This window comes from Balearica regulorum, chromosome 10, assembly GCF_011004875.1.
Source record: "Balearica regulorum gibbericeps isolate bBalReg1 chromosome 10, bBalReg1.pri, whole genome shotgun sequence".
NCBI lineage: Eukaryota > Metazoa > Chordata > Aves > Gruiformes > Gruidae > Balearica > Balearica regulorum.
In genome coordinates, this window is record NC_046193.1 from 16,497,594 (window position 1) to 16,785,951 (window position 288,358).

Here is a 288,358-nt window from a genome sequence, read left to right on the forward strand (position 1 = left end):
GAGCAGAGCGACGACCCCCTCGCAGGGACCTGGGGTACACTGCAAGCTCTCCAGCGGGTTGTTAAAAAATTATTTTCATTAGGAAGCAGAAATCCTGCTGCTGAGAAAGATTGCTTCACGTGAGCAGATTTGGGTTGCTAACCAGCATTTTCCGCTTCCAGCCAGCTCAAGTCATATGGAGAATGCTCTGGCGGCCTTGCCAAAAGGTGGGCCCAGGCCACACCAAGGAGTAAGTGTTCTGTGGGCAACAGTCCTTTTTGTTTTCACCGTGAACAAATCCTCAGACATCCAGAGTCCACGTGCGCAGGGACAGCAGCATGGTTTTCTCTCCGGAGAGAGAACTTACCTCCTGGAGAGGACCCCGTGCCCGAGCACTTGGCACTTACAGCATCCCTGAAGCGTTTGATCTCAGAGCCTCGCTCGCTGCATCCAAGCCTTGGCGCAACCCACTACTTAATTTTCTATTATTTTTGCCATTCCTTAGCTTGTTTCATTCCTCATCCCAGTTTCCTCCTGTACATGCGACTGAATCCAATACTGGTCACTGCCCAGTTAGGGAGAACTGGAATATTGCACTGAGTTATTTGATTTTAAAACTTTGTCACCAGTGGGGAGGGAAAAAAAAAAAATTACATTGCATATGGAAGGAAAATAAAAACTAAAACTTCATTGAAAGGAAAAATGGTTTCGAACAATTTTCATTTTACTCTTCATGTCTTTAAACTGCCTCAATATTCTAGTAATAATTTTGGGTTGCTTTGACCTGAAAGAATCAAAGTATTTCTTTTCTGACAAGGCTGACAGATGCTTTGACTGATGCTAGCTAAAAATCAGGTCTTTCAGTCTAAGAAATGTTACAACATCATTTGCATACATACAGGGACCTAGACAAGCACTTGAAAATTTCTTGCACTTGCAAATCCTGACACTTGAGACGAATAAAAGGAATTTTACTCTCTGAGCCCAGCAGACTCTTAGCAATAACGACGTTCTCGTCAACATTAGTTTGAAACTCCAAATTATGAAAGTGATACTGGGAGATATTCGCCTTTCTTCCCCTCCCGACACTCTCTTGGCTGTTAACAAGCAAGGAGCATTAAAGGCAGCAATCTCTGGGGCTGTAATAAAGCCTCCATGGGGAGTGATGCTTGTTTGCTCCAGTTCTCTGTGCATCCAAAATCAACTTCCTCTGTATCTTTTGCCGTAAACGATTACATTCATAAATATGCAAAGATTTTCTTTCTCTGAGCAAAACCGTCCACTGTCACAACTGGGCCAGGTGATGAAGTCAGGCACGCTTACTTCCATCATTGCAAATTCTGAAATAAACGGCTGGAAGCCCAAGTGTCAGGAGAGGAGGCTGCGGAACAGGGCACACACCTCCTGCGGGAGATGCTCTGCTGCCCCTGCCCCGGGGGGCTGCCCACCGCTGCTGGGTACCCAGTGTGGGGGGACCTTCCCCCCCTTCCCCCTGCCCTTCCCCTTGCCCTTGCCCTTCCCCTTTCTTCTCTCTTTCCCTTTCCTTTTTTCCTTTTTTCCTTTTTTTCCTTTTTTTTCCTTTTTTCCCCTTTTTTTCCTTTTTTCCCCTTTTTTTCCTTTCCCTTCCAGGTTGGGGCCATGACAGCACCTCTGGAGAGGCTCGCCGAGGGACCCCACGCTCACAGATGCTGCCACGCTGGGGTCTGGCCTCCCCTGGCACATGAAAAATTACCATGTCACCCATGAATTACCCAAGGATGAGGTTTTAATTTAACTCCTCTGTGGTGGGGGTGTGGAGATGCAGGGCGGGGGGCACAGGGCAGCATCGCATCTTGCAAATTTGGGGCTAAACCACGAAGATTTTGCAGCAGCTCTGCCTGGGTCCCCTTTCCTCCCCTGTAGCCATGTGAACAGCGCGCAGTGTGATACGCAAATATTTCACTCGGCATTATTAAACTGTTTTTTACAAGAGTCTATGAATTTAGTAAAACTTCCTAAATACTCATAAACTGGTCACCAGCCACATGAGCTGATGAAGGATGGAGCAGGCTGGGGAGGGGGCAGGGATTTACTGTTTTGAAGAGTCATCACACAAATTATTCAGCAGCCCTAATCTGACCAGCTGTATTTACTGTCGTGGGCCAAGCACTCCAGAGGCTGCTGCCTCCCAGTGCTGACCAGAAATTTCACTGTTTTGGCTTTTGGCGGTGAGTCAGGGTGAGACCTGACCCAGGCGGGATGAGGCTGGGGGGGGGGGAGCTCATCTGGAAGCATCCAGCCCCAGCAGCGAAGATCTCCATCAGGCCAATATGTTAATGGCCTTTCCAACAGGCACTCTGTGGAGCTCTTGTGCATTGCGAATGAGCAGTAATAATTACAGAATTGCAGCATCTCCAGATGTTTTGTATATGTTTTAGTCTTCATTTATTTGTTTTCTGTGCCGAGTTACTTGGGATACTGAAAAATGTAAATAATGAATATGTGATGAGCAGCAAGAATGGATCTCTGCTCTGCCTCGCTCTTCCAAAAAAGCTAATTAAACCAAGTACCAAAATAAAAACTGCTTGAGTCTGCTCCAGCATCAGCCATAAAAGAGTACTCGTGAGCAAATAATTGACAATTAAAGCCCGACTTACAGAACAGAAGAAAAAAAATAAAAATCTTGTATACAGCTGAAGCGAGCTCTTTTGAGCAGCGAGGATCTAAGCGAGGGTTGTGCTGATGGGAAAGGAGCTATGGCTGGGGTGGGGGCCTGAGCGTGCTCGCGCCCAGGTGCCAGCAAAACTGGCTCAAACCCTGAGCCAGAGCCACTGGTTTAAATTAGAACTGTTTTGGCAGCCTCCCTTGTCCGAGGTTTTCGAGTTCCTTGTTGGTAAATACATCACTGCGGTGGAGGTTTGGAGATAGGGAAACTGAGGCACGGAGCACAAGCAGGGGCGGCAGCCGAAGGGATCACTGCGGCTGGGGTGGGAGTGGATTGCCCGGCTGAGTTTGTTAAAAATCAGGGCATGTGCTAATATATACATTGCCTAATATACACATAGCCTGGCTCAGGGCTAGCTTTCTCCTGGGGGTGATGTTGATATGGGCTCTCAGTCCAGAGAACTGCGTATTTGATTGTATGAGTTATATGTGTGTGTGTGTGTATATATATATACACACACATATATATGTGTATGTATGTATATACTGTGATCTGATATGTGCTCTTCAGAGTTTAATGCTTTATTTAGACTGAATTAACTTGTTTCACAGGGCTGTTTATCCAGTTTAATAAATCAGCTCTTTCAGCTAAATCTTGCCTTAAGAGTTGATCATATCCAGAGCCTCTAAGAGAGCAGCAGATATAAATATTTGCTTTTACAACAGGCAAACTCTCCTGAGAATGCTTTAGCAAATGACTGTGGGTTTGCCTAAAACAGGGAAGCTGGTAATTTGCTGAGTTATTAATAAGAAATGAAGCAGCAGAAAGGTGGAGCTGTAGATAAGGGGCCTTTGGTCACCGAGCTCAGGGACAGCGTGCCATCAGGTGGGTTATGCCTGGGAGCTGGCTTCCTGCTCCTCCCGGGTGAGGATGAAGCCTGGAGGCAGATGAAGCTGATGCCGTTACACAAAGGGAGGTACATAGCACAAGTGTGCTGATGGACAGAGGCAGCAGACTCAAATAATTTAAACTTTCTCAATTTTTTTTTCCTGCTCGGAGGCCCAGACAGGCATTCTTGGCACTAGAAGTGACTATAAGAGTGTCTTCCTGGCTAACAAATAGGAAAAAAACCAACAACAAAAAAGTTTTGCTTTTTCTTTCAGTATTGTAAAATATTGAAATAGCTGTGGAAAATGAGGCGGCCTTTCCTAAGTGAGATTCAGGCAGGTGCCAGTGGGATTCTCCAAAGCAAAAATACATTTATGGAGACCGCCCCTGGCTGCAGAGCTGCCAGCCTTCAGCTGGCCAGTGTTTGTCTGCAGGCAATTTAAAAAGGAATGGAAGGGTGAGCTCTCATGCTTAGAAAAGCAAAGGGAGCTGATCAAACTGTGCTGGTGTAACTCAGAAAATGGACACTGATAGTGTCGGGGTTGGTGAACTCGTGTGTGGAGATGACAGGGTGGGAAAGGGTCGGCTCTCGGCTGCGGATGCTCTGGGTCTCCCGGCGGTGGGCTTGGCAGCACCTCATGGGAGATGGAGAGCTGAGACCAGACTAACAAGACTCCCTCTTCAGAGGCTGAATTACGATCCAGTTCTTTCTTACAAGGAAAAAAAAGTAATTATTGTTGGGTACAATTTATAAATGCACTGGTATTTCAGTGTGATGGCTTATGGATGCTTTTGGAAACGGGACCCAGTTCTCTAGTGACTCTCTAGGACCCTTCGCGTCCTTGGCCACCAATTCCCCTTGTACTCAAACAGTAGCTGAATTCCTAGTTTTAAGGATCTAGGTTGAAAATGTGTTGCATTAAAAAAAAATAAATAAAAAAAGTAATTTAATCTTTAAAATAAAGAAGTTATCTGAATTTGCTCTGAGCTAATGAGCTTCCCCTGGCCGTGGAGGATGGTCATCTAATAGGTGGCAGATAATCTCTGGGAGAATGAGGACAGCCTCGATTTCAAGAATAGCATAATTGTATGTAAATGCAAGGAACAGGGATCTTCTTTTTTTTTTTTTTTTTTTAGCCTTAAGGAGCAAATTTCATCAGATGATAACATGGCAGCTCCCAGCACAGGGGCCCAGATTAGCTGGAAGCCGGGGAGGCAGCGGGGGTAGCAGGAGCAGGGCATTGCCAGGTTTGATGCTGCTGGCCCCAAGCTGCACAGGCAGGTCTTTTGGGGGCATTAAATTGTGACCCTAAATGCATGCTCATTTCACAGCCTTCATCTAACCACTCTCATTAATTAAACTGCCACCCGATACTGCTGTCTTTAAGCTGCACTTCAGGAGCAACTGAGTTTTCAAACCCAGCGAGCACTTTGGGCTCGTGCGTGCCCTGGCAGAGCAGGCTGCTCGCACCCTCGCCGGCTCCCACGAGCTCGGTGGCAGTCGTGTAGCCAGAGCACTTGGGCCATTTGCAAATAGGGCATTATCTGCGTATAACAATTTCCAGATCAGGATGCTTCTGATTATTTCTAACCTCATAGTTCCTATCTCTATGTCTTTTGCAGAGGATCTGCTCATATGATCATAATTTATCTGCACAGGTTCAAGGTTGCGTGGCTTTTGCCTTCCCAAAAACCAAGCCTCAATGTGCTGGACGATTCCCTGCACAGCTCCCGCGGCTTTTGAGCCAACACGCTGCCCACGCAGGGGTGTTTTGGGTGTTGCGTGGACCTTACTGAGCCCCCCCAGCCTGCTGGGGAGGGTTGACATGAAGGATGTTGTGCTCCTGCTGCTGCCCAGGCTGCGGCCAAGCGTGCAATGTGGCTGTTGGCTTTGCAACGGAGGCAATAGCTGCTGAAGGGTTGTGTGTCTGCGTGCTCGGGACCAGCTCATGGGAGGCAATACACGCGCCGAGCTCGATTGCTAAAGGCAGCTGAATCCCCTGTGCCTTGCAGAGCCATGGTCGGCATCGCATGGCTACGCCAGGATGGCCAGGGAACTGCTGAAGCCAGCCCATCCCCTGGGGTCACACCAGGTAGGCCTTGCCAAGGACTTTGTGGGGGAAAAAAAAAAAATTTTCTTTTTTTTTCATGGACGAAAATTGTGGCAGCAATAGAGCTGATCAGATTTTTTTTTTTTTTTTTTTTTTTAGCAACATTGACAGTGTGCCAGGCTGACTGGCAACACAGCTGTCCAGGGCGCCAGCAAAAAGCTTCCCATCCTCCCGGCCAGAGACCCCAGGACTGTGCCCGGTCCCCTCGCCCAGGAAACCGGACCTGCCGACCCTCATCCTCGGCTTCAGGTGGTGTCACCTGTACTCAGTTCTCAGAAATGTGAAAGAAAATGTCTGTACGTGTCCCCCGCTCCCACGGGGTGCTGGCACCCCCACACAGCACGCACAGAGAGGTAAACCAGCGGGGCCAGATGGCGATGGAACAAAATTTTACAGAGTTGTAGCTCCGTTCCTCAAGCTCAGTGGGTTTGTCAGAAATGGTTAATCATACTCCAAATGGGCCACGAAAAAAAGCGTGGGGGTTTTTTTTTTTTTTTTAAACCATGTGTCTCAAAGTGTATGGGACTTCTGGAGCCCATATGAAAAATAAAAAAAGGTTTGGAAGCTGCGTTTGCACTTTTATTGGTGAAATTTGTACCAACTCGGTATTTGCTAGCACTTTCTTACAAAATGTGATCTGAGACCTTTCTGTTGTGCTGGTGGAGTGCCCAGCAGACGGGAGCATCACCTGAGACACTATTATCTCCCCAATTTGTTGCCCGTCTGTTCTGATTCCGGTGTTGCATCAAAGCTGGGTTGCACATCAGCAGTCTGCAGGGTTGCAGGAATGTTCTCCAGCGAGAACCGGATTTTGAAGAGCTGCTTCTAGCAGCGAGATTGTCCCATGCACGGGGACACCTGGATTTTGGTACAAAATTGCACAGGAAAAGGTGCAGGAATTCTGCTGCAGGGAGTCTTTAAAGCTTGTTACGTTACCCCTGGGGAGAGGCAGCAGGCAGGCAAAGGGGAAAGGCTGGGGATTAGTTTTTTACCATTTGCCGAGTGATTCAGGCTCCCGCTGTACAAAGAGCAGCTCAGCTGTACCGGAGCTGACAGACAACGTTCATTGTGCTTTTAATCACTGACAATGAATTAAATTGTACATGTTAAATGCCAATTATATAATAACCTGTAGTTATAATGTCATGCTTGTTGCTGAAAGCAATACCCCTATCCGACTTACACAGGTCTGTTTTGGAAAACATGGAAAGATCTGTGGTCTTTCTAAGAAAAAGGCTGTTATTTATAAATTACAGGTTGAAGTCTCCCCCCAGCATAAGCCAAAGGGATTTCAGCTGAGCTGCGCTGACTTACACCAGGTGAAGACTTGGCTTTTTTAACACCAAAAAAATGGGTGTTAGAACCTGGGGCAGGCGAGTGGTGTGCAGGAGATGCTCGTCCGCTGGCTTTCCCTGCCCACTGAAACCACGACAGGGATGGGGCTCAGCTGGTTCCTGTGCTTTCAGTGGAAGACCAGCTAAATGAAAATCCAGTTTTGTACTCACAATTAGCCAACGCTCTTTAAGAGCAAAAAAACATACACGAGACTCTTCCCTTTGGATGAATACTTCCATTTATTCCAACTGGAAAAAACATTTTTCTTAAATATACTTAAGTGTAAGGGTTTTTTTTGTTTTTCTTTTTAAAGGAATAATTATCACATTGTCCTTTACAAACAACAAAAAAATTCCTAGCAATAGTCTGTGGTATGGAGACATCCATCTTCAAGATTTTCCTGCATCTGCTGCTTTCAGTAGGCAACGGGGTGGCCCCGCAGGTGCCCAGGGGTGCCGGCGCTGGCCCTGCAGCGGGACCCTCCTCCCCGGGGTGGGCGATCGATGCAGCAGGTTAAACCTCTCAGCCCTCCCGCGGCTCAAAGCCCAGCTTTATCTTAACACCATCAGGCGCTAACCCGCATCTTCGGGTGCTGAGAGCCCCTTTTGTAAACCCTCTCCTTCCCGGGAAGCACCGGGACAACCAGCACGGGCTTACAATCCCCCGGCGCATCCGCCGGCACGCACCGCGATGGCAGTACCCCAATGGTTTAAAGCGTACAGAGCACAAACGCACATCCACCATAACACAATACAGCTGAGCCCTATGGATAGAACACTCCATACGTAGAGTGGGGCTGGCCGAGCTCCGCAGGCAGGGGCTGAGCCCACCCTGGGGACCAGCCCCCCCAGCGACAAGCGGCATCGGAGGGGCGAGGGCGTCTGGCCAGGGCAGGATCAGGCCCGCAGGGAGCAGTTCGCGGTTGTTCTCTTACGTGTTAGGCAGTAGGCGATATTGAGACTTCCACTTGGTAATGAACAGCAGTTAACATAACCCAGGAGACTAGAGCACCATAAGACAAGTCTATATTCAAAACAACGTCATGCTGACATCACACAATTGCACCATTTACACTTTTATTTACTCCAAATAATAGTTCAACGTTTAGTAACTTCAGCGTTCTCTACAGAGGTGTAAAATTCCTTCTCCGGCTTTGGTCATTTACAACATTGCAGACATTTGGTAGTTCTGTTCTTTCCTATTGAATAATAATTAAAAAAAAAAGGTCCCCTTTCAACTGTCAGGATTCCTGTATCTGACTGATGGAGCGTACCTGAAAATCACAGGCGTGAGCAGACTTCAAAATGCCACTGAGGCCTCTTCAAGATTTAATGAATCAGAAAATGTTCTCTTTTTATTTACCAGGAACAAAACAAACAAACAGAAAAAAGGGTTAAAAAAAAACCCCAAACAGCACTCAAAACAAATGAAAACTCAAACTCTCACTGATATACTTCAGAAATTTGATGATGAAATGGAACGGGGGGGGGATCCAAAGTACTGTTTGGTTAGCTCTGGCTGAAAACAATTCTGAATGTGCATGCATTTTCCCAGTGACTCCTAAGATATAGAAATTCCTCTGATATTACAAAATACAAAAATATTTTCTCCAAACTCTCATTTACATTGCATTTACAACAATCACGGAAATAACTTAGGCTCCCACACTGTCCGAGAGAGACAAATTACCTACCAACATGGCTAATGGAAAACAAAAACGTAGTGGAAAGCAAAAGCTACCGGCAAACTGATGCTGAGAGTCAACAGTGGTAACCAAAACATACGGACAAACAACTCAAAAGGGTGGCAGTATTTGGGAGAAAGAGGAAAAACTACTGGGTAAATATTACAGGCTAAAGTGAACTTTTTTGTTTTTTTTTTCTCCAAAGAAAGATGTGCAAAATATATTCACCGTGCCCAGGATTATGACTATTTAGAGAAGCCACTCCACAACCTTCTTACAAGTCCCTACTCTTGGGGTCTTTTTTGTTACAATAAAAGCGCTTACATGACCTAAAACAGTGCAAGTTTGTGAGTTAATTTACATTCTCCCAAGGTGCCTGGCAAGGATGCCATTAGGATATGATACAGTTTTTGCTCTTCTGTCTTTTCCGGCTGTGCAACTGTCCCCTGCCACCCAGCGTGGAAGACTTGGGCATGCTGTACGAGCCGTACTTGTGCAGGAGCTCCTCGCTGGTCACGTACCGGAGGCGAGCGGGTTGGGGAATCGGCTCCCCGAGGAAATAGCCCTCGTTGTCGGACTCCGAAGAGGAGGAGCAGGTCGAGCACCAGTCGTACTCGGCGAAGTAGGGCCCCCATCTCTCACCCAAGTGGTTCTGCAAGGCGAGATCCGACACCGTCCGGGGACAGTGGCCGTAGATGTCCCTGCGGGGACCCTGCTCCACCGTCTCTCTGCAGCTCCTCTGGTGCATGAACTGGTCGTAGTCTTCCCTGGCTCGCAGCGAGGGTCTCTCCTTCAGCCGGCAGCACTGCTCGCTGGCCAGGTGCAGGGCGTTATCCGACCGGGAGCGTCGAGACCGCCGGGGCCGGTGCGGGCGGTAATGCCGGTCATCGTCCCGGAGGTTAGTTCGCCGTCGCGTGCGCTCGCTCATGGGGGTGTGCCTCGAGCCCTCCTGCGCCCCCAGCTTGCCCCCAGGCACCCCGCTACCGTAATCGAAGCTCTGGTGCATCCGCCCGTGGGACGGCCGCTCTCGGTACCCGAGGGGGCTGGCGAGGTCATGCAGGTTCGGCTCCATGTCCTGGTACTGCTGCACCGACAGCAGGCTGCGGACGGACTCGGCGCTTCGAAATTGCACGGAGGAGTTCAGAGTCCCCATGTTGCTCATCTTCTCTGAGACGTTCATGCCTGAGTCTTTGCTCAGGTCAGGCATTGAGAATCTGGAGAGATGCTCCTGGCGCTTGGCTCCACCGTCTGCAGAGAGGCCTTTGCAGGGAAAGGGGAAAGGAAGGGGGGGGGGAAAGAGAGTTAGTTAGGAAGGAGAATTTTCTATCAGCAGAGATGCAGGGAGAAGGCTGCATTTGGCCCGAGACTTTTGCTTTAAAAAATAACTCGGTGGTTTAGATGCTGTCCTGAGGAGCCCTTCAAGAGGATGCTTTTTATTTTTTTTAAAGAGCAGGCAGTTCCTCCTTTGGGGAAATCACACCAATTTAAGGTGTTTTGAGTTGGACTCCAAGTTGCTTTTCACGACTTCCTTCTCCATATGTCTACGCTGCCTGCGACTTGATAGGAATAACTACGGATGCCAGTGAGAAATTATGCATCAGAGGTAACCTGAGGCCTCCTGCACGCTGAGATAACTAGGGTGCCATGATCCGGCACCCACACCTTGTGCAATGACGACATGTTTTGAAGGACTAAATAACGTCGGGGCAGCTGAAAACAGACCCACTGACTACTTCAGGCTTGTCACCATGCGGCACCACACAGGTCCCCTGAATGACACCCCTGGGGGGGCTGAAGGCGCAGCCTTGGCCACGTGCATGTAGTCGGGCTTCCCAGGAGGCCAGGAAACACCCAAGCCCCAGAGGGTCTGCCGGAGCTCCCCGTAAGCAGCGGGATGGCAGGAGGGTCAGGCTATCCCTGCAGATATCCAGGGAGCTGCACGTGGGCTGGAGCCAGGAACATCAGCTCCAGCTTAATGGGCTGCTCTGCTTGGGAAGGTGGCCCACTGGGTCTCTCATGTGCTGGCCAGCCCTGAGCTCCTGCATGGTGCTCTCCTCCAGCCCTGAGCTCCTGCAAGGTGCTTTCCTCCAGCCCAGAAAGCCTTAGCCCGGCAGCAGGGAAGTGGGGTGTCTGCTCAGCACGGGCCCATCAATGAGAAACTCAAAGCACCCCACATCGCTCCAGTCCTTGGTCTGTTTTCTGGGTGTTTTCTGACTATTTTCACTATCTCCATGTTGGCCTGACAACTGGCAGCAGTCAGCACTTGCACTGCAAGCTCAGGACAACATGTTTCGCAAGCCATTTCAAAGGAAATCCATTTCATCCCAAATCAAATGCAAAGTGTTTGCTTTGGCGCTCTTCTCCCCATCCCTCTCCAACAACCTCCCCGTGCAGCCCAAATGTGGAGAGCTGTGCACCATCAGCAGGATTTTCAACATGACGCACAGCCCTTATGCAATCACCGAGAATTTATGACTTTGTAAATTAATTTAAAAAAACAACAACCCAGCCCACAATTCAAGAATAAACTTCTTTTTCCCCTTAACAAAAGCTGCTTACATTTCATAGAGAGCTCAGCTCCTTCGGCATCAGCCGCTGCCTGCCAAACCTGAACAAGGGCTGCTGTCACTGACCCCGCTCATGAGCTGCTTCAGGCTTTCTTTGGACTCAGCCTTAAAAAGACCAACAGATTCTGCAAAGATGGGCAAGGTTTTCCAAATCCTCCCCTCGGTGGCACCAGGGAGAGCTTTAGCACTCGAGCACAAGCCGCTGCTGGGTCTTGCATGATTTGGCTTTGCTCCCCGAGTCCCAGCCACCGCAGCCATTGCTTTCTGCTCCTTTGCTTTTCTGCTGTTAATGGGGATGTTTCTGGAGTTTATGATTACAGAGGAAGGTAAAGCAAAGTGGATTCCTGAATACCGCGAGAAAAGGGAGAGGTTAGGTGGGGGAAAAAAAAAAAGTTATAGCCATGTTTTGTTTCAAAAAGGACACACTTTTCAAGCCAGCTTCATGGTTTTTTTTCCTAAGCCAGGCTGATCTTGAGTGAGCTGACCCAACCCTGCTGACCACCCTTTGGAAACAGCCCCGCACGGGCTCCCCGTCCCCTCCAAGGACCTGCCCTCCTGTGCTCCCTGCTCCCGTCACGGGAGCGAGTGATTCCCGGCACACACCAGCTCCCCGCTGGAGCCCTGATCTTGCCCTTTGATCCCAGCGATGCCGTTTGCCACACCAGGCTCTGCTCCCCGTGTCCCTCCTGTGCCACCGCAGAGGAGCCCAGCAGCCGCCCAGGAGGGAGAAGCAACTCAGTACTATGTGCAGAGACCTCCCGAAAACCCAGAATAACAGTGGGATTGCCAGCGGAACTGATCCAAATGTGAACGCTGACAGCCGAACGTGGCCTTAATCAGATCTGTCAGACAATAGCTGACGCCGAAGAAAATGAGCCCTCGGTGACATTTATGCAACCCTTCGTTAAGGGAACAAGCGCAATAAGAACGAGCAATGGCAGCGCTGTGCAGGAATACAGCTCCAAACGCTGCGGTGTCAGCAGATTGATTTTGGCAGCATCGTTTGAAAGGGGTCGTGGGGGCCAGGCGGTGCAGAGCCGGTCGCATCGGACAGCACCCTCTGCCACGGCCACCTCTCTCCTCCAGCCCTGTACCCAGCAAGAATAAAAATGAGCATCTGGGGAGAGGCTCCTGGAAAGGCAGAGCCAGCGCTTCACAGGTTTAGTTTATGCAGGATGGGGGTCTCCAGCCCCTTGCACACAGCTCCAGCAGACACCCGATTGCTTTGTCTTTTCCTCTTCAAAGCGCTGGCCAGCACAGAGGGAAGCAATTTCAGACAAGGAACCTGCGATACACGTACGGCTCATGCTCGGAGCACAAGGTTTAATCAGTAATTATTAGGTCCAGGGGATGTTTCTGGCTGTTCATCCAGACGGTCTGATTATAATTAAGCACACACATTTTAAGATCTTGAATCACTGGGAAAACGTAGATTGCAAGAGGAATCCGGCACGGAGCACGTACACCACCATTGCCAGCACACGGAGCTCTGGGCGTGATGGAGCCCGTGCTCAGGAGACTGCAGCAAAGCCAGCCTGAGACCTAAACCAGCTTTTTTCCATACAACAGAGTGGGAAATGCTCCTTGCTGAGGGCCAAATGCATCTTCCTGGGCAGATTTGGCAGGCTGCAAAAAAAAAAGGGCCTTTTTCTGAAAGCCACACTAGCAAGTGACCCAGCAAGCAGTGCGGCCAGGGAATTCTTTTTTTTATCTGCTCACGCTGGCAGCGAAGGGTTTCTTCCACTCAGTCAGGAGCAAGGCTGTGCTTTCACAGCATCCCTGCAGACACCGAGAGCTCCACACAGCTCTTACGGTGCCCAGAGCAGGTACCAGGTCAAGGGCGCGACTTCTAACCAACACAAAACACAAAGGTACCTCCAAGCTTAACTTTACGTTTACACCAATGCAAGGTGTAAGGCATCATGAGTGGGGGTTAGGCCCAGATTAGTCTTTCAAAGCTTGCAAAATGATCCTGCCCCTCTCTACAGAGCCACAAAGGCTCAGCAAGGCATAGCAGGAGCAAGCCAGGAGCACTCCAGCCTGACTGCAGCGAGTTCAGAGGACAGCAATAACCATTTGTTTAAAAAATTTCATCTAGAAAACATGACCTAGGAATAAATTTTGAAAGAGCAGGGGTTGTTTAGTCTAGAGAAGAAAAGGCCGAAGGGGATATAATAACAGCCTTCAAACATGGAAAAAAATGCTTGTGAAGAGGAAGGGAATACATTATCCTCCAGGTCTGCCGAACTCCCGCAAGGAAAATTTCAGCTTAGAGAAGAAGAAAACTCTTCCTGTGCAATCACAGCAGAAGATGGCCGGGGGAGGCTCCGGCACCGGAGGGTTTCCCGGGCACCCAAAGGCAGCAGATGCCCCGGCACAGGCAGGGTGGCTCCGGGTCTCTGGCCCCGCACTGCCCTGGACGGGGCGAAGGTGGCACCGAGCCTCCCCTCCTGCGGTCACTGGCCATTTCAGAGCTACACCAGTGCATCGAGGCCCAGTCTTCTTGAATTACCAGTATTCATTTGCTGCAGCTCCCCCTTAATGAAGTGTTTCATCCGGGAACACAACTAATAACCCGAGCGAGCCCCAACCTGGAAGAAAGAACGTGCGAGGGGAGATCCCACCAGGCAGCAGGGATTTTTCCTAACTAGGAAACCTGCGAATCTGTTTCCCGAGGCCATCCAAGGGAGCGGGAGCCCTGCCCCGACCCACGGTGCGAGATGGTTTGTTACCACATCACCGACCCTTTCCAAGGGTACAAAACCCAGGGGTGACAAGCTGCCTCTACGAGCTTTTCCTCCTGCAAAACGATGCTCTGAGACACCGAGCGCATCCGTCAGTGGCTGCCCCAGAGGCTCTAGCACTGGAAGAGGAGAGGTGGCACCTGCTGCTCCCAGCGCGGTCCGGCGGCTGTCCCATGGCCAGATTGGAGCCAGCACCACGGTGCACGTGGACGCAGCAGGTTATTTTGCTGCCATTCTCCACTGCATGGGGCTGCCAGGCTCAATATTTCACCCCGGAGCCATGGAAACACACGCCTTTCGGATGAGCACAAGTGAAAGCTGTAGCTCGTCTGCGGGCGTTCGATATAAAACTCGAGCTGGCTACAGCGCTGGGAACACAAAGCATGTTTCTGGTTAGCATTAAGGTTTGCTAAGAACATGCTGTACGATCCCCTCTGAAGTCCTTCCCCACCCATATTAAGAACCCTGTTTATCCCATAAAACATTGCCAAGGGAAATAACAACTGAATAAGCAAAGCAACGGCACAAAGATATTCGTCGTGAGCATCACCTCTACAACCTTGCCACAACAAAGCACTCAGAGGTGCTTAAATCCCACTGTATGCTTTGCTAAACCGGGGCTGCAAGTTGCATTAATTATGAATTATTAAACCACTCAGCAAATGACAGCAGAGGGGCCACAGAGAGCACGTACGCTGGGTGTGAGCCGGGCAATGAAGCCCCCCCCGTGACGGGAAGCACCTCCCAGGCCCCATGAAATGAAAGTCCCCGTGAAGCTGGGCTAACACGGGGTGAGGCTCTGCCGCAGGCAGCATCCCACTGCAGAGATAGCATCGTCTGCTTCACCCCGGCGGGGGAATGCAAAACGCCCTCACTTAGGATACTGCAAACAAACAGGGCTATGCTGACGCTTGCTTCTTGCCTTTACATTTATCATAGTGTACACATATACCTGTGCATCGCAGTCCTCACCACCTGAAACCCATACAGGTGCCCGTCTGCACCAAATCTCTGCACCCAGCCCAGCCGGCCAGTGTTTAAGTGCAGCTACAGAGGCACAGGAGGGGATGGTGCAGCATGTCTCGTGGCCGGTCCCCCGTGTCAGAGCCTCTTCTCCCCCATGGCACCGGGCAGGCACATCCTCACCACCCCTGAAATAGGGTTTATTTCAAGTTCAACCCTGAGAACTAAAAAGGAACTTAAGGAGAAACAGCCTGCTCAGGGCTTTGTTTATAGCTCAGCCTTGTCTCCCTTCTGAGCGACCTCGGGGTGTGCAGAAATAAAGGAGAACCCTTACGTAACTGGAAATCACGGAAAGTAAACAATTCGGGGGAAAGCAGAGCGCTTGCCAAGCGGGTCGCGGTGCCGACAGCCTCCCACGGTGTCCCCCGTGTGCCATCCCAAGCGTGTCAGGGTGTATTTCCCACCCGATCAGTCCCTCTGTCCGGCTCATTGAAAGAAGTCTCCTGTGCTCTCCCCAGACAAGGCAGGATGGCCAACGGGCCAGGATGGGGAGGATGCGGTATCACTTCCCCAACATCATCTCCTTCCAGAAGTCCATTCTGGCTCTCCCTCTGCTTTGGTCGTTACCCCGCATGTTTCGGCACGTCCACGTGTGACACTGAAGGGGTGAGGGGGAGAAGAAACATTTCTGCCAGTTTTATAATGTTTTGGCATTGGCCCTTTGGGAAGGAAAACCACTATCTTCACATCTTGGGTTTTGAAATGACCTGGCTTGGACTGGAGAATGTTATACCTGAGACTCAAAATTGCAAGAAATCCCCCCAGGGAGCCCATCTTCTGACTCGGAAGCAGTTTTACACTGCCCGTGTCTGGGGGAGAGGATGGGAGGAGCATGCTGGAGAGCTGGGAGCCTCCTTTTTCTTAGAAAAAGTCAGTAACAGCCAATGTGTCATTTTCTGGCTTGTGTAACTCAGCTGAAGCACCCGGGGCAGCCCCCTGCTCCAGCCCAGGGGTAGAGGAGCACCGCAGGATGCTGTGCCACTGAGGACACGAGAATGGGGACCAGCCCCCGCACCCTGCTCACCCTGAGCCCCTCGCTGCCATCCCTGAGGGTGTTCAGGAGCTGCTCCAAGCCCTCGGTGCAGGAGAGGCTGGGCCATCGAATGCTGCTTTGGCAAATACGCCCTGGCCCTGAGAAACAGGGGTTTTCCTTTTCCCCCTCCAGCTTTCAGCCCCTCCTCAGGCAGAGGAAGAAGAGGGGCCTGGAGACAGCTGATGCCATCAGGTCACTCTGCAACTCAGACGCACAGCGATCAGCGCTGCCCCACGTGCATGTTCATACGGTTTTCTTCTCTCTGCTTTCTGGGTATATCACAGCTGGTTTTTAGTCCTGGAAAAACAAGCTACCTGGAGCCTCTGGGCATCTCGTAACACAGACGACAGGAGAAACACGTGCCATACATGTGAAATCCCATTCTGCCCTGTAACGGCACCAGTTTAGCATCTTTTTTTCCTGGATTTCTGCCTGTGACAGATGACGCTGTTACCCTCACCTAAACTCATTTTCTCAAGGAGAAATACCTAAAATCTATTTCTCCTTTTGCACAGGACAGTGTCACAGTTCAACGTGACTTCTACCTCCAAAGCACTCCTGCTCTCTGCAAGCTGCACACAAAGAGACGGTGCCCAGAGAACAACATTTAGCCCGCAGGTACTTTCTGAAGTGGGCTATTTGATCAGCTGGCATTTTGTGGAAATGACTGCTTGGAATCAGCAGAGACCAGCTCTTGATTTCTAATTTCAGCTGCTAGGCACATACAGCGCCTGCAAAACCTTTTTTAGAGGGCGACGCAAACACAAGCAGAGCAAGGCAGAGTGCAAGGCACTGGGAGCAGGGCTGTGATGGACCGAGTATCTTCTGGGAAGTGATTAACCTCTGGTAGGATCAGGCTCCTCCTCATGAGAGAAGCTTCCTGGACAAACTCCATCTTAGCATCATCCGGATTGCTTAATGAAGGGAGTTATAGGGTAAACATTGCTACAGCATCCGCTGTTTTGTATTGTTGCTAATGCCATAAAAAAAAAAAAAAGGCAAAAGCAGCCAAAGGAAGTAAAATACAAAAGGTAATATAAAATCAGCAAAATATGAGCTCTCTCTTGGAAAATGTGCTGGGAAAATATGTTTTGCTCCTTGCCTCTCCATCTAATGGCCATGTTGGGCAGGAGGAAGGCCCAGTCTCCAAGAAGCTGTAGTGGATCAGAGTCTGTCGTAGCCTTCAGCTGATGGCAGAAAAAGGATTTTCAAACAGAAACGTGGAAGGAAAGGAGAGGTGCCCTCCACCAGCAGGAAACTCTGCCCTTTGCCAGTGGACGTGTTTAAATCGCATCAGCATTTGTGGCAATTACACAAGCACAAACCAGAGGACAGCAGAGACACTCCCATTTAATTCAAACCCCGAAACAAAGCACAAGGAGGGTCACAGCTGCCTCTGCAACGCCAGTGTCTGCTGGTGCACTGCTACCCACGGTGACACAGCAGAGACAATTAAGCACTTTAAGGGCAAGTGCCCAGGATTAACACGGTGTCACACCTCTTTACTAACCCGCGAGGAACTGGCTTTAAAGCGATTAAGTAGAGCCTGGTTGGAAAGGTGAAAACCTGGGGTCTTGCAGGAGACTTGAAGTCATGAAGATCTTGACCCACTCAGTGGGTGACCCCCGATCTGGCACTGAATGCTTTTTATAGGGACAACATCTGTTCACAGGAGGTGGCCTTCTGGCCAGAGGACAGGGACTACTGCGGCACACCCTGTGTATTATCTGCTTTTACTGACATCCCCGGCTAATTAGTAGTTAAGTTGTAATAGAAACATCACAGCAAAATCTGCTGCCGGGGAGGGACCAGCTTTTAACGTGTGCGCTGCAGGTCAGGGACTGTTTGCCCTTCAGCTCCCTATAAAAAAAGAACGTTTTCAGCAATGCCATAAAATGTTAGATGGATGCAAGATGAATTATTTCACTTTATAAGGTGGAGCAACTGTGCAGCATCAGTAGGTCAAAGGGCCCTTGTACCTGGATGCCTGGGAGTTTCCTGCAAAGCAGAGCTGGGGTGTGCAGGGCGCAGAGCATGGCGTGAGCTGGACCCCTGGGATGCACTGGTGGGGAGCTTCATGGGAGTGTTTGCTGGGCAACCGGCTCTCCCTGCTCTGGCAGACCTCAGCCAGGTCACTGAATCTCCCTGTCCTCAAAACGCTGCCAATTAAATGGCATGATAAATGTGTCCTCCTTAATTGCACACACAGCCCTGGGGGAGCTGCCTGTTACTGCTGCAGTGCCCCCAGCTTGTGCTGAGCCAGGTCCCAGAGCAAAGAAAATTATTAGTATCTTACACTAATAAAAATGTTATCACCTCACTCTGCGGAGGAACTGCTTAAATTTGTTGCAAGCCCCATCATGCTGAGCATCTGCTCCAGAAAGCAGGGAAGCAGCGAGTCATTAAGGCAGGCACTGCCCATAAGGAAATTCATACTTTGGCTACATATGGAGGATGGATGCCTTTGGAAGTTCTCCCTCCCAGCATTGTAAAAAAGGGTTTCTAAAATGAAATACAGAATGATTTTCACTCTAACATAAAGGCCTTGCCACGTTTCTCATCTCTTGACCTGTATCCCAAATAACTTGTTAAACTTCAGCTCCAAAGCACGCAACAACCACTTCAGATTTCAGGGTTTGCTCATCTGAACTGGATGTTGCTCAAGACTCTTTGTACTGACGGGGTTTTACACAATACAAGTTTTCAGGAACATGAGCGGCTTTGGAAACACGGGGCTTTGCTTTGGAGAATCCTGTTTCAAAGAGCAATTCCCAACTCCCTCGCCATTTCACATCTATTTTTCCTCCGTGTATATCTGAGGCTGTTTGAGCAAACCCCTCTCCAGCTCATTAGCTTCTCCTCTCCCCTTCTGCTTTACCACTCGCTGGTTAGGGCGAACCTGGCTGAACACAGAAATCATTTCACAGCTTGGCACCGGGCTGGCAACTTCCCTAAACAAACACCGAAACGCAGGAGCGGGGCAAGGAGGCATGGGTGTAGCAGAGCAAACCTGTCCGTCCAGGGCAGAGGCACAGAGCTCGGCTTCAGCGGTGCTCAGCTCTCTGGGGGCCCGGTGATGCTCGCTGGCGCATCCCCACCACCCGGTGCCAGCATCCCGTGGGAGACCCTCGGGAGTGGGTACCAAACACCTCGCAGGCTGCTCGCTGCTGGTGACAGCAAGACAGACGGACTACTTTTGCAGGGAGCAGGTGCAGGACCTGTCCAAGTCCAAGCAATGCTTGGCTGGAATGCAAAAAAGCCAAAGAGAGGTGAAGAAAAAGGAAGGCAGTGTCTCTGGCGAGCAAACCAGGCTCAGTATTTTCTTTTCTGAGAAGTTTTCTGCTGAGGGACTCGGAAGCAAGTGATAGCTGTGCCAGATGAGCGTGGCCATCTGATAACGCAAACTACAGCAGGCTGCAGAAGGACGGTGTGCGCAGGGGGCTGAGCCTGCCCAGCGCCGGGCTGCAGGCCAGACCCCTGCCGCAGACGCGTCTGTGCACGCACACCCATCCCCGCAGTCGCAAAATGAAACCCAAACACGTTTGGGGTGAGAGGGCTGAGAAATATCACCCTGAGATGCGCACAGGAGAAACGGGCTCAGCCTGGCAGGCCAAGCATCTCGCCTGGCTGTTCCCTGCAGTTTCCATCAGAGGATCGCGGAAGAGGAGAACAAGAGCCGTGCGTAGAGGGGGGGAATTTCTTTTAACGAGTCATGCACTCGAGGACTGCCTAACATGTAAAAGGGGTTAACTGGGCTTATTTCAAAGCATTTAAAAATATTTTTAGCCCCCAAGGGCAGCTGAGAGCAGTTCTTCAAGTGCTGAAGGCTGGAATCTGCCTCTGTGTTAGCAGCTGGCCTTGATTTCCCCCCCACTCTTCACAAAAAGGAGGATTAAAGAGCTTGAAAACATTTGTTTTGAGCTACACAGAACGGCCAGCCGTCTATAAAGCCCTGCATTTGGTAAACAAGCAAGCAAAGTGAGAGGGGGCTGCCAGGCACACCGGGGCCGGGCAGGCAAACCCCTGGCCCTGAGCAGTGGTCCCCAAGCTGCCGGTCACCCCCATAATGGGAAGACACCTGCTGTGGCACTGAGCTTGAGCACAAGGGATCCCGTCACATAGAGGAGGTCCTGGAGTGGCCACAGGGTGACAGGAGCAGCGGTGACGTACCTGTCGCGTTGGAGAGCGCGAGGGACTCCATGGAGCCACGGGGAGTCTGCTCGGTGGGCGTCAGGTCCTCTGTGAACTTGAGGGCGTTGATGGGGTGCCGGGTGCGGCACTGGGGCGTCGGCATCCCGCCTTCCTCTTCCTCTTCGTACTTGGGGACTTTGAGACTTCCCCTGGTCTCGGGAAAGCTCTGGTTGGACATGTCGCTGTAGCTCTCCTGCGAGCGAAGCCTCCCCGAGTAGTAGTCCTCTCTGCAGTCCTGGATGAAGCTGCCGCCGTGGCTCTTCATCGCCAGCGAGGAGCTCCTCTTTGGGTTGCTGAAATGTTTCGCCCATAAATCCGGCTGCGAGCCTGGGACCTGGCCAGGGTTATAGGAGGTCCTTATGTTGCACTGGCTGAGAAGCTGCAAAGGGCTTTGGGACTGACTTTGCTCCATTTTGCTCCCGTAGTGATAGAGCTCGTCCCTGCTCCTCCACACGTGCTCCCTGTTGAGGCTTGGCGTCTGGCTGGCCAGGCTTAGCAAATCCATCTGCAGCGAGAGCGGGTCCACGTCGGTGGAGAGGCGGTTGGAGGTGACCTGCAGCTGGTTGCACGGGCTGCGTGCCCCCTCCTCGCCCTTCCCCTTGTTCTTGCCGATCTTGGCGCTGCGGCGGGACTCCTTGGCTCGTGCGCTCTGGAAAGCCGAGTCGGAGGAGTCGGAGCCATTGGGGTCGTCACCGACGCTGCAGGCTCTGGAGCAGAAGATCTGCCCCTGCTTGGGCAGGAAGGGTCGTCCCAGCAGGGACTTCTTGCACTGCGCACAGCAGAAGCAGGTCTCGGTGGCGTGCCAGTGCTGGCCGTCGTACGTCATCTGGCCCTGGTCGATACCTTGAGGGGGAACACGCACAGCATCAGAGTCAGCCCGTGTACATCACTTCACGCTGCACTTAACTCATGCATCCCCTACGAGTGACAGGCACCCAGGCTTGTTCTCGAAAGCACTTCAGCAGGGTTTCTCCGGCACATGAAGTTAAGCCCATTTCTAATTCTTTGCAGGCTGCAGGCCTTTGCTCGTGAGTTACTCAACATCGGGAAAGGCAGCAGGACCGAGCCTCGAGCTATTTCGTATTAAATGGGGATATTTCCGATCATAAAGCAAAGGAATGCAAGAAGTTCTCCGTAAAGTCCTTGAAATCAAAGCAATAATATGCTGCCTATTTAAAAAACCAAAAAGCTTCCAATTGAACCATAATGAGGAATTTGTGCTGCCTTGGTTAAGTATGGAACAGAGCAGATGACATCCCTGTCCCTCGCTGCTACCGCAGCCCCATCCTAACTTCATTTTGGCTACTGGGGCTCCTTCTCCAAAAGGGAGCAGAAAGAGCCGGCCCCAGGGATCTGAGTGCACCCCCTTGCCTCGTACCCAGCCATATTTCCCAGGTTACCCCTTGGGTTAAGTAAAGGAATTGATGCAGAGAGCCTGTGCCCTGCCAGCGAAACCCCGGGGCTGCTCACAGCCACCGGCCAGAGCTGCTGCAGCACGTGCCTGGTGTATGTGCAGCGCTCTCGGTCAGAGCCGTGAGCAAAGCCCCCCGAGGTTTCAATTATAACATTTACTCGCCTGTTTAAGCTGCCATTCATGGCAAAAGCTCCTGTTATCTAAGAAACTGCCGTGCACGGCACGGGCTGGCCGGCATGGCACGGTGCCGCACCGCACATGTGCCCTGCAGGTGCTTGCACACCCGCCGGAGCCGTGTTGCTGGGGGGCTGAATGCCGCCTGATAATTTTCAAATGAACAGTACGTTAACGGTCCCTTTTATTCCAAGCTACAATTGCCTTAGTGCAATTGGGTTTTTTTTTCCTTCCCTTATAACGAGCAAAATGTTTTTATATATAGACTGGAGTGCTACGCTTGTGGACAAAAGTGAGACAAGACAGTGGGTGGGATTTTATCAGCTCCTTTTCCAATGCCCCAAAGCCATCTCGCAGAGGAAGAAGCCCAGCCTCCACACTCAAAGCCTTGGATACCCAACCCAAGCCTTACAAGTCTTAAGTCCCTCCTCTGCTAGAAATGTGCAGACGTGCGCCAAAACAGGCATTTTGCCCCAAAAACCTGACAGTCAGCAGGCTCCAGCCAGCCGGCCGGGAGGACAGCAGATGGGGGAAGCAGGAGAGAAGGGAGCATGCGAGAAGCGTTAACAGCTGTTTCGTCACCGCTCTGCAGCTGAGCTTTCGGGAAGGATGTGCTGCAGGTCACAGCAAACACGTCCTCCAAGTGCTTCGCTGAAGCCCTGAGCCTTCCCCCCTGTGCCATCTGGCCGCTGCACAAGAGCAAAATGGTTTGTTTTTTCTTTTTTTTTTTTTCTTTCCCTGCAGCATATGAATTATTTGAACACGTGAGCTCACCTCCACGGACAAAGAAAGGGCTGCCTGCACGCCTGCAAGCTAATGCTCAGCCAAGTGGCAAACAGGATGGGGGAGAGCAGCGAGGTGGCTTCCCAGCCCGCCCGGTTTATCACCCCCCAAGTGCTGGGGGGCCAGCTAACCCCCAGAATAAAGTACCTTTCTATCACTGTTCCAGAAACATAGATTGACTCTGATGTGTTATTTCTTTCTGTCTGAGAACATCTGTCTGCGTGTTGATTAAAAAAGGCAAACAGAAACAATAATGATGCCTAATGAACAAGCATCTTTCCTCATTAACTCATGCAATCCTTTCACTGGGAAAAATCCAAGAGTCGAAGAGCTGGGCTGTTTACAGGAAAATGAGATTTAAAGGGGAAAAAAATGTGCATTCTATTAGGCCCAAGAAAGCTTTCCCTAGTAGCAACAGCTCCTGAGATTGCTCTCTGATAGTCCTCCCATCTCTGACCACAAAAAGGGATAAGCAGTGATTTAACCAAACAAATTACCATGCTAGCTCCTTGGCGAGATGCGAGAGGGGCACGAGCCTCTTTGGATGCTGCAGGGCTGGTGCAGAACCCCAGCCGCAGGCAGTCCTGCCCGCAGCCCCAGGTCGCTGTCAAAGACCTAATGCAACACCTCTTGTTGCCAGCAACCACCTTCCAAGCAGAGGTCTGCCCCGCTCCCCTCCCGGCACCATGCTCCCCCGAGCCGAGCGCAGGGGCACTTACCAATGTGCTGGGCGCAGGTGTCGCAGTACTCGGCGTAGAGGGACTCGAAGCAGCTGCAGCAGTAGGGCCTGCCATCCTTCATGATGTACCTCTGCCCCCCCAGCACCGTCTCGCATTCAAAGCAGCAGAAGTGCTTCATGTGCCAGTGCCGCCCTTCGGCCTCGGTGCATTCGTCGGCAAAAATGATCTGGAGGGGTGGGGAAACACAAACGTGGACTTTTCGGTCAGAAAGGGGACCTGGGACGTGGGCACCAACCTTTGTGTCTCCTGCCCGTGCACAGCAGCTGTTCCCCTTTGCTCATACAACTTCCAAATTTTACAGCGAACCCTCCCATCCTGCACAGGAAAGTCCCGCGGTTTGCCTTGCGGTGGGGCGGGGGCACCCATCGCTTCTTGAGGAAATCCATTAAAATGCAAATACCTGAGGATCGTGTCAGTGCACGGACTACAAAGCGTTAAGGCAGAGCTCCCGGTAAGTGCTCGTAAGCACATCCATCAGCACGAGGGGTCGATCAGGGTAATAAACATGCTTATATACAACCTATCGATCTGGTGGACTTTTGAAGAACAGCGCAGCCACTTACTAAAACACATTTACTCGTTTCTGAAACAGCGACCTGAGTACAAAGGATGAGCGAAAACACAAGGAGAAGTGGCAGCTCTCGGGAGGGGAGAGAAGGTGGAGCTACCTGGCTCTTCACCATCGCCTCTACCCCACCCACGTGCTTATAAAGATGATCACAGTCATCATACCAGTGGGGAAACTGAGGCACGGAGTGTTGTTAAGAGTGGGTTGGTGAAACAGCCACCTAAAACAGTTCCAGCAGACGCTTTCTTGCTGTCTCTGCTTCCCATCCCTGTGCCATCTCCACTCCCAGAGCCAAGCTGGGGGAGCAAGCAGTGGGCCAGCTCTGCTCCCCAGCTCTCTGCCCTGGCACAGGTCACACCAAAAGCTTTTCCCCTGCAGTTCCTCTTACCCCTCAGTTACTCTTTCTCGCAATTAGTGCCGGATGTTTCAGGGAAGAAGTGCATGTTAAAGAAGGAGCTGAATGAAAGACTTGTATGAGAATTTGCAAGGATAAAAAGTACATGAAAAAAAATTACGCAGCCTAAGCCACAAGGAAATAGGGCCAGTCGAATGGTTAGGAGTTGTTTTTTTACTGGTAACGTTACAAATTTAATTGGATACATACGTCAATGTTCTTTATATTTGAAGTGCATATAGCCTTGGATATTTACTATTACACACTTGCATAGATGGGACGTGGTATTTTATAGTACATATGGTTTTCCACACTATGGTTTTCATAACTTTAAAAGCCAGAACAATTTCCTTCACCAGCCTTTTAAACAGAGATTGACACTTTAGAAATGCTCAGAGGCGACTCTGTATGGTTTTCTCTATTTATGTTGTATTCCATTTGTTCAGCTTCCTATAGCCCGTTAATCTCCCCACTTAAAGCCTATTTCAGCTCGGCGTGTACTCAAACACTACTGTCTTGTAGGAAACACCGCACTCGTCCCACCAGAGGCTTCTTCTGGGGAGACAGAGGAGCAGGGAGGACCACCACACACAGCTGGGCTAAAATCACACAGCACGGGGGGGTGCTGGTACTGGAAACGCTCATGGAAAGCCCCCCCAGCTCCCTGCGTGGCGACAAGGACCTCTCCAGAACAGTCCTAGGAGACTGCAACTGAAAAATCCCTGAGATGCTAACCTGCAACCCCAGGAAAAGCTTGCATGAAACCTTGGCAAAGCCAAACCATTGTATTTCGTGTGCGCGCCTCCGTGCAGAGGCCAGGGCGGATGGAGGGGAAATACCCTCCAGCTGGCAAGGGGAACCCTCTCGTGCCATCCCCATGGGCAGCATCCGTGGCAGCGTCTGTGGTGAGCTGGCTCTTACCTCATCGCACGCCGCGCAGCGGGGCTTGAGGCACTCGGCGTGGTGCCTGCCGCAGTAGATCTTCCCGTCTTGGTAGAAGTAGATCAGGTCGACCAGCAGCTCGTTGCAGACGCTGCAGATGAAGCAGGGAGGGTGCCAGCAAACGCCGTGTCCCGCTCGCGAGGCGAAAACGGCCATGTCCCCCCCGTTGATCTGGCCGCCGCACTGTCAGAAAAGCTGATGTTTAACGGGGGGCAGGCGAGCCCGCTGCCGCCCATCGCCAGCCAGCTGCTTTTGCAACCGCGGCAGAGAAGGTGCTAATTCACAGCTCCTTTCTGGTATCTCTTAATCTCTTTTCATCCCCATTTTACAGCCAGGATATCAACAGCTTCCCTCCCCACCCCGCAGCCCCGCACAAGGCCAGGAGCCGAAGTGACCACTCCACATCAAATATCGCGGGGTGCTCTTGGCACGTGCCCCAGTGGACCCCAGTGCTCGTAGCTGGCGGGGAGCACGGGGCAGGTGCTGCTCCTGTGAGCTTCGCTTAACTTTGGTGATTAAAAAGCCGTCCCGCTCAGGCCAGTTCATCAGCTGCTACCCACCTGCTCGCAGATGGCTCCCGTCATGGTTACGGGGAACGGCCGGACATTGCCTCTCCCTAAATTTTCCCTCTTCCTTTGGTTGCTGAAGAGTTTGAGCTCCCTCTTCTCCTCCTCATCCAACGAATTGCAATAGCGGACCTAAAAACCACAAGCGATGCTCGGTGTTACGGGCGTCCCTGGCTCACCAGCCAGCGAGCCATGGACCCGTGGGCTCTGCAAACCTCTGCAAGGGGGTTACGCAAATGGACTCCGTCCTTGGCTTGGGAGGCTGGAGAAATGCAGCTGTCTGGGCTTCAGTCAGCCCAGGGGCTGGCCAAAATTTCAAGAAGTAGAGATGAGAAGAAAAGGCAGGAGGAGAGTTGCTCTTTGGGTGGTAGATTTGTAGGAAAGTCTTAAAAGTTGGGTCCTCTGAGTCTTACCCAGACCCAGCAATCAGACTGATGGTCTTTCTGCATTCTCCTCACGGCAGAGGTCTTACAGCAGTTTCAAAATGTTTTATTGGCATTCCAGGAGCGCAGCCTGTTTTCCCTGTGTAAATGATGGAGTTCAAGCTATTTGGGAACTCCAGCTATACTTCCAACGTAGGGTCAAGTTTGCACATATGCAAAACCTCTGTGTCGGAAGGTAATAAGGTAATAAGTAAAATAAAAGGATACAAACAATGAATGATGCAATTTCCCTGAAGCTTATAAAACTCTGAGGTTTTCCTGGCTATTTTCATCCTGCAGGCTTAGCTCTTGGCTGGTTGCATCTCAACGGAGAACATGACTGAAGAGCCAAGGTGGCCACGTGTAGCACCAGTGCCCAACCCAGTCTCCGTTACGTGGGAGAGGAGGCTCATGGAGCCGAGCAGGATCATTCACGTGAGAAACCAACACACCTCGAATTTTCAAAACTGAATTTTCATCCTGGGGAACGGATGCAAAATCTGCCAATTTGCAGCAAATACATCCAGGCTCGTGCCTTCCAGCTTGCAACAGCACGGGCTGCAGTAGCAGCGTTCCTGTGTATTTATTGCTCTGTTCTTCGGCTGTCGGAGGCTGTGGGTTGTCAGCGGCTGCCAGAGAAGGCAGGCGGGCAGGTTGGGGCCCGAGGGTGCACGGGAAGAAGCCCCTGCCCGGTGCCTGGAGCTCCCCCGGTGCTGGCAGCACCGCGCTGTGCCCGTGGCACCCAGCCACGCGCAGGCAAACTTATTAAAATCTGACCTAGATCAAACAAGTTACCTGCACGTATTTTCCAGAGCGGCTTCTTCAGAAAGCAGCACGAAAATAATTTTTTTTTGTTTACACAGGGAAATTTTGTGGGTTACCAGAAGCCAGCGTTCTCACTGACAAGAACATGACGCCAAAGACCGGACCCTTTTTGCTGCCTCACATCTTTCTTGTGAGACGTAGGAAGGTTTATTTGCTCTGACTGGTCTTGACTCAACCTCCGGCTTGCCAGGCTCTCCCAGCTCGCCAGGCTCAGCCCGAGCGAAACCCCTGCTCGGCACACGCACTCCCACTCCCGAGGTGAGTCGGAAGCAGCGCTTGGGAAAAGGCTTTTGCAACTTCAGATCTGGCTCTAGGTGATCTCAACAGCACTTCAAGACACTTTTAATGCGGCTTTAGCCTCCGAGTGCTGAGAAAATGCTTTTATTTCAGAGAACGGAAGGAAGATGATTAAAAAAATTTTAACTTTAGAACCAAACAACTCCCTCCCCACCTCCAGCACAATCCAAGCAGTGAGCAAATACGGCGCTTAAATAGCAACATGATCAAACTCCAAGTAAATCCCCCCGAAAAGCAGAAAGGGCTGAGAAAGGACCGAGAAAGGACCAGCCATGCTTCCAACAGGAGCAACCCCAGGAGGTGCGTCCCCTCCCCTCCCGCAGCCCTGACGGATGTCCATGGACACTTTTCGGTTACTAACCTCATTGTCGTGCGGCGGCAGCTGGTGCAAAAGCTGTTTTATGCGAGATTTTTCTCCCGGACTGTTGACATAGGGGACCTTGTCCTCGGGCAGGCAGCTGTAGTACTGGTGCACCTACGGAGCAAGAGAAGGAACTGCAGAGGGGCTCCCCGGCTGAGCCCGTGCCTGGCCACCAGCCATCCCCAGCCAGCGGCGCCGGGCTTTCCCCGATGATTTCGAGCAGGGAAACGCAGCCATGTGCTGCTTCGGTTTTATTGCCTTTTCTCCACCGAGAAAGAGGGGTGGCAGTCCCGGTGAGGTGGCGGAGCTCGTTACCGTTTGCTCGGTCAGCCTCCATAGCGTTAGCATGTTTCGCTGGCTGCGGGGATGTGTCGGCACCTGCCTTGGCAGGGGAGGTTAAAAAGGCTGCGCCCCGGCAGCCTCCGTGTTGCCGGCTATCTCAGCCTCCACCTCCATCAAAACCCTCCGGGCTTTTTTCTGCAGCAATTTGTGGAAATAAACAGCAGATAAAAATCTGTTGGAAGGCTTGGGTTTTTTTCTTTTTCGTCTCGGAGCGTATAATTAAACCCAGCTATTAAAAAGGCAGCACGGTGGGGCACGGCGTGCCCCGGCGCTGGAGGAGCCTGGTGGCAGCCCGGAGAGGAAGCACACCCCGAACCCCAGCGTCTCTCCTCCGACTGCCACACCTGGGACGTGTACTCAAGGGCCGGGCTGGGCACCGGGATGGGACTTGCTGGCTGAGGATCAGCTCCGAAATGGCCACGGTGATGTTGAACGGCTTGGGAAGAAGCAGGAGAAGGTAAAGGTAAGGGAAAGCTCTCACTGCTCGGCTGGGATCGGGAGTCTCTGCTGCCTCGGACGTCTCTGGATGCTTGGGCAGGAGCAGCGGGCTGGATGGCTTCCTTAAATCTGCGCTCATCTAGAGAGATGCAAACTTTTCCCGGTGCATACAGCTTTCTGCCTTTGCTGTGCTGGGTTTAACCCCCTGAGATGCTCCCTGGGCTCTCGCACGCTGCAGCAATTCGTTTCAGTGCGGCTGCAGCTTTCACAGGGCTTTTCCCAAACGACACTTGCTTTGCAGCGGCTTCTGATCAGCTTTTTCCCTCACTGTACGTTTTGGGCTTTGGCCTAGAAAGCACCACCTGGACTGCCTTTCCCCAGAGAAACCCTCTGCACTGCACAACCTCACAGCATCTGCGGGATGACAAGCTACCGTGGGTCACCGGGAGGGGTGGGGATGCAGAGGCAGGCAATGGGGCTCGCAGGCTGCTCGGGGTGCTTCATACGGGGAGTTACTTTTAACAGGAAGAAATCACTTTCTATTCCAGAATAAATATCCAAAACTGGCATTATTCAGGAAGAATTACTCTGCATTCAGCTCACTCCCTGGTCTTGTTCAGAGCTACCTGCGAGCAGAGCTGCTCCAGTGCTTGCAATTGCTTTTCTCAGTTTATGGTTCCTCCCCAAACCGACCCTAACAGCCACCTTTCCCGTCATCAGGTTTTGTGGAAAGGGAGATTTTTTAACAGATTTCCACTCGTAACTCTGCAGTGCTGATGACAAGGGAACTGCTTGGGTCACAAAGCTGAGGAACGCGCTGAGCATATGCCACTGAGAAACCCTAAATTTGTTTTCCTAAGGCGCAGCAGAAACAGACCCACCAGCTATGGAAACTGTCAAAGAAAGAAAGAAAGAAAGAAAGGCTGCTAAGGATTTTGTTATGTTAAAAAGAAAACAAACTACGTACATTAGAATACTTACTTTGCATTTATAGAGCATCCTTCATCCAGGGACATCAAAGCACATTAAAAACCGCTTAAATTCTTATGACATATTACATGAAGTAGTAAATATATGCACTGGAAAGGACTATTTGCAGCATAGTGATGTTAAATGAGCTCCCTGAGTTCATGCAGCTAGTCCGTAGCAGAGCTTGCAGCTGAAAATCTCCCCGCGATGCCCTGGCTGCCATACCTCTTACCGGGCTGGCGGGCTACTGCGCTGCCACGCTGCACCTTCCCGACTGGTACAGATGCCTGCTGACTTCTCTCAGCCAAATTCCCCGTGTGCAGATGGGCTGCTCGCTTTCCCTTGCGCTCAGGTTGGTTGTTTTGGGGATTTTTTTTTTTGTTGCAATGAAGGGGTTTTTTTGCCCACTGAGTCCTTGAAGTTGGCAGAGACTAGAAATGACTTTTTTCTTTTTTGGTCACCAAATTCCATCAGGCTGCTCTGGTCCCTAAAGCAATGAGCACAAGATGTTCACCCTGGGTGAAAGGCAGGGATGTGAGTTTTTCCTTCGGCAGCCCGGGTGCTGCCTTCCCGGAGCCTGACGCAGCGGGACATACGTGCCCAGCTCCGCTCCTGCTTCCACTGGGAAGTTTTCCATTTAGTCTCAGCAGGTCCACAGGAACCAGCTCCCATCACACCAGCAACATAGCTCAGCAGGGATGGGCAATTGGTTTGAAAAGCAAAACAAAATAAATATAACAGGCTCCAACCTGTGTTCTGTTGCCTGAAATAACCCGAAAGGGTTTGCTTTGGATCTGCATCAGCCAGACCTTCTGCAGGGGTGCTCATGGAGGGAATGGAGCAGAGGCAGCTGCCAGTCCTTGCCCAGTGCCCATGGGACATCTTGTGGGGAGAAGACCCATTCCTTATGCCTGTCGATGGCTTCCTCCCTGGGAACACCCATCCCATCCACCATCCCTCCTGGGGACAAACCTGAACCAGGGGACGCACAGATCCTTTCACCTGGGCATCACTCCTATCCCAAGAGGTCCAGCCAGAGTGCAGGCGAAAAGCAGAAGGATGCCCCTTGCCCAGGCTGATGTTAATCCAGGCTTGTGCAAATATACTGTCTCATCCATCACTGATTCCCTGTGGGATGCGGCCAGCTTCCCGAACAGGAGAGCCGAAGGGAAAGGGTCACAGGCTGCCAGTGTCCCCCGCCCCTGTGCTCAGCCGGCCGCCGACGGCATTTCCCAGCCCACGAGCGAGTGGCCGGCGGCTGGGCTGGCACAGCTCAGTTGGGATGCTCAGTAAGGAAAAATAAAGGAGAGGAGGGGGATTTCCAGATAAATCTGGCTTTTTAGGGCAAAGGCCTGCAGAAAATATTAACTCACTGGAAAACTAAAACTGCTCAGTCTGCACTTTGCTTTTGTACAAAAGGTCACTGTTTTCAGTGAAAATAACTCCTCCTCCGTCCAGCTCCGGTTTGGAGCAGGCACAATCCTTTGTATCTAGTGAGCCTTGCAGGGCCACTGCGGCCGAAGGGCCTGATCCGGACCCCCCAAGCACCAGCAGACAGCTCCTCACTGACCTCATGGGCTCTGCAACATGAGCTGCATCCAGATAAGGAAAACAGTGTGGGGCAACGACCCAGGGTGGATAACATATCCCCTTTACATCCTGTGCTATCTTTAACTGTTTTATTATTAAATACTTCTGCTGTACAACACAGCAGCTCTGCATCCCGCTATTTCCCCTTGCAACAGATCTGCTCTGCCCATCGTTATCCTAACAAGCATCATTACACGCATGAGCCACGTACGGGGCCGGGCTAGGTTTCATCCCCAGTTTCCCCACTTGTCCCTCTTTGCTCTGACCTCTGCTCACATCTGGATGGGAGAAACCCCAGAGGAATATGGAAAACATCAGGCTGGGTTAAAATAAGGCTTCAGACAATGTCAGGGGCCATGTGGACAGGCTGGCCAGTGTGCTGGAAGCCAGGCTGGCTGCGGGTGCTGTGGCACGTCGGCTGGGCAAGCCCCGTCCTGCCCTGGGGAGGTCTTCCAGGCGCTTGGACGGGCTCCGTGCCGCAAGAACCCGGCGCGGCAGATATCCATCTTCCCAGGGTGTTATTCTCTCCTTCAAAAAGAAAATGTCCAAATGCCAAGTTTTGCTAATGAAAACTGATACACATTTTGGAAATTATCAGCTGCTTGGAGCTAAAAGGGGAGAGCACAGGGAAGAAGATAGAAATTAAAAAAGAAAGAAACCAGGAGAAAGGAAAGAACGTAATGTAAAACAAGGGTAGGAAAAAGCCTTTAAAGTGGAGCCAACTTTATTCAAAGGCACTGAGGAAAGTAATTATATTAGTTTACAAATGCCTTTGTGTTCTGCAGTCTTCCTAGGTTTGGGGTGTGTTTCCAGTTTAAATGTGACAGTTTACAAACCTCCCCGTCCCTGCTCAATAAAGGCAGGACTGCAGCTTCTCCTGGAGGTCCCAGGGGTGACCAAAGACAAAACATGGCAAAAGCCTTACACCTTCTCCTAGAAGGAAAAGTTTGCAAACAACCCATGAATTTAAGCCATTGATGAAGGATCTCTTTGATCAATGAATTAAAGGAAGTGGTGGGGAAATACCATGTTTCTTATGCCATGAATTGCTGTTGGGAAGCAGCATTCGGTTGTACTCGCCCCAAGTACACCACCCCTACCGAAAGCACCCACCAAACCGGGCTGTTTGGGATGACTGTACCGCTGGGATGGACTACAAAGGAGCACGCGGTGTCCTGGCGCAGCTCAGCCGATGGGTGCCGACTTGCTCAGCCATAACAGCTCCGGCACATCCAGATGGGCAATCCCGCCTGGCTTTCATGAAACCAAACAAACTGCAAAACCAGCTGCAAAGCTTTTGCCAAGAGCCCTGTGAAGGCAGTACATGCTGGCAGAATGCCTGAACACAGATGTCCCCAAAAAGGGGACCTTGGTGGCTCAGCCACTGCTCAGGCACAGCACAGTAAATCATCACATGTAGTGGAGTCTGTTCAAAATCCAGGCATGCCGACATTCTTCAGCATCCCTCCGTGCCCAGGAGAGCATTGTTTCCCCCAGGACCATGCCAGGGGTCCCACAGCCCCGGCAGCCCACCCCATGCCATCCTGGGATGTACCACGTCGGCGCGGGCAGCTGCCTGGGCAACGACGTGTGGAGCAGCAGCTGCCGGTGCATGTGTGTGGACACTCGCTCGTGGCACTGCCCCTCGGCTCGCTCTGTGTGTGTGTGTGTGTGTGTGAGCTCCCACGAGCTTTGGCTGCAGCGGGAGGAAGGCGGCCAGCGGCTCCGACAAGCCTGTGCTGGCCCGGGCAAGCGGGGCTCCGGCAGCTCGCCCGTTCCTCCCCAGCGCTTGCTTTTAACCGCACGTCAAGTATTAAATGATCTTTTACACCAAGCGCTTAAAATCAACAGAGAAGCTAACCTGGTATCTTCGGTATTTCTCTCATTCCTACTGGCCTCCCTTGGAAAAGTAAAAGGGAAAAAACACCCAGGCAAGCCACACACAAATAACCCTCTCAACGTGTCTGCAAAACGTTGCAAGTACTTGTACACGTAGGCTTACACACAAGCTCCACAGATGATAGCACGTGTGAAACTGGAAAACGTTCAGTGTGCTTTGGCCCAAGTCTGGCACGTCCTCCTTTTCCGTGGCCATTAGGATACAAAGCACTTACTTATTTCTTGAAGCATAACAATCCTTGCAGCGAGGCCAGATGCTCCGAAACAGAGAGGAGAGCGGGAACTGCCGGCCGGGTCTGCCGAGCGTGGGGATGCAGCCAGGCACGCACCCCGGGAGGGAGCCGGGGTCCCCCCCCGAGACCCCGCAGCCCCGGGTGGGAGAAGACCGTTATCACCCCCAGATCCGCCAACGTGCTGCGTGCCGACACGCGGCGGTGGGAGGCGGATGCAATCCCCGGCGCCGGGCAGTCCGGCGCCCCGCAACGCTGGGTTTGCTCTCGGAAACCCGCTCCCGAGTCGCAGGGACAAAGGCAGGGAACAAAGGAAAAATAATTTTCCTAAGTGCTATTTGTTCTGGCATGCTCTGCGGCTCTCCGCGTGCTTCTCTCCCACGGCTAACGGCAGCCGAGTTGTTTGAGTGTTGCTGCTCACCAGTTGAGAACGACATCCATTCCTGCCAAGCCTTTGCAGCAGCTCTTGGTCTGTAAGAGATCCCGCGGAAACATTGCTTCCTGCTGGCATCAAAGAAGAACATTTGAATGAGGGCGGTACATCCACAAGTTTTAGCCTTGTGAAAGCGCATGCCATGATATTTCTTTTTTTAAGCAGAAATTGAATCTGGATTAAAAGGAGCCTGAAATGGTGCTTTCAAAAGCATCTGAGAGTGGTCTTTGTGCTGCGAGGTACTGACCAGCAGAGCCACTCACACCGCTCCGAGTCCCCTGGAGCACCAGCAATTATAACGATCATCTGCTGCATTGATCATAGCTGATAATTCCCCTGGGTCTGCCACTTAAAATGTATTTACAAGGCATGGGGTAGCATACTAGAATAATGCTGCGCCAAGGAAAAGCTGTAATTGTACACTGAAATAAAGCTCCAGAACAAGTTTATATTGTGTAGTCTGGGATTTCTCTGTTTACTTTCCACTCCATGCTCTTCCCTTGCCTCTCACCTCTGCTGCCCACCACACAGCTACTTCAAATTTAAGAACCAAGCAAACCCCATCGGGTCAGTGATTTTGTTTCTGTGGCCCACCAAAAGCAGCTGATTCCCTCCCTGGCAACAAGACTGTTCAAGGATTAAATAATTTTAACAGCTTCCATCAGCTCACGATGATCAGGCAAACACCGAAGGACACGGAAAAGGAGCAAAAGCCCAGATGTATGATTTTGCCACGGGCTTTTTTTCTGCAGCACGGGATGCACTCACACCTCCTCCATCCGCTCTGCTGCAGGGCAGAAGGAATAGCTCCAGGACCTCCTAAGCCACCCCAGCTGCCCCCTAGTCACGCAGCACAGGCATCGCACACGGGAAAAGCATTTCGTGTGGGGGATCGCTGCTCCATCTGGCTGGCAAGCATTCCGCACGGTCCGATGCCTGGAGGCTGGATTTAGACAGCTCCAGCCCTGAAATAAGAGCCGCTAACTGCCAGGCTATTTAGATACTGAAAGGGTTCACTGGGGAGGTGATGGACTTACCGCTACCTCAAAGTGAAATTGGAGAGCTTTTAAAAATGTGCTGAAATGCAGCTTTTGGATAAAATACTACAGCCTGCATGTGTCCAAGGGGGTAGAGCTAGAGGTGGCTGCAGTTCTGGCACCGGCATACACGAGTTAGAGCTCCTCTTCAGCGCCCTCAGCTTCTATACAGCGTGCTCTGCCCTCAGGATTAGGATCTACCAAGGAAGGTAGAGCTCTTCATGGGGCTCTTGTCCTTCCTCTACCTGGCCAAAAATTAGCTTATCTGCTCCCCTTTACTATGCAGCCTTGAGGCACAGGGTGCTTTGGTCCGTCTTGTTCCCTCCTTGTCGCATGCAAGACTTCGGTTTCCGGAGGAGTGAAACGTTTTGCTGAACTTACACTGCTCAAGAAAGGATGAGAAGATAAAAACCACTCGATCATGACACAAAGGCAGAAGGGAGGCACACATCCCCCAGAGGTGACTGCCCCAGATAATGTATTTTCTACCACACCGAGGTGGTGAACGTGGGTATCTTTAGGTAAGGTGTAAATGCATGTTCACTGGAGGTTCATCTCTGCTCTCCTTTCCTTACTTTGGGACCCGAAGAGCAACTGATGAAGCTTGGAGGTTTTATAACTCAGGCCCTTGCTATAGGTCTTGCAAAAGATCCAGAACAGGAATCAAAGCATACATTAGCCCCTGAATAAATTCCCCGTGACAGCTACGAGTTTCACACCGCACTGCAAAGCTCTCGAGGTCCAAGCTCTAATGGCCGCCTTACAGGAAAATGGTCCCCTGAACCTTCATGCTACTAATTTTAGCTCAGATGAGATTTTCATAACTTTTTAAGGGACTCGATCAGAGCAACTGTGCTGACAGCAAGAGGGAATTAAGTTCTTATGGCACATACGAGGGTCCTGAATGTTGGCATGCTGGAGCCATGCAGAAAGCCGTACCGCAGCTGAAGTAGAGCCCCATCTTTTGTTTAATTGGAAATCTGTGCCTATAACCAGCTGCTCCTATTATTGAGACACAATAAAGACAGAAATCCTCAAAAATCCCTTGTATTCAGAAATTCAAGCTGGCATGTTATAACCCCTTTGGATTTCTCCAAACCACAGGCCTGAGGAATTCAAAGCTGCGCATTCACATGTATTTACACATGCCTTGCCTAAAAATGTGAAAAACACATCATAAAAGTACTTATTTATAATCATCTGCCCTCAAACTTATGTCAGTGCAAGGAGGATCAGCTGTCGGACTGCCAGCCCCAGCAGACAAACTGGCTCCCAAAATCGCCTTCCTCGTCTTCGCAGCCAGGCTCGGTCTGGGATTTTGCTTTGCTGAGGACACGTTTCTGTTGGTGTTTGCCCATTTCAAGACTTTCACACTTAGCTCTTTATCCGACCTTTGGATGGCAGGCAGGATAAAGAGCATTTGTCAAAGCCCACATCCCGAGCTTCTGCCTTGCCTCCATACAGCCGCCTCTCCCATTCCCATCTGTATCTTCCAGAAGAGAAATCCCTCCTCTGCCATAAGACAACTTCTCATTGAGGTCCAATCCAAGCGGGATTAGAGCCCACAGGAGCCTCTTGGCCATCCTGTGTAGCTGACTGCTATTACAAGAAACCACATTTTCTAATCACGTTGTAATTTATGGAGCTCAGTTGTGGGGTTTTACCCATCGGTCTCCCTGTTGGCAGGTTGCCACTGAGCCTTACACCTCTGAGGGTTTGAAACCTCTTCCAATTTCCTGCCTGAATGCATTCGGAGCCAGCTTATATCTATGTTCTTGTGCCAAAGTTGGAACTTGAATAACTGCTCTTCCTCCTCTAATGCACAGGGAGTGATCATAACCCTTCGATTTCCTAGGCTGAACAAACCAAGCTCTTCTAGGCTCCTCAATGAAATAACACTTCCAGTCTCCTTCCAGTTTATGCCCCTCTTTCTTGAGCAGAGATGTCATAAATTTTAGCCAGTTTTCCAGGTGAGTTTTTACCATACCTTATGCAGTGGTATAACATTTTTTTTAAGATCGCTATCTTCATTCCTTTGTTATAAACGTATTTAGAAATACATAATTATGGCTGTGGCATAAAGCACTTTGTAGTCCTGCACACTGATGAGCCATAATATAAACTAACTTTTATAAGATAACTCTTCAATGCAATATCTGGATCACTATCTGTAAACACTGGATCAATGTTTTTTTCTCTTCAAGTAATGGGCATGAAGCAACCAACATGATTTTCACATAGTTGAATTGTACCACAGACCAGCTGATGTCTGAATTAGCGTCCAAGAATCCAGTGAGACCTTGTCGGTTTGGGTTGATTCCCTTGTAGATTATACGTAATATTTTAAGCTATGGATTGAAGTGACTCTCCAAATTCTGAAATGACCTATGGAAACTGCCAAAAACCAATGTTGTGTTTGTTCGCCAACTTCCCCGCCCCCCGCCCCGAAATCCTGTAAATTGCTGCGTTGAGTGAGACGTGAACGCTGTCTCCCAAGAATAGTGAGGTAGGAAGGCTGTCGTCCAAGTATAATAAGAAAACTGCATTAGCATTTCAGGGGACCACTTACCTCCCCAGCTCATACGTTGCATCGAGATTTTAATAAAGTAGAATATTGCAGAAAAAGTTGTTTCATTTCATCTGTTTCATGTCAAAGAATACGACAGTGAAACAGCAGAAGGCAGAGAAAAATTCACCGCCTGCAAACCTGTATTTTCAGCCCAGCCTGACGGCAGTGTCCTCAGTCGGAGCGAAGCCCACCAGCTGCTCCTCGGCAGACGTCAGCCTTCCAGAGGCTCCACATCACGTACACACACCTGACTCATCGACCAGAAAGCCACATGTCTGTCTGCAGCCCTGCACGGTTCCAGCAAGTTGCTGCAGAGATATCTCCTACCCCCGTGGGAGGCAAAGGGCACCCTCCTGCACCCCGGGGCACCCTGCGACGCCCCGGGCACGCAGTAACTCCTGGAGAAATTCAGGGTGCTGCTCTACACCTGGGGACAACCCCCAGCCCTGCATCGTGGCTCTTTCACAGTCCGGAGAAGTCACACCTTGCTTTTGTCTCCTTAGTGGCTCATCTGATGCATGAAAGGTCCCGAGAGGGCTGGCGGATGAGCTACGCTGGAAGAATTTCAGTGCCTGTCTTAGGCTCTGCTTACGGCTGCTCTTCATCTCCATGGTGATCAGAGACAGGTCTGAAGTGGCAAATCTGCTAAAAGACCCAGCAACGCAGGCAGATGAGAGTAATTAGAAAGCGGGTGTTTGTATCGAGGAGCACCGTGACCTCTGCAAGAAACAGATGCCGGAAGAACCTAAAAATACATCAACTTGGGTAAGGCATGAGACGTCAGCACCTACTGCTAGAGCTAGTGGTCTTTTATTTTCTCCTGAGCATTCCAAACTCCCTGACGGCATGCTATTTCTTAAAAAGCACCTGAGGGATCAAAGAACAATCCAGGTCTTCTGGAGTATGTCACCACTGTGCCGGAAGTGGGTTTCAACTGCTGTCCATGCCATGCTATACTCATCAGAGACCATGTCTACCCAGTCAGGTACCGCCTGTCACTAAATATCTGTATTTCCACCCAAAGCTACAGGGACATGGGCCAGCTTGGACTCCAGAAGCCACCGACACGCCTGGACAGAAGGCGGTGCTGAGACCAGGTGGCTCCAGCTTGGGTATGGTCCTCCAACGGGACTCCCGAAACCCAACGGATTCCTGTCCATGCAGCGTGCAGGACCGGTACAGCTACTTCAGGACCATCTGCAGCTCTCCATACACCATGTCTTGGACCTCCTGGGAGGCACAAAGGGAGCCTCTGACATAAGGAAGGTGACAGAAAACAAGGCTGCTGCCTGATTTGCACGGTTGGATGGCACCAAATGAAATACGTGGTGCTGCGGAGTTTCAAGCAAGCATCGAGCCAGGCTTGTAACGACAAGAAGAAGGGAAAAAAAAAAAACCCCAAACAACTGGATTTTCTCTAATCAGACAGATAATATTTACAGCCCACGGGTGGTGCCAAAATATTTCAGGAAATGCCTAAGCCCTTCTGAATAAAAGCTCAGGAAAACACAATATCTAAGGACAGCAGCTACAACAGTAAGGATGAAAGCTTTCCACCCTTTCCCAGCCTCCTTACACAGTTTAAAATGATTGCCATAGCAATTATCAAGGCAAAAGCTCATTTTGCAATCTCCTCTGCAAATTAAGTTCTGAGTTGAACACGTAAAAGATCAGCATAAAAACCAAATAAATCATGTAAACTGCAAGAAGCAGAAATCAATGTGCGCTCCACACAGACAGCATGCTGAGGTCTAATCCATCCCATTCAATTCCTGTACCGAGAGACCTGAACTTCATTTGAGCTATTCCTTCCAGAAAACCACAAACATCACGGTTGAAAAATCCATCCCCAAAGACTCTGGCCCATTTTTAGAGTTATCTACCAGCTTTGACTGTCTGCCCCAGATGTATTGCAGAGCAGAGTGGTCCAGGGGGGCAGAACACGAGCATCAAGTCCCTGGGGCACACTGGAGCCCCACCACATTTTTTTCCCATGAAACAGTAGTAGATACATCTGTATCTGTTCCCTTGCACAACAACAACAAACCCCATCCTGGAAGTATTTTGTTTCCCCCCTCTCAATTACCAATTAACGTCTACAGACGCACAAAAACAGTCCTGCAACGATCACATCTCTATTTTGTTTCTTTAGTGCATTCAGACCAGACCTATTTCTGCAAGTCTCTGTAGTGCACCCAGAAACAGAGCCACATGCAACCCCCAGGAGAAAAATCAGGGCAACTATTTCCAAACAGCATATTAAACCAATTTATTTCTGGTAACTGGGTGGTGTCATCATTACCTGCTCAGGCTTCAGGCCAGGGGGGACCCACGCGTACTCTTCCAAGGCACAGCCCGAGTCGTCGTCAGAAGTTGAATTCCTCTGGAAGTCAAACATGAGCTTTGTGACGGTCTTCTCCATCTCCAGAGGCATAACTGTTACGATGTGCTCTTCCTGGGAGCACTTACAGTGAAGGCAAATCTTCCTGCAAGGTGAGGAGAGAGGAAACAGAGGAGATGCCCCGGTAAGCAGCACTTTAAATGAGAAAGCAAAGCGATTCCTGCCAGTCGCTGGCCTGCGGATACTAAACTCAACCCTTTTTTTATGCTCAGGCATTTTCTAACGCAGGCTTTGTCTTTCTCACAAGGAGGAAATAAAAGTCCATATTTACTGTAACAACGTTTGGCAATCAAGCTGAGTCAGACTGCCCAATGTTTGGGGATATGCAATTGCTTGTCCCTTTACTGCCCTGCAAGGAGGATTTCCAGGGGCCAGCACAGGCAAGGGCCACGCGCCCGCCTGGTGCGGATCGGCGTGCCAGCCCGTAATTGCAGAGCAGTTACCGAATTTAGAACAGCTGAGCACTTGGCTAATACAGAAAATGGTGGATTGACTGGGAAGCTGTGAATGACAAGTCCCTTTAGCATGCTGATAGCATAAATTTGCTTATTAAAGTAGCATAAAAATTGATTATAGTCTGAACATATAAAGCTAAATTAAATTAAGGGAGGCTACAAAACCCACGGTCACACTACAACGGCATCTTAACCGCCCGGCTCGACGGCACGTGCCGCAGCTCAGCGGCACATCAGCTCGCACGCTCCCAGAGAGCCGGACGGGGGAAGCACAAGAACCACCGAAAGAACAGCCCAAAGGTTGCAATTTAACAGCCATTAGCTCAATTCACTGCAAATATCGCTTCTAAGTATTTCTTTTAAGGGTCTGTTCCTGCAGCTGGCGGTCTGTGGGAGATTCTCTTCATGGACTTGAACCTGAGCATTTATCTGCATGGCTGCTAGGACATCACTCCCCTTCAGCTGGGCTAACGGTGAAGGACTGACCCGGCTGAAAACATCCCCCAACCCCATCAAAAGAGGTTAAAGGGATTTCTGATAAACTTGTTTCTATTTCGGAAAATGCAATGCTCTTCTACAATATGGGTCAATAGTATCTATTTTAAAGTAACCACGCAGGACTCTGAATTAATTTGCACTAATGAAACGCCACTGACTTCTGAGGAATGAGATATGGTTTCACTTGGGTAGCAGAAGGGAGACATCTCAGAAAAAATAAGGTACCGCACAAAAGGCAATGGAAAAGTTACCGTCACCATTGCAGGTTTCTCTGCTATAAGGTAAAGCAAAGGAATTCAGAGAGCAGCAACAGTTAAACATCGGGGGCTGTAATTTTCAAACACCTTTCCTTCTTTTTCACCATTGTGTACAAGCCAGCTAAGCATACCAGTGCTCAGATTCAGATTCGAGTCTAAATTTCCACTTGGCCATTACAGCACAAAAAATGCACTCTAGCAAAAGTCAAGAGGCTCCCTTAAGTCAAGCCAGGGAGATTTGCCAGATTTTCCCATTTCCTGCCTTTCATCAGATCTAAACCACACAGCGACCCCCACGCACCCCCGGCGTCTGGTTTGCGTCCAGTCGGAGAGTCTCGGCATCGCCTCCGGCTGTTACCTTAAAAAATAATCAAGGCACCATTTCATGTGAATACTTTAATTAATCAGCTACTGTGGAAGGGCACTCTGCCTCAGCAAAGCCACTGGTTTCTTCGCTGTTTCCATCTCATTTCATGATATGATTAGAAGCAGCTCAATATGCAACAAGATGCTAAGAATAATTAATAGCTCCAGAGCCCCGGACTCAGCACTGGAGATCGTTATTCTAATGGGGTTTAGGACTTCTTTGTCAAATTTTAGTTTTCAGGATATCCGTCACAAGCTTTAAAGGGAGACAAACCCAACAGTCCACGCTCGGATAGCAGCAACACCGGGAGCACAAGCGCTGCAACAGGGAAAAAGCCATCCCGCACCTTTCTGCCCTCCTCCCCGCTCCAGGCACATCCCTTCCAGGAGATGGAGGATGGCATGAGAGCGTCAGAGGTCTTGGCTTTTAATAAATGAGATAAATCAGACCATCATGAGGACTTTAAATAACAGTGTTGAAGAGTTAGTAGGTGAGATGTATGGTCAATTAGTCGCCCCACAGGTCACTCCAAGCGACGGCCAGCCTGCAGCTCACACCATGTACAGCCGGGGGTGTGAGGACGGCGTCGGGAAGCGGATTTACACCCACCCTCACTCTTGCTCTGTCCCAGCCAAGCAGGTACTGCCAGCGGGTGGTTTCTCCTGGTCAGAAAAGCAAAGGATGAAAAGGACACAGGTAGCCTGTTTGCTCATCCATGATGTCCTCAGGACAATGGGCTCAATAAAAACTTTGCACCATTAAAAACTCAGGCGTGGGGTTTCTGCCACCTCCCTGCACAAACTCTACAAACTTCAAGGTCTTGCCCCTGAGATATTCAGTTCTCCTCCTTTTCCCTCATTAAAAGCAGAAGATTAACAGCTTTAATTACAATTATTTTCTTTACATTAGGATGTGCTGTTTCATGGGAACAATACTGGGTGTCCTAGGAGTGTCTTTCCACTCCTATGATATGGTTTCCATGACTTCTTCACATAGGTCTCACTTACTCAACTTTATTTTATCATCTTCCAGCTCACTATAATTAAAAATAATTCCCTGTAGTAAAAACTTAATATAAAAATGTACATTTCAAATGTGAGATGAAATTGAAAAAGCAATATCTCCCCACCGCACTCAAAGCAGAGCGGCATGAAGTGAGACGATGCATGTGCCAGCACTTGACTGCGAGCACAATGGCTGGAGGAACGACAACGCGCCGTGGGTGCCGATGCTACGGCGGAGAGCCGGTGGGTCTTGGAGAGGAGCAGGGCCACGGCTGCCAGCCCACCGGGCGGCTCCCGCCAGCAAGGGCTCGTTAGTCATTAACGCGGGAAGAGCGGCGGAGCCTGGAGATGCTCAGGGCATCGGCGTGCCGCATACCTTACCATATAAAGGGTGCCGCAGTGCAGGTGGAGTGGCACGTCCTGCAAAGGGAAACCCGTTAGCTTGGCCCTGGCCAGACACGAGTCTCACCTAATCACCACCAAAACTTCATCAACAATGACTTCTGCTGCCTGTGCAGCCAAGGCGCCCCACACAACTTGAGAAGAGTGTGGGCAGGTGGGGTTTTTTTACGCCAGAAGAAACTAATGCCAATCACTCTCTGGAAATCCCGTCTTCATTCCTGAGCATTTCCATCTTGCTCTCATCCCATCCTCATCATCTCAGGGAGGTACCTGCCCTGTTGATAAAGAGAGGTCTCCTGGAGCATCACTCGACTCCAGGAGCTGAAGGCTACTGAGGAGAGAAACCCAGCAATGTTGTGCTTCCCAACAAAACAAGGAGAGCTGACAGCACGACCAGCTTCAGGCACGGAGGGTAAATAAAGGAGCTGTTAAGCAGCTGTAGCTTGTGGACAGGGAGGAAAGAAGAGAGGGAGCCGGCCAGCAGCCATGCTGCTGCGGGAGGCACGGGCTGGGGAACACCCGGCAGGGCTGCTCGGCACGGAGCTGCACAGAGCTGCCCTGCAGCGGGGCCAGGACGGCGGGAAGCAAATGGGGAGAAAAAGAACATTTCCTGGTGTCAGATTTAGCTGGAAAGGAGCCTGCTTTGAATTGACTTCACATGGTACAAAGCAGCAACGGCTCAAAAACAGATTGAAAAATTTGTTCTACTCAAGGCCCCAGTGCTTCATGCGATGAAGTGACAAGATGGATGTATTTTATTTTGCAACGGCTGCTTTTACGTGGTGCTCTCGGCACAGCGACCAGCGCTCTGCTCAGAGGAGGCTCTAACCCCCGTCCCTGGTTACTTCCCCACCCGTCCTCTGGTGCAGGGGGATGGCGCAAACCGGACCCACCACCCACGGCAGCCCTCTTCTCTCTGCAGACAAACACAGGCACACAAAGGGAATCTGAAGCAAGCAGGGCCCAACACACCAAGTGCAAAACCTGGCTACCGAGTGCCTCTCTCTTGAGATGCAGAAGCAGCACGTTTCCAGCCCACGTCCACCTACACACAATTGACTCGAGCCCAATTGACCTGCGAGGTCCCAGGGACAAGGCAGTCTCTTGTTGTACACCGTGGTTAGCAAAGCACAGCCTCTGCCATCGCTGGAGTCTCCCGCAGCCCTTTCATCATAGCGATGGCACCAACAATAATTTAAACCACGCTGAAAACACTAGCGCTGTGCAAGAGGCTCTGGAGAGAGCCGCGAGCGTGCCCCCAGCTTTCTGAAGAGAGCTGAGGTCTCCCTGCTGTGAAAAACCAGCAACCGCTCCAAACTGGAAAAGCACAAGCAGAGCTAAAAAAGCAGAGGGAAGACGGGACCAGGGACAGCCTGAAGCCAAGGCAAAGCGGGTCTTTGCAAATGGTTCGTAGCTCCAGCAAGCTGGCCTCTCCCAGCGAACAGCCTGCGTCTGGGGGGGGCCTGGGGCAGCACAGGCAGGACCGGACTCTGCTGGGCTTGTGAGGGCAGCAGACCCCTGCCTGCAGGAAAAGCTCCTGGCCGCAGGACTCTTCTCTTCCAGCCGCGGCTGCCGGCTTGGCTGCGTGGGCACGCAGGACCTAACGCAGCAATCACCACCAAAGCAAAGCCTGTCTGGGCTGGGCACCACGGATATTTTGAGAAATTGTGGTGGGAGGACCCGACCCTTCCTGGCAGCAGCAACATTGAAGGCAGAGTTTAAAGTTGTGGCAGAAATGTTAAAATTCCTCTCAGACAAAGGAGGAACTCGGCAAACAGCCCTTATCACCCCCCAGCGCTGCTTATCTCTGCTTCTCACTCGTTTCTTCTGGGATGGAAATAACTGGGCTGTATCAGGGAGCAGCTCCATCTCCAGACAATGCGAGGAGCAGGAATGCCACAGCCCGCACCGAGCCACGCAATGCCTTTGCTGCACTCCTGGCCTGGTTTCAGCTGGGATAGGATTAATTTTCTTCCTAGTAGTGGGTATAGTGTTGTGTTTTGGATTTAGGATGAGATTAATGTTGATAACACACTGATGTTTTGTTTGTTGCTAGGCAATGTTTACGCTGTCAAGGACTTTTCAGCTTCTGATACTGCTCCAGCACAAGAGGAGTGGACACGGCCAGGACAGCTGACCCCAACTGGCCAAAGGGATATTCCGTACCATATGACGTCATGCTCAGTATACCACTTGGGGAAAGCTGTCCGGGGGTTTAGACTGCGGCTTGGGAACCAGCTGGGCATTGGTGGGCAGTTGTGCTGTGCATCATTGTTTTGCAAATTCTGTTACTGTTATTGATTATTGTCTTTCTTTTCTGTCATATTAACCTGTCTTCATCTCAACCCATGAGTTTTACTCCCTCCTCGATTCTCTCCCCCATCCCACTGGGTGGGGGGGAGGGAGGTGGGAGTGAGCAAACGGCAGTGTGGTTACTTTAGCTGTCTGCCGGGTTAAACCACGACAGCTCCGTAATAAAGGATTTGCATGCATTTGTGCACACATTAACACGCAAGATTAGGAATCCCTCAAAAAGCAATTGTCTGCTGAGCTTGGATGGGGTGTGTAAAAGCCAAGGGACAATTCCCTTCCCACTCGGCCTAAGACATACAAGGCAGCCTGATTTTAGCCTGATTTTTTTTCCAGCATTGTGCCATCCTTCTGATTGCAATGAGGCTTTTGGCTCAGTCATCAGTCAGTAAATCACAAGACTTCTCGGAAATGGGAGAGGCTGAGGATTTGGGGCAGCTCATGTGACCCCTGAGCCTCTTAACAAGGGTGCCTTAACATCCCTGCCTGTTATCTCCTCCCCTCATTTGAGAGCTAATGAGGCATCTTCCCACCCTGAGCCAGCTCCAGCTACACAGACCGGTTTCTCAAGACCCCACAGGCAAGGCAAACATTTATCTACACTGAAAAGTTAACACAGTCCTTCACTCCCATAGGGAGAGCCCGGTGGCTCTTCTCCAGTAGGACACTGCTATCCCATTTAACAGACGGGAAAGCTGAGGGACAGAAGCAGGAGGTGCCCTGGGGCTGTGACTTCCCCACCTACTTCCTGAACATCAGCCTCACCAGAGGAGCCCCAAGCTTTTGCATTCAAAACAGACAGTTGGAGCTGAAGCTCTGACTCCTCCTCCAACTTCTCTTAACACCGTATTTTGAACCAAATGCTCCCAGTAGTCCCAGCGAGCCGCTGCCCATGGCCCCCTGTCCCACGGACCTCAGCTACAAAGCAGCATCTCTCTGGACAAAACATTTCTGCAACTTCACAGGTCTTCCAGAGTCACTTCATTTGGGAAAAAAAAACTATCAGCGTGAATGAATTGCAAAGACTTTTTGCTACCTGGGTTGAAAAGGAAGCTTAGTGAAAGCTTTTATCTGCCAAACTGGGGTGCAGGAGGCTAAGGGAGGTGAATTAGACACAGGCATTTACAATAGCAGCAATTCAAAGTCTGAGGACAAGGTGCCCTTGGTGGCCCGCAAGGATGGCCAAGGGAGGGCAATGCTCACTTGACCCAAGATGCTGTAGGAACAGCAGGCTTAAAAGATCAACATCAGGTGGTAGCAGCAGAGCAGGTAGCACAGTAATGCCAGGAAAGCAAGAAAGAGAGAAATAATACAGCAACCAAATTACTCCTACAGATGCAACTCCCCCAGATCTCGGTGGCCATAGGGCAGCATGTATAGCCGCACATCTCTGGAAAGGTCTGCAGTAGGTGGGGAGACACTGAGAGGATGGAAGAGTTGCAAGTCAGACTCTTCTCCATCTTCCCCATTCTTCTCTTCTCTACCCACTTGATTTGCTTGAGGCAAGTCAGATTTTCAGTGTTGCTTTATTTTTAATCCCCTCTGACCTCCGCAGTGCCAACAGCAGCAATTGCAAAGGTATCCAGGGTAGCGTTGAAGCTTTTATTACAAACCCCATTTCCACTGCTGGAAAAATTCTCCTCTCTGGCTGAAGTTGTCCAGCTCAGTCTCAGGCTGGAGACCAATTTTATTTTTAAGACTCTGTAAAAATTCTTTACCATTGCAAAAGTTATTCTTGCTTAATTAAGAAAGAGAAAGAAAAAAAACCAACCCCCAAAACCCTGAACTACCCCAGTATTCAGTATTGCCAGTGGCAGCCAAATATGAGCAAAAGCAGTCCAGGCGGATTTTCCAGTTGGTCTGCCTTCATGGTGAATCAGGACCATCAACTCCAGAAGCGGGTGGAACATCTGCCTGTGGGTCCCCACACCACTGTCTCCCTGCAGCACAGCCCGGGGCAGCCTCGGGGCTGCTTCCAATTTTGCTGTCTGTGGTCTCAGGCACCACGTGGCAGACGACAACCGTCAGCGCACAAGGCTGTGCTCCTTCCAGATGAGACCAAGAAATTAGGACAAAACACAACACAATGTAGAAAACCCCAAATCCCCCATCTGGGCTGTCTTGGTGCCCTCTCAGGAAAACAAAGAACCAGGACCACAGCCAAAAACTGTGGCCAGACCTCTCAGCAACATCCCAGGATGAATTAAAATATGACCAACCTTTCCAATCTGTGGCTAAATCACACCAGAGGAGCTGGGGTGCATCATGGGTCATTTCGGGGAGCCCCGGTGCACCCCAGCGCTCTGCAGTGAACACAGGTCCCTGCTCGGGCTCCAGTTGTGAGCAGGGTATAAGCTCCAGGGTGCTTAAACACCCTCCTGACCTGAACCACACTGCCAGGCTGCTCCCGTGAGCTCCAACCCCTGACACGAACCATGAAAATTCTGATACTTAAAGATGAGATGTTTAAATTAAGGGGTATTAATAACTTGGCAGATCTCAGAAGAACTCTCTGTTTGGAGCTCTCAAGATATTTTGCAGAAGATGCAAGTTGGGGTTTTTTTTTGTACTAGAGGTTAGACAGAGGTGGGCAAAGTGCTATACCCATGTGAGCTGCAGATCAAGCAAGGGAGAGAGAAAGAGAGAAGAGGAAAAATAAGGTACCATGAGCCCCAGCCTGTGCCCAGCCACGCTACCAGGAGAAAAGATGTCCAACAGGCTGCTCTGTCACATCCAAGATTATGGAGGCAGCCTGCCAGCTCACAGGCTTGCCACTCATCTCAACATATTTATGTTAGGGTTGGGATTTTTCCTCCTTAAAGGTCCAACTCTTGGCATACACAAATGATAACAACCACATATTTTACCCTGGTCATGGAGAAGAAACGCAAACCACTAGTTTCGAAGTTGAAGAGAAGCACAGGCTCGGTAACAGCGGTAACAACCCCAAAGCCAGGGGGCAAACAATGCTGAAGCCAATCTCATGATTTTGGAAGGCAGGGAGAGCCATGGGATGGGCTCACCTGGGAGCTGTGGACACCCGAGAGGGGTTTGGTGTCCCCCGTGGTAGGACAACCCCAAGCCCCTGAGAGCCCAGTGGGGTCCCTGGCTGGCAGGGATGGAGCAGGCAGCAGCAGGACCCTCGCCAAACTCCCTCTGGGCTGAGTTCAGCAGTGCTCCCCACCCGAGAGCCAATGTATGCCTGAGCTACCCCACCAGTTATCTTGTCAGATTTTTAATTATACCACTCGGTGGCTTTTCAGTCTAACAAGATACAGAGTTGTATCACAGTGGGGTTCTTTCTGCTGCTTAACTGAAGGAAGAAAATCACCTCCAAGCCTGGGGTTCTAGCAAGATTTAAGCTCTACCTCTGCACCCAAAACCAGCTCTCCACAAAGAAGCCTGGCTCTGTTCAGCATGTGGGTCCTCACTGTCTTCTCAAGTTTGCGTAATCCTGGTCTCTTCACAGGCAGTATTTATCTTCCTACCCATCTTTTTCCCCACCCTGGTCCAGGCTTGCAGCCCATCTCTCCAGCATCTGTCTGGGACAGACGGGCTAAGCCGAGCAGGTTCCCAGCGATCTGCCCTGGGCTGTAAGCGCTGTTTTAAGGGACTTCACCAGTTTGCATTTGCAGCATGACAAGCAGAAACCTCGGGAAGCAGTAAACATGTTGCAATTCGAGCATCTCCCAGGCCGTATGTCCTAAAGGAAAAACCTAGCTGATAGGCAAAATGCTCCGAAGCAGGATGAGCTAGACTGAAAACTGTAATTATTTCAAAAGTTGAGGCTTAGACAGCATCCCTTGAGACAGGCAATGCCAACCCGCTTGTGAAAGCAATCACTGCCAAGCCTGATCTGTGTATGTGCCGGCTAAGCCTCAGCAAGTCTGCCAACAGCAAGTGCACAAGGCTGGGGCATTTTGTTAAGCTGAATCAGGTTGGTAGAAAACATGCGACGGGAGAAGATTGAAATACAAAGCAAAATAAAATCTTGTTAGCTGCAGACAGTTTTACTTTACAAATCTTTATCGGAGGCTCAAGCCGGCACCCCTAGAAATACAACGCAGCGATGTGAGACATGTAAGTGCTCCCACAGCAGGTGGAATAATAGCGGAATAACAATAAGTCAGATAAGTTACAAGATACGAAAGCTAAAACTGAAAGGATGACACTGCATCTGGTGCAAATAATTATTTTGGCATTATTCTGTCCAGCACTAATCCTCAACGGCTCGAAAAGATTTAATCAGCACCGCCAAGGAATCATGACTACAAAACAAAGAGTAACTGGATTAAAATCTTTCCATGGTCACAGGTCATGTCTGTGTCACATCTGCTTAAAATGTTCCTTCAAGGAACAGGGAAAAAAAATAAAAAAGAAAGAGGAAATTTGACTTGAAAAGATTGCATTGAAAAATATAACCCCCAGGTTACAGTTCTAAGATGGTTTGTAGTTAGGCATTCTGGCATGAAAAAGAAGTATGCAGAAAGATTATTACTTTAAAACTCTCTATCCTCAGGAAGGCAAGACCACCAGAATAAACATCTGAACAGTAATGTCCTCATCCACAACACCAGCCTGCACGCAGTCTGCTTAGAAAACGCCCAGACAGCCCAGGCTTCTGGAAGCCGTGTTTACCAGAGCAATAAAATTAACACTGAGAGATGGGGATTCTTTAATACTTATCCCTATTCAGAGCCAGCTGAGAATTCCTGATTATTTTTAAAATGAAAAATCCATTACAGTGGCATCAGCATTTCTTCCCGACTTCCTGCAGCTGCAGAAATGCAATTTAACAATTAACCTTTCACATCCATAAACAACGAGAACAGCAAAGGCTGGGAAAAAAGCGCAGCCCCCCGTAGATCACCACCAACAGCACATCGAGCAAAGTTAGCAGGCAGCTACGTGCATCCACAGAATGCTGCTTATTCCTCCTCCTCCCCGCTACTTTCTATCCCTCCTAAAAATCCATGACAACTTTGAAGTCGCTGGCAAAAGACGGTTTCTTACCTGTTCCCACCGACGATGGCAGCGCAGGAGGAAAAAATCCAGCGGGTTGCTCAGCCGTCCTAGTTGTGCCAGTTGACTTTCGGCTGGTGGGCTGCTTCCAGGACCAGCCCCAGCACCGCAGTGCCATAAAGCATCCCAAGCTCTGCCCACCGCCCCGACACACGCAGCCAGGGGCTTTTGTCGGAGCTTTTCAGAGGAGGCACGCACCGACCGCGGCGCGTCTCCGAAGGAAACCTGGCGCGGAAAAACGTGCCATTCCTGCCCCGCGTCTTAAGCTTTCGCTTAAATTGCCTTGCCGTGAAATCCAGCTCCGGAGGGTGCCCCCCCCTCCACTCCCAATCCAAATGAAGCCAGCAGCTCCCCCCTCCAACCTGCCTTTCACTAAATGACCCTTCGAGGTGGCGAGAGGATGTCCAATTTGCTCTCGGAGCGCTAGGCATTAACGAGGAGAGATGCAGCCCGTGGAGAATAATTGCCGGCGCGGGAGCGGCGCGGGGCTCTGCTGTTGCATTGCTCTCCTCTCCTGCATGCTAATGAGCAATGATGTCAGCAAGCCAAAGTCACCGCATCCGGACCGCGCGCCGCGGCCCGGCCACCCTCCCATTTATTTACATGGAAATCAGCCCGCTCTTAGAAATCAATAAACCCTGTAGGCTGCTCAGGGAAAGGGAGAGGGGAAAAAAAAAAAATCCTTCTCACTGGTTCGCATGTGCGTGTTTCAAAGAGTTGGCTCTGCACCAGCAGCCCAAATTGAATGGTGTGAAGACACTAATTATCCTTCCCCAACTATCATCTTATTTGATGCTGACCGAATCGCAACTTGCTGTCAAACTCAAGGCACCGCTTCTTAGGTACGTGGGCTATTAAAGCAATGATCCGCTGGCTCTGAGCAACATATCATTTTTCTCCTGGCTTTCAATGCCCTCTTAATTATTTTCTGCAGTCATTTGCTATGATTCCCCACTGGTTTTCAGACGCAGCATGTTTGTGCACCAGCAGGGCTAAACATTCTGAGAAATACAAGTTATTAGCGTGGCATTTTTGTTACCGCATATTTTAATACATTTTCTTTCATACGGCCCCGAGAGATGCCCGATTCGCACCCTTTATGTGCGTCTCAGGTGAGTACCACGAGCCCCAGGAATACAGCACCCCAACGGGGATGCTGAAGCCTCCTTCCCCCGTGTTTTCCTCCCCTCGGAAAAGAAAAGAAAACGCAGAGAAGGAGCTACGCTGCCAAATCTCTTCTGCTGCTCTTAAAGCCCGTTGCTTGGGAATTAGGTGGTCACAAATGAACCTCTAATTCAAGTCAACCGGAGGAGAGCATACTTCTTAGTTTTTGCATTTGCAAAAAGTGAGTGAAATTCAAAAACCTAGTTTCTATGGAATCAGGAAAATACAGAAAGCAAATAAAATTTGTGCAACATGTAGTGCTTTTGTAGCACACTCCTGACTTTTGGGGTCTGGCTCTGGATTTCAGAGCCCTTGATTTTGGCAATATTAGCTATGTTTACAGAACACAGAAGGATGCAGAAACTACAGCTGCAAGTCTTTCTGCAGTCTCAAATGCCTTAAATTATTATTATTAAAGCTCATAAATTAGTTTTCATTATATGGAATTACACTCAAAACCTCAAGGGCGAGATCTTCAGCTGGGACAAACCAGCCCAGCTCCCCCTCAGAGCTGCCCCAACTTACCCCGGCCAAGCAAGACAGATCAAGAACGTGCAGAGACCTCATCTAGCTCAGACAAAAGAAAACGTTCATGGCTGTTGATGAAATATTTGAGCGTTTACAGTTGGTTTTTGTTTTAAATTAAATCTGCAGCTGCAAGTCCAGGAGCTGAGCACTGACCCTGTTACTGCATCCAGCTGGGTCAGACCTTCCTTTCAGGGAGGAAGGAGCAGCATCACCTCCACTTCTTCTGGGGGTGGTCAGAGCATTGAGAAGGGTCCCCTCCAACTCCTCCAACCACATAGCACAACAGAACTTGCAGGAAAAATCTCCCTGACCCTTCAGCTTCCTGAACTGGCGCATTTTGCCCCTTCCAGCTTGTATCGGCATTGCAGGCAGGCTGTCAGCTCACCTCTCTACGGTTAACGTGCCACAGCCCCGAGATGATGTATTTTCTTCTTTAATTCAGAACATGTTACTTACAACACAAAGAAAATGAGACAAAACTGAATTGGGGAAAAACAATAAAGAAGCCTGCTTATAAAAAGATAATGTTGAGCAGAAGGGCTGTAGAGCAGAAATTACCCTTGTCTACCGTAACAATCTTCCCTGGAAATGTATTGCTAAAAGCAGGCAGTGGTGGCTAGGGGCTGCAGCTCGCACAAAGAATACGTACCAGGTCCTGCAGGTGCTAATTTTCACCGAATATGTGAGTAAAATGCCTGGCTTTATCTGCATTAACTCTTAAGGAGTAAAGGCCCTTTAGCTATAAACACTTGGGAGCAAAGTGTCTATTAGTGCTCCAAGTGCCACTTGAGCAGGACCAGCAGCCAGCCCCGTGCTCGGGGGAAACGTTGGCAGGGCTCGAGTGTCCAACCCCACTTCTTGTATGACGTGCTCTGTTTAACTCCATCTACAGCAGCTGCGATCACCCAGCACCAGCCTGACATGATCCCACCGCAGGGTGGATGGTAGTGTCATCCCCACGCAATCAAGCAACCTACATCAAAGGTGAGCTCTGCTTGGCTGTCTTGGCCAACTGGATCATCCCCAAGAAAGAGATTACACCAGAAATTGCAAACTTTTAAATCTAAGTTGATCCACAAAGGTAAAATGGGAGTGAGAATCATGAGCTGATATAAAAGGTCAGTAAGGCCAATGCTTATAACATCTCAGCTGCATGGCTAGCTGTGAGCAGAAGAGCTTTGTGTCTCCAAACAGCATGTATAATCGTCATCTCTCCTGGCAGACTTCTTGTTCCAATACTTGCAAACCTACATATCCACAAAATCCAATGAACAGGTTCTTCTGAGAGAAGAAATCAGATTAGAAGCTGCCACGTTTGGACAGACAACTGTCTTAGGAAAGTGGAAATGAGCCTTCTGGCTTTGAAAGCTGCCGGTTCGTTGGCAATTGCTCCGTATTACCATTACCTACTGCAAGGCTTGTGAAAAGGTCATGTGTTGGAATAACTCCAGAAGGCACGCAAGATTTCTTGACGGATTCTGCACATTATGCAGGTGAAATGGGTGTTTCATTAAACAGCAAGGAGAATACCAAGACGGCAGAGCACATTATCAAAGGTCACGTGAAGGACTTTCACCATTATGAGGACAGATGTTGACAACTGCCAGCAACGAAGGGCTACTGAAATAAAGAAAGATCAAGCGCAGGAAGCCCTCGCTTCAGTGCAGAGGTGTGAGAGATGGACAACTCTTCTTGTAAAGGTAGCCACATTTTTCTGCCCTTTGCTGCTAGTTTTAAAGACAAACACCCAAACCCACTCAACTTTAAACTTTCTGCCATTAGCACAAACTCATCCCTACGCCTAATTTAACGTATCACTGTAAGAGCTCATGTTTCGTAAATGCTGTATTTTATCACCTTGGTGTATAGATCAGCCGTCAATCAATAGAACTCCACGTGACACTGTTGACTCTCCCCGTGACAATGAGCTACACAGCACGGCCACGCACAGCGACAGCAGACGGGTGTCCTCAAGGTCACCGAGCTACTAACCTGATGAATGTCAGATCAAGTTGCCTTTCTGAATTATTTAGTGAGCATCCTCTGCTGCAGCTTGCCAGGGCAGTGCACAGCACTGCTATCTTGGGGTGTCACAGAGGCTCCAGCATCCTCTGCCCCAAAATGCTGCCCACGGGGACGAAGGCTGTCCCCTGCGCCACGCGCACCACGAGCCTGTTCAGGATCGGTGGGATGGCAGGTCCTCCCCATCGCCAAGCCTGTCCCGGCTCGCAGCAACAGGCACAATAACAGATTACTTTCCCATTGCTATTTCTCCCCACAGAAATGCAGAATTGGATACTCACAGTGGTTTTTTTCCCCCCTCTGTTCCCACGCTCGCCCCTGTAATTTGCAGAGAAATCTCTGCTCGCCGAGCCAGCACTCCCTCCCCGGTGGCAGGACGGGCTGTGCCCAGCACGGTTCCCAGGCTGGGGACAGCCGGAGCCGCGCTCCCATGGCCACGGGGCAGCGATAAGCAGCAGAATGGGAGGCTGGAGAGGGCACGGCTTTGCAAACACCAGTGGGGAAAGGCAAGGTGATTGATGGCAAAAAGCTGTAGCAGAGAGCAGGGGAGGGAGAAGACCCTACGTGGCAGGGTCCAGCCTCACTCCTCCCAGCCAAATGCCTGGCTCTTCAGGAGACACATAGGGACGTGCCTAAGGTATGGGGAAAGCCCCTTGGAGAACTCAAGTCACGAAATACAGGTCAGGACATTAAATGAGGTTGAGGTCTCTTTTTTTCTTCTTTTTTTCTTTTTTCTTCATTCTTTTTAAGCAAGGCAGCAGACCCTCCCCATACCTCTCAAGGCCAGAAGCAGGGATATGTTCTCTCAAAGAAAAATGAGATGGAGGGAGGGGCAAAGACACCAACATCAGATGCAGATCATTAATCCCAAAAACTTGGCCTCCTCCGCTTTTCCTCAGGGCTGCCATTTGTACCCTCACGTGGCTGCTGCCCGAGACTGCGTGAGACAGGCCCTCTCCTCCTGCTGTCACCGCTGCTGCGTTCAACTCATTCTTCGCAGAGCCAGGGGTAAGGATCTGTGCTGTCAGTCTGCAAGGAAGAATTTAGTTTTTAAAACACGATCGAGCCCAGCAGAAGCTGACACAGAAGGGGAGGTACAGCCCATACGCACTGCGGCTGATTTTAGAGACAATTTTATGTATTTCCTACCAATTCACCCAGCGAGACAGATCTGACCCTCGCCGGCATCCTCCGGTGCACAGGCAGAGCGCGCGGCGAGGCAGCGGCTGTGAGCGCACCCTGTGCCGTCCATGTCCTCTGGCAGCACCCAACCACGGGGCGATGCCGCGGGAGGACCCGGCACGCTGCGCTGGCGCTCCCGAGCATCGCTGCCCTGTACCCTGTCCCCTCCCATGGCAAGGAACCCCAAAAGGACCCTCACCCCCCACACACCCCCAGTTTGCAGACCAGCACCGCACGCTCCGGTGCGACACGCGGAGCATGCCGCAGACGGCATTTCAGTCAATCACCATATCTCTTTCTCTCTCTTTTTTTTTTTTTTAATCACCTTAATGCAAGAAGCTTTAGAGAGCTTAACAACAATAAGGCTTTTCATAGCCTCCGGCTTTAACTCGGCACTACTATGTTTTTTACTTTTATATGTTGAAATCAAATTTCTAACCTAATGCGAACAACAATCTGAATGCTCATGTGGTTTTCTCCCCTTTACTAGCCTGATAGTATTCTTATCTGAAGACTTTTTAATAGTGTCCTTTAATGATGTCTACAAAAGCCTCATTAAAGCACTGTATCGTAATTTAAGCTAAATAAACTCAATGGAGTTATTTTTTTTAATGACATTTTTCTTGGGGCCTTTCCACGAACAATAAAGCGTTCACTGCAAATATGTTACGAAGGAAACGCATAAATCTTCAGCTTATCTGGTGGTATGTTTTCCAAAGATCTAAACCTTTGATCAGCAACAAATTAATTTTCCATTTACACAAAATAGAAGATGTATTTCCAGGATAACCAACTAACCCTGCAAGTCTGCATTAACATGTGCCTTGGCAGCAGCTCAGGACTCCCTCGCTGCCGCCCTTCTCGCTGCCTGATGCTGTCAGGGTCGCTGTCATGTTAGATGATTTTTATTTTTATTTTTTAGCTTCAAACCTGTCTAATAGGGTGTTTCGGGTCAGTGGTTATGCCCTGGGGATTTCTTGCCTTTGCTAACAGAGTTCCGCTCTGCACCAGCCATGCACCACCCGGTGTCCCCCCCCTCAAAAGCCGTGCGTCCCCCAGGACCAGAGCACGGTGCTCAACCCTCTCCATGCTCAGAGCCAAGTCTGCAGGCAGCCCAGAGTCCCAGCCAAGCGACACAAGTCCGCACCGTGCGCACCCTCTCTGGCTGCCAGCGGGATTTCGGTGCTCCCCTCGCCCTGGCCAGGCACCACGAGAGCCCCCGCTCCAAGCCAGGCACCGCAGGCAGGTCCTGGGACTGCACAAACCTCTGTCCAAGCTCCTCAGAAGCCAGCGATGGTTTAAACAGCCGTGTTTCTGCTCCCACCCAGGACAGACACGGCTGCCTGCTCTTCGCCAGCTAAGAGAAAAGACCTGCTTGCCACTTGTTCCCAAACTCTGTTAAACGCAGGGAGGTGGTAACTCCAGCACGTTTTTGGATCCACCCGATGCTCCTGTGATATGCTGCACTTGTATGGGAGGAAATCATGCACGCTGGTCGTGAATAGAAATGGGCTTTCACGATGGCTTTGAGGCTCTTAAATTTCCCAGTGTATTTGCAAACGCAGGGAGATTGGCTGCGGTCTGGAACGCGCCTGTGTCCTCACGCTGGGATACCCACAGCCTCCTAACCGCTCAGTGGGAAGAAAGGTGCCAAAACAAGTTTTTATTTCGTACCTGCTAGTATGAAGGAGACCTGGATGATATGAAACCAGCCAGCACGAGCAGAGGGACTGGCGCACGTTGTTTCGGTCCACCCCAAACTCCACCCATTACAAGACTTCTACAACCCAGCTAACCTTGATTTTAAATAAAAAAAAAAAAACAATAAAATGATGAAAAGTGGCATCTCCGTTTAGGCCTGGGTGCTGCCCCTGCCCCAGCCCCCTTAGGACCACGGCCCCGCGTCCTGCCTGGAGTGCACAGAGCAGCCCACCGTGCCTCAGGCTGCGGCGAGGTTTGCAGCCTGGCTGTCCCACTGGCTGAAGCTGGATGGAGCTCAAGTGTCCCCGAGACAGCCTGGCACTGCATGGAAATGACAAGAGATGTTTGCTATTCTTCCCTTTGTTTTAATTAGTAATAACAATTTGTTATCATGGCTTGACATTTGTTCATACTTAGGAATAAATTGCTTTCTCGAATGATACGCTGAGATTACAACGGGCTTTCTGTGTTTGTGTTGGTTTTAGTAGCTCATAACAAACCATGAAATTCATTACTCTTGCCACAAGCACCCACGAGATGTGCCAACCAGGGTGTGATTTATACACAGCTCGACTCATGGAAATTAAAAGGTTTTAATGTTGCCTGCAAGAAGTCGTCAAGGGTTTGAAATTTTATACAGCTGAATTACAAAAAAAAAAAATAAAAAAATCTCAGGCACAAGCTACTGCACTGTTTCATCTGCCTAAGGAGCCTTAACATTGAGGTCCGGGTAAAAATAATTCGCTAAACATTAATTAAGCATATAGTTTGAACAGCCTTTTCAGTGATAAGCTTTCTGGCCTGCAAGTTACTTCGTTCTACGAAAGCAAGACATTTAACAGTAAAACTTCTCTGCTACAATATAATTCGGCAAAATGAAAGCAAGCACTGGCAAGCAGGCTGTGCCTCACCACCCTTAATGGGAAAGGGCTGTCAGTCATACCCCAGTCCCACTTCTCCACGCTGTGTCAAGCCTTGTACATCAAACCCGATATACAAATCGCCAGCCCCATCAAGATCATTAGAGCCGCTCAGCCCGTCAGGGAAAGGTCAGCACGTCGCTGGCTGACGGCTGCCTGCTCCAAACGCAGCATCAATCACAGCCCTCATCAAAGGCGGCCGCGGTGGCGAGAGCGCGCAGCTGGAAACCCGCATCCCTTCCTCGTATAACCTGTCATCTTCGAAACCCGCTTCCCTTCTCGTAAAACATGGCCACACTTTTATCTTATCGCGATCTACAGGAAAATGCAACGAAACCGGCTGCCGTAGAACGGGGGGGATCAGGACCCGCAGGGAGGGATTAAGACCGTATCAGGAGAGGGCCGGCCAGAAGCGTGTCCCCTGGCTCCAGCGCTGCTCCCTCCTCCGCAGGGTGCCAAGCTGTCCCCGCTCTCCGGGACGGGTCCCGTGCAGGCAGCATCCCCAGAGCATCCCTCCTCGCTGCACAAGCCCTGCCCCGCGCACCCGGTCGCAGTCTCTAGCGAAGGGTCAAAGCCACCCTGCAAGGAGAAGCTGGTTGCTGCCATCGCAGCCACACCGAGGCATGGCTTGCAGATGTCCCCAGGCAGGGGACTTCAGGGGTGCCCTGCACTCACAGAGACACCAGCATCACCGTGCCGGGCTGCTGCTGCTCTCCGCCAGCCTAAGCCTCAGGCGTGGTGCTCCCAGCTTGTACGAGCCCACGAGGGCATCCTGCCCACAGCTCGAGCACCAGGAAACCCCATCACTCGCGTTGAACAGGGGGACACCGGCATTATCGAAAGCTATTGCTCCTGTCAGCCATCGCTCATTAAACACGCTCAAAACCACAGGCCATTTCTTCCTCTTTTTTTTCCTCTACCACGCTGTGCTGCATGCAGCATTATCTTCAAAGGGCGAAGCAAACATGTTTGCTAAACACGAGCAGACTAAATACATCAGCCTTTTAGAAGCAATTATTGCTGCTACAGATTTAGTGAGCCTCATTGTCTCGTGGTTCAGAAAGCATGCTGCTGGTGGCTTTGGAGGGGGCTGTTCCTTCAAAGCGAGTGTCCTGTGAGGACGAGTAACCTCTCCCCAGTGAAATAAAAACCAGGTGGGCATCCAAAGGAGCAGTGCTTTCTTTTTACTGAGCATTTAACTTACAGTGTCTCCTTGCAACAAAAGAACAGCAGTTTGGGGGTCAGCTCAGCTGCTGCCAGCGGGTGCACTGAAGGCAAGGTCAGCCAGGCTCCCACGGCAGAGGAGCGAGGACGTTTCTGGAAAACAGTGGATTCTCTTCTAGGTTAGAGCTGGGAACCTTCCTGCAGTGTGCACAGACTGGAGAGGATTGCTCTGACCGGTATTTAGACTGGTTGTACTGGTACAGCATGGAAAATAAAATATGGAGGAAAAAAAGGCAATGAGGCAAGTGCTGGACATCATCCTCTTCCCTCCATCCCAAACAGGTTCAGATGTTCCTGACCAGGGTGACTCACCAGGCCAAGATCCCTGGAAACGTGGAGTTGCAGAGTCAGCGCAACGTTCACCTTTCTGGGCCTTATTTCAGGGCAAACAGCTCAATCCCAAAAATTCCTTCTCTGCGCAAACCGCGATCATTCCCTTGTATTAGCGAGGGGAAGCGGAGGGGGAGTGCAGTTGGGCTCCCTGCGGTACATAAGCCCTTCAAACACGTATCTCAAAAAGATGAGCAACCATGGATGGCCAAACAGACAGATGGGGGCAGGAGAAGGGAAGCTCACAATACCAATGAGACTATTATAATTAGTGTAATAAGCAGCAATCACAGCTCAACAGCTGCCTTCCCCTCCCTGAGCGTCTGCTACACACACCGGCACAAACCGATGGCCAAGAAGGATTTTGACACTTGCTGTACTCTGAACAGCTCCGCTTCAAAAAAGTTTTGACTTTGGTAAACTTTTTGTTCCACATAAGATGCCGAGAAGAGCATGTTCCTGCTTTCCCAGCCTCTCCACCTTCACCTGAGCAAGCAGCGCCCTGTGCTTACAGAAGGGTCATGAAACTACGTTTAATTTTGATGTCAACTATGATTTTGCATGTGGCTTAAACGAACAAACAAACAAAACCCAACCTGGTCACCTTTAAGTTGAGGCAAACCTGCCATACTCAACTTTCTGAAGTGCCTGGAGCATCATGACATGAACCATTCTACAGAAAATGGCAAAACATGACAAAAATCCATTTGCCGTGGGCATATATCCATCCTCCTCTGATGGGCACATGTCCAACAGCCTTCTCTGAAGCATCTCTAAAGATAAAATTCCTTTGAAACACACTCGTCCCCATCCACGCCAGGGTTGCAGAAAGTTGGCAGTGAGCATATTGCACAGAAAAATTCTTTACAGCTCACCAAAATCCAAAATCCAAAGCAGCCCTGCTTTAAAAAAGGGGACTTCTCAATAGGAGAATATTTTAGAGGACTGGAAAGCAGATATAGCGATGTAACTGGAGTGCAGTGATTTTTTATACCAACGGTTAACTGGTTTGGAAATGTATTTAAAATGACGAGGTAGATGTTCATTTGAAATCAGTTGGGGATGTAGGTGAAAACGCCGCTTTCACAGGCAGGCGTCTCACCGTGCCGCGGTGCCTCCCCCGCACCGCTCCTGGTTGTGGTCACAGCTCAGAACAGCCAACATCAGATACGCTTGCTGCTCCGCTTCAGATTTGTGCACATGCTACAAAATTCACGTGAACCTTCTCCAAATTTGGGGGAGCTGAGGACTAAGGTCTCCAAAACATCCTCTGGTACCTGGAAAAACCACTTGCTGCTGCTGCTTTGCTCATTTTGGGGAGCCCACCGCAAGGGAAAAAAGGGACCTGCTTTACTCGTGTTGCTCCACCACCCTCAGCCCTACCCAGTTTTAGGGGCTGGATCATCATCCACAGCCAGCGTAGGGTTTGCAAAGTCACTTATGTGGCAGGCTATGGGCCCTAAACTGCAAAATACACTGCAGCTTAGACCCAGACTAATTCTGAATCATTTCTGGTGTTCGTGCTCCAGGAGGGATTGCTTTTCTCGGTTCCTTTCTGCCACCCCTCGGTCTACAGAGGTGGTCAAGGGAAGCAGTCAGACGTTTGGGCCTTACTGGATATTTTGGCTGTAGTTAAGGATTCAGCTCCCACGGATTTTCAGTGGGTGTTAGACACTGAGAACGTGTCTAATGTGAAGATGTTCGGAGGTGTGAGCTCTAAGCAACAGACTGTTTTCTTAAATGAAAAAGAAAATGCTTAAGTGTTTAGGGAAATGAGAACATGGAGACAACAAATAAGGACAAGCTTGGAAAGCAGAAAATGTTTACGTTGAAGAAATTTAACCCCTTGGTGAAAGAAGCCCCAGCCAGTCTGGGCAGGAGGTCGCAGGAGTAACTCTGCAAACAGGCGGTGGGTGATCTGCTGGAACCGGGATGACAACAAACACCACGCCGAACGGTTAAAAACCATGACGTGTGATGCCAGAACAAAGATTCCTTTAACTTCCCAGTGCAAAGAAATGCATTTGTACTTCCCTGACAAGCGGCACGTCAAAGCAACAAGAGGAGCAAGACCTGTTTGCTGTGACTCTTGATCCTCCTCGGCCGGGACCCGGCTCACCACGGGGACCATCCCCAGCAGCTCCCGTGCCCTCCCCATCCGCACACCTTACCGACCAGTTACGCAGCCAAAGGGTAAGCGGCGAGCTAGCCAAAGGCATCTACGCGGGGTGCTGCAAGGCATCGCTTTACGCGAAGCGACAAAACGCGACACGGCTGAGGCGCAGTGAGAAGCGCTCCGTGCTGCGCGCCCGGCACGAGCCGCATGACTCTCGTGACTGTCATCGGGAGCGACAGGGCTCCTTTCTCGTGCACAGGGGGAAAAAGGTATCAGGAAGCAAAGAGCATGGGTACGGCCGAGCCTTTCGCTCGCTGCTCTGCTCTAAGGTGCCAATGGAAATTAATGGGGCTTTCAAGTACATAAATGGATTGCAGAGACATCTGCAGTGAGTCTATTAGCTAATTAGTCAAGATTAGCATTTATTTTATCCAACAGGCATTCGGGTAAAGGAGGTAGTTCTCTCATATCTGCATATGGCCCTTTTGCACACGTTAAAAGTATGACAACGCTCTCCCAGTGCAGTAATACCAAAACAAACTTTCTGTCCCCCACGGGGGGAGCCTGAGCTGGGCACGCTTCTTGCTGTGGCTAATGGCATGGGATGAGGCCAACATCACAGACACAAACCTTCGGCTCCAAAGCCCAAATCTGGCAGACCAGTGCAACCAGTACAGCCTTTGGCATGAGCTCGGGGCCAGTCTCAGGCTCACACTATGATCTAGAACAATCTGACACAAGACCCTGTCTCATCTCAAAGGAATATTTAATCCATCAGCCTGCCACTGCTTCAGACCTTCCTCCTACTGCTACGGGAAGTCTCATGTCCTGTGCCGTGATCCTGCACCTGAGGATGCAACGGCTGGCAAATAAACATATTTCAACCACTTAAGTAGCTTCACTTAATAAACGTTAAGAAATGCTTTAGATTTATAGCACCAGAGTAATTTGATACCTTCCACCCTGTTAACAAAGCAAGCATTAATGCCATTTTGTCATCAGTTCTAATCTTCCTGGCATCATTTCATGCCCCCGGATAACTCACTCTGTAACTTGGTACCTACAGTGGGTGTTGGACACAGGCCCCCAGCCGATTTCCAGTGCCCCGAGAACTCAAATCTCTGCTAATGCCAGCCCTTTACAGCGACTCAGACTTGAGAAATCTGAAAAGGAGACACACGAAGTCACTTAGGCTTATCTCTCTGCCTGCCTGCAGATCAGGGGTTCAGCGTCAGCCGCTTGCACTCACATAAGACACAGCAGTCAGAAAAATCAGACCCAAAGTATTTACCTCGAGCACTTTTAGAACTGTGAAACGTTTGCAATTCTGCTTACTACTGCAACTCCAAATGCAATGCGAGCTCCAAGGAATGCATCGGGGTAACAAAGCAAGCGTTCATGCCCTTCCTTCGCTGCAGCTCTTTTCGAGTCTACGGCTGTGTAACACAGACTCCAATTCTCCAGACAGCTTTCCTGCACTGCCCAGTGCCAACACAGTGAAAATGTTAATGAAAACCATCCTATAAATATTTAATGCCCATTTTCCTGCGAGTCCTGCTGTGATTAAATAGCCACCTCATTACCCAGGCCCACCTTTCTTTCATTTTTATCTTTGTACAAAATACCAAGAGTTGGAACTATACCCATGTGAATGAACTGCTGGAAACATTGCTGCATAAACCAACACCAACAGGACAAAATCCAAACACAAACTTCCATGGAATGTAAAGAGAAATTTAACCCTGTCAGAGCAAATATTCCATCTCAGCTACCTCCCCCCAGGATTTGCAGAGAAAGAAAAGCAGAGGGGACAAGCCAGCAATATACTTTCTTTTTGAGTGCAGTTATTTGTCTGGTTTCATTGTATTTTGCCATTGTATTTGGAGGTCCTGGTCACAACGGGGTCCACTGGACATACCGTCCAGATATGGGCATCCCTGGGTACCACCCCGGGGCTGGCTCTGCTCTGACACCAAGCCCTGAACTGCTGCAGCAGGAGCTCTGCTGTTCCCCCCCATCTGAAGCTTGGAGGATGTCCATGGTTTGTCCGAGGTTGCACAAGCAATCCAGGACAGACGTGGAAGGGAACATGGATCACCCAGAGGCGACGCCGTCACTGCTCTGGCATTGCAACATCTGTGACGCTCATCCATGGCGTCCAAAGCACAGCTGACCACACAATCCACCACGCTCACATTTGCAATGTCACGACAACCATTTAGGAATGGTGATATAAAAATACCAGGATATTGCTTTCTGAGCCATTACAAATAATATATTCGAGTCCTTCCCACCAACCCTCAGCTGAGAAGCTATTTTGCAAACCAAACCAAAAGCTGCAATTCTCCTGGGATCACCCGAGACCACGAGAGGAACGCCGAGAGCCCAGAGTCAGCCAGCGCAGGCAGCAGGGCTGGCAGCACCAGGTACGGGGTTTGTGCACGCTGCCAAACGCGGCGCGTGGCATTTTGACTGCTGCCATCCAAGCACGTCCCGGCTGGAGCGAGCGCGGCGCTGGAGACACATTCGTGCCGCTCCCCAAGGCTCTGCAACACGGGGCGATGCTCTGGCTTTCACACGGCCATGGGAAGGGTTTCTTCTGAGAGAGAAACGGCATACAGTCCAAATTCACACCAAAACTGCTAAAAATATAAAAGACCTGAAGGAATAAATCTCATGTATGTCAGAACTTTTGGTAATTCCTCCCAAATACATAATTTTTTGGCACAGATGCTGAAATGTAACTGGAGGGCAAGCATTTAGTTCTGTTTTAGCTGGGAGAGTCCCAACTTATGTCTCTCCAATTTATATACGGAAGCAGGCTCATTACGCAATATGTGTTTCAGCGAGTTCTGCATCAGGGAGGGTGTGAAGCTAAGGCTAACGAGGGGAATATCATTAAGAGCAATAAATGGTATAAAAGCATGAACAAATAGGCTCGTGTGAAGCACTGGCTGCTGTTACATGTATCACAAGGAGTCTCCAAAGTGATAAATTCCAGTCTACTCTGAGATATGGCAGAGAGGGCAACAAACGGCGTGTGTGGGCAAATCTGGTGAAGAACTGGTGCCAACTGGTGAGGCTGCTTGTGCAGTGCTGTGCAGAGACACCGGGTGGTCAGCGCACCAGGCGCTAATGCATGGCAATTTAAAGGCTGCCGGAGATTATAAAAGGTACATTTTTCTCCTCCAGAACTGGCCCCGAGACACCACCCTGTCCCCAGCCTGGTCACTACACACAAACAGAGCATTCAGAAGACCACTTTGACGTGTTTTGCTTGTCTGCACAACACTGATGCCGAGAATAAATGTACATCTATACTGTCACATTTAAAATTCACCGCCACCAGGAGAGCCAGCCCCCAGGAATCACCACCACCCATCTCTTGGCGTCACATCCGCAAACACCGACACATTTCCATGGCCAGCCTGAAACGGCTGGCTGCATTTATATGTCACCACCTCCAGGAATAAAACGATGGTGCCATTGTGCTCAACCCCTGGAAGCAGTTTGCTTCCAGCCCCCCAAAGCATCTCTGCTGGGGAAGGACCTGGCGGTGGCAGGCAGGATGCTCCAGCACCGCTGGCATGGTCCCCTCGTCACGACTGCACAGACCCCCGATGTGGCAGCACCAGGGAAGCCAGCTCATCTAAGCTTCCTTATTGACCTAAGATGAGAGCTGCCTTTTGGAGAGGAAAAAAGCCTTTTAAAACAGGGGGAGGGGGTAAAAAAAAAAAAAAAAAAGGAGCTGCTTTTTTTTTTTTCTTTCTCTCCTCTGGGTGAACAAATAGACTCATTTAAGGTGCAAGTAGATCAAGTAGCTAATTAAGGAAATAACCAATAACTTAATCAAGATCATTAGAGGAATCAGCATGTTGCTGCCATTATTTAAATGGTAGCAGAGCAAAAATATGCTCATGCAACCAGAGCCTTCAAAACCTCTGGGCGGCCCAATCTACATGCTGGGAGGCTCCCATGTCACCCCACTGCTGGTGCCAAAGCCACTGAGGAAAATATTCAAATCTCCTGGTAATTTCCTGCAGACAGAACATTTAATCATCCCCCAGCTGCCACCGCAAAAGTCCTGAGTGAGTGATTCTCACGTTGAGAGAAATTTGCCGTAAGAAGCAGCACGGTCTTCTGCCCCGGGATGCAGCCCCTGCCCGTTCTCGGCAGAGGAGGGGGAACAACCCCTTCACAGAAATAAAGTCAAATACGTTGGGCCATATGCATTTTGCTTTTGGCAACTTGTGCTAACTTTGTTCCTCAGCGGCTGCTCCCAGGACGCACGCTGTGACTTCTCTAACCCCCCCAGAAGGGGTGTTTGCACACCACGTCTCTCTCTCTAATTACTCCACCAGTTGCACAGATAAAACATCTGCTGGAAGAATGAAAGAATCCTAAAGCACACAAATAATTTGCACTGCCTAAACAAAGGCAAACAGAGGATGCTGTTTAACACCCCCAGCCAGCAAACAGCCCCAGGACCTCTGCCCAGAGCGGGTGTCAGGCAGGCCGTGTGCTCCTCTGCCTTCTCCGGCAGGACTAAAGCCCTTTTTCCAACCAAACATCTTGTTTGTCACTAACTCAGCCTCCTATCTGCTTAATTCCTAAAGTATCCAAAAGCAATTGAATTGAACAGGTTTGATAAAGTACTTAGAAATCTTTGTTTCACTTAAAAGAACCCTTTGTTTTGCCTCAAAGGAATTGGATGTTTTCTCCTGAATTCATGTGAACAAAGACAAAAAAAATCCAAAAGTTAAAAATAACCCTTTATCCTGTATTAAACACAGCTGCCAATGCCAAATTTGCATTTTGTCATTCTGCACAAATCCTTGCAACAGCTGAGAAGACACACAGCACGTTTGGAAACCCAGAGCTGAAGATAAGCTCCAGCCTCCCGCAGGGTTTTACTCTTCGGAGGTTTTTCGACAGAGTAAAAAAAGCAGGAGCGGCTCAGGGGCTGGTGAGAGAAGTCACATTTGCATCAAGTAAAAGTTTTACTGAGTCCTCTGGGTCAGATATTAGCAAGGGATACGGCACATCGCTGCTCCGGGGGGGTGGCGGGGTTGTGCCTGGCCCCCAGCAGCCCCTGCCTGCCCCTGGGCTCTGCCTGCAGCGAGAAGCGGCGCTTGCAAAGACAGGCAGGAATTCGAGCCGAAAAAGAAAATCATTTCCCAACGCAAACATTTGTACAGCATTTAAAGCGGCTTATACTTTCGTAGGCTATATATCGAGTGCGATTACTTACCCAGGCTAAATAGGCATTCACTTTGCAGGCTGGAAAACCCCCATGTAACGAGTGAAGGAAGGATGGGCAGGATGGGCAGCGGCGAGGCGAGCGCCTTCGGTGCTGTGGACTGTGGTGCATCCTCCGTCGGCGGCGGTGCCCGGGTCGGAGGCTGCCTGCGTGCCGGCGGGCGGCTGCGGTCATCCGGGGAGGGAAAGCTCCCCGGCTGCTGCCCCAGCTGGCGGAGTGACGCCCATCGCAGTTCTAGCTTATTGGTGAAAATCGTAAGCCCTAATCCAATCCTGTCCCTTTATCCAAATTTAGCTCTCCACGGAGCCAACATCCCTTCCAGTTTTGACTAGCGGTATGAAAGCAAAGTTACCTTGCCAATATATAAATCACGTAAAGAGAAGCAATAAAAACACCCCACGCTCCATTTGCTTCTCCTCTTTCTCCCAAAAGAGTTTCTTATCTACCTGCTTTGAGGGGACCACAGCCTTGCCAGTGCACTGAAGATGACCAGCAACTCCCCGCACGTAACACCGGATGGAAAGTCAGTCAGGTAAATATCAGGATGCCAATAAACCCAGTATTTATCAGAATGCCGAACAGTACCGCTCACGCATCTGGGTCAGGATTGTATCACATAAGGAGGGGGGTTTATAGAAACGGTTAGCACACAGTTCCTAAAGTTACACCGAATTTCACAAAGGTAACTACTGGATCACAAAGCGTCGCTGACAAACAGCCTGGCGCAGACGTTAGCTGTAGAGACACGGCTCCCTTCGCTGCACGCAAATCTAGATGCTTGACCACAGCATTTGCTTCTGACGCTCGGGCTAAGGTGGGGGCTACCGGCAGCAGCTCGGAAACCACAGAGCTCCACCGCGGGCAGCGACCTAGACCCCCGCCCGCATTGGCAAACAAGGAATGACCAGGGATAAAAGTCTCTCGTGCGACTGCACATTTCTGCACTAGGTTACAGATGTGCAACCCTGGAGCAGCTCCAGAACGTGGGCTGGAGTTTGGGCGAGCTTTGAACGCGCGCACACAGCTGCCTCCGAGCAAGGGAGCTGGAGCAAGCGGAATGTGCTCCAGGTGTCCCGGCAGACAGGCGGCAGGATCCAGATGCGGGCAAGCTGCTCCGTCCTTCGCAGAGGCTAGCGATTCAATGAAGTCTATTCATGGAGGAGCGAGGAGGGCTTCCAGGAACGCAGAGGAAGCATTTCCGAGCGGTATTCCCATTGTAAGTCTAGTAAGTCCCTTTGCATTTTAATCTTCCCCCCTTCGCAAGTTTTAAGTACAGAAATAATCAAAACATACATTAAAAAGAAGAATTTGTTTTGAACTTGGCAGTGTTGATCTGAGAACCATCCCGCTCGGGAGCGGGGCTCGAGCTGCCCGGGCAGCCTCGCAGAGGGCTGAGCCTGGCTCTTGGGGAACAAAAGCAGCTTACAAACCAGGTTTGCCACGTGAGAGCCTAATTAGAGACCGAAGCCCACACAGCAAACAGACAGACTACAGAGGAAATTGGAGCCTAATTTACATGGAGAACGATTACTTACTGCAACCAATTAGTGTCAAGCTGACTGACAGACTACCCAAAATATGTTCTCCCCACCCTCCCCTGCAAGTCTGAGCTTTCCTTCCTGCTTTATTTTCCCTGGGTTGTTCGGTCGGTGAGAAGTAGCACCTCACCACTACACATCGGACGGCGAACGAAAACCTTTTGAGCTTCCCCGTAACGAACGCAGCGTTAGAGCCACCCACGTGCCACCCGACGCGAGCCTCAGCCGAGCCAGGGGTAGCGACAGCGGAGAGCAGCGCGATGTACTTTCTCTCCTGGTCTTAAATCCTTACATTGACATCCTGAGGGTCCCAACAAGAAATTAATTATTTCCGAGAGGTGTTTCCCCTTTCCTGGACACGTATTCTGCATGGGGGCTTTCTCCTCCTGGTTTGCAATCACGTAGGAGACCCATAGGTAAGGGTTGCATCCACGTAGCAATCACCTTTGCAAAGCGCTCAGGCTGCAGGTCTCGGGTCCCGACCCACGCTGCTGGCCTCTGCCACGGAGGGAAAGCACCATCCCACAGCGTCGCTGCTGCCGCAGGGCACCGCTGCCAGCCAGGACGCCCAGCTCCAGGGACCTCACAAAACCGCTTTGCAGACCGGTCCCCGTCCTCCAGCCGCGCTGCTCCCTGCACGCTTGTGGGATTGTCGCTGCTCAGCAGGGAAATGGGGAACCCCGCTGCTGCCGGAGGGAGCCGACGGGGACAGAAAAACTCCTCCTTGGCTGGCACAGCACGGGGGTGCCTACAGTCCCACCAGTGCCTGTGCTGGGAAGGACATCACCTGCGCTCAGGGCTTTCCTCTCCAGCCGTCCTGGAAGAGGACGATTTCATCATGTTTCCCAAAGTGTAAACCAGTTGCTAATTGTGCAGGAAGCCTGCCCCTCCTCCATATAGAATTAGTCCAAAAACTGGTGAACAGACTTTAAACATTCCTGAAGTGCACACATGGAGGTGACCAAATGCCATTTATCTCCCTTTTGTTGTTGAAGAAGAAATCACTTTATCATCATCGTTCTCCCCTTCCGAGGAACATGCTCCTTATTAACAGGACTGTCTACTTACTGTCCTTTGCTCCAAACCCCGGACTGCATGTGCATTTTGAATGCAGAAATGACAACAGCATTTCAATGCAACTGGCTGCGTTATTCTTCATAAACTTCTAAGAACAGTCTCTCTGAGCAGCCTCTCTGACTGCTCCTCAGAGAGGTCTTGTGTACGCGTATTCAGGCATGTAGGGATCACATTTTGGATATTTAAGACCAGGCAATCAACCCTTCCTTTGAGAAGCACCAATATAAAGCATATTTAAGGACTCTATGGGTCTTCTGTACAGATGAGATAAGCTATTCTTTTAATCTCTGCAGGCTAGATGGATATATGGCATTTTAAAATAAACTTCCTAAGAAGAAAACTCAGAGAAATTGCTTCATGAAGTATCTAACAGCTGTTTGGTAATATTTGGACACAGCCAGAACCTCAGGTGGTCTAAAGCATCAGCAGGGATCCTCTGATTTCAGTTCACTTCATGTCAATGGTGCTAAACCAATTACCACCACAGAAGCACCATCAAGAGAGGGTAACGCTGGACCATCTCGCCTGGGTCTCCTGCAGCTACAGCCACCACAAGGCTGCAAATCCTGGTGGCCCTAGACTCCCTCTGCTCCATGCCCCCCAGTTAAATTAAAAGTCTCCATTAATTACCGAGTGGGTGCAATGAAAATGCGTGTGTGCTCACACTCCTCAGAACTAGGTGGTTAATCTGGTGTTTATACTCCTGGAGTTTATCTCCTCCACACTCCCCTTCTCCCCTGGGAACCAACTCCCTCCACTTTATCTGCAGCTCTAAGGACAACACACATTGCTTCGTTTTTAAACTCCCCTCCAGCGCTACGCCCTGAGCCAGCTCTTCAGAGAGGGGCCTCCGCCAGCTGTAATTCCATTAATTCCTCTTACGATTAACAGGTCAGCTCTCGCCACCCTGATGACAGCGGGCTTCGGAAGTGCGACTCTATCAAAATTATCTATGCATAAAAGACGATTATTATAGGAGCAAATGGCTCGCTGAGACTTTTATCAGCTGCATGCTTGCTGCTCGTTTTTGTGCCGCTAACGACTTTATAGAGAGCGGGGAAGGCTTCAGCCTCGTCGCCCTGCGGTGTCTCCAGGCAGAGGAACCTCTCCTCTGCGGTGGGCGAGATGCTGACTATAAAGCCATGGGCAATCACTCCTGGAGGGGGGCAGGGGCAGGCGGGAGCATGGGAAATTAGAGAAACCTTCTTCCGAGTGCATCCCATTAGCGCTGGTGGCAATTACGGGTGCTGATCAAGTAGGTGGGCTTCCCAGAGCTCCCTCTGAAATTACTGGGCGGGGAGGGAAGGTGAGAAAAAAGAAGGAAAAAGGAGAAAAACGGAGAAAAAGCAAAATAACCCTCAACGACGGTGTTGGCATCACCCCAGCTGCTGGGGAGCAGGGGACGGAGGAGCAGCCTCCTCCCCACGGGCATCCCCGCGCTGGTGGTCACTCAGGGGAGACCCATGGAGATAAAAGGCAGTAAGACCAGTTGTAAAATACTTGTAAAAATGCTAATGGTCTCAGGTCCTTTGAAGCCATTGTGAGTGCTGCTAAATCACTTCTTTTATTTGCTTTCTGGCTGTGATTTGCTTAGGTTTGAGCTCACCGTGCTTCTGCTGATACGCTGTAAATCCTGGCATGCAGGTCAAAGCCGGCGTGGATCCACGAGGGGACCCAGGCCGCAGCGATCACTGCCAAGCTCTGCAGACCATCCTTCCCCTCGTCTTTCCAGTTTTTTCACTAGTTGCATGGGAAGAAAAGAAGAAACTTAAAACCGTCTTCCTTTGAATATTTGCTACAGGAGCCACTGTAATAATAAAAACCAGAAGGAAAGGCGAGAACTTTAGTTGCGAGCACGATGCAGCCTTGCAGTCCTGACCCTGAAACTCCTGACAAGGTGACACGTTATTAAGAAATATCCATATTAATCCCAACTGTAAAGCGCTATGTTCAGCCAATTAAACCGGCTGAGCGCTCCCAGAGACCTTTGTACTCTCCCTTTTTTCTTCTTTTTTTTTTTTTTTTTCTTTTTAAATGCCCTCTTAGGGAAAGAAAGGAATGGCTTCTGCAGAGCTGAACCACCTAGCTCCTTCCAGCCTTGCCGTGTGTGTGTATGAAATGTTCTTGGCTGCTTTCAAACACTGCACATTAATCTGCGCAATGGAGCCTGTCTCCTTCAGCGTTCGGATGATTTCTCTTCGAGGCGGGTAAGACAGAGCTGTTCCACTTGGCATCACATCCCCTCCCTGCCCCCCTCCAAGCCTTTTTCTTTTTTTTCTTTTTTTTTTTTTTTTTTTTTTGGTATTGCCAGAACAGCTCACAGGCCATCACCCCAGGCATGTGCAAACCTGGAGAAAAATATACTGCTGTAGGAGTCCACAGATATACAAGACAGCCAGGATACTCAGAAACAGAACTGGAAGATTACTGGTTTTAATGCATCAAATTATGAAAAATACCACCACTCCCTTCCTGCAGCTTAGGACACATCACTTATTTCTCTCTCAGCCATTTCTTTGCCTGTGGCTGAACCTGGAGTGACAGAAACTGTTTCTTGAATTAAGGGCTGCTGGAAATGAAACCCCCAAGAGTTCTATACGGGTGGTGATTACTGGAATTTGTTCCCAAGCAATGCCAGCCCCACCGTCCCACCTCCCTGTGCACCAATAAATCAGAGCATCCCTACCACGCAAAGGGCTGTCCGGTACAAAGTCTGGCATTTTTATTAACATCAGCAGCACACCTCGCGTTTTGGAAGCCGCAACAGGAATGTCGTGAACTTTCCCTTATTTCCAAGCATCCTCAAATCCCCATCTCCTGGCATTGCTACAATGATTAAACACACAGTTCTCAAGACTGAAACCCCATAAAAATCCATACGGTGACTGCCACTGCAAACCAGCCGATACCTGCCAGCAGCTGTAATCTTGGTGCCATCAGATCTGCACAATAAATGAGTCCATTTTACTGGGGCTGGGTTTTTCTACAACTAAAATGGAAACCAAAATTGGCTTCCGAAGATGAACGATGCCTGTGATAGTTTTTTGCTGCACTTGATTAAATACAGCACACAACAAACCCATTTTTTCCTCCTTGAACGATAAACTTGATAGTCTAAAATTAAGCCCAGCAGGGTAAGTAAGATCCTGTATAGATTTCAAAAGATATCGTGATTTTTTTGGAAAGCCTGACTGCACTGTATACACACTTTGCAAAATCGCTCAAGTACTTCTGGCACCAAATATAAACACAGGGAAAGCTAAAAATCATGTAGTGTTTTTATCTTGATACAGCCTATACCACAGAGTACAGCCGTGGTTCGCCATTTCATGATAAACCAACTCTTTGCTTTTGATCATTTTAGTGTGTAACTGTGGCTGTATGATAGTATCATAAAAAGAAAATGGGAAGAAAAAGCCCTATCAAAGAAGTACACCAACCTGAACCACATGCTCCCCCCCACCAAAGGGTGTTTGCAGATACCAGAATTACCATTTCTCTTCAAGACAACTGATCCTTTTCATGAAAATATAAGAAACCCTAGAGAAATTCTGGTTGGTTATTAAATGGACAGGCCTCATGCATTTTTTTTTCCAAGAAAATGACTGAAGCTTGGCTTTAGCATAATCCTGAAGATTATTTACATCTTCTGCAGCTTTTTCCACTGCTGCTGAATAATCAGGGCTCCTTAGAAAACCACTGCCAGAGAAACATAAATCCTTTTTTTTTTCCCCCCCTCTTTTCCTCTCTCTCTTTTACCTGTTTTTATACATTCTTGCTCACACAGGAGTGGTAAGGAGGCTAAAAACCCTCGGGGCAAGCAGGCAGGAGAGAAACCCCCGGGGAGCGGCTGGGAAGGGTCAGCGTTGCCCCCGCTCGGCAGCAGGGCTGCTGGGGCAAACCTCTTACCTCTCCTTCATCCCTGGCCTCCAGCACCATCTGATGAAATGGGGGCTCGGGTTGCTTTTCAAACACTTCTTTTTTGGTTTTCTTTTTCTTTTTTTTCCTTTTCTTTTCAAGAGAAAGGCCTGAAAGAGGAAAAAATTGTGGCTCCTCCAAAGGCAATGGGAGGAAAAGCCGCCTCTCCTCTTTGGAGGAAAGGTCTCCAAAACACTGCAGGTTCCTTGAATATTGGGATGCTCTGGGGAGGGAATCTCACAGGGATGCTTCAAGACAAGCACTTTGCTTTCTACTTCAGTGTCCTTACTGTTTCCAGTCACACAAGCTCCCTTCCCCTCCTGCTTTTGCCCTATCCAGTACAAATGGCTGCACAGGGAATGAAAACAATTAAATACTCTTCAACAGGCAGGGCTGCAATTGGCATGGTAATGAAGCCGTTATGCTCCTGGACGTGCTTTCTAAAAATAAAATTACATCCAGGTATACAGATCTCCTGGCTGCACCATGCCCAAGGAATCATCTTAATGCAAATTCTCTAACAGCCTGGCTTGGTTTTGTTGTTTCAAAGCAAACCCAGCCCCATCAGGACAACAACAAGGGCCTGGCGGATGTGCAGGGTCCCAAATTTCATCTCCTCTCACGTCAAAGGGAAGCCAAGAGAGCTGGCGGTCTGCACGGCCGGTCCCTGTGCTAGAGCCGAGGGTCACCTCTGGACACGCAGGGCACAGCCAGGCTGAGGGACCTCTGCTCACAACCGCGTGCCGTCAGGGGTCAGCACCGACGCCTCGCCCCGCGCGCGTGACACGCTCCCTTGTCACTGTCGTGGGCACAGACATCGCCAAGGTCTAGCCTAGGAGGGATCCCATCTGGTGAGAAGCGTTGGTTTGAATTACGCAGCAGCCTGTGCTGCAGAAGGCTCATTTGCAGTAATTAGAAGCATCATGTGGGCACACGGGAGGACTTCAAAGAACGCCGGTAGCCTTGACGGCACAAGCCTTTTTTTTAGTGGTCAAGAGGTAAAAACTCCCCCGTGCCCTTGAGCATCTCTTAATAAACCAAAATTATACAAAACTCTTTTTTTGGGGGGGAACCAGACAGGTCACTGCAAAACTGCTCCAGGGAAATCGAAAGGTCATATTTTTTTATGTATCTTTTAACAGATGCAATTCACATACGCACACACTTTCCCCGCCCAGACACCCAGCCATACGTGCTGCTTTGCTTCCGCTGGTCTCCCAAACTGAACACAAACAAGGGTTCGTGTATACTGAAATCTGTAGGAAGCTTAACATTTACTTGGCTTTCGTGTAAACACTTACGTGAATTACACAAGTTTCAGCCAAGAGGCTCGGCACCCTGCCGTGCCGAGCCATATAATTCATTACAATTAAAAGCAGAGAGCGAGGCAATCAGGCTCGCCCGATGCTGCGCTGATATGGATTTGCTCTTCCAAATGGTTTCCAATTTGTCTTCGCAGCAGCTCAGCCTCTCCGGGAGAAGCCCCACCGGTGTCTGCCCCGTGCTGCGTGGGGATGCTGCCCGTGTCTGTGGGCTTTGCCGGCTGACGTGCACCCACGCTGCTGAGAAACCCACGGCGAGAAATCGGCATTACCCAACTCCAGCCGAGCCACGGGCAGCGGAGGGGATGGCTGGACCCAGGACATGTAGATGTCCCAGCCACAGCCTCACCACACCAAACCATCCTTCGGTAACGCCACCGAGCCAGGACATTTTCGGCCGTACCTTTGCCCGCACCATCAGGCTGCTCACCGCAACCCACCTTGCAGGCAGGTGAGTGCTGCCCTGGGTGCAAGTTTTATACACACAGATCATCACGTCCTGGCAAAAGCACTTGGATAATAATAATAATAACAATGAACAAAAGAACTCCCCCCCCCCATAAATACGTGTGTGCCCCCAAAAAGCAAGACAGCAGCTATTCCCCAAGTCTCTGCCTTTCTTACTCAGTATTCATAATATGCTAAGCTATTAAACTATCCTACGGAAAGTGCTGCGGCTTACAGTGCTGCAGACAAGTGGTGTTATCATTTGGTATTTCTTCTTTTGTTATTACAGTGAATCTTCCTACATCTCTGAAAATAATCCAATTATTGCTCACCACTGGTAAGGTCACTGTTGCTTTGAACAGAGATTTGGGTAATACTCTGATTACTCTTAAGCAAATATTGCTGGGACTTGGGCAGAAATTTCAGAGAGATTGAAAATCCATTTTAGTGGAAACCACAGATGGAAAAATATTCACACTCTGGAGGATAGAAACAAAAAAAAAGGTATCATTTCTCCACCTTATTAGAAAAATATTGGTTTATCTGAAATCAACAGCATATATATTCAGCTATTAAAACAATATATAATTTCTCATATCATACAACCTTCAAAATATGGCAATCATGGAGTCTTTATTAAATGTTCCCATACAGGCTCCAAAAGGTATTGAACTACTTAAGTGGAATATATGGAAAACAGCAGAAGGTTTGTATCACTTGTGGGAATAAAAGAGCTCCCAGAGAAAAGCAGATATGAAAGATCAATCCGTAATAAGGAAAAGGAAGTTAACATCCCTTCCAGCGGCCTCAGAGATAATTTTCCTACATTGAGCCAACAAGGTAACAGCGAAATCACGCAAAATACAGATGATGCCAAGAAAAGGTGTCTATTACATTTCTTTTGGTACAATTAATCACGAGTTCTTTACTGTCAGGCCATCTTTAGGTAATGGCAAAACAAGGGGAAAAAATACCCAATCCTTTTTTTTCCCCCTCTAAGAAGGAATTAATCATATTGTCACTGAAAGATGGTTTTTCTGACATCACTTTTCTTGTACTGGCCAACTGATATTAAAAACAAAACACTGCGAGGGCTTGCTGTCCTTCTGCTGAAAGAGTGGAAGGATGCTCAGAATTAACCCCTGAGTGTCCTGCCAGCGGGAACGAGCACGTCTCAATGATACCACCACAAAACGCAAACCGGTGTCTCTGGACCAGGGGAAGGATGACAAACGCCAACAGCTCCGTGAGGCCGGCCAGGGCTGCCTGACCCACGGATGGCTTCGGCTTCTCCTCCTCCTCTCCTCCCTGCAACCGCATCACTTGCTGGAGAGTTTCCTCCCAACGCCCTCACCATACACCTTTATCCCACGGCTGGGATCTGTACCAGGGTCCCGGCTGAACCCCCGCTCAGCATCGATGGGTTTGGCACAGCGACACCCCTATGCCCTTTCCACAGCTGCGTTTTTTTCGCCCCCACTCTTCCAGGCTCACGAGGTTTCCAGCACCCCAGGCAGGTAACGCCGGGGCGGGAAGTTCAGCCCCACTGGGGAGCCGAGACAGCCGGTGACACGCCACCGGGACGGGCGAGCAGGCACCACGCTGCGCCGTCGCTCTCCTAGGAAACCTGCTCTGCCTGTCTCAGACACGCAGACATCCCGAGGGGATAGGGAAGAGTGGAAATCGCATCAAGAAAACCTGTTTAAAGCAATACCCCGCTATCACACGGCAAAGGCAAAACGCGAGCGTGCCTCAGCCCTCTCAATGACTCTGCTCGCTCCAGCGAGCTGCCTGCCAGCGCAGGGCACACCGCGGGGCTGGGGGCCGTGCCCAGCACCAGCAACACGGCAGCACCATCGCAAAGCCTAACCCTGCCTTTGCCTCCTGCCTTCCCATCTCGGACCAAGAAGGGGACCAAGAAGGCTTGGAGAGGAGAGGACCACTGCTGGGACAGCCTCTGCCTAGAAAGGATGCCCAGGGGATGAGGATGCCCAGGGGACGAGTGAGACCCCAGATGAGGCTCGTTACCCAGTGACAAGCTAACGAGCACCGTGGGGTGCCCACACACCTCCCAGCACTGGCCTCGCACCTCTCCCTCCCCCCCCGGGCCAGGAGGCAGCAAGCGGCCGCACGAGGCTTCAGACATGTTTGGCAGCGGGAGGTGACGCTCTCACCCATACGCTTAAGTTTGCTATTTTGAACCTCAGTTCTGGCGCATTTCTCCTGTTTGCTTCTTAATGCTTTACTTATTAATGCTCACATCCTACTCGGAGGCACAGACACCTGCACGCTTTTAATTGCTCCTCGATTGCCTTGATTAGACAGCTTTTAGGGACCTTTGGCTCTTCTCTCAAGAGGTATCCAAGAGACGGGCCGTAAGCAAACAGTGCCAATCCAGATTGCTGGGCTTTATTTCTTCTTGTATATACACACCAGCCAGGGCTTGGGCATTGCTGAGACCTGCCCTGGGCATCTACAGTGCTATGAAATCAGAGTGCAAAGGGTACAAAATACTGTCTAACAGCAACTGCACTGCCGCTGGGCTAAAGAGTCGTGCCCTGTGTGTTTACTCCTACAAAATCCTAACTAAGTTGCCAATTAATCTTCTCTTTCCTAAGTTATAACTATATTTGCATTTTTTTTGCAGCACAAGACCTGTTTTTCAGAGAAAAAGCAACAGCCTGAAAAACTGAAAACTGAATAATTAACAAATAAATTGTATCTGTGCCTTAGGAAGAGCATTGCCTATTTTAAGCACATTAGATTGTTAGGTTCAACATCAGGAAACACAGAAAGAAAAATGCTGTTTTGTGCTCCCCGGTAGTGGTACTAAAACCCAGCACATGAGAAAGCCTGGGGGACAGGATTTTTAAAACCATTCTGTGAGCAGCAGAATAACCTCCAGGTTAAAGGTGCATTAAGATAATTATGATCAAAACATCCCTGTCACCTGGCAGTGCCTTGTACAACGAGCAAACTCCTGAAGCCGTGCTGGCAGAAAAGGTGTCTGCCTTCCCAAACCAACGTCCAGGGATGGGTTTAGATCCCCAGCGAGCCAACAAAACCAAGCCACACCACTGTTTTGCTGCCAGCTGCAAGAACAAGTTATCCCGGCTGCCTCGCCAGGGCCGGCATGGGGACCCAGGACCAGCACGGGGACCCAGGACCCACGGCTATGGGATGCAGGGTGCGGGCGCTGCAGGGGAGCCCGGCACACTAAAACACTCGCATGGCTCCTTGCAGCAACCCCCTTCCGAAAACCAGCCTGGGTGAGACAGGCTGAGATCTAAGAAGGGATGGCTGGGTCTGAGATAAATGAACAGATGCACCATCCGAGGAGAAGCACGGCAAAACGCAGAGCCAGGTAGCAAGCAGTGCCCGTGATTATCCTGGCACAGTGTGGCCTTGATGCTGGCAGGCTTTTCAGGGAAAAAAATTTAAAAAATAATAACACCACACCCCCCCACCCCCACCCCCCCAAACTCAGCTAGCAGACCGCTCTTTAGAGAGGTTTTCACAGATTCCGGAGGAATATCAAAAAATAATTGTGTTTAATATTGTCAGTTTACAAACAGCACCCGATAGTGCTGAATGGGTACGTGACCTCCCAAATAAACTTCTGAATCGGGAGGACCAAGACAGGATCATTACGCTCGCATCTGCACTGCGACTTTGAACCAGGGCTGCTTAAACGAGAGGAGCCCGGGGAGGCCGGCAGCACGAAGAGAGAACAGTACGGGAGGATTTAATGCAGAAACCCAAGACGGCTCATTAGTGCGGAAACGAGCGTTGTCAAAGAGCTCATGTCTGCACCAAAGCACCAACCTGGCATAAATGAGCTGAGCTATTTACCCGAGAGTGAATGAGACTTTACCGCACACGGTGAGATGAGAGGCTGACACAGACCCCGTTCTGCAGGTACCACAGGGAGGGCACGGTGGCCCCTGGCCACACCTGCAGCCTGGGGTGGCACAGCATCACCACGCAGACCTATCGCAGCCCGAAACAGCCAGCAAACACCACGTATGGTGGTTTTTCATAAATCTAGTCAAATAACCAGTTGCGTAGAGCAAATAGGTAACACCACTCGCACTATCGAGGTTCTCATCAGGGACGAGTACGTCATGAATCACTGCTGAAGCCAACATTAAAATGATATTGATGTTAAGAATCCCAGGCGTCCCATTTGGTGCTCATATAACATATGGCACATGTGAATTTTATAGCTTTTGTATTAATCTGCCCAGAATGCCATCACTTTGCAAGATTTCATGAAATATTAAAATTACGGAGGATAATTTATTTTACAACTCTAGGCAAAGGCCCTGGGAATGATGAGAACCTCCCCACTAAACTCACACAGGTCTGTGACTCGCAGCCCTAATATCTCGCATCTGTTCGCCGAGTGAAAGTCGCGATGTCTTTCAACTCGCTTATTTGATGGATCAGCCTGAATTTGCTTATTAAGGTTTCTACAATCCATTATCACTGCAGGAAACAGAGGGAGGGATGACAGACTAAGCATGTTTATCAAACCATGTGGAGTCCAGAGCAACACTCAAAACAAATCTCTACAGCCACTGCAGGAAAGTGCCGGGCATCTTTATCGACAGCCCAACTGTGAATTGCACAGTTGGCTTTTAAAAACCCAACAGAAGGCTATGACGTATAAGGACAGTATAGAAAAAGACTGAATTTTCATCTCTCATTATAAATATAGCACCGCTAGAAGCATTTCTAAAGGAGTCCGGTCACCTGCGTGCAAAACAGTATTTAAGATATCAGCAGGTGGCCAAAACGCTCCTGCACCAACGCACAAAGCCAAGCAGTAACGGATGGCGTCAGAAAGCAGCCGGGGCCAAGATATTCCCTGCTATAATGATTACTGCAGAAGACTGATTTCTGCAGTATGTATCAGGAAGATTTGAAGCCAACAGCTGCTGGGAACTTTGAACAACCACAGAATTCAATAGTAAATCTCCGATGAATAGTTAACACCTTGCAAATCTCTTTTCAAGAGCAGGGAATGATATAAAACTAGTAGCCTGTTGCAAAACTATGTGTGCACAAGATATAAAGTTAATATTTCACCCAACTAATCACAAAGAAAAGAAGAGCTCATGCAAGGTCCCTCAGTCCTGCCGCATGCCCCAACGGGCAGTTGCGTTGACTGCGTGGGTAATCACGCACGTCTCAGACCTTGCCTATGTCAATGCACGCAGGAGGCGGCAGTGGAAGAAATCGTCTGCAGCATCACGTTGTTCTGCACCGGCGTGTAACAGCCTGGGTTGTGCTGATATCTGAACAAACAGTAATTCTTGTACCTTAAACACAGCACACACAAAATTCTGTAAAATTTATTATTCCCTTATTTCTTATTGCAAATTGGGCTTACTGAAATCCTCCAAGCCTCGCGACCAAACAAATCATCCTATTGAACACGAACTGAAGGGAATGGGTGGAGATGCATCTGCTTAAATGAGCATACAATTGGTAGTTACTGAGCGTGCAATTATGAAAACTTGGATCTGTTAACTACAGAGATGTTTCCCATTAAAAAACATCTTGTAGTATCAAATATGCTTGGACCACTTCTCCACAATATAAAAAATCATGTGCAAAAGTACATTCTACTTCCAAGACACCATAAACATGAAAAGCAGAAAACCAGTATTATGAGAAAGGATCTTCAAAGTTTGTGTTATTGCCCCAAAAGGCTGCACGGCAACCAAATGCCCAAGCAGCACCATCAACAAAACAGCCATCATCTGCCCAACAGCAGCCCAGAGTCAAAATCACAAATGATAAGGACAATGACGATGATAAATGAAGTTGGACCAACAACAGCTGCGCTCTGAATTACCCTTTGATTCTATTATTTCCAGCTCCAGCGGCACATATGCTAAATACATTGAGAACGTATCATGGTGACACGTGGATCTGCACATCGATTTCAAAGGTATGTGGATTCACATAAATGGAGCACGAGCATGCACTCGCTCCAGCCAAGACACTCGCTCATTCTTCAGATGCATTTACGGGTGGGAACAGGCTCATCAGCATCGCTGCTCGGTTCATCCATAATTAACATCTGCATGCCAAAAGAGAATGAAAGCTGACACAAGACTCGAGTCTTACAAAACTTTGGGGGCTCTCTGAATCCTTGAAACCTAAACACGGAATTGAATAAGATCTCTCTCAACCTGTAAAGGAGGATTTTCATTTCCAGTTTAAACGCGTGCTAAATTGTACAGATGCGTTGGTCCAGGGTGTTGACCCTATGTCTCAGCTGCTGACCATGTTGTACCTGTCCTGAGAAATACGGAGGCATTTCTCTAGGGCACTACCTTCTCCTCAGGTCAGTTCCTCTGGGAAGCCTCTCAGCAGGGCTTGGCTGTCCCCAAGCACAAGCTAAACCCCATTGCCCATCCTTTCTGGAGGCTTGCTTCAAGTCTTCAGCACTGGAGGTCCAGCTGCTCTGATTTACTCCAGACAGGGCTCCTCTTCACAGCACTGCTTCTTCACTGCACCTCCACCAGAAATGTGTTATGCCACCATGACTATGCTTACGATGCTCCACAATTACAGGGTTTTTTTCCAGAGTTCCTGGCTAGGGTTTAAAGGTTTATTGACCTAATGTCAGAGCCTCAGCCATCACCTTTGCAGTGCAAGGGCCCTCAAACCCACGTTATGCACCAGCGAGGTGCGATTATCCGTTGGTATAACCGAGACGCAAGGAGACATGATCCCTGCTAATACCTCGGACAGATGTTTTCACCAATGCTTCTTAAAATCTAGGATGAAAGAACATTTCAGCTTATCCTGAGCAAATTTGCCTCTCCTGCGCTAGAGAGGATGTCAACATAGGTCTTTGAGATACATTTTCTCATCCTCCAAAAAAAAAATAAATTATTAACCATAGTACTTGTGGCATCTTGTGGCAACAAAGTACCACTCTATGAATAAACCCAATTATCACCTACCAAAATCCAAAGTTACCTACAAGAGGGGTTTCAGCAAATGAGGAAAATAAAGCCTCGCCTGCTGTTAACAGAAGAAGGATCCATCTTTACCTTCCTGGATGCTCTGGACATTTGATATCACAACCACAATGCACTAAGTCAGTATACATATCATATATATTACATTTTTTAATAAGTATATAGATATATCAACGCTCTGGGTCTCCAAAGGGACAGAACTATAGACCACTCATCGACAGCAAAGCTTATGCGTGCTATTTTCCATGCAGTTCCATGGAACTATGCCTAGCGTAACTGTCTCGGGTGATTTAAATAAGAACTGAGAGTCTTCCCAGAAGAATGAAGCAGCACCATTGAATTTGTAAATACCTTGGGCTCCACAGAAGGCTGTTAATGTTAATACAGGGAATCTGTTCGATGCAAATGAAAAAAGAAAAAAATACTCATTACAGAGTTTCTAGTAATGACAGCGTTCAAATATAACCACAACAGTCTGCTTTTGATTAGAGCAAGCCATTTAGTACCGCGGTTATTATTTGTTGTTTCTATGGTTCCTCGGGCACGCATCACTCTTCCCAGACAAACACAGAGAAACGCTCAAACGCTTCTTCACTGAAGTAACAAATCCTGCTGGATTTCAGCAAGGTCGAGCCCCTTCGCCCTCCTCCTGGCTGCCATATGGCTTTCTGTATTTTTTTTTTTCTTTTTGGAGCAGGAGTGGGGCTCCCTTACGCATTCATCCGCACTGGGAACGTCCCATGTTCTCCTATCCACTTCCAGAGGCAAACGTTCCCATTTTTATCACATTTGAAAAAAAGTCCTCCCCACCTTAAGGAGAACTGGAGCTCACTAAATCAGCTCAGTGACGGTCCCCATCCAGCTGCCACCAAAGCGCATCTTCTACACAAAGCGTTGCGCGCAGCAACGCCGCAGGCTGGCAAAGCCATCTTCAGCCATCACACAAGGACGCTTTCCTTCAGACTTCTCAACATGAGGCTTAGTTTGATTTTCTTTTTAAAGGAAAAAAGCCCGACAAAACAAAAACCTCCAGCAATCTGTCAGGTCAGAGGGTTAGAAAACGGAGTCCAACTTTAATTAGCCGATGGTGGTTAACGGCCCCATAAGCATGTCGCATGCCCAGATTTGCGACCTCAGCTCCTTGGCAGGCGCTTTTGTTTGGCTGCAAGAGATGACACCAACCACACAAAAGCGCTGAACAGCTACAGGGTCAGTTTGTGCAGTATTAACGAAGCAATATAGATGATAAGATATCCAGCCAGTGTCTGGATATACTGTATGCTCGGGGGAAATGGACTCATATTAAACAGCAAAATAGTGATCTGTTGTATAGGATGCATGTCTGAAAGAATGGTTTCCAGATGGGACCACACCACTTGTACACAGAGATTGCGAAAAGCTCTTTTTAAATAAACTGGAATAAAAATAATAGTATATGTACATATAGAGTATAGATATAGTATACATATATATTGCACGCATTTTTTTCCAAAGAGACCTTATAACAGCTCCCCTTTAATTTGTGCCTCCTTTCTACCTAGAGTCCTTTTTTTGAGCTCAGGGTGTTTTATCCACACAGAATGGTACTTTCTACTTTAGAAGAGCAGAATTTAAATGAGTATTGCCACACTGCTTTTGCCCCGCCAAATTCTTCTCCCAGCTCTGGATAGCTGGGATGCATTGTGAGGCTGGAGCTCAGACAGCAAGGAAAACAAATGTAAAGTTGTTTTAATTTTCATAGTACTTCCATGTGCAGCACATAAACCCCTACTCAGAGTAAACAAACCCACTGCGGAGCTGGAGGGGGTGATAATCAGAGTACATAGATCTCAATAAATACGTCAAACTATCAAACTGTCATACTTGGCTCTTCCCTTTGCTATTTGAAAGGGACCAAACAAACACTTGAAATTAATAAAAAAATCATTTAGAAAGGCCATATAATAATGAGGTCAGTAATAAATCATGTCAGCGAAGCATCCCAGTACAAACTGGCACTTTTATGTTGGAGGAACCGATCTTGGAAGAAAAATGCCATTCTCCACCCCTCTGTAAACATTATTAAAAACTTGTTTAGCTGCCATTGACATATTGTTCCCAAAGCTGTTGAAAAATTTCCTGCTCACCAGTGATTTAAAGACATGTTCACCACGGGTTCAAATTCCCACCAGAAGCCCCCTCGGGTTCCCGTGGGGCAGGTCACGAGTCCCCGTTCCTCCATCCCTGGATGCCGGACCAGAGCCGGAGGGGAACCAGGACACTGAACAGCCAGAAAACTATTTTACTTATTATTACAACTCCAACATTTGACTTCTGCTCTGTTTCTCGCATCTGTTTGCCAAACCCAGCTATTTGCTTATCCATTTAATTTAAACATTATTTTCCTCTTCGATATAAACAGTTTATCACTGGAGAGCTACTCTACACCAAACGAGGGCTGTAAGCAATATTCCACCCTCTTACTTATGTAAATACTGTTTGTTAACGGCAGGCATGAAGTGCAATGCCTGAACTGAGGCCTGTGAAGCTTTGCACTCACGTTTTGGCAGAAAATCTGAGAAATGTGGGAAGGTTTGATGGGGTATAAATCAGAGGGAACCCCAGCCTGCTACCAGGGAGCTGCTGGAGCTCTAAGCACCTTGCCAAGGCTCGCCGTGCGCCACAAGCCACCCAAAAATGCAAACCTGTTGTCTGCAAGTCCCAACCGGTTCTGAAAAGGCACATTCTTCTGAGTGGAAATGTCAGATTGTGGTCGGGACAGGTTTTTGCTTTGTGTCACCATTTTATCCCAGGGTCAGATGGAGCCTTGCAAGAGGAGTCAACCGAAATGACAGCTAAAATATTATGGCAACCGATTTGTACCACGGATCAGCTGCTGAGGTGATTTAAAAGAATATTCCCCAGTAAAATGGTATTCCTTGAATGGCTGACAACGCAACTGATACAAGATCGGTGTCAAAAAAGAAAAAAAAATTCCATAGGAAAAATTATTTCAAACCCTATCTAATCCCTGTTTACTTCACTAATGACTCCAAACTCTTTCACTATTCATCGGTGTTACTACTTCTGTTTATCAAATACTTCAATAAAGAGCTTTTTTTTTTTGTTTTCCCTGTTTATTTTTATTTCCTATTTAGAGATTTCAGACTTCAGCTTTGAACATCGGCTCCAGTTTGCTGCTTTTCATCTTCCACGCAAGCTGACTTGCAGGCGACGGAAATAAGGTAACCTCTCCTCCACCTGCCCCTGGGCAGAGCCCAAAGTAGGGTGCAACTCCTCGGATAAACGCTCCGTGAGTCACTTCATTACTGAGGCTGGGTGCAAGCTAAATTAATTGACTCTATACGTTCCTCTGCAGTCTCCCCAGAAAGGCTGGCTGCCTCACAGTTACAACATTCAGATGTTAAAAGTTCATGAGCCAGAATCCGTAAACATGATGCAATTATAAAAATAAGTTGATGTGGAAAATCAACTTAAAGGGTCCTCGAGAGAAAAAGCACTTCTAGATAAAATGCCTCATAAAAATGCACGTAATAGCATCCTGGCTGCAGCACAAGCAGCGACCCGGGATCACATTTTATTTCGTACTGGGCAAATTACACCCCGAGACATCTCATTCTGCCTTTCCCATCGCAGCCGTGCCTCGGAGGTCTGCAGCCCCGGACCCACTCCCACTCCCCAAGCCGCTTTGGCCAGACCAGACCAAGCACTCGAATGCACAGCCAGTAGGAAGATGGACAGAACGGGTCTGCCCCTGTCACGCTTCTTACTGTTTCCCAGGGTTTCTTTTTGATTTTACTACCATGTTAATTCCCCTAAAATCCTATGATAATCACCCTTAATCCAGCTGCCAGGATCCCAGCATTTGTTACCTTGCTATTTACTCTAAGTAAGGTGTGAAGCTTCTTTATCCCACCGGAGTCACAGACAGATGAGTTTCTAATTGCAGAACCATTCCCAGGTTCCTTGTTTCTACTTGCCAACCAATTTCCACGTGGGAGACGAGAAAGCCTTTGCACAAACCCTGCACTTTCACACGGTCAGCACATTTTATTGGCTCTCCTGGCAGCTCGCAAAACCACTGACCACCAGGTTTACTGTCCTTCTGCAGGAACGGACAAGAGAGGACAGGCTTGTTCATCAGTGGCTTCTTCCTTTTTCAGAGGTCTCAAGAAATTTGGGTGGGCAAACCTCTAATCTCATCAGAGGACTCCTGTGAATCACGGCCTCTCACTCACAGTCTGAGGTCACCAAGATGCATTTTTGGTTGCAAGACCATCACTTCACGATGCTCTGCCCTACATCTCCAACAGCTGGTGCACAGGCTGAAGGGAGGGCATCTACACCTTAGCAGAAAACCCGGCTGCAAAGCAGGCACCGTACAAACACGTGCCCAGGGTGATATCTCTACCCTTAAGACCTCATAACCCTCTTTCGGAGGGAACAGGCTTATCATATTTGGTTGCAAGGCATAACATAAAAAAGCAAAAGCAGTTAGGAGCGCTCCTCCCTGTCACCTGTACCAGCATCTTCTAAAAGAGTCCTGTGAGCACCATGGGGAGCCTCACCTCGCTGAAGCCAGGCTGAGCCTCCTTGCCCACAATTCGGGAAGAGCTGGCAGAGTGCGTGCAGGGAGACACGCTGATATGATGACTGCCTGAGCACCGGTATGGCCATGTAGGTTGGGTTGGTGTGACCCCGGGGGGGTCCTGGGGCAGGTGCACAAGGTTTGGGGTCTCCTGGTGGAGAATCACCCCTGTGCCTCCTCCTCCCCACCCACCCCAACTCCCAGCGCTCTCCTCCTCCTCCTCACGCCGAGGAGCCACGAGCTCTTTAGGGATCAGGACTGGGGACATCTCCTTTCTCCCGGCTCCAAGCGATGAAACAAACCGGCTGAGCATTTGGGCAGAGAGCTAACGCAGTGCTCATGCCAACGTGTGCCAGGTGCCATGGCAACTGGTGTGCTGAGCTAATTACGTCCAGCCACAACGCTTAATAACGAGGCATTATATCGCCTCATTAGAAAGGCTTTGCCTGGCTCCGTCCCTGCTCCCCACGCTGCCTGCGAGGGGAAGTGACTGCTCCAGCCATCGCTCTGCGGGGCCCTTCCCACCCTCCTCCCAGCAAAAAGGGCTTTTTTCGTGACAGGTGCCACATTGAGGTGGTGGAGCCAGGCCTGGCAAACTCTCCGCTGCTCTTACAGGAAAAACTCTGTGCCACGAGAAAAAGAGAGATGTGTGAGCTGGAGGAGCGATGCTTCCCCTTGCATCCAGCAAGGCCCCTTTGCCTCTCCCCACCTCGTGCTTCGGGCAGCTCGGCAAAGCATCCTGGACTCGGCACCAGCTCCCACCCACCGGTACCTGCGCAGGACCCTGCTCGGCTGGCCCGGCCAGCACCACTGCTGTGGGTCTGTGTGTGTGGTCCCTGTTTAAGCACCATCTGTCTCGAGTTTAGCACAACAACGCTGCAGCCCCACCAATTAAAACAGGCTGCTGGAGTTAAATTCTGAATAAATGCAAAGTTAAGTAAATGGTCAGCAGTGAAGATAAATAGCACGGGGATGGGTCTGATGGAGGGTGGGAGCTGGAGGAGCAGGGACACCACGGGAGGTGAGGGCATGCACCCCAAACCGAGCCCAGGTAGAGCCATTCCCCTTCCCAGCCCTTAGACTGGTGACAGTGACATCAGGACATTGCTCGCTGTCTGCCTTCAATGTAGACTTAGCTGTTCATCGACGGCTGCGTTGCACCTCACTACACCAGTATCATGACAGGGAGAAAGCAGCAGAACATTACAGGTGAAAATGCAATTTACTGCAGATCCCTGAGTGAGGGGAAAAGCACTGTCAAAGTGCAAATCCCTGTTTATTCAAGGGTATAACGGCTGAAATGCCAGATCCAAGGGGTATCCCCTGCATGTTCTCCTCTCTTCACTGCTCACCAACGAGAAAGCCAGCAGTGACGCATGGCAATTTAAAAACAACACAACCACACGTGGGCACACCATGAAAGCGCAGCCCTGGCCTTCACCGCGTTAGCAGAAGTGACCAGAGCGATGTAACATGAAATCATACTCTCAAAAGGCAAGTAGGGAGTGGACCATCTGCATCGGGTTGGGAGATGAACTTCCCAGTGTTCATCATCACACTCATGTTATGGTTTGATGTGGTTTCCAGAAACCCTTAATAAAATCCAACGTGCAGCTGACCTTGATTATTTGCTCCTGCATAAAAAAGAAAATAAAAAAATCCAGAAACAACAGTTTCATCCACAGCTCTGTGAAGCCTTGAACAGAAAAGTAAGACGTTATTAAAATGAGCAGAGGATGGCTGGGGCTTACAGAGACAAGATAAACAGAACACGTAAAGCAGCGATCACAAAGCGCTGAGCACCAGGCTGACCCACCATCACCCAACCCCTGCAAATCAAGCATCAAATGGAAAATATCAACTGCCACGTGCTACAAAGTCTGCAGACGAGCACACCACAGTCCACATACCGGAGAGTCCAAAGGCTGCTGGCTCCCCAGCTAACTCTCCGTGCCCTCAACCCACTCCGTGCAAGCGTCAAGAAAACTTTGGTACGTTGCAGGGTGCTTAGGCGTGCAAGGATGCACATACACACAACGGTAAATGCTGCACAGACATGCTAAAGCATGAATTTCCCATATATGTCAAGAACCTGAGCCACTCAGCCCCTGGAAACCTGATTGCGGTAACAGGAACGATCTCCGTGAGGAACGAGCCGTGGTGAAACAGTGTCAGGAAGCAACAAATTTGCCAAAGTACCATGGGACCTATTCCCAGCTGGTGTAATTGAAGCAAGCAGGAGATGAACCCGATAGTCTTTACTCGAGCGAGGCTCCTCCGGCAGACGGCAAGATGTCCTTGTGCTGCAGAGCGGGGATGGTGGGGAACGCTGAACCAGCCCCTCTCGTGCCCGCAGGCGCTACAGCACATTGGGGCCATTGGACTGGTCAGAGGAGGAACTGGATCTGGTTTGGGGTTTGTTGGGAGTGTGTGGAAAGTGAATTAGCACTCGTCTTTCTTGTCCTGTCATTATCCCTCCACCACCCACCGCCAGGTCCTGGCATGCGAAGCTCCTGTGGTCCCCACCAGCCACGCGACAAGGCTGCGTGCATGTGGATGGGAGCACTTTCCTTGGCTGTCTCCACCAGTACAAGCTCTGGATGCTGTGCGAGCAGGTGGAAAACACCCTAAAGCACCCAGCCTGCCTGCCATCTTCCCCATTTCAACCCTGGGCCATGTCGCATCGGAGAACAGGGTCGGATGCTCCCAGTGCCTGCATCCAGCTCCAGCTGTGTGCGACAGCCTGTTTCATGCACCGAGCCCTGCAGGTCCTGCCTGCTCTCCCAGTACCACATCTACCAAGGATTTTAGGAGAGACGCAGGAGCTCTACAGATGGTCTCAAAGGAGCAGCCCCGCACCATGCTCCCAGTGCACCGGCTGCCCAGCTCAGCCCATGGTCCCTCCACTCCACGGGCAGGACAGGACACGCACCCTTGCAGCAGCACAGCCCACCGACCCCACTGGAGATGTCCTGCTGGCTCTGGTGGGAACGGGACCACATCCTAACCCAGGGGATGCAGGTGGAAGCTGTTCAGCGGAGATGGTTTAGATAAACATCATACATGATACGTTAAAATAGCCAAATCCCTGATTCCTGTGCAGAAATGTATCTGCTTGTATTTACCACCCACATACTATTTTATTAAGATATAATCTCAAACAAGAATTGTTGCCATTGCTGAAATTTATTTTAACATATGGCTAACTGAGCCTAAGAAAAACATGTAAAATACATTTTAAGGTGGTATTCTTGCTTAATGGTTTTTATAATTTTTTTAATGCCTAATATATATTTATACATTCCAAACATGGGGGGGCATGTATGTTAAAAAAAAAAAAAAAATATCAGTCACATGGTGACTGCTAAATGAAAAAAGTACTGTGGTTCCTTTGTATTAGTCCAAAACCACCAGTGCTGTTTTAATTTTCAATAGGCAAAAGGTAATTTGTGGTTTCATAAATTCTGTTCAAGACATCATAATTCTTACCTGGTCACAGCTGTCAGACATTGATACGCTATACCACGGCGACGGGTTTTTAAAACCAGAGATGGATGTCTTGTAAAAATCCCAAGGCATTTAAAGGGCAGAAAAATACTTTCAGCCCAGAAAAAGCCCAGCTGAAGTCCTGGCTGGGGTTAGCTGCTTTTGCTACAGTTCAACGAGGTACTTAAACGCACGCCTAATATTAAGCACAGGAGCAGGCTCTGCCGCCTTTGATAAACCATCCGTGTACGGAACTTTAAGCGCACAATTTGCCACATAATCACGGATATCAAGACACCATTAACTGGAGACCATTTGCAGAATGAGCGTCCCCGGGGTCTCCAGCTCCCTCATCCCATTTGCACACATGCAAGGTGCAGCCGCCCATCCCGCTCCTGCGAACGCAGTTTGCCTCCCCGCTCCCAAACTACCCTCCCAGGTTTTAGAAGAGCGTGCGACGGTGCCGATCATCCCCGCAAAAGCGAATTGCGGTAACACATCGGACTGACCGCTCTCGGGCTGGCGCGGGTGGAAAGGCATTTCCACAGGAAAGCAGCCCCTCTGCCCGGGTAGTTCAGAGCTGCTCGCCCCGCCGGAGGAGCATCCCGACGAGGGACTGGTGTGTGTGTTCCCCAGCGGGAGCGATGGCTGTGCCCCCACGAGGTGTGGTCCATGGAGAGAGACCGCAGAGCGGCCCAGGCTTCCCCTGCCGAAGCGGCTGGGCTGCTGTGGCCCTCCAACCCTTCACAGCTTGGTTTCTCATCCGTATGATGCAGATACTGACCCAAGAAAGGGCAGCAATCATGGAATCATTTAGGTTGGAAAAGACCCTTAAGATCATCGACTCCAACCATAAACCCAACACAAAGAGTCCTGCTCCTTCCATGAAGCCACACAACAAGAACATGCCGGCCATTCCCACATGGGGAACGAGCTCCCAACTCATGAGCAACCATACCCACGGCTGAAAAAAGCCCTCGGCACAAGCGTGGATGAAGTTACACCAAACCACCCCACTCAACAGTCCCTGCTTTTCATGCTCGGAGGAACATGGCCCTAAATGTATTTATCCTCATGTGAAAGCCCACTCTGCAGAATTTAATTGGATATATTCTAAAATATCAGCTTTGTTTCTTCACCAATAAACCAGAAAGCCACTCTCTCATATGTTTATTTGAAATAGGGATTTCGCAAGTATTAAATGCTCTCCTCTCAGCTATGGTTCCAGGCCAGGATTTAAGTATCTGTGTTATAAGACGAATTTGAGTTTTAAACCGCGGTAAGCACATTCTAAAAATGGAATAAAATAATCAATTCCATGTGCGAATCTCTGCCCCCACCAGTAACCCTCCTGACCCAAATACAACCGATGCTCTGACCCGCGCGGGACGGTGTCCTCACCGCCTGCTTAAAGAAAAAGAAGGCAGAAAGCCAAGACAGAAAACACTCCCCAATTTTTGCAGCTTTCAGCTGATTTCCCTCAAAGGACAGAGCGATGGGGAGGATGAACTCCGAGACCACTTGCAAAGGCCACTTTGCACACACACAGAGCATTCTTTATACAGTATTTACATATTGACTCGCATCCTGTTTTGATGTAAACCGTAATGCTACTTCACCGCTGTCTGCAAAACAAGCAAATTCCAGCAGATCTGGCAAAACACTTAAGCCACCGCTTAACTTCCAGCCCAGCAGCTGCTCAATGGGGCTATTCATGGGCCCAGCACAGACCTTAGTCCTTCCCGCACCGAGAGGTGCTGAGCTCTTTTCCTGGCTGCAATCCGGAGTTCCCGGCAGGAGATATTTCACCTCTGCCCTCTGGCTTTATCTCCTCTCTTTGTGCTGCATGTGATACAACGGCAAAAAAAAAAAAAAAAAAAAAAAAAAAAGGAAAATCATGAAATCATGCAATGCAATGACTTTGATTTGTTTTCAGTGTTAGCCTGAAGGCAGCTATGGTTCAGCACAAGTAACGGGCAGCAAGGATGGTATTGCTCATCTCAGCCTGGCTCACTGTTACAGATGTAGTAGTACTAGTATTTTGTATATTTCTGGGACACCATTCATATGGAAAACACTTAAGATTAACCTTACGTCAGATATGGGGTTATCATTTTATGATATGTCTTTTTTATTTCTACTTTTTTAAGAGAAAAAGAAGAATTATAGCTTTTTACATCCAGTGATTCAAACTCCTTATAATTAGGGCTGTTGGTTTCCACGGTAACGAGGATCCAACTCCATTTTATGTGAAATAAAAAAAAAAAAAAAAGGAGAAAAAAGGATAGCTCCACTCCAGCTGTTGGTGTGGTCTGGGCACTGCAAGCCGGCAAAGGGATGGTGCTGCAGACACGGTGGAGCTCGGCAGCACCCGGGGCAGATCTGTTCTGCTCCAGAGCCACCGTGACAGAGGAGGGATGGGCACTGAAACACTCCATGTCCGTCTGGCCAAAACCACGGACGTGGGCAAGAGGCAGATGGGGACTTTTCCACCTTTCCCCCAATGCTCACGTCCCCCTGCCCCAGGACACCACCACCACCGCCGCTCCTTCTGCAAGAGCGGCATCGCCCACACCCTGCCCCAAGGGTTACAGCCTCCTCTGTGATGACTTCACCTCTAATAATAACTTCCAGGGCCGTGTGGACTCCAGAGGAAAATAAACTCAAGTTAGTTTTTCCTTTTACAGAGCTCTTATTTTAAGAATTCGATGTGGGTGTGAAAGAAAAAAAAAAGACACACCTATCGCTGGAATAAAGCGCTGTGGGTATGATGTGACTCTGGAAAGCATGAAAGTGAATCACACGAGTATCTGCGCCGACTTTCTAAAGCAGTAATTTGCCTGGGCCAGGCTTCCGTAACAGATGTTGCAGTTTATATATGTAATTTTGTGTTGCTTTTTCAAATATATGAGAAAAAAAAAAACTACCCAGCAATATAATAATCCTCATTGGCACACCAGCACCGCTCTGCACATACACGCCTGTAATACTGAAGACGAACACATGCGAAAAATAAAATGCACAACGAATGCCTGCTGGTGCGGAGAGGCAGGCGCGCAGCAGCAACGCTGCCTGCAGGCAGCCGTCCGTCTGCCAAGGACGCGGGTCCCCACAGTGCAGCATCGCTGCAGACCTCGGTTTGGGGAAAAGAAAGAGGATTTTACAGAAAGTGGGTGATAACTGACCATGCAGATATACAGTCTCGGTGTCACGTCGCTTGCAGTCTGCCGTGAGCTCTACGAAAGCCATGTGCAATGGGAAATCGATGCCGGCATTGACTTTCTCCATCAGCTTGCGGCAGATAACGACGGCGTCGCCCGAGCCCGATTTGATTTCACAAATCAATAGCGAGTGCTTAAGAAGGGAGCTGGCTGGAAAAGGCTTTGTGTGCGGGTTTCCACGAGGAAGAAGTGGGAATTTTCTGTTACAATTTCAACAGTGACATTTTGAACAAACAAGCCCTTTTCTTTTGCCCTCCTTTCTTGGAGACGTTGTGACACACACACGGGACGAGGGGTTCGAGGCTTCCCCGGGCTGGGCACTACGCAGGCATCTCCTGCAGAGCAGCGGTGTCCCCAGGGACCGAGCCCCTTGCAGAGGAACAGGGTAGAAGAATAAAAAATAGAAGCTCATTACAAAAAGCCACCACTTCTGAACCAAGGGGTGGGCACCTGGAAAGCCAAGATGACCTAAAGACCACAAGCCACTTTGGAAAATGTGGACCTGGTTATTTTCTGGGTGGCTTCTCCCTCTCCTCCTGCTTCTGGCAACCCAGTGCCAAAGCCTGTCTAGAGAGCAGCTCAGGGGACACCGCCTGACAGGACGGTCCCTCTCACCCACAGCCAGACTTTGTGCACCCCACGTAATCTGGAGGGAGCTCCTGGCCTCCATCTGTCACCAAAGTTTGGGAGTCCCAGTCAAAGCACCACGGACTCATGCAGCCCTCGTTATGTTGTGCTCCAGTGGCAGATGTCAGCCCAGAGCTGTTCATGCAGTCAAAAAGCCTGGTTACTTCCACAAACCATCCGTGCTAACAGGATGGCTCTTAAAAAAAAACCCAACCAAACCCAATTATTTGCACAATGCTGCTGAAGAACGTCTGTGATTTTTAAATGCTTCCCAAGAAAAACCTTTTCCTTTTTTCACTTTACCTTCAGTCAAAAAGCTTTTTTCACTATCAATTAGGAATCTTAATTACAGATAAATCAATGAGAGGATCAGTTTGGCTGTAGTACATCTGCTACCGCTACTACACTATAAGCCAAAGGGGACACAGATGTGACTTGCTCGAGCTTCCATGTGCTGCTTTGAGAAGAAACGTGGCCATCAGGCTGGCACGGACCTGTGAGCAGCCTGGGAAGGTCTTTCTGTGTCACTCGTGGGATTCCCCACTGCAGGCTGAGGAAGGGGTGACCTCGCTGAAGGAAGCTAACCAGGTTCAAAGCAACCTAAGCGAGGTGATCCCCCACGCAGGGGTGCTGAGCCACGGCAAGTGATGCTGCGGATGCCTAAAGTTCGTGAGGGCTCAAAGGGTGAACGGCTACTCGTGGGACAGGAAAGCATCTGGGGACACCCAATACCTAGAAATCACGTCTGGCTTAGAAAGTCCCTGAGCTGGAAATACTTTGGGTGTGGGAGAGCATCGGAGAGACGTTCAGGCTGTTCTCTAACCGGTGCTGCCGCAAACCCTCCCGTTTACCTGACTCACCTCCTCTGCTCTGCTCTCAGGTTGTGCTCAGCTTCGCATTCCAAGAAGTATCTTGTAAACCACCAAATTACTGTTTGTTTGGGTTTTTTAGTAGAAAGAATAGAAATGCTACATTTGAGTAGTCATCCCTTTTGCTTCCAGACACTCGTCAGACCTGTTTTTTCCCCCCAAGCTTTAGCAGGTTACAAGCACCAAGGAAGTTTTGCCAAGGAAGTTTTTCAACCTAAGCCTAACATTAAATAAAGCTCAAATTCACGGGACACTCTACATAAACCCAGCAGGGACACAATGTGGCACGAGGCATTTGCAAAATCCACTTTGGAAACCCACAGAGGTGCTTACAAAGATATCTACCCCGATCAAAGTGATTTATATTTTTCACAAGTGAGCAATTCACTTACTAGGAAAGAGACAAATTTAATTTTTAATTTGATCTCCGTCAAAACAATATTTTCTTGTTGCTATGACAGCTGAAAGGAAAACCTCTTACCTCGGCGACAGCCAGCTAACGGCACTGCCGCACGTCCCCCAGCAGCAGTAGCTCGGGGAGGGAACGCAGCCATGTGCATCATTTTTGGCTCTTGCTGTCTTTGATTTGATGAGGATTTTTAAAAGGACATACTGAAGCCAAAGACTAGAAGCCTCTTTGGAGAGACCGAGGGGAAATAGCTAGAAAACACGGAAGCATCGTATCGCCTGTGGGACCGGGGACCCACCAAAGCCCCGTGGATCTCTCCAGGGACCCCCTGGTTTCACATCAGGCTCCGGGGACCAGCTGTCCTGCACCATAACCCAAGCTGCACCTCTAATCCAAGATGCACAACGCTGGGAGGGGGGGAAAAAAAAAAAAAAAAAGACATCTGCTGACCATCAGTAGATATGGCAAGAGTCCAACAACAATAACAGAAAGGGCTTAAATACATAACCGTTTCTTTTCCTTACACTCCTCCTCCATGGCTACCAGCCTTGCAGTACTGAAGAAGTGCCCTGATGAATAAATATCTTCTTTCCCTTAGCAACAGTTAGCAACAGAGTCAAGGTTTTTTTTTTTCCCCCCCCTTGCTCAAAAGAAACACATCTCAAGCTAACACAGACGATTAAAACGGCAATAAATATAGGACGTGGGTGTAATCAAAAAATCGCTGAAACGCAAATCGCACTTTTTAGGCTGGGTTATTTTAAAGCATGAGCAGAGCTGCCAATGATCTGTAGAAAGAGAGGGGAGAGGGCTAGAGGGGAAAGGAAAAACGCAGCAAGATTTTGGGGGAGGACAGAAAGATACTGTCCATTCCTCCTGAGCAAAGCCCAGCCCAGGAACAGTGATGATACCTTGACATCTGCCTTCAGCCTTTAGTACAACTTGAGTTTCTGCAGCAGATTTTTCTGTCTACAAACTGCAAAGGTCGCATATAGTCAAAAATCTGTTAAATGCATAACCCGGCACACAGCAAACGTATTCTTTTCACAGCTCTATTCCTTTAACAGTTCATTTAAGATGTCTGCCTTGCATTTTTCCATTTGGTGTTGGGAAAATGTTTTCTTTCACCTGGCATAGAGCCCGATTCAACAGAAAAAGAAAGCCCTCCCCGTTTCCATGGGGCCCTGCAGTATAAGACATAGAACTAATTTTACCCTTAACTGGGCACTTTTCGGTTCTGGCACCAGGTATTTTGTACCCTTCGCTTTTGCCCAGGCTCTTTTCCTCCCCATGCCATTTAGAGGATGACTTAATATTCTGCTGCTTCACATCACCCTTTCCCTGATGCCATGGGCAAGGGCAATCCCCTACCACCTCCTCTGCTCCTCCATGGTCACCACCAGCACCCCCCCTCCCAGTGCCCGTGTGAGCCCTCTCCCCATCCCACCTCTCCAAGCCTTGGTCCCAAAGACAGCAAACCTCTGCAGCCACCATCCCAGCAATGGACCATGAGACACGGGTCTAGCTGGGGTTTTTGGTGACACCTCACTGCTCTTTCTCCACCAAGAGAAATACTTCCAATTTCCATATGAAATGGAAGCTAGACCACAGAACACAGCCTGGTTTCTACCCAAAACTGAACAAAGCCAAATATTCCCAACTGCAAAACAAAACCACGGTGTGGTCCTGCTGGTAACACACTGCCGGGGGGTAGCAGGAGGGCCCGGTGGTTTGATGGGGAAAACGGGCTCTTTGGGATGCCTGGCTCCCAGGGATACAGGGAGGATGGCGAGGAGATGGTGATGGAGCCAGGCAGCTCCGAGGCGCCCAGATTTGATTTCTCTAGAGACCCAGAGAGATAACAGCATTTGGTTTCTGCTGTCTGAGTTTTTCAGGATAAAAGATTGCTTCAATTTTACTTATTTGTTTGTTTGTTTATTTTAAATTGAAGCTGGAGATGGCAGAAAGCAGCTCAGCAGCTGAGGAAGCCCAGCTCCCCTGGCTGACACCGCATAATGCCACATCCCCTTCTTCACCCTGTTCTATTCTGGTAGTGGAAACCCAGCAGGTGCTTTTCTCTAAACAGCTATCAACTCCAGAGACGGAGAAGCCCTCGACTCGGTGACGAACTGAGGGCTGATTCCCATCCCATCCACCGTCAGGACAAGACATCACGCTGTAATGCACGTTGCAAGGCCATGCTCTACAGATTTGTCACTAAAATGACTCGGTAGAACAATGCCGGCTGTGCCAACTGAGAATTGGGCTGCTTCATGTTTATCTCTAATACGTAGATATTTAAATCCCTAAGCCTGAAGTAAAATAATTTAGAAGCTCCAGCTATAAAAGATCTGCTCCCAAATCCTCATTGCTTTTCAATCCTAGTCTCCAACATATTATATTCTTTCTGCATTTAATGTGCCCTTAAGGTGGGGATTAGGTAGGCATTCGATTATGCCTTTTATGTTTATAGCAATTCATTTCCAAACCTTTACAAACTTTAATTAAATGCTACATTTTTACCGCCTCATCCTGAATTGAGAGAGAACAGCAGAGAAAAATCTGTCCTCAAACAAAATTTACATTTCTAAAGCACCTTTTTCTGTGCAAGCACCTTGGGGCTACTGCATAAAATCATCCTGAGCTGCCTTAAGATGTATCAGTGCAGACATCAAAGCAGCTCTAATACCGAGCCTCACGCAGACCCGCAGACAGCTGAGATCACTACATTCGCAAGCAAGAAATAAAACAACTCCTGCCAAAACCAACCATCGATCCTCTCAAAAGGTGGCCGTGGGGAAAGCGAGAGCAGCAGCCAAACTCCAGCAGTAAAACTCAACCTTCGCCTTAGAGAAAGCTCGCAGGAAGGGGCCCAGTAGCCAAAAGCGTGGCGGTGGGCACAGCGCTTCATCCAGCCCCACAGCCTGTTTTTTTGAGCATCGTTGTGTTCCCGTGATGCCAAAGTGGAGCTGAGCATCCCCAGAAAAGAGAACTCTGCACAGCCAGCTCCCCAGAGCTGGAAGTGGCCAAGCCATCTCCGAAGGCAACCCACCTTGACCGTAAAGACTTCCAGTGATTAGGAAATGTCATGCCATTTCTTTAAAACCTTGACCCTTCTCTTAGAATCGGTTGCAGTTGGCGTCACCCCATCCCTGGCTCAGTGAAGGGCCATGTACTGGCATGCATCGTCATTTCACAGAGAGGACACAGTCCAAAATTTGTCGCTTTTCAGCATTTAGGAGCTGAGAAACTGGATTTGAAGCCAAATTTTGATTGCAGGTTAGAAATGGGGATTTTGCCCCATTTTAAAATCTGGGTGCAGCAGAAACCGCACTCTCAAACTGTCAGATCAAAAAAGACACAGATCTCACAAGATTAGCTGACCTCTGCAGCTTTGCCCTTTGGAGCCAAGACACAAGAATGATATCAAATTTTTATCAACTAAGAAATTCAAGCCTAGCTTGAACACCACCACATCTCTGCAGTCCATCGGAATAAATTCAAACTGCACAAGGAGAATACTAAAAAGATTTAGTTAAACATCTCACAGGTCGAGTAGCATCAAGGTCGAAGCTGCAGACACTCCTGTGCACAGACGTATAAAACGTTGAATCGGTCGCAAGATCCCCATTTTCTCCTTTCCTGCAGCTCCCTGCCTGTCCCTTCAATGACACAAAGGGGTTCAGCCTCCAAGGATGCTGCGCCTCGTTTGCTGCCTCCCCATCCTGTGGGTTTCAGGGTAGCACAGGGAGATGAGATCTCTGCAGCTACGGACGGTGCATGAAATCCACCCAAGCCGGCACGGCACCCAAGCGCCCTGCACCACAGCCCACTTCAAGTCCTTTCAACAGCTTGGGGCGGGGGGATTTAAATCATTGATCAGCCTTGCGCTTGCCCTCTGTGCTGGGCTGAAATTTCACTCGTTGGGTTACCACGGTTAGAAACGTCCTGTGTATGTGTACCATCCCGCTGCTGCAAACTCATTCATTGCTCAAATCCAAACGGCTTAAATTTTCCTGGATCGCACAAAGGCATGTCCCAGCAACAACCACGGTCAGGCCAAATTTTGGCCTTCTAGCTGCAGTTGTTGCCATCGAAGAGCATGAAGAAGATGTAAAGCTGTATTTTTACCTTGCCTAAAATGCCCCACAAAGGCCAGACAGTTTTTATTCGAAGGCTGTCATCACAGGTGTCGCGCTGGAGATCACTTTCCACGTCCCTGGGAAATTCATGGCACGTCTCCCGGTGACTTCCCCAGGGCCAGTACTTCACCCCAAACTTGGAAGAGCTCAGGCCAAAAAGAAAGCTTAGACAGTTGCTCCGTGCACTCAAAGAGAGCGGTTGGAGCGGAAAGCCAGCGTTTAACAGTGCTAGCAGCCCTGCAAAATTTTACAAGACACAACCCTCACGTTAGAGGATCCATTTCTTTCTTCATAAAATATATTGGGCTTTTCCACAAACTCCTTTTATTGGTCCATTTGGCTACTCACTCCTTTTATGAACTACTCGAGTTCCCGGATCATCTGGAAAAGCCCAGGAAGACGGCCGATCTGAACCACAACGATGTGCTAGCCATCAGTAACAACCTCCTCTGCTACCACGGCTTGGGCACCGCGCACGAAAGCACGGGAGAGAAAAGCCAGCAGACGGGGCAGCTGGATTTCATCACCTGAAAGGAAGTACACAGCTTCTTTTTAACCCATTTCTTCTTCCTACAAAGAAGGAAGTCTACAAAGTTTTGGATAGAAATACCCCAAAACCAGGTACCTTTCACTTCAGCCCAAAATCCACTTGGCAGCAAACAAGCTGTTAATGCTGGGAATTTTTTTTACCAGCCTCCTATATGTCTTCCATGGGGGTCCTTTAATGGATACAGTTAAAGAGCAATCTTGCACGGAGGTCCACATGCTAACATAACAACATATTTTAACTGTGTATTTAAGTAGTTCCATTTCTATTGACATTGGCTAAGGTGAGTCCTGAGGCTCACTGGTCTCTAGCACAAGGCTGGGCTGCCCACGAGCGCAGCCTTTCGAGCTATGCATTGCCAAATCTCCTTTAACGATGACAAGCTCCTGCAAAACATTTCATAACCGTCATTTCCCAAGGAGCCGGTCGCCTGAAGCACTCGGTGCACTAAGCCCGGTGTTTCGCAGCGTGGTCAGGGCTGAATACAGACCAGCAAAGCCCTGACAGAGAGGAAAAGCCAAGCAGCACCAGCAGAAACGTGTCTGGCTCCAAACGTCTGCTCCTGCCCAAAAACCTGGGGCCGGTGGGGCAGAACCAGGGTTCTGCAAACCAAGCTGCGGTGTTGCATCTCGCTTGTTGTCCCAGTCCCAGAGCTGCAAGACTTTGTCCCCAGTAGCGTTCCCCCAGGACGTCCCAGCCCACCAGCCCCGGGCAGGAGCATCTAACTGGTGGTGGCAGCACCAGGCTGCTCTCACAGCTCCAAAGCGTGCAACGCAGGAATCGCCATAACGGGTCAAACCACCCCGTCCCAGTGACACCTCCAGAAAAACAATTATCCAGGCACAGCAACATAACAGCTTTTTAATCCCAGTGAGAAGGTGCTTTAGAGCACGCAGGCCAGCTTGTACCCTTGAAATTATTCACGTACTTCATGTCTTAGCTGTACCAAGCTCTTGTGAAACAACCAGGCAAGGGTGAACGCTGCCCGCGACAATGCCGTGGAGAGGCGGTTTTAAGCCCCGTAACGAGGAGCACTGCTGCCCTCCCAAATAGCAAGGGCTATTTTAAAAATCCTTACTATTGTAATCTTGGATTACTCCCTACCACCCAAATCCATTCCATCTTAATTAGCACCCATTATTATAAGGCCCCTCCAACATTTCCATATTTCTCTGATCATTACAGTCCACAGATACTCAGCAGCAAAATCCACCCAGCTGTGTATTTTGCATAAACTGGTTATCTTGAACCACATGCCCTCTCACTCTTGTTACCAGCCCTGTATTTTATACAACAGTGTTGACACTTCCAGCCCCTTTCGGGAGTATTGCTTTGAGAGATTTAGATTAAGACCAATCCAAGCAGCTTGCTGGGGGAGACAGAGGAAATCTGAATTCCTCTTGAATTAACGACTAAAATCTGAAAATTCAGCATGGCATCTTATGGTTTCACCAGGAAACACACTGCTCAAAGTACGGCACGAAATCCATCTGCCCTGAATGTTTTAATAGTGCCACAGCAAAGCCAAAAGCTGAGCGTGGACTTGGCATTGGGGTTCTTTATTCTCTCTTAAAAGAAACAGAAGGGGCATTAAGAGTTCAATGAGAAACATGTCTTGGTAGTGTCTTAGCAATTAGCTACACGGAAAAAAAAGGAAAAACATCCATTTCTGTTGGAAAAACCTTATTACACAAGGTGAGGCCCCAATTTCCATGAGTGGCTCTGGAAAATTAAGCACACATCTCTACCTGCAAGATGTGATCCCTTACTAGCAAGCAGGCACTTCATCTTCCAACTAGTGATGCTCCAGCCAGGGTCCAGCCCTGCTGCCTCGCCCCTGGGGCCAGAGCTGCTTCCTGCTCCATCCACCAAACTCAGTATTTTAAGTTTCCTTAAACAACTGGTAACTTTTACAATGGGGATAAGAATCATCTCAAGGAGTTTCGCAAGAGCCCTGCAACTCCATCAGCTTTGGTGCTGCTGGGAACGAGACCACAACACTGCGAACTCCAGCCCAAAACTCATAATTCTGCATATCCCAGTATTATCCATCTTTCAAGGCCCTTCTTTGACTTGGGGTAGTTCCCAACGTCATAAGATGTCTGCAGACTCTGCGTCTTTGCAAGGAGGATGAAGATTGCAACCCTTTGCTAGTCGGGGCCTCTTTGTTTTCCCCTCTCAGCATGCTTCGATCCCCTCCGAAGCTTAGCGTAACACCAGGCTGAGCATTAATCAACACAACATGCGCTTCATCCAACTTCAGAAACCACCACGAATATTTAAGTTTTATATTATGTGCTAGGATTATTTTTATATATATGCCACCCTGTGTCTTTTTATATACACACTCACACGCATATATAAGCAAACACACACACACACACACAGAGTATTTCATTTCTGCAAAATATAATTTAAGCGCAGTGATTTTTTTTTCTCCCTTCGGGCAGCCCAGAGCAGCAGCCTCCCAGCTCGGCGATGCCGAGTGCCCTCTGCTGTACACAGAGACAAATGCTTCTTTGTTTAGAGAAGATTTTTTTTTTTTTTTTTAAATACTTATAACTTTACTTCGGACAAAATATTTACTAAAATTGCATTTGATCGTTCTGAGCGCAACATGTAATACCAATGCCACAAGATATCTCCTGTCAGACTGAAAGATTCCTGTCTCCTATAGGTTGCATCAGCAGAAAGTAAATAGTCTGGGCTGGAACTACACGGGGCACAGTGCAAAAATGTTTTATTTATACGTTTCAAAATAGCAAAGTGAAATCAGAACAAACAACACAGCTTTATTATTCAGGTATTTATCAGATAGCCTTCACACTTCAGCAAATCACACATCTATTAGAGGTACATGCTGAAAGTATCACATGGCAACATGAAATCATTTTTCTTTTGTAAAGCAGCATTGTTCCTGCTGCTGGAAGGAAAGATAATATTAAAACCTATTCAAATATATGTATTTGAAACCTCTACATCTTGTAATAAATTATGCACTTGATATTAAAAATCTGAGCTACACTGCACAAACCTGACTCAGGAATATTAACTTTTATTGTCTTCTCATGTCTCAGCTCTTCTCAAATCTGACATTTAAAGGGGCTGCATTTCCAGCGCATGGCCTTTATGGCACCAAATGCAGATTTAATACGGCACGGGCGCAGCTCCGTGATGAGCGTTCCCATTTGTTTGGCAGGCAAGAAGAGAAAGGGAATCAGCCTTGTCCCTGCCCCACTGCCACTTCTTCAAATGTTGTGTAATCATAAGCAAAAGCCTGACTTCTGTAGGGTTCTGGGTTTTGCAAAAACAGGGATTAAGTCATCTGCAAAGAGTCGGGGCAGGTTACGAGACAAGAAGCCCAGCAGCATCTCTGCAAAGGGGTTCACCTCCACCCAAGGTAGACGGGTCAAAGACCGACCAGGTCCTCCCCCACGGAGCAAACCCTGCCACGACGAGCACCCGACGGCTTGGGGAGCACGGAGCAGCACCGCGTGCTACACAAGCATCAAAATCTTGGCTATTGGCATCTACGATGTATTTTTTTTCCCCCTTTACTTCACGCTCCTACAGAAGGAGACGTCTTTTTTTAACCTGTCCCTGTGCAACACCTCGGCTCCACAAACGGGGCCCATCTGCTCTGCAAAGCTACGTGGGCACACCTCCGCATCGCCCTCGCAGGGCGGAAGGGGTCCGTAGGGTTGGAGCACCCATGGGTGCAGTCTCCGGTGATGCCCAGGCCCCCCAGGTGCTCCCATGCAGCTGCCCCATCCTTGTCGGTCGATGAGCTGGTTGCCGAATGGCACGGCCGCACCGGCACAACTGGTTCCCCATCCCTTTCAGTGACTCACTGCAAAACGTCTCCATTTCCAGCATTTGTATTCGTTTCACAGCTTGGATTTCCTAGAGGAGGCAGTACCCAGGCAAACAAGTCTCCTCTTATGCCCTCCTGGAAACGCGTCCACATGAAGCTGATCAAAAATACTCCGGATTATTTTTTTTAAATGAAATCTTTTACCAGCACTTTTTCCCAACAAAATGTTGGTATTTTTTATAACTTTTCATCTTGCTATTCTCAGGGATTCTTGTCCTAGATTCCCCATCTTGGTTGAAGGCCAAGCATCACTAGCTGAGCCAGAGGGAATATAAAAGCATCTTTCTAAGACGCTATAGAAAGGAAGAAGAATTGGACCCTGGGAGCCAATTCACTTTCATGCCTTGGGTATTTAAGGATCAAACACGCATTTGTGAGCTGACACAAGGTAAAAAGGTGGCTTTGAGACTTTATGGCGTCTAAAGAATCCTCTGAAAGCATCGTTTTACCAACTAGAGTGCCAGAGAAAATGAGGAGCAGTGATGCATCCCAGAGCGTGGCTGCCAAGCCCCTGGGGACAGCCGGGCTCACCGGCCACTCCTGGTGGCACCACGGGCACGGAGCGCTTGCAACAACTGCTCCGCTTGCAAAGCAAACAGCTGAAGGCAAGGAAACAGGAACCACCCAAGACACTCTGGGGAGGTTTCCTATGGTTACTGCTGCCATGGAAATATTTTTTATGTTGGCTTGATCTAAATAATATCTGGCTCCTCAGCTGCAGTATGCTTCCTGCAAGGTTGGGTTGGATCCTTAGACCTGTACCCCACTACCAGGGTGCAACCACATGGAGCACCGGCCGCCTCCGGGCCAGCCCAGGAGCATCTAGCACCCAAACTGCCGAGGGCTTTCCTCCCGGGGCCCACGGCTTGGTTTCAAGGAGAAGAGGAAGAGGAAAGAAAGTGGAGGGGAGAAAAAAAAAAAAAAAAAAAAAGACATCTTTTACTAATTGCTCACAGCTGTGGCCAAGCAGCTCCCATTTCGGCTGCCAGGAGCTGCAGCCAGCGGGGAGTGCGCTGGGGCGAGCGCTCCTGCTCTCCCCGACGGGCTCCGGAGCAAGAGAAACCCCCGCGGGGAGAGGGACTCTCCTCCATCCATCCATCCGCAGAGCCTGCGGAGGGATTTCAATAATTATAGTTATATACTCCCCTTATCAGCGAGAGCAGCCATTATGTCTTTTATCACCACGGCGGCAGCATCTGCACGAGGGCAATTGATAGGGGATGAAATATTTGCTGCGATGGCTGAGCACAGAGTGCTTCCCTCCACGGCAAGAATAATAATTGTAATACTTAGCTCCCAAAGCGTTAAGGTCTGGCATCAGGACCCTGCCAAGAGCAAAGAGCCTCACATAGGAGAAGAAACAGCCTCTCCAGCACCCTGAATTTTATATACACCTCTCAGCCCTAGCGCGGGTGACCCTGAGAAAGGCTCTGGCCATCGGCCGCCTCGGGGCTGCACGGATGCGTGCCCGGAGCCCGCAGGGATATGACAGCCCACCAGAAAAAGGCTCTTTACAGCCATGCTTGCGAGGCTTACCCCCAAATTAGTTTTCCTCGCATCAGACAATTCTGCTAATGTTACAAATTCCTCCGACATTAGATAGCGACCGCAGAGATGCTGTGCGCGCAGGGAAGAGTCCCCAGCCCGCCTTTGCCCCGCCACGGCTGGGAGATTATTCATCGGAGAAAAAAGCAAATATCCAAATGAGCATCACAAATTGCAAAACCATCTGCCAAAGGTCTCAGCTGATACTATCGGCAGTCCTTAAGCTCGGTGATAGACTTACAAGCCAGACAATGAAAATGCAATTGATTATGTGAAGAGTGACTCACTGGTGTAATAAGGATGGATTACTGGGGGGGGCGGGGGGGAGGAAAGAATGTCTTTGAAAAAAAATAAAAGACTGCAGATTGACTTTTTAAAGGCAAACAGAAAGGGAACAAAACCCAAGCAAAACTGTTGAAAGCACTGAACAGCACTCTACAGTGGAGAGCAACAAAGAGGAGGGCAGTGCTCAGAGGGCATCAGCCGAATAGCTGCGCCCGGCCCCCTCCAGCTGAAGATCTCGGGTACCAGTCTTTTTCACCTTTCTTTCCAAATCAGCGGCTGGGAGCTTTTTCTTTCACGCCACACCGCACTCATGACAAAGGTTTGCAACACTGCAAACTCTCCGTTAAAGGAGTCGGAGTTTTCCCTCCCCGCCAAACACGTGCCGCGTGCCCCGGGTGAGCGACCGCAGCCGCAGGTGGCACCGCCGGGGCTCTGCGGGACGCATCCTGCGGGCAGAGCGGACTCTGAGCGCTCCTGTGGAGCCAGCGAGGAGGACCGAGAGGGCTGAGGCTGCCGCAGGGCAGCAAAACTCACTAAGTGGATGGGGGTGCCAAGGGCAGGGATGACAGCCCGGCTTTGCGTGCCATGGGACCGACGTGACCCTTCGTCTCCCACCTCCTCCCTCTCATCAGAGGCTTCCATGACCGATTTAACCCATTACTCTGGGCTCGGGGGGGGATGCACAGGTTGTTCAGGACCTTACGCATCCAGCGGCACTGAGCTGTTACATCAGTTCATCACGTCCCACTAAATCACACCCTGCACGACACCCAAATCCATAACCGCCGCCTCCAGCACCGATAGCTGTCTGCTTGAAGGAGATGCCCACTGCAAGCCAATCCATCCCACTTCCCAGTTTTGGGGTCTGTCTTGGGCAATTCCATCCCAAAAGGCTCCAGGAGGGAGCTGTGCTTTGCACAGCCCCGTGGCCGAGGCACTGGGAAAGCGCTTGCCGGCCACCATTCTGCCTTCGGGATGGCAAAGCCCACTCGCTCACACCAGGCAGATAACATTTCACTCTTTGCATACCAAGAAGCAGCTGTAGTCTTTTTTTTCCCAAAAACTTAGCGCAAAAAAAAATAATCCTCCAGCTTTTAAAAAGATTTGTTTGGTCTAGGAGTAAAATCAGGTAAAGTCAGAATTCCGTGTTTGTCTGCTCTGCCCCCTCCATCATCAGTGTCGTTCACAATCACTCCAGAAACAGAATAACCCCCCAAACCAGCCCAAAACCCACAACAGCTTATTAGTGGTTTTCCACCCCATTCATAAAACTAGAATCGCACAAGGCTGCTTAAACAGACGGAAAAAGTACCCACACTACCTTTTTTCTCAGAGAAATTCTGCTTTTCTGGCTTTTGCCAGCAGCTCAGCTGCGATGGAGCAGGGCAGAGCCTGGCTGCAGGACAACTCCAGTTACACCAGCTGCAGACTAGGGCTCTGTGTTCAGCTGAAATTTAATCAAGAAGTGTCTCAAACTCCTTTGAGTTCTTGCAATACAATCCAGAGCGGCTTGTAAAGGACTTCAAACAGGCTCCCCGGGCTTGCCCGGAAACAAGTACATACCTCACCTGCTCTTTTGTACATCGTATACAAAAAATTAAAGAATTTATTTTAGGCTTTTTGCCAGGGACAACACTGCCTCCGACATTGTAATGCTCTGCTAAAGTGGATATTGTGTCTCCCAGCCAACACAAACAGGATACCTTATCAGTCTTGGCTGGTTTAAGTGCTGTTTCAGCAGCAGGGCATGAAGACGTGGAAGGGACAGGCCAAAATGTTGGTTGGGAGTTCCTTAAATGCAACTGTGCGCTCGACATTTATGAAAAGATAGATTGTCCCAGGGCAGGGCGAAGCTGATCCCTATGCTACAACCCACCCGAACTCCCATCCCGACGGCCCGGCTGCCCCTCCACAGAGACGCTGTGGGAACAGCGGCAACGGCAGGAGCCATCACTAGCTACCCTGCTCTTTCTTTCCCTACTGCCACGGGGGTTCAAAACACAAAGGAAAAGTAGGTTTTTTCAAACACTTACACAAGTGTTTAATCTCACAGGTGTGAGTAAACAGGACAGCTGAAGTCATTTATGCCAAGCAAAGCGTATGCTCCAGCATCCTCCTGAGCTGAGCTTCAGCGCGCAGAGCAGCCGCCTGTCCCAAATCCCCCTGGGCACAGAGGCTGAAGGACACTGACGTGGTCAATGAGCAACCTGGCAGGGAATGACTTCTCCTTCCTGAATGGCTTACGACAAAAAACCCAAACACCTACACATTAAAAACAAGCTAACGATACCAACCCTTTTATGAAAGGCTTTAAAATCAGGAGACAAACCTCACCTTTAATTATTTCTTTTTTTGCATCCCCTCCACTAGGATGACAGCATCCTCAGGAGAGAGATGACTCCTGCCCACCCCTGGCGACGGGCACAGGTCCCCTGGGGACAGCATCCCGCTTGGCCCCTCCGCGGTCCCTCGGCGACTCACCTCCGGAGCACCGGGATGGACCGCACCGGCCAAGTTTTGCTTATTTCAGCAGGTTCATTACAGAATGAAAAATTTGCTAAAACCCAGTGGGCCCAGCACAGTTCGCCATGGCAGCGATGCGAGCATAAGCCCACTCAAGATAAGGTATTGCTATTCTCACATCTCCAAAGCCTTTCAAATAAACATGCAAGGAAGTATGGAATATCTGGATCCTAAAGGAGAGAGAGAGACACAAAGCATGTTATTCATGAAAGGGAAAAGCTGGGAGCGTGTGTGTGAAAGATACATAACCTACGAAAAATGCTGAAAACATATGGAAGCAATAATCTGGTTGTTTTTTTTTTTTTTTTTTTGAAAGTAGAAACAAATGCTTCAGAATTCGGTGTTATTCGTTCACGTGCTGTGTTACAAATGTTATTGTTTCTGCTCTCTGGATGAGGCACTGGGCATCAAACCAGAGACCCAAACATGCCCTGGGATGCAGACGTGACCCTGCTGGGATGTCCCTCCTGCGGGCAAAGCCAGCACCCGGTGAACGCAGATTGAGGCTGCGAACGCACACAGAGTTGGTCATTGCTCACCACGCATGAGCAGATAACATCCAGAGCACCGGGCACTGGACAAACGCACAAAGAAAACAAACAGCCACTGCCACTAGCAACTCCCTGCCTACAGTCAACAAGGCAGAGACGGGAGTTGCAAAGCGACCTATCCACCATCATCCTGCCACCTCCAACATCTCCAGGCTTCTGGTCAATGACCTCATTTACCAGGTCACCCTCTCATGACACACATCTCCTCTTTTTCCTTGTCCATAGGTTTTTGTGACCCAGTGGTCAATCAAAACCCTTTGAGGTGATCCTGTATCATCTAGGATCTCCAGGTGGTGTCTCCTGAGAAGCTGAAAAGTTTGTCCTTGCAGATGCTCCCAGACCCAACGAGGTCAGAGGAGATCAGACTTCTGTGGGACTGGCCGCAGTAGATTATAGTGAGGTACTGGGTTACGGAAACAAATAAACGCTCAAAAGAATTGTATGAACCAAAACTTCACTTGTTAATACGCAATATTACGTCTACAGTCACATAAATTTGCCTTGGAAGGAAAGGGCCAGGCACTATGTGCCGTACCAACACACACCCCGGTATTAAGACCGTGATGTGTGACAGCAATGCATGAAGAGAAGCAGATCTCTAACCCACCAAAACGTGATTTCAAGGGACAAAGATTGCACAGCACATGCAAGAAAAAAGAGACTCCGAGAAAAGATGTAAAACAATCTCACACTGAAACTAAATCCTCAGTAAGCTAGTCTTTGTCTTTATGTCATGTTTATTACTGTTATTTAAATGCTTCTGCAAACCAGAAGAATAACTATGGCAACAAAGACTTCTCCAAAGGTTTTCAGACACTATTTTTAAAATTATCTTATCTGCCACAGCATCTGAATGCCTTCCCTCTGAAATCAGCCGCACGCCATTGCCTCTGCAGGCTTTGCAAACCAGGTGGTACATCCCCTCCTCCTCAAACCAGAGCTCAAATACTGTCTTAAAATTTAGGTGTCCCGTATCTACGGTTTTAGCTGGTGTTTTTGGAGGAGAAGGTAGAGAACAAGGAACAGCAGGGTCTGCTGAACTGCAAGAGTATCGTTTTTTGCAAGGCTTTCTCAAGGAGCAAACAAACCATGCCTCTGTGTGCTAAACACATGCCAATCTCCCGACGCGAAGGATCCGTTATTTTAAATACAGTACTAAGGCTGTAATTTTACTTCGCCCAGAGTAAATCCGAAATTAGTTCTTCACAGTAGGCTTAACAGCAGCAAAAGCCACTCTCCCTTCCTGGAGCTGCCAACCATTTGTCACCTTTAAGGTTTGCATATTCACACTAATTGCACCAGGACTAGGTTATAAATTCCCTTCCCTTCCCTCCTCCCGGACCACCTCCCTCGCAGGCTTTTCTCTGCAAGACATTATGCAAAAGACACTCCTAATGGCTATTCATTCACCAAACTCCAGTGACAGCTTTATTTAATGCCAAAGCTTGTTAACAAGCTGAATGGCACACAGTTTAATGTAATGCAGATCTGATTAGAAAACAGCAACGGGGCTCCTAAGGAGTTGGGAGATTTTTATTGAATTTGATTTCACTTTTTCCGCACAAAGCCACCTTTCAAGTATCGACCTGTATTAATGAGGATTTAGTTATGTACACCCAATTTCCATCCTCCAGACCGCAGCCCACACAGATCAACTTTTCAGTCCTTATGTACTTTACTGACAACCTACCATAAAAGAAAGCGGTGCAGTTAGAGGAAGGAGTCATTTTACTGCTCAGGCCATGAGAAATTGGGGGTTATATTGGTTATAGTTTGATAGCAGACTTCACGCCCAAGGATGATGGAATTCAATCTTCAGTCTTTTCAGACAAAAACCACTTACTTTCTCCTCTTTGAGGCTAAATGATTTAAAACTGAAAATTGAATTTCTGCCTCACAACAAGGCGCAGAGGTCTGTGGCACGCACGAGATCTGGAGGCTTCGAGGGGGTAAGACGCGGGCAGTGGGCTCCGGTTTATCTGTGTAACATGGGGGGTTTTCAGTTCCCTGCTCCCACCAAAACAGAATTAAATACGCTGACACTCTTACAGGATAATTCACCCATTACCTTGAATTTGAGATTATAATTTCAAAGCAAAATTAAGAAGGTTCAAAAAACAAACTCTAGAACGAGGGACATTTTTTAATTACTTAGCAATCCCCTTTCATCTTTTTTTTTTGCACGTCACCTACAGTACAGAGACCGGTTTTATTCTGAAAAGAAGACAGTTCTGCAGAATACAATTTACTTTCGAGTGGTTTCCCTGGCTCGGGAAGTCTGCATGAGCTTCCAAGAATGATAAATTCACACTCAAAGCCATCTCCCCATCTGAGAAAAGTGGCTTTTAAGGGAACGTACAGGCACAGAAATCTTTGGCGTCTAAAAAAGCAATTTGCCTGCTTGATGGAGTAGCTGCACTGATCACACCTAAAATCACAGGTAACTAGAAAATACACAATCCTGCATACATACATATATGACAATGCATGTATAGAAATGGTTTCAATGCCTGCAAGCTTATCAATTCTCCTCCATCTCCCTAAAGCATATCACCAGAACCCATCTTTGAAGCAAAAAAAAGTCCTATTTACATTTATCAGCAAAACTCTCCTATTAAAGGATTATAAAAAGGCTTACAAATCTCTAGTGGTTAATTGATCCAAGTTCGTATCCTTAATCTGTGGATTTCCTTACAAATCCTTGTTTTCTTCCAATCTCACTCTGCACGTTAAGGTGTCATTGAGCATCCTCAGCAGGAGCTGGCTACACCGCCCCGCGCACGCCGGGCACGGGCTCCTGAGCATATTTCAATATACAAAACTACTATTAACAATCTGCCTGCTTACACGTCCCTCGCTTTAATAGACCACTGGCTAGTAAAAAATTAATGTGCTTCCTCTTTATTGTGTTCTGGCAAACAGGTTGCCTTTATTTAATTTCCTAATTACTCTTATATCAAGGCAATTAAATGTGAACGTGTGTGCAGGAGGGTTCTCAGCTTGTCCGGTCCCTGGTGTAAGGTAACTTGGCCTAAGTTCGAACTTGGCATTGCCTGCTCAGCAGAGTGCGGGGATGCACACCCGCAACGGCCCTGGGGCTGACCCCCCACCCAAGGACCCCCATCCTCCTCCTGCTCTGTGGGAGGTAACCCCTTCCTTCCTTGAAAGAAAGGCTGCTGGAACAATCCATGCTGTTTCAGCCAAATTCCTTGCCCATGTCCGGGGTCCCTCAGAGAACGGCCGCCAGCAGACAGCTACGGGTGGTCCTGGCAGGCTGGAGCCTCCTGCTCCACTTCTACCTGCACGCAGGGTTTTGCGGGACCCGGTGCAAGAGACACAGCAAGCCAGTGCAGAGGGCACAACCCGAGCAGAGCTGCGATACCACCTTTCACCTGACGCTCCCCAAGCAGCCGGGTGCCTCTTCTGCTGGGCCATTTGGCCTTCAATGGGATGCTATCAAAAGCCGCTGGATAGTTGCACCCTCTGACATAATAAAGCTGGAACCACACCACCTCGTAAGTCCTTGGAGCAGAGGACAAAATAGCTGTGATGACCACCCTTTTTCTTCTTATCCTACAGTCGAAAGTTCTCCTTGGCACTTTTAAGCATCACGAAGCACCTCTGTGATAATGCCTGCTACCCCAAACTTCAGCTGTGAGGAAATCTGGGACAGCTTGGGAAAGCACTGAGAAGCCCTGAAAAGAAGACAACTCAGGGGTGACCTTATAAATCTATCAACACACACGTGGCAAATTCAGACTACAGGGAGGGCATCAGGACACCACAGCTCCTGCAGCCTGGGAGAAGGAGATACCTTCACCTTCTGAAGGTTTGAGGTGGGACACGGTGCACTCAGGTGTGCCACCGGCACCTGCGGAGGGCCAGGCTGCAGGACCACAGCAAGCCCCACCTGCCGCCGTGCATCCCTTGGGGCAGACCTCAGTCCACAGACCCCGTCCCACCGCACCTCGGAACGAACGGCACCAGGACGATGATTTGCAAGGCTGAACCTTAAGATACAACTCAGCATGAATAACTCAATCCCCCTCCTCGCCCTGAACCCGTGCTTTAATCTGCTGAGATGCAGCTCTGAGAAGTAGGGCAGAGACCGGGAGGAGTGCCGAGTGCGGCAGATGCTGGAGAAAAGGGTATACTCTATAAAATAAGGTTAAAAAGTCGCCAAGGGCTCCCTGGCCTACTAAGGCTGTGTACCAGCTCCCGGAGCCCACAGCCCAGATTTAATATTGCCACGTCCCAGATCGCCCATGAGCAGGCACTCATTTCTAGACAGCGCAGGGAGGGGAGAAGGCCTGATCCAGCCCAAGGCCAGGGTCCTCTGTGCCTCCTAGGCACCAGCACTGCCCATTTTGGAAAGAGACCCAACAGAAATAGCCAAAAATACTTGTTCACTTGTTCATTCTTACACACGCCCCATCCATTTTAATAGCTAAATCTCTGCTTGGCATCACTGAGAGGGGGAAAAACCCCACCATGGGATCACAGGGGAACGCAGGAGCTTCACACAGCGGTTTGGTGCAAACCACCCAGATCCCCTCCTGCCCCTTCCCATCCCACCCCTGCCCAGGCTGTCCCCGCCAGGCGAGGGCAGCTTCAGCCCCCAGCACGACCCGGGGCAGCAGGAAGAACCCCTGACCGCAGCGGGGAGCGGATCGGCTGCGAGGTGGTAATTAGCAAACCAGTTACCCCAGTCCCGGGTCTGGATCCTGCTGCACCTCGCACCAGCACCAGGCACACCTGCGTGCTGCTCAGTGGGTCTGACAAACCCACCCGTGTCTCAAGAGCCACCAGCCAGGGTGGGGAACACTTTCAGACCAACACAAGTGCTCCCCAAAAAGCCCTGAACATGCACAGAGCTGGGGGGGAGACACAAAACCCTGCCAAGGGAGATCCGGAGGGAGATCCAGCGGGATCCCGCTGCCCTGGGGGGGGACGGGGTGAAGGGATGAGGGGGTCTCGCCGGGCCTTACCTCCACTTGTGCAGGGCAAAGCCGGGACACTGGTCCCCGCAGGTGGTGCAGGGCTGGCCGCGCTCCGGCTCCCCCGACGCCGTCAGCTGGAACAAACCGCAGAGGTCAGCCCCGGCCCCCAGCTGCGGGACAGGGGGGTGCCTGGGGACAGGGGGCACGCACCTAGGGGTGGGGGGCACGCCCGGGGCGAAGGGGGGACCCGCACGGCTGGGAGAAGCGGCAGGGGAGGGAGCCCGGCGGGGCTGGAGGCGGGGACGCACCCGGAGAAAGGGACCGCTCGGGGGCTGCGGCCGCACCGCACCGGGAGCGCAGCCGGAGCGGGCGGCGGGACGGAGCCACAGGTTGGAGCGGGGCGGGGGTGCGCAGCCCGCCGGGACGGGACGGGACGGGACGGAGGGTGACGAGAGAACTTCCCCCCCCCAGCACTCACCGACCGGCCGGAGAGCCGCTTGCGGGAACCGCGGCCGAACATGGCAGCGCCGCACCGCGCTCCGCGGAGCCGAGCGGAGCCCAGCCCGAGTGCGCGGCAGCGGCAGTCCCGGCCCGCCCCCCCCGGCGGCCGCCCCTCCGCCGCGCCGCGCTCCCGCCCCCTCACCCCGCCCCTCGGCCCGGCAGGCACCGCCCCGGGAGAGGCCACCACCTCTCCCCCCCCCCTTCCCCGGCTCGGCTCGGCTCGGCCCGGGCGGGCGGCTTCTGCCGCCCTCCTGCACGGCAGCGCCGGCTGTCATCACTCCGCTTCAGAGTTAACGACCCTGCCCGGGCCCTTCCCGGCGCTGGCTGTTATCCCGCCGCACTCGGGAGCACAGCGCTCGGCCAGCTCTGCCCGGCAGTGCAGTGCGCTCGTAACACTCCACAACATGGGTGTTAATAAAAAACCTGAGCTCCAGAAGAGCAGAGATGGGATTCTGCAGCGCGGAAGGAACACGCGCTGAAGTTACAGCTCTGAGTGCATTGCAGCCTGCGCTGCACGGGGGGCTTTTGCTGGCACAGGCAAAGGCAGGGAACAAACAACCTGGGTCCCTGCTGGGCTTCTGTTCCCTGTCCTCATGAAGGACAGGTTTAGTCCACAAACACGAGCAGGGTGCAGGAGAACCGTAGTCATGTGAAATATATTTGCAGCCTGAGGTGCCAGGCTGGGACACAAAGCACCTGTTACACCCCCGGAGCTCACAGTCCTCCCAGAGCTACAGGTGGGCCAGTGGGGCCAGGAGCCGTGGGGCTAGGAGCTGTGGGGCTGAGCCCGCACATCAGCCTGCTCTTGTCAGTTATACAGCGCACTACAAAGGGATCCCCACGGCCAACAGCCAGCCCGTACCCCTGGGGTTTTGCAATCAAACAGCACATCTGGCACAAGGCAGAGCAAAACGAAACACAGGGAGAAGGGGGAGCGGCAAACATGCTTCGCAGAGCACAGGGGTCCTCGGAAACTTGTCCCCAGTGGGAATGGAGCAGCTTCACCATTAGCATTTCACAGCTTCACCTCGCGGTTGTGGTTGTTCGCAGATCCTGTCATCTCCTTCCCCTCCTTCCCTGCCTCTTTGTTCTTTCGCCTTGCTGCCTCACAGCTGGTTAAAACTGTAACGCTTTGATAATTTTTTTTTTTCATTTAATCAGTTCTCATTTTTGTCAATTTTTCACTTGTACCTTCCTCTCTAGGAGACTGAAAGGAGGCTGGGAGCTGTGCGGTTGCCTTTTGAAGAGTCTCAGGGAAAAAGTTTCAGGGAGATTTTCATTCTTTCCTCCCATAAATGTTGGGCTTTCTTAAAAAAAAAAAATCAAACAAACAAACAAGGAATTTTATCATGGAGAAAATACTCTTGTTTACGGGCTTTCTTCATGTCAGTGGGAAAATATTTACATCCCTCCCTGCTCTGTTTTTCTGTGGTTGTTATATTTACCCTTCCAAAACCCTCCAGCTTCTCTCCATTGCTTCCTTCTGTTAAATTTCCTCATCATTTTCCTTCTTGGTTTCTCTCCCAGTTTCCAGCTCATACAGTGCTGCACGAATATGTTATACACTCTCCGGGGAGGAGGTGATCTCTTCAAACACACACATTTCATCACATAGTGGGCAACTGGTTGCAGACTGGGGTTTGACCTCATATCAAAACATCCCTACCTATAAGCTGTATCTAATGTCGGATACAGAAATATGAGGGGCGTTGAGTTACTGTTATCTCTACTGAAGGTCAACAGGATTTCAGGGAACAAGCATCGTGCAAGAGAGGGCCTGAAAATCTCTAGGACTTTGGGTGTCTTGCATAAGATTCAGAATATTTAAAACTCCAATTAAAACTGCTGAAATAAAAGCATTATTGGATACAGGACTTATAACAAGATTCAACGTGCTGTGGGAAATGCTTTAAAGGTGACCTGCAAATCCTTTTTAATTGCTTTGCTGTTGCAAGAGATGCTGTGTGCCCTCAATAACAGGGCTGGCGAGGACATCTGCTATAAGTTTAAAACAGCAAAAGTAAGTCAAAGTTGGAGGGTAAATTCCTTGGAGGTGTGGCTGTGCTGAATCATGGCTCCAGTCTTCTGATGAAGAGGCAGGTTCTAAATTGCTTCTTAAAACAAGGCAGGTTGGTGCCCTCCCTCCATCCCAAGCTGTCCATGGGGTCACCAAACTTGTCTGCCACCCTACACGGCTTGTATCCTCCAGCCTCATTTCAGTAGATACTGCAGATGCTGGTGGGCGACTCCTCAATATACAGGCCAAAGGCAGGGAAGGCTTTGGGCATCGAGACTTGCACCAGCGTGTTCGAAAGGAAAGGGAAGATGAGGGCTCAACCTGGGAGTGCTGAAGATGCAGATAAGAGGATTGCTCACTGCTTCTGCCCTGGTGTGCCTGGAGGGGGATCTGGGGAAATCACGTACACACAGAGCCATAAAAATATTCAGGTCCAAAGACCCCAACAGAGTCAGTGACTCCAAGGCATCTAAATATCTCACAAGGACAGCAGTGTCCCTCTGGTCCAAGGCATCCAGGACAAATGAAGGGCTAGCCAAGAGGACTCCATCCACATTTTAGGGATGCTCAGATGCTGCTTCTACCTAAGGAGACAGTCAGGCCAGAACATCAGCTCTGGGATGTATTTAGGAAAGGGAGGGGAGACATTATGTCACTGGCCTGAATGCTCCTCTTCTTTTTCCTCCCCCAGAAAAGCTGCCACGAGTAAAGATCTCTCAGGAAATAAACTCCCACTCCCTTGTTCTCACCATGTTCAAAGGGGATGATGCACACATCCTGGCATGGCTGGGCAGGCAGGGGACAGTGATGCAGCTGCAGCCTTACCTGTGCTACCACGAGAGGTACTTTCAAAAGGGGCTTTTGTATTTTTGTTTTTATAAACATGTAGATCTTCCTCTTGAGAGGAGACAGACTCATCTTGGAGGTGGGGGGTGTCAGATACTGCTGTCAAATAGGCTCAGAAACAGAGACACATGGATAATATATGCCAGACAGTTTGCCTGACAAATTATTGTTTCTGCTGTCACTTAAATTGTTCCATAAGTCATCTTCCCCTCCCATTTCTCTTTCAACCAAACCTGCCTAGAGATGACACTTCTTCCAGCCCTTCTTGTGACTAAACCAGTTTAAAACCCAGTTTGCTCCATTTGTGCGCTGTGAGATGGACCCTTTTCCCTTTTGAAGTTATGGATGGCTGAGAGGAGGGAAATGACAGGGATGCTCTTTTCCTGCTCCCTGTTGTACCTGATGCTACAGAAATAATTATGATTAAAATCAGAGAGCTCAGGAAAAGGTAAAATTCAGCTCCTGCATTAGCTTTTGGTCACAGGTAGGCAGTGCAGGGGCTGACGTGGGATCTGTGTGGGAAAGCAGCCCTGGACGCAGGACAGGCGCTGCGGTGGCCGCAGTCTGCCCAGGCTGCATTAGCCCTCGTGGCTCAGCAGCTCTGGTCACAAGCCCTGCAGAGCATCTAGTCCGACATACACTTTGTGCTATGCCTCCTGGTCAGATAAATGCACTTCTTCAAGCAAATTCAGCTTCTGGCAGCAGAAGGTGGGAAGGAGAAACCCACGTTGCTGCAGAGCTGTTCTACTTGCCCGATCCAGGCGTATGTGCCCAACCTCTCTCACCTTGTAGCATGCCCCACCACTGCACGTGGAGGAAAGGAGATGCCATTAGGGCTCTGCTCTCCCAGTGATCTGCATCCCCTTTTGGACACCAGCTTGAGCATTAGCAGCAGTGAAATCCCTTATGTCCAAGCCCAGCGGGCAGTTCTTACCGCCCAGGAAGAGGAGCTGCAGGTCCACAGCAGTAGCTGCAGCCAGTGGATGGGAAATATGGAGATGACTTGTGCCACCAAAGGCTATGGAGTCTCTGCCTCCAGCACTTCGGGATGGGAGTTAGCTGGCAGACACAATGTTCCTGTGTATGTAGGCAAGAAAGTTTGCTAGTCTTTCCAGGAAAGTGCCCCCAGCTCTTCTCCTACCCTGCAAACCATGTCTCATGTTAGGAAATCACCTCCAAAATACCTGCAGAAAACTCTTAGCATCCTTCCATCAGCTCTGACACTCCTGTGCCTCCTACAGTCCAGCTCTGACTGTCAGCACCGGGGCAGCAGTACCACCAAGAGAAAACACTGGAGTAAGGCGGAAAGAAACTCTCATTTTGTCGGCTGGACTCATGCATTTCTTCCCTCCACCGTGTCAAGGGGAATTTGGCTGTTACGGACCGAGTCAGTTCCCTCGTGGTTCCTCCCGCCAGCAGCCTGCGCAGGTGAATTACAGCTCAGCATGAATCCTGTTGCCATCTAGTACCCTGAAGGAAATAAATGTCTGACTGTTATGAAGCAGTTATTGTCTGAAGCCTTTCAACAACAAAAGGAGGGCTTAAAAAATGCCTCTAAGTGCCACAGCTGCTGAAGGAGTGTGCTAGGGACCAGGCGTCTATTTTACTGCATAGTTCTTCCACCAAGCCTCCTCCTTCCTGGGTGAACGTGCCCTCATGAGGGTCTTTTAGGAGGGAAACAATTCGCTGTTTCCGCTCATTCCGGCTTTGAGATTTGCAATTACCGCAGGCAGAAAAGACTGTGCATAAACTCCAGTTTGAGGTGGGGATATGGAATTTCAATCTGTGCTGTGCATAACAGGAACCCAGGCCGGGATGAATCATGCTATGTTACTTCAGTTTTAAATTTTTTTTGCACTGCGTAGGTTTTTCTAGGGCATATTCCATCAGGCACATACCGGTCAAATTTACTTTGAACATTTATTACGCTGTTAGTCTGCGGTACACACACTTCAGATGTCAGAAACAGTAACAAAGTGGGCTTAGCAACTTAACAAAACCCTTCCATCGTTTCTGCAGATCGCCGTACGTTTTCCGAGTGATCTTTATCACAGCCATTTGACTACTATTTTTTGTTAGATTTGTCAGTTCTGAGATATTTTGATTAAAACCACACTGAGTAATTTCACCTTTTTTCCTTCATCAATACAGTAATTTGTAAATATCCCAGGAATTTTTTTTTTTGTCCTCCCACCCAGGAATGCAAATGGCCATTATGTGCTCCCCAAGGTATCTCCAAATAACCCTTCTCCTTTTAACCTTAGGATTTTATTGTGTTAGTTGCTAAGTAACTGAGTAAGATTTATAGCCATCTATTGTTAATTTTGAAGGCAGTCTTCAATTTCCCTGTAAATAGCATTTGGGAGTTGGAGTCCACACCAATAAAAACTTGCAGCCCAGTCCCACTCCATGGAGAGGGGCACCTGCTATGAAACGTGGAGCCAAGTGGATACATAAAGCTTATTCCCCCTCCCCCCAAAAAAAAAGGGCCGAGCCCCTCTCAAACCAGGCAGGCTGCGCACCTCTGGGGTGCTGGGGGGACCCCGGGCTCCCCCGGCCTCTGGTGCCGGCACGGCGAAGTGTCAGTGCTGGGGCATGGGCTGTGCTGGGCGCTGAGAGCATCCCGGCTGCCACCCCGCTCCCCTCCCTCCCGCTCCTCTTTCCAGCCCCCTCCTCATCCTTGCAGGCTGTTACTCGCTCCCCGAAATGACAGCACTGCAGCTTTTTCCCAGAGCTGGATTGCTTTGCCGTCAAGCTCAAGACTCCCCAGGCGCAGCCCTACCTCGCCTCTCTTAGAGGAGAGGTGGGTGGTAGGTGGCCTTGGTTCATGCAGTTCCTGAATGCTTCTCAATTTGAGGCTAAACGAAGCAATCAAGTGGGGCTCTGCCAATTTGCACAACACCTCCTTGCGCTATAGCAACAAGTAATTTTCTGCTACGCCCCCCCTCAATCCCTAGAGCTCTCTTGCGATCCAGTAGAATTATTTGCTTTACACTGTAAATTCACTCTCCTTCCATGCTACTTTTACTTTTCAGGACTATTCCTGAAGATGAGAAAAAACAAACCTGTTTGGGGCAACTTGCAGAGAGGCAAGTGTCAGCTGCCAAGGCAGGAGCTGAGCTGTCAGGAGTGAAGCCATCCTGCCCTTCGCTGGCAACGGCACTGGAAGCACCACAGATGCTGTTCAGTCCCTGACATTAATCATGCATTTGCCACCCCACAGGTGGAAAGGTCCTTTTATTTATTTTTTGTAAAGCTGCTTTATTGTCTCTTCTCATTGGGGAAAAAGAAAACAGCCTTTTTCTTCCCGTTTCACAGGATTGAAACTTGCTGATAAATAGGGGAGATACCTGACAAAACCAGGCTGCCAGTGGTTGTGGCGGGGCAGTAGCTCAAATCAGGCAGAAGTTAGGTAGCTGCTCTAAGGGAAAATTCAGAAAACCATCTCTATGGTTCCCGAGATGCCAGAAATGGTTTCCCTTCTGGCCACAATGCTGTCAGGTTTTACATTTGTGCTGTTTTTACCTGCTGGAGATGCCGGTTCGTTGGCCAAGGCAAACAGCCCGGGATCTACTGGCTGTCTAAAGCTTCCGATACTCCCAAGTGAAATGCTTCTCTACATTTAGGCTCTTGAAAAGCCATTAGGAATGATCAAATGGTAAAATGCCATTAGTGAAACCTGAATACAAGTCATATCTGGAAAGCTTCATGTACCGCTTGCACGACATGGAGGAAAGCTGATGAAGAGGAGGATATTATCAGATTATCTTGGGCACCTGAGGAAGGCAGCCTCTCCCGGGGCGGGCGTGCAGCTCTCAGGGGTTATGCCAGGTGAGCTACCACCAGCACAAGGCACACCTGCTGCCTCGTCCACGTAGAGCGGGATGAAGATGTAGATGTTGACAAGAGCTGTTGGAAGGACTTTAAGACGCCCCACTTTATGAAATTCAGTCAGCAGAATTTAGCAATATCTCTAAGAAACGTATCTGAAGGGCAGCATCTCTCCATTTGCCCCACCTGGATGGGGACAGCAACTCAAGCGAGAGACAGCAGAGCGGTCTGCTGTAATGCCCTTGGCTGAGGTCTCCTTAGATCATCTGTGCCACTGATCCGTGTGGGTTGTCCCCTGAGACACCTGGACTTGAAGATACCTGGTACACTCAGGGATGCCCCGGGAAGCGAGCAGTGAAGGAGAGAGGAAGACAGCAAAGTCTTCCAGCAGCTGAGCCCCAGTGCAGACGGGAAGAAAGGCCACGGGCTTCTGCTGTCACAAGGCAAGGCTTAGACTCACCGTGTTGTTCCCTGCCGCTGCCAGGAAGCAAACCTCTGTGGCAACTGCTGAGCCACACCTCCTTCCAGCAGCTTGGCCCGCGCCGTATGCGGTTTATTATTTCAGAGCTCAGTTATTTGCCAGTTCAGCTAATGCGGGTACGTTTTATCTGTAGCTGCATTTTCTCAAGCAGGGCTAGATTGCCACCAGCGGGTACGCGTTTGTTCTAGCTAAGCTCCGAAAAGATGCCAGCCTCAGGGGCTGCGTGCTCCCAACACCACCCATCTGGGCCCTGCTCCGAAGGGCTGGTCAAACCCAAGACCTGCAGTTGAAACAAATTCATCTGGGGAGCCGAAGCCATGCACGAGGCCAGAGCTCCAGCCTCTGGCAGCATCTGGTACCTCCTTCCATCCTTTGCCATCGCCTGCCGGGGGGATTACAGAGCCACGGGAGCAAATAAGCCCCTGCTCTTATTTGCCAGTCACTAAGACCTTTACTGCAGGTTTGCCTGCGCAGCAGCTAACTTGGACACGTTTGTTCTTGCCAGTTTGCAGGGAGCCATCCCTGCTTCCCTGCTACCGTGAGTGGGAGCAATTAAAGCATTTCACAGCAAATATTCCTTTCTGCGTGGGGGCGAGGGAAGGCAGGCAGTAAGCAGTGAATAGCTTCAAAGAGAAAGGTCATCCAGCGAGGATGGATTAGTAAAGGACAATACAGCAAAGACCTGATTAATTTAATTGTTCATCTGAAATGTAGTCACAGATTAAAGAAGGATGAAGAAATTACAAGCATATGAACGGAGCCAAGTAATGATTTTAAGGGTTCTGCCTCCCCTGCACCCTCTGCCCTGCATACACGGGGTTTGTATTCAGGGATTATTCCAGACTTCTGGCTCTTCTTACACTGTCTTCTCAGAGATGGAGACGCTGACTACCAACAAATGTTGAAGTAGCTGCAGCTTGGTATTGCTGCTGGCAGCTCAGACTGAGCAGGAGCATTAAAGCTTGGCATGTGCCTGAGCCTGTGAGGAGATGTAATGTGGAAACCATTTGGGCTCTCATGCTCCCAGCAGAACTGGGGTTTTTCCTGGTGGAAACGGCCTCAGCCTCTGCACTCCATACCCAGCCACTGCCTTGATGGACCCAAATCAGCTTCACAAAGGAGAAATGTATTTCCCTCAGCTTAAAATGGTACCTACACCAGATCTCCCTGTACTTACAGTCAGCAGATCATGTCTACAAAGAGTTCAGAAGTAATATTTATAACTAGAGAGAGGCAGAAGTAATTTAATAGAAAATTTCACAAGCCTGTTGTTGGTTTATTTTTTTTTAATTGGAACAAACAAACCAACACCCCCCCTCCCCCATACACCCCTCCCAGGAAATAAAGTATAAAAAGCATATGGGTTAGGTCAAAACACTATTCTCATTTTGATTTTTCAAAAATGGTGCCTTATGTTTGGTAATATAAAATAGCTGAAAAATTAAGCCAACTTTGAAGTGGAAACTCAGACTTTTCTGTGAAGGCCAAAAATAACTTCTTAGCATTCTTCATCTTGCTATTGCAAAGAGAGGTCAGAAACTTGTCAACTAAATCTGCTTCTGGAAGGCTACAATTCCGATTGCCTGGATTACTCCAGCGCAGGCAAAAATACTTGGAAAATACTGGAGACTGACAGGCACCGCTTTTGGCCATCGGGTCCTTCCTCCTACACCATGCAAGCTGGAGAGCTGCCTCCAGGAATTTGTACCACAAAGGGTCTCATCCCCTCCCAATAAAAGACCAACAGCTACTAATGTTAGCGGCTTCTGGATGAGCTCGAATGTATTTCTTAAATACATTAAACTCTTGAAGAGTTCAAGCGATGGGAGAACTTACCACATGGGCTGAGCTGCTTCAACTGTTAATGGCTCCTGGGTTGGGCTGAATGTCTGTGCCTGTGCCTGGTAGATGGGAGAACTGTCTCACCTCAATGCTGTTTCCCAGGCAGAAATTCTTTCTCTAAGTCAGCCCTCAATCGTCCGTTTGGGAAGAGGAGTCATGTTGGAAAGACCCACTAGATCAGGTCTGGAAGTGCCTCACTGGAAAAGTGTCTTTCAAACCCAGACTTCCCTCCTTGGTCTTTTCTACCCCTCCCCATTTTTCAAGATGATTTTCAAAGCATGGCTGTGCAGGAGAAAAAGCATTCTAGCAAATGTCCTGATTTAAGACTAGCTCCTTGAGATGTATGTTTCCAACAGCCTTCAACAAAATGCATTTTATTTTTCTATAGAGGAAAAAATGCCTATTATTGGAGCAGAAGAGAAGGTTGAAGAGATGAAGCAGTCACCTCTGTCTCTGGAGCAATTAGTCCTGGTATGCTGTACAATGAGGCTGAAGAAGAGCACTGTAATTTTCACAGAATAACCTGACTTAAGTATCAAAAGTGTTAAAATGACTCATTCATTATTCAAGGCCTGTGTGCAGACCCCCTGTTAGCTTAATTCCACAGCAGCCCACATTTAAAGTCTTTGTAATCATTTGTTAAGGATAAATGATAGAAAAGAAAGACACCTTTAAGGTATTGGTCATTTAAACTAAGAATCGAGCTTTTGAACTACTGCATATTCTGTTTCTGCATCTGACAGCTTCAGACAGCATGAAAAAGGTATCCTCTCTCCTTTTGGACCGAACAGATAGAAGCTGAAAAAGGCTGGAGCTGCCAGCATTTTCTGAGACAAAGCATGAGGAACATACAAGGGAGGACAGAAAGATGCAACTTCTTCACTCTTACCTGCAGCCTCTGCAGCAGGAGTGATGTAAAACTGGCTGCAGTTTGTCACTGGGTTGCCCTCCTGGGAGCCGGTCCCCACGTTTGCTTCCTTTTAACTCAAATTTCTTCTACTTGAATTTTCTTGTATATTTGATACTATTTTTTTCAAACCTAGAAATTTTTAATTTTTTTTTCAGATTTCTTTAAATACCACTGCTAGTGGTGTGGACCAAGTCTAGTATCCCAGCTCATCCTTCAAAAACATTTGCAAAATGAATTTTTTGGCTCCCTTATTGTCCCATGGCAAGGGATGACCCCGGTGCATGGATGGCAGCACCAGCCACGTCTGAGTAGTGCTTGTGTATGTGTTGTACCTCAGGGCACTCATCTCCTGGACAGAAATTGGGGACCATCAGTCTATCCGACTGGCAGGACATGAATGGATGGCTGTGACCATTCTCCAAGATGGTCACTGGTCCACACACCAACATGGCCTTGGGGCAGGGCTCCCTATAAACAACATTAATACCCTCCCTCGTTCATTTTGCATAGGACAATCAAACAAGGAACCCAAAGCTTGGAAATAAACACCAGCACAGAAAGGAATGTTTACCATTCAATGTATTATTCCCTTGTGTACAAAGTATTTTGCCTCTATAATAGCACACAGGTATTGAAATACGATGGCAAATGCAGAAAGACCATACAGACATGTCTTACAGGTCTTTTAATTTCCTTTTGAGTATAAGCAGAAAGAAAAGAAAAACTGTACAGGAAAGTGCTTGCAAAAAAACCCCCAGTTTGTAGAAAAATAATGGCATTGATATACAAACCCCAGAGCTGTTTCCTGAACAAGAAATGTCTAATGTCTCTGGTCTTCAAAGTCTCTTCCTGCTTAATGAAGCCCATTAATGAACCACAGGATCAGTGCTCTATCATTTTTTTCCCTTATAGTTTATTTAATATTTTTTTAGGTTTCTCTTGCTCTGTTAATAGCTGCTATGAAACTATATGGTAGAAATGAATGTGTACAGGTCAAAATAATATTTCTTTTTATAAATAGCCATTCACTTCATTAGAGAAAATATAATAAGCCTGTACTTTCTAAGCACCACTGTTTCTTTCTAGAGTTCATAGTGCAATTTTCCCTTTTCCCCTACAGAAGTTATACATAAGCAATTATCATTTAAAAAAAATCACTATTCCATTACTACTCCTTTCCCTTTTTCCTCTTTCTCTTTCCCTTTTCCCCTTTCCCTTTCCCTTTTTTTCCCCTTCTCCCTTTTCTTTCACCTTTGAAATGGTATTTTTGGCATTTTTCTCAGAAAGGTAGAATTTATTATTGTTATGCATAGGTGATAAATCTTTCTAAGATATGATCATATCTACTTATGCGCTATTAAGCCAAAACCCCCAAATTACGGCTAAGAGTCTCATTCTTTCCTCTAAGTCTGACTATTAATAAGAGCAGCGGAGGCACACACAGAGTAAGTGTAGAGCACCAGTTCGTTAGCTGCTGGAGTGTAACGCAGCCCTGCTCGCCTGCGAGATGTCTCCCAGCTTACACGAACGCGTCGATCCCCGACTGTCAGGCTGACAGGTTTCACTCCGAAGGCTGAACACAACCTGGGTTACGGATCCAGGGATCGGATCTTTTATCACCATTGATCCAACTGTTCTGTAACAGACTGATTACACATCCCTTGGGGAGCTCTGCTAAAGATTCGCAGGAGATCCCGAGGTTGCACTTGTTAATTATTTGCATCCAAAACTGAAAGAGTTATCTGAAGTAGCAGATAAGCCTCTTTGGTTTTCCAAACTGCTGGCAATTTTGTGCTGAAAAGCTTCCTTTCCTTGTACTTTGTGGTCCTGGCTGCCCCGACATATAAGGTGAAGGGGCAGCATCTTCCTATCGCTAAGTAAAATTGTGGAGTAAGAGATAAGGGACATAGTCATAGACTACAAAAATAATCTGGTCACATCACCCCCGTTCAACGTGCTACAAAGCTCTGCGAAAACGTGGCGTGCCACAAGCGGTGGGCTATGTACACGCGGGAGCCATCGCACAGCCGCGTTTGGCACCTGTGGGAGATGTCTCCTCATTTTATATATATTAAAAAAAAAAAAAAAGCCAACACTAAAGGTCTGGTTGTACATGGGATGGCGGATAGGCAAGGAGCGCAGATGCCTTACCAGGAAGATCCGAAGCAACACAGAAGTAGGCGTAAAGCAGCTTGTTTTTGAAGGGGGGGGCAGAGTTATCTGTAAGTACAGAGTGATCTTGTTGAAACGAGGCAGAGCCGGCGCTGAAGCCTCCCTCTGCAGATGGTCTGTGAGTGAGTAGGAAGCTGGGGAAGGGCTGCAGGTGCCTGCAATGGAGTCCCCCAGCCAAGAGGAAGGGGCGGCTTGGCTGGGCGTGCTGACCCCCATCCCCTGCCGCAAGACCCTGCGGTCCTCACCGGCCCCGCGGGGAGATAACACGGCAGGGATGCTTTCGGCTTCACGTTAGGATTCTGTGACAATGTCCGTAAGAAACTGCAGCGCTTCTCAGCACACAGCCCAGGGAAGCATATGGCTTGATCCGCCTGTCTGGGATGAGTTAATACCCCGCTGCCAGATGGAGCCAGGAAGCACAGTGGCACATGCAATTAGGAGACAAATAGATGTTTTTTTAAACAGCGAGTTCACTTTGGAGCCCTAGAAAAAAGAGGCTCGAGCTGAAGATCCATCTGCAGGAATTTTCCTAAACCTGGGGTAGATCTCAATTTATTTGAATCGCCTGACATTTTTTTCTGTTTTCTTCCTTTTTTCACTGATAAAGGCACTGGATTAACGAAAACTACAGAGCATTAATAAATACCATGTTAGCACCAAACCAGTGCTTTTAGCACTGGCCACAGAGGTCATGTGAAATTCAAAACATACCTAAAAGATAAAGATTGCTAATGCAACTAGCACTGTATTCATTGTCATGTTTTCCTTGAGTGCTGTTGGCCTAATCCCTAAAAATAAAATTTAAGCACATCTTGTCTATTTTCCTTACATAAAGACAGATTGAAATGCCAAAAATACCCCTATGCAGATTGTGTAGCACCGTGGAGGGCCAAAGCAGCCCATAACTGAAGGAAAATTACTGATTGAAAGTAAACAACTGAATACAGTGACAATAAAGTATCACTTGTCATAATGCTACATATAATGTAGAGTACACAAAATGCAGTGGTTTGACTGCAGGATTTAACAATAAAAAATAAAAATAGTAAAAGCAGCCTTAATATAATGATTTTACGTACAAAAATATTAAATCAAAATAAATAATTCCAAACATAAATATTATACTGTACATTAAGAATATGCGATCTATATACACACATAAACAGATAAAAAAGTGGAAGGCAGAGGTATTGCATCGCTATCCTTCATCCGTCTCATCTCCGCTGGCTGCTCTCAGAGAACCTAGAAAATACAGACAAGGTGCACATTAGGGTCAGATCATCATCTTCACCTCTGAGACCCGTAACTGGAGACCAGCACAAGAGCGGAGCCAAAGCGGGTGCCAGCGAGGTGGGAAGCGCGTTTCCAGTTGACAGTGTTATACCTGTAAGGGTTACTGGGGGAAGCGAGGACCGGGAGCACGGGATCCCATCGCTCCCCGGATGCTGCGTGGGGTGGGTGGCTGGCACCGATGCACTCGATGCACGGGTGCTTTTGCAAGCATGGGTGGCCTGATCTGCTCCTTTGGGACGTTTTTGGGAAGATTTCCCTTCGTGCAGAAGCAGCTGGGAACTCACCATCGCTATAACACCTGAACATCGAGGCCTGTTCCAGATGATGGAGTACACTTCCCGCAGTAACCGCCACATTTTCCTACTACTTTGGTACCATCCTGCAGGCAAAATCAAAAATAAAACCTTACGTAAGGACTCAGGAACTCCACGCTGTGAAAGGGCCAGATCCGGGTTATTCTAGCCAGGGTTTTTAACAGGAAACGTCTTGGAGGGAAAACAAATTATGCCTAAACCAATCTATGAAATCACCCTTGTATTTAAATATATGCAAATATAATTCTCTTTAGTGCTACCAGGTCAGACGGTGAACACAAATAAGAAAGGGTAGTTTTGATTTATTACACTGAAGGATGCCCAAGCAGAAGGCCATTTGGAGGCATATCTCAAGGGTATCTGCTTTCTCCAATTTGCCCCAGAGTGAGTAACTGTAACGAGCAGAAAACTTGGCTCTCGCAAGAGCAAAACCACATCTAGACAATAACAGCTCCTCAGCCGTGCCTGAGCGCGTGAAAGGCACAGGAAGGATATTTGCAGGCAATACCAAGAAACATCCACGTGGAAGGGAAAGGCCTGGAGTGGCTCCAGAGACAAGAAGAGAGGGGAAGCGATGGGGTGAGGCTCTGCTGCTTCCTAAGGTGCCATCTCCCCTCAGCTCTGCATTTCCACAGCCAGAAGAGACAGGGAAAACGTGGAGTGGTCCTGGGGTTAGCCTGGTCTCCAGGAGAGCCTAGCAAGCATAGTGCTATTCTGGTCTTCAGTCAGGAGATTAATACCTCCATCTGGCCTTCCTTATCCCACCTCTGCAGAGTCTTTCTCCTCTTGGTCATTACAATAGACAGTTCTTGAGGGGAATTCAACACTCAATTACCAGAAAATTGGACTTAAGTGCAGGACAAGCTTGCACAAAGCATTTATTTTTAAATGAGCTCCATCCTGCCCTTGACACTATTGATCTGTGATTGCAGCAGGCTGCTATCATCTCTTCCCACTATGCCTTTCTTTCTTCTGCTCCTGCAGGCAATTACACCCTTGGAACAGCGCTTGACAGATGCCACCGGGTGATGGAGGTGAGAGTTGTCTCTTAGACCCCCTGTCCCTTAAAGTTTGTTTTAATTCTGCCAGCCGTGATGGTGTCTGCTCTCCGCAACCCCAAAGTCAGCTGCCCGGGCTTCTCCTTTCTGAAGGGGAGAATAGCAAAGCACTTGCCAGAACTAACATATGGGGTCTGTGCTGGTCCTCTTCTACCTCCGCTGGAGGATGCTTTGCTGTAGCATGCTCAGACCAGTAACATTTAATTCTCCTTTAAGAGCACCAGCACTGACGAGACTCATGGGCTCAAGGGGCTCCCCAGAGCCAGGGAGACTGAAAGCAGTACAGGTGAGGATATTTTGCAAATTGGTTTTTGTTAAATGATTATGGTGACCTCCTTTGGAGAGTTTTAACAGGGGCAATCGGGACGACTCCAATGTGGTAACAGCCAAAAAAGCAATCCCGGGTTTCTCCAATTTCAGAACGTGACACAGAAGCAACAGTGTGAAGGCAGTGACAGAAGTGCTAGCGGGCAGGAGAATTAAGCTGTACAAGTTCAGATTTGGCTGTGGATTGATTTTGAAGGCCTGCCTGGCTTGCCTCAGGTCAGCAGAGCCACGGGCAGCCACGGGGGACCGTGCCCCGGGGTGCAGCACGCTGTGGGGCAGCCCCAGCCCACCGCAGCTCGGGTGACACGGGTCTCTCCCAAGGACATCAACCCAGATCAGCCCATTGGGAAGGTCCACGTCCTACGTACTTTATTAGCCACGTTTTGGGAACAATTCCTACTCAGGGCACTCACCTGGCACCCACACCCTGTCTGGCAGGTCAAGCTCCGCTCTGCAGCCCTGACCCCATGTACCCTGGTCCTGCCTGCCGTGGGATGCACGCTCCATGCCGGACACCTCAGACAACTAATTAAGGATATGTCTGTCCCACAGCATGCAGCGTTTTAAGCTTCATGGTTAAGCAGGCTCACTAATTAACTGCAATAACTCAAATCAAGTTAAACCCACTAGGGTCCCCCCTCCTCACATACGATTATGGGCAACACTTCATTTCTGATGTTAGATTTTTGTTAGCTTCTACTTGGAAACCATTGCCATTAAAGACAACAATTAGAAACTTCCCATGAGTGGGTATAACCATAATTAAAATTACAACTTACTGGAGATTTTTGAATTTCTGACACCGCGTAATTCCCTTGCGAGAGCCACTTTGCCGTTCCCATTAAGGACAGGCCTGTCCCATAAAGGTCTATGCTGAAGCGACCCTAAAAAACAAGCAGATGAGCCAGGTTATCCCGAAACGCCATGCTTTTGCCACGGTGTCGCTTTTCTAACAGGATCTTGCCGGCAATGTTTTCAATTTTTTCCATTGCTCTGATAGTGATTAGCACATATTGTACAAATCACAGCATGCCTTGGGTTAGGAATTTCCTTCTCGTGGGTGGCTGCAGGGAAGGAGGGGCTTTATCTTGGTTTTTCACAGCTTTTTCTCGGTTTTGCACTGCTTTTTCGCGGTTTGCCGGCTGAGGGCATTCTTGGCTTTTCCATGGCAAACTGCGGAGCCTGACGTGCTCCAGCAGCTGATGGAAAAGGTGCCCCAGGGATGCGCTGCAGCCGCTCTCGCTGCTCCCTCCTCAACTGGAGAGGGCACACTTGTCCTTACTTTCCTTATTTTCCACTGGGCTTCCCCCCCCCACCCCCGACTTCAGTAAAATAAAAACTCTTTCGTTTATTTCTTAGAAATGTCCTTTGCTTCATTCCACCCTGTCTCAAAATGCACAAAATGGATGGAAAATTAAGGGCTATGTCTGCATCCAACGCAGATCCCCCCTGCCTTCCCCTTACGCCCATGGCAGCCCCCAGCCCTGCCCGTTTCTGGACCCAAGGAGGGAATCCTGTGGCCACATCCCCAGGCTGACCCGCAGCCCAGCATGGCCACGCAGTACCAGATGGCTGTTAGCTTTGCTTCCTGGGAACGTTGGTTTTCTGCAAGGAGCAAACTGTCTGGGTGAGGTGGATGGATATTAAAATTCATGAGCCTTCCTGAGGTAAGAAGTCAATCCCTAAGCCACTGAGCTGTGCAGAAAAGTGTCAGCTCCAAAAGTAGGGAGCGAAGGAGATGGAGAGGTTTGCTCTCTGCCATCTGTTCCTGCAACTCCCTACTTAATGCCCTTTGCAAATACGGTCTACCCTTGGACCATCCAAACACCCCACTTAGCATCCCCCAGCACCACAACAACTAGGTGTGCTGGTGACACAGAGCAAGCCACAAGTACCACAGTGTTAATTAGGCTCCTAAAGACTTTCAAGAAAGCATATTTCTTCCAAGCAACTGGGCTAGACGTCCTACATCACCTCCTGAAGCTACTGAGGAGGCAACTTAGCCTGTGCCCAGCTCTGTGCTTTTGCGGCTGGGCACCTCGCGGTGCTGGGACAAGCTGGATTTGCCCTGATGCACAGGCATCGCCTTCATTTTGTCAGTGTTTTCCCAGCCCCAAAGCAGAGTGAGTGATGGCCCCGCTGGGCTGCTGTGAAAATAAGCAGCAGGGTGTGGGGGTGGTGGGGCAGCAGCTGGCAGGTACCACTGTGACTGGGTCTGTCTGTCCAGCAGCAGAAACCTGCCCTGTTCCTGCCCTGCAAAGGCTATCCCCTCTCCTTCTTGGACATCTCCCCCCTGAGCTGGCATGGCAGGAGTCCCACTGTCTGTCTGCTGCCTTCTCCATCCAGAGGGGTTCTCTCACCCATCTTCTTGCACCCCTGCAAGCCACGGTTTCAGCAGACACCGGACTGCGGATGCAGAGGCAGGGTCCCTGGGCATCCCGATGGCCTCATTCGGTACTGCTCTCCCTGCCCAGCCCTTCCACCAAGCCCTGCCACGGACTGATCCCCCTACCTTCATGCAAAGCCCAGTCCTTCTCCCACAGCTTATTTCTTCTTCCTTTTCTCCTTTTCTGTTGACTGTCTGAGGCCCTGGGGAATGTCCCTTAGCCAGTCCCAGTGCCGGTCTGATAATAACCTGACATTTTCCCATATGGAAAATGGAAAGTGCTCTCTGCACAAACAAAGGGAAAAGTTTCCGACTGCTGAGATGAGAATGTGACACTCACTGGAGTTGGGCTGATGTGATCAGTAGTAATTAATAGAGGGCCTGAACATAACAAATGGCACCAATTCCTATGAATGCTATTGTCAAATACCTGCGGGCATTTGGCTGCACTGTAGCAGTCCCCAGCAGTGGCATAAGGAACAGGTCGTCCATCATGTGTCCGTGCAAACTGTAAATCGGTCGCTGTGGAGAATAGTTGGTGAATAACACGGAAAGAAAGATGCAGGGAGAGAGACAAAATAAATGTAAACATGTTTAAACTCACTAAAGCTGGTTTCATGCATTAATCTTGAGAGTCAAGACCTCATCTGCTGGATTTTTAATATTAAATCCCCAATTCATCTCACATGTGACTCCCAGTACGTAAGCAATGAAGTTACCAGGATGCTCAACATTTACAGCTCAGTTTAAGTACATTGGTGATTTAGGGTCTGGGTATAAACAACAACAAAACTTGAACCCATGACTTGGGTTTTATTCGTCAGAAAATTCCCCACTTTCAACAAGGCCATGGGACCTCCTAAATCTGCTTTTTAAACAAAGGCAAACAACCATCTCTGTGCTCTCCCGGCTGCCCCAGCCCAGGGGTCGGGCTTTCAAAGGGAATTGGGGTATTTTGCTCTGGAGGGATCTGAAGTAACCGAGACTCATTTAGATGGGGATGTAAGATAGCTCCTGCTTGACAGAGGTAGGTGCCCAGCTCCTTTTGAAATTCAAAGGGAGCTGGTATCAAATTCCCCGAGGGTGGTTCCTTTGAGATTTTTACCTAGGAGCTTTTACAGACTATTAGTAGCTTTTTACAGATTTATAGACTGGGAGGTCTCATGGCTTGAAAATTAAGTGATAAAAAAACCTTATCAGATAAAGATTCATTTTACAAGGAAGGATTTTGATTTGCTAAAAAATCTCCACTGTTTACTAAGTGAACACCCAACAATATGTTGTATTTTTAAAACATTTGCTGGAAACTGATAGCATCCCTGGAGTCAGGGGGACTGAAACTGTAACCCGATGGGATGCTGCGGGCTCTCCAGTGACACGGGATGGCTCCCAGCTCCCACGAATGACAAGACAGACAGGGTATCGCTTATATTGCGCAGCTATAGTCCCCTCCTCCCGTGCAAATCCACGGCCCCAACTCCATCACTCTCAACACAAGTTATTTCCCCATGGTCTGGCTCTGCCAAGAGCCTCCTCTGCCCTGGCCCGGAGAGAGCAGCATCCCTACCCCAAGCCGAGTCCCCTGCACTGGGATCTCCTGACACATCTGTGTGTTAAATGGGGGGCCAGCTCCTCCCTGGGTAAGCTTTCTGCCTGACTCCAGTCTGAAAATAGGAGACCAAATAAAATAAAATCCTAAAAAACCCCCCACTGCCCTGCTGGGAGCACGCAAATAAATATTCATTCTGCATAGCAGATGCACCAGCGACTGTCTTAATATTTTCCCATATTACAGAGAAATAGCACGGACATCTCTGATGTACTCTTGCAGTTTCTAAGTGTAAAGCAGAAAAAAGGTGACCAAGTTTAAAAACGGCTTTTAACAGGAGAGCTGAGGAATATTGCTCACTAGAGTACTGCTTGCTTGTAGTTACAACTATATTTGTGTAAAATAAACATTTTTGGTTTAATGGCAAGGCCCTGTTTTTACTCACTTATTATTTGCATAGTGTTCAGGTCCAGCCTTACTTTGCTGAAGGTGGAAAACCCAGCTGCTGTGTAATCTTTCCTACACTGGCAGTCTTCTCGTCTGCTCCCGTTATACGGACATTCAGTCGGGTTATGCAATCTAAATCAAAAGAAAACCCTTTCTACTCATGACCGGAAAATATTGCCAGGGAAAACAAAAATATTGTGAAGCTAAGGATTAAGGGATTTCTTACCTGTATCCATACACTTCTGAAAAGTTCTCTGCATCCCCGTTTACAAGGGTCACGTACTCCTTTGGGCTGTCAGTCTGCATCCCAGAGCAATACACCTGAGAGAGAGAGAAGCCAGAATTTTGTCAGGTATCACATGCAAAGGGATGGCCGAGAAAACTGAGGGTAGAAAATCCGAGAGTGGAAGTGAAGAGCACACGCAGGGTCCTCTTCACCTTTGGGAAAAGCATTAACGATCAATCTGTTGCTGAAATGCACCTTTAACGTCTTTCCTTTGACTTGAAGGAAATATTCGCCATCTTCAGTGACACCTTTGAGATTTTTAACGTCTTTGCAACTCCTTGGTAATTCACCTGAAACAAAACAGAAATACTTGTAGCCACCGAGCAACTGTACATCAAAATTACTTTTCTAACACTGTGAGGCATCCAAAGCATCAAAACACCTTGTTTATTTTTAAGAGGTCTCCCTGAAGTGCCTTAGTGCTAAGTTGGATGGCTCCCAATGCCTGCAAATACTGTGCATCTCTAGGAGTTTGATGCTCAAGCCATGAGAAAGGCAAAGGAAGGTGCAAATCCGCAGACTTACAGTCGTGGACGTTGTGGCACATCCTCCTCTCTTCGGGTTTCAGATCTGCATGGCACAAGCTGCTGACCTGGTCATCGTTCGTCAAACACTGCACTGAGCGGTGCATGACTCCAACCCCACAGGTGACGGAGCACTGCAGGGCAGAAGACAGAGATTTGTATTTTATCTCAAGGGTTTCTGGGCTCCCGAAGAATGGAGAGAGCCCGTTTCCCTTCTATCAAGAGACAGCAGCAAAGGCCTCAATCCTGCAAAGTGTTCAAACACAGGCTTAATTTTAATCAAACAAGTAATCCCTTTTATTATTAATCCCTTCATTATTACCATCGTCACTAATTATTTCAAGAAGACTACTGAACTTCGCTTAGCACTTAAAACACTTTACAGGATGAGGCAGTATTGCTCAAGGTGAACCACGTGCTCACGTGAAATTGTTTATTTTTCACGCTAGGATGTTTGTACAAGACAAGAATGTTCACCAGAAGGCCTGAATGGTAGAAATCCTCTCCTGGAGGCTGGGAGACATTGCTTGGGACTGACAGGGGCCTCTGAACAAACATGACATAGTTTGTTGTTTTCTATCCAAATTGCACCAAAAAATCCACAGCCTCCAAACTCTCTCCTCCCCTCGCCCTTTGGAAAAAATGGCTAAATCTGCACAAAAACTGGGTCACCCTCAAACAGCCCAAATCAAGGGCAATCTTAAAGCTGAAATCACACAAGTTACTGGAGCGACCAAGGAGCAGCAGCTTGTCCGTGCTGGCTGCTGCCGAGCACGGGCGATGGGAGCATCTTGCTCCCCCTCCGCAACTTGTTATTTCAGTACCTGAGAACGGAAAATGAGCTCTTTCTACAGGTATCAGGTTAGGCTGCCAGGACAATGATGCAGCTCATCTATTTAGAAATGATTAGTCTAAAGGAGCACACCATGAGGGAGACAGTTTTTAACAGCTTACGGTATTCACAACTTGGCATTTACTCTTTATCAGGTCCAAATCCATAAAACTTAACTAAGGAGCTGAGCAGGACTCTCTTTGTCCATCAAAGGTGATGGTATTCTACATTAAATCCCTTTGAAAATCAGAGATGAGAAGGGTCATGGCACTTGGTAGTGACTGGGACGTTAAGCAGCCCAAAGTGAGGAGAAAGGTCTCGCTCTCTGGAATGGGTACTCTTTGCAATGAAGTTGTATTAATGAGTTGGACATTTTGCACTGAAATTCTAAGGAAAAATACCAATTAATTGAGGCTGAGCTCTTTGCTGTAACTCCTCTGCCCTGACTCGCAGGGAGGATCTGAGGCTTCCTGTGGGGCAGGAGGAACTTAGGCTTCAAATGGCTCTGCCATTTACTGTGACAACTTCCACTACATTTTGCCTGACTTGACCCTCGTTGCCTTGTAAAGGTTTGACAAATTCCTAACAAATGCCTGAGCTGGGTTAGTAAATCAAATTTATGGGAGAAACACCACATTTCAAAGAATGTCAGAAGCCCAAAGAAGTGAAATGTTATCACCTTAACTAAAACTTGACCTTGTAGTTCAGGCCCCAGAAAAGGCTTGACACAAATAACCAGCAGAAAGGCAAAGTTCTTTCCCCTGCCCTGTCCCAGCACTTGTAAGAAGGCGGGGGGGGGGGGGGGGGGGGGGAAGAAAAAAAAAAATCCTTTTAAGGCTCCAATTACCAGTGTTTTGGCCTACTGGTGGTTCCCAAGTCTTGCTCATACACATGGGCAAGTGGGATCAAGCCCAGCTGCCAGCTAATCCATCATACCTTCTACTCTAGCACAAGGCTTTCAAACCCTTATTTCTGGCAATGACCTCACCTTCTGACTAAGCATTCAGCATGACCCTCAACACTGCCACAAAGTTTGGCTACAACCGAATTTTCAGGGAGATCCAGACCCCACTCATGGCTGCTGGGACTCCCCCTTACGATGGGGTTCAGTCTGGAGCATGGACACACCGGGGCTGCCGCTGCACGAGGGTATTCACTGCGTTAATTTACGCAGCTCTAAAAGATTTCCCTGACAAACCTTGGGACTGTCCCCCCTGTATAAAGAAAAATCAGTTTGTTCCAATCTTTTTTCAGTTAAAAACCCAGAAGTTTGCCAAACTCACACTTCCCCAGTTGCCGACGCGCCAGGACGCTGAGACGGGGCACTCCCCGAGGTAGCAGGGCTGGATGTTGGGCGGCTGCGTGCCGGGACAGTTGACTGTGTTCTGGTACCCGTACTCGTAGTGGTCCTTCCCGGTGTAAATCTCGCTGCAGGACACCAGGCGCTGCCTGTATCCCTTCCCACACGTGACGGAGCACTGCGGGCAGAGGAAGCACCTGTCAGCACCGCACGCTTTGGGAAGGCTGCCCGAAACGGGGAGAAAAATCCCGCTTGCCAGCTTTGAACACGGCCAGCTGCTTCGAGGGATCACTAGTAACTATTTAAGGCAACCACAGGTATTGCGAGCTGCTACAAGCAAGCTGGTGCATGACACTGTCTTTGAGCATCCAGTTCCTCTCTGTGCTGCCCCTACAGCTACTCCAGGACCCCCTACTCCAGGTTGGCTCCTGGACACATGGTATCTCTCCCCAAGGGCAAAGAAAGGAGCAGAAGATCCTTGGGAATGCAGAAATGGGTCTATTATTTGAGCGCTTTTTTTTTCTTTTTCTTTTTTTTTTTTTTTTTTTTTTTTACCATGGGATGCACAGAGAAAGAAAATGATCGAGATTGACCCTGAATGGCAGGTATTTGGCAGCAACTGGAAGAAAGGGAAGGCTTTCCTTGTAATTATAGGACAAACAGTGCTTCTGCCCTCTTCACCCAAGGGCTGAGCAGGAGCTGGGGAGAGCTGAGCTCCAGCTCCATGAGCCCTCACCCACCTCATCTTCATGGCTCTGAGTGCTCCTGGGGGGTCACAGGCGGTGGGGGTGGGCAGAAGGTGTCTGGTCAAGGGGCAGCCAGGGCTCCAGCTTCACAGGCACCCTAATACTTCTCTTAGGAAACCATCCAGGAGACCAGGCTGCTCCGAGAAATTCTTATCTCTCCACAGTTCTCCCTCCTGTGCTATCTCGGGTGGCTTGTCTCTCCTCCCCCTCAGTCCCGGCATGTTTTCTTTTTTTCCCTTCACTTGTTCTTTCTTTTTAATCAGTGCTGTGTCAGCAGCTGCCTTGTCATTTCCCTCTGCTGTTCCTCCAAGTGGAAAGTAATCCTTCACTTGCTGCAGAAGGAAAGAGGCTGAGATTGGCCCAGGTCCTCCCGCATGCAGCGCCTGCCGCAAAGAAAACTCATCTATTTTCCTTGCTGAGCCCTTTCTCAGCCACGAGGGTGAACCTGCCACCTTCACTCATGTTGGGCCCTCGCTCCTGCCAAAGACAGCACCGAGGAGGGATGTGTCCCCACGGTCCCATCAAGGCTCGCCTCTCCCCCAGGATGCTCACCTGGACCTTTGCACAGCTCACAGGGCCCTGGAGCTCTCTGGGAGGGGAATAAAACCAAATAAATGAAATAAAAAGGCACAAAACCAAAGAGGGTGCCTGCTGAACACGATGTGCTCTGGAAGAAAATTGCCTCTAGATATTAGCTAGGCCTCTGAGCACGCTGGCGTTTCGTCTTTAATATCCTGGTCTTCTCCCATAGCCCTGCTCCTTTCACTCCAGCAGGGAAATTGCACACAGAAACAAACCAAAAAATAATAATTAAACCATGCCGCATTGCCCTGCCACTGTTGATTTGGGTTGCAATATCTCAGTGAGGCCGGCGGCGAGAGGAGGAGAGCGTGACCCGGTGCCAAGCAGCGCGGTCCCTGTGCGGGGATGGGGATGGGGACTCACCTCCGACCACTCGCCAGTGATCCAGACGTACTCGCAGGGCGGCAGCCCGCAGCTCTCGATTTCGGGGGGCCGTTTGCTGGCATCGCAGTAGCCGCTGTTCTGCACCCGCTTGTTTTCATCCACGCAGACCACCTTGCGGTACCGAGATGCCTCCCCGCACGTCTTCACGCACTGTTTGCAAGAAACAACGGCTCATGCAACCCACAAGTGACTTCAGCAAACTAATCTGCACCTGCAAAGCAAGCGAGCCCTCCTCCCAGCAGCCCAAGTGCGGAGATGGGTCTGTGCCCCATGTTGGCATCTTTCATTGGTATCCCTGGGTGACAAATTTAAGACCAGGGCCCCGCTGTGCCAGGCGCTGCGGGAGCATCCGGTGACAAGCTGCTCCCATCCTCTGGAGGTACCAAGCCAAATCACAGGTGTAAGGAAAGAGGAGAAACCAAGGCAGCAGGAACTGGGATGGGGCAGATGTGGGGTCCAGCTGTGATGGGACCAAGAGATGCAGGGGTGAGCATGCCAGGTCAGGAGATGGGGCAAGGGGGAAAGAAAGGAGCCAACCCCCATCATTTCAGCCCCTAGTAAATACAGGCACTTGGAGAACAACAACTCAGCCATCCCCCTTCCAAAATAAACACGGTCACATCCTCGGCTGGGGCTGGCATAGGGGTGCCCCTTGCCCGGTCCCTGCCAGCGGGCGAGCAGCAGCGCTCTGCCCTGGCACGGCACAGGGCACATCTCTGCAACCACCGCAGCAGAGGCAGCCCTACGGGCTTATTCTCTTTTAAACACTGCCCTGCCCAATGTTAAGAGCAACCCATGCTAGCCAAGCACAACTGCTCCCCGGGGGCTTCTGGAGACTTTAAGGACTCGGTTCTTTCTCTGCTTCTCTTGGAAAAAGCAGCCCGGCTGAAGGCTGTGCTCCTGGGAGCGGGTCTGTGCTTGGAGCGCATCTTACAAAACACATAAAACAAAATAAATCAGCGTAAGAGCAGCTGTCTGGATAAAACCCTATTTTCTTCAAGTTATTGCCTGTAATAGACTTCTAACGCTTTCAACTAACTGGATTAAAAAGGAGAAAAATGCATGAAAATAATAATTTTATACAACATGCGGGAAATGTCTTCCCCTAAGGAAAAGGATAAAACATTCAATCAGACCATCCCTATCTGTACAGAAACACCGTTTGAAGTCACCTAGGCTCGCAGGACCATGCCAGCTTAATCTAGTTAGAGTCTCACCCTCCAAACATCGTTTCCAGCCTCCCCAAAGCAGCTCCCGCTCTCCTGGCTGGCCCACAATTAGCAAGACCTTAGTGGGTTCAGCTAATTGTGAAACGCAGGCACTATCAGACCCCTGTTTCTGTAATCAGCTGTCAGAATCAAGACTGCAAATTATGTGATAACTTTGAAAAATCAGATCAATCTGTGGCAGGAGCAGCAAACCAGAAGAGCCGCAGCGAGTGCAACATCACGTTGGTGATAAATATTTAGTAACCGAGTGAAGTGGAGGGGGACGGGGAAGAAGAGGCAGTCCCACAAAGCAGCATTTATTCCGAAGGAATAACTTAGGAGCTCTTAGGCAACAGTCAACACTGCAAAATCCGCAGTCTGCCAAAAGACCCCAAGGGCTTCGTGTGCTTTCAACCTTATTTACTCTCTTGCTTTAAGTTCTTGGAGTGGAAGCTCCTTCTAGGTCTGTGTGAAACACAGCGATCCTACGGGGGCTGGAGGAATTCGCTGGAGTGTGATTTCCCCAGAGAGCAAACAAACTGTGCTATATTTGCCCTTTTCCGATATCTCCTTATCATACAAGTAACAGCTGAAAGGGGGTTATTGCACGTGAATAAGACACAGCTTCCCTGAGCCGCACCTTTCTGGGGCAGTGTGAACCTCGACCTTCCTGCTCCCTCCTAACGAGGGACTCTCCAGTGCAGCAGGAGCGGGGCTACAGGATGCTCAAAGCTCCCCTTGTCTCTGGCTTGGCGTACGTCAGCCCAGCACGGGGTCACCAGAGCAGGGTGAACCGTTCCAGCCCTCCGCCGCTCCCGGCCAGGGAGGCACCTTGCAAGAAGCGGGAAGAAACAAGGCTGATTTCGTCTCCTCCCCTTAATGTTTATTTAAGCCTAAATTTGCAAAGCGCATTGGCTCATGGTTCATTTTAGGAAGGTGAACAATATCTATGCCATCAACGCATCTTCTGATGTTGGCCGTGAAGAGCTATCATATTGAAAGCCCATCCTCATTTAAAATCATTAGTTGCTGATGAAAGATTGACACTCTCAAGCACACGCCAGCCCACTTTGCGTTTCTCTGCAAAAAAAACGGTTGTATGCCCAAATAAACCTGAGCCAGCTCTGTGTGTTTTGTCATTGTCAGTAAAGTTAAGTTTGAATATTTGTATTTTTAGGGACAACTGGCAATTAAAATAATGCCACTGAGATATTAAATACAGCTCAAAGACAGCAAGACCATCATAAAACAAATCAGAGAGAAACACTGCAGAGGTTCCAATCAGCCACCCCAAGGTTATAAAACATTATTCACGTAGAAAGTGGACAGTTCAGCTAGCATGAAAAGGCTATTTTTCCTTTTAATACGGTGATAGATTTTGTATGAAATCTCATGTTCATGACTGATCTAAATCTCACATAAAACAGCGGGGCCAGGGTGTAAGAGCTATTGATAGCAAGAGCTGAAAAACAGGTCAGGCATTTGACAATATTTGTCTCTTCTGCCTCATTTCCCAAATTCTGAACTATTTTCCTGGCAGTTCAAATTAAGGACTGTATCAAGCACTTCTGCAGCTCTTTTACAAGAGTATAATAATAATAATTAAAAAAAACCCAGAGGCATTGCTTTGCAATAGCATTCATTGTTTTCTTTTTTCTTTTTTTGACTCAAAATCCAACATAGAGATGAAACAAACCCCCATGCCACAAGCACTTCAAACATGCCTTGGGTAACTCTGCAATCCAAATCAGGCAAGGATGGCACAATTTCCCCCCAAACAGCAAATGTCAAAGAGTCAAGAATTGCATTGTAGCTTCCAGAGCAATGCATTATCCTTCCACAGAGTTCATATTAAAAAAAAACAACACTCTTCTCTCTCCCAATTTTCCCTTTTCCTTTGTGACCCTGGTCTGAGTTTTACTTTGACATTAGCAAGGCCCTTTCTGTTGACTTTCTTCTCCCTGGTGTGCGCACTGAGAACAGCTAATTAATGGTGATACACCAACGGAGCAATAAACGGTTTCCAATAAGTTCCCCATTCCTTTTCATTGGCAAGACCAACTTTTTTCTAAACAACAACAACAAAAAGGAACAATAAAAAAACCCCTCTTGACAGATTCCCTTTAAAGATAAGAAATCAAGAACAAGACAGCGCTGGGATGTTATTTTATATCCCGCCTTTCATGGCAATTAGGGTTCATTGCTGTTCCCTGCTCAGAGAATACTAATGCAATCTGTGCCTCCTCACTATAAATAACATGCAGCCAGTACTTATGGCTGGGGAGAAGGTGCTATTACTGTTTTTCACCAGGTATATTAGAACAAAATAAGAGTTGCTCAGAGGAAGAACTGCTTGGAGACAGCCAAAGGGGCGAGCTCACATTGGGCATCTCCTGCATGGTTATTTATGGGTTAGGAAACTTCCAGCCCACCCCCATAGCAAAGCTCCCCTGGGAAAAAAAAAAAAAAAATCTCTGCAACACATTAAAAATTTCCCCAGTGCAATGGGGAGCCCTGGAAAAAACATAGGAAAACATCAGCATCCACCTCCCAGCAAGGGCTTGGTAGGGCGGGGGCAGGCTGGAGCCTCTCACCACTGGTTTGAAAAGTCGCAAAAATAAGGGAAAGAGGGTGAAAAGAAGGGGTAGGAGCCATGGCTTTTCAGGGCTAATTACACCGTTGGGTAAGGACTGCAACTACATGCTGTTTAGTGACCTACTTTGCTGCCTGTAAATTTATTAGCTGAAGAAATGTAACGGGCTCTGCAAAAGCAAAAGTTCATTGCAAGGAATTTGCTGGAGCCCCCTCAGCCATTTCAACGTTTCTTTTCCAGGCTGGATGTTTCTGTCAGGTACCACTGCGCGGTCAGCTCGGCTTTGCCTCCCGCTGCTTCCCCCCCACACCTCCGCTCCCTGGCAGGTGGGAACGGGGCACGGTCCCCCCCCCGGCCTCTCGCACTCATGGCCACGTCACACGGGATTTATAAACCCAACTTTCCAGCACTGCCGAGACCGAGGAAATGAAGCTAAACTTGTCTGTGCCGTCCCCGTCAGGCTGATGTACCATGGGCAGGGGGATATTAGATAATGTCACGCACCCGGCTGCCTGCACTCTGGGGTGCTCTGTACAATAACGAACCAAGAACGAGCTCGTGGGGAAGGAAAGGTGAGAGGAAAGCAGACACTGCCTTAACCTTGAAGTTTTTCTTGCTGCAGCCGAAAAGTTGCACAGCCTCTGCATGTGTGAGATGCTTTTTCTCTCATCAGTAAATTTGCTTTTCCTATCCTCCCCCCCTTTTTTTTTTCTTTTTTTTTTTTTAGTGACACAACAAAGGCAGGCTCTGGAAGTGTCTGTGAACACCAAGGCTTTGAGCAGGAAGCCGGCAGTGCCTCTCCATCTTTTGTTACCTGAGCAGGAGGCCCTGTTTTGCATTTAAGCCATGGCCTCTTTACACTGTCTCGGCAGCGGAAGGGACCTCGACCGATTTCGTTCCCCTCCAAGACCCCCCTGGGCCATGCAGGAGCGACGTAAAGCAGCCTGACTGCCGATGACAGCCGGCCCCCCTTCGATGAACATTTATCCTGCTCCCCGGAGCTGCACGCTGCTGCCGTCAGGGTGCCCAGGATCAGGCTCTGATCACGTACGTCCAAAGTCAGCGAGACCTTTGCTGTTCAAAGGGTGCAGGATCGAGCCCCGGCTGCGCCGCCACTGGGGCCAGCAGTGGGTTTGCAGGGAGGCTGATGCACTTGGTGCGGTGGGGGCTTCTGCCCCTCTCCATTCCCTGCATCCCCATGCAGGGCCCATGATGGGCAATCCCCTTCTCCCTGTGTGACGAAGACATCCTCTCCATAGGAGTGGTGGCCCCTTCTGCGGGCTGTGTGACAGGAGTCAGCTCCCCAGAGCCGGCAGCTCCATCGCCTTTCCCATTGCCAAGGCTGGCAGTCCCTGCACCGCAGGGAAGAGCCAGGGACAGTGGGACAGGGATGGAGGACAACTGGGACAGGACTCTCTCACCCAGGGATGGCTAAGAATGGAATGAAACCCGAATGAAAACAATCATTTTGGTGCCTGGCATGAACTCTCTCTGCCACAACCTGTTGTGCACTCGAAACCTGCCACGGCACCCTGTGGGCAGCCACACGGGACGGTTCCTCCGGGACCCCTTCCTCCTGCCCAGAGTCCCCTTGTCCGCCCTGCCACCGAGCAGCCTCGGGCCCATCCATCACCCGCACTGCAGGTGAGACGGAGTCGTGTTATGAACCGCCGGAGCAGCAGCTTTATCCCTCACTCCAGCCTAAGGGGCTGATTTTACTGGGGCCGATCCCAGTCAGTCAGAAAAGCACCATCTCCTGTGGGAGACCTAATCTCAGCGCTGCTCATGGCTCTGCAAAAAGCACGGACCAGGGGCTCAGCGAAAGAAGAGAGCTGTCAGAAGGAGCCGGGGTAATGGGGCAGGGAAGCAGAAATTTCCGATGTTCCCCAGTTCCTTCAAACCCGCTCATTGCTGGAGCAATGCAGCAGGGCTCAGCCTCCCAGAACAGACCCAAATTCACCCTACCCAAAACCTGCTCCACATTTGCATAGGTCCCAGCCAAACACAGGGCAGCACAAAGCAATAAATTAACCCTGCGGAGGTATTTCTCAGCTCCCCCTTCCAGGTGGCACGCATGAGCATTTCTTCTGCTTTTTTTTTTTTTTTTTTTTTTTTGGCAACCCCAGGTTGCAACCCCACACCCCCCGGCCCTCCAGCAGCGATCTCCGGTCTCGGCAGCCCCCCGTCTCCAGCATCATCCCGCGCTGCACGCTTGAGAGCACAAGTGACGTGACCCCGGGGGAGGGTGGAGGGGGGGACCCCGCTTACCGCTTGCCATTCGCCAGCTGCCCAGCGGTGCGTGGGGCACTCGGGGAGGTGGCAGTCCCGCTGCGGAGGGGGACGGCTGGCCGGGTCACACTCTGCCTCCTCGGCTGCCTTCGGGGTGCCGCTGTGGCAGTGCACGGCACGCCGCTGGACGCCCCGGCCGCAGGACACCGAGCACTGGAGGAAGGGACAAAAGGTGAGTGGTGGTCCCCGTCGCAGCCATCACGGTAAGTTCCCGAGGTTCACCCTCTGCCCTGGGCTCAACGGCAGCGATAGCAATGCTCTAACGCCAGCGTTTAAACTTCCAGGTGAGGCTTTTCATTGCACAAGGGAAAAATTTTGCAAAGTGCAGAGCAGACAGGCTGAAATCCCTGCTCCGCTGAAGCCAGCGGGAATTTTTGCCATTGGCTTCAGCGGGGTCAGGATTCCTCGGACCGGATTTGTATTGCAAGAACCTCTGGAGATAGCGGCATTGCTAAACCATCGCAACACGCCAGAGGCGGCAAGGCTCTGCATATTACTTCTCCGACACTCGGCTCAGAAAAGTAATAGTTCAAAATACATCAAACGCCACAAGCGTCACTGGAGAGGACTTTAATGAAAAGCAAACTTGAATTATATAGAAGAAAGTTTGTAGCAGTAGAGAGGTAAAGGTATGATACGGCTGGGATTTCTTTCAGCATGCACCTAAACATGCACACGCACACAAGCCAGGGCATTCTGTTAGTTTGTGAAAAGAAATGGCTTTTCAAAATTAACTGCATTTCACATTTCCTTTATTTTACAGTAGGCACATTTCTCCCCACTCCTAGGCACAGCGAGAAAAGCCTGAATTCCTCTGTTTCTCAGACATCTTCAAATTATTATCTACACTACAATGATTTTAACAGCTTGTTTTTTCTTTCACGCAACATTTCTTATTGTTGTGACTGCACACTGTGATATCTTTAGCAGTACTTAATGTCCCTTGGGTATAGATTCTGTCTTGCTAGATCTTAAAGTATATGATATAGATTTGGGATAAAAAGAATTTGCATTTATAGAAGAAAGCGTGTAAAAATCAAAGGCATGCATTTAAAACCCAGCTATTATGATTAGCCATTTGCTGAATTAACAGTTAATATAAGCAACCTTATTAATACATCGGGAACTAAGAAAACAAGTTTGCAGCCTGTTATTGCAATACCCATAAAAGTGAGCCCTCATAAAGTAGGGAATTAAGCAGTGCCTAATGGGGAAGCAATTCTCTCTTCTGCAGAGTATTCCTCCGTAATGCTCCGTTTGCTTTACCATCCGAACGTCCCATAAAGCCAAGAGGACCAAAGAAAAGCTGACTGTGAATATTTGCCTGGCTTCAGATATTTGGAAGAGGGTGGGAGGTTTTTTTTTGTGTACCTTTTGAAAGTAGCAGTGAGATTTCTGTCACTGGTGATGCAAATGCTTCCCATATGCTGTGCTGCCTCCCTGTGATTAACAGCGCTGTTTGTCCTACGCATTCCATAGGGGACAGTTAAACTGAATAATGGTCACAAACTTGGAGAAACATATACACCAGGATGCATACCATGCTCTAAAACGCCTTTTGGTTTGCATTTATTACCGACCTAAAAGGCACACGCCCCGGAATGTTACGATAAGGGCGAGCAAGCTATGCCATGGCTCTTTCAGGGGGAGCTGTGCTGCGTGTGACAGCCGGGCAGAGCGGGTTTGGGGAGGACGAGGAGGAGGATGGTCCCCAGTCGTGCTGGGTGAGGCAGGGCACCGGGCAAAGCCATAGACTCATGTCACTGTGTGCCTGGGGTGAAACTTTGCCCCTGCTGAAGCCCACCAGGATAAACGCTGCACCCCGACCAAATCGGTGGGGAACACTCACAGTCGGGGAGCGAGACCCCCTCCAGGACCCCAGGCCAGGGCTGCTGCGTTCTGGACCATCCCTTGAAGAGATTTGAACTCCCTCCCGCGTGCAAGCAAGTGAAGAGCTTTTCCATGGGTTAATTACAGGAGTGTACGTAGGGGAGGCTTCTCCTAGCTGAACGGGCTTCCTAAGTGCACTTGGTGAGTTTTAACACCATTTTCGTCCTGGCTATTTTAATCCAGAATACTGGTCAGCCAACCTGTGTCTATCTTGGGGACATACAGCCGGCTTACACTGCCACAAGATATTCAGTTTAGGGGCAGCCAACCTGTGCTGTCCTTATATATTCCCCTAAGGGATGCCACGAGCCAGGCAGCCTGTTTGTCCTTTCTATGGGGTCTATACGTTCTCCCAGGAGTGGTCCTTTCTCCACTGATGAAGTCCATCGCCGAACTGCCAAGTGCCAGCTCGGCTACGGAGCAGCTCTACCTCATGCTCTACCTGTGTTTTTAGACAGGGCTGGATTTCAGCTTGTAGCTGAAATATGTAAATACCAGACAGCAGAATAAATATTGGTATTTTTGTTAAGTGAAAGGTAAATGGCCATAATTGATACCACTTAGGAGATGCAAACACATTAAATCTGACATTTCAGTGCAGACACAAGCACATTTAAATCTTGGAGAAAAATAACTTTTATCTTCCCTTCTGATTATTTCGGATATATTAAAAATGCTTTGCTGCAGGAAAGTGGATTCATAACAATCTTGAAAAGAATTACCCAGCCTCTGAATACAAAACATCTGGAGAGAAAAATACCTGGGAGCAGAGCACCAGCTTAGCAAGTTGCCGACCGGGATTAATTTTTAACCATTCCTGTATTTTTTAATCTTGATTTTTTGAATCATTCCTTTTCCCAAAAGGAAAAGAAATACCCCACCACCACCACCCTAAAGGCATATGCAACGGGTCCTGTGCATATATGGCGACAAGGAGGATGCACTTTTACGCAAAAACCTTGCCTTATTTCTCACACAGACTTTTGCTGGTTTACCCAGGAAAAAAGGCAGCCAGCTCACAGCAGCTCGGCTTTGGGATTACCTTTTGGAGGCAATTAGACCTTCAGAAAGCTTTTTCTGATAGTATCTAAGTGCAAACTGATCACAGCTCCTATTTGCAACAGTGTCACCGGTGATGGGAAAGGTGACACGGCTTTTCTGTTGCCCATTTAGGTCCTGATCTACTGGGTATTCAGAGTGCCAAAGCCCTGCCTGTCTCATAGTCTTAATAAGAAGTTCAGCACCTAAATCCACCTGAGCTCTACGGCGTTAAATCTTTCGCAAAGCCGCGCAAGCCCTGCACACGTCTCACAAGGATGGCCGTGGCCAGCGCTCCCAACATCTGAGAGCCCCGCTTTTCACCTGTGGTGGGCAAAGAAACGCTGCCAGCACGAGCGAGGAGCAGGACGCAAGGAAACCATGTCAGAGCATTTCACGTGGCTTTCAAAAGCCCGGTTTGATATTGCAGAATGAGTGTCTCTACCCCTTTATTCTTTCCCCAGGCAAGATGCCGGCTGGCTGAGCACGTACAGCATCAGGGACCTGGGCTGAGCAGCTACCCCTGGAAATGTGCTGCCTATTCTTAGCCTTATCATTAGCATACAAATATTCCTTAATTGCCTAGTCACAAGAGATTACCTCAGGCCATAAATCACCTCATCCTCCTATTAACTTGGGTTTCTTTCTGCACTTGCATAAAATTAACTCCAATCATGCGGTGGAATGTTGGGATTTTTAAAACACTTTTATCAATTAACATTAGTGTATTTTAACACAATCAAAAGACCATTACATTATTATGTTTACAATTATTAGCTGTAAAAAATTGCTTTCAGGAGCAGTCACTTTAAATAAGGCGCAAATCGGATTTGATAAGACTATCTAAATGGCCTCCCGTGTCTTTTCAGTCTAGCTTCCTGTATAAAATTGAAATTTCAGTCCTGCAGGTAATAATATTGATTTAATTTCCAATATGAGAGCAGTACTGTGTATTTCACAGGGCTATGCAGAGCTACCTGGGTGGGCCCAGGCATACCTTAGGTAAAGGACCCTGACCTCAGTAACTGAACCTCCCCGGTGAACGCACACTCTAGCCCTTTACACACGTAGTGGGAAACATCCCTATCCTATAAATTCAAAGGTAAGCATTAAAAAAAAAAAGTCTGAAAACAATCATGGAGCATCAATAGGTTTATTGTCTTTTTTTTAATAGTCGACATTAAACCAGAATACAGTGTCCTAGCCCTAACATTTGCATGTGTGCCTGCAGCAATGTTAATGGTTTATCTTTCAGGAAACTTGCATACAGTGAGAACAGGTATTTTTGTACCTTAATTTGGAAGACAGACCGCAAGAGAACATGATGTTTTACAAGTTAACAGTTCATTTAGTTTGGGATTTTCAATAATTCTGCTGATTAGCACACTAATGAGGTAGAGGGAAAAGCAAGGTTCAGAGATAAAAATGTGATGCAGCAGTTTCAAGGTGATGACAAAGACGTTATTTTCAGGAAAACATGGATTCAAGGTATGCTTTCAGCAAGCAAGATGCTTAATGACTGCAAGCACTTTCACATTTCCAGCAGCCTCAGCTTTATGCATCAGTGTCTGACTTTTTAATGAAGCAAAATCAAGTGATGAGCTTGTTAAGAAACAAAAGGTAGTGAAAAGCATTTTTAATGAACAGCTCTGATTATTCTTTAGGCTTTCCCAGGAAGCTGATAATAAAATTAGTTTCAGATTTCTCAAAACTAAGGAAGATTTTGTTTGGGATGTGACATATTTAAATAACAGCGATATTAAAAACATGAATAAATAGTAGATTCTCTTTGATATTATATACTAATGCCTGTTCTAGCAGAAATGTAAAATATACAACAAGGAATTTGCTTTCAGATAGACACTACAAGCAAGTTGCCATGTTTTTCAGCTGCTCCACTGCTCTCCATGAAACTACACTGTTTTACACCACCTGAGGATTTGGCCCAAAACTTTTATCCTTGAAAAATTCAAGAGGACAGAAATGATGGGAAAACCAATTTCTAACCAATTTGATGGAGAAAGAATATCAAAAGGTGCAAAAGGGTATACAACACGTCTCACCTGTCCCCAATCTCCTGCTTTCCACTTCGGACATCTGCCCCCTCTGCATTTCTTTTGCATGTTGGGCTTAGCAAGGTGCTTGCAATAATCTTCTTCTACATGCCTCCCTTCCTTTGACAAACAGTACACATTGCGGTGCTTTTGGCCCCTTCCACAGGAGACAGAACACTGTAAATATAAAGTAACAACACATCAGCTTTCATGCGGGGCCATCTACGTGGTTATACACGGGCCATGGCTATCCAAGGCATTTTCTTTTATCTGGACCAAAAAGCCCATCCCCAGGTGCCCAGCAGCCTACACAAAGCTTAAGGGGAATATGGAAGGGCAGAATGTAACTGCTGGAAATGCTCCCATTTGGACTTAATATTGCATGATATTCTTGGTCAAAGCACCCCAAAATGCCAATATCAAAATAGAGAAAGCAGCTGACGTTCAGCAAGGATAACAGGCTGGATTCCTGGCATTGCTCCAGTGGTTTCAAAGGAGCAGAGTCATCTTACAGGGATCAAGACAGGAGCCTTCAGTATCTACTCAGAAGAACTTGAAAGGAACCATTTCCATTTACCTTGGTACAAAGGGAGGTCAAATGTTGGTAAATCAGGAGAGTAAAGAGCAATATATACCTTCACAGAAGGAAATAGCTGCACAAAGGACAAGGCAGAAGTGAAAAATGCAGTCTTTCCATGTCCTTGGTATTAAAGCTCATGTTTGTTTTACCAGTGCAGACTGATTTGCCTTTTTTTTTTTTTTTTACTCAACAGACTGAAACCAGGACATGCTCATCCTTAAGATTTATGCATTTTGAAAACAACTCAGAAGGTGGCAAGAAGGCAGAGCCTGAAGAATCAAAGCAAAAAGCAAATCAGCAGGTATGTTAGCTGTAAGCTTTGTAGTGAAGCAACTAATTTCAACCTCCCTCTGCAGGTTCACTGAACTTTTTCAAATGTGACCACTTCTGGCATGCAAACCCCAAGCAACTTCACTTTGATTTCAGATTAGTCTCCTCCAAAAGATTTAGGAATCAAAGGGGTCTGGAATCACGACAAGAATTTAATATGACAGTTTCGTGTAGAACAAGCCTCTTACTCAGCATGATGCATCCAGAGACTCAGCTTCAATTTCTTCATTACGTGTTATGCAAGTCATTACATGCTATGTCATAAGCATCCCAGTTTGATCCTTGAGCACAAACACACCGTTTCAACCATCTCTCGATATAAAATGTTTTGCTTTCTTTTCAGAATGGAGCAAACATGCAACGATGAAGCTTCTACCTTCCTTTTAGAGCCACTCCATTAGTATATTTCCTAAGAAATAAATTACAGCCCAAGTTCTTCCCAGACTATGAATATGTTTGAAACCTAAAAACCTACAATTTATACATGTAGCAGCTCTGGAAGATTCATTAGAATAGAAATTGGCATATACATTGACAGCCGTGATTATTTTAAATTACAGCCCTACTTCTAACTCATTCAGCCCCTATTGTGTTAAGAGGTACACAAAGAACCAGCGAGAGAGTAGTAACTTGCTCTGAAATGGAAAAATTCAGACCAATGTGGAGAGAGATAGATGTAACTCATCAGATCAGATGTTGCTGCTTAAAAGCTTGTATAAGTGATGTCCTGAAAAAGACTTTTCCTGCTGCAAGACTGTTACAGATCGACAAAAGATTGACGTCCCTTGCCATCAATAGGGTTTAAGGGCCATTAATGATGCTCCTCTGCAAGAGGCGGGGAAGCCAGACGAGCCTGCGGCAGGGACAGGCAACTCTGAGTTTTCCTGAGCCCAGCTCCAATTTCAAGATAGGCCAAAAACCCCAAAGAGCAACGGTTCAACCTTGCACTAAGAAACAGAGGAAATGCCATCCCTTGTTCTAAAAGATGACTTTCACGAGTTACCCAGATTCATAAACTTCACTTTTTTCTTTAGTATCAACAGAAAAAAAGATTGAGTTAATGTTATCCTATTTTCATAAGCCTTCAAATTTCATCAGAAGTTCATTTTTTCATTCTTTCTACATCTCTCGCCAGGCAGCGAACATCAGCAGCAAGAAGAAATGTCAAATCCTACCAAACCCAGTTGTAAACTTTTAATACTTTCATCCATTTACTCTCACTGGACTAAAGACCAATACTGATACGTTAGCAAAAATGCAAGTGCTCCTCAGTAAGTGCTCTCCATGCAGGTTGATGCCACTTTACTGGGACAGCAAAAGCTAAAGAGTAAATTCACAGACTTAATCAGGACTCTCTCTTGCCCTGCATCCCGAGCCGGTACAGCAAACTGCATCTTTTCTCTAATTAAAAAAATAGATTGGATCCACTGCTTATTCTAAAGGGAGAATAACCACATTGTGCAACAATGCGAACATGTTTCTGGGGATCTGAAATTGGTTGATAAATATCTGATCTCACAATTAACATGGTGCTAGTCTTTTCCGAAATTGTTATCCCCCTTCTACAAATCACTTAACTTTGGCACAGAGCCCGATTCTGACATTTGTCTCACCATCCCACCGACAAACAAGACTGCATGCATACCTCGGTGCACCCAGAGGTTGAGGCGTAATTTGCCTAATTTTGTTAATACTTAAATCTAATTCCCAAGATGCTGGAATTAATCATTTCTATGTCTGTCTTCAATATAAATCAAAGTTAGGCAGCTGTGCATTTTTAGATCTAAACCATCCATTTGCTTTCATGCACATGTGAGTTATGATCCCATTTGCACTGCCAGAAAAGAGGGGTTGAATAATCTAATGTAACCAAGTATCAGAGACTGAAAATTCCTTTACAAAGAGTCTACTTCATAACTGCCTTCTAATTCATCTCAGGTATTTCCAACTTTTATTTGGCATGTAGATTTTAAGCATATGTGAGCCACATGCAGAAAATAATTTAATAGTGGGCTTTATCTCAATGCCACGTGACTGAGGGAAGCAATACACCTAGCTACTGCCATCAGCCTCACCATTCATTTCAGACCCTGGAGAAACTTTGCATTTCACTCTGAGGACTCTTTATCGCTGCAAATGCTGCCACCCACTTACGATATCTATCAATAACAGCGCCATAGAGAGGTAAGCTTTGACCTTGCCTTCTTTAAAACATTTGAATTGCACAGACAAAACCACCCCTTTCATATGTCCCTTTCTTTTGCTTGATTTCTTTCCTATCCCCCACTGCCTGTAGAAAATACTTCAAAGTACTGGGGATGGACGGGTGGCTCTCTGTGGAATAGCAGCCTCATCCAAGGCTCTTTGAAGTCAACAGAAAGACGTCTACTGGTTTTAATCACCTCTGGATCCAACCCTGAAGGTGTAGCCAAGGTACTGTATTGACTTTTTTCACTGATCAGCTTCCTAGAGTCAAGGATGACATGCACTTGAGCATGCCCATGGTCAACCTGCCTCTGCCTCCACTCAAGTACTGGAAAACATTGCTCTGAAATGCTGTTTCCAGCCTGTGATTGAGGCATGATAGTAAATAGCACCCCTGGGTGAACCCGGGAGGACAGCCCTGCATAGAGGATGACGCAAAACCAGCACATTGTGTTGTTTCTTAAAAAAAAAAATCCAAGATGATTGTGGCACTTAAAATAGTAGAGAAGTACTATTTCAAAAATCAGCTCCAGCCATTGCAGTAAAGACTCTAGTAAACCTTCCTCTTGTTATTATCTTTATTATCTCCTAAAACCACTGCAGTCACACCTGGTGCTTTACATGGAGAAATAAGAACAAAAGGACTTTCCTAAGAGCATTAGGATCAAAGCATTTGAGCACAGATTTAAGGGTATTACGCTTATTGCATGATTAGTTTTGTTCACATGCCAAGAACCGGGGATTGGCATGCTGCTGATTTTTTCAAATAAATATACTGCCTAGTTTAAATAAATGCAAGAAAAAAAGTTTAAATAAATATGACAAAAATATTTCCATATCAACTGTTTCCAGAAAGGTCAGAACATGATGCTAAATCTCTCCTGCAATGCATCGCCCTGTTCCAGCGCAGCAGCAAGTCTGTGTTTTTGTTTCCACAGAAATTTGTTTTCTGTTTCAGAGTTCAGGAGCAACAAAGATTATTCTATTTTACCAAGTATGTGCAAATTGCTTTAAACTAAACCTTGCTGCATTTCCTATTCTGATATTTTGGAATATGAGGGTACATCTTGTTCATTAAGACCTCTCTAACATAGGAAGGCTACTACCCGATTCACTGGGCTGGTAGCAGAAAAAAAACAGAGTATGTATCCCAAAAACTCTTAAAAATTTACAAAATTCCTAGCTGGGTGAGCCCAGGTTCCAACCTTCCTGTGGGAAACCACGACCCGCTCGTGCTGCGGCCATGCTGCTGCCAGGCTGAGGGCTGGGAGCAAGGTCGGTCTGGCACCAAAAGGACTTGGCAACCCTGGCAAATTTTCACCCAATTTGCTGATGAGCAAATCTTGGTGAAAAGAGGAAGCGCAGAGCAATCAAGAGCTATGGAGTCATTTTGCTTCTCCTTAATTTTCTGCACTGAATAGGCAAGCTCAACACAGGGCAGAAAAGCAAACCACCAGCGAGAACCTGGGGATGTGCTTCCCGAAAAGTGAAAAGTTTCAGAAAATGCTGTCCGACCACTTTTCCAGGCCCCTGTGCATCAGCCGACGATTTGGGAGGTATTTGAGATAATGAATGCAAGCTGCGGTGATCACCAAATGAATTCCCAAAGATAGGTATGCTCCGATAGCTCACCAAAGGCAGGGCTGGGAAGAATTAGACTAAAACCGGCTTTATCAGATTCTGCCAGGAGCAACTTTTTGGAGGGAATTAAAATCAATCCTTGTAGGCTTAGATTTCCATGCATTAAGGATTATATGGAAAGTAAGCACTTGTAAGTAAGCCCTCCTTCATCCTTTCCAACAATCTGAGCTGAAACATGTGCTAGATGAAATAAAACAGAAAAACAACAGAGCCCTGCAACACTTTACACCCCTTCCCATGAGGGGCTGTGCTCCTGGATGTCAGCAAACTTCTCCAACAAGCAAAGCCCAACCATGTACCCTCACAGTCACATTTCAGCATCCTATTAGTCTACGTCAGCTCTTACTATAAGTCATGCTGCTGCTATGAGATGCTGAAATCCCAGCCATATGATATCTGTACCACTGAAGTCCTCAAGCACAAAGGACATCAGAAGACACACCACCAAGGAAAGCCCAGATCATTCCTCGTTAGCTGAGCCTTTACTAGAAGTCTTAAAATGCCTGAGCCTTGCGTTATCCAGCAACAGGGGCTCTGTGGCACCCAAACTAACTTAATTAGCTTCACAACAGCAAGGTATTTTAGCAGGTCACTCCCTTGGATTCAGTGAGACAAGCGACAGGCTTAAAACAAGGGTGCAGCTCCCTGCTATAGTTTCTGCGGCTGTAGCACTTTAGGAGATGCTTAGGAAATATTTCTTCCTAGCTGCTTTGAAATCTCATTTCTTTCACCTTTAGTGCGATCTCACGCCCGGCTGCATCAGCACAGTGAGGAGACCATGCCTGCGGGGCGGGAATGCTGTGCACGGGGCAGGATTCACCCGGCTGGGCTTTCCTTTCCTGCAGAACTGTAATGGGGAGCTGCACCTTAACACACAGCTGCCAGGAGCATGTGGTCATGGTAATCTTAGCTGGTACAAGGCCAGAAAAGACATCTGATTTTTGTACATTTAAAAGGGAAGCGTGGTCCCTACACTCAAGGGAAGGCAACTAGACCAGAAACCTGAGCAAAACAAACCAAAGCATTGCACTGCAGCGTGGAAGAGGCTTCAGAAATGCTTAATCCATGCTGACTCCCTAGAGAAATGGGAGGACTGAGAAAAAGATGTGAACATTAGGGATTTATGGAGTGTGTAGTCCCAGTATGTCTGTAAGCATTGTCCAGAACCCCTGTGGAAATGTCCCGAGGAGCCCAAGGGCAGCCCTTGGTGTGCACAAGAGCAGGCTGAGCCCCAGCGTCCCCGAGCAGTGCTCCTCACCCCAGGCACGGGAGAGAGGGACCATCCACGCTGGCTCGCCCTGGCTCTGCAGCACACGTAGGGTCACTGTCCTCTGGCTGCTCTGCTCTCAGCAACGCGGCAGAGGCACGGAGTTTCACAGGTGATTATTTGCAAAAGGGAGAAATAAAACAATCCACTAAACTTTCACTTTCCCGCTGCCAAACCAAGCTGCAGATACTGGTGAGTGACCTCAGATGATGCCTCATAACAGGTTAAAAAAAAACCAAAACAACAGTGACATTTTTCAAAGAAAAGTGTCCAAATCGACCTGTTGCTGCAGCAGATGGAAGAAGCTGGTGTGTCTGGAGCCTGTTGCTCCAGCAGCACAGACTGCTCAGAGGAAAGGATGCTCTTGGGCTCTTTAACTCCTGCAAAATTCAAGACCCTGAGCACTGAATCAATACAACAATTTCTCTGAGCTAGGAAACCCCACAGGATATACAGGAGAAAAGCAGGTAACTGCAGCAGCAGAAGCCATGCATCTCCTCTTCTGTGGCATCCACCTACTAAGTAGCACCTTCTTCCCCTCCTCCACCTGCCCTGTTGTTACATCCTGTACAAAGACTTCACCGGGTGCAGAAATCAGCAGGACCATGAACACACAAAGCTGCCTTAAAAGTTTCATCCCTGTCCCGCTCCATGCTATTTAACTTGAACAACAAACAAGCAAAAGCCCCCAAATAGCCACTGCAGGGAGGGAGGCACTAGATGGCATTTCCCCAAATTAGGAGGAGATGTGTGAGCTACCCAAGGATGCTGGTATAATGGGACGTGGAAGATGCTGATGAAACCTATTTTCCATGCTGTGGCACTTTTAAGAAAGCAGCAATTGAAGCAGCAAGCAGCCTAGGCTAACTGACACTTCATATTTTTAGTGAACAGTTGTATTATAATGGCATTTAGAAGTCCCATTCAAGAATAGGATTTCTCTGTGTTGGACAGAGTGAAACACAAAGTAAAGAGCTCTCCAAGGAACGTCAGCCCTATTGCACAGGTGTGCATCACACCAGGGGTTTACAGGAGCACTGGGCTGCTTCTTGCTCCTCAGTTTTATAAAGAAAAATCTTGGCTTAATGCAGTAGGGATCAAATACTGTCAGCCTGCATATGGTCTTGAGCATCAGACTGATTTTCATCCATGCTGCTGGCTCACTCGCCTTCCCTGCGAGCTAGTAAAAATTAAAACATGAATAGAGCATTAAGTGCCTTTGGAACAAGATTGACTACATCATTTTTCCTTAATGACTGCACAAATCAGTCACCAGGAAAAGTTAGAAACACCGTAAATGTCTTTGTGCTTAGTGACCCTCATCATCACACATCCTTGTTTCTAAATGCTACAATCCCTAGGATCTGAGCAACAGCAATTATTGCAGTATTGAAGTACACAGTGTGAATATGAAACATGGGCAAAACCACACCCAGACTTCCCAACACCCAGCTCAGGCATCTGCTTGAAGATGCTGAACTTCACAGCTCATCCTTGAAAGCATGTTCCTGCTCTAACGTGTCTCCTGCAGTCCAACGTGTCATTCGGTTACTGCGCTCAAAGCCAGTGCTTTGGGAGACAAACGTTCCCAGCAATCGCCCTTTTATTTATTGCTTTATTTCTCCTGTGTGCGTGAGTGCACGCACACGTGTGCGTATAGGAGGTCTGCAGACCTTATGAAGTCAGCAGCCATGGACGGGCCAACCATGACGTGAAGACTGAAGCCAGTCATCGCTGAGCAGCAGTCCCACCACTTGTTCAAGTTCAGGCCAGCTGTGCGCAGCCTAGCAAATAGCCATCTCACTGAGAAAATGTGTAAGAGGGGAGGTGTGAAAAGGCAACCACAGAGGCACACCAAATGCAGCCAGGCAGCCACTGTACTTCTTTGGGAGGAGAAAGGCAAGTATTTTACAGTAAGTTAGGACAGAAGCATGGGTTGGACTATACATGGTGAGGAACATCAGTGAATACTAATGGGGTTACCCACTCTGACTGGGAGAGCGCACTGAAGAACTTGGGAAAAGACACAGCATCGGGGGGCAGGGGAAAGAGGAAAGTTTCAAGATACAAGAAAATAACCTTCCTGAGTCCAACCGCTGGTCCAGCTCACTTCTGTCCTGGTGGCAAGAGGACAAGCTATCGAAGGGGAACAGACAAGACTGGCCACTGTCTGCTGCTCATTACCCCGGCACTTCCCCAGCATTCAGGCACTGGATTAGAGAGGTTAGATGGGATGGTCCTTTCACTTCTCCATCAGACTAAAAGATACTAGATTTAACCACCAGATCAGATCACAACAGATGCAAAGACTAAGGGGTGCCCACAAGGGAGGAGTGTGGATTGCAACAGCCAAGTATGAAGTTGCAGGAAATCAATCCTGCAGCGGAGCTGATCCACAAAGCACCGAAGTGCAGGCTCGGTGTTCAGCACGCAGTGCCGCGGGGTGCTCCCTCGCCTGCGGTGTGGCAAACAGGCTTCGACGGCTGTTTTCCTGCTCACGGAGCAGCAACACTAGCAAATAGCAGACAGCAGAACCAATAGCAAAAGTATACCTATATAGTTCTCCTTATTCAAGGAGAAAGAGAAGTGGCAATGGAAGATGTCCGGTGATTATAGGCAAACAACAAAAATGGAAAGGAAAATAAAAATTGGAGGTTTTTAGAGTAGCAAGAGAGGGATAAAAGTGACATTCCTCTACCAGGCAGCTGGGTACCACTGGTATCACCCACCTGTAACCGGCTTAGAGCTACCAGCTGTGGCTGAGCCTCAGCAGGGACAGTGGGCAGTGAGCTGAGGAAGGAGCTGCAGGAGCATCCCCCACCTCTTTTTTGTTTGAAACTCTTCAAACAAAAACCCCGACTGCATTTACCCTCTGGGATGAGCTCTGAGGCACGAGGCAGCGAATAGGTGGATGGTAAGACAGCTGGCACGGCTCTGCCCATCCCGGCTATCACCCAGGGACGTGTAGAGTTTTGGAGGATGGCTGAAGCTGGGCACTGGCGGTGGGATGCTCTGGATGGGTGACACAGCAGGGAGTACAGGGAAGGGCTGAAATGGGTCTGGTTTGCTTTTTTAAACAAAAGCAGAGGTCAGCACCAGAAAAGGTCAAAGACCTTTTTCTGACTGGGTAACCACAGCAGACAACTTCTTGCCTTTCATCAGCACACCGAACCGGCAGTCCCTGGAGTCAGCCGGTCTGACTGATCCTAGAGGGGGGGCAGCCAGGAACCCGAGAGAGACATCAGCCTCGGTGGGCCAGCCTAAGTGTAGAGTCAACAGCTCTGAGACAGAGACAGCTTCAGACAGATGGCTGGAGATATCCATAGGCTACCAAGTTCTCATTTTGATCTGGATCCGCTTTATTAAATCTTCACTGAGGCATCTATTTCTATCTGTTTTCCTAAAGGCACGCAAGCCACCCGGTGCATCTCTCTGCCTGGGTTACGGCTGCTGGGACCGCGCGTGCAGCCTTCCTCTGCTGCGGCAACATTTGTCCTTCCCCACAGGCTCTCGGGGTAGGATTGTTTTTATTAGTTTTCTGATAATACCTAGCACTACAGAGAAAGAGAGACTTGCTGTCGCAGTCTCAGAGCCTGAACCAACAACATATGAATGAAGGACAGAAAAGGCAACATGAATCACTGAGTGACTGCGGAGTTCAGCGTGCCTATCCCTTCCTTTTCAAGGACGGCTTTGTTATTGCAAAAACATGTGTAAAGAATCATACAGCAGCTCAGTAATGCTGCTGTCACAGCAAATTCATTTGCCGCAGAAGAGAGGAAGAGAACACCAGAGTTATATATACTTGCAACCAAATCTGCCCCTGGTTATCACTTCTGCCTTAGCAAGAGCTGACATCCCGCCTGCTAAGAGTATTATCAGAACAACAACAGGGAGAATATTGCTGTTCAACAGCCTATTTTCAGCCAGCTTCATGGGGAGGGCATTTTATAAACAACGTGTTGGGGCTTTGACAGAATTAAATACAAAAAACCTGATTTTCCATTGACACCAATTTTAAGATTAAAATTCCTGAGTGCCAGCTCCCTGACACGGATGTTGGCTGGGGAGTCCTCCCATTTCCCACCGAGTCCAGAGCCCCTTCACCACTACCTGCATCCCTGCGCACAGCCGAAGAGCCCTGCAAAGCCATCAATGCCAGCAGCTTCCAGCTCTGGCTACAGGGATACGGCATCGTCCTCCTAACCCAAACCTGAATCCATATCGATAATAACAGAGTTTGGAACTTAGACAGATAATATTCTAATTATTTTAGGCTATGCTTCCAATTCTTCCTTGTTAGAACAAAGGGTCTTCAAAGACTAAGTCAGCAGCATTTCTGCCCATTTGATGAAGAGCTGGGAAGCACACACCACTGTTTTGCAGGCACTAAGAGCTACACAGCCATTCCATTAGCAGCTAGAACTTTTGATACCCAAGAGCGAAAAGCATTTGGCAAAGCACATTACTTTTAAAATTGTAATACTTTTTCAGGGAAAAAAACACAACAAAAAATCCCCCGCAAAACACACATCCAAAAACCCACCCACCCATTTTCCACAGGTCAAAGTCAAATGATTACTGTCCCAGGGCAGTGAAGCCCAAATGACTCACCCCACTGAACCAGGACACGGTGCTGTGAGATATAATTGTTTTACCTTATCTGTGCCCGTTTCCTAACTCGGAAAGAATGAGAAGCTCACGACAAGCAAATTCAGCATTATTCATAAATTGCGTCAGGATACAGCTGGATATTATGGTAAACTCTACGGGACCAAAATTTCATGGAGATTTTTGCAAGGAGCGGATCTGCTCCAAGAGAAGTGGGTTCAGCCTCGGGTTCTAAGCGAAGCAATGGATAAAACTCTCTGGGAGCATCTCCCTTGTTCTGGAGAACATGGTGAGATTTCCTCTTGGTATTCGAGAGCATGTATGGAGATCTGTGTTCATACCATGAGGCATTCAGAAGAGAAAAAACACTCTCTGTATCCTGGTGACAGTCTCTGCATGTTTTGTAAAGCATTATTTTAATGAAAAGGTCAGGTCTATTATACGGCGTACAATTCTGCAGTGTTTAAATACATGTTCTTAAATAAGCAAGGAAATAAAAGTGTCACCTCCTCTTAGTCCTCTTTGAACAGACATTATAATGACAAGGCATCTCACCAGTCTCCTGTTATAAAATTATCATTTACTTACAGAATCTGTTTATTCATGTAATTATCTCTTTAAAACCTGGATCTAACCAGTCAGATAGTCACTCGTTTACTGTATAAAATCCCAGCGGAATTTCCCCTGAGGACTAAGGGTTGAACTCTTCAGACTCTCTCTGCTTTAAATTGTATGTATTTTATAGTACTAATTCCACTGAAGCTTGAGTGAAGCTAAGCCAATCAGATGCTTTGCAAGAAATTAGTTATCCAAACTTTGTAATTCATACACTTTTAACTGTGTTTGTTTAATGATCAAGAATGACAGTTTCTGTTGGAGAACAAAGCAAGTAAAATAAAAGCAAGTCAAAAGATGGAACATTGCAGTACCATTTCAGAAAATTTAGTGAAAGTTACCAAAACTAAGTATATGATCTTAGTTTAGCAAAAGACTCAAGAAATCATTATACAAATTCATTTATGATTACATTCTACTTGTCTTTAATTTTCACTGTTCAACATTAACATTAAACATCGTAAATGTATGCAATATTTATATAAAATTAAATAACAATATTGGAAAAATAAATACACTTTTACATAAATACATAAATCCATACTGCTGAAAAGTTTCAGCTAATACTATACTCTTGTTTCAAAAGTGACCAAAAAATATGGTAGTGACACTCCATCCCAAGAGATGAAGTATGTACAGCTACAGAATGGTGTTTGTAACCGATGACAGAGCTAAAGCAAATCCAGGTGATACCACACTAACGAAAAAAAAATTTGGACGTTACTACCTACAGTAGTAGCACGAGGTAGACATATATGGGGAGTATTTTGCAGGAGGGACACGAAGCCCTGTTGACCCCATAGATACAATTCAGTCTTCAAACAGCTCTGGGGTCCCCTACGTCAGAGTGAAAGGACACCTCGGTAAAAAGACTGAAAAATCAAGATGCTTTGTGGCGATGACTGGGGCTCTGCAGCCCCTTCACCCGCGGGAGGCCAGGGGGCTGCGAGCCCTGCGGGCAGCCGGGAGGAGATGCTGCAGGCAGGGTGGGATGCCCCTGCCCTCTGCCTGTTTGCCCGACATCCCACCCTCTCCCAGGAGACCGAGCAAGGGATAACCCACCAAGGTTAATATGACTTAGTAGAGTCAAAGAAATTTTTCCTGGGTGGGGAAAAAAAAAAACCCAAAACACTCAAAACCAAAATACAGGACTGCAACCTGCATTTCCAACACAGAGGAGCAGACGCAGCCCTGGAGCCTGCTCCCAAACAGCCGTGAAGAGGCTGAATGCTGAGTGACACCAAAATGCAACACAACTTTGTCCACACCTTTGGTTCTTGCAAATGGTCCGGCACAGGTAGCAAAGGTTGGCAGCAACTCCCAGCCGTAATTCTGCGGGGAAGCCACTGCATGCGTTGCTAGCTCTGCTTAGCTCACCTCCCTCATTTTTAGCACCAACTATATCAGCATACAAGTGATACATTAGCACCTCAAATGAAATATTTCATATCACTGTCCCTTGTACTGGTGAAGCACCGTATAAACACCAGTTCAGCAGTTTTATGGCTATTGCATAACTCACTGAGGTATGGTAAAAATATCGAGGAGCATTACTGAAGGCATCCTTGCTACTGAAAGCACCCACAGAAACAAGAGTGCGGTTACGGTTTAGCAAGACAACTTTTCAAACCATGACAATTAAGGAAGTCCAATACATTACAAACAGGCCTTTTTTTTCCCCCCATAAAGTGCTTTTGAATCAAATTAGTTTTTTTAAAAAATCTTCTTCAAATGCTTTTATAACAAAATACACAATAACGGTTGACATTTGTTTGAAGGCCACTCCAAAACTGGCAGGTCCATGGTTTCCAGCGTGCCAGAAGTGCCCCAGGCGGCACACGCCTTGGCTCAGGGCTCAGCCCCGTGCTGCACACCGGGGCTCCGCGCCAAGCAGAAGGTGCTGCTCTGGCCAGGGGGAATTTCAAAGCTGTGGGACCCAAAATAGCATCCCTGCACCCTCTGGTTCAGGGCTGCTCTGCCATCGCAAGAGCATCTCTGTAGCAGAGTCCTCCAGCGGCAGAGGAGCAGTGTAAGACACCTCTGCTCCAAATACTATTTTGTTATTAGAAAACTCCAAGGGTTTTAAGCCTTCCACCATCTTGCTGATCCCTTACTGACTTAATGATATCTAGAGCAGCAGCTGGAGATCAGGCCAGACAATAACTCTCCAGAACCAGAGAGATGCAGGAGAATAGCTCACAGGTGCCTTTGCACAGTACATCACACATATATACAGGAACAGAAATAGAGCACAGGTGTGAATGCACACGTGTTTCTACATAGCTGTGTGTGGGGGCAGGTAGGGACACACACACACATCTATACACACTTGTACATGTTTGGGAATTGATGCAATTTAGGACACATTTTCCTCTGTCATCTTGCTTTTGGCAGAGAACATCTGACTGGTAAACCAGTAGGTGCACAGTGCAGTATTACCATTAAATATCAGAACAACTTAACTTCAATGGAAATGTACTGCTTAAATGCCAGGTTTAAATCCACATGCAAAGCACTCGCTCACAACCAAGACTCATAATGCACAGCGCTTGCAGACAGTAATAAAACGGACAAAAGGTGGCTACTTAGCAGAAAGTGCCTTTTAAATTAAAGGACCCTAGCTCCCCTAATTGTAAGCCCTTCCTGAACAGGTGTTATTCTGAATATATTGTCAATAATCCTCTTTAAGTGCAGTTTTAAGACATGAAGCATTAGCACCTTGGTTTGAAGCAAATTAAATCTGTTGTTACGGGATATCCACAAAACGGTTCACAAAGAGAAAGAGTTTATGGTCGTACCGAGCTCCAAGGACCAGCGCTCCAGGCAGCATCTCTAGGACAGTCCTGCACATTGCACTGCTCTCTGTCCGGTGGCTTATCAAGGATTTCACAGCTCAGATCCGTAAACCTTTCTCCATTAGGGCGCTGGCACACCACCAGCCGCGTTCTTGTCCCTGCCCCGCATGGCTTTGTGCACTGGAAGTCAGCAGAGGACAGAGGAATCATCGTTTGGGCAGCAAAAATACTGCCGACCGGTCACTCGAAGCACTAGCACCTCTTGAGACCCAACGGTTGTTTCTGTTCCCAACCAACCCACTCCAGCCAGATCCCCCCCGCCAAACGCTGTATGAGATGGGGCATCAGCTGCTTCAGTTCTCTCTTCCCAAAGCCGTTCGTGCTGCTCCACAATGATACTGCCAGACTCAACACGATACTGGAGGTTAACATCTCTTAATTGTTTGTTGCAGATGAATTTTCAGAATGGAGCAGTGTTTTTATTAGGAAAAAAGGCCTTCGGTTAAACTAGACTGCTCTTAAAAAGCAAAAATAACAAAACTCAATTTTTGTAGAATTTGCCTTTGCCTGGCAAGAAAATTTTCCCATGACAAATGGAAAGGAAAACACCACGAAGCAGTTGCTAGGGTTCACTCATTTATCAAAGGGTGCCTTCCATGCTCCGACCTTTCTAATAAATGTCACCACAATATCCCACTCTTCTCCCATTTTTCAACCACGCGCTAACGAAAGCTTTGCCCTGCGCAGGGAGCCCAGGACGAACGGTCCACTCACCTCTCCCCAGTTGCCATAAGCCCACTGAGGACAGGGGCCAGATTCACACGATCTCTGCTCCATGGGTTTGCTTTTCTCATCACAGTTATTTGCGGTGTATCCGTTTTCATCCTGGCACACCACGACCCGCCGCTGGAACCCCCCCGCACACGTGCTAGAGCACTGGAAGACACAATTGCCCACGGCTTCGTTGAGTCCAGGAATAATTTTGCATTCCCAGCTCCTTGCCAGTGCCTTGCACCGTGGGAATGCACAGCTAAGAAATTTAATACAGCTAAGAGGCATTATCAACTTCAAAACCCAGCTATTACTAATAGCAGTGCAATGACTTAGGTGCTGACTAAGCAAAGAAAATAAACATGAGCCTAGTTTTAAGCAGGTGAGTAATCCCCGCTGCCTTTAATGAAGTGTTTGACATCCCATTTGAGCTTAATTCCCTTTAGGGACTTCCATGATAAAACTGGTCGGGGTGAGAGGAGCTGGCATTAAGGCTGGCTTTGGCAACAGCTCTGCACAGCTGTAAAAGTCCCGGGAGACGGCCAAGAAGCAGAGACTGGCCTTTCCCTCATGGAAAATGATGCCATTAGCTTTCTGCCTGGAGACCCTTGGAGACAGGAGGTGTGAGAGGCCGAGAAGTGATGCTACACCCCACTGCAACACTTGCTGGTGTGAGCAGGGAGCAGGGAACCCTCCTTTCCCTGCGTGGTGACATTAAGAAAAGCCTGCATTAGCCCAGGAAAACAAAAATAAACAGCAATAAAAAAATCAGGGCACTTACAGCACCCCAGGGGCCAATCCTCCACTGATTGCCTCCTGGTATATGCGCACGGTTTCGGTTCGGGCTGCCTCCGGGGTGCAGTTTCAGGCGATGATCCGGATAGAGGAAAGGGTGGATGGGCCTGCCGTAGTCATGGCTGTTTGGATGACAAGGAGACATGGAGCAGTCTTGCTCGGTGGCAGGGAGGTCGTCTGGATCGCACTCACTCCTATCCACCAGCTGGTCACTGTAATTGATGCAGATCACTTGTCGCGTTGCCTTACCTTGACCACAAGTCACCGAGCACTGTGTTACAGTGGGAAAAGGAGACACAGTCACATTTCCAGCTTTGAAAATCAGAGATACAGCTATTGCTAATAATGAACAGCAGAAAAACCTTAATCTCCCCACTTATAAAAGGGCGAGCATGACAGATTAACGAAACACATTTCCAGCAACGACGTCTATAAGACTCTCCTGCAAGAGACAGGATGTGATGCTTACGGAGCTCCACTCCAAGGCCTTCCACTGCCCACATGGCATCACGGTGCACATTTCCGTGGCTGATGGCTTCGGGAGGTGGAAACAAGCTGACTCATCAGCCACCGAGCCCTGATCATCCCGACAGCTGACGTATCTCATCCGGGTACCCTTCCCACACGTCGCGGAGCACTAGGGAAGAGCACAAGCACTCCACTAGAAAGTTTCCTGATATATATTACAAGGGTTTTGGAATAAAAAGCTGGTCAAATACATTTAAAAATATCACATTGTCTACTGTACAATAATCCTCAAAGTATTACAACACACACTTACTGGTGTCCAGGATCCAAATCTCCACTGTGTCCTGTGAATGCCTGATATGGATCTCTTGGCTTCGGGACTATTTGGATGGGGAGGACATGCTGCTATTTCACAGTCCTGTACATGAAATACATGAGGGAAAAGGGGGAAATAAAGAATTTGCGGATGTTTCAGTTAAACCACCTCCTCCTCAGTGTAATTATCAGCAATGCACAACGTCTTGAAAAAAATCTGTGTGCTTGTGTGCTGGCAGGCTTTCTCCTCGCGTCCTCTTGGTGAATCAGCAAAATTTGGTATCAATACCCCGAGGGCTTCATATGCAGAACCTCGGTGGCCTTTTGACTTCTTCAGAACTCTACAATAGGGACCCCCATAACCACGTGCCATCTCCATGCATTAAAACCAGATGGTTTTGAGGCAAAAGATGAAAGTTCATTAAGAGAGTTCTGGTATGAACACACATCTGCAAAGCAGCAACTTTATCGCCCTTCAAAGCTCCCTTCCTTCAGTGCGAGACCTGCAGCCCACTTAATAAAGGTTACGGTGCTGAGCCGATCGCAGCCCTTTGATTCCCTGCAGCCCACCTATATCCACGTGCCGATCTTCACCGCACACTAAGCATGCAAGGTTTTGGGGACAGGCATGTCACTCTGCTCAGCCTTGGCATGGTGCCTAACAGGAGGGCTCGGGTCCTGTCTGGACCTCCTGGGAGGTCTGGCAACAGAAATGATGAACAGCCATGACTTTACTCCATGAGCCTGCGAGTGGTCATTGCCAAAAAGGAAATTAAGACTGATCGTCACTGCAAGGGAGAGAGCGGCTCTTGACAAACGGCATAAATGATTTCCACATTGCTGTGACTTTACTTAGACTGGAGATGTGCATGCCAAGCGATGGCTGATGACAAGTGGGTTTGTTACCCCTTGACTATAGTGCAATTGGTCTCCATACATGGGAAAACCAGCCCTTTCCTAAATGCTGTGGCCTTAGTTAAACTCTGTGAAGTCACGTAGGACTGAAGCTGGGCATCAGCACTACAGCTTCCCTAGATGACAGACAGATGGTAATGTCCTGCTTTATTCAGCTCCTTCAGACACCATGGACGCATCCCCTGCTTGAAATGGGACTTTTCCTTCAAAGTACCAGTGACCACAGCTCGGTAAAAGCCTCCTCAGCAAATTTGCAAAGGGTGTGCAACTTTTCTCAATTTATCCGGCCAGGTGGGATACGTCTGGAATTGTAGCTGGCACATACGCTATATTGTCCAGTGCAGCACACAAGAAATGATGGCCCCTAGCTGTTGTTAGCATCACACACCAATGGTCCTGCAGCCAAGCGAGCCCAGACTGCAGCCCGGCATCCCAGCCCCTGCACAAGCCAAAGGAGGCAGACCCCTTCTTTTACTCTCTGGCTGTCTTCCCATTTTCACTGACTGCTGCTGCTTCACCTCCTGAGCTCTTAGAGGACCAAGATACTGCTCTGCATGGGCTGGCATTCAGGACAAGCCTTTGCTGTAGCAAGACATCCCCTGAAGCTGCAGGCTGGAGGCCTCCGTACGCACGCTGCCAAAAGACGGAGACAGGACAGCAGGATTTACCTGGGTATCTGTTGGCCTGGTTGCAGCATTACACTCGTTATCATCCACCACTGACATGTAGGTGCCCACGACACACTTCACCGCTCTCATCTGGTAGCCTTGGCCACAGGTCATCGTGCACTGGGAGAGGACAAACGGGAGAAAGAAGTGCTGGGTCTGAGTAGCTGCTTCGGTTAGAAAGTATTAATCAGCCCAGCCTGTGTTTAGGCACGCAGCATGAGCAGCAAAAATAAAACCCAGCTTCCCTTCTGGTTTCTCTCCACTTCATGCGTTTCAGCTTTAAATTAGGTCAAAGTTTTAATTCACTGCACCCACCAGAGCCTCACACGCTTCACTTGCTTCCTCGGGAATGAAGGTGAGAGCATCTAAATGATTTACTTTGCTGCACACAGTAAATCATAGTCTGGTAGAAGCTGCATCATATCCTCCTTTAAAACTGGTTGTTCAGCCCCATGGTAGCACAAGCAGCTAATGAATAATTTTGCTGATGGGAAATAAGTCTGACTGGGACAACTGGTCTGGGTTTGCTGCCTTTTTTTTTTTTTTTTTTTTTAAGGCAAGAGCTAACAGCTTTGTGGAAAAGGAGATGCCAGAACACTCCAGGAGAAAAGAGCAACTTGTATTTTAACAGAAAAAAAATCCCTCACCAACCCAGAAACTGGAAAACATTAAAAGCAACAACAGCTATTCAATGGGAGCAGCTTTTCTGTGAAAATTAGGCCACGTATTTACATGTCTAAATATGGATTTAGCAGCATAACCTTGGAAACCCTTTTTTTTTTTTTAAATCATGGCCAATTTAGTGTGACACAGATTAAATTTAGCACAAAGGGCAGGTACTGTTATTGCTGCCCATCTGCTGAACCCAAGCGAACAGAGGGCTGCTTTGGTGTGCAAATCAATTAACACAGTTATGCGGCTGAATTTGGATGAAAGGGTAGCGCCCAACCTCGGCCACCAGCACCCAGGTCCCACCGGCCAGGAGCCCCGCGGCCCTGCGGTACCTGGCCCCACGGCCCCACTTGCCACGAAGCGCACTCCTGCTGCTGGCACGTCTGCACCGACTCCGGCTTCGTTTCGGGATCGCAAAACCTGTCGTTTAACCGATCTTCTCCAAACTGGCACCAGGTCTGGCGGTGTTTGTGCCCTTTTCCACAGGTGACCAGGCACTGTGAGGAGTAAAACGCAAGCTCAGGCGGTGCTGGGGTCGCGCTGCCAGCTCAGCACCTGCCCCGGCGCTGAATAATAAACCTGGAGAGCTGCTGCAACCACCGCTTAAAAGCTGGTGCGGAGAGGTGGCTCTTTAGCTAATGACCACGCGTGCTGGAAAACACACGAGTATCCTGCAACGAGACAGGATTGCTCTCAGGAGCTGGTCCAGAGCAGAGGATGGAGCAATGGAGAACAAAGCCAGGCTAGGACCCTTCAGCACAGGCAAAGTGAGACCACGAAGGCTCTTGACTTCCAGCAGCTGTGAGACACCGGGTAAAGCCACAGCACTGCCCGACAGGGCTTCAGCTGTGCACAGCGGGGTGCCAAAGGCTTGCAAAAAACTTGTTTGGCTCCAAGTCCATGCAATAAGGGTTTCGGCTTCCATGGGCTGCAACCGCCTCTTCCACTGTCCCAGCATGGCTTGGGCTGCCAGCAGCTCAACCCAGAAGACAGATGTTTTGCAGAAAACAATCCCTGTTCCCACTTAATTGCTTTCACCATTTCCTAAAAAAATGCGATTCACAGAAATGAGGGCTATTTGGCCAGAAAGGTGACAAGTAGCCTTTGAAGACTGTTCTCCAGCATCCCCAGTCCTGCTGCAGGGAAAAGCCTATCAAGATATGATTTTGTTGAATTGCAAAGGACACCAGCAGCAGTGGAAGAAGTAATGGTAATAAACAGCAGGGACAGGGCTGAGCAAGATATTAGTAGGGTGAAATCCTGCCCTCCAGCGACAGCCAGAGCTGTCAGGGCTCGTGAGGACAATCTCAGGGGAAAATGAGGGCAGAAGGGTTTTTTCTTCCCAAAGGTGCAGAGGAACCGTGGAAAAACTGGGAAGAAATTACTGCAGAATTGGAGATGAATTAACCTCCGGTAGCTTTGCAGGGAGGGAAACGACCACTTGACCAGCGGTGATAAGGTCAGTGACTTTGCTGCCTGTCTCAAGCCTCCCTGTGCGCAGGCTCGGGGACACCTTCTGCAGGAGGCACGGTGCCACCACGGCCCGGGGCACAAACAAAACATGTGGCATAAGCAGGGACAGAGATTTCTCTTTGCAGGCACCAGCCCCTCAGGGTGGAGGACCCGCAGCGTGAGCCCACCCTGGTGACCAGCACCTACCTCGGACCAGTCACCAGTTTTCCACTGGGGGCACGAGAAGTCACTGCATCGCTGCACCGTCAGCTTCTCCTGCTGACTGCACTTGCTGTCATCCAGGACGTCATTGTAGGTGTTCACGCACATGGCTCGTCGCCGCCGTGTGCCCCCACCGCAGCTCTTGGAGCACTGCGAAGGAGAGACACTGAGTAAATACCTTCTGCCACGCTATTACGGACCAAGAGCCCATGGATTGCTTTCTCCCTCTTTGCAGTCAGGACTGTGAAGAGACTGCAGAAAACCTCCAGAAGAACAATTTGTGCTTTAAGAAATAGGCTGTTACTTTATATATTCCTTTAAAAAGCCAATCTTGGTAAGCTTAATAAAATCTCGCAGCAATGAGTTTCACAAATTCATGTTGGGTTATAACCCCATTATTACTCTTACAAGCATTGCCTTTCAGTTCTCCCAAACGGCTGTTGCTCGTTCACATTTTAGGAGAGATTAGTTCCCTCTAACCAGCCAGCCCCCCATCATGGTGCCCTCCCTGGAAAGTCCCAGGCTTGTCATTCTCTCTGTGCCCAGTCTGCAGTCAGGAATTTTCTTGTTCATGGAAAAGCTAAAAAGTGTAAAGGAAACTAATTTCAGAAGTCCTCTGCTGATGGTAATATGTCCTCCCCAACTCCTGGCAGCGGTGCTGGCTTTGATGGGAGAAGACAGCGAGCAGGGCTTAGCCTAATGAAGACAAAACTTGGGATCCTTAAAAGCATAAATTAATTGCAGTGGAAAATAAGGAGTACCAGGCTGATTTGGACTACAGTGTCCTCCAGAAAAAGCAATGGCAGCAGAATCACTGTGGCCAACTTTTATATACATGCTGTTTGCAAACTAAACAGCCTGACGTACCCCTGCGCAAGGAGGAGACTTTGCCATACCACCGAGCATCCCTTACCTCGGTCCAGGCCGAGTACCGCCACCCTCCCACGTTACAGTCTCCAGTGCATTTCTCCCTCGTGCTCGGCTTGGGCTGGCTGTTGCAGAAGCGGTCGTCGACCTTCTCTATCTTCCCCTCCAGCCTGCTGTACTTGGAGCAGTAGATCTCCAGGGTGCGGTACCCCAGCCCGCACTGGGCCGTGCACTCGCTCTTCCTCGCGATGTGCCACCTGAGCAGAGGACAGCAAACGTCAGCCCTAGTGCGGCACAAACACACGACCCCACGTGAAGGCGCCTGCCTTGGAGAGGATCGGAAGAGGCGAAGGAGCTGCGGGGCTCTGGAACTCCGCAGGTAAGGAGCTCGGGGATGTCTGACGTAAATAAGGAATATATGGTTTTGAGCTGAAAGTTCTGGTTCTTTATAGTAGTTCCCAATGCTTTGTGGTTTCCAAAAACATGAAGCAGTTAATGCTGGCATTGCTCCTTGTGGGGAAGGAACTGTCACCAGGTCCCTTCCAGGCAGCAAAGCCAGGCTGCGAGCCTGTGGGACCACATGAGGCTGCAGGGACAGTCCGTGGCCAAGCCAGGAGCAGCGCTTTGAAGGCTCTCCACCCCACGTTCTGCTGCAGGAGTGCCACCTCGGCCTCTCAAAATGAAAAATGAAAAATACAGTGTCAGAAAACGATCCACACAGGCTTGAGAGATGTGACGAGGCACTCCACAGGGCAGGACACCTCTAAAACTGTTTCAGCTCTCTGAAATGTGAGCAAATGATTTGCTTCAAGACACAGGATCCTCAGAGGTGTCAGTGGGGATTAGGGATGTTCTCTCCAGACAGACAGACTCCCATCCTGGTGCTTCCTTCCTGAGATGGGCAGCGAGGGCCCGTGCTGGTGGTCCTCAAGGACCCACCTCAATACACCCCTGCTTCACATCCGCCCTGGCCCCAGCTCTGGCAAGAGGTGCTGGACACGAGGTCTCATCCAGGGAGATGCCAGAGACCCTGGAGTCATCAGGAGCCGGTTGCCCCTTGCACCTCGCTGGGGTGGCCCTGGGGAAGGGGGCAGTGATGTCCCCGGCAGGTCCTGGGGACCCCGGGGCTGTTAGAAGCGCCCGTGCCGGGACCGCGGAGCCCTGCTCCTAAGCCGAGAGAGCAAACTTCAGCACGGCTCGGAGAAGAATAAGATCAAGGGGATTTGGAGTCAATAGCTGAATGGTGGGAGCCCTCGCATCCCTGCCTGCTTTTCAAAGTCCTGCATTTGCCCTTCTCAAGTTTCCAACCTGTTGCAATGGCAACAGCTGTTACCGCGACAACCCGACCTACAGCCCCTATACAGCCCCTATACGGCCTGGGTTTAACGCTGCCAGAGAAACCCCTTGGGAAACACGGCCATCTGAATTGCTTCACCAGCAGCCGTTTAATTCTACCATATTTAAGCTCCAGAAAGAAAAACAGATTGCTTTTTAAAGGAAAATGGGTTGTGATTATTTAGGTCATGCTCCATCAATTCCAGCGCGCCAGGAGTTGTCTGGGGACAGCCCCAAACCTGCTCTACTCTTAAGCCTATTCTTCGCTCTAAGCAAATGACGATAAATCCAAGTCTTAGTTACTCTTTTGCTTTGAGCATATGAGTTTTTTTCTCTCTTTGCAGACTGTTTTTGGGACAGTGCTGAGCATTTCCGATCCAGGCAGATACGAATTTCAGGCACTATATTGCACAGGTAGGTTTTTCAACATTAGATGATTTTTTTTTTTGTAGTCAGCGCTAATTTAATCCAATAAGAGAAATGCAAAAATGTAGAAAAGTGCCTCTCAAAACACAGCTGGTGGATGTCAATCCCTCTCAGTTGACAAAGAGGCAACTGCTAATCCTTTTCTTTTTTTAAAATCTAATACAGGCTGGTGAGAAAAGGAATTATGGTGAGAGGTGAAAGGAAAGAGGAGTAAACAATAAGTATACGATGTAATGTATATACGCGGCTGAGTAGAGTGCACCTTAATTCACATTCCGTGCTACAAGGCTCAGTGATGGGGTCAGGCTGGGGAATCCGGTCACATCGCTGGTCCGACACTGTGAGCTGATCCGACTCTCTCGTACACACGGGTTTCCTTTTTCGTTCCCCTAGGCAGAAAAAAACCAACCACACATTGTTTGAGTCACACAGGAGAGCGATCAAACCAGTTATTTCTCTTACTCCTTTTACAGTAGCACTTAAGAGACATTTAATTATGCTTTTAAGTCTCTTTCAGAAGAGATGCAGGGAGGGGGTTAAGACTCTCCAAGAGGAGCAGAGGGGGTTTGATGCAGACGAGATGGACGCAGGCAGAGAGCTCCTGCACGCCTGCAAGGACGGGCTCTGCGTGTTTTGCAGGTGGGAACGACTCGACACCAGACCCAAAACCAGACACCGATACCTTCTGCAGCCTTAGGAAATGCCACGTCACCTTTTCTGTGCTTGAGCTTCCCCACCTGCAAACCAGGTTGCAGGGCTTACCTGGCTCAGAGGGGCTCTAAAGGTGCCCCGCTCTGAAACCAAGAAGCAGCAGAGCAGCGCTACACCTCGTATGATCTGATCTGTTACTACAGCCCAGGGAAACAATCACACCCATAACGTGAGAATCTCAAAGAAATCAAATGGAGAGGGACTTGACAGCACTGCCCGGATCCCAGACGGATCCAGGACAGAACTAAGCCTTCCCAAGCACCCACCTTGACAGAGCTTACTGCAGGGCTGCCACGGGCCGTACGCATTCCAGTAAAACTGCTGAGGTTTGTCCTCAATGGGGATATTAAATGTGTAACGAACGTCGGGATTGTACAAATTACCCACTGATAAAACCTGAGGGAAAAAAAGATGAAGCAGAGTAAACCAACAGACTTTGCTGCTCACCATTTTCAGTCCAACAATGCTGGGCAGACTTTTCCACACGCACAACATATACTTCACCTGAAGCGTTATTTCTTGCTCAATCCGATCTGTAGAATTAATCCTTTCAATAGTATTATCCGATCCGCTGTATTCGATCACAGCATTCCCAACTTTGATTTCCCTTTTAAACATACTGACGACAAAGTCTCCATTTAATATAAAGTCTCCTTGACTGTTAGATAAGGCTGCATAGGTGCAAAAAACAAGAACTAAAGACGCAGAATTAACTCATACGTACATAATAACGTGGGTCATGCGCTCTCAGTGCTCCTTTTCATTGGGGTGGGAGGAAAAGCCCACCGGCACTCTCAAACAGAAAGGATGTAAAGAGAGCAGCAGAGCTCTCACAGACATCGTGCCTTCTCCTTTTCCCACCGGAGAGCCTCATTAAAACGAAGGCTGAACGCCTGAAGTTGTTGTTCAGTAGTTCACCCATAACCCAGGGCAGAGACATCCCCAGAAGGCATGGCGGGCCGGCCGCTGTACGCACAACACGCCGTCTGTATCCCCTCACATACCGCAGAAATAACCCTGCCCAAATCTTTTCGTCAGCTGTGCAGGTAGGGTGGCTTCCCTGTTGTTTCCAGGTGTGTTCTTAGGGTAAACGCATGCACCCTAATTGCCCAAATGTCGTTTTCTAGTAGATAATTACAGGGAGTTTGGTCAGTATCTCCCCCCTCTCTCTCCCTTCCCCTCCTCCCCCCTGTACTTTTTATTATTCCAAATCTTAAGGTATGTGAAAGCACTGAAGGCTTAAAGCCTAAACGCTTTATAAAAGGAACAGTTTCCTGAAAACAGCAGTCTGCTGCACAACTTCACACTAATGCGATTATGTAGCTAATTTCCTAAGTTAGTTTCCCCACCATTTCACCCATCACAGCTACATTACTACAAAGCCTCTGTACTGAAAATTCTAAACTTAACACCAAAACACCAAAGGGAAGGTTTTTACACCGAATGAGGAGAGATAATGAAACAAAACATGCTTGGTAGCAAACAAGAAATAGATGGAGAAAAACTCACAAAGCAGACGCTATACTCAACGAAATTCCACACTTTGGAGGCTTTAATGACATTAGGCAGTAGTAAAACTCATTAAAGGATTCATTCCCGTTTACTGTATCTCCTACAACAGTAGGTACACATCTTGGACTTGATGACAACATCAAATTCCTCCTAAATTGTTAAGCAACTACAAGGTTCACAGTACCGAGGGCCCAAGATTTCACACTCAGTGAGCTGCAAAATAAGTGGACACATGCACACTTCTCATTTGCTTCTAGTCAGGCCTAATGTGAAGAGATGCTTTCCCAGCAATATTAAAGCAACATTAAAGATGATTTGACTTCATTGCTTCCCAAGAAGATTAAAGGCCCTCCAAGAAGAGCTGAGAAGTTCTTTGGGGCTCCTTCTGGGGTGAACCAGTTTGAATAGGCACAACACAGGGAGGATTGTTTTTCTAGAAAAGATGAATAATGAAACATACCTCCCTCCCACAGGATCGAAAACTCAGTAAGGTTTTCTTGGTATTGATGTGCATTCATAGAATGATAGAATGGTTTGGGTTGGAAGGGACCTCAAAGCCCATCTAGTTCCAACTCCCCTGCCATGGGCAGGGACACCCTCCACTAGCCCAGGTTGCCCAAAGCCCCATCCAACCTGGCCTGGAACACTTCCAGGGATGGGGCATCCACAGCTTCTCTGGGCAACCTGTGCCAGTGCCTCACCACCCTCACAGGGAAGAATTTCTTCCTAATATCTAATCTAAATCTACCTTCCTTCAGCTTAAGGCCATTACCCCTTGTCCTATCACCACATGCCCTTTTAAACAGTCTCTCTCCAGCTTTCTTGTAGGCCCCTTTAGGCAGGCCTTCATGCTGCACCATCTCATTTCATTGCTGTGAACGTGCAGAAAGGATGCAAGGTGGCTGTAAGTGAACAGCCGCGTGCGTGCCGGGACAGCCAGCCTTGCACGACCCCAGTCTGGGAATGAGGACGGGGCAGGACCCGCTCAGCTTTTTGCTGGAATGAAGGGTCCAGCCACATGGGTGGCATTTCAGAGCGACAGCCAAAGCTGTCAGCACCGTTTCCCTTTGGTGCATGATAGTCTCCTCTACTTGTTTCTCAAGTGAATTCCTTTACCTTTGATGGTGTAGGAACCACCAGCCTAGTCCCGTTTTTAACATACCCGGTTACAGCAAGCACTTAGGCTAAGCCCAATATTTTGCAAAAACAGTAACTCAGGGGTTTTTGTGAGATGAAACAAGACGAAGTGCCCTGCTCAGGGATGTAAATACAGGAACCCACGCTACCGGAGTGCAGCTGGCACTGCCAGGCATGGGGTGTGCAGAGAGAAGGAACAGAGCTGGGAGAGCAGACATCTCCCTGGGACTGCAAGGGGCCACAGACTGACTCCCTGCTCCGTCAGTGGCCTGAACAGACTCCGAGGGACACAAACAGGGCTTAATGGCAAAACCAGCCTTCAACTGGCAGGTGTAACATCAGTCGTAACGTGCCGTTGGTTATCGCTGCTATCGAACCCAAACAGAACTCTCTATGGGGTGAATTACTGATCAGCATGGTGGAAGAGACACGTGGCCGTGCTAAAAGCATACGTGCGTGCAGCAGACTGGTCTAACGCACACCGCAAGCATTTTCACCTGGCTCTGGAGACATACCCACAGATTAGAAAAAACAGCGACTACGAATGTCCAACAGCCAAAGGCCAAGTTTTTGTTAGGTTTAAATCAAACCAACATCTTTGGCGCAGGGTATTTCATTACAGTTACAGATCATTGTCAGGCAGGGTATGGCATATTTACTCTCCAGCCAAGGCATGGTGACAGCAGAGACGTGTTAAGTTGCAATGAGAAGACTCCAGCAGAACTCGGAAGCCTGTTTGGTTCCCAGCTTAGTACCTTAGCTCCCACCCACAGCCCAGGCTCGACAGTCCTTCCCAGCCCAGAGATACTCTAAGGGGATATTTCTCGTAATCTAAGAGCCTCCCAAACTTTGCATCAAGGATGGCATGAACAAAAAGAAGGAGCAAGATAAGGCTGAATGTTTGGTAGACATATGAGAGAAATTCTCGATAAGAAAATATCTCCCTTCAACAAATTCTTCATCCTCCCTAGCAGAGAGCAGCCAGTAGATATATCACCACAACCAGACAATAAAGCAGAGTTCTGGACTGAAACAAGGACTGCAACTCACCCAGGTAGTTGTCATCCTCTGGCTTCCCTGAGTAACTGTGCTGACGCACATCAATATTAGTTGCACCAGCTGGGATGCGGACCACAACGTTATAGCCTAGAAAAGATTTAATAGAAAGTCAAGGCTATTACACAGACATTTCATTTGCTTTTTACAGGGGGATGGGAAATGAGCAAAATTACCTCACATTACACAAGCCAATACTTTTCATTTAGGGATAGCATAAATAGTTATAAAATGGAATATGCTATAGCTAGAAGGATTTTGCATTTTACATCAGTGTTTTTGTAGATTAAGTGTGGTAATGGCTTTTATAGACGCACATTTTTCACTATAAAGTTTTTAGCAACAGATTCTTACCATAATGCACCGTGTTAAATGTGCCCGCAACAGTTTTGCATGAAGAATTATCCCCACCACAAACACCACATTTATCTCTCCTTGCTTTTGAATTCAGCACATGATCACATCCAGCTTGCTTTAAGAGAGAAATTGAAAAAAACTAGATTGAGCAAATACAGACTAGAACAGCATTTATAAACCTCCCAATTAAGGCACACAAAAGCTTTGCATGCAAAAGGCTGCCGTGAGACAAATTGTTTTGCTTCCCCACGTTTTTCTGCTGATTTACAGTGTGGCCATCCGACACCATTTTCACATAAAAGGCTTTTTTACAAAGTGAGAATCAGAACTGCCATTTGCACCGGGCGATGCCCTCGCTACAGAAAACTTCTTGCGTTGGTTGTTCCCATAGAGAAAAGTGTGAAAAATAATTGTGAATGGAAAAGCAAAGGGTCTGACCAGGAAGAACTGGGGCAGAGCACCAAAGGAAGCATCTTTTGGATTCAGGCTCAGTAACTTCGGGCAGATGTACGACCACCCTCCACGCGCGGCTCTTCTGCAAACCTGGAGGTTGCCGCAAGCTTCAGCCGTGGCTCGTGGAGCCCGTGGGTGCTGCTGGCAGCCCCCAAGAGAAGAGGGCACGCCAACGACCAGGCAGAGCAAGGTGCAGAAGTGCCAGCCTGCCACGCGAAACTGCAATCACCCTCGCTAAAGAGAAGGGAAAATACTTACCCGACAAAGGCCCTGCACACAGATGTCATTCGTGTCAGGGCCGCAGGGCGTCCCGTCGATGACGCGATCCCGCAGCTGGTAATACGCCGTATTTCCCGCCACCCGGCAGAACAACTTGCACCGATCCTTCATCAGGACTGGGGAGGGGAGGGAGGAAAACCAGAAGCACGTTATCCGAACGCCACCACCCCGACACGGTGACGCAGTAGGCAGGATCTGCATCCCCCCCCGCCACTTACTGCCGCTGTATTTGGGAACCCAGCGCACGTTCGTGGGCAGCCCGTTGATGTTAAAGTGCTTCCCGTCGAAGTCAGCGCACTGCTCATCCCGGAAATCCTTCTTCAGCTTCGAGCACGGTTCAGTGTTGCAGGATTTAAACTTCATGCGACGACCCACGCAGTATTTCCCACCGTTTTTAGGCCTGTAGAAACAAGATCAGGCTGGAAACGAGATGCAATTGCAATTCTGCAACCTGTTCAGCACAGTCGGGATTTGCGACACCGTTTTGTGGGCACTGTCTGTGTGTGTGTCCTTAATCGATATCCTAGGCTCACGGCAGGAAAGTTTATGCAAGCGTCTAATAAAAAAAGACCATACATGTGATGCTAAAAAGGGATGAAAAAGGGAGTATTTGCTCTCTGATAAATGCAGCTGTAGTGAGAGAAGCCAGAGAGGAAAGGCAACACCTTCCTTCCTAACTGAGGATTTAACATCACACTGAGGGATTCCATACAGGACCATCCTTCCACAATCCCATCAATCCTATGGATTTGGTGGCTGAGAGTTTGCATCTGATCTACTGGGTTGCAAATAACTAAACATCACGGCAGAAAGGAGAAAGAGCTTCCCCGTGGAGGCTGAAAGGCCAGGCAGCACTTAGTTCTTCGGGATTTATAGCCCAAAATGGTAGAAATGGTAGTGCTGGACACTTTTAAAGAACTTTATCTCCACATGTTCCAGAAAGCACCAAATGGCCAATAAATACTTCACCCCCATTTTATAATAGGATGACTCTGGTATAAACTGGGGAGTGCGATATCATCCAAACCACATCAAAGCCAGTGGATAAGCCTAGGAGAAATTGTCATTTTGAATCTCCCAACTCCCAGATTCAGGACTGTAGTCATAAAACTATTTTTGTCCTCGTACATAGATGGAGCCTTTGCCAGACAACAGTTCACTTCGGGAACCAAAAAAGCCTCTCCCACTCCAGCCGCTGTCAGCAGCGGCGCAGGAGCGAGCGGCTCGTAGATGGCATCCGAGGAGCCCAGCGGAAGGCACTTTTCTGGTGAGGACTCATTTTCAGCTTTGGTAGTGCTGCGAGGGATACAAGCTATCCTATTTACTGTCTGTTCAACAGACATTTCTTCTAGGAACTCAGGTAAGGTTTCATATGGCCATCTACGTGCAGCCTTCTACGTATATAACAAATTGTAATAATAAAATAAAAAAGGATGCACCATGCTTTAAATGTTCCGGAAACCCCCCAACCATCTCTGCTGCTCTCTCTTGAAACTTCAAATGAAATTGGGAGGGCATGGTGGAGGCTTCTACAAGCTACCGCCATTAACATGCATAATAAACACTGCAGTACCACCCAAGCAGCTTTGCTTTTCCAATGTTACAGAAGGAAAGATATTGCAATCCGATTGAAATGTTGGCAGGGTCAACCCTGGGAAATCTGTAATTAACCAAAAAGGAAAAATTATACCAGCTAAGACCTGGACTCAAGGGAGATGAATTTAACGTGCATCCCAGCCATCAGCACGGGAAAGCCGCCACTGGCTGAGGTCAGCCCCAGCCTCTCCCTTTAACCGGCTGCTTCAGAGGAGTCAGCGGAGGGCAAGAGCATCCCGAGCACCTGGAGCTGCTGTGTCCTGACCATGTCATGCTGGGGTGCGTGTACAGAGTCAGAGAGTGGCCCTCGAAGCTCAAGACAATGTCTGTGCCCAGCTTCTGCTGCAAAATAATCACGAAACCTACACCTCCTACCCAACTTCTGAACAGAACGCCTGCACTAGCAAGGAGCACAGCTCAGAAGAGCGACTCGCCAGGTGCTCAAGTCCTGCACTCACGCCTCCTGCCTTTCAGTGCTTGTCTTCAGGATGGGCTCTGTCCTGCCCCGGGACAGACAGCACCCCAGGGGTGCTGGCAGAGAGCACCTGCCTCAGGAAGCTGGTTTGCTTTCGAGAGACCTCCCGAAACACGAACTGAGTGATGAACAGGAACCATCCCTGCCCTTAGCATGGAGATGCCCACTGTACACCCTCCAGGTTGAATGCAGTCAGCATCTCCTAACATAACAGAGACAGAAAACCCCTGCACATGTTTGAGCATCTCTACACAGAGTCAATAAGTTCCTACAGCTGAACACAATTTTTTTTGGCATCTCTTGAAGCACAGGCACATCAACCACCTATGAAGCCCAGCAGTGCTTGTTCTCCCACACATAACAATTCTTCACTCTTACATTTGAAAACAATTTGTGACTCAAGTAGCAGAGTTCCTGTGAGATAAATTGGGAGACAGAGGCACAGAGAGGGGCTTGCAATTGCCTAGAGACTACCTGCAAAGTAGGGAAGGGCAGGCAGACTTCCCAGCACCCCACCAGCACCATGCTAGGGATGCTCACAGGTTTGGCAGAAGGAGCTGTCTCCTCCAGCAGCCACGGGTGAGATGCAGACCAGCTACACACATGGGATTTTTCCTGCCAGCATCCTCTCCTCGAGACATGCACTGCCATGGGGCGGACGCCTCAAGTTCTATGCTAAATTCCAAGGGGTATGATTTGTCTTCAGGCACAGCCTGGAGCCATAGCTGGTAACATCAGCTCCACCTGCTCAGAGGGTGACTCTCACATGGCATCTGGAAACTAAACGTGTGTCGTTTGCAAAGGTTTCTGGTGTTTGCAATTAAGCAAGTAACAGCGATAAAAAGCCCAAGCGTTCGCACAGCGCCTGGTGCAGATTTCAGTTTATGGATTTATTTCATGTCAGTTCCTAGTGAAGCAAATCTAAACCCAGTTTCTACCAATTTGCTCTATTCTCCACCTTGGTGTGACAAACGACTTGAATTAATTTAACTGATTACATTTGTGACCGCTCCAGAGCAAACCCAGCGCAGCAGCCCCTGCGGACACATCCTGGACTCCTCCTGCCTCGCAGGGACAACAGTGATTTCTGGGGGTTCCCACCACCGGAGCGCTTCCTGCAGACTATTCCCATGCGGGCACGTTATCTACCTCCAGCTACAAAGGGACGGCTCGACCACCTCACTACACAGCACATGCGGAAACTTCTTCGCTGTGACAGCAGCAGCACAGTCCAGACCTCGGTGAGCCCAAATCATTCACAGGGGAGTTAACAGGATTCATCATTTTCATTTTGAAAGCATTTATACCACAGCAGGACTGTTGCAGTTTGACAAAGGCTCTAAATTATGCAAACCTCTAGCAAGGCATTTCTTTAAAAAAAAAATATGCAATTACAACAGTTTTATCACATTGCTTCCAATATAAATCAATTTAATTAAAATGAGACTTTTAAATATTAAGTTAGTTAAGAACAACATGCAGGAGCCTTTTTTTTTTTTTAAGGGTATGTCTAACAAAATCCAAAGATCCCAAGCTACCGTATAGTTTGCTTTTCTCTAGACATGACCCACGAGATTGAGAGAACACTGAACACATGGACACACCACAAACTCAAGGATCCTAAAACTTGCCATCGTATTGCAAACTGTCAGCTTCGTAACTGTGACAGTAAATCTCCTCTCGGGGCTGAAGCACACTCACACGTCTGACATTTCAAAATAGCCCCAAACCACCCTGACAGTTTTAGGGTGTTTTTAAACCAGCAGTGCTTTTCACAGAGTCTGAGTAAACAGAAAGAGCTGACCCTGGGAAATAAGTCAGCCTCATATAACATCGATTTTCAGTGTCACGAAGAAATACGGGATACTTCACACTACGTAATATTTTTACGGATAATCACCAATGATGTACCACAGAGACAGAAGGGAATGCAGTGAACGCACAGAAACCTCCTTGTTCTCTATTCCCCTTCTCTCTGAATCATCTATTTGATCAACTAACGGCCAGCATGGATCCACTTTCAATCTAGCATAATCCCCCACACAAGCTCCTGCTCACACCCTGGCTTCGCTGCATTTCTCCCAGCACGTCAGAAACGCTCAGGACACAGCAGACGTGCCTGGGGAACAGTGGGGTCTTATCCCCACTCCCATCCCAACAGGTCTCAAATATACAAAGCTTAATGCATCATCTGCAATTACTAACCTTGAACGTTTTTGCTTGCAGACCTTAAGGCAGCGCCCAACTCTCAGCGGTCCAGGAGCAGCAGGTACAGACACCTCACTGAGAAGCACTGTTCTGGGGTGCTTTGCATGTGCTCAGCCCTGGGGACACACAGGCTGCCACAAGGAAAGGCCCCTGGAGAATTAACTATGGGGTACATGTGTTCATCTGCACGTCTGCCTATGCGCCTCCGCTCATGCAAAAGCTGTGAAGCTCTAGCGTGCGCAGATCAGTTTGAGATCTCCTTCGCAGCATCCTGGGAGGCCCTGGGAGCCGGAACTGGTACATGTGCTGCCAGTGGCCAGCAGAGTTATCTCCAGATGTGTTTACATGTCAAGCTCAGACAGCTTTCAGCACAGGTAGATACTTTTGTGATGGACTAAAATGCAGATGTGATCAGACTTGCATCCAGAGATAACATTCCTGAAAACAGGGCTCCTGGTATTGACATCTTATGAAATATGCTTTTTCCCCACAATTCTGCAGCTATGCCTTGCTTTGAAAACCAGAGCTTGCACCACAGACCCTTTACGTGATGCGCTGCAGCCATGGGCTTTGTCTGTACCAGCCAGCCTCGGATTCCCAAGTGGGCAATCTTGGTGGGAAGGGTCTGGTCTGGTTAGCTAATACATTCCTTCGGTGTATGTCAAAACACAGCCTGCTGCCAGTGCAGAGGCTTACAGCTTCCTGCAGCCCTGCAAAATACTTGTCCACATAAGTGTCAGAGCACATTACAGAGGCAGGAGCTGCAGCCTTATTTTCTGTACTGTGGCACAGGGGGTTCATTTTCAATACCAGAATTAACACAATATTTTATTAGCATGCAAGATACCACCCCAGATCTTCATGCACAAAAAAAAAAAAAAAATCTTAAATAAGCTAAACCATCTTTGAATATAAAAGACTTAATAAAAACTATTTCAGATGTTACTCAAGGTATCTGGGTTGGTTTTGCTGCCTTCTACAACAGAGGAGAAACAGAGACTACACCTATTCTGTATAGTTTTGAAGTACTTTAAAAGCAGCAGAGGCAGGAGAGCACCCAGCAGTGTCTCAGCCCCGTGATAACGGGGATGCAGATGGTGGGAGCCCATGCTACAATGTCAAATTACGGGGGCAAAACAACAGAGTGGGTGTAAAGCTCTGCGGATGGTGCTAGGACAGACGACTCGCTGCAGAGACTTCACGAGGGGCTGGGGAAGAGGCCAGTGCCAGCTACACGGCTCTTGAAAGGGGGCCTGGAAAATAACCACTGTTAGTGATAAACGCAGGGGATTTCACAGGCAGCTTGGTGCCTAGCATATTTAGGTGCTTTTGCAAATCCCAGCCAAAACAATACGCCTCATGAAACATCAAGATACAAAACACAAGCTGTGAGAGAAGATGGAATTTAAAATCCCTTGACTAGCCTTTAGGATAAAGGAGATTTTCTATCACAAAAAGCTATCAGTCCAAACAGACGCCTCTCCAGAAGATGGGAATACTTCTCACTGACAGCATCCAAAGGTTGAGCAGCATAGCTATTTTTGCATGTGGAAAGATATTTTATTTTTGTGTCTCCATGGCTACTGGAAGACCAAATAGCATGTGCTGACTCAGCACAGTGAGACGAGAACTCTTTTACACCTGTGTGTTTCTCAGCATCATTTTAATTAACGTGCTGGTGTCCAACTCCCTTAGCTTCAACCCTTCTGTCCTCTTTCGACGCTTGCCCAGCCGCGCTGAGGCAGCCTCTCCGGTCCCTCCACCACCAGTGCCGCAGGTACAAGCTCTCCCTTCTCCCATTAGCAGTGATGAAACTGTCACTGGTGCATCGCTAATGGCAACTTCCTTGGCAATAAGCTGTCCAACACCAATGATGAGAAAGTGGAACGAGCCTGCTCAAACATTTTAAGACCCCTTGGTCCAAGGAGCTCTGCAGACCTGTCTCCTCTCCGTGTCTCAGTCCCAAATGAGAGCCTGGAAAGCATCCTGTCCACCCCCTTCTTGCTCTCATGGGCTGAAAGGAGACAGTTAAACAGAAACCAGCACAGTTCGCAATTTATGTAGACAGGCTGTTTTCATACCAGTTGCTCAACCTATTACTAATATTTTGCTGGCCACACATTCGTCTCATGGAAGCCCACGGCAAAATTCCCTACCATTTCAAAGGGTGAAGGATTTTGCATTCCAGGCTGACGGCAAACATTTTTGAGAGCCACTTTTTAATGGGGCACAGATTTCTGCTGAGGTTTGGCTAGTCTGCACCAGCCGACACGTAACTGTCTAAAGGATCAGCTGCAAAACCAGCCAGAAGCTGCAAAACCAGCCAAAGCAGGAATAAAATGGTAGAAAACCATTTTTATGGTATAAAGAATCTGTAGGAACAGCTGCAAAAGCAGTCAAAGCAGGGGTAAAATGGCAGAAAATGGATAAAACCATGGCTTCTTCCTTTCTCTCCTTTCTGATCCACAGCTCTGAAGGAAGAAAAACACCTTTGGAAGTAGAACCCCAGCTGTGCCCCCCCACAAAAACAGGAGGCAATAAACCCAGGCAGATATTAGCTTTTTCCTTCTCTTTCTGTTGAACAGAACCCTTTTTAGCGCTCTTTACCCACAAACCAAACCTGCAATGAGCTCCTCCTGGGTTGCCGCGCTGCCTCATCCATGCCCGGCAAAGCCACCGGTCCCCGGAGCGCACACGGGCTGGGGACAGCCAAAGGGGATTTTGGCCCATTTGGGCAACCCAGCTGCTCTTCCCCATTTCACCCACCAGTGCTTCCTCTCCATCCACTTACTCGGGCCTGTTGCACTCTCGTATTGCCGTCTTTATGCCGCCGCCGCAGGTTCTCGAGCAGGTCCCGAAAGGGCTCCACGTCCCCCACGCTCCGTCTATCACCGGCGCCTCTCGCTCTTTCGGCACGCACATCCCAAACCGGCAGTGCTGCGCGCGGAGGAGAGAGATGGGAAAGGTGGGTTTGCATCGCTTTTCCGTTACAAGCCGACCACCAGCGACCAGCCTGGGTGCCAAGACTTGTGCTTGTTTCTCAACCACTCAAAAAATGCAGCAAAAATTTTGCAATTAAATAAAACTTTTCTTCTTTTCTTTTTGTCTGTCACCCCCATATTTTTTTCTCTCTGCACCATTAAATGAACAAGCAAAGGCAAGCTGCAGAGTCCACGGGAGTGATTTATGGGAAGAAGACTGAGGATACCAGCAACCACTGAATATTCCCTGTTTACTGGTGCCGAACAGCACGGCAATTCTCGGGTGCTGGCTTTTCAAAAAGCTGCTTATCTGATTTCTTGGAGAGCAGCAGGAACCGCACCGTGTCAGGGGAGGAGACAGACAGAAGGGAAAAAACCCAGGGACAACTCAAACCTCCCCACAGCTGTACAAAGCCTCAGAACAGAAGAGAGAAAAGGAAACTTCCAAAACCAAAGGGCAAATAAAATAGAAAAATGAATTCCTCAATCCAAAAATTTTTTTTTTTTTTTCACCCAGCCACAACATGGGACTTGCCAAGGCCTGGCCTATGCTTTTGTTTTCCAGCTGTAACTCTTGTTTTCTTTTGTTTAGAAGACTGATTTAAATTATCTTGGCAAGCCCCCATCCTCCATTTTTATGGTATAAATTGTGTCCCTTTGGGGTATGTGTCCTAGTTTGACTATGCAGACTTCTGGGGAGGTGAGATTTAGGGCAGAGTCACCTTCTGGCGCCACCAGAGTGGATGGAAAAGTGCCCCAGGACCCGTGAGAGCTGGGCTCCCCTCTCACTGAACGGTGCTTGCTAAAGCAGATTTAAACCCAGAGATACACTCAATCTGCCGGTGGATGCCTAAATCTTTGCAATTACAGGAAGCCCAAACATTGCTGATTGCTCACAAATTAGAAGAGGTTACAGACTTAAAGAAGAAAACATGTAGTGCATCATTAAAATATTCCCTTACAATATTTTTCTGCACCAGATGCTGTTCAGGCAGGGAAACACCTGACGATCTTTATGGCAACAGGGTTCAATTTACGGATGGGCTGCGTTTTTCCAGTGCTTTCACTAATAGCGGGACAAGGTTGTATCAAGACACACCATGAGCTCATTCCCCTTTCTAGACATCCTTATGAACCACCTTAGAGAAAGCTATCTAGGAAAACAGAGCAAAAATCAAGCTATCACGGGGGTTGTGCATCCAGCTGACGGGACACTGGCTCTGCAGCCCGTCTAACACCTTTTGCCCACGATGGCCAGGTTGTCGCATTGCTTTGCTGATGGAGAAAGCAGATCTCAGGTGCATTTGGGCATGGTTTGACCTCATAGCTCGGGCCCTAAATGTTTGCTCAGAGATGAGCGTCGTCTCTAGGCTACAATGTGTCCTGGATTCACTTTCATTTGAAGATTTGATTCCCCAGAGAGAAACTGATTGAAAATTATCAGCTACAGCAAAGGACAGGAATAAAATAAGCTGAAATGCCTGTTTCTTTGCTGCAGGACAAAGCCTTATGATGTACAATGCCTCCTGGCATTTAGACAGTTGAAAAACTGCAGGATGGGGACTCCTCTGCCAGTCCTGTACAGGGACAAAGAGGTCCGACAGCTATCATCAACGTACAAAAATACATGACACCAATCCAGCAGCGCTGTCCCAGTGGAGAACTCACAGCAATGTTGATGCTCACAGCTAAATATATAACCACAGTCATGCTTGGCACCACTGACCCAGAGAAGACGATTGAATAGCTAACTAGTGAATGTACACAGCTAACAGACCGTGACATGACCTATATGTCTCCCATCCGATGGTTGAGAATTAACCAGGAAATCACCTACATCCCTTGATTTTATTAAAAATTGAGGTTTGGAGTTGATGGTAAATCAAAAGTGGGGAGAAAAAAAAAAAAGAGCAGCTGTTTTAAATAAACAGCAAGATTATCTTATGGAAATGCAATGGCGTTTCTTGGAACCACACTGAATAGTCTGGCTGTGCAACCTTCGTGCCTTTTGTATTTTAAAAATAATTTCTATGTTGAGTTACAACAGAAAAACTAAAAAGCCTGCCAAGGTTCTCTTTCCTATGAGCTTACAGATCAGAGAGTGGAGAGAATAAAAGAGGTTTTGTCTGGAGCAAATTCAAAATAACTTAGACACAGTTCGAGCAGGAGAGCAATGGCAGGGACGGGAGACACTACAACAGACTTTCCTTTCCTTTGTCTTGCCACTGGAGTCCCAGATAATTCACCAAATCCAGCTCCCATCCTTGGGCTGACTTTGGCTGAATAGATTAGCAGGGGGCAGACAAGTGCTGTGAAGCTTCATGCATGCATAACATATACGCTACCTGCTGCCATACGGCAGGAGACAGAAATGATTACTTATTCGTCTACTCTTTTTTTTACCATTCTTTAAACAACCCTGAAAACCACGAGAGATAGAGGCCCAAGTTTACGACCCTCTTTATTTTCTTTCAGTGATTTATTTCCACCCGACAACGCACTGGTGCTGTGAAACACTGTAAACCATCACGACTGGTGCTTACCCAGCAAAGGCCAAACTCTGGGCTGGGCTTATTACTTGATTTAGCGATATTAAATTCAGTGTCCTCACATGCAAAATATGCATAAACTAATACTCCCATGTTGGTTTAGCGTCCTTGATTTAAGGATAAATTTAGAGCTCAGTTAAATCTACACCCCAGCAGTTTTAGCTAGATTTTCCTTAGCTATTCAGGCTCCCTTTGTTTCCAAAGGTATCTCCATAAAAAATGGCACGGTATTTTCTCCATCCACCAGCCCATATATCACAGGCTTTAAACCTACAGACTTGAGGCAAGGCATTAGTCAGCAAGCAGCAGTTTTGATGGGGCTCCTGGCCATAGCGGAGTACCAAAATAGCGATTTATTCCAATGAACAGCACTCCAAACTCGCACCTCAGCACTTCACAAGCCCAAGTAAACACTGAGGACGAGAGAGTTTATGGTGATCCAAACCTTAAGCTTGAATTAGACCAGCACACCGATAGAAGAATTACTCTGTAAAGCATTTCTTTTAGAATACCCTCAAAATGCCTGAACACAAGCGGACCGCATTAGCTTTTCTTAAGTGCCCATCTGCTCTCAGCTGAGAAGTTCAGGTCACACTTGTCTAATTTGTCTAAACCTGTCAAATTGTCTAAATTTGAGGACTGAAATATTTTTGCTTACACGGTCGTTATTAAGAGCCATGCAGCTGGAGACCACCTCTCGGCTGACACAGGGTAACTTTGAGGAGGTGCTCACTTGCTGTTCTTTGTGCATCCCTCTGGTCATATTCAAGGGTAACTACAGGTTTGTCGAAACAAAATTGCAGCCCAGATTTTTGGCATTTCAAGAAAACAGTTATTTCTGAGCTTCCAGCGGTGAGCAGACCTCAAGCTCACCAATGGAGAAGTTGAAGACACAAGGTCTCAAGTCACAGGGAATCACAGATGCCTAAGCTTTATCCTGAGTCTCAAAAAAGTGGGGATTTTACATAAAAACATTAAATATTCGTGCACCACTGGCTCCAAGGAGTAGCACAGGAATAGGATTTCCAACCACATCTCTAAGGCACATTCTCAACAACAAAAACAAACGTCTTGGCTGTGCTTTTCCCTAGGAAAGGAAGGCAAATTGATACATTATGCCCATTGTCTTGAAGGAAATCAGCCAAGTGTCATTGAACAATTCACTTTTCAGACATATGCAACAGACCATTAATTACCAAGGAGATCCACAGCCCGTATGGAAAATTATATCTAAAATAGCATCCAGATATTTTTATCAAAATACATTTGAAAGACTATGAATTAAAATGTTGACTCTTTCTAAAGAAAACTTTAACTGTTGATCATTAATAGCCAGAAAAGCAAATTTTTAAGCTATACCTTGTAGAGTAACATCACACTTTTTTTTACTAGACCCAGATGGAGATTGTTTTTGTTCGGACACAAATGATGAAAACTAGTTAGCATTTTTCTTCAAAAGCTTCAGTATCTCAATAAAAGAAAAAGATAAATCCTCTCAACTATTTTTCTCAATATCTGGACAACTAAAAAATAAATACTTATTCTAGAAACCACAATGCTAGCTGGAAACTATCATTGCATGTGGAAATTGAAAATTTCTATGAATTACTGCCAAAACTGTTCCATACAGAAAATGTCAACCAGTTCTATACTTTACTCTGAAGTTGTGAAGACGAAAAGCCAGTTGGCGAGTTTGTGTTACGCAAAATTACTAATGGCTTGCATCACAAAGGAAATTGCTAATAAAAGCCAAGGAAAGCTTTACAAAAGTTTTGCTCAGGAGTTCACGTAAGGGCATTAATTTAAAAACATAAGCACTCCAGAAGGAATACCTGCTTTAAACAATGTTATACCAAGCAATTGATTTTAATCACATTATCTAGGGTAGAGTTGACCCATGCATACCAGGCTTGAAACTCACAGAGCTGCTTTGGGCTTCCACCCTTGGCAGTCAGCAGCTGTACCCCATACAACTGGCCATTGGGACGGGATAATTTTGACTGAAACGCTTAGCCTGAGCCCTGGGAAACACAGCTACAAGGCACGAACTAGGTATTACAGACCTTTCCAGGCTCACATTCTGTCCCATCAGCCCAAGGCGTGTGTTGAGTACGACATCCCTTGTGCGCACCGTCGATGTTAATACACCAAAGTCGCCGACACTGCATCTGCTTAAGTTATCGAAAAGACAAAAATATTAAATAAATACAGGCCACATGCCTTACCAGATAGATGATCCTTTATGAAATTACCCCCCCAGGTTTTAGCATTAACTCACAAGCTCGACAATAATTTCATGGCTTAGCGAGCCTCCCATTAACACATCCAACCCCAGGAGGCCTTATTTTGCTCTGGCAACACCAGGAAAACCAAAGTGTGGAATTTCACTTACCATATACGGGCACACTTGAGATCCGGGGCCAAAAATTAACTCACATTGTTTGTTGACATCATAAATCAGCCCCGGGAGCTGCTGAGGCAACGTATAAGTTCTTGATGAAGGTTCATCAAGCAAACACTCCCCATAACCAGTGCTACAACACAAAGCAGAAAACCGGTGTCAAACAGGAGGCGATGAGACTAGAACCCATTGGTGTTTACCCGAGCCAGCCTTAGGGCAGCCGTGCACCGCATTTGCCGTATTTAACAAGCACGGGGGGTAGGAGGCTTCATTACCCATGTGTCACCACCCCTGTGCTGTGCTAATGACTGTCAGCTACCCCGACAAAAGCATTTCTGAGCATGCACGACCTGCATTTAGTTGCTGAGCAAGCATTGGTATATATTTAGGAAAAAAAAATAAAAATCATTGATTAGTAGAACCACCACTGTCTTAGTTTCAGCTGAGATAGAGTTAATTTTCTTTCTAATAGCTGGGACAGAGCTGTGGTTTGGATTTAGTATGAGAATAATGTTGACAACACACTGATGGTTTTAGTTGTTTCTAGGTAGTCGTAGTGTGTATACAAAGTCCAGGACTTTTCAGCTTCTCATGCCCTGCCAGGTGCAGAAGAAGCTGGGAGAGCACTGGGCATCAGGTTGTTTTTATCTGCACGAGGTGAGCAATTGCATTTGTGCATCACTTGGTTTATTGTTGTCATTATTGTTATTCTCTTCCTTTGTTATCCTATTAAACTGTCTTTATCTCAACCCAGAAGTTTGGTGTTTTCCACTCTCCTCCCCACCCCCAGGCAGGAGGAGAGGTGAGTGAGCGGCTGCATGGTGCTTAGTCACCGGCCAGGGTTAAAACACGACAACTGCCCAAGGGACCACGCTCCTGGATTTTCCAGGACACCTGTGGGTCTCATTCTGCTCCCCGTCACGTGGGAAGGCATCATGGCAAAATGGGTGATCACTGTGCATCAAACTGACCCACAAGCTCCTGGAACAGTGCTCCCACCATGGACTAGTGCCAGGGCTTTATCTTGACCTGTGGAGCAGAAAGGCAGATTCAATCTGCTTCCTAAAATACAGCTCTGTATCTGGGCCAGAGGGCTTGGAAAACTCACCCTTCAGGTTCGAGGAGAACGCACATTCCTTAAAAGCAATATCCATGGGGGAAGACTTATTCTTTCCCATAGAGAGGCTGGTCCTTGCCAGCTTATCACGAGGCTGAACTGGCAGGGACCAGATGCCAGGGGTGCATTCCCACTCTATGTAAAGGATGCGTGCACACAAAAATCCCTCCAATTTCCTCCCAACGTTGCACACTAAGATTTCAGATTAACTGATGAACCCTGTGGGATGCATGCACACATAAAAACAGCCTAACACGTGCATATGCAAGGCCTTACTCCAGAAATTCAGTGATGTATTTCCTACTGCATTTTGACCACATCCAGGGATTGGTGTAGAAGTTCAGTGTTGGCGCCATGACATGCTGTTGATTTTTACCTCCATCTTCTTTACACTTATGATTGTCATCATGTGGCATGTTAAATCTAAGAGAAACACAGCAGCGAGAAGTGCAGTCAGTTAAGTGGCAAATGTCAAGTACTTAGCATAGCAAGAGCAACAGGGTGAACTAAATGTAAGCAAAGCCAAGAATTTTTCCTAGATATGCCATTGACAGATATTACAGAATAAAAGTATTCACATGCACCTATTCATAAGCGTCAACGAGCATTGCTCAAATTGGGTTCCTAGAACTTGTCTGCAAAAAGCTACACAGCACCCCCATAAGCTCTCCCCACCGTGACTGTACATATTTAGCCAGACAAGTCCTCGAGGGAGCCTGGAGTAAGATGCAATTTCAGCTGACGGTTGCGATCCTGCAGGCAGGCTGGAGTTCGGCCCCACCTTCATAAAAATGGCAAGTTCTTGGGAACTGAGCCAAAGAGCCAAGTTTCTGAAGGAGATGAATGACTTGAGCCCACCGACCACTGGTGTCCAAAGTCTGTCGTCTACGTTGGCAGCAAACCGTTTTCTAATGCAGTTGAATACCTTGGGCCACGCTGATGCCTCATGCTGTTGCCTAACTAGGGCTGCACCAGGGATAGACTTGGCTCCTATACTTTATGTGGCAGGTTTACAAAATGCCATCAAGCATCAATATCAGCAGAAACCCACGCGAAGTTTGCAGCACATGACATATTGAAGAATGCGGCAAATACGCTAACGGAGACAGAACGGCTTAAAGTGCTTTGCTGTTTGAAGTGGAGAAGGGGAAATGACCCGGTGTGATCCTGCGTTCGAAGGCTGGGGAGTTGATATCCCATTAAGATTACCTCCAATGAACCACCTTTTCACTCTGCTCCCTGTAAAAGAGCAAAGAGGCGTTTCCTGCTCGGGAGCACCGCTAACCCCTCCAGCAGCTCCGGGGCAGCATTAGCGAAGGAATTAGCCACAGGTTAGGTGTTGGGAACGCCAAACCTTCGGGGACTTTCTGTCAGGAAATCTCATTTAAACAAATATTGCTGTTGTTAAAAATAGACCATCTCAGCCAGTTTTCCATGCAGAAAAGGGGAGTTTAAAACAATGAGAGATCTGTTCCCAAGTATTAACATCATCCATCCCACACCTACAGACTTCCACTGCAAACCTGGCATGAGGTGGTTTGGGACTGAACAAGCTGCCTAAGAGCTGTAGCAGGCAGATAAAGGACTATGTGACCCAAGACGATTTTTCTCATTACCACTCTCAAAAAGAGTCAAAATCAGTTAAAAGAATTTTCCATTGGAGAAGGTGCATCTTGAGCGACAGCATCTCTTCTGGGGATGTCCAGTAGCACGAGATTTTTCCTTCATGAAATGGTTCAGCAGGTGGGTCAGGCTCACTCACACATCCTGATCACCTGCCAGACGCCCTGGGTAAATTCCTCCCTTTACACACAGCTGCTGCGGTGCCTTCAGTACCACCACGCATGGTGGTGGGACGAACCATGGCAGGCTGAGGAGGTGACTTCAGTCCCAAAGGCCAGGTGAGACGTGCCCATGGCCCTCGCCCTGGTCCTCCCTCTGAGGCACCCAGCACCTCCCAGCTCTGGCCAAAATCCTGGCTAGTCCCAGCAGCTTGGCGAGGACCTCATGCCTGCTGGGGCAGATCCTGCTGACATCTGCACGTAGATGTGAGAAGATGCAGTAATAAGGGACGCTTTGTTAGCTCTCCTCCCTTGCTTAAGTGCTGCTTGGGGTACCCTCTCACTCACCCTCACCAAAATGTGTGTCTGCTGTTTCTGCTGCTCTCAGCTAGGCTCCGGAGGACCCCACCACCTCCCAGAGTCACACCACAGCTTAATCTTCCTCAGTGGTGCATCTTCTACCCAAGCATATTTATCTCCTCTCAAATAATTAGGCTCAGCAGGAACCAAGTCCTAGCCTGGCTGGCAAGCCCTAGCTAGCATAAATCTTAGGCTATTTAAATGTAAATGTATTTACATAAAACATACACATGGCCAAGTTCATGTGCTATTGTGAAAGCAGTGCTCAGACCGTTATCTTCACTAATTGAACAGCTCCTGTATGGGTCACAGACTGTGCCCAGCTCTGCCAGACCTAGGAGAGAACAAAGAGATTTATAATAGAAAAAGAAGCGCTGCCCATGGTTCAACACAGACAACTAACATTGTCACTACAAAAAAAGTTATTAAAAGACAATGTTTTTCTTACCCAGAGTATCACATTTGTCGTGCGCTCTACAAATATCCTGTCTGAAAGCAGAACAGACCCAACACATTAATTTTCAGTGCAGCAGTGAATAAGGTACAAGCACAGTAATAACAACATCCAAAAGCAATTCTTGGTCCTCCACCGGACCTTCTCATGCCGGTTTGCCACATCATCCAGTGAGAGTCTGCACCACCTCCCTACCATAGTCAGAGTTTTTCATCACATGTTGAACCCATGAGCAGACCTCGGACAGTCCTGAACCTCTCAAAGTCCTCTAGTGCTATGATGGACACATTATCCCAATTCTGCTGACAGCTACATTGTCCCCGCAATTGCACATATCATTACACCCACATCAAAACCCAAATATTTCCCACAGCTGGATATATTACATGCTCACAGTCTCCGGCACATGACAGGCTACAGTTTTCATGAGAATATTCACCATACCTGGTAACAAGCACGGCTGTATCGTGTTGAAGGTGACTTCCTTCGGGGTGGTTCTGGGATTGCTGCCATTGGCAGAAGTTTTTTAACGTCGTCTGGGCATTGTAAGATATTGCAGGGCCATCCTAATAAGCAACACACACAAAGCAGGTATTTTAATTATTCATCGCACATCGCAATGCTCACTACAAATGCCACTGTCAAACAGAAGGAGAAGAAAAATCCCTTTCGTTACCTGTTCGTTATGTATCACGACCAATTTCACAATAACGATATTAATTAAATTTCCAATGCTTGGGTCTTTGTAGATAGAAGCCACCTGTTTCGTAAAGAAGTATTCAGAGTTATTGCTAACATTCAAGGAAACAAAGAATTAAGACAACACATGCATGTTTTCTGTTTTGCAACTGGTCTTCTCCTGAGCTGCTGTTCTGCCCCACTCAGTGCTCTGATGTTCCTTGGAGAGACCTCCTGCCAGAAGCACGATTTTAGAATGAAACAAACCTGCTGGTATCACAGAAACCCAACATTTCCTTTTGCTTTAGCACATGTTTCACCAAATTACAGGACGATTTTGCTCAGATACAATGACCACTGACCAAGACTATCAAAAAGCAACTTATTCTCTCAAGGCCCTCATTTTGACACGGACAGTTTTAGACCACATATTCACTGCACTTCTACCCTCGAAGAGGATGAAACTCCCTCCAGTGACACAGCTATGCTGGACACTGACTTCCAGTCACTGTGCATCTACAGAGCTGCCATTTTAGGGACTCTGCTACTGCATCCTAGTACCAGCAGCTACTAAAATGCTTGTCCTCAGCCTGGAAAGCCAACCCTAGCACTATGCTACGGTTCAAGGTGACCACAGGCTCCTGAACCTACTATCATCAGTCCCTTGGAAGGCACACAGTCCCTGAAGTACCCTTCTAATTCAGCTGCTATTTTACATAGGCTTAAATAAAAAGAAGCATACAGCGTGTGGACTACAGGGCCAGCGATATTTCTCATGCTGCTTGGGGTTCAGGAAGCTGCAAGGGAGAGGTGTGGGAAGGGCTAGGAAACGTCATGGCTCTGGGAAGGAAGAAGACTCCAACCAGTGCTTCCCAGCCAAGTTTTACCAAGCTTTACTCTAATCCCAGCATTATAGCCATGCCTGGCCGAGGAAAACTGATGCTATTGCATATGAACGCAGCAGAAAGGGTGCTCTGTGACCAGTAGAAAATGATCTGTGGGTGAATCTACTCCCTGTAGTTGAATACTCACTATTGACATTAACGTTAAGACATAGTGCTGTAGATTAGCTCCGTGGTAGGCGACCATCCTGCTGTCAGCCACCACCATCACTTCCACAAACCGAGGGTAGGAGAGAAACCGCTTTGTTCGTTTGTGGCTCTTCCTTTCACTGATGTTCCCAGTCTTGTTCCTATCCGCAGAAAGCGAGTTCACTTCCACGCTGTGTTTCAACATCTCCACGTCAGATAATAGGCTGCTTTCTGCCCACTGCCTTCTCCAGTGTTTCCGCTTGTTCTTTTTGTGACTGTGTTCATGATCTATGATTAAAAAGCAGACAAATACATAAAGTACATTCTGGAGTGAACAAAGTTAATACCACATGCATGTTACGGCCAAATACCTATTCACTTCAGTGAAGAGTTAGCAGGCTTGTTCCAAACAGCTACCTAAAACAGAAGCACTATGTGGAAGCCCACCATGTAATCCAACGTCTAAGGCTTTTCTTAATTTTTAAAGTGCTGTTAGGGAAGCCGATGGGACTTGAAGGCAGACATTCATGTAAAGGCTTTCCTGCAGCAGAGCCGTCTCCTTGCCCACACAGGAGGGATGGAGCCTGGGCTGCGGTTCAGTTTAACGTGACGTAAGCCCGGTGATGGTAATTAGCCACCGCAGCAGCAGCGTGAGGATTCTGGGCACGTCCAAGGTGGCAGGAAACCACAGGAAACAAAGGTCCAAATCCTGTATTTCTAACTCAGGCATGAAGGACGGCAGGATTTGGCCTTCATAGCGAAGCAATTATATATGATTTATTTCTGTCTCTAACAATAACATGGCTGGGCTTCAATTCCCCCCCTCCCTTTATTCCCCCTGTGCTACGGGAATGGTAAAGGTCATCTAATAGCACAGCTGCCACTGGCTAAAGAATAGAATTCAGGAAGTTTCACATATACTGCTTTTGATATTCAATTAGGCCAAACATAAAAGCAGCCTGAAAATATACTCCGTGCTGATACAAAGACGACAAAGTGAAGAGGGAGAACAGGCAAATAAAACATATGGAACATGTACAATTAAGATTTACCATCTGATTAGTATGTAATTATAGCATTATTTAAATGTAAGAGCAAAATCAGTCTTATTTGATGCCACTTAATTTTTAATCAGTTCATCATAGGAAGTAGCTAATTGAATGTGATTCATCCATGAGAGACTGTTCGCTTCGGCATTTAATATAAAGCCAGATCTGAACTACTCATCTAAGACTCCAGGCTACAACCCTCACGCTCTTTGTAGCTTAAGTTTAATTTCGTCATGGTGGTGAAAAATATCACATTTCCTTATCTGACCCACTGAGTAGGTTAGAGGAAGCATAATATTAGGGAACAAAGGAATATTCAATGCTCAAACAAGATTGAAATGATAGGAAACCTCTCAGCTATTTTTCCTGTGTAGTTTCCTTTTAGGATATTTTGTAATCATTTCCAAAAAAAAGAAATATAAAATACATTCTCTAATATCAAGGAAAGCAAAGGGGGTTTGTACCCATCTGAAAAATGCTCTTTTTGCCCTATTTCTAAACAGGCAATAGAGTATTTTAGAACTGAATTCTGTTTACTCTGCACTGCCCAAGCCCTACACAAATTCCCCTTTCTTGATATAGTCCAGACCACCTTAATACAGCAGAGAGCCCGCAGTTATTTGAGTAAGAATTCGAGAACGCCAATGGCATTTGTGGTTATAATTGGATTGCCCTAGTTCCTCCGCACTAATCAATGCCCTTGTGTTGGCAAGGTTGTGCTCTCATGCTGGCACGGCTTCGTGGGCAACCGTGACATTATCCCGACTCGCTCAGTGCCAATCAGTGTGGGAAGCCAACTACGCATACAAATAACTTAAAGGTGAGAAGACGACCAGACCGAGGCGAAAGCGCCAACCTCAGCCCTTCAGCCAGCTCCCCTCTTCTCTGCACCCTCAGCCAGTCACTTCAATTTCCCTTTTAAATAACTAAACTTCCAAAAGAAGCAGATGCTCAAGTGAAAACACATTAAGGATGGGGAGATGCTCCACGGGGCTCGAGCGAGGCTGAAGGCACGGCTGCAGTGTGAAGGCAGAGCTCTGCACCACCATGGCTCCGCAGAGCCCCACACGGCACCATGGGGCTCAGGCATCTTCTCCTCTGGCCAGCCTCACAGAGGGAGGGTAGGTGGCAAAAGAAGAAGGAAATGCAAAGAGAGACACCTGTTATACAGGAGGTGTTTAAAAGCAATTAATTGACATTCACCAGGCTTGCACTGAAATCCTGCGGCTAGTGTTGTCACACACTCAAAAAAAACCCGAAACCAACAACCCACAAACACCCAAAAACCAGAGAGGTCCACATGAAATGCCAGATCTGGTTCGGAGAGCCCCCACCTAACCCACCACGCAGGAGAACCAGTGCCCACCACAGGCAGGTATACCCAGCGCAGAGGAAAAACTGCCTGCCTTTCTGTTGCAGAGATCTGGCACAGCGTCATAGAATCATTTAGGTTGGAAAAGACCTTTAAGATCTTCGAGTCCAGTCGTTAACCTAACACTGCCACGTGTTGGTACAGTATTAGTGTTCTTCCCCCGTCCAACGCACAAATCAAGTCATCCACATCATCCCTTCAAAAACTGACATATTTTTTTCCAGGTATGAAGTCACTCCAAAACTTACAGCACGCTATTTGCAGAAGTCACGTATAGTATGTTTGCCAGTCTAGTTACTGTGAAACCAAGCACAAGCGAGCGGGGATGCATTGCATGTAAAGCCACTCCTGGACTTTGATAGCAGTGAACTGTTATCGTCACCCATCTTTCCTGCATATAACTACACTCAGAGATGGTGCACATTCACCTGTAAAAAATTAAACACTAACGGCAGTGCACTGCTCTCAACCCATCCATAAAACCCCCACCAGCACTAATGGGAGATGCAAACAGGGACTGCCAGCACTCCTTGTGCCTGATGCTGTTGATATCTCACTTGCTCCGTTACGACGGACACAACAGAAATGCTCTTATTGCACAGTGCAGCATACTGCTGTTTAATCAAGCAGAAGTGAAAATCTCTCACGTTACACAAGAAAACTGCAATTTTACAGTGACAGCTTCCTACTGCCACACACAACACCAAAAAAGGGTGTGATATTTTTCCACCTGGTTTTGCTTCCCCCCCCCCCCCCCATTGTGTTAATATATTAACAGAAATCAGGAAGGAAAATGGTTTGCTTGGCAAGCTCTCAATCTTTGCAAATGACCTGAAAAACATCTACCTACACATGGCAGTAATTGGACGGGTTTAAGTAACAAAGCAGTTTCTTTAATTTGCAGAAAAGTACACAAACACTTTAAAACCACGCAAGCTACAGACCAATAATTCAAGTAATAGGCGACCCTATGCACTGATTCAACAGTTAATTTAAGAGGTGGCTAAAAGGCTGCTGGAATAACGTTCATTTTAGTGCTTGCTCTACTAAGACAGTCTATGGTGTTTGCACTGTCTTTAGACAGACCTGGAGGCATACGTTCATTTTTTCCCCGCTTGGCTACTTCTTTGTTATGTGTGACTTCAAAAAAGAGACCCAGCCCCATTAAAAGGATATTCCTTCCTGATGGCATCTTCCCACCCGTGCCATTTATTTTTGCTTGCACAAGAAGCCTCAGCCCAGAGCCCATTGACCTGATTTATGGATGATTCCTGCTGATTAATGGACTTTGGATCTATCCTAAGGGAGAGGGCAGGGGAGACTCAGGCCCTACGCAAGTACTTTGCCTGCATGAAAGGATGACAGGGCAGAGCTTTTGAAATAGTAGCTATTGTTATGCTAAAACCAAAAATTAAAAGAAAGAGCGATCGCGTATCCCAACAGTTCTAATCCTTTCCATTTCTACATTAACTTGTCCTTGGAATAGAAAGCAATTTGCACAATTAAATAAGACATGTGACAATGCCAGTAGTTCCAGTTCAGCTCCAAGTTCATGAGAGCTGCACATAGCAGGGGGGAAAAAAAAAAAATAGTAAAAAAGAGAGAGCAAGAGAGGGGAAAAAAAAAAATCTATTTCTCAAGCTAATAACATTAACAACATCTCCCTGCTAGAAAAGGGGCATGGTCCTTTCAAATCAACTTACTATCATACATTTTCTGAATGTGACACCTAGGATTTTTAACACAAAGTTTGCTGCTCAGTGGTGGGTCCGTAACACTCCTAAGACCTGCTCTGATCCAGCTGCGCAGATGATAAAACTATCGTTTGGAAGTTAATTATTTATTGCACACCTCCATAAAGCAGATCAAAATGCAGCTGAGCTCCCTCCAGGCAGTCAGTCGGTGTGTGACCTGGCTCCCTCGACTCGGTTCGGTACAAGCTCTGGCTACAGTCGGCTGGCCTGAATTTGCTGCCTGTAGCTGGTACAACAGTGGCCACTGAAGTGACTGTCATCGCTTGGAAAAGAGAGGCAAAAGGCAAAACGGACTTTCTTCATGCAGAAGAGCAACTAGCTGAAATCAAAGCATATTTTTAGGCTCTTCTTGCCAGGATATGGGATGGAAACTGCCTCCTCTTTAGGAACTAAACAGGTTCTAAGCTGGACCAAAGGATTTTTTCTAGTCCTGGGTCTGTTTTAATTCTATATCAATGTTTTATATCTCTATCCATCTTCCAATAATATATCTACAGATAAATCTCAGAAGAATTTGCATGAGGCCAACTTCTCACCTCTGTTACTGTGAGTGTGCTGGTGTGGCCAGCACAACCCAAAGATGAACACCCTTTCACTACCAGCAGCTTCTCGCCCTGCTCAGACAACAGCCAGGGAAAGTAACGTAACAAGGGGAGCAGCAACTGCTTTGCTCTGTACCCCACTGAGACAACCAGTCCTACGAGCAGGACTACTCCTGCCATCCCTCCGGATAGCTCCTTGACTGTGCAATCAGAGATGCTGCTTCAGCTAGAAGGGGAAAATCCTCTTTATTAATAGAGGCAAGATCAACAACTTACATCAGAAGGGAAATGGAGGATCTGGGCCAGCTAGGATCCAAAAAGAAAGGTATTCTGCGCTAAGGGTGAAAATGAAAGTTTGCTTGATTCATCTAATCTCCAAACTGGAAAGTGTTCAAATGCAAATCAGTCTGAACCCACTCAACAAAGAGATCAGCTGGAGCTTCAAGCTTTGTCAGCAAGAGCCACTTGACTAAGTGGCTTCCTAGGTGTCCAACTGGAGCAACGTCTGGATGCCCAGAAACGTCCCTGTCCAGGAGCACCTCCTGCTGAAGTCAGATGAAGCCCAGAGCCCGGGGGCTGTGTTTGTAATATGTGAAAATGCTCTAAGGCCAGCAAGCAACGCTATAGAGCCATGAGCAGTTCAGACCTGTATGAAGCATCACTTGATAGCAAAATAAGCAGTCCCACCTTCATTCGCCTGCTGCAGCCTGTGCACCAGCACAGTGGTGGCTTTGGCTACGGAGACTCCATCACTGGAGATGCCAAAGCTCAAGGTGATTCTTTTGGGGTGATCCTGCCTTTTTTCCTGCTGCTTGAACCAGAATGCTTGAGAACCACGGACTTATAGTTAGCACCAAACAACTTCCCTTAGTAAGAAAATATTCTCTGGTTTTGTACCATGCAAACACCAAAGACCACACATACTCTAGATGTTTCCTTCCCTGACGATATATATGAGAATGCATTACAGCTTTGAAGAATTTTTTTCTGCCTAAGGTAAAAAGTTGTACATGAAAGCTATCTATTTTGCACAGTAGAGAGAAACTAGATAATGAACAAAACAATAAATTGCTTCTTTAAGAAAGCAGATAGTAACATGTGAGCTGAGCACGTGGCAGAAAATGATTCAAGATCATCTTACAGACAAAATAACTAAATAACTGCACCTCACAGCCGCAAGGCACAAAAGCACCATTGAACTGGTACAAAATTGGTTTAAAGTAAGGCTGACAGAAAGTTACAGCGCTGAAAATCACTGATATCAGTTCCATAATCCACTGGTTCAGGAAGAAAAATAAACTAGCTCTGTAGAATGACAAAAAAAAAAAAACAACCCATGGCAAAGCACCCCTGAAAACCACTCTGACACTGCAAGGGGCTGGGAAGTTTGCTAAAGTACATCCCAGAGTTCCACCTATGAGTAGACACTTATCTGAGCCAGGCTGTGGGTCAAACCGGCACAAATACACCACAGGCACACTGACATACACCGGTGGCCTTTCAGCACATCAGGAAAACAGCCAGAGCTGCTGCCTTCTGCGCTGCCTGGGCAAATCAAACCTATTTGCCTGCAGAGCTCTAGAGGCTGCATTTGCTGAATGAACCTGGCTTCTGCCTTGCAAACCACCTGAGCACCCACTGCTCATTTGCTTGCTCTTAATGCAGCTTTCAATGCATAACAGTCACAAGTACGCCAACACGTTGTGTCTAGCGATACCTATGAGGTGCCATGCCAACAAGAACAATACTGAGATCATCACAACTTTGAACCGACACTCAGTAAAAGTAGAGAAAAAAAAAATCCCATTAGAAAGAAAGATCCTTTGCCTAGCAATTGGCCACAGGGATGATGCTAATGACAATACAGGCACATGGGAAGAGAAGTCACAGTATAGTCAGTCTGTTTATTTTCAGTAGTATATCCCACAGGGTGCAGATGGAAAGTACCAAAGTGATACCTCCCTGCTTCTCTCACCTGCCCTTCCTCAGCAGATGTCCACACAGGCGATGTAAAAGTAGATGAAAAATTGCAAGTACATCCATTTTGATTCCAGGAGAATAATTAAACTCTGTTCACTTACCATGTCTAAGTTGCAAAACAATAACCAGTCAATAATTTGTTTAGTCACAATCTTGGTCTTCCACCATTATGGTACCAGATGGATACTCGATACATTTTCAATACTAAGAGTAATAACAACAAAACGTGTGCATCTTGCTTATAACTCACATTGAGAAATTTTCAAGCAAAACAACAGTTATGGGATCTGTATCACTGGCTGCGATCAGATTTTTTAAATGAAGTCAGTGTAATACCTTATCTCACTTGCCAACACCACAAGATAGCACAAACATTACAGCCTGATCCCTTTCCCAACTCAGTATGGGAAAGGCTTATGTTTGACATCCCAGGCCCATTTGACCAAGTACTGGTTGGCTGTTACTGCGCTATTACCTCAATAGGAAGCCAGAAATAGAATTAATTACATTAGCATATGGGACTTGTGACGTAACTCTCTCGTTTGCTGTTTTTGGGAGGGAAGGAAACCTGAAATAATTACTATCTGACTATAAATTACAATTCACATCCTTAAGATGAGAAACATTTCTGAGGGAAAGAACGAAGTCAATGTTTTACCCTGAGGCCAAAAGCAAAGCTGACAGCTTAAACAGACTTTTGAATGAGCTCGAGGATTGCTCAACCTGGAAGCAAAGGCTTAGGAAAACCTCCCTGCAGATCTTCTGCAACCCCAGAGTTACGTGAGACCCAGCAGTACAGAATTTGCCTGAAGACCTGCCTGGAAACCAGACACCTAGAATGTGAAATTCTGCTGGATGAAGGAGTTGAAAACTAAAATAAGGTCACAGTTGGAAGCAAGACAAACAGTCCAAAAGAAATAGCAAAAATACAAAAGGGGTCTAGACCAACAGCTTGACTGCAAAGGATCTGAGATTTTACCATGGACCACTCACACGAGTACAAACATCAAGTCCCGTGGAAAAGGCATTCAAAGGTTCTGCTATAAAATAAGAATGTAACACATATAAATGGTCTGTAGAACGAGCATGAAATTTTCCTCCTCTGGCCTGTTTGGCCCCATTCCCCACCACTGCCAATTCTAACACTGGGTATACACCTCGAACTACAGCTCAGGCAGGAGCAAGAGCTCATCACCTACCTGCGCCAATGCAAGACCATATTACATGGAAAGGGACAAAATCAGGGTTTAGCCACATTGCCAGAGCCCCAACCCATCCTTCCCCCGGTCACGACACTGATAACACACCCTGGCAACCTCAACCTGACCACCCCTTCCCAGCAAAGCAGCAGGTCCATCTCCTGCTTGTGCCGTGGGTTCACCAATGATTTCCTGTGCAGCTGGGTGGCATCAGGAGAGAGAGATGACAACCACCTCTAAGGGCTGGTGCTAATTATCACACAGAAACAAGATTCGCAGTCATCGAGCTGGCAGCACCAGGCATTTGCTTCTCAAGACACAGGGCAGCACTCCTCTGCTCTGTTGGCTCCCTAGAGTGTTATGTTCAGTGGGAAGGGTTGTTAAAGTTACTATGAAAGGGTAATCTATTACAAATTACTCATTAATGCAACTGAAGAATCAGTGACATATTACTGATTACGCCCGTGTCACACTAGCTCAGTGGCAAGACTTGGTTCATGCAGCAGATTTGTCTTGTGCTTTTCATAGCAACCTTCTCAACACAACTTACACACACAGAGCTTCTTTTCTCCTCCTCACCTGGATGAGTACGTGGGCCTTGCATTTTTGGAGCTGCTGTGCCTGGCTGCACATGTGCTGCCTCCCGAGTAGTCAAATTGCTTTAACACCTTGCAACTACCCGGTTGCAAATTTGAGACCCTTTGTGTCCGTTTCTAGCAGGTACTGGGATGCGCTAAGCCTCCAGGCTGTGCCAGCAGCCGTCTGTGCTGGTAATGCTTGGCAGTTTTTGGAAAGCAAGCTCAGCAGCTGAGCCACCGGGCTTTCCCACCTCTGCCGGCAGTGGGTCGGGGCACAGCCAGCTCTGCGCAGGTAAGATCTGCTCTGTCCTATGCTCATCTGAGCCCACTTCCAAAATCTCACCACCTCAGTGCGAATTGCTGGAAGGCTTCTTTGCTGGCTACAGCCCCTTGGCTCTCCTCCAGGGATAGAAAAAGCTCTAATCATCTTCCTACTAGTTTGGCACCATCAGAGTGTTGCTGCTGCTTCTGCATGAGAAGTTTTGCCCACAGTAGGAGCCAGGACTTCGTGCAAGATCTTCACACACAGCTCCAGAGCCCACATCTAACATCAGTCTCAGGATGGGCATGGCTGACCAGCAACAAGTCATGAGAACAGCAAGCGCTCGCTATATATTCAGTCCTCGATTTATTCATCTCAGCCATAGATGGGTCTCGAGCATAAAAGAATTATGAAGAATGAGGCAAGAACAGAGAGGTATCTAACACCGAAGCTGGGACGGAAACAGAAAGCATAGATCAGGAGAGAAAAGGGAATGCAGTGGGAACAAAGAAGGAGGTGCCCAAAAGTGTTCATTCGGGATTCCTGCACCAGAGTCAGAGTAAAAGCTGCAAGGAATTTGCAAAGTTTGGAGCAATAAATAGCTGAACGTGCTTGGTGCCACCAGGCAGGTAGGGGCCACATCCATCTCGGAACAAGGCGTGGCCGACAGGCAGAATGGTTGGGCGAGATTCAGTAAAAGGCTAAAACTATCACAAAACCCAACAAAATTGGAAGAGGAGAGGCTCCAGAGAAGCCAACAACCAAAATATATGTCTAAACATATCAATGACAAAAAACTTTGGAAATGTGAGAAAAAGGAGAAGCAGCTGAAAGGGACACAAGAGCAGAGCAAGAAGTGGCCTGAAGTGGTTTATTCAGGTGATGACCAGGGGCAGCGTCCTGCTGGCATCTGGAGCTGGACATCTCTGCAAGACCAAACCTTCAGGGTTTCACATGGAAACCAAAGGGTAGGGCTTACTGGTCTGCTCCTGGCAGGAGGTCAGATTGGATGGAGCTTGGAGAGCTGCTGCTGGCCTCCTGAAGCCAGCCGGCACAGCGGACGCAGCTCCCCATGGCACCGCAGGATGCAGCTACACGCCTTTTATCATCGGAGTCAGATTGTTCCTCCACGGGACGCAGGAAAGCTCCGCTCTCCAGCTTCGCAATGAGCCACTTCCTTTTTTACTTTTTTTAGGATCAGAATTTCTTTTCTCTTCCTCCTCCACCTCAAATAAGCGGATATTTAATAATTTGGATCGGAAGAGCTTGCTATCGTGAAGCGATGGGTGGTAACGGCGCTGCACCTAGTGACATCACGCCGTCAGCCTGGCCAAGTCTTCATCCCGCCAGGGCTATTCAGTAAAACACAACTAATTATTCTTCCAGATCCTTGACCAGATGACAAATTGATTCACGGTACTGACTAAAAGAAGGGAAGGAGGAGAAATTGCACCATTTCCTATGACTGAAACTACATTAACCCATTACCCCAAGGAAATCTTTGTCAAAAGTTTTTATTGCAGTGGTTGAGCTATATGCCAGACGGCTGAAGCACATTGCCAGGAGACCCCGGTGTTGTGCTATGAAAGTTCATGTGCAGAGCACGGTTTGCATTCAATATCCATCAGCATTCAGAGAAGAAAGATCTTTTTTCAGAACATCTGCAGAGTATCTCACATGTCAGAGGACCTAAAACTGTTATCAGAAACTGCTAATTAAAACTTCACAAAATCAAATACCTGTTTTTCTAAGCTGACCTGAGAATGGTGAAAACTAAAAGTAACGCCAGGGAGGCCACTGGAAATGAAAGCTTTTACTCAATCTGTCAGTCAACTCACAAGGGAAACTTTTCCTGGATACTACAAGAAGTCTATAATTACATCATCATGGCAAGGGCACACCAATATGCTGCTTATTAATCATTTCCAGGAAAAAGACTATCAGAAAGCCATTAATAGCACCACTACCTGGCAACGCGGGCTCCCTTGCTCACTGCAGGGTGGGTACTTAAGATTTCCCTTGCAAGAATTTCCTCTTTGACCAAATTTCAATCCCTGCCAGAAGCCTGCAATGCAAACGCACCTTTTCACACGTCCTTCTGACCAAAGACGGGATTCACACGACACCCTACAGCTATAACAAACTCCCAAACTCTCATGAAACCATCCTTCTCTGGTAGAAGTGACAGATGACCCTATCCAAAACAGTGAGTGCTGCTAGATTTTGCATTTTCCCTTCTGATCCAAAGACACGCAAGATATCTTCCCTCCACCAGACGTAACCCCACAAGGAACACCAAGGTTCAACAGTGCCCGAGCTGCCCTGCACTTTGCTCCTTAAAGGAAGTGACCAAGGCTTGTTCGCCATACACGTATGACCAAAGCATCATTCTCTTTCAAACACTTGGACAACGGTAAAAGGGAGAGATGGAGGGAAAGAGGACAGGAGGATAAATAAGACTGTCACACCTATCTGGAACCCTTAAGGCTGCATTTGAGAGGCAAGACATCCTCCCTCCACTACACAAAGTAACCGAGAAATGCAAAGAAACAAAGACAAGCAAGAAGCAAAGCATGTTAGAAAAGAGGAGACTGAGATATACACCACATAGATAACATCGTGGATGGAGTATTATTCTTGTGAATCACGATCTAGAAGAATAATACCCTAAATAGAAGATACGATATAGCGGGGTGAAATACAACAGACCGTTATAATGGCACAGAGTAAAGTCCACAAGCGAAAGTCAGAGCCCTCCCAGCTACCTTCAATTCAATGAGTCCTGTGATCTGCTGCTCCGTTCCTCCAAGGGCTACTGATGCAATGTGCCAGATTCCGTGTTTCTTTCCAACTGTTCTGAGTCTCCTGCATCTGATCTCAAAGAAGGGAGCAGAAACAGCTGGAAGAGAGAAACCAGAATGGCATAGTCCAGCAGCAACCCTTGGAAGAACAAACAATGACAGCCTTGTGAGAGGTACCATTGTCCCCCAGCACATATGCTTGCATACGGACATGTACCCACATATCTTCTAGAGAAAACACATGTTGCTAGTGCATCAGCTCTGGCTGGTCACAGAGCACCAGAGCATCTTCCGACTTAGTGTGATCAGTGCAAGCTGAACAGAACGACAGCTCAACAGCATGGCTGCGATCCATAGTCACGGGTGCCAAACGAGTCACGCATGCTAAATACAGCCTAAGTTTGGCACCACGCTTCTCCTCCAGCGGTGCCTTTGCTCCCCAAGCAGCTCCACCTACTTTGCAGCACGTGAGCGGCCTGCAGCCCACGCAAGGGAAGCCAGTCAAGGTCTACTCTGTTTAGGCTTTAAAGCTCCTGTAGATCTAGCTGCAGGCCAATGGAGTAGGGCAAAACAGCAGGTGAAACAGGAGACTGAAGGAATAAGCTTTTTCAGAGACAACTTAGGTATTTGCTGCCAAAGGAGAGGATTAGTTGTGAAAATCAGGAAGTCAACGAAGCAGAGAGCAGCAGGAAGCCACTGCAGATAATAGGGACAGTAGGAGCAAGGCTATTGCTCACCAAGGCACATGAAGGGGAGATAAAAAAGCTTGTGCTCTTTCATATGTGCAAAGACTAGAAAGAGGGAGCAAAGAGGTCAGGGAGATGGTGCTGGAGGAGGAAGGGCCATGAGAGGAAAAAAAAAAAAGTCTTTAAAAATGAACCATGGAAAAGTGATGAATAAGGGAAGGGGTTGGTGTTAGGACCCTCTCATTTTCACTAGAAAGAAATTAGACATTGCAACTCACAACCAGATTTGAGGAGGGAAGATCAGGAGTGCAGCAAGACTGACACAGAAATCAAATTTCATACAGAGAGCAAATCAGATTAGGATGGTCAGGAATTACACGTAGGAGAGGACAGAAAGCAAGTTTAAAGGCTCGTGGGATATTTAAGGCAAGACAGCCCAAAGGATCTCTTGCCAGCCTTACAGCAGGGATGAAACGGAAACCGTAAGATTTTTCCTGACCACAACTTCCTTATGACCCATTACTAGAAAGCACAGGCGCACATCTCTTCAGGACAGGAGTACCACTGTGAGCCTGGTCCTAGCGCACATGGTACCGTTTCTAGAGGGGCTGCTCGACTCCACATCCCTTCTGCCCCACACAAACCTACTGGCTTTTTACTGCAAATTAGTTCCCTTTCATAAGTGCCAAGCCATCAAGGGCAGTAACAAAACGAGTACCTGGAGTATCGCAAGTCTGCCTGTCCCCTGAAGAGTTGGTTGGAGGCGTCCGGTGTCGGTAGACTAGATGTGGTTTATTGTGCTCTTCTTCGTACTCCTGTTCTTCAAGCGATAGCAACGGCTCTACGAAATAGTCACCATCGTCAGTCTTGAATGTGCCTAGCTGAGAGGGACCAGAGAGGAACAGGCAGTCAGCTTCGGGTGATGACAAACCATGGAGCAGGACTACCCAACAAAATGAGTGGTTAACAAGGGAGGTGCGTGACTGCCTGGTTCTGCAGCAACCCCTGCGAAGGGGGGGTCACAGGCTGGAGCTCCAGCTCCCATCACACCCACACCAGGCTGCACTGCTCCCTGCAGCCATCCCACCGGAACTCATAGAAAGCAAATCACTAATCTGTATGCAGGGAGCACGAGGGGCATGTCTGCCAGACCCCATCCCTACACCAGTGACATTTACCAAGCCACCCCTGCCCAGGGGAAGATGGTGCTGCAGTGCGCTGGAGGCCTCAGTGCAACCCCATCATGTTGTGCTGGTTTTCATATAGCAGCTCTCCCTGAGACAAGCTTTAAATTCACATGTAAGGACCAGGGGGAGGTGTCCAAACAGTGAAATCCCTGCTTATGAGAAGACACTGACACTTCTAGCTGCACGTGACTATCAGCTGGGGATTTGGCAGGCAAATAAAAGATATGCAAGACAAAAAGCATCCTGCAGCCATCCTAGACAAGGAAACCTGACCAGTAACCGGAGGAGTAACTGGCCTGCCCAGCCACCCACACGTGCACTAGCCTGGGTGAACACACTCAGCCCAGGAGAACTCCTGGACCAGACAGAGGCCAGCAGAGACCTCCCAGGGGAGCCCCAGGGACAGGCACCCCGGGGTGCAGGAAGGCACCGGGGCAGCTGGAAGAGTCAGCCCTGCTGGGAGCCTCTGCTCATCCCTTTGCCAATATCCGCCCCGCACAGAAGGGCGCCAGGATGGCAGGAGGGGCTGCCAGGAAGCCTGCCTTCATCTCTCCTCGGGCCATGCCCCCGTCCCGGGGCGCAGGGGCGGCTCTGTGGTCAGGGCTGCTGGGGAGCCCCCAGTCATCCCTTTGCAGCCCTCGTCGGCACCCCGGGGGCAGGAGGGTGCCGGTGCCCCGGGTCTGCGCCCGCTGACCTCCCCCCCCCCGGGGTGCCGCTGGGTGGCAGTTTTTCCCCCAAAACCAGCTGAGCAGGAGGGGTTCACCCCGGTGCCGGAACCCGACGGAATAATAAAAGCGGGGTGGGAGAAATCCCCGACCAGGACGCGCCGGAGCCGCCAGCCCCATCCCGCAGCCGGGGGGCGGGGGGAAGGGGCCGGCCCCATCCCTCTCTGCCCACCCTCCCTCGCCCTGCTCCTCCTCCGGGCTTCCGCCCCGGCTCGCCGCCGCTGGGCGCCCGGCGGGGCCGGGGCCGTAGCCGGGAGCGGGACGCGGGTCTCACCATCCCGGAGCAGAGGCTGATGACGGCGGTGTGCCGCGGGCGGGCGTTGACGTGCCCCCGGTAGAAGCAATGCTTCACGTCGGCGTCCGCCGCTTCGGCGTAGAGGCGCCGCTGATCGGCGGCGGGCTCTCCCAGGAGGCTGACGGTGAAGAGCGGGGCGATGAAGGCCGAGCTGGCCGTCAGGTTGAAGAGGAACTGCTGCCCGAAGGCGGAGAGCCTGTAGTGCGCCTTGGGGGAGGCGGCGGCTGCTGCCGTCCAGGCGTCGGGGGCAGCGCTGGTGCTCCGCCGCCGCCGCCTGAAGTGGACATCGGTGGGGAAGGGCTCGCCAAACTCATTCACCCGGGTAGGAGTCACGATCTCGTACTCGTTGAGCTTCTCCAGCAGCTTGGCTGCAAGGCAAGAGAAGCACATGTCCCTGAGCGGGGAGGCCGAGCCCCCCACCCCCGGGGGGCGGCAGCCCAGCACCCCCGCGGCTCCCTCTCCCCCTCCCCGAGCACCCCCTTACCTTGCCTGGGGTGCAGCTTCTGCCTCCTCGCTCCTATCCTCAAGCCGTCGATGAAGAGCGTGGTGAGTGCCAGCGCCAGCGGCGCCAGCTGCATGGTGCTGCGCGCTGTCCTCGGAGGAGAGCAGCCTTCCCCCGCTTTCCTCGGGCTCTTCTTTTCCTTCTTCTTTTTCCTCCCTTTCTCCCCCCCCCCCCCCCTTTTTTTTTTGTTGGCTTTTTTTGGTGCGGGTTTTTTGGGTTTGGGGTTTTTTTTTTCCGCCCCCTTTCTCCCCCCCTCCCCGCCCCCCGGTGCGCTGCCGGGGAAAGGCGCTGGAGCCGGGCGGCGTTAGGGGCGGGCGGGCCGGCGGGGCGCGGGGCGCCGGGGGCCGCGCATGGTGCGCGGGGGCGGACGGGCCGGGACCGACGGGCCGGGACAGGGGAGCCGGCCGCCCGCCCGCCTGCCTGCTCTCCCTCGCTTTCCGCCTCTCCCCCCGTCGGGCTGGTGGACGGGGCGCTCCCGGGAGCCAATTTAAGGGGGCGGGCTCCATAGATCAAGCAGGAGAAAAGATCCCGCCCTGCAGGCCCAGGGACAGCCCTTCCTCCTCTCCACCCCCCCTCTTCCCAACATGTCACTTTCTTTCATTCCCGAGGAACGCCGGAATCGCAGGTTTTCGCCAAGAAAAGCCCTTGCTGCGGCTGGACGGGGCGGGCGGGGGGAGCCCCAGCCGCGGCCCCGCACCCCCGGCCCGGGCGGCCGCAGACCGCTCCCCGCTGGCTCCTTGCAAGTGGTTTTAAAAACGCAAAGTGGCCCGGGCAGAGAGGCACCGGCTGCTGCCTGATCTGCCAGGTCCCAGGGGGAACCCGCTTTGTCACTCACCGGGAGGAGAGCCGAGTTTTCTTACATAATTGATGGTTTTCCTTCTTCTTTTTTAAAGACGGCTCGAAGAAGCGTACCAACAATCGAAGAATCCCCTGTGTGACACTTTTTATAGCAGTTTGCTTCTGCATTTCTCAGCTATGAGGTGCTTAAAGCAACTTTTGTTTAGGGTTATTTTTATGTTTTGCAATTTTCAGGCACCCTGAGGTAAAAGAAAGATTATTTCCTTATCTGAGTTTATTTTTGGTTTACAATTAAAAGTTTTCTATAAAAGTTTAAGACATCCTTTAGAGCAAAATGTAATTAAGCATTGTCTTCTACCCTTCCTCAAACCAAAGCCCAAAGCCCTGGTTTTGTTTTAGGTGTTTTGTTTTTGTGGGGTGTTTGTTTTGGGGTTTGTTTTTTTTTTTTTTTTTTTTTTCCAAAATGGGGAAAGATGCAATGAAAGGTAAAGCCTGTAGGCAAGGCAAAAGAAAATAGATAGTTGGAAGATTGGATTTGCATTTCCATAGAAAATTTCAAAGTTCTGTACTTTCTTCACTCAAGTTTGGGACAAAGAACAGAAATATCAGCATTTGCTGCAGAGAGGGAAGGCTTTTAAAAATCAATTTAGAATCCACTTCTGGGCAAAATAGCACCTCCTGGCTCTTCTAAACTAACTGGTGAAGCCTTACAAACCTCAACCATTAGCAATAAATAAATTAATTTCATACAATGAAGGTGAAAGTTAAAGTAAGCAAAGCATCACCTGCAAAGCCGTGCGTCCAACTGGCTGGCAGGGCTGCTAGGCGCAGCAAAACATGGTGCAGGAATCTCCACACTGATGGAGACCCAAGCCAGCACACCTTTAGGGCGAGGCATAATGGTACATAACCTCTCAGCGTGGCATTGTGCCCATGCTTATAAACCATGTTTAATTTAAGTCTCAGATGATTACAATAAGATAACTCACCCACACTGGCTTCGGGGGCTTTGTAAAGCTGGGATGCTTCCAGACTTCAGTTGCTTCGCGTGCAGTCAACTCCGACAACAGCCTGTTGTCTTCTCACTGTGTCCAGCCTTAGGGCTGGCATGAGCACAGCCACGGCTGCCTGATGGTCCCCCAGTTCTGGGGAGCAGAGGTGTCTTCCTGCTTCCGCTATGGGTGTGTAGGAGCAGTGATGTGCCCATTCTGGTAGGTATCATCTACTGCCAGGAGCAGCTCTTCCCAACAACCAAACGTTGTATGTCCATGCACTCACCTGTTCATAAGCAAACCTGGACCAGATTTGCTTTTAATGCTGCAAAGGGCCCGCATGGTAACATCTTCCTATCCTCTCAGGTAATTGCTTGCTCATGCACATACATTAAGAAGGAAATCCTCAGAAGAAGAGCAAGACCAAACTATTCTAGAACAGCTTCAATCTGCAAATCCTGCTGGGGCTGTCATGCAAACCCCTGGCTTGCATGGCCTTTCCTGGCTCAGCATGAAAGAGCGTGGCACCCCCACCCGTCCCGCACTGAATTGTGTCCTGATTGAGTTGGAAAAGCCAACAAGGTTCTTGGGCTGCTGGATGAACAAAAAGGAGAATCTCAGCCCAGGCTTCCCTCCAGGCATGTTTTCTCACTCCAATTCTTTTCCAAAGGGTTTCTCAGTCTCCTCATCAAATAAACGTCCTACTCACTAGAAGGAGTAGTATCTGCTCCCTGAGCTACAGTGCTGCTCCACTGGGCTAGCAGGAGCACCCTGTACGTTACTGAACCCCTGACAGTCTTCCAGCACCTTCCCACCACTTCCATGTGCCCCAAAACTTTCAGACTTCACGGGCAGAGCGGTACAGGGTGCTTGAGCTTGGGATACAGCCCCAGACGTCGTGGCAGGGGAGGGCGAGGCCGTATCCCGCATTCAGGTGGGTGCAGACACGTATTCCGGGAGTGCTGGGGCGAGCCGGCACTGCCAGTTGGGCGTGTTGAGCGATATCAAGCTGCTGGTCAGCAAAGGGGGAGTGAGGAAAAGTGAACCGAGTTGCCTGAGGAAGGAGAGAGTGAAAAGCTGAGCATAGCATTAGAGCTGAGTCAGAGGGGAGGAGGCTTACGTGGAGCTAGTCCTGCCGGTGTCCTGGGGGAGAGGAGTGCAGCCTTCGCTCATCTCCTTGTCCTCAGATCAGGATGGTGTTGGGAAACAGGTCTGCTGTTTTATCTGGGTTGCAGAGTGCCCCAGGGCAGCTGGTGTCCCCATTTCACAAGAGCCCCGCATCCCACTGCTCCCAGCCTCAGCATCCCCTTGTGCCGGGTCCAGTGCTGGCGGGAGCTGCCTTCCTCCTGTTCGGCTCGCTGACATGGGGAAACCTATCAAAGCTTTGCTTTTTTTGCTTAGTTTTATACAAGGTAACCAATTAATTTGGCTCTGAGGTGGGGTTCAAAGATGCTCAGGAGCCAGCACGGGGTGAGAAGTGGCAGCATGTACCCGTGACTTGGGTGGGTTGGATCCTCTTTTTGGCACGGAGCGGGAGTGAGGTTGTCTTGTAGAGAAACATCCTCATGGGCTTGCTCACTGAGCTGAAGCCTTGGCACAGACATACATCAGGGTAGGCAAGAAACAAAACCCCTCCATCTTTCAGAAGAGGGGAGCTGACCCATGGAGGGACTAATTAGGTCTCAGTTATGGGGCAGAGTTGGGAGTGGACTGAAGCACTCCCGGGACCAAATCCTGGCACTAAATACATTCTAGGAGCATACCATTACCTACCTACAATGCCATTTCCATTGATACACAGCAAAGTTGTAAGTTGTGTGGCATTTTGAATCTTTACAGCTGGAGATGAGGAAGTGCAGAAGTAAAGCTCTAGTGTAAGTAAATAGATTATGTGGAGTTTAGAGAAACTAAGCTACAATCTTTAATTCAAATAACTTTCCTATTAGGAAGGATCTATTAATACTTACGGTATGGTGATTGTGCAGACTCCAAGTTCTCACCCAGTCAAAAGTAACCCCTAAGAGCCCATACTTACCCATGGAAAAATCCCCTTAAAACTGGGAATTTTGCCTACGTAAATACTGCAAAAGTTGAGCTGCAAATGCCTCTTCTATAAACTACAAAATGAGAACTCGATCACAACAGCAAAACTTCAGTAGGAAATTTAAGGCAGTGCACGCTGCTGTGAGAATACACTCAAGGAACCCACATTTCCTGCGGTTTTTGCGCTGCTTTTCACTCTCATTACCATTTCCTTTTCCCCATAGGTGAAGGCAATCCCCAGTCACTAATCTTTGTTCTTTGCCGCTCGGCCTCTCCAGGTCAGCGTCATCTTCCTTTATCTACTGCATCCACTCGCTTGCCCAACAATTATCCCAGAAGGCAGACTGTTTCCCTTTGATGGTTGCTCTTCAATGCCACAAGATAACCTAAGACGGCAAACATTTTCTCCTCGTGTCTAATCTGTGTGGTCAGAAAGTGAAAGATTTCATTCCCCTCAAACAGCCGGCTGCTTGCTGGCTGCATTTCAGCCTCTCACTCATCTGCCAGTGCTGGTAACGGGGATGCTGCTCTCTGCTGCCTTTCAGTTTAGGCAGCTGTTCTGCTCACATAAAAGCTTCTCTTTAAAGGAACATTTTCAGCAATTGTGTCAAGGCTGGATTTTTAAGTTGTTTTAAGCCTTTTACATTTGTTTGGAGGGGCTGATACTTGCAGGCTCTTGGTGTATACTTAATTTTCAAACTTGCTATCTGTGCCAAGCCAACTCTTTTTGATCCTGGTTAAAAGGATTTAAACATACAGTTTAACTCACCTACAGTAGCCATTTAAGCTCCTCCTTCCTTTGTGGGGCTCTCTGTTCTTACCCCAAGCCATGCACCGCATAGCGTGCTGCTGCCATTGAGGTCCAAATCGCTTGGTTATTTGCTCCTCCAACCCACAGAGGCCGGGACGTGGTACCCGCCATTCACAGCGATACCAGCACAGCACTCCTGATGCTGCTGTCACAGCTTGCCCTCTGCGGGCCCGTATCCTGGTCCCTGTTTAGGGCCGGTGGCAGAGGGAGACATGAAACGATGTGCCAGGATGCTGCAGAGCAGAATTAAACTCTCTGTCCCATCCTGGTCCTCTGAATACAGAGATGTGCACGTTGAAGTGACTAATCCAAGGTCACCCAAGCAAGTAAGACTCAAATGTCCTTCGGCTTAGTCCTGGGTCAAGCTGTGCAACTCAAATGCCTTCCCACCCAGGGCGTTGTGGCAGGAGCTGTACCCTGTGGGAGCCATTCCTCTGCACAGAGGAGCAAGCTGGGTGCAGTGGAAATGTAAGTATAACCCTGTCCTTGCAGACATCATCCCGGCTCCTTGCCCGGGCAGGGAACCACCATTTGGGAACAGAAGGTGAAAGAGGAAAAGCAAACAAGTCTCTCATATTGCTCTGTTCACATGCAAGGAAACTGGCTCTCAGTTTGCCTTAGAAACAACTTTGACCCTGGAAAACAGATACATGAGTAGGAACCAGGGACCGGGTGGGAGGAACAGCAAAGCCCACGTAGACGCTGCAAATGTGTGGGATTTTCGGCTTCAGGTCAGCACGGATAGACATAATGATCCCTTGAGGCTTTCCACTTAAAACTGCTGGTTCCAGCTGACCCCTCCCCTGCTCCCAGCATTGCCTCAGACCATTCGCACACCACTCCTTTTGCTTACACCTCTTATCTGCGCTGGGGAAAATGCATGCGCAGAGTAACCCAACTTCTCGGTCTCACTGGAACCTGGCAGTTCCTTTGGCCTGACAAGCATTTATAGATCCCATGCTACCCTTTTTACTACAGGTAGCAATCTGGGGCAGGTCCTAAAGTAGCTGAGAAACCCTTAATTCTGGATCTTCCCATTTTTGTGCAAATTAAGCCATCAAGCTAAACATTATACTGGTTTATCTTTTGTGTTTGACGTGCTATAAATCAAACAGGACCCGAATACACTCCTTTTGAATTTTGATATTATGTACATGTGCATCTATGCTGTGTTCCAGGTGCCTTTGCCAAAACGTTAACAGTAATACTAGGAGGAATAAACAAAGCAGATGTTCTGTAATCCCACACCAAAAGGCAACCTGGGAATGTTGGAAGTTCTGCAGGTACAGAAAGTCTTACCCCTCGAGCCATGTACTTTTATTCATACAAACTAATTATCATAACAGCTCTGCGAGGTATCACCTTGTGAAGAGGAGACTAAGACGGTTGATTTGGCAGAGGACACAGAGTCATGGAGCTGTGCCCTTGTGATCAGTTCTACCCTCCCACTCAAGCTTGCATGCAGTGTAAGTGTACAATGTAATATTTCAGTGCAGGGATCATTAAACTGTAAAATTCTATTTTAGGAGGGTTGTTTTCATTCTTTCCCCAAATAGTAGATTGTCTCTAGAGATAATAAAATACAAATATCCATTAGAGCAGGAAAAAAGCTAAGCAGCTTTACAGATACCAAGTTCTTTTTCCCTAAACTGTTTGATTTCCCTAGGGGTGTCACAAGGTAGCCAGCTAAAAGCAAAGATGTGTCCCTGGGGGAAGTCTTTGAGATGTTGTATTTGTATAGTGGTAGGAAGTCTACACCAGTTATAAAACCATTAAAAAAATTGTCAACAGCTAAAAAGATGGGAATGTTTTAGGCCTAATCCATCTCCTGTCAAAATTAATCAACAAAACTTCCACTGACTTGGAGAAGTGCAGAATTGGGGCCTCTGTCATTTCCAGGAGCTATTTTTTACAGCATCACATCATGCTCATTAATAGCCACCTGACAAGCATGTATACCACCCAGTATTTCATTACCAAGATGCAACAGCCTGAAAGAAACATTTCTCTCTAATTTTGAAAAACAGCTCTGCTCCCTAAGGTGCAGCACCAAAAACCAGAGCATATTAACATGCTGCCCAGGTAGCTGAGGGTTGCCGGCACAGATTGGCACAGGGAGCAAGAAGATAATCTAATGGTAGCTCCATCACTTGGTGCAACTGCTACCATCATATCATTACTACAGCCAGAAGGTGCACCAGACCACAGCAGCAATGTGGAATTGCTCCCCCAATGCTAAAGGAATGAGAGACGCTGCTTAAATGTGATGCTGCAGATGCAACTTCCAGCAAGTCTCCAACTTGCTGAGTGCAGGATGTGCTGAGGAAGAAGCTCTCCTCCTACACGTGCTCCTATATGCTTGCACCCAGTTTCCTCTGAAACCAGCGTTGATAAGGAACAGACTAGGGATGCTTAAGGCGGTAGAGAGTCAGCATATAAACATGTGACAAAAATCTAAAAAGGGATTTGGTCTCTCCCCAACTATGTTGTGTTTGCCCTGGATAAGCGAGCGGTGAGCAAGTTCTATTTTCTGCCGTACACTCTGCAACAACCTGCCTGTTTCTCACGATGGCTATCACCTCGCCTGAGTGGCTGGGCACAGCTAACACAGGATCCCTCACATCGGTTTGTGCCTGGATCGTTGCTTTGCTGTCAGGTGCCTGCAGCCTTGCCTTCGTTTCTTGACTTCATTGTCAAGCTCTGCTTTTGCAAAGTAGGGCACTTAACAGTAAGAATTCAGTGTTTCTTAAACAATGGAGTTTAGGCGAGACGTTAAGGAGCAGGCTCAGAAGCAGTGGGATGCAAAGGAGGGAGAGCAAACTCTGAATGACCTGCAAAGCTGAAAGAGTTGTCCTCTCCTTCCCAGCTGTTTCCATCAGCCATCTCTGCTCCGTGCCTTCCTGCCTCCTCGCTCACCAGATACCATTTTTTGATGGCAAAGGCAGCGTAGGAGCAAACCTGGAATCCATACGTTCCCCCTTGCAGGTGCAGGGAAAGCTATAATGGAAATTGGCTGCAGCTTTGTAACCACATTCATGTCATGCCACTCAGGCTGGGCCGCCGTAGAGAGAATTAATGGAGTGTAAATCCCTGTTTGGAAGTACACAGTGTCTCCAGCTTCTCCCTGTAACTCCTTCACTCCCTTCGCAAACCACACGAGGAAGGTGGTTTCTCCCCAAAGAACCACAGCTGGACTTTTCCGGTCATGATAGAAAGAAGTGGGGTATTCACACAGCCAGAGCTGCCTGGCTGACGGGCTCAGAGCTAGCTGCGAGACTTCCAAGGGAATCTGGAGTCCCGAGACTCAAGCCTGCTAGCAACAATCTTCTTTTAAAGTTATTGTATGGCTTGGCTACAAAGATAAGGTACCAGATGGCTTGGGAAGAATTTTTAGGAGACAGTTGTGCTGGTATGCCTGGAAGGATCTTGAGAGTTTACGTTTACAATAGACCATTTCTTTGGAGGCGAAGAATGTTTGTCAGGATCATCAGTTTTAATTGCTCAAAATGTAGGCAGTTTCTAAATGCAAGCAGTGTTAAGAGGAGGATTTTTTCTGTCTTCATTTTTTTCCTGAAGAGAGGACAGCTAGCAGGAATCCCTTCTTTATAGGCAGCAGATTGACTCATGGAGACTAACATTAAGCAGTTTTCATCCCAAATACTATCCTGCAGCACTTACTTTCACTGATGAATCATTCATTGCACAAGCAGGTATTTCTTTTTATCTGTTTTCGGTCAATGAAGCAAGCAGCTAATTTTGTCAACTATAGGCACACAAAACCATGGATCAGTCCTCGACATTCCCAAGATGTTTAAAACAAGCCTTACTTTGTCTTCTGGTTGCAAGGAAGGATGGGATAGGATTGCTCTCCATAAGGATGCCAGGAGGGATAAGCAGGATAGCTGAAAGTATTAGCTAGCAACCTGCCAGTAATATAAATATTGCTTTCAGACACCCAACTTCTAAAACAAAGTGTGACTGGGTTGTTATACAGATTATACCACGGTTACCTACAATAGCAGGGGCTGAATTTGGTAACACCAGGAATAGAGCTCCCTTATACCCAGCTTGAGGGCATGACATTTTTTCCAAGCCAGAAGTGTTATACAGACATAGTTAGAGGATTTGGGTCATTTGAACCTTCCTGATAACCACAACCCCACTGGAGCGCCTCGTTGCCTGCAGGTGCATGTGCAGTGGACAGCATGTCTTGTATGCCTGCAGGTGTGGCAGCTCTGCTAAGGAGGTAATTTCCTATCCTACAAGTATACTGGGATAGAAATATCGTATTTTTCAGGCCCCTGTACCTTCTATATACACTAGAAGATAAATAACACTACTGAATGTTGGTGATGGGAATCAGGCTCACGTTTGTGAGCCACCTGTTCCCACATTTTTCTCCCCATGTTTTATCAGCTTAATTCTTAAATATCCCTAACATTTCCATCCAGAATTTTTAAAGGGAGGAAGCATGACTTGGAAGTGACTGTAACATGAATGGATTTGTTGACTTAACTGACATTGTTTTGACATGACAGGGCCCACTGAGGGACCAAGACCCCTTTGTACTAACTGCAGAACAAACACAGGACTGAAAATGGAGCTGGTATCACAGTTCCCCTGCCTTATCACGCTCAGTTAATGCATTACTCCATGCTGGCTGGCCAGCTAAGAATGGCATTTGTTACAGGGAGAGGGACAATGTCCATAGCAGCAGTATAGGTTATACTGTTTTCGTAGCAGGTTCCTGCCCACAGCTCTTTGTAACTTAAAGTCCATATTCAAAACAGAATTATCCAAGTCTGAGCCATTTTATCTACCAACAAGGTGGACATTTGTGTTCATGCAACACCAGGACAGGGAGATGCTGGCCCATTGCCGACTGCCCTAGACCCATCATGAGCTTGTGAGCTATGCTGGCATCTCCCAGCACCCACAGGTCAACCAAACGCCCCAAGAGCCGAAAAGACCTACCACCACCACCTCCACCCCACCACCCTGAACAGATGTGCAGTACTGGGCTCATCAAAACAAAGGCATGCTTATGCTGCTTGATTCTGTGAATTGATTAACTCCTCTGAACAGTGAGAATGTGATTTTATAGCCCTAGTTATGTAGATATAAAACCACCTTGTTGAGAGCAGCAGTTTCTAATGGACTGTGTGAATTTTTTTTGAACACCACTATAAAAAGGTGAAGAAAAGAAAAAAGGTCTTTGGGCCAGGAGTCAGAAGTTTTCAAAATCTGACATGTTTGTATCTAGAGCACCAGGAGGGATCCAGAGTCACCATCTCTCTGCTGCTTTTACAGCCTTATAACAGCTCTGACCAAGAACCATCCCCACAGCCCATCTCCCTTGCAGCTATCCCCAAGCCACTCTCCTGCAACCTGCTGCACGGCACAAGGAACAAAAGAGGAGCTTGCACTGCTTAAACATAGAAGGCTGCTGCCCTGTTAGGAGCCATTTCACGTCATCTCCAGGGCATGCCAATAGTGACGGGGTAAGAACAACATAAACTTGCAGCAGTGCTGTACCTGAGCACTAGTCTGTCGTCCAGGGATCTGCTGTTGGGTCACCCATGCCAGAGATGATGTCCTTGTACCCTGCTGCTGAACTGCTCCAGGAGGAGAGGGACCCACGTCCTGCCTGGGGAGATACAAGCATCATTGTAACACTCGCCCTTTTGCAAATGCAGTCAATGGTGTTGAAAAGCTCAACCTTGCACTGCCCTACAGTCTGACATTGATACCAAGCGTGATAGCTTCCACCGAGCACCCAGAACAGACATGGCCGTGGAAATCCCAGATTAACAAATTCTGGTTTAAAACCCCCACCATAGTCTCTATGGCATTCATGTGCAGCCGGACTAGGATTGCCAATGGCTGTGAGGTCTTTCAGTGCATGGACCTATAATTAGAGCTGTCAAGGACAGAAGTCCCTTTCGCTTTTCTGCCTCATTCCCTAAGACTTTTCTCATGCCCCAGCCCTCTCCTCGTGTCCTTCCTTCAGGCCACGTGTCATCTGTCCAGGTCACCACAGAGTTGGGTTCCCGTGCCTAGAAACCAGCTCTTGTCTTATCGGCAAATCTTTTTCATTCTTTCCATTGAAATCTACAAAAATAAGACAATGCACAAGTAGCTTTTTAATCTAATCATTCTTGTGTTTACTTGGCAGAATCTTAGATATTTTGCAACCAATTCATTTGACCAATTCATTCTTTCTAGGAGAAGACATGAACGTGTGATACAGTGACACGGATGTCTGCTGTCAGTTAGTTTGAAATGTGGTACAAGCGTGCACTTCTCTATCCAAGCCCTTTGGCAAAAGTGCACGTAGCTCATTTCTTGATTTCAGGAAATACGTGCAAATGCAACCAGCCTCACCCTGCAGTTGGAGGTGTCTGGAGTACCCTGCAAAAGCATGGATACAGCAGTGTCTGACCCTCATGCCACAGCCACGAGCCCCCAGGCAGCGTATGAATAGCATGGCAGTTGGAAAAATTCACACAGAAGATTTTGCAAGCGCATTTGCTGGTTGTAACTTTGTCCTAGAGGCTGGAGTCTCCTGCAACTGGGAGAAAGGAGACTCTTTGTCGTTTATAGCTGAGGTCAGTGGAGGGCCAGAGCGAGGAAGTTTGTATTGCAGCAATTTGTACCTTATCTTGTTTATAGATGTAAACAGAAGGTTTACACTTCCGTTACTGAACTCTCCTACACCAAAAACGTTCAATGCACAGAGGAGGAGAGGGACGGGCAATGTGTGTGCACACATTTTTTGAGCATATTTTGAGAAGTACAGTTAAAGAGTCCGGTGTTTCTGAAGCATTTGGAAATTAGGACTCCCTTGCACTGATTAAATACCCAATCTCTCTGCAGACTGCAGGGGTCATTCCAGGATCTCCATAGGGTTTGGATGTAACTCTTAAGTCTCATGGACTTGGGTCAACACCATTGAAGCCAAGAGTCCTTTCACGAGCTTTAGGTCACTCCCAATTGCTTCTGAAGTCATTGCCCAGACTTTTCTCATTTTAGTCACAGTACCAGAGTTTTGTATCATTTGAAAAGCTCCGAGGCAAGGGACATATGGAGCCTACAAAAGCATAGTTATTGTGCTAGCTAGCTCCAGTCCCACGCCAAGGAAATTATTCATGCACGCTCTGTGGATAGGAGGCACAAGCTTTCATGTGGTTATATGGATAAAGGGAGGAGAATTTGGGCCACTGACTCAGCCTGTCAGCAATGTTTCCCCCTAAATACAGCCATGGAGCTGCAAAGCAGATTTCTCACAGCACTGACGGTGGGGCAGTACTCTCTTTGGAAAATGTGACCCCTTATTTACATGCTGCTTGGAAAGCGGTATCATACGAGGGAGCCAAACTCTTCCAAAAGTCTGGCCTTTTGATTATAACCTTTCATGAAAGTAAACAATTGAATAAAAGCAGCTTAGAGATAGCATTTCAAACAAGAATCAGACGGCTTGCCTGGAGCAGGAGCAACAGCAAACTGCCCAGCCCGTTAGAGACATGACCACGCTATACGATGCTGCACTCCGGCATCCAAAAGGAAACCTGACATTCAACAGGTGTTCTGCTTTTTGGATAGCGTCATGGAAGGAGAAAGAGTTTGAGGAAACACACTACAAAAAGGTCCTTTAAAGGCACCAACTTTTCCATTTCAGCTCTATGACCAAAGGGCTTTTTTTTTTTCTTCTTCCTTCTCTCAGCAGCTTTTATTCAATTACAACTGCAGTGGCTACTGCAGAGTGCGGGGTACATTCCTGCCTCAGTCCTCTTTGTGTCCACTTGGCAGCAATCCCGAACACCCAGAAAAGCAGACAGTTGCTGTTTTCCTCCATTTTTACTTTCCCCTTAGAAATATTTCTTATTTGGCCTTGCCACACTGAAGAAAAAAAAAATTCTTATGATCCTTTCATAAAGGAATTAAATTTACTCTATTATTTTAGTTAGTGAAAATAGAAAAGCCAATCATCTGACTGTAATTGTACAATAAAGCCAAAAGTAGTTCATTTCAATCCTCATTCCATAATACTTATATAATTCAGACCTGGAGACAAAAGCACTAAGGTCATGGATTAACAGTGGCTTAAAGTTGAAAATAGCCTGAGGAAGTAAGGATGACAAAGTAATTACCAGTGGGCAAATCATATGTTAATGGGTATGGGAATTATTTAGTGTATGATATTTAATCAATGTAAATGGAAAAAATATAAAAGCAAATTCAACTTTTAAGGTCTCCATGAGTATATATATATATGTCTAGTCTCTATAATTGAAATAGATCTACAAAAAATTAGTTTTTGAAATAACAATATATTAAAATAAATTATTTAGTAATAATTAAAAGAGTTGTTATAAAGCATTAACAGTGCTTTATAAGTTTGGGGTTTTTTTTCAGTGATGTATAAAATTAAAATCTGTGCCATTCAACTGAGACACCAAGCAATTGAAAACCAGAACAGAAACTCATCCCTAACACCTGCCATAAACTGCACTTTTCTAGATAAAAGATCACAGTTCAGAGGTAAATAATTTCGGCAGTTTGTTTTGCTTGGGAGGTAAATCACATCGAAGCCTTCACATGCATACCCAAACAAATTAGCAAAAGTCCATAATAAAAATTCTGGTGGGGTCCATACTCACCAGTGCTGGCATTTCACAAGACACCTAGCAATGTTTCATTAGGATCGCCTATTGCAAGAATTACAGCTGGTACAATAATAATTGCTGTGCCAAAGATAATTGCAGAGATCGTGAGTGAAAAACACAGGAAAATTAGAAAAGGAATTCTGTGACAAGAATGCTATGCAATTTTTCCCACAACAAATAAGGGAAGAAAATTAGAGAGTGAACACTTATTTGCCAGGATAACAGCTACTGCCTGCACCAAAACCATTCCTCAGAGCCCATGGGATGTTCAGAACAAGGAGCAGCTGAACACATCCGAGCAGAACAGCGGCAATGAATTTTTTTAGTGCTTCTGTGCTAAAAGAAATGACATCTGCACATGTTATCATTGGGTAACCCCCCCCCCATATATCTGTAAAAATGCATATGAACTAGCTCTCGTATTGATCAAACCACCTCTAGCCTTATTGCCCAGGACACTTCTTTGAAGGTTGAGTGCCTTGGTTCTGTGATTGGGACAAGTTCATCTTGGCCTTAATTCCTAGCTCAGAGCAGAGAGTTTACAGAGACTTTTTGGGTCTTTGTAACACTGTGCTACTAATAGCAGAAATAAAACCACTGTCTTGGGATAATGCACCTTCTTTTATACAAACATTTCATCTAAAAGTCTTAAATAGGGAATAAAACAATATTTAGTCTTATAAGTCTTCTTTGTTTAAGTTCATAATGTACCAACCTACCACATGCGTTCCCCACATTCAGATCACCTAGAAACCTCTATTTATTAGTAACCCACCCCAAAGTAAATGTACTATTTGAGTCAAAGATAATCTATTCTGAAGAAGGCTGCCAGGCAGGTCCTGTGGCTACAGGAGGGTAAGGTGCTCTTGACAAAATAAAATTTAAGAAAAAGCGTTTTCCATTTCAGAAGTGAATTTTTGCATACTCTTACTCAAAGCCATGTTTTCTTCATTCAGACAGAGGTTGGGACCTCAAGAAAATATCCACTTACTCCCAAGCCTTTGGATGACACCATCGGGAAGATGATGAGGCATGGCATCCTGTGCCCATGCACACAACGCAGTATCTCAGGCTGTTGCACAGGGTTTTACCTGCCCTTCAACTGCCTCGTGCAGAAGCGAAGCGATTGTTACATATATGTAGTACAACTTAAAGGCTGCTTAACAGGCTGGTTCTGATTCTCTGTGTCTTGTGAGCCACGTAATCCTATTTAGTGCTGTAGCTGTTTTGTACGTGAATTGGTGGCTCTGTGCTGTTCCTTGTCCAGTGATGGTAGATAATAACGCCTTTGGTATGCAGCACTCAGCTAAGGCAAGCATTGAAAGCGTTAACTCAAAGGCAGGATAATGTCCTATTTGGTTGAAGTAAAAAGTAAATAAATACAGGATTTACTGCAATTTAAGGCTTAAGATGAGATCAGATGCCTGTCATCTCCAAACACCTCTCAATCAGCAAAAAATAATCCTTCACAAAATAGATTGTTGGGTTTTGGTGCAAGTTTTTCTGGAGCAAATGGAGCCATATATTATTCCTCTGTAGAGTGAAGGGAGGTGAAGTATAAACTCAGCTGAAAATTTATCCAGGGCTTCTGGCAAGCACGGGCCAGAAGCGTGTGATTTGTGCTGCTTACCAGATCTCTGCATTTCATGAATCCCAGATGATGTGCAGGGGGATCTCTTGAAAAGGAGGTAGGAAGTTAGAACTGTCATCAGCTAATGAAGAGGGAGGGAAATGAAAACGGAGCAAAAGGGAGAGCGGGCTCAGAGCTCTGCCCCCACGGTGCATGAGGGAGGACTCGCACTTGTTTGTGGGAATTCCTGCTGCAGAGCCACCTGCCTACGGGGTTAACTTTCTTCCCCTCTTTATTTCAAATGAGGGGAGTCAACCCGACCTTTACTTTCAGATCTGAGAGAAGCCTTGAAAATGAGAACAGTGAAGCCGTCCAAATGCAAACACTGGCTACAGTAGACCTATTTATAAATAGTTTAGAACACCACGAACTGCAGAAGGAGGGGAATTTGCCCCCCCACCCCCAAGTTTGCTGCCTTGGTGAACACAGTGGCATGCTTGAATCTGCTTTCTTACATACCAGGAGGCTTGTAGCAGAAAATGAAGTTAAATTCATAAACGCAGAACCCGATTTAGTCAAGTGGCACGAGCTCTGGCTTTGCTGCAGTGGAGCTGCAGAAGGAGCTTGTTCTGCAAAGCAAGTCCCTGCTCCCAACACTGTCCTTCAGGCTTTTGTCGCTTATCCTGCCTCACGGGAACAGCCCCTGGACAGGGCTGCCGAGGGGAAAAATCCCAAACCAGATCAAGTGGCAGAGAAGACAGAGGGACTGGGGACAGCCGCCGAGGATGTCTCCATCCTTCTCTTCCAGCTCTCTCCAACCTAGAAAGGTTTTCTTATATAGGGTTCATAAAGAATAAAGAAACAAACACAACCACTCAGCTGGACCAATTGCCATAGTAAGTAACATTAAAAATTCAGAAAGGGAGAAAATAATCCAAAATAGCCAACAGCAAGCCCTCACAGATTCTCCTAACAGTCCAGATTTATCATAGCATCCCACTTGCAATACAACTCTCGATCATGTCTGCTATTAGCACCCTTCCACTGGGCTGTTATTTTCAGTTTTGAACCTTAGCCCTACAAGGACTTGTCTGACCACGTGGTTAACCTTTGTTTTTAAAGGATGTCATAAGTAAAAAACAAACTCTGGACTTGCAAAGCTTCCCTGTTTGTATTTTTTCCCCCAATTACATGGAAAAGTAACCCAGTAGATTAAATTTTCCTTTCTGAGAAGCATTATCTAATGGCAAACCAGTGCTGATGTCACTGTGCAGATGATACGGTCACTAAAGTGTAGCTACTTGGTCAGCTGAGATGGCTCAGATGCTTGACAAAACATTGCAGAACGAGCATTTCATCACTTTTCTGTCTGCCCTGCACACACAAACACTGCGGGAGTCAAGGCAGCTTTCTGGTTCCTGACAAAGTTAGAGCAGATCTGAGAGAGAGTCAGCTGGTCATATTCTGTATTATTTCAGAATAATACCGGGCTACCTGTAATTATTGACATATCTTGGTTTCTCCTATCTGCAGATATCACAGACTGTCTCTTGCCCCTGTTTGAATCATGTCACAGGTGCCACTGGAGCATATGAGGACTGGCAATAGAAGTCAATTAAAGGTGAGATGCAGAGAAGAAAAACACACATCTTCAGCACATCACTATAAACAAAGGTTAACCCACTTTCCCCTCTTTTGCAGGTCACTCTGAAAGTGAGGTTAATTTTACCAACCCAGACATTTCCAGCTACCTTTATCTTCTGTTTCCCATCTCATTTCTCCTGAAGCCTCTCTAACAAATTTCATGGGTGATTTCTGGAGTCAGGGTGGTGTATTTGTATTTCATAGCCCTCAGTAGAATTGTTTTCCATGAACTCATTTGGTTACTCCTGAACTCAGGAGGTTCACAAAGAGCCAGCTGTAGAAAGGACTGAAAATGATTTTTTTTTGCCATGGGTTATAGTCACAGACAGGCTCCTCTCTCCAACCGCCTGCCTGAAACATCCCATTTCATAGGAAATGATTTTGTATATTGGTTAGCTTGAAGGGTCATTGAGCAAGTTGCTGGCTACATCAATGTCAGACTTGCTCTTCTAGGATAACTGTGGCTAAGTTACTTGAATTTCTCACAGGTCTGCTTTTGAATTAAAGAAGAAAAAAGTAAAGAGGAGAGGTGAGCCCACTGTGTTGGCCAGGCATGGCAGCCTCCACCTGGGACAACCTGCTGGGGAAGAGGCAAAGTCCCCAGAAGTTCAAGCATGTCTCAGGGCCTCTGCAAATCAGCTCCAACAGGATCCGGTAACACCCGGGGTGACGAGGGAAGGGGCCCTGAATGTGCTTGTGCCTGCACCGAAATCCATGACATTACTGGCAAAGCACCCATTGAATTTATTGGCTTTGGATCAGGCTCATTAGGGAAACAGCTGGAAAGGTGAGTGGCTTTAATTAAATGGACAATAATTTATGAATTACATTGGATGCCTCACTGTAAAAAATAAACTGTTTATTAATAATGGTTTTAAGGCTCAGTTCCTGTTTTAAGCAAAATAAATTTAAGTAAGCAGTCCCAGCTGAGCTTCTGGTGGGAGGGAGTTTACTGGAAAAATTAAACAAGTTAAAAAAAAAAGAATAGTTACTCAGAATTTACTAGTGTTCATTTACCATCTTTACTTTTTAGGAGGAACATAGTGCAACCTACCACTTGCACTTCAGATGTTTTCATGAGCCACTACCAACAGGCATACTTCTCCTCTGGAGAAGAATTGGGAATCTCAGAATGTCTCTCATTTCTTATTTTCTTGATACTGCAAATATATTTTGCATATGTACATATGCATACACACACTACGTATATATATTTTTTATATATATATACACACACACACATTCCTGATGCAAAGCAGTTTGGGAGTTTCCCTCAACAAAGAATGTGGCAGCTGAAACGTGCCCAATTCAAGCTGGCAAACCCTCTAGAATGCACCACACGAGATGGAAAGGGCAGCAATTAAACACCATTTTTGTTGCTGAAGAAGGATCAGTTCCCTGTAATACTTCAAATTCCTTCTGTAACCATGGGTAGATGATTTAGTGCCAAACATTCAGAGGGATTTAGGTTTGCAAAGATGCAGATAGAAAACTTATAGGAATTTCTTTAATGCCTGGTGCCAAGGGGAGCTGGACATCTGGGGAGAATTTTGAGAATTGCTCTGTGTGCCTCTCTCTCTCCTAATTTGCTTCAACAGACACAGTTTTCTCTGCCTTGGCTCTTCCTATTTAGAAGGTGTCAAAACTAGTGATTTCCTCCCTCATCAGGAAGGATCAGGAGAATGAGGCACTCCAACAAACAACTCAGCTGAAAAAAGGAGATAGAGAAAGGAATATGAAGAGTCTAATGTATTGCTTCTCACCTTTCCAGACATGAATGACCTATGAAATATTTATCATCAGAACCACTGTCCTCATATTAGGCAATGCTACCTAGAGCCTATATAGCATCCTTGCTTCCTATACATTGCTTTCCTTCTTTTACACCTAGCAACAAATGCTTGTGCAGACTTGGAGGAGAGCTTCACACCTGAAAGTGGGGTTCAGCCCCAACACCTTTTCCAAGCAGTGATAGGCTGTGCCATTGGTCATGAGGGTCTACCAAAACCATAGAGCTGAAAAACAGCCCCTGTCTGTTCCCCACCATACAACAGGCCTGAAGTCTGGCAGAAACTCACTGGTTTATCAGCATTCATCGGAAGGCCGGTATTGTCCAAACATCAGTGTCCCAGGCGGAGTTGTAGGATCATGGAGATATCGCACCACATCATATGAATCTGCTATGTTTGCATTTTCTTCTTATACAAACCACTGTTCAACACCAGAGATGTTCTCAGGCTGTCATCCTATCTAATGCAAGAAAGCTTGCTGTGCCCTCTGCCCTCAGGTTCCTTTTCCTTTCTGTAGTCAAGAATTATTAGTAAAGAAAGTACTGGAAATATACCTCCCAGGACAGTTGCATAATATTTAACAAAAAAAATATTTTGTATATTTAAAAAAAACACCCAAAAGCTGACACGCATCTCTGATGTTGAAGTTAGGAAAACGTTTAACAAGAAGCCAATCTGCAAAAGCAACAGAAGCTGCAAAGCCTTGTTTCCTTTGGCTCCCTAGCTCAGGGTTGGGCCAGTCTCTAGGTAGCAGCACACAAAATCAAATCAGAACATCTCCTATAGCAGGAATACTTTTCCTATGAGTAGTTTGTGGGGCCTGGAGAATTACTTGAGATTACAGGGCAACTTTTAGTTCCTGATTGGGGTGTGTGAATTTAATTTCTCCTTTTCTCAGTTGTTTATCTTGATATTGCTGACACTTCTAGCTCTTTGTCAAATTTGGCTGAAACTTAACAACCTATTCAGATGTAGAGTCTGACTTACAGTGTGATGGTGGAAATCTTCTCTTTAGGAAACCAGGCTTAAGAAAACCCCAGCAAAACTATGCAATTGTAGTCTGATTTGTCTACTTCAGCTGTGTCAACTCCACTGATGACTCATGGGAAGTTACTGAAGCAAGTTCATGAACCATCACTGATGCACAACATGGGAACCCTGCTGATTGTAATTACTAGGAGGATTGGTTGGAGCATTAAATGACAGCCATTTAGTAGACTAAAACACAGAGCTTAGCATTCCTGTAGGAAACGCCAGCAACTTTTGATGCAAGACAATTGACCACGGAAGATCTTTCCTTGTGGATGTGGTACATGCAAAGAAACAGCTGTATTTGTTCCATCAGAATCACAACATCTGAGTAACATGAGGTGAAAGACCTCCAAGAAATCCAGACACAGTCCATTTTCTCCCCAGGATGCATCCTGCTGGGTTCTCTTACAGGCCATTAATATGTTATCTGCTGAGCCATATGACAACAAGCAAAGCCAAAAGAAACGCAGTCTAGTGGAATATGACATGAGCAGAGGATGCATCAGTTTGCTACTTAAATAAATAAATGTTTAAATATTTAAGCAAAAATTTTGGTTTAAAAGGAAGAGCTCCATGCAAGGGAGAGGACAGATGAAAGCTGACATTTTCTGGACTGACAACAGATATAACTACTGATCCAAAAAAACTTGAATACAGAAAGCACTGCCAGGTTCCATTTGGATGGATAATGAATGGCAGGAGTAGTTAAGTGAAAAGAGATGTTATGCAACGATAATACGTAAAGCTCCCAAAGGATGTAATTTGACTGCTTTGATCAAGTGAAGAAAGAAGAAAATTCCCACCTTGGCTCTCCACAGCAGACGTGGTTGTCTTGGCAAAGCTGAGGAGGAGAAATGGTTAGGCTTGCTCTGAATTAGTGTCAGCAGTCTCCTGATGGCTCTCCTCCTGACCTTGCTGTACAGGAAAGCCACGAGACAGAGAGGAGCAGTAGCCTGAGCAGAAATAATTTGGTGAAGTCGTCCAGGCAGCATTATTCCCCTGCACTCCTGGGGACAAGCTTCAGTGGTTTACTCTGAATGCAATGGCAAGGGGAGCCCCTAGTCACCACGCACTGTAGGAGTCTTTGTCCAACAAACAGCCCAGGTATTGCCTCTGAAGGTGAGTGTCAAACAGGACTGTTCTGCTTTCTGGACTTCTGTAAGAAAGCTTCATCTGCTGGCAAAAAAACCTTACAACTGGGATATCACTGTGCTTTGAATGTTAGCAACCAAATGACCAAAATATGTGTTATTTCACAATCCTCTCACAGGGAGGGTGATGCCTGGAGCTCCAGGAACTCAGTGTCTTTCCTTCCTTCTTATACTCACCAGTAGAACATCTTACCTACCTCAGTTTTACAGTGTTTTTACCTCCCACACCCTTTTCACTCCAGCTGTTTACCAAACTCCAGCTTCTTTATTAGGCAGAGTTAGAAGAATAGGAGATTGGGAGAATATCTTGAGGGATTGTAATCAGTGACTGCAAATACAAAAAAAAAAAGTTATTCAGCTATTGTTCATTCAGCACCAAGCTCAAGAGAAAATGAAGTTCTGACCTTCAGCTATTTCATAACCTAAAAATTACTGCTAATATTAAGACAAACATTTTGTTGCATACTTGTGGAAGACATCTGCTGAAGTCAAAGGAAAGATTCCCACTACTTTAGAGTTTAGGGCTTAAGAGCAACCAAAGTCTTCAGAAGACCTTGCAGGTGTCTGGTGCCTCACCATTAAAAGGTGCACTCCCATTTCACGGAGTTGCATGTTCAGTACTTTCCAAAAATCAGACATTTTGGCTTGAGCTCAGTGGAGCCAGCACAATGCGATGTGAGCATTCCCCCTCCCTTTGGAGAGGTCTGTACACACAAGTTTTCTTTCTGGTATTGATTCAGCACCATTACCAGCAAGAGCCCTGGCCCACATCCCTAGCTTCACATTGAACAGCTTAGTGCCTGACTACAGACCTGAGTTTGCAAAAGCATTTGCAGCCATGTCCTGTCTTCACAAATCCAAACATCAAATTCTTCAAGTTTATAAGACATCTTCAAACCGAGCAGATTTTACAGTCTGCAGTTTCAGAATATCTCACTGCTCGCAGATCCATAGGTTAGGCTAGAATATTAACTCTATAACTGTACTACACAAATTCTGAAAGCCATTTAAACCTTGCTATCTTCTAAACCCAAGCACTTCTCAGAAGGTTCTTATTCCCTAGCAACAATATGCACTTCCTTAAATAGTGTAGTGCTCAAAATCCCCACATATTTTACAATTATATAAAATGTTTCATGTGTCAAATTAGAAGCTAGACAGAAAACTTCATATGGACCATCTGTGTTTGACCACTCAGTTAATATTAATTTCTGGAGTTCTGGGTCACAAAATTCTATTTATTTCAAAAGCTGGCTAAAAGATCACTTGGATTTTATCCTGTTGGCTTGAATCTTGTATATCTTGTACAACTTCCTGGCTGTGTAGATAACACGTTGCAGCAGTAAGCACAGAACACTTAGAAGAATAAAACTGAACAGTCTTTGGACACTGGGACAGTTTTCAAAGGCCATTGCAAATACACTCAATCCATCATTTGTTTTGCATTACTCTAAATCACATATAGTCCCTGGGAAATGTAAGTAAATTTTGGTGGGGGATGGAATGGAAGAGGGCAGGGGAGGAAAAGCAAGCAAATGTAAATACTTGAAGGGGAAATTAATATTGAAGAAATAGTTATTTGTGCTAAACAACTATTCCCAGGCTGAATATTAAACATTTTCTATTTAAATATAAACCAAACTATCGGTGTAACGTAAGCATAGTTGAGAAATGGGAGTTTATTTCAAGTAAATATATATTTTTTTCAATTAAAATAATCACTCAAGCTAGTGAAATACCCCAACCAATTTAAAACGATTTAACCAAGGCTCTGCAGGACTGCTGGGATTTTGCGTGGAAGCCAAGCCTTTGGTGCACATTGGAGCATCAGAGAATAGAGACTGTCCTAGTGCCCAAGGCTGCTCCTAGAAACTCTCTTGAGCCAGTCTCTGAAATTCTGCATAGGCTTTCTCCTCCAGCATCCCCTTCTTGCAAAATAGAAATAAATACGATTACAGATCTTTGCTGCCTTAAGCCTGTCTTTGTGATGTAAACTCCAACGCATGCTGCCCATAACTCCTTGCCCAACGTCAATGGGATTGAAATGGGAGCATTCAGTTCACCTCTCTGCTCCTCTCTTGGCCTGGAAGAGTTCCACACTTCCTTTTCTCCTTCCCTTCCTCAATTCATGTACCTTATAGTTTAATTCGTATAGTTGTCATCTTTCTTCAGTTCTATCTCTATTGGGAAAACTTTTAAAGTTTGGTCTAGCCCTAAAATGAAATTGAGTAGAAAGAGTAGGCAGTACCCAGTTTAGGGAAAGAACCTAGACAGAAGGACAAGCGTGGCCTCTTCCTCCCACTGTCCTCCCCACTTCTAGAGATCTTCATCCCAAGGTTGTCTAAGATATCACTCAAAAGCCATTCGTGAGCAGTTTCCCACAGATTTATGTAATTCCTTTTGATCCTATTTATGCTTTGGCTTTCTCAACTTCCAGTGTCAAGGAGCTCCACAACCAAATCGTGCTTTTCTGGACAACAGTGCAATAAACCAAACAATGCCAGGGACAGATGGCATTTTGGCTTTCCTCCCTGCTCCTCTCAGTCCACCCACAGCTGCAGACATTCAAGCAAGAGCCACAAATCTGACCTGTGCAAGAACAGACACCCCAAGCAGAACATGTGCACAGAGGACACCTCAAGAGCCTTGATCCAACCAGCCGCTTTACGTTAGTTCTGTTCACAGCTCCCCGCTCTTTTATTGCAAACATTAGATCTCAGAAAATGGAGCTGGAAGGTTGTCCAGTTCACACCCTTGCTCTGTGGCAGAGCACGTTACCAGAGATCATCCCAGCAGATGTTTTACCTGCTCTCAGATACTGCCAGTGATGGAGACTCATGCCCTCCAGAGGCAAACCATTTGCATTCGCAAATACCATTGCGGTTACAAAGCTTACCCCATTGCCAACTCAGAGTCTCTCTATCTTCAAGAAGTGGGTTTCAGAGTTCCTTTGATCAAATGAGTTTCGAAGGTGATTACAGCCCCACAAGTGTTTCTCTAAGCAGTATCCTGTGGGATGGGGAAGGCCAGAATTCAGGCAGAAGCTTTCTCCTGTACAAAAGCCTTGCCACCGACATTGTCAAGGGATCTGTTGCACTCCATTGTGTCCATAATCTTCAAATTAAAGCTCCCTAAATCCACAATAGTCTAATAAACCACAAGCCTGTAACAGCCCCTTCAATTTTCCACGTTAATAATCCATGGATTAAGAGTCCCTCCGCTGCTACAATAGACAGAACTGATCTTCTCTACTGTGTCAATGACCCATGAATTATAGGGCTGTGTCTCAGATGGTTAGACAATACTTCACTCAAGTCCCCGCAATAGATTTTTCTAACAGGGCAAATTCAGGACTCAATTTTGGAGTAAAAACACATTGTGACATTCTCATTTTTGGGATTGCTCTTCCTATTCCTCTTGGCAGTATCCCCACACAAAAGCACAACCCCCTTTTTATCACATCAAGCTGTTTGTTTTGCAATAAATGGCCTAGTCACCTTTCATTTACAACTGTACATTTAATGTATCATATGAAAGTTTAATAAGAGGCACAGTTTCATAACTGGTTAATCAACTGATGCAAAATCCTTCAATTTTCTTGTAATAGGATTTTATAACAACCTGGAATATTTTATACTGATTTGTGGATAGCACTTCTTAACATACTTGTATCACTTAATAACCCTTTATTATATCATTTACTATGAAGTACATACAGCACCTACAGCATTCAAATTAGAGGGCAAAAGGAAGCAGAGTAGAGTCACCTCAGAAGAACTGCCCAAACCCATCATCCATAAAATGCTCATCTACTTTTCTGATCAGAAGCAAGCAAGCTTCTGCAACAGCTGCATGATTTCACCTTTGCAAATACCACTGCAGTCGGCAACCTGGATTTTTGCGTATGGATGGAAGTGGCCTGCCAGCCACTGGCATGGAAAGAAATCTGATGGGTAGGAGCAGACAGATTGTCTCCATGGCATTTTCACCGGGGAGCATGGTCCCAATGGCACGTTGTCAGCCAGAACAGAATGCCAACACAATTTTTCCCCCCCTCTACTTTTTAAAGCAGAAACCTTCCTATTGAACTCAAAGCCACAGAAATCATTGCACATTGTAGCAGGGCTGTTAAAGCCAAGGGATGCCTGTTAGGTTAGCCAGCCGTGTCTCCATCAAAGCCTAGCTGTTCCATACCGTACCTTTTACAGTGCTTGGTTCAGACTCCTATTACTTGGGACATTTAAAACTGCACTGTCAGCTCAGCTAGGCATGGGAAGAGGCTCCGCACTGCAAGTAATCAGCTACTTCCATCTCTGCTGCCGCATCTTAAAGCGTGTTGAACAAGAAGTTTAGTTTTATTTTGCCCCTCACAGGGCAATAAAACATCTGGTTAGAAGTTAGAGTAGTAATGCTTTGGGGCACCTAAAGCTCTGGCCAGGGTGATTCCCAATAAAGAAGGATCTATTACTTGCTGAAGAAATGTATTTGCTGTTTCTCTGGCTTTCCAGACTCTGTGAAGGTCAGTTTTGTAAATCACCCCTGGTAGCTATGAGAGTCTATTAAATAAAATAGTCACAAATAAAGACTTGTTAACATTGATTCTGGAGCTTAACACTACTTTGAAATCTTTCAGTGTCAGAAAGAAGATCAGTGCAGCATCTATAGGCAATTAAAATTATAGTCAAAGTAATAGTGGCAACAACCACTGCAGCGGCTGATAGAAGGTGAAGATAAATATCCTCTGATGCAATGAAAAGAGCGTGGAATAGCAATAGATGATGTATTTTCATTGTTCATATAGCAATTGTGAAAACAAGTGTCAAACCAAAGTGAAGTAAGTTTTGTGCTGCTGGCTACCATGTGTGACATATTCCTGCAGCAAAAACCTGCAATGCCACAAATAATTGGATTCACCTTAGCTGGCTGCCTGGTTTACAACTATCAGAATCTCACCTCTTATTTCACCCTGATGGAGATTTTCATGACTGACTTTATCGTCCTTTAGAAGATGATAAAACAAGGCTCTGAATTGCCTGTATATATCTTGGGCCACAGCTGAGATTTGTGAGACCAGATGTACTGCACTAAATGACAAAGAAAAAAAGAAAAGAAACCTGACCCATTTGCCTCATAGAGAGGCACTAAAATTCTGTCATCAGTTCATTTCCCTTTGCAAACAGGTGTAAGAACAATAACTGTATTGTCATTAGCCAGCACAGAATAAATACAAGGAACAAGCCCATGCTAGCTGACACACGTGTGATAGAAAGTGCTGCTTTATCTCCCGCAACTGCTGGGACCTGCGCAATGAGCCTCCCCTGATTTTGACACAAAGTCAGCATTGTCTTCTGAACCCATCTCAGCCTTTAAGTTGACCTTGCAGTATTTTTCCTGGTTGTCATGCTGAGCGCAATGTTTATCTTGTTATACTGTTTTTACAGAGCAGACTATTTTTCCATAAGGGAAATATCAAGTGTTAAGCATCCAAAAGTCCAGAAGGCTGTACACTTGGACCAGGCTCCCTGCTCCAGAGATGGGGCAACCCTGCTATACCCCCGTGGGAACACCATGGCAGTGCTGAGCTCCCGGTGCCCAGCACAATGGTCCTTGGACCTTCCCATGATACAAACATTAGCGGCATCCAATGCATCCACTCCTTCAGCTAGAAAGGTAATTGCTACTGTGAGACCTACGGTAGCTTTTCTGGTAGGGTAATGGCTTTATTCCCATTTAACAATAAAACAGTAAGCCCAGAGAAGTAAGGACAGTGCAAGACAGGCAGCTGCCACACAAATAGCAGAGCCTGTCACTCCTCTCATGCAGAAACGGTCCAGTTCCCAGGGTGGATGGGACCAGGAGAAGCACCACCGCCATGCTCCCCAGCCAGGTGTGGGTCCGTTGGAGACGAGGGCAGGAGGGACAGCTAAAGGACAGCGCAGGATAACCCCATCGCACTGAAAGGCACTGCACACACTTTGGGTTACGTGAGCTTACACACCCCTCCATCCGTGCCCCCCTCCAGCCTCCAACATATTCCTACGTGCTCTCAATATACACACAGCTTGTTAGCAGCTCCGCAGGGTTCCCAGGAGCAGTGAATGGACAGAAACCAGGATTGTATGATCATAACAACCAGCTCAGTTTCTTCTGCCTTCTAAGCTCCCCTCCCTAAGCGCAGGAGGAGTGGCTCCTGAGGAAAGGCCATGAATTTTTTATTTCCCTGACCAGAGCGTGATTTTGCCCGGTCAAAGCTATATACATTGTTCCTCGTTACTAAGGCAACAGGTACCTTACAAATGCTGATAATACATAAACTAATACAACTCTGCAGTTTGCTCTTTCTTTCCAGTGCAGCTTAATAACCCGTGTGGATGCTGCTAGCCGCCTCTCTCCCGCTGGGCTAAATGAGCACTTCAGGAAGTATTATGTCCCTTCCAGAGCGGACTCCGTGGTGCCCGCACAAAGACGAGGCACTGAACTGGGGAGCTGGGCCACTATCAAAAGGCAGAGGGGTTTCAGAAAGCTCCAGGGAGGAGTGGGAATGGCCGTGGGAGCACCACACAACTCTGCTGCTGTCCTAAAAGCAGCGACGGATCCTTGATTCTCGCAGTCTGGAGGAACATGTTGCTTTTACAGTCCCGTAAAGGAAATCCTAGAGCACAAACTCATTAGTTCCAAGTTGTGCCCCCATCAGCAGCAGCAAGAGCTAACTGGATTTAGGGTTGTTTGTTAAACTCCACCTCGCTGCACCTCTCACGTACACATGCTCCCCCTCTTTGATACACATGCCCAGTTATTAAGTGAACACGCCAGGTCCCCACTGCTCTTGTGGTGAGAGCAGGGTTAAAACGCTTCACTAGTCTCCTTAATCCCTCTCATATGATTTAGTCAACACCAGTGGGGGAGAAGAACCCACAGGTTTTGCCTCCATGGCTCCCCACTCTTCAGAAGTCAGGGAGAAGAGGTAAATTCAGTATCGCTCTTGGGCTGGATGCTGTGGGAGCTGTTAAAGTCGCAGAAACTACGAACGCTGAGTGCACCCAACAGGTACCGGGGGCTGCATCTGCAGAGCTCATGGGCTTGAGAGCTGCTCCTGCCCTAGCCTTGATTTTCTCACTACTCAGCATTGTTTAAGTCTTGAAACAGAAAAGACAAATAGAGATTTAAAAGTACAGATTCCTGCTCCTGTCCAGAGCTGTTGTAGCATTAGTTCAGTGATGGGGAGACGATCACTGTGCAGTAGCAGAAGGAAAAGCCACCAGGAAAGAGGAGAAATTGCACACTGCTGTGCTGGATGCACTTTTCCTCAGTGGACCTGACATATCAATGATCTATCCACAGAATTTCATTTTCAAGAGCAACTGTTCTGTTAGAGAAACCAAATTAGTAGCCTTATTTCTGGAGACTGTAGATAGCCTGAGATGTAATAGGCTAATAGGAGCTCAGAAGGAAAAAAAGACAACCCAGAAACCAAAACAGCTCAAAACCTAACGACTGATCTTCACTTTTTTCTTTCTTTTCTTGTTTTGGGGGTTCGATTTTTTTGGGGTTTGGTGTTTGTGTTTTTTTGTTTAAAATAATCATAGGGGCATGTATTTCAACTATTTTATGCTTGCTACCAGTCAGCCCCTTTGTCTCGATGATCTAACAATAACACAAATAACTTAAATAATGTATGTTTAACTTCCTTCCAAAAGCAAAACACAGGATGGGTAGCGCGCTGTTTCTCAAAGAGCTTTACAAGCACAAAACGAAGACAGTTTTACAGACCCCATTCTTGTGCTGGATGACTTGCTGCTGCTGCTGCAAGACAAGGGTCTTTTATTGAAATCCCAGCAGAAAAGTAAACATTTGAAATAAAGCTAAACAAGAGTTTAGTTGTTGAGGAAAAGACAGTCATCTGTCAGCATTTGGCAAACAAGCTCCTCTTAAGAGTGGCCTTCCACAGCGCTGGACTGGACTCCAGCACTTGGATTTAACCACTGTAGTCTGAATCCCTTCCACCTAATGAGAAGGCTCCCTGTTGTATCAGGTTTGCAGCACTGTTGGCTGCTGGAGGCATTATTCATTTGCCAAGTAGGTCTTAGGAAAAGAAACCTGGGTTCTGAGTCTCAGGAACACCGAAATATGCTAGTGGAGGACATTTCCCCAGGAGAACACTGTGAGCTAACCACCTCCCATGGAAAGCCATTGGCAAATGGTGCCTATCTTCTACTTGTGAATTCACTGCCTTCCCATTTTATCTCCCCAGACCTTGCCCACACTATCCTCTAACCCAAGCCAACTTTTCAGGGGACACATGGAGATGCATGGAACAAATGGGTGGGCTGCCAGGCTCAGGGTAGTGATCAGTGACTTGAAACTCAACAAATGGCAGATCATCAGTGGAGCTACTCACAGTTTAACTCACTGTGTTTAGCCACATTAACCTAGCCAACAGGATGGAGTGCACCTTCAGCATGTTCACATAAGATACTAAAGTGGTGGGAATGGCTGATTTGCTGGAGGGCAGGGCTCTGTTCAGCTATACCTTCACTGGCAGGTGAAGTCAACTGACAGAAACCTCATGAAATTCAGAGTCCAATACAAAACTCCTGCACTTGAAGCAATAATCCCCATGCATGTTGCAGATTAACTAAATACAAAGCATCTTTGCAGAGAAGGAGGTGGGGACTAGGTGGCCAGGAACTGAGTGTGAGCCAGCAGTGCTCCAAAGAAGGTCAACCACCTATGGCACTGAACTCGCAAGAGTTTAGCCAGCAGGTCAGGGGACAAAATTACCATATATTCTCACAGAAAGAAAGACATGAACACACTGTGGCCAAGACAGACAAGGGCTGGAGCACAGGACAGACTGAGAACAGCATTCGTTCAGCCTGGAAAAAAAGAGAGACGGTGATAGGTGCATCTAACTTATCAGGAAGTGTAGTGACAGGACAAGGAGTAATGGGTTTAAGCTGAAGGAGGGTCGATTTAGATGAGATGTTAGAAAGAAATTCTTTACTGTTAGAGTGGTGAGGCACTGGCACAGGTTTCCCAAAGAGGTTGTGGATGCCCCATCCCTGGAAGTGTTTAAGACCAGGTTGGATGAGGCTTTGGGCAACATGGTCTAGTGAAGGGTGTTCCTGCCTGCAGCAGGGGGGTTGGAACTAGGTGATCTTTAAGGTCCCTTCCAACCCAACCCATTCTATGATCGCTTTCTCCAGCTACCTTATGGGTGGCTACAATGAAGACAAAGGCAGCTGGTCCGGCTGTGTGCAGGGATTGGCCTAGATGACCTGCAATTTTTCTTTCCAACCTCAATTGTTCCATGAATCCATGAAACTATTCCAGCGAGGGTCATTTGCAGAACATGACATTTGAAGTAATTGACTCCTGGAGAATATGTAAAGCTCAGTTTCACCATAAACTCAAAGAATAAAAAGAAAAGTCACAGTGCTGCTTCTCATCTACCAAATCCTTCCCTTGCCTCTGGGTGACTTGCCAACCCAAACACCTGTTTCATATGGGTAGAATGCAACAAATAGTTGACCCATATCTGTAATTAATCTTGAGGGCGTTTTGATATTTCAGAGGATTAATGCACCCAACATCCTTAATAAAAAGTAAAAAGTCAAAACAATCCAACCCTTCTTGAAATCAAGCAAAACTTAAAGCAGATGGGTAGACAATAGTTGCAAAACAAACAAATATTCCATGGTTCAGCTCAACTTCAAGTAAGTTCAGCACTGAAAACCTGAGTAAGCAAGGATAGCGTGTTACCTTTGGCAATCCTCATGGCTTCAGCTTTGCGGTATCATTTCTGATCTATGCAGTCTGCTAATCAAAAATGACTATTCAGATTCTAATCAAAATAAACCTCCAAATTACTTCAGATGTAAACCATGATTGAGACTGAAACATCAAGTATTTGAAAAAAGTTCTTTGTCTGTATACCCTCATTCAGTCAACCTTGTGCCAACAGATTATGCTTCAGTCTTTGGTTACGTGAAAAACTAATAGGAGAGAAATGGCCTACTAGTCCCATTTCCCACTCTGCTTTATCAGAATGACACCATTCGACCTCAGCAAAAGCAAGGCACAATCCAATGTGCCCGTCAAATAGCAAGACCAGGACATTCTTATATTCATGTTTTTTCTTCACAAAGCATTTTTCATAAACAACAGAAAACATAAACAGTCCCAGAGCACCTGAAATTTGCAATAGACAGTGCCTTACTGTCTCTTAGCATGAACCACCCTCTTCCTCAAGATATACTTTCAACTCACTTGTTCTAAATTTCTTACTTTAGAAATCATTTATCAAGAAATAATTCTTTTTTTCCCCTTCAGATTTTCAGGTGTTACCCAGTTTCTTTGGCAGACAAATGAGAGTGACAGCATATCTTATTAATGGGACAGAAGTGCTCTGGGAAATCCATTGCTGGAATACACATAAGAGGAGGGGGAGGCATGGGAAGCAAGAGACCATGAGCATTTTATACCCTGGATGAGACTGGGATCATCGTACAGAGCCTTTACACCACGATTCCTGGAGGTGTTGACAGGCACGTGTGATTTTCCCTGGAATGGAGGATGTGGGAGGGAAGGATTAGTTACGGCCCATGTTAGTGCAACTAACCTGCTTCGGATTGAAAAACCTCTTCTGAGGTTGCTGTTGGGGTGGGTCTGGGGAAAATCCCTGTTGCCAGATGCTCAGTTTATTCTTTTTCTCATGCTTTGCAATATCTACCAGCAACATGATGTCTGGCCTGTGCTGATGTATGAGAACGCAAGTTTCTCTTCACTGTGCCCTAGCCAATGTGAGGCCATCTATAGCATCTCTCAAACATGCATCTTGTTGCAATTTTTTTTTGGTATTTCGGTACCAGCCTCGGGCAGACACAACTTAAGTTTCAGCATATTAATCAAACTCCTCCACACCCTATCAACACTTATTTTGGCACACAGCTGCATTTTTCTCAGGGACTCCTTGAGCTCTGTGCCCTGAGTCTACAAAAATTCCCTTTGACCCCCAAACCAGACAAGGTTATGGTCCTGGTGAGGGGTGCTGAGAGCTCTTAATTGTTAGCATTACTACACCAGTAAGTACATTACTACAAAGCCTAAACCATGCGACATGAGCAACACTGAAAAAATGTAAGGATAAGAGATGTCTTAGCTGAGTAAGATTGTGTTTTTTCCTGGTTCTTGGCCATGTCTGCAATGGAAAATGAGAAGCAAGGGGAGAAAGTACAGCTTTCCTTTCTCTTTAGAAGTCAGGATGGCTTTCCATCCAGGCTATCCCTCCTAGGTCTCTCCAGTTGACTGAAAGCTCAGTTTGGAAGAGGAACTGGAGGTATCCCAGCTGCAGCAATGTGTATTTTACTCCTAACGCTGGGTCAGAGTGCCCAAGGCCAGACAAGAGAGTCCTAAAGCCCATCCATCTGTCCCAACCTCTGATTTGTTTCCCTGATTGTATTTGTTGTTGCAAGACACTGCTAGACCATTGCCTGTAATTGGATATGTTGTACACATCCAGAAGAATAAAAGTTCCTTTGATCTTCAAAAGAGTTTAACTTCTTTGATTACAAGTTTATCAGTAGCACATAATCAGACTGCACACACACAGTTTATTCTTAACCCATTTTGATTGCAGGTACACAGCCAGTGTCCTTTATGCTGTATCCAAGTATTTATTGTGATAAACTGCCTTAGCTTTTTCAGGAGACAGTCTTTCTTGGCAGGTATAACAGGGTGAGTTTCTCAAGATATCAAGAGCCATCACAGTTAATAAACTACCTGCACTATGACTTTTCTCTCAAGATGAACTTTCAAATATTCCATATCCCATGTTGATCCCAATAGCAATATATTAAACATACAGCATCTTTGCACATGGTTTGACTCTCCAGCCATGTCTAAACAAAGGGGTATCAGGGAAAAAAAAACCCCAAACCCACAACACACTAGTAAAATTTAGAATTAGGGATAAGAAAAGATGTTTTTCTCTTTTTTTACTCACACCAAGTCAAAAATAGAAAGGCAGAGACACTAACCTGGAAACTGCCCCACAGACAGGTACAGCCCATAAATCAAAAGAAATGCAGTATCTGCAAAGAGAGAGTTGAGAAGTACAGCAGAAGTAATTAATTACTTTGCTTCAGTATTTGGTAGCTGATTTGGTTTCTGACCCATAGGGAAGTGCTGGCAGGGCAGCCCAGAACACCTGCTGCCATTTAGACAAAAAGCATCAAAACAAGGGCAAAAAAGCAGTCAGCTATTTTGTGTTTGCAAGCCTACAGCTAATGCTATGAAATCTGTTCAATTTTAATAGCAATCTGCTCAGTTCAGCTCTTTGTTCACTAGAAGGACATGAAATTCTGCTTGAGGTGCATGTGATGAAGTTGTGCTATCCAAGGGTGTGGGGGAAGAAGGACTTGCTAAGCCCTGCAGTCTGCTCCCCTTCCTGCTCCCTCCATTTCATCACTGCTTTCCCCAGCTTTCTGCTGCTAGTTCTGGCTCAAGAGCTCTTTGAGTTTCTTTCCTGTGGGCAGCATCGAACCAAATACAAGGATCTTGCCAGAAAATGGCCTTTCCAAAAATATTCAGAATAAGAAAAAACAGGTCAGTTTTGGGTTGGGTGTTTTGTTGGGTTTTTTTTGGGTTTTTTTTTTTTTTGGTTGAAAGAGTAAAAGTCCCTTCCACAGCAGCCAAGAGAGGACCAGATTTTTCAGAAGAGTTCAACATGCTGTTTAACATATCCAAATGTCTCAGAAAACCTGGCCCCCGTTACAGCATTGAACACCTGGAACTGGCTGCGCCTGGTTTTGGATGTCTGCTCTTAAAAGCAGCAATAGCTTGTGCTGTTGTGGATAATTCAGTTTTGGAAGAAGAAGCCTTGATTTATATGAACTCCATGCTAATGGAGAATTACTTCCAGTTTGTTACAGATTTCAGCACTGAAATTAAGTGGTTTTCTTGCCAAATTTGGGCCCAATGTTATTCCAATCGAACAGGTTTTTGAAGAGCTCCAGTCCTTTTTATAATACTGCAGCATGCCTTGCAAACCAGCTTTTACATGTTTGGGGTTACCCAGCACTACAAATTGTTGTTTTATCAGATGCAGCTGACTGAAAAATGAAAAAACACTCCCTCTTTCCTCCCACTCTAAAAGCATTTAAAATGCAGTGTTTCCGGGAACCTGGCTGGGTGGAGGGAGTTGGCAGACTGGATTGTACTGTATAAAATATGGAGGGACAGATGTTCAGTTGATCACTTTAACAGATACACCAGTGACATGAGGATGACAGCTCTATTAGATTTCAGGAGGTGATGTGTCACTCGTGCAGTAGGCTACTCCACATCTTCATAAAAAGCACATTTTATGGGGTGAGACAAGAGAGATCCAGATAAAAGCGACGTAAGAATGCTAGTCAGCCATAGTCATGAACTCAATTAAAGATTTGCTGGAAATCACGTTAAATAGGAGCTCAAATCTGCAAATCAGCTCTATGGCATTCCCAGTCGGCAGCAGAGCCGTTCTCCTTGCAGGCCACTGCTCCCTGGTGCATCCTCTCACCCAGCACTTGCACCCAGATGTAGATGGTACTCTTTTCAGATGCAGAGGACTGCCCATTGCCCAGAGCATTGCTACATGATGGGGATTTAGAGACGATCCAGGCCCAAACCAGAAATATCACAATTACACAGTATCGCTACTGACAAAACCCAGGCTGGAAATCTATGTAATCCACAAGGCAGGAGCAGCCTCATCTCCAATGATGTCTGCTCCTCCATACTATTAATTTTAGCTACCCCGGTCTTTGCTCTTTGCCTGTGACCTTCTTCCACTTCAGCTTGTATTTCTTTTTTAAATGTCTTTTTCAGCTCTTGAATCCCAGGTGTTTCTTTTTCTTCAGCTGACACTCAGGCTGTGCATCAGGCAACCATCACGACTTGGCAAAGGTTTACTGGGTCAGTGGAGGAAGACCCTCAGATCCAGGTTTTTGCTATTAGACTTGTCAGTCATACAAGTCCTTAGAGACTGCAAGAGCATGAAAATTAAATCTACAGATTGAATTATCCTGTTTTTCCCCCATCTCCTCCCTTAAGTGCACATGTGGTCTTGTCATTTTTATCATTGTTAGTGACAGTCCTCAACAAAATAGTGGACAAAACTATCAAATATCTTATTCCTGCTGCAAGTTGAATACCAAATATGAACTCCCCAAATTGCAACGACTTATTCTGCTTCATCTGTCACATTATTATACAGAATGTTTATGGAGTATTTATAATCAAAGCAGTTTTAGGTGGGGTTTTTTGTTTTTCTTAAATATATAGAAAAATATAAGGGCTTTTTCCCCCAGGACAAAACAAGGAAGGTTACTGATTTACCAGTTTCAAACTCCAGTAATACTGCACTGAGATTCCTAAAAAATTAGACCAGTGACTCTGAGCATGCAAGGAGAATTATGCCACAGGCAACAATGTTCAAAATGATGTCCAGCCATCAACAAGTTGGGTTACCTGAAAACATCTACACACTGCCTGGCAATCAGTCAAGTTGGAGGAGAAGATAAAACTAATATAGTGACTCTGACCCATAGATCTCAGTCCTTAGCCAGTCACACTCGGTGACTGGGAACCAAGACACTCACAAGAGCCCCTGGAGATCCAAGGCAAAGAGAATACAGTCAACAGCTATGGAAAAAGCAATGCTGTTCATGTTAAAGGTAAAGTTCCTTTCTACCAAGCTTTCAGTCCAAAATGTCTAGCCAACTAAGATAAAACCTGAACCCATGAAAACTTTTGCTTCACATTCACAAGCATTCATCAGCAACCTCCTTTTTGCTAATATTAACATAGCACCCTATAAAACAGGCAGAAAAACTTACTTTTTTTCTTAGGAAAGAGAGAAATCAGATAACCAGCTGCATGCGAGAGCTGTACAAACGTATCACAGTATGTGGACCCAGAAGGTATGCTGAGGATGGCTACACAAGAGTACAGGCAGGGCTTCAGTACCTCTGCTGTAAACATGCACGGTCTGAACAGAAACAAGAAACTGATGCTATTTTAAATGACTATTCAGCAGCCTAGAGTTTCAGGTACGATGAGTAAGTTGCTTACATGATTTCTGATTGTCTAATTTAAGACTTCTTAAAGGACCTAAGCAACTGGAGCCCTCCACCCTTGCTGGAAAAATCTCCTTCAAGCTGGGCAATCTTAAATAGTGTAAATAACTCACAGACACTAACCAAGAAAGAAGTTGGTGTGTTGCAAGGCTAGGTTTCCTGGGAAACTCTAATAGCAAAAGACAGGATTTTGAAGGATGAAGTCAGAAAGATCAGTGGGCTGAGGACTATTGTGTTCTGCTTGGGTCGCCCATTTTATGTTGAAAGTCAAAGCATGTTTGGTTTGTCTGGTTAAAAGTCAACATGAAGTGTGTCTTCACAACCCAGAGCAACAGATTTGAGCACCCTACATACAAGCATCAGGGGCCAAGAAACACCTCATTAAAAATATAAACAGGTTTCATCTTATTTTCACTGGCTGGCACTTTCACCAGTCTCAACAAGTAGAACAAACATCTTATACTGATAAATCACTACATCAAGTCAGGCCCAGCAGCAAATGCTGTTGTGTCTCTAGAGCTAAGCAACCAATCCAGCATCCTGTATCAGTACTAAGTATTCATGAAAAATTGAAAAGGAAATATTTGAAGGAGCTCGGTCTGAGGAAAAAAGTAAGGAGTTTCATAAGATGTTTGCTGTACAATCTCATAGAGTAGAAACAAGCTGCTCCAATACACAGCAGGCTTTAGGGCTCGTCTCCACACTGAAAGCACCTTGAATGTGTATTTACCAGGGAAAATTATTTATATAGCTCGCCCAGATGCATCCCTCTGCCACCTTGTGAGTTGAATCAGCTCTCAGCCTCTGCCACCCTTTCCAACATTTGCTGAGCCCTGGTACTGAAAAGTCTAGCTTTCTAGAAGGTGATAAAGACTTAAGTGTGTCCCATCTACTCTGAAGAAACAACAGCTTTAAGCCATAATAAAATCTGGTGATAGATCCATTCTGGCAAGTATGAGACATCCAGCCCCACAGCCTGGTCACACCTGCTCAGCTGACAGAGGTGCCTCAGCTGAGTTTCCCACTTTTGACTCTCTGTGATTAGAAATTTGTTTCCAGGTTTCTAAAGCTTAGACCAGCACACAGTATCAATGCTAATGAAGCAGTAAAGATTTCTCCATACCAACTAAATTGCTAACCAGTTCTATTCAGTCTCCTGGCACATGTCCAACACTCACATTTATTTGTTTAAATTGTGATTTTTATGTAAGAGTTGTACAACTGTAAAGTTGAATTTTACTTGCAGTTTCGTACACTGCCCCACTGGTACTGGTTTCCTGAAGAACCCAAGAGTATAAGTATAGGAAGTGTTGTGCGAAATGTCAAGGTCGTTTTAGTGGTAAGTTTCTTTTCCAGGCTGGATTGCAGGAGAAAGGTAGTCCCACGGGAAAAAAATGAACATATGTACTCAGTAAATTCTTGATGCTTCGTGAAAAAGTTTGGCCAGGGTACAGCTATGGCTAATAGCCCAAAGTAAAGCTAGTGGGAAAAAATTTCTCACACACAAACAGTTTAAAAGTTGAACTTAAAGCCTTCTCCTGAATAGATGTCCAAACCACATTAATTATTTCATGCACCAAGTAGCTAGACAAAGAACTAAGAAACAAAGTTAGACTGAAAAACCTAAAATCCCCCAAAACATCTGTATTAAAGTTATAATATTATAAAGGTATCTCACCACTCTCACATTGAGATCCACAGAGCATCAGCAATGAGTTATGGAAAGGGATATGTACCTACACCATCCGCATACCACCATTCCCATAAAAGCCTTCTCCAACATACAACAAATGACACTAGAGAAGCTTTGGAGATATTTTGGGAGATCATGGAAGGAGCCCCATACACCAACCTTCCCTCAAGGGCACAATGATTGCTAATCAAAAGACCTTAACGTGGACATTGGCAGAAAGTACATCAAAGCTAGATATATTGAAAATAAAATATTTTCTTCAAAAAAACCCCCAACTCACAAAACCCCAAAACTCCCCAAAAAACCTCTCAACCCCCAAACCTCTCATTTTAAACCAGACAGAAGAAGAGTTTATGTTCCTCCCCATATTAGATGTCAGTTCAGCCAGGGAGCCTGGCCCATGGTGAAGGATCAGAGCATGAAGTCCTCATGCTCCCAACAAGGAGCACTGGCACCATTTTGAATGATTATGTTTAAGTTATTAATGAAATATTATTGTGCCCATAGGAAATAGAAACTTGAGCAAAACAAAACAACAACATTCACTAGGACAGCCTAGTTTTTTTTTTGAGGAAACTTTTTGAATTTGGCTTTTTACAAGCCCCAGCAGAGCATCATTGCCTGTATTCTACTTGTAGTTTAAGCCATATCTCCACAAGGAAAAAAACCCACCAAAACCCAAACCCATCTAAAGTTTTCTTCTTACAAGAAATCTTTCCTTTGGCTTGGTATCTCAAGAAAAGTTTTCTGTAACAAAATAAGGGAGAACAGCTATACCCCTCTAAAGCAACTGAGATTTGGCCCTCAGACGTTCGTTCAGAAATTAAAACCAAAGCAGATACAATTTTGTCTCACAGCAGAAGTAAACATTCAACTTACTACAGGAATGTCCCAATGGACAAGTTTTCTAGAAATAAATTTCAACCAGAATTCATTTAGTTTTGCAACAGATGCTTTGAATTTGAGTCTGCTTGTTCTCAAAAGCATGAGAGAACAGCTGACTGTAAGCCCTATCTTCTTATCACCCTCATTCGCATATCAATTTATAAACTGCTGAATGAAGTTAAGAATAGAATCGATCCCGTGTTTAGGTTTTACAAACCATTTTGAAGAGTTCAGCCTGCCCTGACTTTATTTTGTTCTCATCACTAAGACACATTCATTAACTCCTGTTAAAGAATCCCTGAGCAGTTTCTAGGGATTGTAACACAGCTATTAAAAGCCTTTTGGATCCAAACGGTAGTTGTTCAACACCAATCTATCTTTCCAACTCTTGACAGGCACCGCATAGGCAGACATCAAAAAGAGCTGAGTATTTGATGAAATTTTTACTGAACAATCTGCAAGCAGCAGAAAGGTTACGTACCCCCAGTGTTTGCACAGGGTTTAGCTCAGGGGGCACAAGCTGGAGGTGCTTCTGATGTAGCACCATGAGATTAAATGTCCAGTATCTTTAATAATTTCCTACGGTATTTGATACACACACAAAACTAAAGCCTCTCAAATACACATCGTTTATGATCTTGGGCATAAAACAATGTTGGAGTTAACGTGCACACAGAACACAATTTTAAAACTCTCTTCCTATTTTCCTGTTGCTTTGAAAGGGTCCAAGCAAAACCAGCACTGTCCTCTGCTCTTTGAGTTATCTGTCAAAACGAAATGTTTCTGTGCATGCCACCAGCTGGTTTATATCCTAATTAGGGGATTGGTTTGTTATTGGTACTTGCAGAAAAATATATTTTACTGATAACTACAGAACAAATATTTAGGCCTATTAGTTACAGCTAAAGGGAAATAGTTCAGAAAAAGCTTTAATCAGTTGTTACTCTACCTGCTAGCAGCACAACTACTTGAAGTATCATGAATGTTAAATAGAAAATGAATGATGAGAGCAAGGGAGTCTTCATACTTGCTCTCTCCCTAAAGACAAAGAGAGATTCTAGCCTAGTTTTACTGCACTCTGAATTTTTTTTTTAATCATAAATGTGTTGAAATGAAAATGTTGTCAGTGAAAACTGGATAGCTGCTGTCTGTAGTAGCTTGTGTGCTTTTATTCTACCCTGCAAATGAGTTTGCTTCATTTTTGCTGCTCTGCGAGTATAATTTGTTAGCAAATCTCTCCTCTAGGAATATCACACAAACAATGTGTTTTAAGCAAATATTGGAGCATACTAATGAAAGATAGTGTTTACATGTGCAAAAATATAGTCTCGAAACCAAAGTCCAGATGCCACAACCACTTATCCAAGGTTAACTTTATGCGCGTTAGAGATTTCACAGACCTCAGGATTGCTGCGGTGCTTGAATAAAGTGACTCATATACAACCCTTCAGAAAATAATAGCAGCATGAACTTACAGTCATTTATATCTGAGAGAAACACTCACTTACACCCTTAGTTTTAAGCATGTATTTAGGCCTTAGTAAAGCACGTTTAAATGCTTAACTGCATAGGGGTGAAATCTGATTCAGAGACGCCGTGAGATAAGAACAACCTAACGAGAAATGATTCACTCATAGTTGGAAAGTTGTTTAAAACTAGTGATACACAAAATTTCTGAGTAAAAACATGGCCTGTTGAACTTATATTTCTCATAAAAGAAGAGAAGGAAAAATTCAACCAAAATCTGATGACGTATATAGATTATTCAAACCATGAGTGAAAACATATAGGATTTCTGAAAGTAGAAATTGTGTGTAGGGAAAAAATAAGAAATCTCTAAAGTAACTCTGAAGATTTTCTGTACAGTAATTATTTTCCCCGCACCCTTCACACACTGAGGCCATGTTTGTCTCAGCCCCACCAGCTCCACTTTTTGATTGACTGAAAATACAGAGAAATTAAGAAAATGAAAGGGAATGAGTTTTGTTTAAAGGGTGATAATCTGCTCTTACTCTTCCCCATCAGTCACAGTACAGGTTCAGCTTGATGAGCCTGCAAACCGAGATGATCACAGAAGACAACACACCTTAGAAACAATTCTTGAGACACTACTTGCCGACTGAGATCGCTTCAGTACCCATATTCTTGTAAAGCTTCTGTGATTATATTATTCATTATATAATGGTGGCCACCTAGTGCACACGTTTAAGAACCCTAAAGGATCAATACTGTTGGAAAAACAGCTTATACTCTTCAGCCATGCTTTTGTGAGCATAAAACCATAAGGATGAACTATTCTGTACTGGAGACAATGCTAATATGATGTGTTCAAAAACATCCCTTTACCATCCCCCATAAAGATATATGCTGTTTTGAGAGCTGTAGGCTTTGCTCTAATACTGACAAACATACAGAGGCAGATTTCCCATTGATGCCAATTGATGGCAGTGGAAATTGGATTTGAGTAGGAAAGGGCAAAACTGAGTAGGAAACTGGTTTCAAAACTCCTGTCCAAGAAAAGCACCTTGGTAGCCAATTAACTTGCAATTGTACCATGTGCTTGAACCAGGGGTAAATCTTGTAGGTCTGATCAGAGAGCTGACTGAGCACGAGTAACTAATGAGAACAGATGTGCCGTCCACAGCTGCAACCACAGGCCCATCCTGTAGGTCTGACTCGGAGAACAACAAATAGAAGATGTACTTGGAAATCCCATATCTTCAAAAATAAATATTTTTAGCCAAAACAATTACATTGCCATTGGGATCTTCCTTGTATGGAGTCTGATGGTTGTGGTAACCCCAGCTGGGACACAGCTGAGCGCTGGCAGGACAAGATACCACTCTGCCAAGGTGTTATGGGTACCAGTAAAGCAGCTGGTTCAGCTTGGACTGCTGCTGTACCTACGGCAAGGCAGACAACTGCTGTGTGATAAACACATCTGCATTCAGGTAGCACAGGCAAAAGCACTGAATGTGCATGCCCAGTTAAGCCAGCTGCTGGGAACTTGCTCCATAGAGAACAGGTTGGTAGCGGGCACGCTTCAGGGCTGCGCTGGCTCCCAGAGTTACCAGCCGCTGGGAGAAATACAAATCCTCTGAACAGGTTTCCATTTTCTTCCAGATATTACAACTACCTGAAATCCTACCATTATTTTAGCCCATCCCAAATTCTACATGTCTCCAAAGAACATGACGCTGCTGACTGAAGGTGTGATTGCCTTGCGCTGCTGGAAAAACAACTAAGCAGTTCAAAAGTGGAAAAAAAAAAAAGGATGGAAAAGAAAAAAAAAAAAAAAGAGGTGCAGCCTCCTCATTGCTGTTGAACAACAATCACCACCCAAAGCTTTTTCCAAGTATGTTCCCATCCCCACAAGTCAAAAATCAGGACTTTCATATAACACTTCAGGGCAAACCTTTGTTTTCCTTGGAAGCTTTTACACAGAAACCTAGACTAATAGGTTTAGGCCATGAAACAGTCCAAACTTTTGGATTCTGGGAGGAAAGGATTTCCCACCAGCTCTCAGTGAGCAGATATCTACTATCTGTCCTCACTTCCCTGATCTCTGGAGCAGAGGGATTACCTCTTTTATTCTCTCAAAGAACCTGGTTGTGCCAGGTATCTCCAGCCCCGTGCGTGCACGTTCTCAGCCTTTCCTGACAGATAAGGAGCATGCTCTGCGTGAGGCCAGGGCACAGTCACGAGATTAATTCTCTCCCCTCCAAGCTCCTCTCCATGCCTCCTTGCTCTCCCTTTCTCGCATTGCTGCGTTCCCTTCCCCTGCCCAGCAAAGCAGCAATGCTGAACACCAACACCAATCCCCCCCAACCCCTGTGTGATGGCTTCTTCAGTACCAAACCGCCAACTCAGGTTTTCAAGTTGCCAAATTAATTTGGTCCCACAGAGTACTCTGAGGATGCTGATTGCATTAAGCAGGGAGAGGTACACGGTCACATAACCCTGGCATTCTGCACTGCCAGTCAGCCATCTTTCACAAGGAGAATTATTCATCCTATTCATAAGAAACACATGACCAGTATTTCCTATTCTAATTTCAGTCAATTTTCATTAAGCTCTTTGTTTCTACCATCTGAAGCAGCAAGCTTTGAACAGGGTATTATAAATGAAGAACATTTTACCTTCACCCCTCATAAAATAGACTGCTGACTTCATTTAAAAAAAAAAGTTTAAAAAATGAAATCAGACAACGATGCTATTAAAGAGTTTCATATCATTATAATTTGAAGTCATTTTCTAAGTGGATCAAGAAAGCATAACAGACAAGCGGCTGAATAATACCTCAGACAACTGTCTAAACAAGAAATATTTTTCTTATTTTCATCTGTGTGATGCACACACAATGATAATGAGAGCAAGGAATTGATTTCTTTAATTACTGTGTGATAGAGTATAATGGAATAAAATGGCTATTGTTGACTGGGATTAAGATCAGATGGATGCCTCAGAAGGAAACCCCTGAGATGTGGCTGGACAAACACCAGGCACAAATACATGCAGAAATTCCATGAAGCACTTTATTAGTGGGGCCATTCACTGAATGGCAGCTGATAAGGTTTTCAATAACATGGACACTGCTAGTTGTATAATGCTCTGTAATCTAAACATAATTAAAAGTGTTAACAATTTTGTAGCCTTTATCTGAACACATTTTTCCCACATGCTTTAGGTGACCGGGTCATAATCCAAAGACAAGCAACTCTCTTGTTTTACACTATTAGTCTAGTGAGTGGCAATTTTTTTCCTATGCACAAAGGTCATTGTACCCCAGGCAACGTCTCTTGTCAGTATCTTCCACAAATCCAGGATGCACCAAAACAAACACAGATGGATTACATGTTGTCTATTAACTCAGCATTTCTCTTCCTTTCCTCAGATGCCAAAAAAATAATTAAAGAGCATTTGTGTGAGAGTGGTGGTAATGCATTCATATAATTTGGCAATTATCTTGTCAGCTACCTTTATTAGATTCTCAGCACTGTAAATTGCTTTAAAGTATGTGCTATATGGCTCTACTGTGCTTCTACACGAGCTTCTGCAATTGCAAGCTCAGAGATAAGTTTTAATGGTGAACAAGTTTTGGTGAAGTTCAGGATTTATATTAAAGCTTTTTATTTTTTCTATTTAAAGGCAAGGGCCTAAATCTTTCCTAAGATGTTAAGTGGGATATTTTTTTTCTTTGCTTTTTCAAGAGAATCTCAGTTCCCTTCTAGACACATATGCAAATAAACCAATTCTGAAAGATGCACAGTGTCCCAAAAGCTCCCCTTTAGGCATCAATAGGCACATCAGATTTTTCAATGGATTTTAAAATCTAGCCAGAAGAATATCACCTCAAAGCATGGGAGTAGGAAAGGAGGTGTAGATGTCTGGTTGTGGAAACCCAACTTAAAACAGAAGCCTTCATCCCAAACCAGAGGGCAGTGGTGGAAGACCTGGGTCATTGGCAGGAAGGGGTACAGGGACACCAAAGCTAGCATCCCCACCTTGGTAAAGTGCCAAAATTAGAGACACACAGGAGTAGAAAAGTGAGATTTTGTGAAAAACGGCATTATTTACTACATCAGAACTGATGGACTAGTGTGTAATCATGATCTTAATGTACCCCAAAATGACTTCCATAACTCACCCCACAACCCAGTGAATATGAAAAGTTACAGTAACAGTTTACAAAGTGCTTGGCTGGCTCTCTCACACATTAGCTAAATATTTTAAGGAAAGATTTATCTGTCTCCAGTTTCCAATACTTACCAGCACACTGAGGTAGACCATAACAGCAGCAAAGCCAAACTCATGCAGTCATGCTGAGAGGCATACAGGACACGTGAGCCATTAAAGCCTACTTCAGCGGTACTTGGAGTGCTGACGGATACTTGGAGGTAATTACTATCTCACTTTAATTTGCAAAAATTTCTCATGAGCCAGGATAATTGAACGCTCCATAAAACTATTTGAATTGTTTGAACATTACATTCATGCTGTAATGTGCACCCAACCAATGCAGATGCTTCATAGGGTGTATGCTCCCCCAACCTCTTCCTAACATCTAGAAACATGCAGAATTTTTCTGCTCTGTAGCGTTTTTTCATTTTGTATTCTAATTATAGGTAACACTGAACATACTACTTTTCCCCATGGAAAAGTTTCCTTCCTGAATTACATACAACCACATAGTCTGGATGCAAGAAAAACACAGATGTGTGAAGGGTAAGAAAAGATTCTGGGAACTGCACACAAAGCCAGGCAATTTCAAATATATTGGTGAGTGCCTTTTCCATCACAACACAAAGCACGAATATGGGCATATTATGCTTGATTTCACAACGAGGCACAATTACAGCACTCGATTTGCAAGATTTGATTTCGCAATGCTGGCAAAATCATACATAGCAGAGGCTAACATTCTCCTTGCTCAACCGTGTCTCCATCAGCTCTTTGTCTCTGTGAAGCTACGGACACAAGAACTGCTTCAGAGATAGACTGAGGCAATTTTGCACTTTGAATAACACACCTGAGCACGGGACTTTGAGTTCCCAGCAATCCTGGATGCTGGAATGGGTACTTGGGTACCCAACATCAGGCAGCGACAACAGTTGACCAGACTGGATGGGGCACACAGGCAACGTGTAGACATTGGGGATCATCAAACATGTAGGAAAATGTTGTATTATCCCTATGCGGTGTAAAATGGTAAAAGATGGCAGAAATTACAGTCACAGTCATCAGTGCAATGGGAAGCTAGACCTGAAAGTCCCTCAAGTTGAGTATATCTGACTATGAACCTGAGGAATAAACCAGCTATGAGGGTAATGTGGCTAAATCAGATGCCAGATCTCTCCAAAATTCAACTTGTGGATTTAAACATAGTCTCTTCTCTAAACATTATGGCCAGAGAAACTTAAGACATGAAAATTCATGGCAGAAAGACACTGAAGTTACATAATACAGACAACCTACTGTCCAAGTTTATAGCTAAATAAAATTCAGAACAAAGTTAACAAGAGTTCATTTCAGATACAAAGAAACAACATTGTTTGAATATTTAATGGCTATTCATGGAAATTTTGTAACAATACCATAGAATTTCTCAATTTACAAAGGATGTGATATAACTTCTTTTTTTAGATGGGCTGAATTATCATCTTTATGTGAATTTTACTAGTGACTTCTATGGATTGCTTGTATCTGGAAGATTTAAATGGAAAAAAAGAATTATTACAAATTGGACAAAAGGTTTCCTTTCTTCCCCCTTCCCTCCCCACTTGTCACATGTTTTTCTGTCTTCCCCCCTCTCCGTTGGGAATGAAAAATGTCTCTGCATAGATAGTCTTCAAGTTAGAATATTAGCTTGAAATTTGGGAACTTTTGCTTTGAAGTCCTGCCCTATTCCAGGATGAGTGACACTCAAGTAACTTACTAACAAGCAAGGTGCCCAGGAGCCTAAACTCTGCTTTCATATGTGCCTTAGGAAGAAAAACCATAAAAGCTTTTTTGTAATCTAAAAATGCCAACATACACCTGGTGTTTCTGGTATCCGGGATACTTTAGAAAAATCTCATTGGGACCATACCAAATTTGGATAGCTAAACATCTATTTAGATAGCTAAACATAACAAAGTATGTGGGTACCTTGCCATCACAGCAGGATCTCACCCCCTAACCTAGGTATTTATTCTGTATTTAAACAATATCACATAATCTCCGGAGCCTGGATCCCAGTATCTCCACTTCCAGGTGAGTTCCCTAACCGGTACGCTCCACACTCACTTTCATTCCATTTTGAATTATTCCATGAAAATCAGAACAATTTTAGCCAAAGAGACCTCTTCCCTGCTTACTTCATAGCCAAATGCTTTGGAAACAAGAGACAGGAACACAAGCCTGCTGTGGACAGAGGAGGGAACCCATCAACCAGTGGGATGGTCTCCCCAGTTCTGGAGCTGGTGGGTTTAATGGGATCTAGCTCAAGGCTGCCTTCTCTGCTATGCAACGCAGACATGCCAATTTCACAGAGAAATCGAGCAATAGATTATTTTCCCTACAATATTTTGACTAGCCAAAAATATAGATAGCATTGTTCTTATACCATTAAGTATTGCTAATCCCAAAGCCACTGCTTCCTCTGTTTGTAAGGAGAGGAAATATCGTGAGCAAAACAGTTCAGCTTTTTCCTTGGCGTTACTCACTTGTGTAAGCAACCATCATTTAGCATTGCAGTCAAGCCCTTTTGTGACATACTAACAATTGCTGATATTTCACAACTAGAAGTGATCTCTGTCAGCTTGCTCCCAGATTTTTATTAAGTTCAAACTTGAGCCACATTGTGTCTAATCCTTAAAGAGTCATTAGTAGTTATCAATACAACACTTAAGCCATTGCATTTTGGCTACAACCTAGTGCATCCCCTCACATCGTTGATGGCACTTACACTAGCTAAACAAACTGGCTGAAATATCCTGCCCCGGGATAAAGTGTAACTTGGCACGGCTGTCTGTTGTCCTGCTGAGATAGTTCAGGTGGTAATCTTTGTCTTAGCAATACCATTGCTTGGAAATGGGACTAAAGGGAAAGAAACCACAATTGTAGAGCCTCTGCTAGAGGTCAGCTCACACATGCTTCCCTGTATGTATCTGGCAGCCTCAGAGAGGCACATACATAATCACAGCAGTATGCAAACTGTATGGTAAGGTCAGACCAGATACAATTACACCATCAGGAAGCAAATAACAGGCACTCATTTGCAAAGAGTTGCATTAGGAGGGGACAGTCCTATACGTCCCCAACGATTTATAAGCTACAATTGTAATTACCTCTTTGAAACAGCACAGAGAATGGCCTCCCACCAAATGTGCATACAACGCCCAGACATCATGTCTACCCTCTTCTCGGAAGAGAGAAAAAACCACAAATGAAGGTGATTATTTCATTCTAGCAACAAAGATCTTACACAGAGGGAAAGTGATTCACATTAAATAACTTCCAAGTGGTGAGTGGCTCTAGAGGTAACAGTCTGGCCTTCGAACCTGAGGGGAAAAACCTAGGATCCTGTCCAATAGACAGAAGCATGAGATGCCCTTGGCACCGAGGCACAAGGTGGGCATGACTAGCAGCTCCTTGCCCAGATAGCCAAAACCTTTGAAGATGAAGGCATTAATTGAGCTCTGACCTGGAGTTGTACCACTTTTCAACTGTTTATTTATGTTTGCACATGAATAATAGCGAACAATAGCCAGGAGACTGAAGAAGAGGAGGAGGTGGAATCAATTGAAATGTACACAGGAAATTGCCAAAGAGAACAAAACAAGTTAGTGAAGTAAAGATGGGGCAGAGGTGAAGGTCAGGATGAGCTACACAGTGCAAAACCTGGGCAGAGGAACTAAAGATGACTGTACACCACCTTTGCATAACACGGCTCCCCAGGGCAGCAGGTGCAGAGGATCCGTACACTGTGAGCTAATCCTGCCACGTACGTGGCACACCCCTAGAATTCCCCTCTCCCTTGAAGGGAGGAGGGGACTGGAGCACAGCCAGCTGCACAGAGGCCAGCACAGCATCTTCTGGTCGTTGCGCTCAGTTAGCAGCTCCAGCGCTCCACAGTGCTGGTGGGCGGCTTGCCCTAGGGTCAGTGAGTGCCTTCACTGAGCAACCTTACCAGCTTATTCAAGATATTCCAGTGGAGAAGGTTTTGCTGCCATATTCCCAAGAGAAACAGCAAAATATCAACAGTTTTCAAACACTGGACTCAATGCTTGAAAGTATGTTGCAGGGCATTCCTTGGTCATATGATGCTTTTTCATTGGGATTGTGTTATTCACCCTCACTTAAGATAATAGCAAGAAGGGAAATATTAGTTAAGATCTCTGCTTTAAAACAAACACTTACTACCACTACTTCCCCACATGCCTGTCTGACTTGAGAGCAAACAGGCATTGCTTCCCCAAGCCACCCACACTGCATGTTCCAGTATTGTAAGAGCTTTTCTTTTGGGCAATGAAACAATGTGGAAGCTGGAACTAGTTGAGCAAAAAGGGGGGAAGAAAAGGCTCAGCTACAAGTCACTTCACATCCTCATCCTGAGGGCTCACTAGACTTCTGCATGTTTAAAGCCAGACCCACCTTCATTAAATAGAGATAAGAAAGGATATCTCCCCTGCCTGAGGAACCATCTTCCCTCTTCTGCCATACCACCTCCCAGATCCGTCACTTAACAGCCAAAATCTGATATCCTCTGACACGCTACAAGAGTCAACTGCATCATAAGATCTACATGAGCATCCCCAGAATTCATGCAGTATCAGTGCAAGAAAAAGGGAACAGCATAAGGATTCTAGCATAGGATTGGGGCATAACGTAGCAATCATATTCCAAGCAATGTATGGCAAGAAATTCTTTCTAAGAAACAGAGATGAGAAGGAAGGAGATGGAATGAGCCATAGTTAAGAAATAAGGCAGACAAAAACCTAATTCTAGTCTAAAAGGATACAAAATAGGAGATATTTCTCTTTTCTGCAATAATTCAGAGGCATTTAAGTGGAATGAGGTGGTGGGAAGGATATCTACCATGCCTTTGCCAGGAAATAGATGCGTTCTCATCTGAAGACCAGGGGACAAAGCTAACACCAAGGCACAAGTAAAGATTGTGACTGTACAGTACCAAAAGCAGAGCTGTTACCCATGACAGATAGTGAGGACAGAGGGGCATGTTTTGTGAGCTACTGTGTACCAAATCCATAGCAGAGAACCAAACTTGGCTTCTGGCTGGGCACATTTGATACACAGAGAGAATTTTCCTTCAACAGAGACTTGGAATTTTTACAGCACAGAGGAGGGTGCAGCTTTCATCACTGAAAAGTTCAGCACAGTGCCATCTCTGGATGGACAAAGAGCCAAGATGCAGGGAACAATACGGAACAAGAAGGTGGATCTCCACAACATACTGAAAAGAAGAAAACCCCTTACAAATGCCAGAATGGGACTCAGTCCTGAGCCCACACTAAAAGCCACAGTTAAATATTTCTGCCCAGAACCCTTTTTTTCCAAGCAGAGAGCATCTCCCCCCCATTCTCTGCAGCAGTAGTTTCCCCATCCCAAGCGTTCCAGCTGCTGCAGCGTGGTTGCTCTCGGTAGGCAGTGGGAAGGCTGAGCCAATGCACAAGCAGAGGCTGCATTTTTACTGTTTCACCTGAACACAGCACCTTATTGCACAAGTGATGGTGTGTGGACCAACTCTGTACCCTCGCTTCTTTTGCTAGCCATGACTCAGGGGGAAATACAACATCCTTTGATTTTAATTAAAATTCAGACAAAACCCAGGAAGATACGAGGAAAGGCTCAAAACAGCAAAGCTATTAACAGATACAACTGAATTAGTATTTGTTTTCCCAAAGACCACACAATAAGATTTATTTATTTAATAAAAACTGCTTCACTCATGTCACTCAAGCTGATTCAGAGCCTGTGCCCACAGCCAGTGACTTCAGCTAGTGAAGGGCTGGGATGTACATTAATAGAAACTTCTATTCATAACTTGCTTGAGGTTACATTATTTTCTACAGACACCATTGAATGTGTCCTGCTTATTAGTAGTTTCATAGATAGCTGCTTTATAAAAAAAAAAAACCAAACCCAAAAAACCAAACATCCCACAAAACCCCCACCAACCCCCCACCCAAAACCACCACAAAAACCCCCCAACCCCGACACCCTTCTTCAACAGCACGCTGCAGTACAGAAGGCAGATTCATCCCAGGCTTTGAATTGCTGCACAGAGGACTCCTCTCTGGCCACTGCCTATACTTTGAGCAGATGACAACCCCTATATTAGCTGTGCCATCTCTGGTCTTTGAAAATCAGATGTCACCCGTATGCCAAAAATTACTTTGTCTTCAACAGGACAAAAATGACCAACAAAAGCAGAGTGACTGCTCTGGCTCCGAGGTCCTGCCTGCCTTTCTGTCCCTAGTAGCCTGGGGAACTAGTCTGAAGTTAGATATAAGAGTCAATAGTTCTCCACAAATATTTTGTCTTGCTTGCTTGTGTGTGTGCAGGATTCAAGCTTTGGAAGCCTACTGCAAGGCACTATAAATATTACCCGGGGTGCTATTCAATAAAGTCATATAAAAATGCATAGGGCTTACAGCTGGACTGCAGCTTGTTCCTCCTAACCCTTGCAAGGCAGAAGCAAACCCTCTGTGCAATTAGAATAGAAAAAAAAAAAAACAACAACCAACAAAAAAAAACCCCAAACCCAAAGATTTATACTGGCACCCAGAGGCTTGTGGACATAGTTCAAGAATATGAAAGATTACGTGCAAAACTCGCATGGGGGCATAAGGGACTTTCACTTAACCATAAAAAAGTATTCATGCAATTCCACAACTGCAATGTATACAGAGTGAACAGGGTGAAGGGGACCTTCTGGGGCAGTAAAATGAAAGAGACCACCAGGACTGAGGGGAAGAGTGGGTGGGAATTGGCTTGAGGAAGCATCTAAAATTAATACAGCTGATGAGAGAGGAATCTTCTGCACTTTCCTTTGTCTGCTTATCCATCTTGCCTCTCCTCAGCTATGTCGAGACACTCAGCAAAATCACTCTGAGTTCACCATGGATGAGTTAAGACTGCACCAAACCTCTGGGCAGATAGCTTCAGCTCTGGATAAAGCTGTCTTACTTGTACTGTAAGTACAAGGCAGTGCAGCGTAACACCCTTTTAAATTCACACTTTAATTACCCTGGATTATGTCACCCAGATGCCCTCATGCAGGCAAACCATTAGACTTCTAGACAGGTCCACCAGACTTGAGGATTTTCACAGTAACGATCACTCTCACAGTGCTTTGTGGTGCAGGAAAGGTTTTGTTCCCCCCCACTTCGAAGTCATCACAGGCGAAGAAGAATATCTTGCTGCCAGCATCCAAAAGGAGGCGAGCCATTTATTCACTATTCTCTGCCTTGATGGGAAGTCAAGAAAACCCCTGAACTTGTCCTGACTTAATGACCCTCTCGCCAGGAAGGCTGCTCTCCCTGTCTGGGAACCACTGAATTAAGTAATCAGGTCCCAAGGCAGCTGCCAGCCTGGCCGAGGCAAGGCATAAATAAAGCAAAATAAGCTGAAAGCAAGAATCCATGACAGCATGACATTTCCAGACTGACTGCTAATGTATGCGTCTCCAGAAAGGTGCAAATGAGTGAATGGCCCATTCGTTACTACATTTTAAGTGCTCCTGACTTTGAAGACAAGTACTAGCCGGAGACAGTGCACCACATTATCTATTGCTTATTTAAGATCAATGTTACAAAAGACTTCAGGACATTCTTTCCTTTCAAAGAGGAAAAATATGTTTTTGATATAAAACAAGTCTTCCAAACCAAAATTTTACCCTGGACAGAGCTAATTCCAGCCATGAATTCACAGTGGGAGAGAGAAAACTGTTGAGTGTAAAACTGCAAGCGCTCTTTAGCTGGGACCTCTTTAGATAGCTAAGAAGTGAGTCATAGAGACAACACCACTAAGCTGGTCATTCATCAAAACCAATCTGGCCACAGACACCACAAGTCCTGTTATCTTGCTGCCAGACACTACATTTTCCCATATCAGTCTGCCTTGCAGCCTGGTCTCCTCACGGTCTCACAGACTTCATCATTTTGGTCTTCTATGAATTTCTTTCCTTCTTGCAAGCATTTTCACTTTATCCACCAGGTAACAGGAAGAGGAGAATGCTCAGATACACTATGTTAATATTTTTTAAAATTAACTTGCTGGCTCCTGGAAAAGCAGAACAATTTTTCCCCAGCTATCTTCAGGGGGTAAAGAAGGAAATAATCTAAATAAAAGAATTGACCAATTTCATTTTACTTAATTTTCTCCTCATCCATTGAAAAAAGTTCTCCAAGAGAGAAGTGAGGCATTTTAAACCAGGTCTCTTTTCTGCAAGAGGCAGAGCAGCAAACAAATCTTGGGGGAGAAAAAAACCCCCTAAAAATCAAAACAGTAAACAGATATTTTCCCCTGGATGAGAGACACACAGGGTCTGTATTAGCCACATCACTCAGTGCATGATTAGTGAGCTGGTAAATATTACAGCAACAAGACAACTGCAATAGCATATGCAGACCAACCAAGAAGGAAGGTTTTTCCTAATACAGACCTAAATTACACAAGTAGCTCTAGAAAGAGAGCACTCTGCACCTCTGCGGAGTATCCCGGTGTTTTAGATGGACAGTGACCTGTGGGCATGCTGTTACTTGCTTGCACAGCACAAAAATCAGAGATCCTGAATAGCAGCTCTTTGTTTCTTCATTTTCAGACTCGGGAACCAAATCCACAGTAGCTTCTTGCGTATGGCAAAGCCAAAGTTGCTCTGTACACAGATCAGGCAGCGAGTCATCCAAGATGGCTCAACACATGCATCTCCGAAGCACCCTGAGATGCTCTGTGCCTTTCTTAGCAAGAGGTTCAGGGTAAGCAGCAGACAACAGGCTGCTCACATTCAAGCCTCTCACTCGGAATGATTTCCACCCAGAACAGCTTCCAAACATTGCTTTTGCTGACTGCAAGGGAAATAAAATAACTCCTGAAACATTTGTACCGGTGTTCCTGCTTGGTTTGTCTCAAGTTTGTGAGCAACACAAACACGCCATCTTCAGCTGGGGAAAGTGGATATGGCTCCAGTGACCAGCCCTATGCTTAAACCATCTTACACCCACCGACACCTGGATCCAACATATTTTCCATTATATTACAGCAACTGATACAACTTCCATTCCCCTTTATAGTGTCTGTGCATATCTGATTAATTCTTCTTTCTCACAGGAAGTCCAGCAGCCACAGACTACTGTTTTATTAGGTAGAGTATATCCAGATGATTTCAATAAAGGACTTTAAAAAAAGACTAGTTTCCTGGTATTACAATTAAAAACCCTACTTAGGGGGAATAATTTCAGATGATAAATCTGCTGCCATTCACCAACATTTGTGTAGCTGATTAGAAACAGTGCATTGTCCCAAGCATGTCCCCTCCAGCTCCCCACTGGGAACACTCCCAGCAGTACAGATATGAAACATATTCCCCCCCACAGAGATACTAATATTGGTGATAAATTGGTAACATGTAACAGCCATTGTGCTACATTTCTTGAGAGATTGCACATGTCATCTTTTGTAATATTTAGATCGAAATACATTGGGCATTGTCCTACCATCTTGAACTTTTTATTTAAACTATCAAGTCTGGAGAAATTAGAGCAATCCACTGTCTACATCAAAACCATCAAAAGCTAAAGGAATGTATTGAGGACAATGGCAGTAGTGTTACCAAAGAACTCAATAGAATCCAACTACATCCATTATATATAACAACTTATTCTTCCATGGGCCTAACACTGGATTTTCATTATACAGCATGCTAGCATCTCATCCCAGCAGTACACAAGGAAGCACACAGGCAATGGAAAGAGATCATGAGAAAAATAAAAATCACCTGCGAGCATTTCAGACTTTTCCATTGGAGTTTGCCGCATCAGTGCTTGCAATAAGAATTTTAAGTTTGTAAGCTCAAGCATTGCCCCCAGAAGTCATTCGGAGGATGGAGCACTGCTGCTGACACAGTACGAGACACTGCTCCCAAAGCCGCCAGGGATTCAAAAGGGGAATTAAATGAACAACATGAAGGTGGAACACACATTTTCATGGGAGGACTGTGCAAACACATGAAGTCAGTTTGCAGCAAAAGTACTGCTGGCCCATAAAAAAAAAAAAAAGGCTTTGGGGGTTTTTTTTTGGTGTGTTTTACTGAATACAGACATTCACAATTTCTCTTATTTCTCATGCAACACTGCCCCCCAAATCTCCATACATAGTTTCCTACTTTGACCCTTTACAATACAGCCGACTTTTCTATAACACTGCACATTCAAATCCCAGAACTGAAATACAAATGTACCTGATGAGAATTGGTTGATTTAAACTCCATGTTAATACTCGGCATAAAACGTGGAGTCAAGAGTCTGTGATTAAGTCCAAATATCCTTTAAAATAATTTTTGCAAAAGTTTGTTTGTATGACAAGAGGAAGACATCCTCCCTGCTCAGATACTCCAAGAACAGAAAGCGTAATAAATTGTGAAATAGGAGTATCTGTCTAGCTAATAAAATAATAGTTCAATTCATGGGCAAACAACTGACATATGTTAGCTCTTTGCTTATCCAAAAATCTGTAACTCTTTAAAGAGCTCCAGGATATCACAGCTTATTGCATGCAGGCAGACTGCAATAAATGCATCCCTCTCTGGGCGGGTGCCTGCGCATTGACCGCTGGCCCCAAATCTTACTTTAGTATGAATAACCACAGCTAAAAATCAGAGTCCAAGTACAGCACCAATGTTCTATCATATTTTGGAAAGTACTGCTTTAATTAAAAATGGAGTTACATCGTTGTGTTTGTGTAGGTTGCCGCTCTGGGCCATCCCCGTAGCGTTGGATGTTTGTGGTCTACTCAACTTCCTGCCATTCCGTCACTTCTCGCTTGGTGCTTGCCATGAGATATGTCGACTACAACATCTGTGCATGTAACATCAAAGATTCACTTTAGTTTACATTCTGGTGAGATGAAGTAAATGCAAGTTGTTTGGGTCTTTTTAAAATTTATTTTTCCTCCTCTTCTTTTTGCTCTTTAGGAAAAAAAACCTGCCACTGATGGGTCTCAGTTCAGTGCCAGATTAGCATAACAAAGCACAAGTTATCTACCAAGGTTGTTGCATGTTCTCTCCACAGGAAGAAGGGAAAAAAATTTTAAAAAAAACTATCACATGCTCAGGTGTATAGGGTCTTTCCAGAGAAGATAGTCTATTCAAATTCAGAAATGAAAACTAGCCAAGCAATAGCACTTTATTTGTTCTCCTTCCACTTTCCTAACTACAGATGACAGAAGTTTACCAGGGGGAAACAAAATTATTTAGGTAAACATCTGCATTAAGGAAGAAGAACCCAACTGCAACACCTACAGGACAAGACAATCACTTATGAACTGTTTTAGAGAAAGAAATCTGGTCTGGAAAATAGGACATTAGTCTCAGATTTAAACTGCTGTATTTATTGTCCTGTCCTTAATTAGGCACTGAAATCTTTCGATGAATCTGGATGCGACTCCCACTGCTTTAATGTCACGCTATTAGAATGAGGACAGTAGTATTTCTCCACCTTCTGCATTAGGAGAATAACTACATCAAAGCCACAGATGTTCAGATATCGTGGTGATGGGAGACACAATGGTACCAATGAGCTCTACAGTATCTGTATTCTCGTAAGCCCAACAAGAAGCTCACATTAAAGCTGCCTGTTTTCAGTGTCTCTACAAAAGTTATTACAATGTTCCTTGGGATCTCAATTATCAGCAGAGGGGCCAGGAGAAAAATGAACACAGTTAAGCCACTTAAAGCTTTCACATATAACCTATGTGCAGTAGTTCAGAGGAGCAGGAATGCTTCTGCTGCATGCAGGGCAAATGCAGAGCTGCTGTCGGTGGCACCGGTCCATCCCGCAGAACCGGCGGTGTGAATCGTCCCAGCCACGAGCCACAGGTACAGACACTCCCAAATGCACCAGTAACTTCTACCCTCTGGAAAGCGTGCCTGGATTAAGAGAGTTCTGCATTTCTCCCTTCATCCATAGCCACATTTGCACAGCAAAATATTGGTATCAGGTCAGGAGGGTTTAAGGGCAACTTCTGCCTATTTTCTTCTTACGGGGTACTATAAATAAGAATGGCAATTGCTCAGCCGCATAAGACCCGTATCCATTTTGAGCAAGGAACTTGCGGGTTTTGTTTTTAACGAAACAATGCCCCTAATGACTAGTTTTTCCATCTGAGAGAAATTTACGTTTTTCAATGTAAATTCTGTAGTTCTTCCTTATGTACATATACACACACGCATTTATTTCTATAGCCAATTCTAACCATATTGTCTTTGAAACTCTCTTTTGAAACTTATTGCATGAAAAAGCCACTGATTCAACAGAGAATATTGACATTTTTTTCTTACTGACCTGGATATCTGCCCAAACAAAGAGCTGGTTACAGACAAAATACAAAGAACCCTTTTGTGAGGGGCTAAGTTCACCTGGGAGAAGTATTAATGAAGTCCCACAGGGGTGGGGACTCAAACTTCCCTGCTTTCAACTATAAAAGAAGCCAGGCTGAGAACACCAACTAGTCTGCTTTCCTCACCCCTTTCGCTTTAAACCACGAGAAGGAGTGCTAACGTAATTGAGAATTAGGGACCTTTCTGCCATTAATCTATAGGGTCTGTGAAGAAAGAAGCTAGATTTTCAGATGGCACGCCAGCTGCTCATGGCAGCTGAGAGTATAAAACAAAGTTTATAAGTAGGTCAATACAAGAGGGCTGTTAACTCTGACTGAAAGACCTTTAAAGAAATCAATACCATAAGCAATAATTACATGCTATAGCAATACGAATGACTGAACTCAGAATATGGATGTTCTAGTGTGTATTAAGCCATTTGATCAATTTTCTTGCTACTGCAGAAGACAAGGAACAAGAGCATTGCTCTACCAGGAGATTAATGTCCACTCTAGACAAATATTGTCCCTGGCATTACTGTGCAAATTATAACACTCCTAATCGATAATTATTCACCAGCTGTGCTGGGGAACATTTTTCTCTGACCTCACATGCTCAATATAATTAGTTTATAGTTTAAAGTTGGAATACTCAAGTATCTTTGTTTTTTGTTAATTTTTTAACTTTTGACTCCTACTGAGCTCTTTCCCTTAACTGTTACATCAAAGCACGCTCCTGACTTGAATTGCACAGTATGGAATATATATTTAATTTCAGCACTTTTCACACGTTGAAAAATAAGATAGTAGTCTGTTCCTTGGTTGTCTGCTCTCAAGAGAGCTTAAAAGGATGGATGTGCATGAACAAGGGGCAGTCTGCTAAAAACAAGAATGATATGTGTAAAAGGTCACACAAATTAGCTTACTCCAAGCTTTATATGCCTCTTGCACTAGAGGAAGGAGGACTTTTCAAGCACAGTCATTCTTGTCGCCATCCTCATCCCATTTCCAGGTATCATAGAATGGTTTGGGTTGGAAGGGACCTTAAAGCCCATCTAGTTCCAGCCCCCCTGCCATGGGCAGGGACACCCTCCACTAGCCCAGGTTGCCCAAAGCCCCATCCAACCTGGCCTTGAACACTTCCAGGGATGGGGCATCCACAGCTTCTCTGGGCAACCTGTGCCAGTGCCTCACCACCCTCACAGGGAAGAATGTCTTCCTAATACCTAATCTAAATCTACCCTCCTTCAGCTTAAGGCCATTACCCCTTGTCCTATCACTCCATGCCCTTTTGAACAGTCCTTCTCCAGCTTTCTTGTAGGCCCCTTCAGGTACTGGAAGGCTGCTATAAGATCTCCCCAGAGCCTTCTCTTCTCCAGGCTGAACAACCCCAACTCTCCGAGCCTGTCTTCATAGGAGAGATGCTCCAGCCCTCTCATCATCTTCATGGCCTCCTCTGGACTCGCTCCAACAGGTCCATGTCTGTCTTGTACTGGGGATCCCAGAGCTGGATGCAGTACTCCAGGTGGGGTCTCATGAGAGCAGAGTAGAGGGGCAGAATACCCTCCCTCGACCTGCTGGTCAGGTTGCTTTTGATGCAGCCCAGGATACAGTTGGTGTTCTGGACTGCAAGCATGCATTGCTGGGTCACATTGACCTTATCAACCAACACCCACAACCCCTTCTCCTCAGACAGCGCTTCAGGCCAGGTTGAGAAGACAGTAAAACATGGTGTGGGCTTCAATACAGGTTGGCAGCACAAACACATGCTCAGGATTGTCCACCAAAACCCATGCTGCTGTCTCCCTCACCCTCATAACCAGATTAGAGGTGGGACCTCCAGGGCCCGCCTTCTGCCTGGGCAGAGCAGGTGGCTGAAGGAGCAGAGCAGCAGCCCAGGGAAGAGGGGATGGGACATATCTGTTCATTGTGCCAATGCCACAGCCTCGGCAAGCTAGGTTTTCGGCTGCTTGCCTACCTATAGGAAGACGCCATCACTTCAAAAGAGAAGGAAAGGGCTCCCCTCAAACACACCGTTGCCACCCCAGTAACTGCAGGAAAGCAGAGCCCCAGGAACCAGGCTAATGATTTCTTCCTTAGGACCAAGGAATTGTGCAATGCCTGAACTACTGAAAAGCCTTGAACCAGCTTTGCCCACTTGTGGGACAACTTGTGCTGCCCACTGCAATATGAACACAGCCCTGCTCTCCTAAGGAGAGGTCCCATTTCCAAGGGCCTTTTGTGTCCTGTCTTTGCAGCACAAGTTCTGCTGCTTCTTTAGAGGGAGCATCAAAAACTCTCCCTGCGGTGCTTTTCCTGTGCAAAGCACAAAGAAATCCACACAAGGTGCAGGGATTCAGCTGCTTTTCCAGCAGTCATCACTTTAAACAGGAAGGGCGTATTTCCAGATCATCTCATTTATTTTGAGGTCCACCTTTTCAAACTGCCCCACAAATTGCCTTCTCCATCTCCAATGCACACTCACTGCCATTAATACAGTACATCATTGCAGCTTGCTCAGGAGGGCTATGAAACAGCCCTGGGTTTGTGAATCATGGCTACTACAAAAGTTATATACATATACATCTCTGCTGAGCACAGGTTACTGACAGAACTGCACACCTCGGTTGTGAAGGCTAGAAATCGCAAGTGAATATCATTAAAAACACATATTTTGAATGAATAATTCAAAGCTAGGAACAATTAAGACAGGTTGCCAAAGCAGAAAGATTTATGGCATTCAGGAAACCACTATTTGCAGGAGACATTCTTCAGACTCACATTAAAAAATAAAGTAAAATGGTTTTGATGAGCCAATTTCCTTTTCCCCTTTCATACTTCCCTAACATACACATACTGCCTAGGTTTTCTATTACTTTATTTCAAAAAAAAATTAGAAATGCTGAGAGCATACCAACATTTGACATTGATGCACTGTCATTTCAAGTAATACTCATCACTCAAGAGAAATACTACAATAAGCCTGTAGTATGCTTTTAAGCAGAGGTCTCATAGAATAAGCACTGTAAAGGCATTTAGGCTGGACTTTGAAAAGTGAAAATTTCATAGCTGGTCAAATGCTTTTGCTTTGGGTAGTTTAGCTCTTTTTGATTGTAGAGCTAAATAAAAATGAATCTGGTTAGTGTTCTTAGATAAATTATTCTGTCATTTGAAAAACAAGTCTCTGTAGACACAATTGAAGGTTACCACTTTCTGAAACTTGATAGAGGGTATAATGGCTCCATTCTAGCTACACTTAACAGGCAGTCTGTTATGGTAAGTCAATATAACATTAAACAGGATATATTATACTGCTTTTGTTATTAAAAGGCTGCAGCAAAAAAACAGAAATACACTTTTTCAGGAAGTATAACCCAAGACTTTCTGCAAAGACTCCTTAGAAGAACAAAACAGGACAGAGTTTTCCAATTCCATCAACATTTTAGGCTAAAATACACACACAAATTCATTACCTGGGATGAACACACATATGCAGATCTTCTCTCTTTGTGCAAGAAAGGGCATAAGGTAGCCTAGGTCCTGAGCTTTCTCCTAGGAACACAGGAGTACCTCTTTCACCCCAACTTCACATACCACAGGTCACCTTCCCACCAAAAGGAGCCACCACAAATCTCAGCTAGTTTCCTTAACCTCTCCTCTCAGAGGAAACAGCTAGACTCATGTTAATCACAGAGTGGAAACACCTTAATCTTCCTTTCAATCTGGAAACTCCCACTTGCTCTGTTAGAGCTGGTTTGCAAATGGCCACTAAGGAGCTACAGGTGGGCAGCACTGCCTGCTGCCTGATGGCCATGCTGCACCCTCCCCATCACCGCCTGCCTCAGCACACCTGCAAGGACGACCTAAAAAGACAGCACTTCTTTTTCATGAGTGGAGGGAGTGCCAGTTTGAGCTGCAGGCTTATTGAGTCAGCCTATATATGTTATATAAATATATATAAAAGATTTGAATCCAGAGTGACTGTAAGCAACTGCTTCAGGCTGTGCATATTCTGCAAGGTACAAAAGCACAGCAGTGAACTCAAGCACATGTTGGAGTCACTTTGGCTGAAATGTTTAAGTGACTCAGAGGATAATAATCACCTTACCTGCCAGATATAATGCTATTTTATAATTTTTTACAAAACATGCCTGTGTATATATGCGTAAGTATATAAAACATACAAACTCACCCCCTTTTTGGCCAGATTGGAGACATGTAAGAAGCTCTATACATCCCAAGTTTAATAGGCATCTTGCTTATATTATGTAATAAGATTAATCTCGTGACTACTTTATTAAAATTTCAATGCATAACTTAAAATAATAAAGTATCAGCACAAGCTTAGCTTTCTTTTTTTAACCCAAAGACTGATGGATATTGTCCCGGTGTTTGCTGAAAGATTTTATTTTATTAGGTCACATTACAGAACTGTCTTCCTGAAGAATTAAAGAAATTTATCTCCTTGGTGATAGCATGCTTGACTGACATGATGCACTCACCAACATCTTGTAGACAGCTGTGAACATTTGCAGTGGCGTCAATTAATCTACGATAGCATCAATGGAGACAGAGAAACAAAGAAGCCAACACAAAAAGCTCTATTGAATAACATAATAAATGAGTGATGCAGGTGTTCTGTGACTTGGTTTAATTTTTTCAACCTTGCAGAAAGATAACACTTGAGTCAACAGTGGTCAAGGTGTATTCCATTTATTGCTGCTTTGCTGCCACCTCTCAAATGGCAATGCACAGCCCACACTGTGAGTTTCACTCACAAGTATGAAGCTTGTACATATAAATACTAGCTTTTTCATGGCACAGCTGGATGGACATTGGTTTCTAAAATGGCCTTCAATGCTCTGACTTTGATGACAATTTCAGGATTTTTTGTGGCATCAGAAAAGATATAATTTAAAATAACCACTAGCAACAGCAGCAATGTCCAATGAACAAAATGGCAAAAGTCTAAGTGATGAGCCTAAACCTCACTGAATTGAACGGAATGTAAGCACGCGCTAGTTGCTTTGCTGAATGGGGGGCCTTGCAGTCTTAGCTTAATGAGTTGCTTTGTAAGCTCTGAGCTAAATGGAGCTTGGAATCTTTAATGACCAATCTGTGTAAACAGCAGCTACTAAATAACATTTTAATGCCCTGATGATCTTTTAATTCAATAGACAAATGATGAGGCAATTTTAGCTAGCATCATAGCGTTAATGCAGCAGGGAATGCACACTGGAAGGAGCAAACAGAATAAGTAAGCAAGAATACAAAGGATGAACAGTATCTGGTACAACTCAGGTGCTCAGATCTTCTTCCCAGAAGTGAGATACCCAACATTTGTCCCAGTTCACAATGTACCTATTTTAGCAGAATAGCAGTAAGGTGGTACTTTAATCATAATGTATACTGAGCCACGGTTTTAGAGCCATATTTCCGCTAATGCTAAAGGATACAACATGATTAAAGCACGGTATTGAAAAACCATCTTGGCACATTCACAGTGAAAATTGAGATGTGAAGTCCCGGCCTGGTAATATCACAGCTGTGTCGGGAAGGGCTGTGCAAATGAGGGGTAACGGAGCAAGGTCATTATGATCCGTACAGTCAGCTACAACTTGTACTCCCTCTGCCACAAGGATTGGGTTAGATGTCAGTCAAGTAGTGAAATAAACTCTTTATGAAAAAGATGTGGTTGAAGGCATGATGAAAGCAAGGGTATATACTTACAACACATTGCAATGTCTTTAAAGAAGTGCCGACCATTTGCCTGGAAGTGCACGAGCCAAGAGTACACCTAAGGTCTGCATTTAATCTGCTTATGTGCTTCCAGTGACTGCATATGTAATACAGCAGACTGCAGGTGCGAGCGCTCTGTGAACCCACGCTTCTGAAACTTGGCCACAGCTCTTTTCTCTTTCAATGACATTACCATTGGATCCTACTAAAGATGCCAACTGCCTATAGGGTCACTCAGTCTGGAACAGGCATGTAAAAACAATTCCAATACGTGTTGAGCTCTCCCCAAAGCTCTCCTGTTACCCACTACACACCGAAGCCTCTCAGTTCAGGCTGCTCCTTTCCTGCCTCCCAGCCCTGTACCTTCATTATTCACCTCCTTCTCCCTCTCCCCAAGCTCTTTGGTCCGTATCAGACTCCTTGGTGCCTGACAGTGCTGTTTCATGGGGTGATGCCACACTTGGCAGCATCAGCAGGTCTGGTACGTTCTCTGCTGGAGCTTGACCAAGTGCTGTTTCCAAGCTTCATGATCTCTAGGGCTTCTCTGAATAAACTGTGTCTCAAAATATATCACCGCTTTCCCTGGGCTGAGGGAAACTCATGAACTTGGGACATCCAAAGACAACGTCCACTTTCTTACTCAAATGGAGTCGAGAGAGAGATGAAGTCTGGTGGGTTAGCGTAGGCACTTTCAGATATACGAAGGGGGTGGGTTCAGCCCTGTCTGAATCCTGGGATGGAGACAGTTCCCATTTCCTTTCTGATCAGGTTCTTCCTTTCTCAGGAAACACGTATGCAGTTTGCTTAAAAAAACATAAGTCACATTATAACTTTTCTCATCTGGAAATGAAGCTGCAGCCCATGCCATGCTTTTGTAGGTCTCCAGCATAAAGACATCAGTTTTTGGACTGGCTAACATCTGAGACAGATTGTACCATCACACTGAGGATAAAAACTGTTACTTACCTGTTGGAGGGCAGATGCAGAACTCTTTTTTTTCCTCCAGTTGCATTTGGAAGCAGCGTGAGAGAAAACACGGCTGTTCAAAAGTGTAAATGTCATGACTTAAGCAGGCAGGAACATAGGGGCCCAAAGAGATGCATTCATATTCCTCAGAAGCGGCAGGCTTTTCCTGAGCGGCTGTGGAAGCATCCTGGCCGAGGAGAATATGTGGGATGTGTCAGCACCTTCGATGGACCTGTGGGAGAGACCTGGATCCCAGAGGGAGGCCAGGAGACACAGAGGCGGCCAGGGCGAGGGCAAGTACATCAGAGCAGAATTAATCTTTGAATTGTCAGTGCAGTAGACTGTGTTACACACAGCAGCTCCCTGCTTTGATCCATTTTGATTTGTTATTGCCTTAATACCCTAAGATATTTTACGTATCTTTCAGCCTCTGTTCATTTGAGACTGATTTATACCATCCATCCCAAGAATTAAAGCAGGAAGCCGAAGGAGGGTTCTGAATCTGTAGAAAATTTATCTTCAGGCTTTTGGGCACAGATCTTCCCTGCTCGTCTTTCAGAAAGTCAGCTCCCCTGACCTGGCTGGCGACACTGCTCCTGTCTGGCTCAGGGTGCCAGCAGCCGCTCTTGATCTCCCAGCCACAGGATGCTTCGCTCCGCGTAGATGAGCTGGCTTGTCCCGAGGCACTGATAGCAGTGAGAAACTTCTTTTCAGTGATCGGCTAAGTGGTTCCTCCACTTAGATAAGCCGTTCTTTACTTTTCCTGGAGGTTTTTTCTTTATGTGGCTACTGATCCAGTCTATGTTGGTTTTTATGGGTGCATTAATGCCTCTTCTTTGAAGGTTTGCCAGTTCATTATTTAATGGCTCCATTAAGACCAAACCAAATTCTTCCTGGATCCATCCACCTCTGCAGAATAAGGCCTGGCAAAGCCTTGTGCCCTAGATAAGGTGCAGAGGAACAGTTGCCCTGTGCTTAAGCTGAGTGTATTGCAGTGTTGCCTTGCAGCCATGTCCATGCCTCCTCCTGCACTGCCGGAGGTGGCACTCCTCTGTGCCAGCGGCTCTCATAATGCCCAAGGAATAACATCGCCTGTTCTGGAGGTGTCTTATCACCAGCCTGCATTTCCCCATGGCCCTCAGAATGGCTTTATTATATTTCTGCAGCCTGATTTTTTTCTGCTTATCAGATGACAGTCCAGCTGGCAGGGAAGAGGATGTTGATTCAATAACATAAGTACCAACATGACTGAATGCTTGGCGGTCCTCTCCTGCCTCATGGATTTATTGAGCCTGGATCTGACAAATTCACATGGCAAGCCTCTTCCTTTGCACTGATTTTTTTCTTCTGCTGCTTCTTCTATTTCTTGCAGTCACTGAAGCTTTGGGACAAGGCAGAGCTCCTCTCCCCACCCTTTGCACCATAGCTCAAAGATGAACCATTTCTCCGTGGTCTCTCCACAGGACATACTATGACCCAGGATGCTCATGCCTCCAGACAGCTTCTGTTTGCCTTTTGCTTCGTTTGACTCATGTTCCTCCTTTCTTGGGATCTCTGCTTATCTCCCAGGCTGCTGGCTCTCAGGAGGCATTTCTCTAGGGTTAGAGCTGCTTGTCTCACCACCGGCTCCTGCAAGATGGAGCCCCACACTTCATAAATAACCTGATCTGTAATTAGCAAGATTTTCTGTCTCCAAACTTGCAGTTCTAGTCTTGCATGCTCCAGTGAATCCCTCCTTGTTTCTTCTTCACTGAAGCTGAAAACATCACTCACCTCCTCTTTGAGACTGATGTGCTCATGTGACCCCTGGGCAGCAGATCCAGAAAATGGGGCTCTCCTCCTGAAAATAGCATCTTGCTCACCTTGTCCTTATCTCCTCACTATGAGATAGAAAGAAGATGTTGTTTCATCTTTATCTCCCCCAACCCCGTTGCCAGTTCTGAATGCAGACTTGCCTCTTACTACAAAGTTTGGATATGGCTTTTTATCCAGTTGTCCTGGGAGGCTGAATCCCTCCAGGCTGCTCCTCTTTCCTTCCCATCCTGCCTTTTCCACTTTCCAGCCCTCCAGATGCTACTTTGTGTTTTGACAACTGCATTTTTCTCTTTAGCAGGGGACATGCTGACTGCTGCCACCGCAGTCCACGTACTGTGCACAGAGGGCTGCAGGACTGTTAACCTAAGCCAGCCCTTCATAAAGGAAACAATCTACAGACTCACCTCAACCGCCATTCAGCACCCAGCCGGGCCATGCACAGGCCGAATCCTGCAACCACGATCTCCCCACCACCTTCCCTGCGGATTTGTTACCCCCTCATAGTTTGTAAGCACAAGGTGAATGATACCATAGTCCTGCAAAGGCTTTGGAGAGCTGTGGTGTCTGAAGCACTGTGCAGAATTGCATAGAAGGAGCATCAGTTCACTGATAGTCTCCAACTCTGATGGGCAATGTCAACAACTTTCTCTGGCTTTTTTTTTTAATTTATTTTTTATCTGTGCCATATTAATCCACATGTGTATAAATGTGTTATTACTTACATCCTAGCCTCTGGAAAGATTTGCTTCCTAAAGCTATTCAGTCTGCCAAAACTCCTTCCCAATTTAAGTGCTGCTGCTTAAATTGTTTTGTTATTCTTCAAAGGCTACTTATGACAGCATATGATAGAAGAAAATTATGTTCTACATTCAAAATTATTTTATAAAACCCTCAGTAAAACATAATTTGGATGTTTTAAAAACTGCTGACAGATTCCATGAGAGCAGCCATTTATAGACACCAGAAGAGCAATGACTGGGGGCTACCACATCCCATGTCCTTTGTGAATCCTGATACTGTCAGGAAAGGTGACTTCAAACCTGAAATTTCAGATGAAATCATCACAGAAGCATTAGAAATGTTCAAAATTCAAACTATACTTGGATAAGAATTTTGCAGGTGCCTCTTCCAGCCTCCAGAGATGAATGAGACATCTGTGGATTTAGACAAATATTCCCACCTGATCTCTCCAGCCTATCTCAGAAGTTCACGGCACCAGAATACTACCCCTGTACATGTGTCTCTGGGTCCGCAACTTGTGTCTGTACAGAAACCAGCATGGCAGAACTCTGCCAGCACACGGCAGAGTTATAAATACACTTATAAATATAAAAAACATGCTAAGAGTACTTAAGCTACTTTTACCTGGCCATAGGTACACCAGTACATGCAAGCAGAACCAGCTACTGGCAATGGTGATAGGCCAATGCCACAATTTTATTTTGTCAGAGGCTGTCTAGTCTGCTGATTCCATACAGAGAAGTAGGAGCTTTCCAGGACATTGCATGTACCAGAATTATCAAAAAGCAAACAAGCACCAAAAGTGAAATACTCAAAGAGACTGGCCAAATCGAAGGCAAAATTAGCAGCTGTCTCTTTCATTGCCATCAGTAGCTGAACTGAAGATTTAATTAGGGGATGTTTTAAACATTTGCAAATAGATATAGCAATACTTCATATATCTTCATTTCACAAATGTATACAAGATTTATAAAGTACAGCAATATTTTTATGGCTCTGTAGATCATCTTTAGCTAGAAAATCTTGGGGCATAACCAGAAATTAGTACACTAGGTCAAACTGCACCAATAAGGATGGTAGAGAACGCCAACTTGTTATAAAGGACTAAAGATTTTTCATGCAAAATCTTGAGGTCTTTCCGCTCCTACTGAAAGCCATGGCAGATAGGGATGCGGGACCTGGCCTTACATGCATATCACAGGGATACTGAGCATCACAGCTCCCACTGCAGCATCTGCCAAGGTCCAAGTGTCCCCTGGGAACAGAAGCAGAAACAGCAGGCTCCCCCACTCTTCGCTCCACTGAGGTGTGTTCATCTCTGATGTTACAGTAGCTAGTTAGAGAAAAAGCACACTTTTATTTTTAATGGCTGTACATGGCCAGGGATTTTTTATTTTCGAACTTGGTTCTCATTTTCCAGAAAGCCATATGGGTTTTTTTGCACTCTAAGCAGCTTTATTTAATATGGAAAGTAGAATATCTTTTAAAACAGAAACCAGCTGCGTAGTTTATGGGTATCATCATATGGCTCTGCTTTTTGTTTCCTTACTTAACTGGAGTTTGGGGTTTCCAAGTTGCCAAGCTGCTAACACTAGTAAATGGAGTTTATTAGAGACAGTGTTTGTTGAACAATAACATTTTATATAGTCTGTCACTGTCTAGTACCTTGGATGAGTTACACATTTCTGTTCTCTATTTTTGCCCTGATTTTTTTGGCACTTTAGATCCCATTTTCAGCTGTGGACAGCAAAAAGCAAAATCAAAGACATGATCTGGTGCTTGCTTATACCTAAAATCTGCAAAGCTGTTCCTGACCAAAGTCACCCAAACATCTGAACAGAGTCAGGCCTCCAAGGGTTAATCCCACAGCGCCTTTTGACTGAGCTTAGCCAGTGGGAAGGCACTGGATGGCAGATGAAATACCTCCCCAGGAGATCTCTTCCAGGAAAGGGGCCCCTTTGCCCGGTTGTAAAAGATAATGTGTCCATGAAAAGGCTGACCCACAGCAGTAACATAGACCGGGATGGGTGCGAAGACTGGGAGAGGTGCGGACCCTCCTGCAGTGATGCTCTCCCCTCCCAAAGGCCCTGCTCAGCCTCTCCCTGGAGCTTTGGAGCATCACAGCATTAGGAGCAAACAACACTTGCAGTCTGGGATGTCTCTGGAAGTTGCTCTCAGAGGGCTGTTTGCATTTGGCTCCTACGGGCATCAAATTCAAGCCCAGTTGGATGGCCAGAAGCAAGCACAGCTTCTGCTTGGCCCTTTAGCGTTTAAACTGCATGTGTGAAACAGGCATGACCCAAAGCAATTGAAATGTTAGAGGACAGATGAAGTGAGGGCTGTTCGTAACAGCACAGTTCCCCATTTCTTCTTTGTGCTCTGCAAATACTGTGAGTCAGCTCTGGTAGATATCTTTATCTTGTTATCTGTTGCTCTTCTTCCTCTAATCACAAAAGATTCATGCACTGCCAACTTTAAACAGCAGGCTTGCTTTTAATAGCACATTAGTAACTTCAGATGTCATTAGTGCTCCCTTTCACCAGGATTCCCCTAGGTATTGGGGGAACTAGGCTTTTAAACAAACGCTCTGCGGGTGCAGCATACGGCCGGCATGCAGAACAGGGGTTACACCAAGTTCCTTCCCTGCTCAGGAATTATGGCTTCTTTGACTACTGCTAACTCAGCTCTGAAGGAGGTGATTTATCTTCATGGTTCATAAAAATACTTCTTGAGAAATTTCCCTTTTCCTGTCCCCCTTTGGAATAACCAGATTGCAGCATGTCTCAGATTTAAAAACAAATATGGCCTGGAAAATAATATCTTTGGATTTCCCCCCCTCATACCTTCTACTATATACAATGGCTTCACTCCCAGCTTTAAATTAGATGAGTGCTATGTTAGCAATATAGTGCGCATACAGACTGAGAGCAAGGCATAAATAATTCCAGCAAATGGGTTCAGTAGACATTTGTTTGCCAAGTATTAGCTGTTGCTAGAAGGGAATTTTGATTCCTGGTTTTAAGAGACCCTGGCCAATAGAAAAGGTTTTGGTGTTTTATTTTCTTCAAATTATCTTTAAAAATTAGAAAAATAACTTGCACCATGAGGAACTCATGAAATTTGTTACTGTTTATCAAATTTTTCAGTGCATTTATTTCAGCGTAACAACGATGTATGACTCCTGTGCAGTGAGCAGTGTCACTCATCTAAAGGAGCTCTTTATCTTTGTGCAGGAGGGTAGAATGTGTCCCTGGGTGCTCTATTGCCTTTGTATACAGCTGTTTTGTAGTTGTTCCTTAAATATTTGCAGTACACAGGTACAGGATTCCTGGCTGAGGAATCCACAGCTAGGCACAGTAGGGACACAGAACCAAAGAGTTGCATCTGTCCCAAAGTTACAACGGCTATTTTTTTCTTGTTGAAAAAGTTAGAATAAGGTTCTGATCCTTCCAAAAACATATATACCTAACACAATGTTGTGAATAGTCCAATGAACTCAATAAAGACAGTAACCATGCAAAAAATTGGAACATATGAATGCACTTTTGCAAGCCTGAGGAATGAGGAAAAGCAAATGTATCCCCCTGGGTTTTAGCAATCAGATAGCATACATATTAATAATGTGCAATACCCAGCGCGGCACATGGAAAGCCATAAAAACGTGAACCATTGGAGACGGGTTCCTGTATACAGAATTCCCTTGCTCTCAGAGGTATATCCATTGATATCTACACACAAATCAACCGTAACAATAAGAATTTGTTTGGCACAAGCTTCCAGCAACTAATGGATAACACAGACCAAAAATGCTTCTCTTGCCTTTTGTTAACTCTGGAATGCTGTTCGTCACTGGAGACATCCACAGCAGAAACGTACCCTGGGGCTAAACTGGGAGGGTAGCTAGAGCTAACCCATCTTTGTCTACAGAAACCTTCTAGCCACATAAATGTGTTTTACAGATGTCCAGTGGTAATTTACTCAGACCAGAAGAATACACTTAATAGCACAAAAAGGGGTGCTGGGTTTAATGCACAGCCAAGGAGCTGCTTGTCACCACCACCTGCAGCTAAAGCAGACACTGGAGAGCATTTTACAGCCAAGGGCCTGATCCGCTCTTGCTGGCACGAGGTGGTGCCAGCTCCACCTTTCCCGTGGAGTCAGGCATTGGCCACCACGAAGGGGTGATCCTGCCTTTGGTCCCGGAGTGTGAGTGCTGCTGCCAGAGCTACGGCCCTTTGTGTTCCATTTTTGGAGCAAATGGAGCCTAGGACTATCATGATCTAAGCAAAGAATATGACAAAATTTTAGATATAACTCCACCAGGAACTAGGGAAACAGAAACATCCTGCCCTGCGTGTGTGTCTCACTGTGCAGCTCTAGTTGACAGACAAGTTTGAGCCTTGCTCTTCTCTAGCACAGGCATTTGTGTCCTGCCAGAATCTGGCACTCATCTTGGAAAGGGAAATTACTAGTCCTTTCGTGAAAGTCAATTACTGCTGGTTCAATCCCAGATAAACTGGAGAAGGTCTGCCAAGAGGCCATGAGTACATTCAAGGCCAAGTTTCTACAGGTGTCCTTGCAGTTACAGTCAAATACGAGTTGCCACACTGTATAGATAGTCGAGGAACACGCGCACCAGCTAGAGGGAGTAAAAAAGCAGTATTAAGGAAGCTATTAAATTCGTGTCCATTTCCTAAAAACATGGAGTGCAATTTGCGAAAACATCCTTGATATCGGTCGGAGCAAAAGACGTATTTCAGATACACACTGAGAAGTTGGATGAGTGTCTTATCTTCCTTCCCCCCAGCTTCTGGAGTGATTTACAACATCCTTCCAGTAAAGGATCCAGAGTCATTTGGAGGGGGAAAAAAGACTTATTGGAAGATTAAAGAAGTCACTGAGCTTGCCAAAGCTAACAAATGGACTCAAAGCTCAGCTACTCCTCACTGGAAGGAGAGATCAGACTTCTGGTTAGCAAGAGAGTTGGTACCAGTTTGTGCAGGACTTTATGACAGTGAGAGCAAAGAGGCCCCAAGTTCTGCTTAATAAAGCAATTGACTTACAAACCCATGCTTTGCCAGCTGAGTCAAAGTCCAGGGACCTCTGCAGGAAGGAGATAGTAACGAACAATAATTTAGAGAGGAAAAAGGAACAGTGCAACGGGCAAAGTTTGCTCTGGCAGGGCATGCCCCTGGTCTGGTCCATAGAGAGGTCTGCCATTGTCACCAGTGGGGCAGGTCCCTTGCTCATGGTCCCAGGGTGAGACATACCAACAATGGTAACTTTAATGGCTCCTAAGAATATCCCAGCATTGGCAATTCCTATTTCCTCTGCCCATGCCTATGCAAAGCATCACTGAGTGAGGTTTTCCATCCTTAGGTTCTCGTACATTGTCCCTGAAGAACATGCTCAAAATTATTAGCTGCTTTTTAGCCTGAAGATTTTTTTCTGCATCCCTAGTCTAATACTCCGCACTTTCTTTTGTCTCTATATTAATTATTCCATTATCAACCTATGCAGCAATTAGATAGATTTCCAGTATCTGGGATTTCTCTTGGTGAACTGTATTTGCAATAATGCTTCCCTTTCTATTTTCCATGGTAATGATATTAAATTTAATTTTTAAACAATATGGCTTTTAATGTAGTATGCTTCTTTTTGATATAAAGGTTACACAAGTAATGCAACCTTGGTCACTGTTAGTCTTTCACAACAGTCAGGGATTTAAGATCAACTGATTTTCTTAAAAAAATAATCAAGAGAATGAACAAGATATATCAGGGATTTTTCTATTTAGCTTTTTGGATATAAAGCCTTGAAGGTCACGTTTAAACCCAAGATGAATCCAACCATGAAGATTAAAAATTGTATATTGAAAAAGACAAGCTGAGGGTGTTAGGCAAGCATGAACACTTTAAGAATCTTGAATTTATGGGCAGAACAGCAATAAAGTGGCGTGTTAACAACACTGTTCTGATAACACTGCAGGAATCATTAGCTTACAATAGAGTTTATTTCAACCTTATTTGAAAAGGTTCAATGACAGAATACCTATAGGTATGCATTTCTGAAAGAGCTGCAGGAGTTTCTCCAAGGAACTTTTCTACAGGAAAGTTTCCTCTGTATAGCTGTTATCAGACTAAATAAATTTATCTGATGCAGCATGCACGGTACAGGCATATGAGGCCAAGGTGAATAAGGGTATTAAAGCAATCGGAGAGTTTCTGTCCCAGTGCATCTCTCAATTAACTACAAACCTCAATGCACTGCAGTTGGTTGCTGTATGTGTTGGAAAGTTTGAGCAGTCTAGCAGAAAACTTGCTTTACAGGACGATATCATAAAAGCACCACTCAAGTCTGAGAAATAACATTAGAATATTTGTTTGAACATCAAAGCCGGTGTTTATACTGCTGCTAAGCCTGTTAGAGCATTGTATTTTGAAGAGGCTGGGGCTCTGCCACTAAAAAATCCACACTGCAAGATGTCAGCTCCTCAAAAGACTTGGTGAGAACGTATTGATGCTGATGAGACTTTCATCAGGAAAGGTTTCTCAGTTCCTGGCCAGTATTCCTCAGTGAAAGCCAAGAGAGACTCGCAACAGAGTAAGGAATTGCCTACCTCTTGGGCAGTTCGTCAGGAACATAGGAGAAGCAAATTCAAGAGCCTGTACCGTGACTCAGAGCAACCTGCACCTCCCAAAGCCCACGCAACTGGCCTTGCCCTCAGGCTCTCTATTATTCCTGAAAAAGATTCTTTCAATCTTTTTTTCTGAAGAATTTTTTGGGAGGCCTTCAGTTTGTGTTGATGCAGAACAGAAAAATCTCTGAAATCTAGAAAATCTTTGGGCATGGGAAGCCTGTTTCTCTTCCAGCTCTTAATATCAGTTTCTTTATCCATAAGACTTTGATTCAACAAGAACTGGAGATTTCAGAGGGAAAGCATGCAAAGAACATCATTGCTGAATCCTCCTCTTCACAATTCACTTGAGAACTTTGATCAATGCTAGTATCCCAACTAGATCAAAGCACCAGAGTTATTGCTCTGCTCTCAGCTGCATGGTTGCCCACCATCGATATCAGATGATTTTGTCTTCTAGTTTAGTCTGCCTAGAGAAATGGCTCAAAATTGCTCAGAAAACGTTGCTTGTTGCCTTTGGTCCTCTCATTAGCAAGGGACCTGTCAGTCTGCACATTCGCAGCCCCTGACTCAGTACACTTGCAGTAGCTAATAGCTTGGCGCACGGACCTGATGAGCCTCCTTCTGTATCTTGGCAACGACAGATATAAACATTTCAGACATGCCTGGCTTCTTCTCTGTGGAGCAGGGCATGACCAGACGTTGCAGCCATAGAAAGAGACAGGTGTGGGGGAGGCAGGAGAGGGCTTGTTGCACATCAACAGAGGGAAAAAAACTTTGTAGTTCATTAACAATCTCTTTGGAAGGCTATGTTCAGATTCAGATGATTTCCCTTGGCACAAAATCAGCATCAGACCCTGTCATTTCTCACCAGCTGAAGAGATCATGGAAGGATAAAGTGTAACTGAGAAGTGGAATCAGATGCTAGCAGCACTGCCATCTTTCACTTGATTTTCCACTTGAGGTTCAACAATAAAATAATAGTGTTCGCAGGAAATGTACCTTTCCAGCTGCTGTGTCTGCAGGTATGTGATGTCTAGGCCTGTAAAGGCATCTTGGGCTTGTGGATTTCCATCAGAGCTGACGGTACAGAGTCTCCATGGCTTTAATAAAAGGCCATGGTTGTTTTAGAAAGCTCAGCCCTAGAACAATAAAATAGACACTTTGTTCATTGTTTTTCCCTCAGCAAGATGCTCTCAAGTGGATTCTGAGCTCTATAAGAGTTTATCCATTTTCAAAGGATGTTTCAGCTCAGGTCCTTGGCTACATTCATGCTTCATGGGCATATGCAATTGCAGCACTTGCAGACCTGGTTGATGGAGCTTTCCACTAGCTCACTCCCACATGGAGAGCACTGCCTTGGTATCAGAACAGGTATTAGCTCAGATATTCAAACCACATGCTTATACCTAAATCTGGTGCTTAGTTGCCATTTGGGTCTATTTCAGGACAATGTTTTGGCACCATGCCACTGTGCTCGCTCCAGATCAACTCCTACCCCCAACTCTTAGATCTACTGAGATTTACTCCAGTGTGGCTCTTGGGCCAGAGGGACAGCAGCATCAAACCAACCTTGGTGGTACACAGCCTCCTTCCCCACCCCTCTCACCCCACGCCTGCTTTCAGCTTACCATCCATCCCTCTTCAACATGATGGAGAGTTAATCACATGCTTGGTGCCTTCTGCAAGGAGTGATTTATGCGGATGGGTAAAAAACAGCCTCAGTTGAGACCAGAACTGCCTGATGTCTAACCAGAGCATGGGCAGAGCACCCATGGCTACACCCATCCACAGAGCATTTCACAGCAAGGGCCAATCCAAGCAACTTGTGACCACTGTGCTGATGGATAGGATCCTGCTTTGCACAGCTCACCTTACACACAAGCATGAAAACTCCCTTATTCAGCAAGTTTTTATTTCTGGAAATGCCACAAGAGTGGGGTTTTTTCCACAATGCAAAGCCCAATGCTCCTCCTCTAGAAGCCACAAAAACTTCCTCAGTAACCCCCCGTGTCCCTACATCGATTTTATTGCATTCCTCCTGGCATGGGGAAGGAATGAAAATGGGTGATGGTAAGATATCTTTTCTCCTCGCTGCTTTTGCTGACTCAGAAATTTGAGAGGAACAACAAGCAGCAGCAGACGGCATAACCTAACCGTATCATGCTGGAATCCAATTGTGTGGCTTGCACGGAGCATTTCCAAGGCAGGCTATTGCTCTTACTGTTTATGTTGCATCACAGAAAACAGCTGGAAAAACTGTAAACTTAATTTTGCTAACTGTATAGAAAGTTAGATTTTCCACTCGAGAACGTTACACAAGAGTGGCACAGTCTTTTTCTTTTTTTAAGTTTCCAAAAAAAAGAAAGGGGAAAAAAAAAAACCCTCTTTTTTGTTGAGGCTGCTGCAAAGGTTCAGACTTGTTTAAAAAAAAAAAAAAAAAGAAACCCTGATGACTGCCAACTTTAATTGCCAAAAATGTGCTTTCAGTTATTAAAGCCCTAATGAGGTAAGTAGGGGAAAGGACAGTTTCTTATTTCTTGCTCATGACAAAAAGAGAGAGAGAGAGGAAGAAAAGCAATAAACAGACTAGCTGGTGCTGTGGGGTGAGGATAGTGTAACGACCTACTGGTCAATGCTTTAGAGCCACCAGTACTGCAGTACGAGCCTTGCCATTTTTTGCTAAGGAAATAAATTTACTTGCTAATAACGGTAGCGAGGTATTACCCAGTCTCCAGAGAGAGCACAGCACATATACACAAATGCTTTTCTGGGGCCACCAAGCGCCTCCTGACATGTTAGGAGAGACTGGAGCGTGGAGGGAGGAAGGCAATGAAAACGCAGGTGAGGGACGGCCACATTTTCTCATTTCCTGGCCACGGTCTATTCCCAGCAGCTCCAGTGAAATATGTTACCTCCTCTACTGTGTGACTAACACAGCCACAACTCAAATCAAAAGGCACCTGGACTACACAGCAAATCTTAAATCTTCATACAGCCAAGGAATTCCCATGGGGAAATAGGATGGAGCCTTCCCCTTAGCATTTACAGTACTTGTATAACATCTCGGGAGTAGGGGTGAGAAGCTCTGCTGAAGATTTTTGGGATGACAGGGCTTTGGAGGTCCTGTTGATTTTTTAAGAGTCAACAAGAGGTGAGGGTTTTGGAGAGGCAGGAGCAGATCTGGCTCTAGACAAGTGGAGATGAGGGCAAAAAGGAGCGGGTCTACTTTGTTTTTTGTTAGAAGTCATGCTAGATGGAAAACGCAGCAAGAAATATCACATTGTGCATTAACTCCAACAGCACGGAGACTGCTCTGGCCTCATTAGCTATTGCAGATTTGTATACTACAAGTATGCCCTTCTGCTTGCAAGTATGTTTGCCCCCGAGTGACCCAGCCGGTGGGCACACACATCTGCTGAGCAAGCAGAGCTCTCACTACAGACCCACCCTGCTTTCACTAACACATCGATGCTTCAAGCAGCTTTTTAAGTGGCCTGTGCGTGGAGAGAGAAAGGCCAGGTTGTGGTCCCCCCCAGCCTGTGCTGTTTGACCATCCACTTCCCAGCTTAGCCAGGCTACGCTTACTTTGTCCACATCCAGTAAAGAGCAGCTTAGTATTTTATTTCAAGGCTATTCCTAGAATTAGGAACTGAAACTGGCCCAAGCTATTTAAACAGCCTTTTACAATTACTCAGATAAATGCTTTTAAAAACAGAGATTCCTAGGGTGGCTTCAGATTTTACTTAGTCCTACTTTTATTTTGGCAAACGCTAGCGTTCATGGGAGCACGTGTGTGTGTCTGAGCTGACATGCTGATCTTTGCTTGGGTATTTGTCCCCATAAAATGGGGCAGGACGACTGATTTGCCATATGTTTTTATACCAGGCAAGATGAAGAGTTGCTAACGACAGAGCAGACAGCCTCCAGAGCCAGCGCAGGGTCTGAGCCCAGCAGCACCTGGAGACAGACCCGTAACGGGAGGAAAAGAAGATGGGCAGCAGGTCCTCCCCCCGGGCAGCCGCTCAGCCTCTCACATCGCTGCCCGTAGGGGATACAGGGGAAGGGGCAGAGGAAATGCTGACAAGAGAATAAGCAGCTAAATATAAATTAATCCTGGAACCATCTCAAGTCCCATACTGTTCATAATTACGTATCATTTTCCTGATCCAAACATTCACTCCTTTGAAAGACCCTAATCCATTACCTGCCGCGTACTGCCCCTTTGTAATTTCCTCATCTGCTCTGCAATGCTCCGCTAAGCTTTGATGTTCTGGCAAGACTAAGGAGGCTCTGAAATTTGGGATTAGCAAACATCCGCAGGCATGATGTAGGCTCTCCAGCATTAGCACATGTTCCAGCATCTGAATCTAATAACGGCATGCCAAAATTTGCAAAAGGCAGCAAGGTGATTCCTCGCTCTTTCGGGTGGCAATGCCTGGGCCAGGAGAGCTGTTTGAAGCCAGGGCAGGCTGGAAACACGTGTAGCATCAGCTACAGCTGCTCTGCTAAAGGGAGGTTACACATCCTGCGTCCCGGGTGTCTCGGTCAGCTCTGTTAATGCAGAAATTTGTTCTGAGGAGAAAGACATTAACCCTTGAGCAATGCTGCCCCAAAGAGGCACCATTCTGGATGTGTGTCTGCATGCCTTTTTTTTTTAAAAAAAAAACACCCGTACATGCTATTCATGAAAAAACTGTACATAAAATTTTCAAACCACGGTTTACATGCCCCACTCAGGAGCTGAGGAGTAGTGCTTGCAGCATGATGGGCTTTACAATTCAGCTGCTCTCCCTGCGTTTGCAATCCTGTCTGTTGATTCCTAGGTGTACATGCAGTAATTACAGCAGTCCTGTTTGCATAAATCTGGTTTGAACAACAGTATCAAAGATATGAAAAAACACAAATCACGCAGGTCCTTTAACTAAAGAGTTCAGCATCCCTTGCGTTAAAAGAAAAACCTTGAGATTCAGAGTACTACCCATAAATGTGATTATTTATCTCTGAGTGGAGAAGGTGCCATTGGTGAGCTCTGGGCTGACATTGAATATATGTTGCCTCAGACCAGGGTAATGTCTGTTTATAAGGTTCAGATGGAGGGGGTGTAAGTAGCTCTCCAGTTTTGGGATAAACAGCTGCAAACAAAACACAAGAAAAAACAGTTTTGTTTTGGTTTTGACTAATTTGTATTTGCTGAGAGCATGGGGTTTGTTCCTGTTGTTGCAGCTGTAAATTTCAAGGAGGCTGCAAGGTAAGAACTGAAATTGTACAAGCAATTAGCCCATGGTAATGTCTAATCACTGCTGGCATCTAAAAAAATGTGAAACAGCAGGGATGTTTAACTTTGAAAACCAACTACTGCACAGATGCAGGAACTATGTTTGTTGAGGAAGTTTTCCTTGGCATATCAATGTGAATTGTAAAAATTGGCTCAAAACATAGCGACATAAAGACTATAGAACTGTAGAAATAAGTATTATGGTTCATCACGTCAGTATTTGAGTATAATTCCTAGCAAACTTATTCACACAAATCAAGTAATTTCTAAGGGCTAGTCTCCACCAGATTGGTTAGAAAGTAATTATTGTCAGCTGTCCTTAGTATGTCTCAAGTTCATGTTCTTAGCCATGAAGACTGTGGGTGTGATCCTGCATCCTTTGCACAGGCTTTGTGTGTGAGCAGGGGCCACCCCAGCAAAAAAAAGGTCACAACGCACCCAATCCAGCAATCTGTGCTGAACCGAACAGCATGCAAGAGCCTTGAGAGGGGGTGTGTGTGCCAAAACCTACAGTGAGAAGCTGAAATGCATTAAAAATGACCATAAAAGTCATGTCTGCAGTCAGGGTTCGGCTTGCTGAGGAGGTGCTGGACCCCCTCAAGCCAGGGGGCTGGAGCCTCTCCTGGCTGCCCAGCTCTGACCTGCTGGATGCAGGGAGCTGGGCAGGGCAGAACACCGATTTATTTTCACACATTTGGTGCTTTGTAACTGATCTGTAATCTCCTATCGCGCGGTGGGGTTGGCGCCGACCTCACCACATGAAAGAGCTCTCCCTGATGTATGAGGATGCTGCTATTGTTTTTCCTTGCAAAATTATGCCTGTGGTATATTGCTGTCTCCAGAAATGCATCTCTTGGAGAGATGTGCTCCAGGATCCAGAGATACAGCAGTTAATTTCACATTTCTCAA

The 288,358-nt window shown here is 47.0% G+C and overlaps 2 protein-coding genes and 1 long non-coding RNA gene across 15 annotated transcripts; 1 reads left to right on the forward strand and 2 right to left on the reverse strand.

Annotated features, from left to right (window-relative positions):
• Window positions 1-8,016: 8,016 nt before the first annotated feature.
• PRICKLE2 (prickle planar cell polarity protein 2) lies at window positions 8,017-113,860 on the reverse strand. Of its 5 annotated transcripts, XM_075762330.1 has the most exons (9): window positions 113,744-113,860; window positions 113,314-113,399; window positions 39,495-39,678; window positions 27,686-27,799; window positions 25,775-25,912; window positions 25,194-25,397; window positions 23,290-23,476; window positions 20,179-21,042; window positions 8,017-9,901 (listed from the first exon to the last, which is right to left on the reverse strand). In XM_075762330.1, the coding sequence occupies exons 1-9, from the start codon at window positions 113,783-113,785 to the stop codon at window positions 9,033-9,035; spliced, it is 2,688 nt and encodes an 895-aa protein (XP_075618445.1). In that variant the 5' UTR covers window positions 113,786-113,860; the 3' UTR covers window positions 8,017-9,032. The 5 variants fall into 5 exon arrangements, with proteins under 5 accessions (XP_075618445.1, XP_075618450.1, XP_075618447.1 ...); XM_075762335.1 differs by lacking the exon at window positions 113,314-113,399 and having other exon boundaries at window positions 113,744-113,831; XM_075762332.1 differs by lacking the exons at window positions 113,314-113,399; window positions 113,744-113,860 and adding an exon at window positions 66,347-66,527.
• A 10,395-nt stretch (window positions 113,861-124,255) lies between these two features.
• Window positions 124,256-210,165, reverse strand: ADAMTS9 (ADAM metallopeptidase with thrombospondin type 1 motif 9). 9 transcript variants are annotated; one of them, XR_012837045.1, is made up of 40 exons: window positions 209,966-210,165; window positions 209,461-209,849; window positions 207,993-208,155; window positions 195,053-195,339; window positions 194,019-194,102; window positions 193,787-193,908; window positions 193,337-193,377; window positions 193,117-193,222; window positions 191,024-191,170; window positions 189,622-189,763; window positions 189,293-189,400; window positions 184,491-184,636; window positions 177,639-177,820; window positions 177,400-177,536; window positions 176,686-176,803; window positions 176,326-176,421; window positions 173,131-173,297; window positions 172,893-173,022; window positions 172,178-172,304; window positions 170,201-170,411; window positions 169,273-169,437; window positions 167,946-168,110; window positions 166,942-167,061; window positions 165,357-165,461; window positions 165,045-165,212; window positions 164,562-164,846; window positions 163,784-163,945; window positions 163,013-163,189; window positions 148,975-149,142; window positions 143,963-144,136; window positions 137,873-138,043; window positions 136,165-136,359; window positions 134,051-134,183; window positions 133,721-133,815; window positions 133,466-133,560; window positions 133,272-133,371; window positions 131,674-131,765; window positions 129,637-129,741; window positions 127,443-127,537; window positions 124,256-127,107 (listed from the first exon to the last, which is right to left on the reverse strand). XR_012837045.1 is itself a non-coding variant. In XM_075762339.1 (40 exons), the coding sequence occupies exons 1-39, from the start codon at window positions 210,057-210,059 to the stop codon at window positions 127,448-127,450; spliced, it is 5,793 nt and encodes a 1,930-aa protein (XP_075618454.1). In that variant the 5' UTR covers window positions 210,060-210,165; the 3' UTR covers window positions 124,256-127,107; window positions 127,443-127,447. The 9 variants fall into 9 exon arrangements, 8 of the variants coding, with proteins under 8 accessions (XP_075618454.1, XP_075618453.1, XP_075618455.1 ...); XM_075762339.1 differs by having other exon boundaries at window positions 133,238-133,371; window positions 189,293-189,397; XM_075762338.1 differs by having other exon boundaries at window positions 133,238-133,371.
• Window positions 209,677-224,855, forward strand: LOC142603180 (uncharacterized). The gene is made up of 3 exons (XR_012837046.1): window positions 209,677-209,803; window positions 215,974-216,093; window positions 219,938-224,855. It is a non-coding gene; the product is annotated as an uncharacterized LOC142603180 (long non-coding RNA).
• The last annotated feature ends 63,503 nt before the right edge of the window (window positions 224,856-288,358 follow it).

Bases quoted from the DNA above. Each gene is read 5' to 3' on its own strand.
- PRICKLE2 (XM_075762330.1), bottom strand. From the start codon at position 113,785: ATGTTCGGCCGCGGTTCCCGCAAGCGGCTCTCCGGCCGGTCG. The intron at 25,398-25,774 runs GTGGGTAGCAGC...CTTTTCTGACAG, and splicing joins CGGGAGCCATCTGCGAGCAG to TGCGGCGGCCAGATCAACGG. The intron at 9,902-20,178 runs GTACGTCACCGC...TTCCCTGCAAAG, and splicing joins CGCGCTCTCCAACGCGACAG to GCCTCTCTGCAGACGGTGGA.
- ADAMTS9 (XM_075762338.1), bottom strand. From the start codon at position 210,059: ATGCAGCTGGCGCCGCTGGCGCTGGCACTCACCACGCTCTTCATCGAC. The intron at 189,764-191,023 runs GTAAGGCCTTGC...TTTGTGTTGTAG, and splicing joins TACATCACTGAATTTCTGGA to CACTGGTTATGGGGAGTGTT. The intron at 177,537-177,638 runs GTAAGTGGCGGG...TCCCCTCCCCAG, and splicing joins GGTTCCCAAATACAGCGGCA to TCCTGATGAAGGATCGGTGC.